Source organism: Pan troglodytes, chromosome Y, assembly GCF_028858775.2.
Source record: "Pan troglodytes isolate AG18354 chromosome Y, NHGRI_mPanTro3-v2.0_pri, whole genome shotgun sequence".
Classification (NCBI taxonomy): Eukaryota; Metazoa; Chordata; class Mammalia; order Primates; family Hominidae; genus Pan; species Pan troglodytes.
Window position 1 is genome coordinate 28,556,525 of NC_072422.2, and position 288,358 is coordinate 28,844,882.

At 39.7% G+C, this 288,358-nt stretch overlaps 1 protein-coding gene, 1 long non-coding RNA gene and 1 pseudogene across 2 annotated transcripts; 2 read left to right on the forward strand and 1 right to left on the reverse strand.

Annotated features, from left to right (window-relative positions):
- Positions 1-10,462: 10,462 nt before the first annotated feature.
- Positions 10,463-195,360, forward strand: LOC112209235 (anosmin-1-like; annotated as a pseudogene).
- LOC112209237 (uncharacterized) lies at positions 54,217-58,056 on the forward strand. Its single transcript, XR_002943951.2, has 3 exons — positions 54,217-54,297; positions 56,709-56,836; positions 56,958-58,056. It is a non-coding gene; the product is annotated as an uncharacterized LOC112209237 (long non-coding RNA).
- An 83,090-nt stretch (positions 195,361-278,450) lies between the features above and the next one.
- Positions 278,451-279,461, reverse strand: LOC742075 (variable charge Y-linked-like). The gene is given in 4 exon segments (XM_024354040.3): positions 278,451-278,802; positions 278,805-279,068; positions 279,260-279,424; positions 279,426-279,461. Coding segments are annotated over 4 exon segments (690 nt in total). The 3' UTR covers positions 278,451-278,577.
- Positions 279,462-288,358: the final 8,897 nt, after the last annotated feature.

The window sequence follows — 288,358 nt, forward strand, 5'->3', positions numbered from 1 at the left end:
GTATATGTGCCACATTTTCTTAATCCAGTCTAACATTGTTGGACATTTGGGTTGGTTCCAAGTCTTTGCTATTGTGAATAATGCCGCAATAAAAGTACGTGTGCATGTGTCTTTATAGCAGCATGATTTATAGTCCTTTGGGTATATACCCAGTAATGGGATGACTGGGTCAAATGTTCTAGCTCCCTGAGGAATCGCCACATTGACTTCCACAATGGTTGAACTAGTTTGCAGTCCCACCAACAGTGTAAAAGTGTTCCTATTTCTCCACATCCTCTCCAGCACCTGTTGTTTCCTGAGTTTTTAATGATTGCCATTCTAACTGGTGTGAGATGATATCTCACTGTGGTTTTGATTTGCATTTCTCTGATGGCCAGTGATGGTGAGCATTTTTTCATGTCTCTTGGCTGCGTAACAGTCTTCTCTTGAGAAGTGTCTGTTAATGTCCTTCACCCACTTTTTGATGGGGTTGCTTTTTTCTTGTAAATTTGTTTGAGTTCATTGTAGATTCTGGATATTAGCCCTTTGTCAGATGAGTAGATTGCGAAAATTTTCTCCCATTTTGTAGGTTGCCTGTTCACTCTGATGGTGGTTTCTTTTGCTGTGCAGAAGCTCTTTAGTTTAATTAGATCCCATTTGTCAATTTTGGCTTTTGTTGCCATTGCTTTTGGTGTTTTAGACATGAAGTCCTTGCCTGTGCCTATGTCCTGAATGGTAATGCCTAGGTTTTCTTCTAGGGTTTTTATGGTTTTAGGTCTAACGTTTAAGTCTTTAATCCATCTTGAATTAATTTTTGTATAAGGTGTAAGGAAGGGATCCAGTTTCAGCTTTCTCCATATGGCTAGCCAGTTTTCCCAGCACCATTTATTAAATAGGGAATCCTTTCCCCATTGCTTGTTTTTCTCAGGTTTGTCAATGATCAGATAGTTGTAGATATGCGGCATTATTTCTGAGGGCTCTGTTCTGTTCCATTGAACTATATCTCTGTTTTGGTACCAGTACTATGGTGTTTTTGTTACTGTAGCCTTGTAGTATAGTTTGAAGTCAGGTGGTGTGATGCCTCCAGCTTTGTTCTTTTTGTTTAGGATTGACTTGGTGATGTGGGCTCCTTTTTGGTTCCATATGAACTTTAAAGTAGTTTTTTCCAATTCTGTGAAGAAAGTCATTGGTAGCTTGATGGGGATGGCATTGAATCTGTAAATTACCTTGGGCAGTATGGCCATTTTCACGATATTGATTCTTCCTGCCCATGAGCAGGGAATGTTCTTCCATTTGTTTGTATCCTCTTTTATTTCATTGAGCAGTGGTTTGTAGTTCTCCTTGAAGAGGTCCTTCACATCCCTTGTAAGTTGGATTCCTAGGTATTTTATTCTCTTTGAAGCAATTGCGAATGGGAGTTCACTCATGATTTGGCTCTCCGTTTGTCTGTTGTTGGTGTATAAGAATGCTTGTGATTTTTGTACATTAATTTTGTATCCTGAGACTTTGCTGAAGTTGCTTATCAGCTTAAGGAGATTTTGGGCTGAGACAGTGGGGTTTTCTAGATACACAATCATGTCGTCTGCAAACAGGGACAATTTGACTTCCTCTTTTCCTAATTGAATACCCTTTATTTCCTTCTCCTGCCTAATTGCCCTGGCCAGAACTTCCAACACTATGTTGAATAGGAGTGGTGAGAGAGTGCATCCCTGTCTTGTGCCAGTTTTCAAAGGGAATGCTTCTAGTTTTTGCCCATTCAATATGATATTGGCTGTGGGTTTGTCACAGATACCTCTTATTATTTTGTAATACATCCCATCAATATCTAATTTATTGAGAGTTTTTAGCATGAATGGTTGTTGAATTTTGTGAAAGGTCTTTTCTTCATCTATTGAGATAATCATGTGTTTTTAGTCTTTGGTTCTGTTTATATGCTGAATTACATTTATTGATTTGCTTATATTGAACCAGCCTTGCATCCCAGGGATGAAGCCCACTTGATCATGGTGGATAAACTTTTTGATGTGCTGCTGGATTCGGTTTGCCAGCATTTTATTGAAGATTTTTGCTTCAATGTTCATCAGGGATATTGGTCTAATATTCTCTTTTTTGGTTGTGTCTCTGCCCAGCTTTGGTATCAGGATGATGCTGGCCTCATAAAATGAGTTAGGGAGGATTCCTTCTTTTCTATTGATTGGAATAGTTTCAGAAGGAATTGTACCAGTTCCTCCTTGTACCTCTGGTACAATTCGGCTGTGAATGCATCTGGTCCTGGACTCTTTTTGGTTGGTAAGCTATTGATTATTGCCACAATTTCAGATCCTGTTATTGGTCTCTTCAGAGATTCAGCTTCTTCCTGCTTTAGTCTTGCGAGAGTGTATGTGTCGAGGAATTTATCCATTTCTTCTAGATTTTCTAGTTTATTTGCGTAGAGGTGTTTGTAGTATTCTCTGATGGTAGTTTGTATTTCTGTGGGATCGGTGGTGATATCCCCTTTATCAGTTTTTATTGCGTCTATTTGATTCATCTCTCTTTTTTTTCTTTATTAGTCTTGCTAGCGTTTTATCAATTTTGTTGATTGTTTCAAAAAACCAGCTCCTGGATTCATTAACTTTTTGAAGGGTTTTTTGTGTCTCTATTTCCTTCAGTTCTGCTCTGATTTTAGTTATTTCTTGACTTCTGCTAGCTTTTGAATGTGTTTGCTCTTGCTTTTCTAGTTCATTTAATTGTGACGTTAGGTTGTCAATTTTGGATGTTTTCTGCTTTCTCTTGTAGGCATTTAGTGCTATAAATTTCCCTCTACACACTGCTTTGAATGCGTCCCAGAGATTCTGGTATGTTGTGTCTTTGTTCTCGTTGGTTTCAAAGAACATCTTTATTTCTGCCTTCATTTCGTTATGTACCCAGTAGTCATTCAGGAGCAGGTTGTTCAGTTTCCATGTAGTTGAGCCGTTTTGAGTGAGATTCTTAATCCTGAGTTCTAGTTTGATTGCACTGTGGTCTGAGAAACAGTTTGTTATAATTTCTTTTCTTTTACATTTGCTGAGGAGAGCTTTACTTCCAGGTATGTGGTCAATTTTGGAATAGGTGTGGTGTAGTGCTGAAAAAAATGTATATTCTGTTGATTTGGGGTGGAGAGTTCTGTAGATGTCTATTAGGCCCGCTTGGTGCAGAGCTGAGTTCAATTCCTGGATATCCTTGTTGACTTTCTGTCTCATTGATCTGTCTAATATTGACAGTGGGGTGTTAAAGTCTCCCATTATTAATGTGTGGGAGTCTAAGTCTCTTTGTAGGTCACTCAGGACTTGCTTTATGAATCTTGGTGCTCCTGTATTGGGTGCATATATATTTAGGATAGTTATCTCTTCTTGCTGAATTGATCCCTTTACCATTATGTAATGGCCTTCTTTGTCTCTTTTGATCTTTGTTGGCTTAAAGTCTGTTTTATCACAGACTATGATTGCAACCCCTGCCTTTTTTCGTTTTCCATTTGCTTGGTAGATCTTCCTCCATCCTTTTATTTTTAGCCTATGTGTGTCTCTGCATGTGAGATGGGTTTCCTGAATACAGCACACTGATGGGTCTTGACTCTTTATCCAATTTGCCAGTGTGTGTCTTTTAATTGGAGCATTTAGTCCATTTACATTTAAAGTTAATATTGTTATGTGTGAATTTGATCCTGTCATTATGATGTTAGCTGGTTATTTTGCTCATTAGTTAATGCAGTTTCTTCCTAGTCTCGATGGTCTTTACATTTTGGCATGATTTTGCTGCGGCTGGTACCAGTTTTTCCTTTCCATGTTTAGTGCTTCCTTAAGGAGCTCTTTTAGGGCAGGCCTGGTGGTGACAAAATCTCCTAGCATTTGCTTGTCTGTAAAGTATTCTGTTTCTCCTTCACTTATGAAGCTTAGTTTGGGTGGATATGAAATTCTGGGTTGACAATTCTTTTCTTTAAGAATGTTGAATATTGGCCCCCACTCTCTTCTGGCTTGTAGAGTTTCTGCCGAGAGATCTGCTGTTAGTCTGATGGGCTTCTCTTTGAGGGTAACCCATCCTTTCTCTGTGGCTGCCCTTAACATTTTTTCCTTCATTTCAACTTTGGTGAATCTGACAATTATGTGTCTTGGAGTTGCTGTTCTCGAGGATTATCTTTGTGGTGTTCTCTGTATTTCCTGAATCTGAATGTTGGCCTGCCTTGCTAGATTGGGGAAGTTCTCCTGGATAATATCCTGCAGAGTGTTTTCCAGCTTGATTCCATTCTCCCCGTCACTTTCAGGTATACCAATCAGACGTAGATTTGGCCTTTTCACATAGTCCCATATTTCTTGGAGGCTTTGCTCATTTCTTTTTATTCTTTTTTCTCTAAACTTCCCTTCTCACTTCATTTCATTCGTTTCATCTTCCATTGCTGATACCCTTTCTTCCAGTTGATCACGTCGGCTCCTGAGACTTCTGCATTCTTCACGTAGTTCTCGAGCCTCGGTTTTCAGCTTCATCAGCTCCTTTAAGCACTTCTCTGTATTGGTTATTCTAGTTATACATTCTTCTAAATTTTTTTCAAAGTTTTCAACTTCTTTGCCTTTGGTTTGAATGTCCTCCCGTAGCTCAGAGTAATTTGATCGTCTGAAGCCTTCTTCTCTCAGCTCGTCAAAGTCATTCTCTGTCCAGCTTTGTTCCATTGCTGGTGAGGAACTGCGTTCCTTTTGAGGAGGAGAGGCGCTCTGCTTTTTAGAGTTTCCAGTTTTTCTGTTCTGTTTTTTCCCCATCTTTGTGGTTTTATCTACTTTTGGTCTTTGCTGATGGTGATGTACAGATGGGTTTTTGGTGTGGATGTCCTTTCTGTTTGTTAGTTTTCCTTCTAACAGACAGGATGCTCAGCTGCAGGTCTGTTGGAGTACCCGGCCTTGTGAGGTGTCAGTGTGCCCCTGCTGGGGGGTGCCTCCCAGTTAGGCTGCTTGGGGGTCAGGGGTCAGTGACCCACTTGAGGAGGCAGTCTGCCCATTCTCAGATCTCTGCTGCGTGTTGGGAGGAACACTACTCTCTGCAAAGCTGTCAGACAGGGACATTTAAGTCTGCAGAGGTTACTGCTGTCTTTTTGTTTGTCCGTGCCCTGCCCCCAGAGGTGGAGCCTACAGAGGCATGCAGGCCTCCTTGAGCTGTGGTGGGCTCCACCCAGTTCGAGATTCCTGGCTGCTTTGTTTACCTAAGCAAGCCTGGGCAATGGCGGGCGCCCCTCCCCCAGCCTCGCTGCTGCTTTGCAGTTTGATCTCAGACTGCTGTGCTAGCAATCAGCGAGACTCCATGGGCATAGGACCCTCTGAGCCAGGTGCGGGATATAATCTCCTGGTGTGCCATTTTTTAAGCCTGTCGGAAAAGCACAGTATTCGGGTGGGAGTGACCTGATTTTCCACGTGCTGTCTGCACCCCTTTCTTTGACTAGGAAAGGGAACTCCCTAACCCCTTGCACTTTCCAAGTGAGGCAATGCCTCGCCCTGCTTCGGCTCACCCACGGTGCATGCACCCACTGACCTGCGCCCGCTATCTGGCACTCCCTAGTGAGATGAACCCGGTACCTCAGATGGAAATGCAGAAATCACCCGTCTTTTGCCCCGCTCACGCTGGTCACTGTAGACTGGAGCTTTTCCTTTTCAGCCATCTTGGCTCCTTCCCATTTGGTTCTTAATTGTACCCTGTGCTGTACATTTCACCATTTATTTTCCTTGTGTGTGTGTGTGTGTGTGTGTCTGTGTATGTGCGTGTGTGTTTTACTCTTGGCATTGGTTAGGTGATGAAATTTAAAGCTGAGCAGAAGAGACCCAAGTCTGGAGGAGAAGGAAAACAGTTAAAGAACAGCGTTAGCAGAGCTGAGCTAGCAAAGCCGGAGAACTGCACCTGAGAGTGTGGAAGTATGGGTAAGTACAAGCGTACTTCCACACTCCTTGATCTTGCCACTTTTACTTTTCCTGAAGTGAACTGCAATCTCTATGAGAAGATGCACACTCTTGCATCATCAAATGGGGGCAATTAGAAAGGAAGCTAGACCTCATCTGTGACTTTCCTCCCTTTACTTCACTTTCCCGTGATAACCAAAACCAGGATGACATTGTTCTGTTCATGACTCTTAAATGCTGTCATATTTAACTATTTGTTCTCCAAGTTTTTCATGAGTTCTCATTTTGCTTTTCCAAGAGAGATATGTCAGATAAAGATTATACTTGCTACCTTCACACTTTATCCTTATCCAACACAGCTGGAAAACCTTTAAAAAGGCAAATTGCTAGCCCAAAAAAACAAGGAGTCTAAGAGAGTCTTGGATAAATGTATTGGAAAAATATGTCCATTTGATTGTTAAGAAATAGATTGGTATGTCCAATCCATATCAACACACATCTAAAAAATATACTTTCAATAAAATTAAATCATAGATTCTATTTAAATTATAATATCTGTACAATTTTTAACAGATATTTTTGTTTTTGTTGTTCTTTTTTTTTTTTTTGAGAAAGGGTCTGGCTCTGTCACTGAGGCTGAACAAAATGTTGTGATCTGGGCTCACTGCAGCGTCAACCTCCTGGGCTTACGCAATCCTCCCACCTCAGTCTCCTGAGTTGCTGGGGACCACAGGTGTTCACCATCATGCCTGGCTAATTTTTGTACTTTTTGTAGAAACGGGGTTTTTCCATGTTGCTGAGGCTGGTCTCAGACCCCTGAGCTCAAGTGATCCTTCTGCCCCAGACTCCAAAGTGCTCCTCAGATGTAGTTCTAAAATCAAATATCTCTCAAAGCATAGTCCCTGGTTGAATTTATATGGAATCGCCTGGGGTATGATTTAAAAACTGACATTTCAACTCCTCACCTTAGATGTACTGACTCAGAATCACTGAATTTAGGGTCCTGGAGTCTATCTTAAGTAAAGATTACAGATGTTTCTCATTTTTTGCAGATAAACAGAAACAAACAAACAAACAAAGAAAAAGAAACCAATAACTGGCCAGGCAGGGTGGCTGCTCACTCCTGTAATCCCAGCACTTCGGGAGGCTGAGGCAGGCAACCCATTTGTGGTCAAGAGTTCGAGACCAGCCTTGCCAACACAGCTAAACCCTGTCTCTACCAAAAATACAAAAATTAGCCGGACATGGTGGTAGGTGCCTGTAATACCAGATACTCAGGAGGCTGAGGCATGAGAACTGCTTGAACCTGGGAGGCAGAGAATGCAATCAGCCAAGATGGTGCTACTGTACTCCAGTATGGGCAACAGAGTAAGACTCAGTCTTAAAAAAAAAAAAAGGAACCAATAACTAAAGAAAATGCAGGGAAGAGAATAACTTTTGCAAACTGTGAAAGAGGGCTTTATTTTGTGTGATTCCTCTAGAACCTGACCAAGACAACCACACATTTTGGTCTATCTTTGTTCATGTAGATATAGATAAGAGACAATTGTTCATGTAGATATAAATAAGAGACAATTAAGATGCTCTTCTACTCTCTTTAAATGTGTGTTTGTCTATTTAAGTAAAACCAATGTCAGCGTAAGGTTCAATTCTTCACTAGACAAATTCCGATCATGGGGGTCAAGGAGACTTGGAGAAAGACATACTAAGCACCTTCTTACTAGCTGCACCTGAGGGTCCTACCCCTTTATCCATCATTTCCTCAGCATACTCTTAGTGTTTTCCTCCCCTGTGGTTGGCTTTCATGAACTTAGGTTGTGGCTTACCTGGTTATGTCAAAAGTCAGAGAACTTCCATGTTTCAATTTGGAAGGTGAGCTGGATAATAAATTAGGTATACATGGGCAGAGTGAAAAAAAAAACTGGAACTTGACTGTTATTCTGACTTTACTAGAATGTTTTCCTTTTAAAAGTTACTTTAAGCTGCAATTAAAATAAATAATATGAGAAAGACCTGCATAATCACAGAGAAAGTATGTGATTATTCTAAAGGAAGAAAGCAATATAACTGCAAGTATTATTTTAACATATGCATAATAAGGTAGCCCTATATGTTTATGCCCAAGTTTCCTTTTAATAACTGACTGTTCTCCTTTATGGTTTAGTATAAAATGCATTTATTCATAGAAATGAATATGCTATGGAACCCATATAAGTAGCACACACATTGCTTTTTTAAAAAAATACAGCGACCCTTGTGAACATCCAAAGGCTGTTTTTAAAAGCTCAGCATGCTTGTCCTTGTGATTTCACTTTCTAGAATATGCATTTCATGATATGACAGGCAAAATTATAAATCAAATTAAGATACCTAAGAAAATGTCAGTGTACATAATATCTTTGCCTTCACCAAGACTGCGTATTTGCTTTACTTTAAAACTCCAAAGAAACACTAGGAAACGATCCCCTACAGCTTTTGGAAATGTTTTTAGTAATTCAGAAATGAAAGTGACAACATTTAGAAGACAATCTGTGTATTCAGACATCATTATGTATTGACACATGCCTACTTGGGGTCACTATAGTTAGCTTCTTTACTCTTCATTAATATTAATTAACATATGTAAAAAAGATTTCCATTTGCAATTCCGAGCAATTTTAAAACAAATAACTGAACTCATGTAAGCTTAGCCCAAAATTACTAGGTTTCCAGCCCATGTAAAGCAGTGGTCCCCAACCTTTTTGGCACCATGGACCAGTTTCATGGAAGACAATTTTTCCATGGACCTGGAGGTAGCAGGTGATGGTATAAGGATAAAATTGTTACACTCAGATCAGCATTTGATTCTTATAAGGAGTATGCTACCTAGATATCTTGCATGCATAGTTCACTATAAGGTTGGAGCTGCTATAGAATTTAATGCCGCCACTGATCTGACCTGAGGAAGAGCAGTAATGTTCCCTGGACTGCCACTTACTTCCTGCTGTGTCTCGGTTCCTAACAGGCCACTGACATGTACTGGTCTGAGGCTTGGGGACTGGGGACCCCTGAAGTAAAGGATTGTCATGGCTAAAACCTACAGATAGGGCTAGCTACATAATTTGTGAGACTTCATGCAAAATGAAAATTCAGGGAAACTTGTTGAAACATTATAAAGAGTTTCAGCCGGTGATGGCAGAACAGCCCTTCTAAGAGTGCGACTGTACCACTGTACAGCTTGCATGCCCCTGAAACTGGCTCTGCCTGTAGAACCTTGTGAACAAGATGACCCTGATTTTCTAATTCGCTGAGAAACACATCAATGCCAGTTGATTCGACTGGCCTTGCTGGTTTAAGCTATGTGAAGAAATACACATGTAAAATGATGTACTTGAAAAACACTTATAATAGGATAGCTGCAGATGGCTGTCATTCCAATTTGTTAACAGGCAGATCTCAAAATTGCAGAGTGGAACCTGTGTATAAGAATAGGGGAAAGGGTGGAAAATTGCAAAACAACTGTACAGCCTTTGAGCAAAGAGGATTCGAGCCTTCTGATGTAGCTTTGAGTAGAGCGAGTGCATCTAGATAGCCTGACTGTGCTTAGCTGGGTGCTTATGGAGATCCTGTTTTCTAAGGTGAAAGTGCAATTGGGTAGGAGACGGTGGAGATGTCAGAGCAAAGGAACAGCAGTCAGTTGTCCTTTCGAATTGCAGTGTGCCTGGGTCTTTTTTCTCTGGGTTTTCCTACCTGCAAGGGGACTGTCACTTCCTGATGGGGCTGAGGGGAGTGTAGAGCTTTGTTACAGGTTGTGTGTTATCAATGCCTCCTGTCTTTCTGTGGCAGGATCCTGGCTGGGGAGGGAGAACTCGTGTGCTAAAAGAGCACTGGAAAAGACAAGAGAGGCCGGAGCAGCCATTCCAAAGCTAAAAAGGCTGAGTCAAGAGGCTTGGGGCAAATCATGGGGAAAGAAAGAGGTTAAGACGCAAGTCTATTTTGAATAAATCACTCACTTTGGGCGTGCAAAGCTTATTAGAAAAACAAACGCCTGGCTGGGCGTGGTGGCTCATGCTTGTAGTCCCAGCACTTTGGGAGGCCCAGGCGGGCAAATCACGAGGTTAGGAGATCGAGACAATCCTGGCCAACATGGTGAAACCCGTCTCTACTAAAAATACAAAAATACAGGAGTGGTGGCGGGCGCCTGTAGTCCCAGCTACTCGGGAGTCTGAGGCAGGAGAATCGCTTGAATCCGGGAGGCGGAGGTTGCAGTGAGCCGAGGTCGCCGCACTAAACTGCAGCCTGGCGATAGAGCGAGACACCGTGTAAAAAAAAAAAAAGAAAAGAAAAGAAAAACAGACGCCTTAGGAAACAAAGCGTGTGGAACTAAAGGAAGGTAGGACGGCCCTGGCGGTCCTGAGGCCTCTTGGGTCCTGCTAAAGAGAGCACCCCTGCTGGCAGGCGTGGGCCTGCTCACACCTGGACGGACAGGGGAGGTAGGAGGGGCAGGAAGCGGTTGGTGCGGACGGGGAGGCGCCTGCGTGGGGTCTTCCGACATCACCCTTCAGCTGAGTGTCCGGGGTCTCATTCCCAGAGACCCGCCCACGGGCCCTGCGCCCGCCCCTCCTGTCACACGCCTTCCAGCCAATGGCGCGGCCGCGTGTCCTTCTCATGCCATCCCTGGAGGGCAAGCAAGGAGGGAGGTTGGCTGGGAAGGCCTGGCTGGATTTGAAGTATCAAACTTTCCGGCGTGGTCGTTGCGGCTGCTGGGTCCCCAGAAGTGCGGCCCCGGCGAGGAGCATGGAGCATCGGCCAGCGCCCGGCGCCCTCGCACCCGATCCGCAGCCATGGTGCCCGAGGTGCCCGGCGCGGTCCTGACCCTCTGCCTCTGGCTGGAGGCCTCGGAGGGCTGCCTGGCGGCCGGCCCCGGCGCAGCTGCTGCTCAGCTGCTGGACGAGTCGCTGTCTGCCGGGAGCGTCCTGCGCGCCCGCTACGCCTCCAGGTGCCTAAGCTTGCCAATCATACGCATCTCTGCCTTCCTCCAGCACTTCCAGGTTAGTGGAGACTCCCGCCCGCCCCGGGTTCTTTCTGGTGCTGCGGCCGCGGCGGGAGTGCCCCCGGGCGCGAGAGTGCCCCCGGGCGCGAGAGTGCCCCCGGGCGCGCGCCGACCAGCCTAGGCGCGAAAAGTTTTCGGCCAGCGCAGCGAGCTGACCTGGCTTCTCCTGGGAGTGGATCTTACAGTCGGGGTGCTTAAATCCTGTTTCCCAGCCTCCTCCCGGCTCCCGATACGAAAAAGAAGCCCGAGGCGTCCTGCCCCAGTCTTGTCCTTCCCAGCAGGAAACCAAAGGCGATTTTCCTGGGGAGGGAGAGTCGTGAATGCCGAGGGTGGGTGTGTGGATGTAGCTGTTTCCTGGGAATTGAGTGCCCGAGATTCCAGGCGGGTGTCGACTCCCGCAAAGTCCCAGGTGCTCAGGAGCACTGGGAGAGAGTCCGGGAGGCGCACCCGGCTGCGCCCAGCTGCGCCCGGGGACCTTGCCACGAGCCCCAGCTCCGCAGGTGCCCGCAGGCCGACACTTTTTCTCTCTTGAACGATGATTTTTCACCATCCGCGGGCCGAGAGCTCGCTACCCACCCGTGGATTCCCCAGCCACGGCACTTGTGCCAAGTCGTGTTCCAGGGTGCATGTATGCGCGTGTTGGAGGGTGCAGGTGGCTCCGCGCGCCTCATTTCGGAGTCCCTAAATATTCAAGGTCTTGTACACTAGCGTAGAGCGTCAGAGAAGTGCCGGGGACAGGGGATTTGGCAGGAAGGTGTTTGGATACGCCAGAGACAGGCTCCAAGTTCACTGTCCCCCAAACCCCATACTTAGGTTCTTTTAGCCGGCGAGTAGAGGAGTGTGTGTGTGCGCGCGGTCGCGTGTGTGGGAGTCTACGGGAATCGCGCGCTTGGTTCCTGAGGGTTGCCCGGACCCTGCCCCGTGGCTTGGACCCCCGCGGGGCCTGCGCGGAGGCTCCGGGTGCGGGTGGGCACACTGCGGCAGGCTTCGGACTCAGGGGGTGCAGAGTGCAGCTGCTGCCTCTCCCAGCCCTGTCGAGCACGCGAGTTCTGAAACCCTGCGTATATTTTTCACCTCTCCTGTCATTCTTACCTCTGTCCGTAGGTGCCCACCTGTTCCAAGTTTCCACCGTCTCGCCTCAGGGAAATTCTGGGGGGACCAAAAGGAGAGGTAGGTGCTTGTTAGGAAGGCTGGCTTCCTGGCTGAGCGGGAACTGGAAAGCAAACCCTTGGCTCTTAATCTCGGGGCCTCTCCTGCCGGGGAGGGGAGGGGGTCAAGTGAGGGCCCTGGAAATTAAGCTGCCAGAGGAGGCGACATTATAAGGGTGGAGTGTGGAAGTGGTTCCCCGTAGCCCTTGGGGACGATCTTAAACCTGCTGGCAAAGCTGGCGCGTGCTCGAGTGTGCCCATTGTGTTTGTTCAAATCATAGAAGGAGCGTCTCCGGGGAGTCAGAGAAATGGGCACACTCTGCACTCCTCCTGAGTCTTCAGGGAATGGAAGACCCAGTGCTCACCTCCTGTGGTGAAATTACCCAGGCATCCTGGATAGAGCCAGGAGAGAGCCCGTCCCCAGTCACCTTGTTTCCAACCCTCTGTGCCCTACCATGAAAGTCGCTCTCCTGAGAAGATGCCACACTATTGCAGAAAACAAAACAGAGCAGCCTATTCCCGGGGAATAGGCTTTTTTTTTTTTTTTTTCAATTAAATTGTCAGTGCTGTTATTTATTTGTTTTACAGTTTCAGTGGCTAAAGCAGCAGCTTAGATGAAACCATTTCCCCGAGAAAGGCATGATTTCTCTTCGGAAGAAAAACTGCTGACAGAATGCACATTGCTGGAGAATCCCGATTGCATTTTAATTAGCTGGGGGTGAAATAAGCTGCAAATTAGTTAGGACTTAATAAGTGCTGTGTTTGTCATCAATTGCAAGGCCATTCCTCAAGCTTTAACCCTAACCTGGTAATGCCTAAATTGATTTATCTAAATGGCAGGGATTAAGCTTTCTTAAGATCTGAAAAGACAGCAACACACTCTCTTTACAAAACCCCAAGCTTCCTTGTTCCCCACCGCTTGGCTTTTTTTTTTTTTTTTTTTTTTGTAATAATTAGAAGGAAGATGGGCCAGGCATGCTGGCTCATGCCTGTAATCCTAGCACTTTGGAAGGCCGAGGTAGGTGGATCACCAGAGGTCAGGAGTTCAAGTCCAGCATGGCCAACATGGTGAAACTTTGTCTCTACTAAAAATACAAAAAAATTTGCTGGGTGTGATGGCAGGCATCTATAATTCTAGCTACTCCAGAAGCTGAGGAAGTGGAGGATGCAGTAAGCTGAGATTGCGCCACTTCTCTACTCCAGCCTGGGCGAAAGAGCGAAACTCTGTCTCAAAAAAAAAAAAAAAAAAAAAAAAAAAAGGAAGATGGGCCGGGTGCAGTGGCTCAAGGACTGTAATCCCTGTACTTGAGGCAGGCGGATCATTTGAGGTCAGGAGTTGGAGACCAGTGTGGCCAACATAGTGGAACCCCGTGTCCACCAACTCATGACACCGCATGTGGTGTTTATTAATCTACTTGTAAAGGCTGGGCTACAAGAAGTCTTAGGAAGACTCCTTTTCTACAGGGTCACCCCACACCTCCAACTCCTGCAAATGAGCCCATCCAGAAAGCTGTCTCTGGAGCACATGCCTGTTTCCATCTTCTCTTGCACAGTTTCAGGCCATGTTTAAGGATGGGAGAAGATTGCCTGGCCTCCAGCCTGGATGCCAGCCAGGTATGTGGACTTTCAAGTATGAAAGCTGTCAGGCTTTGCCTCAGGAGAGCACAACTTATGCACTTGTGGTATAGGCAGTGACTCAGATTCCCTGGGACTGTGACCTGCTGTTGTCGGCCTGCTGTGACTTTCCTCTTCAGCAGAGGAATCTAGACTCTAATAGTCTCTGCCCTAGTTGTCCCCACTTTTCTCCACTGCCCAGCACTTCAGCAACAAGACAGAAAAGCAGTGGGTAGATGTGCACACCTAGTACCTCCAGGTCTGCAGGCTGCTTCTGCCACACCTGCATGCAGTGGCTGTCAACCACTCCTGAAAACACAAGGGACTCAGTACTGAGGCATGAAGGTGGGAATGCAAACCAAGAGTACCTGAGTAATCCAGCACTGCTCTGACCTGGAATTCTTTAGAATGTCATACAGAAAGGAAGATGGGATGGAAACCCAATTATTTCACAACTGAATGCTTCCCTTCATTCATGAAAAGGAACAGTGAATGTTACCACCTCCTGAAATGTCCGTATCTGGCTCCAGGATGCTTTGTCCAGGGCATTCAGCATGGAGCTAATTCAGGCTCAAAAATATAATACATGTAGGAGGTTAGCAGAGTGAAGAGGAGCTATGAGTCTGTGAGCTATGGAACAGGGAAGTGGGCTTTGGGGCTGGGCAGATCTGCTCTGCACCCAGGCTCTGCTGCTTTGTATGTGGGTAGGTAGGGTGGATTACCCCATCTTCCTGAATATCAACCCCTCATGCATCCAGTGGGGGACAGAAGCATCTGCCCTGCAAGATGCAATCAGGACACGAAACGTGTTGGAATAATATACGCAATGGTAATACAGTAGCTCGCTCTGCCTGGAAGATTACTAAGAAGCAGCCACTCTGCTGGGTGTTTTACAAGTTTTACATCACATTTTATGTTCTAACCTGCCTGGTATGTTTCAGTGAATGGTATAAAATGTTAGGACTACGGTAGAGAGACTTATGAAAGTGTTATGGGGCACTGCTTGTATTAAATCTATGGATAAGTTTGTACTGCTTTCCAGAACCCTGACTCTTACACCATTTTGGGGGGAGGGGAGGTTTTGGACAGCAGTTAGTGAAGCATATCCATATTATCCAAAGGCATTTTATCTATGAAATATGACCAGAAAAAACTGAAAGTGCATCATGCAATGCCTTGTGTAAACCATAGAATAATGTAATTTCTGTGCATGGTCTAAGCTTACAGAGCCTTAGGATTCTGGTCAGCTACTTTTCAACATTTCTATTTAACTTACCCTGGGCTCCATATTTTGAAAGCAGGTTGTGTATCAACATATGACATTTGTTAAGTATGACCTAGTTTTTCCTCTTTTCATTAATCAAATATATCCATAACTCTTTCAAGCTTTAGATTATCTTTAGGTCTCCTCCATGACCAGAGGTATTTAATAAAATGAATACTTTGCACCATCATCTTAGGAAAATGGGTTATTTTGGGGAGTTTTCTGAAATATTTTAAAAGAGGTGATAAATGCCAATTCCTTTTCCAGTAGAAGGAAATTGGGTGGGTACGTGTACCACCAGTCAGGATGTTGTTGGTGGAATGATATTTTTTAAGCCGTCTTCCATAACACCAGCAACCTTTTCAGTTGTCCTCACCTGTGCAACTGTGGTGCAAAACTGCCTCCAGAAGCCAATAAGTGAGTGAGAAATGCCATCCTGGTTCCCTGACAACTGAGTGCTTCTGGATCATAACAGAGTGCTGTTTCCACTCTGTCTTCTCTCACTGTTAACATTCTAAGAAGTGCCTCTCATCCCACCATCCTCCAGCTTTTGTATTAGCTGCTAATAGCTTACAGCTGCTTCCTTGTGAGGAAATAAACCTTTGGCTGATGGGTGCCATCGCCCATTGTTATATTTCCAAAGATGAACTAAAACTTAAGGTCTATTAGGGGCTAAGACCTGTTGGAGACAAGTTCAGTCCAACAGATGGAGTTTTTTGTATGAGATCTCAGAGGAGGGGGTTTATCTTTTTAGGGAAAGTCTCATAACTGTTAGCTGAGTTATTCCAGCTTGGAACAGCATGTGTATAAATACAGAGTCTTGCAACAGTGAGGTCTATTGTTGGGGAACATAACCTAAATGGCCATGGTGTAGCATCAGCCTCCCAGCTAGCAGTCAGGCTTTGGGAACTTGTTAGAGAAGGAATAAATAGCCACAAAGCTCAAGTCCTTTGTTCTGCAAGGCAGATTAAGAGTATTCCCATTTTAACCTGATGCCACATTCAAGCCGTCACGCTTAGGGGTGTGCGTACTGTTATTCTTGCTGGTTCTTGCTAATCTGGTTGAATCTCACTCTTACACTTTTCAGTTGATCTCTGTGGAGATCCTCGGCCACACCCCTAAAAAGAGCCCTCAGTAAGGGAAGAAGGGGGAAAAGGAGGCCGTTCGTCTCTTGGCTTAAGGTTGGACACAACTTCTGAATCACTGCGGTCTGACTCAGAAGTTTTCTGGAATTTCTGAGCCACAGGATTGAAGGTGTTTAGCATTGTATTTTGCAGAGTTTTGGGGTTGACAAAGTTGTTTCACATAAACTACCTATTTGACTGTTCCAACTACTCTGTGAGGTCAGGAATGTTATTTTCTTTTACAGATAAGAAAACTGAAGGCCTGAGAGTCAGATTGCAAAGGCTCCATAGCAGAAACTCAAGTCTTTATTGTTGCATTCCTAGATGTTTGCACTCAATGACCCCACTTCTTAGAATGTTAACAGTGAGAGAAGACAGAGTGGAAACAGCACTCTGTTATGATCCAGAAGCAGTCAGTTGTCAGGGAACCAGATGGCATTTCTCACTCACTTATTGGCTTCTGGAGGCAGTTTTGCACCACAGTTGCACAGGTGAGGACAACTGAAAAGGTTGCTAGTGTTATGGAAGAAGGCTTGAAAAATATCAGTCCATCAACAACATCCTGGTGTTATTGATGGACTGGTGCATGTACCCACCCAATTCTTCTTCTAACCCATAAGAATCTGCAAAATACAACCATCTTTCAGGTATCTTAGATTGTGAGACCCCAGCATATGTGAGATGTGCTTCTTGGCTCCAAAACAATTAATTTCTTTAAAAAGTTTTTTATTTTTTTATTTTATTTTTTATTTTTTATTTTTAGACAAGGTCTCCCTTTGTCACTTAGGCTGAAGTGGCATGATTATATCTCACTGTAGCTTTGCACTCATAGGCTCAAGAAATCCTCTCACCTCAGCCTCCTGACTAAATAGGACTATAGGTATATAAAGTCCATACCTGGCTAATAGTTTTTTTAAAGTTTTTTTTTTTTTTTCCTAGAGATGAGATCTTTCTATGTTGATCAGGCTAGTTTCAAACTCCTGGCCTCCAGTGATCCTCTTGCCTCAGCCTCCCAAAGTACTGAGATTACAGGTGTGAGGCACCGTGACTGGTTAAGATAATTATTTTCTACTGGAGAGGCATTTAATAAAATTGCTGCAAGTTGTTGACATGAAGAAAGAAACTATTTTGAACATGAATCAACTTTTAAATCCTTAAATATAGTAATTTAACTTATGATCAAAGGTATTGATATTTTTCAGATGAAGAAAGTCTTTTTTCCTTTTGTCAATTGTTTTTGTTTAGGCCCATCCAATTTTCCATGCCTGTAATGAAATAGCAGAGTTTTATCGAGATTCTTAGGTAAATGTTCCAAGAAACTGGAGTCCTGCATATCACAGGGGATGTTTGCTGTCTGTGAATAATAAAAGTCACAATGTCTGCCTTCTCAGCTGTGTTCCTGTTGTGTATGGTGGTGGGACATGTGTGGTAATTGTAGCTTATATGTATGTGACAGCCATTTCCACAAGCTGAGTGTGCCTGACAGGCTTGCTTCACTGTCTTTTGTTTGGGGTTTGGGTGTGTGTGTGTGCATTTACATTTTATAATTTTTTCTGGCATCTCTGCAAAATATAAAGTTAGGCAATGAGGAAATCTTTCAAAAAAAGAATTTTGAAACTTGTCAAGCCTGCTCATGAGAGCAAGATGGTAAAGATGTGAAGTTTGGGGGTTCTTTAATCCCCAAAGCTGTAAAACCTTTCCACAGGGGAGTCTGAGAAACAATACCCCATCAAAAGGCTTGGAAAGAATCCAGCAACTAATTGAAAGTCTTAATTCACATTCTGTTTACCCTTTTTTTTTAAATTGTAACTTTTTTATTTCATAGGGTTTTATTGCTCTTCAGGAAAATAATATTGCGTTAGTGAGCTCAAAAATATATAATTATGTGTTTCATATTACTTACCCTCCTTCTTGTAAAGATAAGGCAGATATGTTATCACTACTTAAAAGGTCACATAATGGGCCAGGCTTGGTGTCTCACACCTGTGATCCTAGCACCTAGGGAGTCCGAGGTGGGCGGATCATTTGACACCAGGAGTTTGAGACCAGCCTGGCCAACATGGTGAAATCCTGTCTCTATTAAAAATACAAAAATTAGCTGGGCATGGTCATGGGAACCTGACTTGTAATCCCAGCTATTTGGGAGGCTGAGGCAGGAGAATCACTTGAACTCAGGAGGCAGAGGTTGCAGTCAGCCAAGATTGTGCCACTGCACTCCAGCCTGGGCGACACAGCCAGACTCTGTCTCAATTTGAAAAAGTCACAGCCAGGAGCAGTGGCTCACGCCTGTAACCCTAGCACTTTGGGATGCCGAGGCAGGCAGATCATGAGGTCAGGAGATCTAGACCATCCTGGCCAACATGGTGAAACCCTGTCTCTACTAAAATACAAAAAATTAGCTGGGCATCATCATGCAGGCCTGTAGTCCCAGGTACTCTAGAGGCTAAGGCAGGGGAATTGTTTAAACCCAGGCAGGAGGCAGGGGTTGCAGTGAGCCTCTCGTGCCACCGCATTCGAGCCTCTTGAGAGAGCAAGACTGTCTCAAAACAAACAAACAAACAAAAAAAACCTAATGTATGGTGATATTAATTTGTATTTAAGGGGGATGTTTTTTCCTAATTCCAATGAACATGATTTCAATCACCTTAAGGGAACAATATGTCTTTCTCATACTTCTATTTATTAGCCAATGATCATGGATTACATTTTGACTTTCATAGCTAATTTTTGGTTACATCTGGAGATGTGGCAATTTCATAAAGTTCAGAAGAGAAGGCAAAACAGAAAGCCTATTTGATGGAATTAGAAACATTAATTTTGCAAAGTAATCCAAGGGATTCTTTTCCCTTGGATTAGATGGGAATTCATTTCTTATGAAATATATGAATGTTTTCTCCTCATTTTTGTTCTCAGTTCACACCTTTTTTTTTTCTTAATTCACTATAGGATTCTGGTACATTAATAATTCATATGTTTGGTACACACAACATTAATTTTGGTATTCTTTCTTCTCTCCAGTGCAAACAAGGTGTCTATCTAACAATAAACCCCATGAGTTACATTCTTTTTATTTTGGAGACAGAGTCTTGCTCTGTTGTCCAGACTGGAGAGTGCAGTCGCACAACCTTGGCTCGCTGTAACCTCTGCCTCTCACGTTCAAGCAGTTCTCATGCCTCAGCCTTATGAGTGGCTGGGATTACAGGTGCGCGCTACTATGCGCATTTCACCTGCCTCCACCTCCTAAAGGGCTGGGATTATAGGTGTAAGCCACTGTGCCAGGCCCATGAGTTACATTGTTTTTTTCTTTGTTTTTTTGAAGGCAGAGTCTCGCTCTATCACCCAGGCTTGAGTGCAGTGGCACAATCTCAGCTCATTGTAACCTCAGCCTCCCAGGTTCAAGTGATTCTCCTGCCTCAGCCTCCCAAGTAGCTGGGATTACAGGCAATGCCACCATGCCTGGCTAATTTTTTTTGTATTTTTAGTAGGTACTGGGTTTCACCATGTTGCCCAAACTGGTCTTGAACTCCTGAACTCAGGCAATCCACCTGTCTTGGCCTTCCACAGTGCTGGGATTACAGGTGTGAGCCACCAAGTTACATTTTTAATTGACCTTTTCTCTGAAAGAAAGATGGAAACAATTGAGGAAGTCTACGTGTAAAAATAAAAATAAATCTCTCAGGTTAAAAGCAATTTCGCCTATTCACTGTGTACCTGTTGAGTTCTTTGAATAGTTCATTCAAAGAAAGTTTATTTACTCTTGTTTAATTCTGTAATAGGGCATAATTTCAAGAGACAGTCTTATCTAGACTCACACAAATGTCCCAGCCTCTGTCTTTAAATGCCTATGCTATTGGAAGTAACAAGATTCTTCTGAAATGTGGATGCCTTGTTATACCACGTAGACCAGAAAGTAAGTTGACCAAAACCTGTAAACCAAAAATACAGAGAGAGATTTTGAACAGGATACACAGCTTATATTGATACCTGTCACCCCATCAGGTAACTCAGGTCCTCAGTGCTGTTATAACAAGCCCAGTATAACAAAGAGGGTCATTAGCTTGCTTTCCAACTGATAAGACTCATGCAGACTGCAAATTGAAAGATGCTTTACAGTCATAGGAAATAGTGATAATAGAATCATCCCCACAACTGGAAGTGTAGGAATACTTTCTGAAAACTCTGCAGACAACTTCTGATGTGGTGCTTAGATTTCCACCTTTTATTCTTCATGGCTGGATACTTATTTTTGTCTCTGCCTGCTGTGTTTTATTTCTTGCTTGGTGGTCATTTCTCCCCAGTGGACAGAGTTTTGCTCATTGTAGAAGCATAAGTGTACCTAAAACTAGGAGCAGAGAACTATGCAGTTGTAAGGAGATGTGATGGCCACCAGACAACAGAGGTTACCCATTCCTGCCATATGAATGACCACATAAAGGCAGAATTACAAACCACATCACAGCATTGGCTCCTGTCCCCTAGAGTCGAAACCAATCCTGTAGAAACCAATCCTGTTGATGCCAAGAATGACAAGTTCATACAGAAGTTATTGACTCTTTTCAGAGAGAATGAAAAGAAAATGGGAGGCCAGTTGCCAACTGTGGTTCTTTAAATTTCATCTGTGGCAAAAAGGGACAGAGATGTCACCTAGGGTGGTGTCCACCATCAAAAACAGTCATTGAAGGTGGCTACTTTGTTTCCCATTTCCTTTTCCATGTTTTGGGCTATTAAAGCTATCTGGGGCCAGGCGTGGTAGCTCATGCCTGTACTCCCAGTGCTTTGAGAGGCTGAGGTAGGAAGATCGCCTGAGTCCAGGTGTTCGAGGCTGCATTGAGCTCCAGTGGTACCACTGCACTCCAGTTGGTTGACAAGAGTTAGGCCATATTCTCAAAACAGAAAAGTCATTTCGAACTAGAACTTTGCCTTGAAAATCTAAAATTTGTGTCCCACATATCCTTGATGGATAGTGCCATCATATCTTTTGTTTAATCATGTATTTTTTAAATTTTAATTTTTATTTATTTAATTTATTTATTTATTGAGGTTGGGTCTCACTCTGTCACCCAGGCTGGAGTGCAGTGGCGGAATCATGGCTCACAGCAGCCTCAAACTCACTGGCTTAAGTGATCCCTCCACCTCAGCCTTCCAAGTAGCTGGGACTATAGGCATGCACCACCATGCTTGGCTAGTTTTTTAACTTTTTGTAGAGACAGGTTCTTACTATATTGCCTAGGTTTGAGTTTTTCTTTTATTAAAATAGAGACAGGGCTTTGCTATGTTGCCCAGGGTGGTCTTGAACTTCTGGCCTCAAGAGATCTTCCCATCTGGGGCTTCCAAAAGTGCTGGGATTACAGCACTGTGCCCAGTCAGCCCGTCACATCTTTGAGTAGGAATGTATTCTATCTTCTTGCTCTCTTCTGCTCTCTCTTTTTTTTCCCTTTTCCCTCTCCCTCTCTTTCTATTTTGACATTTGGCTGTACCATTTTGAAAGCAGTACAGCCAAACCTAGTAGTGGTCATCGTTCCAGAAATGGCCTGCATCTGGGAAATATTTTTTTTCCCCATTGGGCCAGAATTTAAAAGAAAGTAGAGAACATCTTTTAGTTGTTTTTGTTGTTTCCACATTTTTATGTCCAGAGTAATGAGCTAATGTCCTCACAACTGCAAAGATATTTTCTAAAAAATCTGGGTAGAATATATTCTCTGCTTAAGTATCACAATCAACATTAGAAAAATATTTAGAGGCCGGGTGTGGTGAATTAAGCCTGTAATCCCAGCACTTTGGGAGGCTGAGGCTGGCGGATCACGAGGTCAGGAGATCGAGACCGTCCTGGCCAACTGGCGAAACCCTGCCTAAAAAAATTAGCCGGGTTTGGTGGTGTGCACCTGTAGTCCCAGCTAATTGGGAATGGCTTGCTGAGGCAGGGGAATGGCTTGAACCCGGGAGGCGGAGGTTGCGGTGAGCCGAGATTGTCCCACTGCACTCTAGCTTGGTGACACAGAGAGATCGCGTCTCAAAAAAAAAAAAAAGAAAAAATACTTAGAGGTGAAACCATGTTAGACTAGTTGGCCATCAGTATTTTCATTTTGCTATTATCTAGGACCCATAGATTTTTGTAATATTTTAAACCTATTTTTAATAGGGCAAGATTTGCCTACTCTAGTTCCATTTATTACTCTACAATGTTGAAAAAATGATGGAGGTTCATTTTTTACATAACCACATGAAATTAGAGCTAGACTTCAATTTCCATATATTTTTCTGTGTGTATATTATACATGTGTGTCTAGTTTAGGGGTTTGTTAAACTTGGCACTTTGAACGTTTTGGAGCAGATTCTTCTTTTTTGAGTGGAGGGGCTGTCCTGTGCATTTCAATGGTTCTGCCTGGCCTCTCCCAACTCAATGCTGGTACCATCCTTCCCACCCCTAGTCATGAGATAACTGTTGTCTCCAAACATCACAATGTGTTCTAGGGGCACAGTCACCTTTGTTGAAAACCACTGCTCTAGTCCTGTCTCTTTCTACTGAATATCTCTCTGGATCTATGTAATGTGTGTCTGCTTCAATATCTGTATTGGGATCTCCATATCTATGTCTGTGTCACCTTCCATCTCTGTCTCTGGGTCTGTATTTCTGTGTCTATCTCTATTTATGTATATGTTTTGCTTGCACTCTATGGCAGATATTCTGGCAGGCATGACATGGTTTAGCTTCTGGTTCTCAGGAAACGTTAAGGATCTGTGCTGTGTCAGACTCTGCTAGGTGCTAGAGTTGGCAGATGACCAGGCATGCACCTCCATTCCTGAGGGATTTTAGCTGGTGTTGGGGGTCTGGGGTGCACAGACAAGGGAGGCATCAGGTGGCACTAGCTCAGAGATGGGAAGCCATGAGAGGTGATGGTGGGGTAATCCAGAGCACAGTGTGTATCCAGAGTGCTGGTGCCTTACTCTGATTCTGTCCCTTTCTACACTTAGATCTCTGCCATATGTAACTCTGGAATTAAAACTGATGCTATGAACTCTCTTGCTTATGGGGAGATATGGACATCCTCATTCATACTCAGAGGAGAAGGTTGCCCTGAGATCACCACAAAAGGACAGGGTTAGCCGGACAAGTTTTCATCTTCTGAATAAATGAGACCTTTTAGAGTTCTGTTAAGTTTCTCTCTCTTAAACAGAAACCTCACTTTCCTTGTGTCTTTAGCAACCCTGATTGTGAAGGTGTGTTGTGGCGTGTGAGCATGATTGTATAAGTGGATGGATGGTTTTACCTGTGAGCAGAGTTGTGCAAACTTAGTTATGCTGCATCTTCTTCTTTAAATTCACATTATCATTATTTCTGTTGGTGAGCTGGTCCTAAGGTATCCTGTTTTGGGGACTTCTTTGCAAGTAAACTTCTTTTCCTTTCTGAAGACTGTTTCTCTGCCCTCTCTTTCAGACCTTTGCCTACATTTTGACAGTGGTGCTGCTTCATTGAGTTTTCTGGGATGCCATGCAATTTACTCAGAACAGAGCCTCTTATTTGGCTCTACAGACATGCTGGCTGTCATCAGGTTGAGTTAGGCCCAGAGGGAGTGCCTGGTGGTCACGATCCTGGGATTCAAATATAGTGTGGTGCATGCCTGTAGCCCCAGCTGCTTGAGAGGCTGAGGAGGGATGATCACAGCCCAGGAGTTCTCATCTAGCCTGGGCAACATGGTGAGACCCACATTGCTACAAAAGATAAAATAAAATGAACAGTGTGTAACCCTAGATCCCCAGTGCTCTACAGTCTGGTCTGAGAGACCCCTCCACCTCCAAAAAAAGAGATTTAAAAACTTAAACTTTTAATTTGATAGACTTATTCCAGTTTGTTTTGAAGTATCTAGTTCAGTAGAGCATGACATGTAGATCTCTCATGTGTGCTTTTGTTAGTTACTTACAGATTTCCTATTCTGGGTGGCCGTGGTGGCTCAAGCCTGTCATCCCAGTGCTTTGGGAGACTGAGATGGGAGGATCACTTGAGGTTGAAAGTTTGAGATCAGCCTGGATATCAAAGTGAGAGCCCATATCTACAAAAAAAAAAAAAAAAAAAAAAAAAAAAGGGCATGGTGTTGCATGCCTCCTCTAATCCTTGCTACTTGGGAGGCTGAGGCGGAAGGATTGCTTGAGCCCAGAAGGTTGAGGCTACAGTGAGCTATGATTATGATTCAGCCTCTGAACTCCAGTTGAGGTGACAGAGAGATCTTGTCTCCTTAAAAAAAAAAAAAAAAAAAAAAAAAAAAAAAGATTTCTTATTTCCATATGATGCGTATGATAAGATCAAGTAGAATTTTAAATTGAAATTTGAAATCCTGGATAAATATTGTATAAGGTTAAAAAAAAAGTAATTTAATTTCAGAGAATGTGTTCTATTGGGAAAACATACCTGACTTTTCAGACATGCTTCTAATTCTGCAATGAACCCATTTTTCTTGGGATGAATTTTATTTTTTTGCAAATTAAACTTTTTTTCTTGGGGTTATTGCTCTTTTGACTTGTATTACATTTAATCCTTGTGCTTCCCTACTGAACATTTTTCTCACGTGGTTTTTCTCAAGTGGTCCTTCATTAAAACACGTGGTCTTTTGAAGTTTATATTAAAATAACCCAGAATCATGATGAATGGTTTAGAATGTAAATCAGGGCATAATAGACAAGAGGTGCTCTAGTTTAATGAATTATTCTGCACTCTTTAATGAATAATAAATTAGCATAACAAAAAAGTGTTTATCACAAGAAAACAGTGGGACAAAAATCTGACACTTAGTAAAGTCAATTAGAAGGGGTAAAACACATACTTTTAGTCATGTTTTTGCCCACTTGGACATTCCCTGCTACAAATGAAGCTCAACTAAGTCCTACATCTCCTAGTTTACAAGTGTATAGCAAGGTGGATGTTTTGCTTTACCATGAAAACAACAACTTCTAGGAATTACCAGGGATATTCCAAAATGTGTTGTTAAAATGTTCAGTAGGGAAGCACAGGGAAATGACAGTTTTTATCTCTGGCGCATAGTAAGTTTTTTTTCAATTAGTTTTTTTAAATGGTTACAGTGATAATAACAATAGTTCTCAACTCATGTTATCCAGTACTCTTAATATGTGTAAGTAATTGATAACATTAATCGTTAGCTTTTGCTTGTCAACATGCCAGATACCAGACAGTTATGCACCTTGTGGGAATAACTAAATATACATAACATATTGCAGCTGTCAAGCCTTGCAGCTGTCAGGCCTCTATTTTGAAAAATAATTGGGTGATGGAGAGGGCCTTTAAAGTCTGCTTTGCACTCTTTTGTCTAAAGTCTACTTTTGCCTCACTGTCATCCCCAGCAAGAAATTACATGTTTCTACAGTTGCTCTATATGAAAATGGCCAGACACTGAGATGAGGCCAGGACAGCAGAGGCCAGCAAGGTCTAGACCAGCCAAATGTTGTTACCTTGAGTGTCAGTCTTGCAGAAAAAGAAACCAGCCCATGCAAAGATCAACTTAGTACTTTACAGAGAGGATTGTTCTTTTTTAGTGACTAGAATCCTGTAAGAGACTTGTAAGAGCTGAATGATGGTCTCAGTCATTTACTAGGGATGCTTAGAGGACAGAGAACAAAGGGAGTCATTTGGAGTGTATTTCACGAAGTCACGTGAAGCAAAGGAAGACACATTATCTGAAGGTTAGAGTAAGCATCTCAGGCTTCCGTGGGGATCAGCCATATTTGGACAACTTGTAAAACAGCTCACTGCTCTCCAGCCCAGGAGTTTTGATTCTACGAGTGTAAGGTGTATCACCAGAATTTGCAAAAGCTTCCAGGTGAGGCTGATGTCACTGGTTCCAGTACCACACTTTGAAAGCCACTGTTTCAGTTAGTCATGATGTCAGGCTTCTCTCTGGTGCCTTTCTCTGCTTGATAAGAGGTGCCAAGTTCTAGCTTTGGAATTGTCCATTCTCCATCCCCCAGCTTGGACATTCTTCGAGCAGTCTTTGTGTGTGCGTGCGTGTGTGTGTGCGTGTGTGTGTTAGAGAGAGAGATAGAGTCTCACTCTGTCGCCCAGGCTGGAGTGCAGTGGTGCAATCTCACCTCACTGCAACCTCCGCTGCCTGAGTTCATGCCATTCTCCTGACTCAGCCTCCTGAGTAAATGGGACTACAGGCACCTGCCACTATGCCCGGCCAATTTTTTTTGTAATTTTTTGTATTTTTAGTAGAGACAGAGTTTCACCGTGTTAGCCAGGATGATCTTGATCTCCTGACCTCGTGATCCGCCCTCCTCGGACTCCCAAAGTGCTGGGATTACAGGCGTGAACCACCACTCCCAGCCCAAGCAGCCCTTTTTGATTCAGGTTACATACAGTTGATTAAGTGTGACCTTACTAAGTAGAAGTCAGTGGTGGTGTCATCAGCAGAAACATCATTGTAGGCTTGCTTACAATCAGTAGGCTCATTTGTCGAATGAGAGGGCTAGAGTCACTGTCTGGCTGCCATCTTTTGAAACATGAGTTTTGATTCCAACTTGTTGATGGATGAAAAAGCCTTTATCAATTCTTCTGAACATAAATGTTCAGGGAATATAGGTTTAGGATGAAGAACCCTTCTCCTGGGAGAGAATGGGTCATTAGTAATCAAGGTCTAGGTATGAAGCAAAGGTTAGCAGCATAAAGCTGAGGGTCTCAGCAAAGGGTGCAACATTTTAAAGAGTAGACTGGTTACACCTAGAGAGAATTGTGTGCTTGGCCAAATTACCTCATCATGACTGTGTGGTTTTTCCATGCTTATTCAAACAATTGCTTTTAACCAAAACCAGACTACATGAGTCTAAACAGTTTACATTATGTATAACAAATACCTCCTTAGGATGCACCCACATGCTATAAGATTGAAGTACTTTATGAAAGCAAACATTGTCAGTGTGATGGACATATGGGTTGCTACAGAACACCAAGTTCTCACATTTGGTGGGAGGTGGCAAGGAGGCCAAAGTGAAAAAATAAACAGTTAGTGACTTGAAGCAATCTGGAAAAAAACATACATGAACATATTAAGGCAGAGGTTCTTAATTGGGTTGCAGGTTGAAGCGTGGTTGAAATGACATAGTATTTGTCCTGTGGCTTTAATTTATTTTAGCCACTTTTCTGGATTAATAGTGTACCCCTAAATCCATACATTGATGTCCTTACCCCTAGTACCTCAGAAAGTGGCCTTAATTGGACATACGGTCATTGAAAATGTGATTAGTTAAGATGAGTCATTCTGTAGGAGGGTGGGCCCCTAATCCAATATGACAGGTGTCCTTATAGAAAGAGGAAATTTTAACACAGACATCCAGAGAAGTGAGGACATGGATGTGAAGGTTGGAATGCTGCCACAAGGCAAAGAACTAGCAGAAGCTCGAAGAAAATCATGCAGCAGATCTTCCCCTAGGGCCTTTCAGAGACAGCATCGTCTTGTGATACTTTTGTATCGTAATTCAGAGAAATTTATTGTCTCCAGAACTGAGAAACAATAAGTTTTTGCTGTTTCAGCCCCCTGGATTGTGGTACTTTGTCATGGCAGCCATAGGAAACTGAAACTGAATTTGAAATTATACTAAAAATAGCATTTGACAGTATTGGATTTTCATTTTCTCCAGTGGGGTTTTGATATGTGAATCTAATTTAGTGTAACCCTGTATTAAACAACTGTATGCATTCTATGCTTTACATGGATATTATGCCTTTGCAAATACTTGAAACAACCATATGTTGTAGAAATTAATTAGGCTGCTCTTATTTATAAGAAACTGGAAACCATTTTATTTATCGTTGCATCAAAACTTACTGCAAAATTTTAGAATTCTGACTTCTCCATGGCTAATCCCATGATTAATTGGGATTAATCAACCTCTAGGTGGACTCCAGATCTCTCTGAGACCTTCTTCTACGTTATTGAAAGTTACTCCTTGTGTTCAAAACATTCACATCAATGAACTTGGCATCTTGACAGTTAGACTATAGCCTTGACCTTAGATGGTCTTCTTCATAGACATCTCTGTGATTATCTTGTAAAGACTTTATTCTACTCATTTGAGAAAAGAAGATATTAATTTTTCTGAGAGCTTACCACCATAATGGATGAGTAGGAGCCTGGCATGTGAAATAAAACCTTTGAATTAAGTAAGGTGTACTTACTATTGAAATATTATTTTGTTTGAACCAGTAATATTCGGTACATTTTTAGACTTCCTGAGCCCTAATTGACTCATCTACAAAGGGTGACTGCTGAATTTGAATTGCTATTAACTTGCAATTCTCAGGATATAGAATTTTCCTCTGACTCTTGTCTTGCCACTATTGCAGATGGCTTTCATATGTTTTTCAAATACATGACCACTAAGTTGATGATCCCAGAGAGCTTCAGGTATGGTAATTTTGAGGTTTAGTGCCATTTCTGAACACTTAGATTTCTCCTCCAACCTCATTCTTTACTTTCGTTTCTCCCCATACATTAGTGGGAATTCTAAATTCCCCACTACATGGTCATTTCCATGATGTGGTTTGTGTAATCAACTTTGTCCTGCCCTTGAGTATTATGGAATTTAGCAATGTATGTGTGATCTTCCTTCTTCACACTCAGGCAGGATGGTCCCTGCGTTGTTTTTCTCTTCTGGTTTTGATATTTTCCTTTGGCATGGTAAATGTGTTGGAGAGAGTTGATAGAGGAATTAGTTAATTAGAGAATAATATACCAGCAGGCAGAAAACCTGAAAGTTGATCACATGCACCTCCTTACACCTTTACTCTTGAATGGCTTTGAGAGATTTCACTAGGAATTCAGAATGGAAAAGTCAGCGTGGCCAGGTAGCATGTTACAGGGACACTGCAGCCTCTTTCTCTTGGAAAGTTCTTAGTATTGAGACAATGACATGTCATTAATGAGTTACATTTGTCTGGTTTTCAGCAAGAAGATGGATTGAATGGCCCTCAAAGACCTTCTCTGAGTTGTAATAATATGGTATCATCTGAGTCAGAATGCTACCGTTTACAAACATTTTGAGTGGGTATTTGGAATCATGTGTTGGGTCCCTTTTCTTATCCTGGTTTTGTTTAGAGAGCAGTCTTTGTGAGATTCAAATAGATCTTACACCTTGCCAGAGACTGAAATGCCCATTGATGAAAATACTTTGCACAGAAGGACTGCTGCTGAGGTGGAAGTTCTCAGAGAGCTCTGGAATCCTATTTGGCTCATGTGATTAACTGTAAAGTCAGAATTTCAAAAGCGCGCAAACAGGGACAATTTGACTTCCTCTTTTCCTAATTGAATACCCTTTATTTCCTTCTCCTGCCTGATTGCCCTGGCCAGAACTTCCAACACTATGTTGAATAGGAGCGGTGAGAGAGGGCATACCTGTCTTGTGCCAGTTTTCCAAGGGAATGCTTCCAGTTTTTGCCCATTCAGTATGATTGTTTATCTAGAAAACCCCATCGTCTCAGCCCCAAATCTCCTTAAGCTGATAAGCAACTTCAGCAAAGTCTCAGGATACAAAATCAATATACAAAAATCACAAGCATTCCTATACACCAACAACAGACAAACAGAGAGCCAAATCATGAGTGAACTCCCATTCACAATTGCTTCAAAGAGAATAAAATACCTAGGAATCCAACTTACAAGGGATGTGAAGGACCTCTTCAAGGAGAACTACAAACCACTGCTCAATGAAATAAAAGAGGATACAAACAAATGGAAGAACATTCCATGCTCATGGGTAGGAAGAATCAATATCGTGAAAATGGCCATACTGCCCAAGGTAATTTACAGATTCAATGCCATCCCCATCAAGCTACCAATGACTTTCTTCACAGAATTGGAAAAAACTACTTTAAAGTTCATATGGAACCAAAAAAGAGCCCGCGTCGCCAAGTCAATCTTAAGGCAAAAGAACAAAGCTGGAGGCATCACACTACCTGACTTCAAACTATACTACAAGGCTACAGTAACCAAAACAGCATGGTACTGCTACCAAAACAGAGATATAGACCAATGGAACAGAACAGAGCCCTCAGAAATAATGCCACTTACCTACAACTATCTGATCTTTGACAAACCTGAGAAAAACAAGCAATGGGGAAAGGATTCCCTATTTAATAAATGGTGCTGGGAAAACTGGCTAGCCATATGTAGAAAGCTGAAACTGGATCCCTTCCTTACACCTTATACAAAAATCAATTCAAGATGTATTAAAGATTTAAAGTTAGACCTAAAACCATAAAAACCCTAGAAGAAAACCTAGGCATTACCATTCAGGACATAGGCGTGGGCAAGGACTTCATGTCCAAAACACCAAAAGCAATGGCAACAAAAGCCGAAATTGACAAATGGGATCTAATTAAACTAAAGAGCTTCTGCACAGCAAAAGAAACTACCATCAGAGTGAACAGGCAACCTACAACATGGGAGAAAATTTTCGCAACCTACTCATCTGACAAAGGGCTAATATCCAGAATCTACAATGAACTCCAACAAATTTACAAGAAAAAAACAAACAACCCCATCAAAAAGTGGGGAAAGGACATGAACAGACACTTCTCAAAAGAAGACATTTATGCAGCCAAAAAACACATGAAAAAACGCTCATCATCACTGGCCATCAGAGAAATGCAAATCAAAACCACTATGAGATATCATCTCACACCAGTTAGAATGGCAATCATTAAAAAGTCAGGAAACAACAGGTGCTGGAGAGGATGTGGAGAAATAGGTACACTTTTACACTGTTGGTGGGACTGTAAACTAGTTCAACCATTGTGGAAGTCAGTGTGGCGATTCCTCGGGGATCTAGAACTAGAAATACCATTTGACCCAGGCATCCCATTACTGGGTATATACCCAAATGACTATAAATCATGCTGCTATAAAGACACATGCACACGTATGTTTATTGCGGCATTATTCACAATAGCAAAGACTTGGAACCAACCCAAATGTCCAACAATGTTAGACTGGATTAAGAAAATATGGCACATATACACCATGGAATACTATGCAGCCATAAAAAATGATGAATTCATGTCCTTTGTAGGGACATGGATGAAACTGGAAACCATCATTCTCAGTAAACTATCGCAAGAACAAAAAACCAAACACCGCATATTCTCACTCATAGGTGGGAATTGAACAATGAGATCACATGGACACAGGAAGGGGAATATCACACTCTGGGGACTGTGGTGGGGAGGGGGGAGGGGGAAGGGATAGCATTGGGAGATATACCTAATGCTAGATGACGAGTTAGTGGGTGCAGCGCACCAGCATGGCCCATGTATACATATGTAACTAACCTGCACAATGTGCACATGTACCCTAAAACTTAAAGTATAATTAAAAAAAAAAAAAGAATTTCAAAAGCCCTCAATAAATATTTAACACAAATAATGGCTTTCAATCATTTGTGCATAAGAGCAGCCATTAGGTACTACCTTTCCCAAGGTGAGTAAGGTTAAATCCTGAAGTAGCTAAGAAACGTTTCAAGTCATGGTTTTAACTGTCTGTGCAACTTCAGTTTCTGCTAAGATTTTTCTTGGTGAATTTTCAGTTGTACTTATTTATTAAAAATCCTATATTAAGAATCCAACAGCTTCAACAGTTAAGGAAATAAAAGAACTAAGACTACAAAACTCTTCTAGTCATTACGTATCACCTAAAGTACACTATAGCCAGTTGTAAATTTCCATCATGTCATAGTCTTTGCAGATAACCGTGGTGAAGAATGTCCCTGGAGGTGAAGGTGGCAAGTAAGCTGTAATCTCACCACTGCACTCCATCCTCGGCGACAGAGTGAGACCCTGTCTAAAAATATATTAATAATAATAGTAATGTCATTCAGAGTCATGTAAAATTGTTTTCTTTCTGTGTTGGTCTTGCATTTTTTTCTGCTTTGAAGATGATTTTCTTTGTTTTTTTTCAGACTTTTTGTCTTTATTAGTGGTTGACAGGGGCTGGGGAAGGAGGAATGAAAAATGATTGCTAATAGATATAGGGTTTCTTTTAGGGGTGACAAAATGTTATAAAGTTAGATAGTGGTGATTATTATTTTTTTCTTTTTTTCTTTTTTCTTTTTTATTATACTTTAAGTTTTAGGGTACATGTGCACATTGTGCAGGTTAGTAACATATGTATACATGTGCCATGCTGGTGCGGTGCACCCACTAACTCGTCATCTAGCATTAGGTATATCTCCCAATGCTATCCCTCCCCCATCCCCCCCACCCCACCACAGTCCCCAGAGTGTGATATTCCCCTTCCTGTGTCCATGTGATCTCATTGTTCAATCCCACCTATGAGTGAGAATATGCGGTGTTCGGTTTTATGTTCTTGCGATAGTTTACTGAGAATGATGATTTCCAATTTCATCCATGTCCCTGCAAAGGACATGAACTCATCATATTTTATGGCTGCATAGTATTCCATGGTGTATATGTGCCACATTTTCTTAATCCAGTCAATCATTGTTGCACATTTGGGTTGGTTCCAAGCCTTTGCTATTGTGAATAATGCCGCAATAAACATACGTGTGCATGTGTCTTTATAGCAGCATGATTTATAGTCATTTGGGTATATACCCAGTAATGGGATTGCTGGGTCAAATGGTATTTCTGGCTCTAGATCCATATTTCTGGCTCTAGAACCCTGAGTAATCGCCACACCGACTTCCACAATGGTTGAACTAGTTTACAGTCCCACCAACAGTGTAAAAGTGTTCCTATTTATCCACATCCTCTCCAGCACCTGTTGTTGCTTGACATTTTAATGATCACCATTCTAACTGGTGTGAGATGCTATCTCATTGTGGTTTTGATTTGCATTTCTCTGATGGCCAGTGATGGTGAGCATTTTTTCATGTGTCTTTTGGCTGCATAAATGTCGTCTTTTGAGAAGTGTCTGTTCATATCCTTTCCCCACTTTTTGATGGGGTTGTTTGTTTTTTTCTTGCAAATTCGTTTGAGTTCATTGTAGATTCTGGATATTAGCCCTTTGTCAGATGAGTAGATTGGAGAAATTTTCTCTCATTCTGTAGGTTGCCTGTTCACTCTGATGGTAGTTTCTTTGCTGTGCAGAAGCTCTTTAGTTTAATTAGATCCCATTTGTCAGTTTTGGCTTTTGTTGCCATTGCTTTTGGTGTTTTAGACATGAAGTCATTGCCCGTGCCTGTGTCCTGAATGGTGTTGCCTAGGTTTTCTTCTATGGTTTTTATGTTTTTAGGTCTAACATTTAAGTCTTTAATCCATCTTGAATTAATTTTTGTATAAAATGTAAGGAAGGGATCCAGTTTCAGCTTTCTACATATGGCTAGCTAGTTTTCCCAGCACCATTTATTAAATAGGGAATCCTTTCCCCATTTCTTGTTTTTGTCAGGTTTGTGAAAGATCAGATGGTTGTAGATATGTGGCATTATTTCTGAGGGCTCTGTTCTGTTCCATTGGTCTGTGTGTCTGTTTTGATACCAGTACCATGCTGTTTTGGTCACTGTAGCCTTGTAGTATAGTTTGAAGTCAGGTAGCGTGATGCCTCCATCTTTGTTCTTTTGGCTTAGGATAACTTGGCAATGTGGGCTTTTTTTTGATTGCATATGAACTTTAAAGTAGTTTTTTCAATTCTATGAAGAAAGTCATTGGTAGCTTGATGGGGATGACATTGAATCTATAAATTACCTTGGGCAGTATGGCCATTTTCACAATTTTGATTCTTCCTACCCATGGGCATGGAATGTTCTTCCATTTTTTTGTATCCTCTTTTATTTCATTGAGCAGTGGTTTGTAGTCCTCCTTGAAGAGGTCCTTCATGTCCCTTGTAAGTTGGATTCCTAGGTATTTTATTCTCTTTGAAGCAATTGTGAATGGGAGTTCACTCATGATTTGGCTCTCTGTTTGTCTGTTTTTGGTGTATAAGAATCCTTGTGATTTTTGAACATTGATTTTGTATACTGAGACTTTGCTGAAGTTACCTATCAGCTTAAGGAGATTTTGGGCTGAGACAATGGGGTTTTCTAGATATACAATCATGTCGTCTGCAAACAGGGACAATTTGACTTCCTCTTTTCCTAACTGAATCACCTTTATTTCCTTCTCCTGCCTGATTGCCCTGGCTAGAACTTCCAACACTATGTTGAATAGGACTGGTGAGAGAGTGCATCCCTGTCTTGTGCCAGTTTTCAAAGGCAATGCTTCTAGTTTTTGCGCATTCAGTATAATATTGGCTGTGGATTTGTCATAGATAGTTCTTATTATTTTGATATACGTTCCATCGATACCTAATTTATTGAGAGTTTTTAGCATGAAGGCTGTTGAATTTTGTCAAAGGCCTTTTCTGCATCTATTGAAATAATCATGTGGGTTTTGTTGTTAGTTCTGTTTATATGCTGGATTATATTTATTGATTTGTGTATGTTGAACCAGCCTTGCATCCCAGGGATGAAGCACATTTGGTCATGGTGGATAAGCTTTTTGATGTGCTGCTGGATTCTGTTTGCCAGTATTTTATTGAGGATTTTTCACTGATGTTCATCAGGGATATTGGTGTAAAATTCTCTTTTTTTGTTGTGTCTCTGCCAGGCTTTGGTATCAGGATGATGCTGGCCTCATAAAATGAGTTAGGGAGTATTCCCTCGTTTTCTATTGATTTGAATAGTTTCAGAAGGAATGGTACCAGTTCCTCTTTCTACCTCTGGTAGAATTGAGCTGTGAATGTGTGTGGTCCTGTACTTTTTTTGGTTGATAAGCTATTAATTATTGCCTCAATTTCAGAGCCTGTTATTGGTCTATTCAGAGATTCAGCTTCTTCCTGGTTTAGTCTTGGGAGAGTGTATGTGTCGAGGAATTTATCCATTTCTTCTAGATTTTCTAGTTTATTTGCATAGAGGTGTTTATAGTATTCTCTGATGGTAGTTTGTTTTTCTGTGGGATCGGTGATGATATCCCCTTTATCATTTTTTTATTGTGTCTATTTGATTCTTCTCCATTTTCTTCTTCATTAGTCTTGCTAGCGGTCTATCAATTTTGTTGATCTTTTCACAAAACCAGCTCCTGGATTCATAGATTTTTTGAAGAGTTTTTTGTGTTTCTATTTCCTTCAGTTCTGCTGTGATCTTAGTTATTACTTGCCTTCTGCTAGTTTTTTAATCTGTTTGCTGTTGCATCTCTAGTTATTTGAATTGTTAGCATGTCAATTTTAGTTCTTTCCTGCTTTCTCTTGTGGGCATTTAGTGCTGTAGATTTCCCTCTACACACTGCTTTGAATGTGTCCCAGAGATTCTGGTATGTTGTATCTTTGTTCTCATTGGTTTCAAAGAACATCTTTGTTTCTGCCTTCATTTCGTTATGTACCCAGTAGTTACTCAGGAGCAGGTTGTTCTGTTTCCATGTAGTTGAGTGGTTTTGAGTGAGTTTCTGGATCCTGAGTTCTAGTTTGATTTCACTGTGGTCTGAGAGACAGTTTGTTATAATTTCTGCTCTTTTACATTTGCAGAGGAGTGCTTTACTTCCAACTATGTGGTCAATTTTGGAACCAGTGTGGTGTGTTGCTGAGAAGAATATATATTCTGTTGATTTGGGGTGTCTATTACATCTGCTTGGTGCAGAGCTGAGTTCAATTCGTGGATATCTTTGTTAACTTTCTGTCTCGTTGATCTGTCTAATGTTGACAGTGAGGTATTAGTCTCCCATTATTATTGTGTGGGAGTCCAAGTCTCTTTGTAGATCTCTAAGGACTTGCTTTATGCATCTGGGTGCTCCTGTATTGGGTGCATATATATTTAGGATAGTTAGCTCTTCTTGTTGAATTGATCCCTTTATCATTATGTAATGGCCTTGTTTGTCTCTTTTGATCTTTGTTGGTTTAAAGTCTGTTTTGTCAGAGACCAGGATTGCAACTCCCACCTTTTTTTGTTTTCCATTTGCTTGGTAGATCTTCCTCCATCCTTTTATTTTGAGCCTATGTGTGTCTCTATGTGTGAGATGGGTTTCCTGAATACAGCACACTGATGGGTGTTGACTCTTTATCCAGTTTGCCAGTCTGTGTCTTTTAATTGGAGCATTTGGCCCATTTCCATTTAAGGTTAATATTGTTATGTGTGAATTTAATCCTGTCATTATGATGTTAGCTGGTTATTTTGCTCATTAGTTGATGCAGTTTCTTCCTAGCCTTGATGTTCTTTACAATTTGGCATGTTTTTGCAGTGACTGGTTCCAGTTTTTCCTTTCCGTGTTTAGTGCTTCCTTCAGGAGCTCTTTTTGCGCAGGCCTGGTGGTGACAAAATCTCTTACATTTGCTTGTCTGTAAAGTATTTTATTTCTCTTTCACTTATGAAGCTTAGTTTGGCTGGATATGAAATTCTGGGTTGACAATTCTTTTCTTTAAGAATGTTGAATATTGGCCCCCACTCTCTTCTGGCTTGTAGAGTTTCTGCTGAGAGATCCACTGTTAGTCTGATGGGCTTCCCTTTGTGAGTAACCTGACTTTCTCTCTGGCTGCCATTAACATTTTTTCCTTCATTTCAACTTTGGTGAATCTGACAATTATGTGTCTTGGAGGTGCTCTTCTTGAGGAGTATCTTTGTGGTGTTCCCTGTATTTCCTGAATATGAATATTGGCCCATCTTGCTAGATTGGGGAAGTTCTCCTGGATAATATCCTGCAGAGTGTTTTCCAACTTGGTTCCATTCTCCCCATCACTTTCAGGTACACCAATCAGACGTAGATTTGGTCTTTTCACATAGTCCGATATTTCTTGGAGGCTTTGTTTCTTTTTATTCTTTTTTCTCTAAAATTCTCTTCTCCCTTCATTTCATTCATTTGATCTTCCATCACTGATACCCTTTCTTCCAGTTGATCAAATCAGCTACTGAGGCTTGTGCATTCATCACATAGTTCTCGTTACTTGGTTTTCAGCTCCGTCATGTCCTTTAAGGACTTCTCTGCATTGGTTATTCTAGTTAGCCATTCATCTAATTTTTTTTCAAGGTTTTTAACTTCTTTGCCATGGGTTTGAACTTCCTCCTTTAGCTCAGAGTAGTTTGATCATCTGAAGCCTTCTTCTCTTAACTCGTCAAAGTCATTCTCTGTCCAGCTTTGTTCTGTTGCTGGTGAGGAGCTGCGTTTCTTTGGAGGAGGAGAGGTGCTCTGATTTTTAGAGTTTCCAGTTTTTCTGCTGTGTTTTTTCCCCGTCTTTGTGGTTTTATCTACCTTTGGTCTTTGATGATTGTGATGTACAGATGGGGTTTTAGTTTGGATGTCCTTTCTGTTTGATAGTTTTCCTTCTAACAGTCAGGACCCTCAGCTGCAGGTCTGTTGTAGTTTGCCGGAGGTCCACTCCAGACCCTGTTTGCCTGCATATCAGCAGTGGAGGCTGCAGAAGAGCAGATATTGATGCACGGCAAATGTTGCTTCCTGATCATTCTTCTGGAAGTTTTGTTTCAGAGGAGTACCCGGCTGTGTGAGGTGTCAGTCTGCCTCTACTTGGGCGTATCTTCCCGTTAGGTTACTCGGGGGTCAGGGACCCACTTGAGGAGGCAGTCTGTCCATTCTCAGATCTCCAGCTGCATGCTGGGAGAACCACTACTCTCTTCAAAGCTGTCATACAGGGACATTTAAGTCTGCAGAGTATTCTGCTGCCTTTTGTGTGGCAATGCCCTGCCTCCAGAGGTGCAGTCTACAGAGACAGTCAGGCCTCCTTGAGCTGCAGTGGGCTCCACCCAGTTTGAACTTCCTTGCTGCTTTGTTTACCTACTCAAGCCTGGGCAATGGCAGGCGCCCCTCCCCCAGCCTCGCTGCCACCTTGCAGTTTGATCTCAGACTGCTGTGCTAGCAATGAGTGAGGCTCCATGGGCATAGGACCCTCTCAGCCAGGCGTGGGATATAATCTCCTGGTGTGCTGTTTGCAAAGACTACTGGAAACGTGCAGTATTAGGGTGGGAGTGACCCGATTTTCCAGGTGCCATCTGTCACCCCTTTCTTTGACTAGGAAAGGGAATTCCTTGACCCCTCGCACTTCCTGGGTGAGGCAATGCTTTACCCTGCTTCGGCTCACACTCAGTGCACTGCACCCACTGTCCTGCATGCAGTTTCTGACACTCCCCAGTGAGATGAACCCGGTACCTCAGATGGAAATGCAGAAATCACCCGTCTTCTGCATTGCTCATGCTGGGAGCTGTAGACTGGAGTTGTGCCTATTTGTCCATCTTGGCTCCACCACCTTTGATGATGATTTTCATTCTTCACAAGAACTTTGAAACGGAGTTGACATTTTTTAAAAGACATTTCTGTTGTTTCTTTCAACTCTGGCAGTCAGCTTAGCACTAAAGTTCTTTTTAAAACTACAGGTGAAAAATAACTGCTGGTTACATTGAAACAACAATATATTCTTCTTGGATGAATATCTTTGAAAAATACAATTCTTTTATTTTCAGGAAAAGTACATCAATCTGGACTGAAGTTATAATGCACCTTAAGGGTTCTAGGACCTGCCCTTCCCACCCTGCAGATACCAAAATCTGAAGATTCTCAAGTTGTTGAAATAAAATGGTGTGGCATTTTCATATAACCTGCAAATATCCTCTTATATATTTTAAATTATTTATACATTACTTACATCTAATACAATGCAAATGCTACATAAACAGCTATTACACTATTATTTAGGGAATGATGATAAGAAAAGTCTGGCATTTGCTGTTCTATGAATTTTCTTTTGGTGGCTTTATGCACTGTATAAAAATATAATTAGTATTATTATTTCTTAAATAATGTGTATTTGATCCAAAATACAAGCTTTTTTCAGTTTTTGATGTTATCATGCCAAATCTTTTGGATATTTACTTCATGGGAAACAAAATAAGCTTCCTAAAATCTCCACCCAGAGAACCTGAAACATTTCATCAGCTCAATCTATTTATGTCATTCTTTCCAGCTCTTCAGGACCTAAACACTAACGTGTAAATTCCTTTTATGTCTCTCTATTGCTTTCACTTATGTCTTTGATCAGTGCCATTTGTGAAAACAATTTACTCTGTGACAGGCACACTGCCACTTGCCAGAGAACCAATGGCAAGCGCATGTTAGGGTAGGCACTGCTTCCAAAGCTTTTGCAGGCTGGGCGACAGTTGATCATTACTACTAAAACAACACACACAATTTGCACTTGTCCACTGTGTGACAGAGTGCCTGGGAGATGTGCAAGATGCTATAAGAGCAAGCAACAGAGGTATCTGTGGTAGTCAGGGTGATGGGATCTGGGAAGGCTTCTTGGACAAAGTGGCATTTTCTTTGAAGAAAGGACTCTACAGGGAGGCTGGTTGTCTAGAGACAAGTGTATTTCTATATGGTCAAATTTTTTTTTCCTATGGAATTCCATTAAATGAGAAATATTTATACAACACAGACAGACATTTTTTTTTTTTTTGAGACAAAATTTCACTGTTGTCACCCCAGCCGGAGTGCAGTAGCGTGATGTTGGCTCACTGAAACCTCCACTTCCCAGGTTCAAGTGATTCTCCTGCCTCACCCTTCCAAAGTACTGGGATGACAGCATGAGTCACCATGCCCAGCCAAGACATTTTTCCTCGGTTAATGAAAAGACTTTTTACTGAGGATATTCCATAACATTTGAAAGGAATCTTATGTACAACAGATATATAAAGAAAGCCTTCCCCGTGAACCTTTTAAATAGACTTTTTATTTTTTAGAGCAATTTTAGGTTCACAGCAATTGAGCGGAAAGTACAGACAATATCCACATACTCTGCACCCACCATGCACAGCTTCTCCCATTACCAACATCCCCCACCAGAGTGGGATATTTGTGACAATGGATGAACCTACATTGACACATCATCATCATCAGGGTCTGTAGTTTACATACACTTCACTCTTGGTGTTGTATGGTCTATGGGTTTGGACAAATATATAATGACTTGTATCCATAGTTCCATATATCCCTAGTTCCATGTATTGCTTTAAAAGAACTTAAACCAAGCGTGGACACAAAATTGTCCATTCAGGGTCACAGGCAATTACTTGTAGTGTCAAAGCATTGATTGGTATCTGAAGAAGGACTTCCCCTGGGGCAGAGTGTTGAAATGTATTGGATTCTTACATTTTTTGATTACTTTTCTGCTCAAAGAGCACCACATGTAAGCAATGTAGGTGTATTGTGGTGGAATAATGTCATGCACACCTGGACTAAACAAAGTGGCCAGCATTTATTGGGGGCTTACTGGCATCCCTGATGCTGGTGGGCAGGGTTCTTAGAAGTTCTTAGTGGAGATAAATAGTATAACACCTGATGATTGATACAGGTAAAAGCACAGAATGGCTTCAAAACCTTGGCATGGAGGCAATTATTTTAAGAAAAACAGGAAACTCAAAATCCAAAAAGGAACTAGGGATGCATTTTGAGGGAAAATATATAAGTGCATGCATGGCTATGTGCGTCTGTGTGTGTGTGCATATAAAATCTCCCTGTGGAAAAACATCATGAATAAATGCAAAAGATGAATGAAGTGCTGGAGAATTTTTGCAATAGACAAATGATCATTTAACTTAAGTGGTACTAATACTTGCTAAAGTTGATTTTAACATATGGAACAATCCACAATAGATATGGTAAAAGAGACAGACTATAGATGGTAAAGGAAAACAAATGCCCAGTCAAATAAAATTAAAGCAAAATGCTAATACGATTGCCCACTCATCATGTTGGCAAATGTTGAAACATTGCTATCACCCAAGGAAAATACAGGATGGAAAGGCCTTCCCTTTTTTATTGCAAATTTTAATTGTATTTTAGTATTTGCTCAAATACTGTATGTTAGTATTTTCTTTTCTTTTCTTTTGAGACAGAGTTTCGCTTTTGTTGCCCAGGCTGGAGTACAATGGCCTGATCTTGGCTCACTGCAACCTGCGCCTCCTGGGTTCAAGCAATTCTGCTGCCTCAGCCTCCCTAGTAGCTGGGAATACAGGCATGTACTACCATGCCTGGCTAATTTTGTATTTTTAGTAGAGATGGTGTTTCTCCATGTTGGTCAGGCTGGTCTTAAACTCCCAACCTCAGGTGGTCCGCCCACCTCGGCCTCCGTAAGTGCTGCGATTACAGGCATGAGCCACCACACCCGGCCAGTATTTTCAATACTAAATACTTTCAGTATTTTATTTATTTTAGTATTAGTCTCACTAATAAGACTGAATCAGTTACTCTAGGGTATTATCCATTGTGAGTTGGGAGACATTAAGTCAAGGATTACTCCACAATGGCTAAAGACAATGTTAATGGCAAATGATAACATAATCAGATGGTTTCTGCTAGCTTTGCCCACTATTCCAGCCTAGCATAACCTGACTTAAAAGATATCAGCCAGAGAAAAAACATGACCAAAATCTTAGTTATGTGGAATGCAGAAATTCTAATGTTCAAGATAATGAATCATAGTCCAAAAATTTGTTACGTCACTTCAGTAATAACTAAGGATTTAAAAAATCCTGTGCTAAACATTTTGATAAGTACTTTACATGGATTATCTTTTTAATCATTCCAAGCAGCCTATGACATGCTGTCTTCACTAATTTTAAAAAATCATTGTAATCATAATAATCATTTATGCTTGCTTGACATTGCCCCAAATATTTCTTTGTAATGACGGAGTTTTTCATTTTTTTGATTAGTAGAATATTTTACTTGAATGAAAATATCTTGGTCAAGGCAATGCACTGATATTGATTCCCAATTTAAAATATTGGTTTCCTTCTGATTTTGATGGGTGTGTATAGGTCAATAGTATGTGGAGCACTGAATTCCAGGAAAGAAGAAAAATCCGTGTGGGGCAGGGCAGGGGGTTTTACATTTTGAAGGGGAGGTTGGGCAGCTGAAGACAATCTCTGCTGCATCCTTTGTGCTTTTGTTGTTGAAATTTGGCCATTCAACCTACACAGTAGAAGGGAATGAAAGAAAGCTAATCAAGGTGTGTATTAGTCTGTTCTCACACTACTGATAAAGACATACCCGAAACTGGGTAATTTATAAAGAAAAAGAGGTTTCATGGACTCACAGTTCCACATGGCTAAGGAGGCCTCACAATCATGGTGGAAGGTGAAAGAGGAGCAAAGGCATGTCTTACATGGTGGCAGGCAAGAGAGTGTGTGTGGGGGGAAACTGCCCTTTATAAAACTATCAGATCTCATGAGATTTATTCACTATCACAAGAATAGCATGGGAAATACCCACCCCCAGGATTCAGTTATCTCCCACAGGGTCCTTCCCACATCACATGGCAATTGTGGGAACTACAGTTCAAGATGAGATTTGAGTGGGGACACAGCCAAACCATAACAAGGTGTGTCCTGCACAGGGCTTCTCAGGACTCTAATTATCTAATTTTGTTTTAATTAACTCTGTAATATTTGCGAAATGAAAAAAATTATTTCCAGAGATAACATCTTCTGTAATGAAAATCCTGCAATCTACTTTCTGTCCTTTTACCTGATCTCCCCTCCTATTCATTACTCCACCCCATCCATCTGAACTGCTGCTTCCTCAACATACAGTATTTAGGACTGTTGGACCAATCTTCGTCTCTCCTTTCAAGGTTATAAATCTGGAAATTCCTTCAAAATTGAGTGTGCATCTTGCTCCTTTCTTCACCTGTGGCTTTACCTGTTGGGTTATTTACCACTGAGGTTAATCACTGGCTTTGTCACTCTGCATATTTTACTTGATTTCCCTAACTACAGGTTTCTTAATTGTAAAATGAATAAATGAAACCTATGTCATTTTGTGGGATGATTACATAGGGTGAGTATGTAAAATATCAAGGCACACATCTGCCACATAGATTTGGTCACTATAATAATAATAATAATTATAGTCAAGGTATATTGCTGTGTTAGTGGTATTTTTGTCAACCTATTGACAACGGTTGCCATGCCTACTTTTGGAACCTCAGGCAACAGTTGCCATGTCTACTTTGGGAACTTCAGTCACCCTTCCATGCCCTCAGAAATGTGCCTTCTGTATGAAGACCAAATGCTGCACTCCCTTGCTAATGTGATACAGACAGGTAAAGAGGAAAAAGAGAGTCTTGTCCCCAGGAAACAGTCTAGTTGATCAATGAAGACACAGACAAAAATAAAGTATATCATTCAGCAGGAAAGGGTGTGATAAGACCCCAAAGAGGAAGACAGTAAGTGCAGAAATAGCTGAGGGTCCCCTGATCTCATCCTGAGATAAGATCCTGCTCTTCTGCCTAGGAAGAGAAACATCTGGAAGGGAAGGAGGTCTCATTTGTGCCCATGTCAAGGATTCTAAACCAAGGAGCAGGACCCCGCTGACCTGACTCAAGAAGACTCAAAGCCTTCAAACCAAGATGGTGCTGAAAAAGACCTTCAGGAACTGGCTTTGACCTAGTTCCAAGGTCTGAGGCTGTCCACTTCAGCCCTGAGTCTCTTTAGAAGGTGCCTCATTGCTTCCCATCACTGGGTGGAGGGGAGCTTGGAACCCTCAAGTTGAGTCCAGGATTTGCTCAGACAGGTGTGGTCCTTGGAAGTCCTGGCAGGAGCCAACACTGCACAGGGGAAGCAGGGGAAGTTTTAACTATGAAACCCCTCTAGCATATAGCCCTAATATTTGTTTCTTCTCAGCCTTAACTCCCAATAATTCCTTCACATACCTAGGATTTTAGCCAATCATATGAACCTACACACTGGGCAGCAAGCTGAGAGTGGCCATCATGTAGGAAATTCTGCAGAGCTGCTCTGCCCCAGCCCCCAGCATCCACATGCTGTGCTGCTCAATGCCTAGCCCTTTCTTTTTGCAGTTGTCACCCTGTTTATGACCATGCCCCTCTGTGAACTTTTAGCTTGTTACCAAGCCAATGGCTCCCTTTATAAAACCTCAATTTTATAAAAGGGAATATTATGCCCTATTAAATATGTTCTCTTAACACCTCCTTTTCCAGTGATTAAAACGTGCCTACCATTTGTCCAGCGCTAGCCTCTGCCCAATTGAATTACTTCTCTCATGTAATCCCTGCCAAAAATTGTAGTGAACTCCACCCCAGGCTGTTTGTAATGCGTCTCCAGCTTCAGTCCTTGCTTGTTTTGATGGGGGGCATGGATGTGGGGGAAGAGATGAGGGCCCAGGTGTGGACGTACACAACTCAGTAGGTGGTGTGTAGGTTCTTAGGAGACTGGCTAAAATCCTGAGAATGTGTAGGAATTATTGGGAGTTAAGGCTGAGAAGGAGTAAAAAGTAGGGCTATATGCTCGAGGGGTTTCATACTTAAAGCATTCATATGGGGCTGAGATCTTTTAAGCCAGTAATCTTCACATTGAAGAACAAGATTGCCAATTCTATAGAGTTGAGATTTATTTAGTGGTTTGGGGGATCCTATAATTAAACCATTATTGGGAAGGGACATATTCAGATATATTATTGGCAGTGGATGGGCACAATGTGGTATATTCATATAGCTGAATCTGATGGTCAAAAAAGATGAAGTACTAATATATACTACAATGTACATGAAGCAAGATTGCTGTAGCATTTAGCATCAAAAAGGCAACACATATTGTATAATTTCGTTTATATAAAATGTCCAGAATAGGCAAATAGATAAAGACAGCAAGTAGATTAGTGTTTGCCAGGGTAAGGCAAATAGTGGGAAGACAGAATGGGAGTGACTACAAATAGGTCCAGGTTTCTTTTTGGGCTGATGAAAATGTTCTACAATTAGATAGTGGTGATGGTTGCATAGCTTTCTGAATATACTCAAATTGTACAGTTTAAATGAGTGCATTTTGTGAATTGTATCTCAATAAACTTGTCATTAAAGTATTTTCTAAAAGATTTTTTTGATTCAATTTTCTTTTCTCATAACTGCAAACACATGTCATCTTGCTGTATCGATACTGGTATCCTTCATATTAAAATTTTAGACGTTCAAACATAGGAAATGGGTGATTTTATCTCATTTCCACCTTGAACTTCAGAGAACTAGAGGTCATGACATCTTAGCTGTTGGGTGATGTTTTCTGCTAGCTTTGCCACGTATTCCAGCCTAGCATAACCTGACTTAAAAGATCCCAACCAGAGAAAAATACATGACCAAAATCTCAGTTATGTGGAATGCAGAAATTCTAATGTTCAAGATAATGAATTACAGTCCAAAAATTTGTTACATACTGAGTGTATCTATTGTTTCATTTAGTTATCCCAGTGACCTGATATATGAGATATTGCTGATATGCTTGCTTTATACGTGAATAAACTGAAGCTTGGGGATGTGAAGTCCGTTGTCTGTGATCATATGTTTGGTGAAAGAGTAAGAGAAGGCTTTTCACATGAGATTTGATGTGGTTTGGATTTGTGTCCCTGCCCAAATCTCATGTCAAATTGGAAGGATGGGAGGTAATTGGATCATGGGGGCAGATTTCCTCCTTGCTGTTCTCATGATAGTGAGTGAGTTCTCATGAGATCTGACGGCTTAAAAGTGCATAGTACTTCCCTTTCCACTCTCTCTCTCTTACTCTGCCATAGTAAGATGTGCTTGCATCTCCTTTGCTTTCTGCATGATTGTAAATTTCCTGAGTCTCTCTGGCCACACTTCCTGTTAAGCATACAGAACTGTGAGTTAATGATATCTCTTTTCTTCATAAAATACCCAGTTTTAGGTAGTTCTTTATAGCAGTGTAAGAACAGACTAATACAGAATTTTTCTCCCAATCCCAAACTCTTATTTCTGTAAATTGGTTGACAGCAAAAGCATCCACAGTGCATAAGTTGTAAATTTCCCAAAGTGCTGACTGTTGTCAGACTGTCTAGTGTTCATTTTCCTGCTTCACTGCTCAAAACACCAAAGTTGCCTCAGACCCTTTTTCATTTCAGACAGCTTGGAATCTTTACTATTTTATGTGTCTTTGTTTACAGAATGAAATCAGTGACAAAATGAGACTCACATTACAAACACATTTTCTATCACTGGAAGTGAGGGACATCAGGTTTTGCAAGATTGGGCGTTTGTTAAAATGCAAATATTCAAAAATTATATGCATAAATTATAATTTTAAATTAGAAATCTGTGTATGTGTAGCTTTGTATTAGAAAAGTATATAACGGGTCAACATTTTTTCTTTTTCTTTTTGCAGAACAGTGGTTCCCTGCTTTGGTGCCAGCATCACAAGTGATGTTCTAAGGTAGATTTCCTATACCTGTATGAATGGTGCAAAAACTTCTAATTTGGTAATAATTATCGTTTCACAGAAGTCACAAAGCACAAAGAAATCATGTGTATCCAGTTTCCACCAATGGTTGCACTGTAAGTAGTTGTAATCAATATCAAAAGCACAAAATTGACATGCATGCAATGTATGTATATAATTTTGTGACATTTTATCACATGTAAGATTTGATTTGGGTAGTTACCACTGCCATCAATTTACAGGTGTCAGTGGTTCTATATACTACTTTATTTTATGTTTTGTTTGTAATTTCCTGTTAAAAAGCATTAAGGAGAAAATGTTTTCTGGTTAGGCCAGAGAGGATTTCATGTATTCCGTTTACACTTAGGTAATTTTGCATGCATTTTCATTTCTTTGTAGGAATTGCTGGTTTAATTTGCTGCGTTTTTTGTTTTTTGAGATGGAGTCTCCCTCTGTCACCCAGGCTGGAGTGCAGTGGCGTGATGTCAGCTCAATGAAACCTCCACCTCCAGGGTTCAAACGATTCTCCTGCTTCAGCCTCCCAAGTAGCTGGGACTACAGGCTCTCACCACCACACCTGGCTAATTTTTGTATTTTTAGCAGAGATGGGGTTTCACCATATTGGCCAGGCTGGTCTCGAACTCCTGACCTTGTGATCTGCCCACTGTGACCTCCCAAAGTGCTGAGATTATAGGCATGAGCCACTGCGCCCGGCCAATAATTTGCTTTTTTTTAATGAAATAGCCTCTTTTCCATTTTTGAGTATTCTTTTCTGCACACTAAAGAACATGATAAACTTATCTTACTTATTTATATGTTTGATATAATACATTTCTTACCTCAATCCCAATACACCACAATTTTTCCTTTTTTAATATTTATATGATGATGCTCCAGCTCCAGTCTGAAGTACGTTTTATAATAAGATTGTATTAATGAGTAAAGTTTACAAAGTTTGCTAAAAATTTTGCAGCAACTTTGGGATCATAATAATGTCTGGTAAAATTTATTTCATGGGGCTGGGCATGGTGGCTCATGCCTGTAATCCCAGCACTTTTGGAGGCTGAGGTGGGTGGATCACAAGGTTAGGAGATCGAGAACATCTTGGCTAACACAGAGAAAATTTACCTCTAATAAAAATACAAAAAATTAGCTGGGCATGGTGGTAGGTGCCTGTGTCCCAGCTACTTGGGAGGCTGAGGCAGAAGAATGGCATGAACCTGGGAGGAGGAGGTTGCAGTGAGCCGAGATGGTGCCACTGCACTCCAGTCTGGGTGACAGAGCAGGACTCCATCTCAAAAAAAAAAAAAACACACACACACACACACACAAAAACAAAAATTATTTCATGGGTATTACTTTTAGTCCTAAAATAGAAATACACCTTTATTTTATAAACAAAATATAATCTAAGGAATATATAATATTGAAATAGCATATTTATAAAAAGGATTATTTTGTTAAAGGTCTTTCAAATACATAAATTATTATAGAATCATATTCCTAAACTAAAAAGTTTGTTTCTAATGATGCATTTCTATAATCATGCACATATTTTGTCATTTAATACACATGAATGTTACTTTAAAATAGAACAGAATTCTTATGGGAATGTGAAATAATTTGGTGAGGGTAAGCTTTGCTTATTTCTGACTGTCTAGATCATGGGCAGAAATGAAATGCTTGGTTACAATCCACTTATTCTGTTTATGTAATGTCTTAAGCATTTGCTCTGTACAAACATTTTTGGGTATTAATTATATTAAGTGGTTGTCAGCTGGAACTTTGGATAACTTTTTTATGCCATCATTGCAGATAAAGCACATAATGTCATGAGGCTGATTAAATTTCATAAGTATTCTTATTGTCCAATTTTTAAAAATTGTGTATTATAGGAAAGAGAATTTGTTACGTTGGTATTACTTCTTATTTAAGCACTCATATTTTCCATATCCCATCAAGAAATTATCTTTTACAAACTTAGAAGGAATTTGAATTGAACAGTTTTATTTGAACTACTTTAAAATTACTGCAGTGAAAGAAATTTGTACATTAGGGACTATAGATGGTTAAACCATAGTTTGCAAATGATTAATCAAGGCTGCCATGAGAGACTGAATTTCACAAGAAAAGAAAGCAATCCTTTTTGTCAGAAAGGAAGAATCAATCAATAAGTCACAATTAATCCCAACTGAAAACTCTGGAATATATTACAAAGCTCACAGAAATTTAAGGGTTGTCTTTAACTTGGGATCCCTGGGAATCTTTGGGAATGAATCTTGCTTATTAATCAAAGTTTGTCTCCTTTGGATGTTATCATGACTGGATACCTGTGCAGATAATTATAGTTTGCATTTCTTTTGGGATTCATGAAGTACTAGGTGGGATTTTTCTCTTAATGCGTTATGTTAACAAGGTTACTGGTAATCTGTAGTCACTCCGTTTTACAGACAGGGAAAATCAGGCACATACATGTTTGATGATGATTCTATAATCACTCAGCAAGCCAGTGTAGGCATAACAGATCCCTGTGTCTACACTGTTACATACGGGCCAACAATTCTAGAAACTAGTTTGTATGAATATAGGGAGAGAAAAGTCAGAAAACCCAGAAGCAGTGTTGACGATACAATTTTCTGATTATCTGTTTGGAAGATTAGGTTTGCATATTGTTTTCTAGAAACCACACACTGTTTAATCACTTCTGGTGACCATCTGCAAAGCCTGTCAGCTTCCCCTTCAGACCCCCTGTGGAACAGATGTCATCTAACCACTCTTCCTGTCTCCAGCCTGCCATTCTCTCCGGCTGTGATGAATCCAAGAGCATCCTGTTGGGTCTCTCAGCCTCCACTCTTACCCCAAAAAATCACATTTCCTCATGGCTGCTGGAAAGACCCTTAAAAATACAAGTGGCATCGGCCAGGCGCGGTGGCTCACGCCTGTAATCCCAGCACTTTGGGAGGCCGAGGCGGGCGGATCACGAGGTCAGGAGATGGAGACCACGGTGAAACCCTGTCTCTACTAAAAAATAAATAAAATTAGCTGGGCATGGTGGCCGGCGCCTGTAGTCCCAGCTACTCAGGAGGCTGAGGCAGGAGAATGGCGTGAACCCGGGGGGCGGAGCTTGCAGTGAGCCGAGATCGCGCCACTGCACTCCAGCCTGGCAACAGAGCGAAACTCTGTCTCAAAAAATAAAATAAAATAAATAAATAAATATGTATGTGTGTATATATATGTATATATGTATGTATGTATATAAGTGGCATCACACTGCTGTCTACCTTAAACCTAATGATGTATTTCCTTCTCACTCAGATGAATCCAAAGTTTTATGCTTATACTCACTGGTTCTCTCTTGTGTGCCTGTGCTCTGCCCCCAACTTTGTTGTTGTTTGTTTGTTTTTTGAGATGGAGTCGTGTTCTGTTACCCAGGCTGGAGTGCAGTGACATGATCTCACCTCACTGCAATCTCTGTCTCCTGAGTTCAAGCGATTCTCACACCTCAGCCTCCTGAGTAGCTGGGATTAAAGGCACCTGCCGTAATGCCCAGCCAATTTTTGTATTTTTTAGTAGAAATGGGGTTTCACTGTGTTGGCCACGCTGGTTTTGAATTCCTGACCTCAAATGATCTACCCACCTCAGCCTCCCAAAGTGCTGGGGTTACAGTGTGAGCCACCATGCCTGGCCTCCGTCCCCAACTTAATCACCTTCTACTCTACCGCTTCATGACTGCTTTCCCCTCCACTCAGAATGTTCCTTCCCTTGCCTCACGAACTGTCTTCATTCAGGTCTTGGCAAAAAAGCCAATTTCTTAGCCATGACTTCCCAGGTCACCCTCCAACATACTTAGAAGCTTTATTGTCCATATTGTGCCCATATGTGATGTTATGGAGTTACTGCTTTATCTGCTTAAAATCTTCCTCGTTCACCAGAAAAAAGCTTCATGGGGACATGAGGACATACATGCTGTCCTCATTGTTCAATGTGGTGTCCCCAAAGCATAAACTGGTATTTGGCATATAGTAGCTGCTCAGCAAACATTTTTGATGAATGAGTGAATGAAAAAAACACTTATATTGCATAACCCTACCCAATGTCTTTACCGCATTACCTTCAGGAAAAAAAGCACCATGTCATCCATTCTCAATGTGCATGACTTACTATGTTATTTAGGGAAAGTTTGCTGTTATTTTTCCTGTTGTGAAAGTTGATCATATAAATTGAGTCATTTTTGTCATACTCAACTAAGTCAAGGGGCCAGGGGGAGAAAACACAGGGCATGTAACATTTCAAGAAGATAATTCTCTGCAAGCCTGGCTACTCAAGCTGCCTGCCATAACTTGAAACTGGTTTTATCTATAGCTACTGAAACAAGCTGTTGCAACTTTAAGACTAATTTTTCCTACTGTTGTTACTCATCAATCAGAACTTACCAGCTCCCTAAAATTTTATTCCTGCCGGTGAACTTTCTTTCAAAACAACACATAACATCTCTCCTTTTGGTATAACCTCTTTGTTCTTTGGACATACTGAAGAACACCTGGTCTATCTGTATGCCTCGAATGGAAATTCTTGCTTCCTAAATAAAATATTTTAACTGTAGAGATTTGTATCTGTGCTTCATCAGACTTCAAGAGTGTGCTGGGCTTGACACAATGGAATCAGCACTGTGAGCTCAAGGGTCTTTAGCTCCTGCCCCACTCAACCCTAGAGAATGAGGAAGAGTACCTTATTGCCCAACACTGGTCTAGGCCAGTGGTTCTCAACTGAGGGCGATTTGCTCCCCAGGGAACAATTGGCAATGGGTGGAACTATTTTTGGTTGTCAAAGTTGGGAATGAGGAGTTATTAACATCCAGTGGGTTAAAAGCAGGGATGCTAATATAGAACCTATACTGCATGGAAAGGCCCTCCCACAGCAAAGATTATCTGGCTCCAAATATCGGTAATGCTGAGATTGACAAACCCTGGCCTACACATTTGGGGAGTTATGAAAGAAATTAAGAGCATGGTCCTCAGCAGTTTTAATTTATTATATAAAGAAAATAAGTGTGTAGTTTACTGAGCACAAGGTATGTGCCAAGTACCATTTTAGGGGCTCATTATGTCTAGGAATACCGATTGTCATCTGGTACTCTCTAATACTGGTGAGAGAGGTTGCTGTTTGCCTCCTAATCCAGTTTCTCCTCCTCTCTGCTAATGGAAACCTCATTCCTCACCTGAGCTCATTTTCACCTTGGGTTAAACATCTATATTTCCCCAAGCTCCTTTGCTTCTAAATTTGGCCACTAACTAATTTATTGTCCACATGGAATCATTGTGAAGAACTTTCAAAATGTCTTTTTAAAAATGTAACTGATTTAGCTAGAAAATGTACTGGTTTGTTCTTTCCCCCTTGCTCTTTGCTGCTTGTTGGAGGGCATACCAATGGCAAGGGCCCCAGCAGCTCTCTTGGGCCATGAAGTACTTTTGAGGATGGAGTCCAGGCTGAGAATACTGACAAGAAAGATAGGAGGAACTGGGTCTTTGAAGCTATTGAGTCCCCATAGCATCCTTGCACGTGAAAAGGAAATAACTTTCTATTTTGCTTAAGTTACTGTTATTTTACATTTCATTTTCCCTATGAAGATGGAATTGTGTGTGCGCAAACTTAATCTTAGCTTAATCTTGGAATGGCTATCTTCATGTCACAGATGCTCAGGAAAGGTAGGTGACTTTCTTACAAAGTCACTTATCTAGTAAGTACCAGTAAATCCCCCACACAGGATTTAAACTGTGTTCTGATGGAATTAAAACCAGTGATTTTCTCATTGGGTACCTCACACATATGAAGTCTTATAGAATAACTTTTTAAAACTGATTAAAAATCTCTTGCTCAGTTTGTGGTTGCTTCTCTTGATGTGCTAAGTTTTTTCCTGAGTCACCCGTATAGCTACTGTGAATAGTGTAATGTCCTGGCAAAACAGTGGCCTAATTGTAGTGAATGAGCTGTATTTTCTCTTTCTTGCTTTTATACCCCCGTTGTCCAGTGGGAAGTCTGAAAGATACAGCCTGAAGATGGCTTACTCTTCTAATTCAGCTTCATTTACGACCATAAGGCTGCAGTTTGCCCTTGGCTGTTGCAAAATAAACTGTTTGCAAAATTGACATCTAAACACAGTTTCAGTCTTGCATGGTTAAGGGCAAACCATTCATTCATTCATTCATTCATTCATTCATTCATTCATTTTTTTGAGATGGAGTCTCCTTCTGTTGCCCAGACTGGAGTGCAGTGCACTGAAACTTATATCTCTCGGGTTCAGGCAACTCTTGTGCTTCAGCCTCCCAAGTAGCTGGGACTATAGGCATGCACCACCATGCTCGGCCTCCCAAAGTGCTGGGATTACAGGTGTGAGCCGTCATGCCTGATCAAACCTTTTAAAATATATCAAATATATCCTAAAATGATGTCTTTACAATAACTTATGTTTAGTACTTCAATTTTAGTAGTAAGTAAATAACAGTATAATCTCTCTCTTTATTTTTATTTTTATTTTTTTTCAAGATGGAGTCTCGCTCTGTTGCCCAGTCTGGAGTGCAGTGGTGCACTCTTGGCTCACTGCAACCTCCGCCTCCAGGGTCCAAGTGATTCTCCTGCCTCAGCGTCCCAAGTAGATGGGACTACAGGCACCCACCACCATTCCTGGCTAATTTTTGTATTTTTAGTACAGATGGGGTTTTGTCATGTTTGGCCAGACTGGTCTCAAACTCATGACCTCAGGTGATCCACCCGCCTTTGCCTCCCAAAATGCTGGGATTACGGGCATGAGCCACTGCATCTGGCCAAGGTCATTTGTCTCTAATCAAGAAATAACTATATACCTTTGGCTTAAAAACAACAACAACAACAACAACAACAAATATATATATATATTTAAAATTCTATCTAAATAATCTTTGCAATCAATTTTTAATCTTAGTTTCATTTTTTTAGTCCAAGCCACCCTAAGAACTTTTTGGAATGAAATGTTACTACAATACTGTAAAACATGCTGATAAAATGGGATATATTTCCATTGTAATGATATTTTTAAGTTGGTCCAATCTTAAGAATGTACATTACTTCAAGAACCTGTTTTATTTATTCTTTCTTTTGAATAACAAATAGCTCCATGCCAAATATAATGTGAATCAGAACCTATTTTTTTGTATAGGATATATTATATCCCATATATTATAATGTGGTGGCTGTTCAGCCCTTTCATTTGTGTTTCTAGTTTAACATTTTCCTTAAATACATTTCATTTGCTTATTCCAATACAGTCTGATTAATTCTGTTTCAGTAGATATTCATTGATCATCTACTATGTCCTAGTCCCTAGTGATAAAGTGATACTAAATGTGAACTTGGTCTTTGCATTAATTTTTGCTCACTGAGAAAATTCCAAGCTATTATTACTTCACCCCTTCTTAAAAATTCATGCAATATTCCTCTGAGTCCCCATTACTTGAAGACTTATATAACCACCTTCTACCCCTTACTTTGCCCGTTAGAGCATTCGTGTACCTTTAGAATCCATTTCTGCTTTTCTTTTTGCTAACCTCTCAATTCTAACTCTTTTCCAATGTTCTTAGTTTCCTGTGTATTCACCCATTAATGGTTAATGTGTGAATAACTTAGTTTCTGTCAGGCTCTGTTTATGGTCTCCTGGCTTGATTCTCATGTTCATTACTTATTTGTTACTCTGAGATGGAAATATTTGATAAAGAATGAGAAAACTATTTGAATGGGCCACAGACACATGGATCCTAGGACTGACTATGTTAAGTGTTAGACAGTTTCTCTCAGTAAGGGAACATGGGTGATACAGACCACTGAGATCATTGTTTGCATAAACAATGGAGAGAAGAATTCTAAAGCTAGAGGCAATATTTTGGAATATTCCAGTACAATTCTTTCATTGCGCAGTTCAGGAACCTGAGGCCTAGAGCAATGATATATCCAGCCAAAAACAGCCTCCAGCTCGGAGGAAATGGTTTGTCTTAGATTCTATTTTTCGTTGTACGTAATTTCTCTAAAGGCTCACTTAGGAATGATTTGGAACATTTGACAGGAGATTTGAATTGATGGGCAGAAAGCCCTTGTATTTAGTTATAGTACAGAGTCAAAATATTTAAATGTCAAAATATTTTAATGAGCTGTGTTAACATCTATGTTTCCTAGTAGCTTTTTCTGGTAGAGAGGACAAATATTCTTCTCTCTACCCATCCAATGTTGATGACTTAAATACTTATAACAAAAGATAGATTACAATGAGAAAAACATACAAATTTATTTAGTAAGTTTTACATGATATGGAAGTAAATGATTAATTCCATATATTTTTATGGTAGCTTTGATAAAGAGTGGATGCTGATGGAGAAATATGATAGAACAAAAAGGGTGTGATGTAGTGGAGATAAACTGGGGAATTTAGCAAGGCCTGTTTGTTCAGGTTCCTCTCTGTGACCCTTCATCTTCAGAGATGAGCATGTTCCTTTCTTCCAGGAATCAGGAGGCCCTCACGTGAGTGTCTTCTGACCTGTTTCTTGGTAATGTTGGAAAAGCTTTCCTAAGCTATATGCCCTGCATCAGGGAGAAGCATATATGTGGGTGAGGAGGGGAGGTCAGAGAGACTTTCCTACTTCTGTTTTTTTAATATACCAAGGTGCCATATTTTGAGTAGTGTCTTCTGAATCCCATCATCCTTTTCAATGTAACTTTTCATTAAACTCAGTGTTCTAGGATAGGGGTTAGCAAATGACTTCTACAAAAACACCAGATAGTAACCATCTTTGTCTTGGCAGCCAATATGGTCCCTGTTGCAACCACTCAACTCTGCTGTTGTGGCACAAAAGCAGTAGTACAGAATATATAGACCAAGAAGAATAACTGTGTTTCAATGAAACATTATTTGTAGATACTAAAATTTGAATATCCCATAATTTTCACACATTATAATATTTTACTTATTTTTTTCCAACCATTGAAAATAAAAATAACTTAGCTCACTAGTTCAACAAAAACAGGTGACAACCTGGATTTGGTCTGTTGCTATAGTTTCTAAACCCCTCTTCTATGACATTACAGTCACACAGACAAAATAAAACTGAAACAAAATAATAAAAATGCATTTTTCTGACAATACAAAGACATATCTTTTTTTTTTTTTTGAGACAGTGTTTTGCGCTTGTTGCCCAGGCTGGAGTGCAGTGGCGCAATCTCGGCTCACTGCAACCTCCACCTTCCAATTTCAAGTGATTCTCCTGCCTCAACCTCCTGAGTAGCTGGGACTACCCATGCCCGCCACCACGCCTGGCTAATTTTTGTATTTTTAGTAGAGACAGCGTTTCACCATGTTGGCCAGGTTGCCTCAAACTCCTGACCTTGTGATCTGCCTGCCTCGGCCTTCCAAAGTGCTGGGATTACAGGCATGAGCCACCCCACCCAGCCAGACATATCTTAAAACATTCAAAGTCAAACAAAATGGACAGTTTCTGACATCGCTTATAGAACATTCTTTATCAACCTGCGGGGATTTGAAATAATGAATAGTAAAAAAAAAAAACTTCAAATAAATCACAGTTAACTTTTGAAAATCCAACGTTAAAATGTGATGATCAGAGTCAAGAACAATTGTGAAAGACTTGAAAATTGGCAAAAGTAAAGATTATTTTTCTCTCTATTGCACTTTTCCAAGTTCTGTGCAGTGTTCACTGTCTTTGAACTATTTTCCCTCTCTGCAAATGGTAGAAAATTGATAATATAGATAACTCTTGTCCATGAAAATGCAAATAAATTGTGTCTAGTGGAATACACTTGATACTTCCTCCAGTAATACAGCATTTTGTATATATTTGTAAATCCATTCCAGCACCAGCATTCCTTATTGACGCTATTCACCCATCAATCCATCAATCCATCCATCCAACTTAATCTATCATTTATCTATCTACTGAATTTTTCCTTTGAATCAAATATAACATATGACTATTTCTTGAATTACATAAAATCTGTGGTACATTTTCATTTTATATTTGTGTGAGAGTCATGACCTCACTTTATAAAAGATTTCTCCTTTAACCTTCAGCTCAGAGTTATATTTCAAAACATTGACTCTAACAATGGCATGTCCCTTAGTAACCACCACATATCTGTGGGAAGCCTGCATGCTTATCTTTCTGCCTTTGGGTGCCAGAACTGACTGGCTTGATATGGGTGCTACAACTCCAAACTGTTAGAAATTTTCTAGCTTTATTCAGGACCAATTTGAGAGGTGAGGAAGACTGGTTTTGTTTGTATTAAAATCTGTACGGCTTTATTTGCCATCTGTGAAATTTATCAGGTGAGGACCCAACTTCTGAAATACATCTGAATGTGACTATTGAAATTTTTGTTTTGTATTAGATACTTTCTGTGATTTATGTGAATATGACAGTAAATCCATAGCACCCAAGGAAGACATTTCTCAGGAGCAAAATGAAAACTCAGACATACATGAAAATCCACTGTGCCCAAGTATCTAAGAACCAAAGGTGAATTTTTTTTATCTGATTGCAATTCTAATACGTAGTGGATCAAGATTTTAAATGTTTAGATACTTTAGACTTGTTGCAGTACTTACTGATGCTCATACAGTATTTCCTGACTTTATAGATGTTACATTTCAAGAATAATGTTGCTGTTCACCAAACATCTGTTGTCCAACTTATTGATCTCCTTTGGAGTAAACAATGATTTCACAGCCAGATCACGTTTGACAATGACTTCAGGAGAAGTGCAGGCTTGTGTAATTCAAAGAGAGAGATTTATGCAGAAAACATCTCAAGTTGGGTATAATTAATTCCCCTTCATTTTGGATATTAATGTTATTATTTTGACAAGTACATGTCTTTACTTCCATGAGATCATGTCTTTATTTTTCATGAGAAAATGAATATGATGGGATAATTAACATTAGAAGAGATAAGAGAAATATTCTATTATTTCCTTAAATCAACATTTTGGACTTAACATTTGTGTAGAATGCATGCAAAAATAAATTGTTAGTGTGTGTGAGGTTTCAACTAGTGTTCTTTTGAAAAAGCCATCTGTATGAACAATATTATATTAGCATGATTAATATAAATCACTGGATGTAAATTTCTCCAACTGTCCTATAGCATGATGCCAAACGTTGATTATAAGTAGACTTGGCCTTTTATGCTCAGTAAGACATGATGTCTCTCTTTCTCTCTGTCTCTATCTCTTATTTTTTATTTATTTATGTTTTGAGACAGGGTCTCACTCTGTTGCCCAAGTTGCAGTACAGTGGTACCGTCATGGCTCAGTGCAGACTTCAGTTCCGGGGCTCAAGTAATCCTCCTGCCTTAGCCTCCTGAGTAGATGGGAATACAGGCATGTGCCACCATGGCTGGCTAATTTATTATTATTGTTTTGCAGAGATGAGGTCTCACTGTGTTGCCCAGGCTGGTCTTGAATTCCTGGACTCAAGCCATTTGCCCATGTTAGCCTTCCCAAAGTGCTAGGATTACAGGCGTGAGCCACCATGCCCAGCCTGAAGTTTCTCTTAAGTGAGTTGAAGCAGTTGAAAATGAACTTAGGGCTGCATGTGTGGCATGATTTACAAATTATTTATCCAGTGTTGTGCCATAGGAACATTAAAGTAGGTATAATCTCTGATGCAAAGGCAGAAATGGAAAGAAAAAATAGAAAAAAGTGAGACCATGGGAAACAGATTAAAAAAAAAAGAAAACTCACAAATAGCTACATAAACAACTAATTTCAAAACACCATTTCTTAACTGGCCGGGCTATAGTCCTGAGATTTTTGAGAAACCGCTGAAGGCTTCCAGCGGGGTCCCTTCTAGTGATAATGCAGGTAGATGGATGAGTTAATGATTTAAACAATTAGCGATTTCCTGCAAAATTCCAGCTGTCACCGCCCCCTGGAATGCAGACTCACAGTTCTAATTGGAGCCTCCAGTATTGAAGGCGGCATGAGTTGGTGTCACTGATTTGCTTCCCCTGACCACCGTCATTCTTATGGTAAGCGTTTTCTGCCCTCACGCTGAGAACTTTTATCAAACATATTAGTGTGCATTTGGGTGATCATTAGCCTGCGGTAGCTGAAGCATTCCAGGTTATTTTAGCCTAGAAACTAGCCTGTCTGCTGAAAGAACATGCAAAGCTTCCTGCTAAGCTGGTGCACAATCAAAATATAAGGGAAAGAACAGGTTCCTATTTAGATTTAAATCCAATATGTGACAAGTTAATAGCTCAGTGTGTTTCTGCTTTTCCATGTCAATTTTACGGGTGTTAAAGACTCTTCCACCTGCTATAAACTTCAAAGGAAAGTCATGTGGAAGGGGAAATGCACCTCTGTGTAAGTATTTTCCTAATCTCTTATGATTAATTTCTTCTTCCATCTGATGAAAGAAAATGCAAACGACATCTCTTATTTGGTTCACAGTTGAAGACGAGTTCCAGAAAGCCGCCTTTAGAAAGGGAATCCGTTTTGAACATATGAAAACCATCTGAGTCGAGATGTATTACATGGTGATTACAGTCTGACAGTTGTTTTGAAGTTGTAATGTGTTCATCAGAAAGCACACAGAGCAGGGATGAGTGCTGATTGTTTGAAGATGTTGAGGTTTATTCTGGCAACTGGAAAAACACACCAATGCTGATTGAAGTTTGGGGACCTTATGTTTCAGAAAATAGACAGGATTGGATTTCAATCTCTGGTTAATCAGAATTTCTGGGCATTGAACATGAGATTGTATCATATCATGTTGCTTTATCTCTGCCATGAGAGTCACCGTCAAAATATTCTCCCTGGGGTAGAGCACTCTCACATGAATTTAAAGGGGGTCCACATTTGCTTTTCTATGTTCATAATTTTGACTCCACATTATAGGTAATCTGTGGAATGAGATTCAAGTCTAGTTGTCTCCTGAATCACACACAGGAGTTCCTCTTAGGAAACCTAATTTGTGTTTGTGCATTGTCTACTTTGGAAACTTTTCATTTCTCTGTGTTTCTAAAAGAGCATTGTAGGGAAATAAATGGAGGTTTTAAATTTAGCTCTGTTTTTGCCACCTGGGTGAATATAGACAGCCTTGCTGAGAGACAGGAGTAGCTGGATTTCCTAGGCTGACTAAGAATTCCTAAGCCTGGCTAGGAAGGTGACCACATCCACATTTAAACACGGGGCTTGCAACTTAGCTCACACCTGAACAATCAGGCAGTAAAGAGACCTCACTAAAAGGCTAATTAGGCAAAAACAGGAGGTAAAGAATTAGGCAATCATATGACCTGAGAGCAATCATCTCACCTGAGAGCACAGCGGGAGAGACAATGATCTGATCGGCATATAAATCCAGGCATTAGAGCCAGCAACGGCTACCCTCTTTGGATCCCCTCCCTTCATGTGGGAGCTCTGTTTCCACTTTATTAAATCGTGCAAGTGCACTCTTCTGGACCATGCTTGTTATCGCTTGAGCTGAGCTTTCACTGACCCTCCACCACTGCTGTTTGCTGCTGTCGCAGACCCTCCACTGACTTCCACCCCTCCAGATCCAGCAGGGTGTCCATTGTGTTGCTGATCCAGCCAGGCACCTATTGCTGCTCACTATGTGGCTAAAGGCTTGCCATTGTTCCTGCATGGCTAAGTGCCTGGGTTCATCCTAATCGAGCTGAATACTAGTCGCTGTGTTCCACAGTTCTCTTCCGTGACCCACGGTTTCTAATAGAGCTGTAACACTCGCTGCATGGCCCAAGATTCCGTTCCTTGGAATCCGCGAGGCCAAGAACCCCACATCAGAGAACAAGAGGCTTGCTGCCATCTTGGAAGTGGCCCGCCACCATTTTGGGAACTCTAGGAGCAAGGACCCCTGGTAACATTGCTGTCTAACTTGCCTGAAAAAGAGAAGATAGACTAAATTGTTTCAAACTAAAACAATTTGCCTTTCTCAAGAGTTCTTTTATCTGTTCAATGGGGAAGAACCTGCCTTGCTCCGTAAATAATGACATTCAACCACCTTGGCATATTTATTTTGCAACTTGTTTAGGTCTAGGAATGTCATTGTAAGATTCATTGCTCAAAACATGATGTTCTATGGGTAATCAGTGTGTGTGGGTGTGTGTGTGTGTGTACTGGATTGCACCATCTGTTTTCTTCTGGGTTGGAAAACAAAATCACTTTTTCTGAGGGGGATTTTTGTGAGTTACTCCCTTCTCCCTGTTTGATGCATATCTATGCAGGAAGTGGTTTTTTTTTTTTTTTTTTTTTTTTTTTTTTAAGACAAATGTCTGTCAGGACCTTTAATTTCACAGTGAACGTCAGAGCTAATGAAAGTTCTGCTAGCTATGAAGTGGCAATGTAGTATAAGCAAACTCACTAGGCATCTGGAACTTTCCAAGGAGTAGAATATGAAACTCATTGTATCCTGGTGGTACCAAAAGCCACTGGAGAGAGACAGTATTTATACCTGCCTGATGGATGTATCACTTCCAGGTGCTCTAGAATCTATGCCTTGATTACACGGCTGAACTATGTCTTTGCCATTTCAAATCTTCCTTTAACAAATGGCTTTTGCTGAATGGTATGTTGTTGCAGTGCAATGTGGATGATAACTTCAGAAATTGTCCTACAAACCTAGTCATTAGGGCTGCTCTAAAGAGGTTGTTGAGGACATCAGTCTGTTATGTCATGCCATTTTGGGGAAGAAATTTGGAGAGGCATTAATTTTTTTTTCTTTTTTTCTTTTTTTGAGGTGGAGTCTAGCTCTGTCCCCCAGGCTGGAATGCAGTGGCATGATCTTAGCTCACTGCAACCTACGCTTCCTGGATTCAAGCATTTGTCCTGCCTTAGCTTGTGTGCCACCACATCCGGCTAAGTTTTTCTACTTGTGTGCCACCACACCAGGCTAATTTTTTTGTATTTTTTTAGTAGAAAAGGGGTTTTTCTATGTTGGCCATGCTGGTCTGAAACTCCTGACCTCAGGTGATCCATCCACTTTGGCCTCCCAAAGTGTTGGGATTACAGACCTTAGCTACCTCGTCCAGCCAAGAGACATTCATTCTGATTGCATTATCAGTACTTATTGTGCCTCCTTGAGAAATGGGTAGATAATTTTAGCCTATGGATGCTGTGAATTTTGCAGTCAATAGTGTTTTCCTCTTACAGTTGGTCATTAGAAAGCTAAAGCTTAAATAAAACAGCCTGTCTTTAACAAGTGTGTTGGAATTGATCATATGCATTTAGGAAACTTGCTTTATCCCTGACAGTATTTATTTATTTCTCCTCATTTTAATTTCCTTTTATCTCATTTTTTTCCCCACTCACTTAAGATGTGTTTTCCAGCTGTAATCATAAGGAGCTTTGTAAATTGTCTTGAATTATTTTAAGAGTGAAAAATGGGCCTGGTGCGGTGACTCAAGCCTGTAATCCCAGCACTTTGAGAAGCTGAGGGTGGATCATGAGATCAGGAATTCGAGATCAGCCTGGTCAAGATGGGGAAACCCCGTCTTTACTAAAAATACTAAAAATTAGCTGGGCACCTTCCCTCCCTTCCCTTCCCTTTCCTTTCCCTCCTTCCCTCCCTTTCTTCCATTTTCCCTCCCTTCTCCTTCCCTCCCATCCTTTCTTTTGTCTTTCTTTCTTTCCCTTCCCTCCCTCCCTCTCAGTCTCTTTTTCTCTCTATTCTTCTTTATCTTAAGGATTTTTTTTATTACTATACTTTAAGTTCTGGGGTACATATGCAGAATGTGCAGTTTTATTACATAGGTATACACAGGCCATGGTGGTTTGCTGCACCCATCAACCCATCATCTACATTAGGTATTTCTGCTAAGTATATCCCTCCCCGAGCCCACCAACCCCTTAAAGGCCTCGGTGTGTGATGTTCCCCTCCTTGTGTCCATGTGTACTCATTGTTCAGCTGCCACCTATGAGTGAGAACATGTGGTGTTTGCTTTGCTGTTCTTGTGATAGTTTGCTGAGAATGATGGTTTCCAGCTTCATCCATGTCGCTGCAAAGGACATGAAACTCATCCTTTTTTATGGCTGCATAGTATTCCATGGGGTATATGTGCCACATTTTCTTTATCCAGACTATCATTGATGGACATTTGGGTTGGTTCCAAGTCTTTGCTATTGTGAATAGTGCTGCAGTAAACATACATGTGCATGTGTCTTTATAGTAGGATGATTTATAATCTTTTGGGTATATACCCAGTAATGAGATTGCTGGGTCAAATGGTATTTCTGGTTTTAGATCATTGAGGAATTGCCACACTGTCTTCCAGATTGATTGAACTAATTTACACTCCCACCAACAGTGGAAAGGCATTCCTATTTCTCCACAACTTCTCCAGCATCTGTTATTTCCTGACTTTTTAATGATTTCCATTCTAACTGGTACGAGATGCTATCTCATTGTGGTTTTGATTTGGATTTCTTTAATGACCAGTGATTGTGAGCTTTTTTTCATGTTTGTTGGCTGCCTAAATGTCTCTTTTGAGAAGTGTCTGTTTGTATACTTCACCCACTTTTTGATGGTTTTTTTTTTCTTGTAAATTTGTTTAAGTTCTTTGTAGATTCTGGATGTTAAACCTTTGTCAGATGGATAGCTTGGAAAAATTTTCTTCCATTCTATACATTGTCTGTTCATGCTGATGATAGTTTATTTTGCTGTGCAGAAGCTCTTTAGTTTAATTAGATCCCATTTATCAATTTTGGCTTTTGTTGCCATTGCTTTCGGTATTTTAGACATGAAGTCTTTGCCCATGCCTATATCCTGAATGGTATTGCCTAGGTTTTCTTCAAGGACTTTTATGATTTTAGGACTTACATTTAAGTCTTATATCCATCTTGAGTTAATTTTTGTATAAGGTGTAAGGAAGGGGTCCAGTTTCAGTTTTCTGCATATGGCCAGCCAGTTTTCCCAATACCGTTTATTAAATTAGAAATCTTCACCCTATTGCTTGATTGTGTCAGATTTGTCAAAGATGAGATGGTTGTAGATGTGTGGTATTGTTTCTGAGGCCTCTGATCTGTTCCATTGGTCTATATATCTGTTTTGGTACCAGTACCATGCTGTTTTGGTTACTGTAGCCTTGTAGTATAGTTTGAAGTCAGGTAGCATGATGCCTCCAGCTTTGTTCTTTTTGCTTAGGATTGTCTTGTCTATGCAGACTCTTTTTTTAGTTCCATATGAAGTTTAGTTTTTTCCAATTCTTTGAAGAAAGTCAATGGTAGCTTGATGGGAATAGCATTGATTCTATAAATTACTTTGGGCAGTGTGGCCTTTTTCACAATATTGATTCTTCCTATCCATGAACATGGAATGTTTTTCCATTTGTTTGTGTCCTCCCTATTTCTTTGAGCAGTGATTTCTAGTACTCCTTGAAGAGGTCCTTCAGAGACATTGTAAGTTGTATTCCTAGGTATTTCATTCTCTTTGTAGTAGTTGTGAATGGGAGGTCACTCATTATTTGGCACTTTGTTTGTCTGTTGTTGTGTAGGAAAGCTTGTGATTTTTTGCACATTGATTTTGTATCCTGACACTTTGTTGAAGTTGCTTATCAGCTTAAGGAGAATTTGGGCTGAGACGATGGGGTTTTCTAAATATACAATGATGTCATCTGTAAACAGAGACAATTTGACTTCCTCTTTTCCTAATTGAATACCCTTTATTTCTTTCACTTGCCTGATTGCCCTGGACAGAATTTCCAATACTGCGTTGAATAGGTGTGGTGAGAGAGGGCATCCTTGTGCTGGTTTTCAAAGGGAATGCCTTCAGTTTTTGCCCGTTCAGTATGATATTGGCTTTGGGTTTGTCATAAATGGCTCTGATTATTTTGGGATATGTTCAACTGATACCTAGTTTATTGAGAATTTTTAGCATGAAGGGTTTTGAGTTTTGTCAAAGGCCTTTTCTGCGTCTATTGAGATAATCATGTCTTTTTTTCATTGGTTCTGTTTATGTGATGGATTACATTTATGGATTTGTGTATGTTGAACCACGCAGGCTTGCAACTCAGGTATGATTCCGAGTTGGTCGTGGTGGATAAGCTTTTTAATGTGCTGCTGGATATGGTTTGCCAGTATTTTATTGAGGATTTTGCATTGATGTTCATCAGGGATATTGGGTTGAAATTTCCTTTTTGGTTGTATCTCTGTCAGGTTTTGGTATCAGGATGATGCTGGCCTCATAAAATGAGTTAGGGAGGATTCCTTCTTCTATTGTTTGGAATAGTTTCAGAAGGAATGGTACCAGCTCCTCTTTGTATTTTGGTAGAATTTGTTTGTGAATCCATCTGGTCATGGCCTTTTTTGGTTGGTAGGCTATTAATTACTGCTGCAATTTGAGAACTTGTTATTGGTCTATTCAGGGATTTGACTTCTTCCTGGTTTAGAGTTGGGAGAGCATATGTGTCCAGGAATTTATCCATTTCTTCTAGATTTTCTAGTTTACTTGCATAGAGTTGTTTATAATATTCACTGATGGTAGTTTGCATATCTGTGGGATCGATGGTGATATCCCCTTTATCATTTTTTTATTGTGTCTATTTGATTCTTCTCTCTTTTCTTCTTTATTAGTCTGGCTTAGTAGTCTATCTATTTTGTTGACCTTTTCAAAAAACCGGTACCTGGATTCATTGATTTTCTGAAGAGTTTTTCGTGTCCCTATGTCCTTCAGTTCTGCTCTGATCTTAGTTATTTCTTGTCTTCTGCTAGCTTTTGAATTTGTTTGCTGTTGCTTCTCTAGTTCTTTCAATTTTATGTTAGGGTGTCAATTTTAGATCTTTCCTGCCTTTTCTTGTAGCCATTTAGTGCTATAAATTTCCCACTGCACACCGCTTTAAATGTGTCCCAGAGATTCTGGTATGTTGTGTCTTTATTCTCATTGGTTTCAAAGGACATCTTTATTTCTGCCTTCATTTTGTTATGTACCCAGTAGTTATTCAGGAGCAGGTTCAGTTTCCATGTAGTTGTGCGGTTTTGATTGAGTTTCTTAATCCTGAGTTGTAATTTGATTGCACTGTGGTCTGAGAGATTGAATGTTATGATTTCCATTCTTTTGCATTTGCTGAGGAGTGTTTTACTTCCAGTTATTTGGTCAATTTTAGGCTAAGTGTGATGTGTTGCTGAGAAGAATGTCTATTCTGTTGATTTAGGGTGGAGAGTTCTGTGGATATCTATTAGGTCTGGTTGGTCCAGAGCTGAGTTCAAGCCTTGAAAATCCTTGTTCGTTTTCTGTCTTGTTCATCTATCTAATATTGACAGTTGGGCGTTAAAGTCTCCCACTATAATTGTGCAGGAGTCTAAGTCTCTTTGCAGGTCTCTAAGTACTTGCTTTATGAGTCTGGGTGCTCCTATGCAGGCTAATCACCCAACTGTGTTGGGTGCATATATATTTAGGATTGTTAGCTCTTCTTGTTTCATTGGTCCCTTTTCCATTATGAAATGCCCTTAATTTTCTCTTTAGATCTTTGTTGACTTAGAGTTTGTTTTATCAGAGATTAGGATTGCAACTCCTGCTTTTTTGTTTGTTTGTTTGCTTTCCACTTGCTTGGTAAATATTCATGCATTCCTTTATTTTGAACCTGTATGTGTTTTGCATGTGAGATGGGTCTCCTGAATATACCACACTGATCGGTCTTGACTCTAATTTGTCATCTGTGTCTTTTAATTGGGGCATTTAGCCTGTTGACATTTAAGGTTAATATTGTTATGTGTAAATTTGATTGTGTCATTCTGATGCTTGCTGGTTATTTTGCCCATTAGTTGATGCAGTTTCTTTATAGTGCAGATGGTCTTTACAATTTGGTATGTTTTTGTAGTGGTGGGTACCAGTTGCTCCTTTCCATGTTTAGTGCTTCCTTCAGGAGCTCTTGTAAGGGAGACCTGGTGGTGGCAAAATCTCTAAACATTTGCTTGTTTGTAAAGGATTTTATTTCTCTTTTGTTTATGAAGCTTAGTTTGGCTGGGTATGAAATTCTGAGCTGAAAATTATTTTGTTTAAGAGTGTTGGATATTGGCCCCCACTCTCCTCTGGCTCCTAGGGTTTCTACAGACAAACTGCTGTTAGCCTGATGGGCTTCCCTTTAGGATAACCCGACCTTTCTCTCTGGCTGCCCTTAATATGTTTTCCTTCATTTCAACCTTGGTGAATCTGACGATTATGTGTCTTGGGGTTGCTCTTCTCGAGAAGTATCTTTGTGGTGTTAGCTGTATATCCTGAATTTGAATGTTGGCCTGTCTTGCTACGTTGGGGAAGTTCTCCTGGATAATATACTGAAGAGTGTTTTCCAACTTGATTCCATTCTCCTTGTTACTTTCAGGTACACCAATAAAATGTAGAGTTGGTCTTTACACATGCTCTCATATTTTTGGGAGGCTTTGTTTGTTTCTTTTATTGTTTTTTTCCTAATCTTGTCCTCTCACTATATTTTGTTAAGTTAATCTTACATTTCTGTTATCATTTCTTCTGCTTGATTGACTTGGCTATTGACACTTGTATATGCTTCATGAAGTTTTCGTGCTGTGTTTTTCAGCTCAATCAGGTCATTTATGTTCTTCTCTAAACTGATTATTCTAGTTAGCAATTCATTTACCCTTTTTCAAGGTTCTTAGCTTCCTTGAATTGGGTTAGAAAATGCCCCTTTAGCTCAGAGGAGTTTGTTATTACCCACCTTCTGAAGCCTACTCCTGTCAATTCATCAAACTTATTCTCCATCCAGTTTTGTTCCCTTGCTGGTGAGGATTTTAGATCCTTTTTAAGAGAAGAGGTGTTCTGGTTTTTGGAATTTTCAGCCTTTTAGGGCTAGTTTCTCCTGCTCTTTGTGGATTTATTTACCTTTGGTCTTTGATGTTGGTGACCTTTGGATGGGGTCTTTGAGTGGACATGTTTTTTTTTTTTAGTTTTCCTTCTAACATTCAGGCCCTTCTGCTGCAGGTCTGCTGGAGTTTGCTGGAGGTCTACTCCACACCCTGTTTGCCAGGGAGTCACCCACTGAGGCTGCAGAACAGCAAAGATTGCTGCCTGTTCTTTCCTCTGGAATTTTTGTCCCAGAGGGACACCTGCCAGATGCCAGCCAGGGCTGTCCTGTATGAGGTGTCTGTTGTCACCTGCTGAGAGTTGTCTCCCAGTCAAGATACATGGGGTCAGGGATCTGCTTGAGGAGGCAGTCTGAGCCTTAGCATAGCTTGAATGCTGTGCCAGGTGGTCTGCTGCTCTCTTCAGGGCCATGAACCGGGGACATTTAGGTCTGCTGAAGCTGTGACCACAGCTGCCCCTTTCTCCAGGTACTCTTTCCCAGGGAGATGGGGTTTTTATCTATACATCCCTGACTGGGGCTGCTGCCTTTTTTTCAGAGATGCCCTGCCCAGAAAGGGGAAACCTGGTAGTCTGACAACAGTGGCCTTGCTGAGCTGCAGTGGGATCCGCCCAGTTAGCTCGTGGCTTTCTTTACATTGTGAGAATAAAACTGCCTATTCAAGCCTCAGCAATGGTGGACACCCCTGAATTTCTCCTATTTAAACCCTGCATTTTCTCCAATCTGTTATCACACAGGAATATACACACTGACACCAACTGAGCTATTGCTGTTAATACAATGAACACAGCATTGACAGAGTGGCCTTTCCATTATCATTAAATAGGCCAGAAGCCATTCATTGTACATCTCTGTGCTTAAAATTTTCAGCTGGGGCCCCCATAACTTAAGGCAGAGAGAAAGTCTTTCATGGAAATCAACATAAACATTTACTACACATAAGAATGGAGAGAAATTTGCTGTTTGTTAGAAAATTGGGCTCAAGTCAAACTGTCTAACTAAATGATACTCACTTTAACTCACTGCAAATGACTAATTCTGCATCAAATTCCACATAAGGAGAACTGTTTGCAGGGAGAATTGTGAGAGCCTCAGGGGCCAGGACAAGCCCTGAACTGTGCAAGCAGAGATCATTTAAGAGTTCAGCTGTCCATTCAGAGATTCATCTTCCTGGTTTAGTCTTGGGAGGGTGTATGTGTCAAGGAATTTATCCATTTCTTCTAGATTTTCTAGTTTATTTGCGTAGAGGTGTTTATAGTATTCTCTGATGGTAGTTTGTATTTCTGTGGGATCGGTGGTGATATCCCCTTTATCATTTTTTATTGCTTCTATTTGATTCTTCTCTCTTTTCTTCTTTATTAGTCTTGCTAGCGGTCTATCAATTTTGTTGAACCTTTCAAAAAACCAGCTCCTGGATTCATTGATTTTTTGAAGGGTTTTTTGTGTCTCTATTTCCTTCAGTTCTGCTCTGCTCTTGGTTATTTCTTGCCTTCTGCCAGCTTTTGAATGTGTTTGCTGTTGCTTCTCTAGTTCTTTTAATTGTGATGTTAGGGTGTCAGTTTTAGAACTTTCCTGCTTTCTCTTGTGGGCATTGACTGCTATAAATTTCCTTCTACACACTGCTTTGAATGCGTCCCAGAGATTCTGGTATGTTGTGTCTTTGTTCTCATTGGTTTCAAAGAACATCTTTATTTCTGCCTTCATTTCATCATGTACCCAGTAGTCATTCAGGAGCAGGTTGTTCAGTTTCCATGTAATTGAGCAGTTTTGAGTGAGTTTCTTAATCCTGAGTTCTAGTTTGATTTCACTGTGGTCTGAGAGACAGTTTGTTATAATTTGAGGGGGGAGGGATAGCATTAGGATATATACCTAATGTTAAATGACGAGTTAATGGGTGCAGCACACCAACATGGCATATGTATACATATGTAACAAACCTGCACATTGTGCACATGTACCCTAAAACTTAAAGTATAATTAAAAAAAAAAAGAGTTCAGCTGCCTGCAGATGCACCCAGATTCAGCTTTCTGCAGACTTCTCTCATGGGGCTGGAATGGGTCCTTGTGGAGAGGAGAAGTGAATTCCGAGATCTTCCTGGGGGATGCAGCACCTCTGGCTTCTGCTTGCTGAGGAAGGTTGGTCTTTTGATGGCTGCAATTCTCTGAGTTGTCATAGCTGAATGGTTGAACTTGGTCAGTCGCAGATGAATGAACAGCGTTTCCCAAGAGAAACTTAACAATGGCTTCAGGACTATTAAGCTGTGAAGATTCATGCTTTCGTGTTTGGGAGTGTGTGTTCAGCAACTGTTCCTCGGGGAAGGTTGTGTTGGGGGGCGCAGGCATTCGAGGTTGGCTTTTTACACCCAACTGTGTGCACATTTTCCCTTTTTGTATGAGGAAATAATGCCTGCACTAAGGATAACCCTCCCCTCCTCCTAAATCTTTCCACAAAAAGTTACTTATTAAGGCCAGCATTCTGAAGAACTAAATGCTTCTTTAACTTTACTTCATCTGCTTCATTGAGCACAGTGTACCGACTCTGGGGAATTCACATTACGGCCAGCAAGCGGCCTTCTCTATTCCCTAGGGGCTCTTTGGGCACAGAAATAATCCCTTCCTAGAATCTTTTCAAAAAGCAACTGAACTATGCAGGCTAATCAACTGTAAATCTTAGCCCTCTTGGATGAAGCAGCACCGAAAAGTCCCCTGATGACTGGGAAGCCCTGTTGTGGAGGCCCCTCAAGGACAGCAGTTCCAAGACCCAAGGCAAATTTGCCACAAGTGCAATTGTCTGCTGTGTTTTCACGTTTCTGAATGTTGCCCTATTCCCCACATGTGTCCTGTGCATCCTCTGCCTGTCTCCCTATTTTGTTTTAAGGCAGAAAGACAATAACCTTCCTTAGGACTTTTGTTTTCTGGTTGGTAATGGCCATGTTATAAGCAGACATGAGCTCAGATAGAATAAGTACATGGGGAGGATTTTCTATATTTCTTCTGAGTCATTTTCTGTGCACTCCTAGCATAGTATTTGTCAGGAAAAAGCATAGATCAGAAGGGTGACATCTCCCAGCCTTTACGTGCACTGTGCTGAAACCTCCAGTGTTATAACATTAGCTGTCACTCTGTTGAGAGGTCACCTCCTGATCCGGACAAAGGCAACACTAGTTTGCCTGCATTCTGCTTGGACTTGCAGGATAATGTCAGTCATGCATTTGCAGCAGCAGCATAAATCAAGCCCTAAGATGATTTAAAGAATAGAATTGAAGCCTCTCTTTCACAATCACCATAATCTAAAGGAAATAGGGGCAATGGCATTGCTCTCTGATATTTGGAAGGCAGAGCAATAATTCTATTTTTGGCCAAGGAAATACCTCTTCTTTACTTGCTTTGTTTCTGTAACACATGTAGACTGTTGTAGTATTCCTGTCCTGACTTCTAGATTCAACTTTTTACTGGCTATTTCTGATTTAAGAGCCTATCTAAATCCTTGACATTGATGTGTCTTGATTTAATCAGGCGTCTTCTACCGTTTGAGTGAGGAGCACAATAAAGTTTGGTCTTTGGGCACCAGTGTTGAAAACAAGGGATTCACTAGCTCTGTCGCCTTGGCTGAGTTACTTATTAGTGCTCCCCAAACCTGTATTTCTCTCTGGAATTATTAATATTAATTAAAAGATTAATACATCTCAACACCCAAGCTAAAAAAGTCAAAATCCTCCTTCATTGCTCCTTGTCCTTTATCTATCTAGCTGTCTGCAATGTCCTTCTGATAAATCTCTCAGACAGTTTTGCTATCCCCTCTGATACCACTGAAGCATTTACTGTCCCTAAAATGTGGTAATTGCATAGCCCCAGTTTTTCTCCCCGCTTTTGCTCTTCATAGCTCCCAAGGTCTTAGACGCTCTGCTTCTCAAACTTTAGTATACTCAAGAATCTCCTGGTGGGCTTGCTCACATGCAGATTCCCAGGCCATACCTCCATAGATTCTGATGTGGTGTGTCTGGGATGGGGCCTGAGAGTCTGCATTTCTAAGAGGATACCAGTAGATACTGGTCCATGGTAGCCCTAATTGAGGCATCACATGTACAGGATCACATGTAATTTTTCAGCATGCTTTATATTGAGTATCCATCTAACTTTCCAGATGACTCTGCTCTTTTGTTTGTATTTTTCAAGTGTTCATTTTTTCATTCTCATTAGACAATTTTCCCAGACTCCTCAGCATGCCATATTCTTCCGTACCTCTTTGCGTTTGCTTGTAGTAATTTGGAGAGGCAGATTATAATAGGGGCTACCATGTAGATTCTTGTGATGATTAGACGGCTTAATGCATCCCATGGGTCTTGAATACCCATACAGCATGTGTTAACTCTCTTTGTTTTCTTCTTTACACTTATTACTTTACCTGTTACTCCAGACCCATATATATATATATTTTTTTAATATTTATTTATTTATTTATTTATTTTTTGCTGTGAAATTCTCCTTCTCCGACAAAGGCCAGATTTTTTTTTTTTTCTCTGCTGATGTCTCTAACATTTACCTTTCTTTAGTCCCAGGACCAATTGATGAATCCTTCCTGCCTGTTTGCAAGATGCCATGTTGATGCTTGCATTCATTGTCTTGTAGTTTTTGCCTTACGTATTTTTTGCAGGTAGAGCCTGAAATTCTTGAGTCTTGGAAACTCATTACCCTGATTCCTCCTTCTTGGCTCACTTTTCATTTGTTAGGTTTTAAATAGATGCCATCCACGTGCCTGACCCTGTGCTTGCGAAGAGTTCATTTGGGTGATGGAGTGCTGTGTGGGGAGTAAATTCAGTCATCTAAATCAGAAATCTTAAGTTCTATGCTCTCAGAAGTGTACCTCTTGATCAATGTGATTCTTTCACTTCATTATGTTACATTAGGAGTAATTTGAGATTTTTATTACTTCTGGATTACTTTCCAAGTACACTGATAGTAAATGGCTTGATCTTAGGTCATTATGTTAATATCTTACATTTGGTTAGGATTTATAGTTCGCAAAGTATTATCACATAAATGAATACCTTTTGCTTTTAAAGCATCTTTCTGAGATGGGAATGGAAAGTATTCACTTCCCTTGATTATTATGCAAAATGCTGGATAGAGTGACCCCATCAAAGTCCTGCAGCTAATAAGATGTGGGGACCATAGAATGGGCCTTTATGTCCTTGGAGACTTTAAAAGAGGAGTCTTAGGAAAGCCTGGAAGACGGGGCAGACTGCATGTTACTTGAGGAAAGTGTGTAAAGGGAGAAAGTGTATTCTGGGTATGGTTCTCCTTTCTTTTGGTAGTGTGGCCATGAGGAAGAGAAAAAAGAGGGAAGTCAGGTTTTGAGAGACTGGGCAATCTCTCAAACAATAGATGTAGCCATATTCTCTTGAAAACACATAAATATTCATCTTCACATTTTACTGGTTTGTATTGATACTAATTTTCTTTGTCCTATATAAAATTGCTAGGTAAATACACTAGTATAGCAATGGAAAAACTTTCCCTTTACCCTCATAGGTTTCTGTTATTAGGGCCTATAAATTTAATTCACAAAAGACATATTAACAGGAAAACAAGGCAAACAAAGCTTATCTGATGATAATATTTTCACATTCACAGGGACTTCACAGAAAAGAAATAAAAACTCAAAGAAGTGGTTAGACCTAGAAGTTTATATACCATTTTAATGAAGGGCAATACATTGTGGAGAAGAGAATAGACAAAGAAAAGGAGGTTTTGGGCTCCAGGCAGTAAACTGTGGGAAAGTGACCTAGAAATGTATGGTAGATAAGGCTTATTTACTAAGGCTTGTTATGCAGATAAGAGTTACTTTTCTCTTCCTGGTATGGGAGAAGGGAACCTTTTTGCAAATGGAAAGTTATATTACATTTACAAAGAGAAATTTATGTCTGCTTTTAGGCAGAAATGTGGAAGGCAGAGAGTTCTTCCTGCATCTACTGTTTCTCAGTTGCCCTTAGCTCAAAATAATCCTTATGCCACAGTAGCATATTTTGGGATGGCATATTCTGATACTCTTAACTAGGGAATCTGGACCATACATAATCTGATCACATATTATGAGAGTTGATTAGTGCTCAGTGCTAGAGTGAGAGAATGATGGGAAGGAGATTACTGGACATGAACTGAGGGCAGTGTTCTCAGTGTGGAAGGTTAAATGAGCAGGTGCCTCCATGTCACTTAAGTTGTATAAAATAAGAGAAATAAGCACAGTTGATTAGATTGCCTTATGTCTTCCTGGGATATCATCTAATTGTCAACTCTAAAACTTTTCCTCACCAACAAAAACACCCTGGTTCAAAATTTTTATTATAGTTGTCTATTTGGGAATTTAATTTAAAGAAATATCATTGAACTATGTTGAAGAAAGTTTGTGTTTTATGACTACTACTTTCTAATAAACAGCTTTTCTTTTATTATAAAAGTAACATTTTTATTTTTTATTGCGGTAAAAAAACCCACACAAACACACACAACATAAAGAGCTATGATCGCATCATTGCACACCAGCCTGGGTGAGAGTGAGACCCTGTCTCTGAAAATAATTAAATAAATAAGTTAAAAATTAAAATTTACCATGAGAGCCAGTTTTGAGTGTATAGTTAAGTAGCGTTAAGTATATTACAATTGTTGTGCAACAGATCTCCAGAACTTTTTCATCTTACCAAACTAAAGCACAGTACTCATGAAATAACAACTTCTCATTTCCCTCTCTCAGCAACTGGCAACCACCAGTCAACTTTCTTCTTTTATGAATTTGACTATAGAAATAACCTTTTTGAAGGATAAGTTTTTTTTTGCTTTTTTTTTTTTTTTTTGCAAAAATACCTAAAGGTGGATATTATAAGCATAAATAATTTAAAAGTTTGAGGCCAGCACTTCGGGAGGCCGACGTGGGTGGGTCATCTGAGGTCAGGAGGTCAAGATCAGCCTGACCAACATGGCGAAACCACATCTCTACTAAAAATACAAATATTAGCTGGGTATGGTGGCAGGTACCTGTAATCTGAGCTACTCGAGAGGCTGAGGCAGGAGAATTGCTTGAACCCAGGAGGCGGAAGTTACAGTGAGCCAAGATTGTGCCATTGTACTCCAGCCTGGTGACAGAGCAAGACTCCACCTCAAAAAAAAAAAAAAAAAAAAAAAAGTGTGAAACATTTGACTGTATGTCTCCAGAGGCCTAAGGATTTTAATATGCCTACTTATAGGGACTCTTGTAAAGAAAATCAATACAATTTTTCTTACCTTTACCTTTATAGTATATGGTAATATTATTTTGTTTCTTAAAGTAGCAATTTAGAAACCAAATAAATGTCTGTAACTGTTTACTTTGTTTACTATTATTATGCATTATCAGTAAGCCTTTGCTAAGTAATGCTATGGTAACAAACAGTCCCCAAACTTCACTTTATTTTACTTTTTCTCACGTGCATATCAGGAATAATTTATGCTCATTTTTATGGTGAAGGATGAAAAATGGCAGAACTTTGGGAAACCTCTTAAAAATTCTGCTGAAATGTGGCACTTGCCGCTTCTCACATTCCGTCAGTCAAGCAAGTCACAGAGCCAAGAGTGACATCAATGAGACACAGAAGTATATGTAGTAATGGTCATAGATATAGTATCCTCTTCCAGGTAAGGGAGAAAATATTTGGGATTCACACATGCAATTTACTTTACTAGGCAAATCACTTATAATGGTGAAATATTATTTTTAATCATGAGCATTTTCATAGGTCTGAAAATAATGGCAACAATAGGAAATGCTTCATTTATGTATTGAGAATCTAAAATGAAAATCAACACAGGAAGAATGATTTTTGCATCCTATCTAAGCCATCACTTATTTAAGATGTTGAAAACGATATTCTTTTGCACTAATATGAAAATGGTACTCCCTAATTTAGGACTGGTAAGCGCAACTTAACTGGATAAAATGGTGACCATTCATTGTGTGAAAATTCATATAGTGTTTATTTGCATACATTATGTGCATCACAATCTGCTATAAATTTTTTTCTGCACTTAAACTTTTGAATTACTTTACATATTACTCTGCTTAATGTCTTGGCTTTATTGATTGGTTCAGCCAATCAACTGTCTGACTTTATCTATGTCTCCTCCCTTACTTTCCACTTGTTTTCTCAGTCAGGGAATTTTATAGAGGTTTATATGTGTGAGATTCATGCTTTAGATTAGTAATTTAAAATCTCCCCAAAATATTTGCCATTTTTAACTGTTTTTGCTATTATAGACCACAAATTACTGGTGCCAGGCCACACAACATGATATGATGCACCTATGTGCTCAGACCTGCATTTGAGAGGCCACTGAGCTAGACCAAATTTCTTCAAACCTTAAAGGGCATCACCTGGAGATCTTGTTCAAATGCAGATTCTAATTCAGCTATCTGTGTGAGTCTGAAGGCATTGCATTTCCAACAAGGTCCCAGGTAATCTGAGGCTGCAGGGTCCATGAACCACACTTCGAGCAGCAAGAGTCTAACCAACGAAATTGTGAATACTGAAGCTCATGGGTGTGGCACCTTATCTACATCTACGTTACTAATTAGTGGTGAAGGTCCTCCTAACACATGACTGAATGAAGGTTCTATCCTACTGTGTGTAACCACCATTGTTTATTTAGTTTTGTTCCTAACGGAAATTATTCTGTGCCTCAAGCCAGGATTTTATTTGATTTCACCACAAGCTATAAAGTTCCTTCAGATAAGCTGGGTTCCAGGATCTTAAAATTAAAGGAGAAAATGTGTCCAGCACAGGAAGTTATTTATGTTGTGGAGGATAAGTCTCTGGATTGGTAGCAGTCTGTTCATCTATCAGAAAAGTCCCTTGGACGTGGCCACAAGAGAAATGGAGTGTTTTACCCTATAGCAGGTGGGCACAGGAGCAGAGAGGGAGTGTCTTTAAGCACAATACCTACAGCAATGGAATGCTGACTCTTCTCTGATTTCCTCTCCTTTCTAATTCTATAGTCAAGCAAAAGTAGAGATGCATGCCAACCAAAGAGGGGCATATTTTCAGGGCTGCTTTTCTTTCCTGGCCTCTCCCATCTTGATGAAAAGGACCATGTGAAGTGTGTGTGTGCATGTGCCCAAGCATGTGCCTTGTGGTTGGGAGCTCCATGTAAACCTGCTGTTCTTCTTCTTCTTCTCCTCCTTCTTTTTCTTCTTCCTCTTCTCCTTCCCCTCTCCTCCTTTCTTCTCCTTCTTCTTTCTTCTCCTCCTCCTTCGTCCTCCTCTTCTCCTCTTCCTCCTCTTCCTCCTCCTCTTTCTCCTTCTCCTTCTTCTTCCTCTTCCTTCTTCTCCTTCTCCTCCTCCTCCTTCCTCCTCTTCTTCCTCTCCTCCTCCTCCTTTTTCCTCTTCTTCTTCCTCTCCTTCTCCTTCTTCCTCTTCTTCACAAAACATTAAAAAGTTACCATTCCAATCACTTTTAAGTGTGTGGTTCTGTGGAATGAGACACATTCACATTGTTGTGCAACCATCATCACCATTTCCAGAACTTTTTCATCCTCCCAAACTAAAACTTGCCCCATTGAACATCAATTCCCCCCATTCTCACAACCATCATTCTAATTTCTGTCTCTATGAATTCGACTACTCTGAGACCCTCATACAAATGGAATCATAGAATAATTATCCTTTTATGTCTGCCTTATTTCTCTTAGCTTGCCTTACCTCTTTTAAAGCCAAGTTTTAATTTAATAAGCATTATTATTATTTTCACTCTGCATTGTTGAACTGACAATTCAACAGTGGTGGGATGGTATTGTGTCTGGAATTGGTGGGTTTTTGGTCTCACTGACTTCAAGAATGAAGCTGCGGACCCTTGCGGTGGGTGTTACAGCTCTTAAGGCGGCACGTCTGGAGTTGTTCATTCCTCCCGGTGGGCTTGTGGTCTCACTGGCTTCAGGAGTGAAGCTGCAGACTTTCGCGGTGAGTGTTACAGCTCATAAAAGTGGTGTGGACCCAAAGAGTGAGCGGTAGCAAGATTTATTGCAAAGAGCAAAACAACAAAGCTTCCACAGTGTGGAAGGGGACCTGAGCGGGTTGCCATTGGTGGCTCAGGCAGCCTGCTTTTATTCTGTTCTCTGGCCTCACCCACATCCTGCTGATTGGTAGAGCCAATCAGCTCTGTTTTGACAGGGTGCTGATTGGTGCATTTACAATCCCTGAGCTAGACACAAAGTTTCTCCACTGTACCCACTAGATTGGCTAGATACAGAGTGTCGACACAAAGGTTCTCCAAGTCCCCACCAGAGTAGCTAGATACAGAGTGTTGATTGGTGCATTCACAAACCCTAACCTAGACACAGGGTGCTGATTGGTGTTTACAAACCTTGAACTAGATACAGAGTGCCGATTGGTGTATTTACAATCCCTGAGCTATACATAAAGGTTCTCCAAGGCCCGACCAGAGTAGCTAGATACAGTGTGTTGATTGGTGCATTCACAAACCCTGAGCTAGACACAGGGTGCTGATTGGTGTATTTACAATCCCTGAGCTAGACATAAAGGTTCTCCACTCCCCACCAGGCTCAGGGGCCTAGCTGGCTTCACCCAGTGGATCTCGCACAGGGGCTGCAGGTGGAGCTGCCTGCCAGTCCCGCGCCTTGCGCTCGCATTCCTCAGCCTTTGTGTGGTCGATGGGACTGGGCGCTGTGGAGCAGGGGGTGGCGCTTATTGGGGAGGCTCGGGCAGCACAGGAGCCCATGGAGTGGGTGGAAGGCTCAGGCATGGCAGGCTGCAGGTCCCGAGCCCTGCCCTGTGGAAAGACAGCTAAGGCACTGCCAGAAATCGAGCGCAGCTTGGGTGGGCTGGCACTGCTGGGGGACCCGGTACACCCTCCGCAGCCACTGGCCCAGGTGCTAAGTCCCTCATTGCCTGGGCTGGCAGGGCCAGCTGGCTGCTCCTGGTGTGGGGCCCGCCAAGCCCACACCCACCCGGAACTCCAGCTGGCCCGCAAGCACCTCACGCAGCCCGGTTCCCACTCGCGCCTCTCCCTCCACACCTCCCTGCAAGCTGAGGGAGTGGGCTCCAGCCTTGGCCAGCCCAGAAAGGGGCTCCCACAGTGCAGCAGCGGGCCGAAGGGCTCCTCAAGTGCCGCCAAAGCGGGAGCCCAGGCAGAGGAGGCACCGAGAGCGAGCGAGGGCTGTGAGGACTGCCAGCATGCTGTCACCTCTCAGTATCATCCTCAGTCCCTTGGTCTCTTGGGTTGAATAACTGCATATATTAATCCATTATTTTAAAACTATTTATTCATTGTAAAAGCCCCTTGAACCTAACAAATGCCTGACACATGTGTCTGTCTCCTCAGATTATTTGGTATCTCCTTGGGAAAAGAAGCTGTGGATTACAACTGTTAGGGCTCACTTGAACTCCTTAAAAGGCAGAGCAAGCTTTTATTTTTTTCTATGTCTTTGAGCACCAAGACTGGCCATGCTCACTAAAGGGAATTGAAATTTAGAGAATGTGAAATGGGCGGCATATACAGATTGGTCTAGGGGTCCTTTCTAGTTCTCCCAGTAACCCAAGGAAGCAGCCTTCATTTTCCCCATTGTACAATATAGAAAACTGGGAGTTAGATGGAATAATGGACAAGTTTGCCAAAATTTGTTGGTTGGGGGTTACATTGCAGGACTTTTTGTTTTAAAAGCTCATGTTCTTTCTTCATACTTTAAATTTCTGTTCTTGGCATCAGAAGCTGAGTAGATTCTCCCTCCAAGTATTTGGAAAGGAAATATAAAACTTAATTTTTTCACCATACTGAATATTGTTTCTTTCAGACAATATCCCTACACGGAGAACCAGAAACAAAGACATCATAGTCCTTAGGCACTTGGAGTTCAATCTCCTTTGAAATTCTCAGGAAGATCATTTGTTTTACACAATATTTGCTTTGAACTTGGACTCACTTTGGGACTTTAAGTAACCTACAGGATTCCCTAACTGAACCCAGTTGTCCCATTATGATAGGGAATTGTTTTTACTCCTCAAATCAAAGTGATAGCAAACTTTTCAAAGTGTAGGGTGAACCTTTGCAAACACTTTTTTAAAAAATTCCTTTGCTTTAGCTCAGTGTCTAACCAGGGAAATGAGAAACCATCAGCGCAGGTAGAGAGCTCGCTGGTAAGGTCATCCCTGCTGCTTGCAAAACAATCCAGACCTTGTCTGAGTGGGGTGAACATGGCAGTCCCAGTAGGAACAGCTTGGGTTGGTCATGGCTGTTAATTTTTTTTCTCTATTTCTGAACCCTACAACCCACAGATATCTGTTCGTCGCATTATTTCCTTTCTGGGTGGCAGGAATCAATATAAAGCTGCTGTGGTGATTTTACCATCCTCCCTTTTATTATTACTTTTGTACCTTTATATGCCTTGCTACGTTATCAACCCTCTTACTGCTCTGAGTTAAAGACAGCACATAAATAGTTATGCAAATAAAATGAAAGCGTATATTGTTTAATTTACCTTTAGTTATTTCAGAGAGAAAAAAATACATGTAACCTAAATGTTCCAACGTATTTCTTAACGGTTGTATCTGCTTTGGGAAAATAATCTCAGTAAATTTTCTTTTTAAATTTTTATTTCCTTAACTTTGTGTGGGTACATAGTAGGTGTATATATTTATGGGATACATGAGATGTTCTGATACAGGCATGCAATATGAAATAAACACATCATGAAGAAGGGGTTATCCATCCCTTGAGCATTTATCTTTCAAATCTCAGTAAATTTTAAAGCATTTCTGTTCAGTAGGTAGACATCAGCCACATTTGCTATTTTAAGTTTACATTTACCTAAACTGAATACAATGAAAATTCTTCATCTCTGTAGCCTAGTGGTTTTCGACCAGAGGTGATTTTGTCCCCAAGGGGATATCTGGCAGTGTCTGGAGACATATTTAGTTGTCATTACCAGGGAAGAGGTGCCACTAGTATCTAGTGGGGGGCTCAGGGATGCAGCTCAACATGCTGCATGGTAGTGTTACCATGCACAGAACAGCCACCATCGCAAGGAACCATTGGCCCAGTATGTCAACAGTGACGAGAGTGAGAAACTGCACTAGCCACATTTCACGTGCTAAGTGTCCTATGTAGCTAGAAGCTGTGATATTGAACAGCACCAACTTAGAGCATTCTCCACTGTCAGTGCTGACATTTGGTTCTGTCAGGCAGTGTAGTCTCAGGTGAGAGGGAAAAGATAAGGAAGACTGGAAGCAGGGAAGTGATATTCTCATGAAAATACATTTCTTTGAATGAGACCACAGATTCTAGATTTCTTTGCCATAGACAGGTTCCATCTTAAATTTCTGAGGTTATGATTGTCACTGAAGTCATACTATTAGTAACAGTACTCAGCTGTTTGTGGAGTACTCCCTGATCGACAAATGGTTTGTCATGAATTGTCTCATTTAATTTTTATAAAACTGTAAAACAAAGAAGCTCTCTATATTCCAGGTGAGAAAAGTAGGGTGATTTATTTTTCTGTTATAACAATGTGTAGCATGAACCCTTGCAATAAAAAAAGAATATATTTTAAAAAGAAAACTGGCTAGACCATGACCTGTTACATGGGTGGAGTCCAGGTCTTTATGTGACAATATCTACAAATTCACAGATCATATTTTTATAGGCACATCTCATTAAAGAAAAGCAGAACTCCACTCCCTTCCCGTCACACTTAAAGAGGACTTATTGACAGATGATGCACCTTTTTTTGACATGTATCAAGTCATTTTATTTTTCATGTTTGGGAAGACCATTTTACTCAGATTAGCTTATGCAAATAAAGATAACATAATGCATGTTTCTTAGTTGTCCTTTAACTTCTACTTTAAAAAGAAAATTTGAGGATATCTTTAGTTGCACATTAGTTATGTTATCTTGGCCAAATGAGGTAATTTGGAGAGAAATCAAAGTATGTAATATTAAATGAGACATATAAGAACCCAATACTAAAATTTAGTCATTTGCTGGCTGTACAAAGTAAAGGTAGCTAGTTGGCCATTTGTGTTTCATAAAAGACAGTCAAAACAACATTTTGCTTACAGAAGAGAGAAGTACATGATGGACTGGATAAAAATAATGTGGTACATATACAACATGAAATACTGTGCAGCCATAAAAAGGAATAAGATCATGTCCTTTGCAGGGAGATGAATGGAGCTGGAAGTCATTATCCTCAGCAAACTTATACAGGAACAGAAAACCAAACATCTTATGTTCTCATTCATAATTGGGAACTGAACAGGGAGGGGAATAGCACACACTGGGGACTGTTGCAGGGTATGGCAGGAAGAGGGAGAGCATCGGGATAAATAGCTAATGCATGTGGGGTTTAATACCTAGGTGATGGGTTGATAGGTGCAGCAAACCACCATGGTACACGTTTACCTGTGTATCCAACCAGCATATCTTGCACATGTGCCCTGGAACTTAAAAATTAAAAAAGAAGAATTAGGGCACCCAAAGAGAGACCGCTCTTCACAATTTCTACCCTGGATTGTTGAAATAGAAGCATAATTTTAGAGACCCATGAAATGGGTTTCTTATATTTAAATATCTTAATGATTGCATTGCATAGGTGGTTAAGACCAACCACTATTTTCATCTCCACCTGCAACAGAGTCCGCTGTTTTCATTATTTCCTGAGGGTTTATTATGCACCTGAGTGGACTATCTTTGCACGCTACCATGGAGGAAATGATTTCTGGTGAAATGGTTTCCATGCCTTTCTTAGATAAAGGATTTGAGGAAATCCTTTGAGATGCTGCCTTTCTCTGCTGAGTGATGCAGACAGCATATGATCAGTTTATGTATTACCATATGTTTTGGCCTAAAAATGATGCCTATGGACAGAGTTGCAGTTAACCAAGATTGTGCTACTGCACTGCAGGCTGGGGGACAGAATGAGACTCCATCTCAAAAAAAAAAAAAAATGATGCCTACGGAAATGTGGAATACCTTATGTTAAAAAATACTTAGGAGTCTCTTTCTCTTCTTAACGTTTGAAAGGAAATTTGTGCTAATTGAGAGGTGCCAAATTTACAGCTTTGAGATCTTGCAAAGTTCATTTCTTATATAGGATGTACAGGAGCCCAGACTGTGTGTGGCAAGCCACCTAGGTGCCGAGGCAGGAGACTGAGGGCACGAGCTGTTCCAGTATAATAAAATATATAAAATAAGAATAGTTATACTAGATATAGATCTTAGATATGATTATGAATATCATTAATCATTAGTTTGTAGCAATTATTATTTATTCCAATATTATAATAATCCTCGCTCTATAATCATAACCTAGGAAAAACCAGGACATACAGAGATAGGAGCTGAGGAGACGTAGTGAGAAGTGACCAGAAGACAAGAGTGCAAACCTTCTGTTATGCCCGGACAGGGTCACCAGAGGGCTCCTTGGTCTAGCGGTAATGCCAGCATCTGGGAAGATACCCGTTGCCAAGCAGACCTTGGTCTAGCAGTAGCGTCAGTGTCAAGGAAAAACACCTGCTACTCAGCAGACTGGGAAAGGGAGTCTCCCTTTCCCTGGGGGATTTAGAGAAGACTGTGCTCCTCCACCTCTTGTGGAGGGCCTAACATCAGTCAGGTTCGCCCGCAGTTATCCGGAGGGCTAACCCTCTCCCTGTGATGCTGTGCTTCAGTGGTCATGCTCCTAGTCCGCCTTCATGTTCCATCCTGTACACTTGGCTCTGCCTTTTAGATAGCAGTAGCAAATTAGTGAAAGTACTAAAAGTCTGATATGCAGAAATAATAGCATAAGCTGTTCTCTGTCTCTCTCTCTGCCTCGGCTGCCAAACAGGGAAGGGCCCCCTGTCCAATGGACACATGAGCCACGTGACCTTACCTATCATTGGAGATGACTCACACTCTTTACCCTGACCCTTTTGCTTTGTATCCAATAAATAACGGCACAGCCAGACTTTCAGCGTCACTACCGGTCTCTGCCTCTTGGTGTTAGTGGTCCCACGGGTCCAGCTGTCTTTTCTTTTATCTTTATCTTGTGTCTTTATTTCTATAATCTCTCGTCTCTGCACATGGGGAGAAAAACCCACTGACCTTGTGCGGATGGGCCCTACACCAGACGAACTAGATTCTCTATTTCTGGACTTCCTTCCCTGGCTCACATAATGCATTTTCAATCATATTTGAAAAAAATGACTCTTCCATCAAAAGTGGGCTGTTGAAATGAGGGTTTGTTGTTATAATAGAAGAAATAGATTGTATAGAAAGAAGACATGGCAGGAGGTAGGGCAGACATGACTTGGTTGGGAGGTAAAAAATATATTTATATATTACAGTTTGCTTAAGAAAATCCATTTGGAGCTTCTCTGTGGTTCCTGGGGTCCCCATATTTTAGGGGTGAGTCAGGGAGTGACATATGTGAATTACAAATTTCACATGAATGGGACGTGTGCATTTTATTATGATGTCTTCAGTGCCATGCTTATCATTTTAACCTTCCGGATCCCTGATGCTTTAAAGCAAGCATGTCCAACCCATATTATATATATTTTATATCGTATATGTAATATATATATGTTATATATATAATGCAGCATACTATATAGTATACACAGTATCTATATATGATGCCATATACAAGACCATATATATATATACATACACACACACACATAATAGGCCACATTATCATGTAAGTTATGTGTAAATGTTGATTGATTTGACAAAAGTCTGGGTTTTCTAAGCATGTAGAGATATCAAGATCCTAAAACATGAAAACACAGGTAACTTGTGGTGGATTTGGGTATTAGCCCACGTTTTCTTCCCTGCATAATCAACATTGAGGCATCAGAAAGATGTTCATTTATTTTTCTTTTAAATGAACAGGAAATTATTTTTCAGAAATTTAATTTACCATTGTATTCCTCAGTAATAACCAGAAGGGAAATCTGCACCTTTCTACAAATATTATTGTATCTGATTTTTACATGCTTTGACCTAGTTCTCTTGAAAAATATATTTGAACATGAAATATTTAAATGAAGCAACTTTTATTTATGGAAATACAAACCACTTTCCTTAGGGCATATTATGTAAACTTTAATAAATACATCATAAGAGGAAAAATGGAAGTATTTGTGAGAATCTAGTATTTCAATTTTCTTTCCTCTGGAATCAGTTTCTCTCATATGTAACAGGTATCTTTACATCACCTCACGAATTATAAACACTTAAATATTATGAGAAATACTTTTCCCTTCCTGTGACATACTGGGTTATGGTATAAACATTTAGCGAATGAATAAACTCTGATAGCTAACCCATTTCTCCTGTTTAACATAATTAACTCAGCCATTTATTCATTTTCTTTTTAAAAACATTATTGTGTTTGCTTATTATATGCCAGAGATTTTTATGCAAGGTGCTACTCATATAGGCATAGACTCTGTACTTCGTGGAGCAGAATTAGTATACTAAACATAGAAAGACTTAAAAAAATAACGAAGGCAGCATTTGCTCAATTAGTACACGTTGTATCATGTGATTTCAGGAAAATAGGGTACTAGGCTAAGAAAGATAGAAGATAGGAATTATTGCAAAAGTGCTCTGAGGATATGTAGGGTTTTCTACCTAAAGGGAAGAGCACGTGCAATGGCACTGAGGCAAAAAATTATTTGGCACCTTTAGAAAAGTTTAAGAAACTGCTGTATCATGACAAGACACCTGGCAACAGGACCTTAGAGGATGAAGTCTTTTATATTCTGTATAAAGTGCAGTGATGGAATCCAGAGAGGTTATAAGCAGGGGAGTGATTTGACAAAAGATATTTTGGGGAACGATGAAGAAGGCTGAGAATGGAAAGTGGGAGTCTGGTTCCGAAACAAACACACCAATTTAGGCAGAAGAGGTGGGTAGCTCAGTCAGGTGAGGCTGCAGTGAAGGCAGAGTGAGGCAGTAGGATTTCGGGAGACGGGAGGCAAAATTGGCCAGGGTTGGATACAAGAAGTGAGGGAGATGGAAACATCCGTTCTGATGCCAGTTTCTTAGGAAAATGCAGAGAAAGACCAGTTACTTTGATGAAGCCAATTGGAGGAGAAGTTGGGCTTTTCCTGGAAGGATAAAGGGAAGCCCTGTTAAAATTCATTTGGGGCATGATAAGTTTAAGCCTGTGAGATTATCAAGGGGAGCTACTAAACAGACAGGTGGACATCTGAAGTCTCTAGCTCAGAAACAATGAGATGTAAATTTGAGTTGTCCTGAATTGTATTTATGGCCATCTAGGAAAATTCTTGGGTAAGTTCGACATTTCGGCATGTTGCTGGGATTCTTCCAGGGTTTGACCCTAGGAGTATTTGTAGTTGCTCCTGTCAGTGGTAATTTAGCAAGCATGGTTGGAGAGATGAAGACTGACATCTTCTGGAATGTTGGCCTCAGTGAGAATTCGACATGATGAATATTAGATTGTACAGCAGTTGGAATCAGAGGCTGAAGAATGGGACCAATACTGATTCCAATCCCCATTCTTGGCCTCATCCGTCACCATCATCTCCCTGGCCTTTTCTTCTCCAAAATAACGACTAGCAAAATAAAACTCTGGCTGGGTGTGGTTGCTCACGCCTATAATCCCAGCACTTTGGGAGGCTGAGGCGGGCGGATCATGAGGTCAGGAGATCGAGACCATCCTGGCTAACACGGTGAAACCCCGTCCCTACCAAAAATACAAAAAATTTGCCAGGCATGGTGGCAGGTGCCTGTAGTCCCAGCTACTCGGGAGGCTGAGTCAGGAGAATGGCGTGAACCCCGGAGGCAGAGGTTGCAATGAGCAGAGATCGGGCCACTGCAATCCAGCCTGGGCAGCAGAGCGAGACTCTGTCTCAAAAAAAAAAAAAAAAAGAAAAAGAAAAAGAAAAAGAAAAAGATAACTTTATCTTGTGGGTCCATGAGGCTTCAGAAACATAAGGAAATCATGATTTCTGTAAGTGTTCTAGTATATCTTAGGCGATATGCTGATAGATACTATAAACTCGGGAAGAAGGAAGTGATGATCCCAGATGCTGGTGATGGGGAACCACTCCTGATTTGTTTTTATTTTTATTTTTTTGACTCCACAAGATTTACAAATGGAACAAGGATACTTTGAGTGGAAGTAATCACATAGTTCCAACACTTTTTTGGGGGAGGGGGGAAGGGGTAGAATTTATGAATAAAAAAGTTAGTAAATGTTTTCTCTACTTTTCTTTCCTTGTTTATCTATTGGGCAAGCTACCTTCATGTCAGCTGTACTTGGATGAAAGATACTTATTAGTATATGCAAACTGGTGTGTCTACCCTATGCAAATGATGGTAAGATAATTAAAGCAATTGGTTCTTGTGCATCTGTTTTTCAGAAGACTTCTATATAGAATTCTAAATTGTGCTTTCTTTCTCATCTACCATATCAACTCAACCCATCCACCTTCTTTGAATGACTGTTAATTTCAACAAAGTTTGTACTTGTGATAAATTTTTAGAGGTATCATCCTTAAATATTACACAGGAGATTGCATATATTATAATGTACATACATAATACTACATATATTATTAATCATATTAATCATGTATGTAAGTCTATTAAGCAAGTTGGGATTTAGAAAATAATAGGCTTTTTTTTTCCCAGTAGTTTTGGGTCTGCTATGGCAGTCCATTTCAGACCCCATGAGGTCTATTGGATGCTGAATATCATCAGCCACGTGATGATTTAGAGTGGAAAATAAAGATTTCCCATGCCCTCCCTTCCTCCTCCCTGATACTTCCCCTACTGTTATCTTGCGTTAGTGTGATACATTTGTTACAACTGATGGATTAATATCGATACATTACTATTAACTATAATCCATAGTTTACATTGGGGTTTACTCTTGCTATTGTATATGCTGTGGTGTTTGACAAACACATAAAGTCATGCACCCACCTTTACAGTATCTCATACCATAATTTCCTAGTCCTAGAAATACCCTGCACTGTGCCAGGTCATCCTACTCCCATTCCACACCCCTGGTCTTCTTGTTGTCTTCCTAAGGGATGATTGTTTGCACACCAACATGGCACACGTATATATATGTAACAAACCTGCACCTTGTGCACATGTACCCTAGAACTTAAACAACAACAACAACAAAAAAACCCCAAAAACAAAAAAACGATTTTTTCCCTTTCTCTTTTGGCTATTTCCGCACAGCCGCAATGAAAGGACTTGCTGTGATGCTTTGAGGGAGGAAGGCACCACCAAGTGTCCCTTAACTTCCCGCACACAGAGCCAGACATCTCCAGTTACTGAGAGACGGCTTTGCCTTCTCTGACCTCCTGGGCAAAAGGCTATCAGGTGGCAGAGAGCAGCTGAAGATAAGCAAGAAGGAAGATGAAAAGGAGAGCAACTCAGAACCCCTACTGGGTCTGGAGACTTATCGTTTTGATACCGTGACTCCTCTTTCTCATCTCAAACCTCTCGGCTCAAAGTTGACCAATCAAATGGTTGGTTTGTGGCTAGTAAGATGACAAGTTTTCCAATCAAAGGTTTTTCTTGATCGAAGGGGTCATAGTCTCACGGGTCTCAAGGAATGAAGCCGTGGACTGCAGTGGCATGTGTTACAGCTCGATTAGAGAAACGCGGGGACCCAAAGAGTGTGCCAGGGCAAGATTTATTAAAGCAAAAGCTAAGGTAAAGCGAAAGCAAAAGCTAAGGTAAAGCGAAAGCAAAAGTGAAAGTAAAGCTTCCAAGCGGTGGAAGGGGACCCAAAGGGTTGCTGTCTCTGGCTTGGTTGTCTTATGCTTATGTCCCCTTGTGACCCCTCCTCTTTCCCTTTTTCTGTCCTATATAATTAGCTTCTTTTCTATCTGCTTATGGGTTGGAGGGCCTGATTGGTTAAAAACATCAGGCTGCAGCTACAGCTTAAACTCCCTATGTGATTGGTTGAAGTTTCAATCCCTTAGCTTGCAGCTATGACTCATTTTGGCGTACAGGAAAGTCCCCTTTGATTGGTTGAAGTTTCAATACCTTAGCTTGCAGCTGTGAGTTATTTTGGCTTAGGGGAAAGTCCCCTTAGGGAAGTCCCTATTGACCCAGGAAGTCCAGACAACTTAGCCCCTTAGTCCCTCACTAGGACAGTGGAAGGTTAAGGGCTCGGCTCCCACGGTTGATTTGCCTGTCTTCGGTTGGTGGTATTCTGGGAGCTGACACCCTGAACCTTTGTGGAGGTTTTCATTGTTATTGTTTCAACTTAGTAGGCCTTATGTGTGCCTCAATTTGCAATTGCAAAAATGTGGCATCAACCCAAATGCCCATCATTGATAAAGGGATAAACTGTGGTAGATAGATAGATAGATAGATAGACAGATAGATAGGAATACAACTCAGCCATAAAAAGGATGAATTAATGGCATTTGCTGCAACTTGGTTGAGATTAGAGACAATTATACTAGGTGAAATAACTCAGGAATAGAAAACCAAACATTGTGCACTCACTCAAGTAGGAGCTAAGCTATAGGATGCAAAGGCGTAAGAATGACACAGTGGAGTTTGGGGGTCCAGGGGAAGGGTGGGAAGGGGATGAAGGATAAAAGATTACAAATTGGGTGCAGTGTGTACTGCTTGGGTGATGGTGAGAGGTGACAACGTGCTAGGGCCCTTGCTTGCTCTCGGGTCTTCCTCAGCCTCGGTGTTCACTCTGGCTATGCTTGAGCAGCCCTTCAGCCTGCTGCTGCACTGTGGGAGCCTCTCTCTGGGCTGGCTGAGGCTGGAGCCAGCTCCTTGCTTGTGGGGAGGTGTGGAGGGAGAGGTGTGGGTGGGAACTAGAGCTGTGCACAGCGCTTGGGGGCCAGCGTGAGTTCTGGGTAGGCGTGGGCTCCGCAGGCCCCGAACTCGGAGCAGCCGGCTGCCACCCCCAGCACAGCAGTGAGGGGCTTAGCACCGGCACCAGCAACTGGGGAAGGGGTGCTGGGTCCCGCAGCACTGCCGGCCCACCTGCGCCATGCTCGAATTCTTGCCAGACCTCAGCCACCTCCCCACGGGGCAGGACTCGGGACCTGCAGCCTGCCATGCCCGAGCCCCCCTGTAGTGGGCTCCCACGCAGCCCCAGCCTCCCTGACGGGCACCGCCCCCTGCTCCATGTTGCCCGGTCCCATCGACCACCCAAGGGCTGAGGAGTGCAGGCTGGCCATGTGGGACTGGCTGGTAGCCTATGGCCCTGGTGCCAGATCCACTAGGTGAAGCCAGTTGGGCTCCTGAGTCGGGTGGGGACTTGGAGTTCTTTTATGTGTAGCTGGGTGATTGTATAATGAACCAATCAGCACTCTGTGTCTAGCTGGGAGTTTGTGGATGCAGCAATCAGCATACTGTATCTAGCTAATCTGGTGGGAACTTGGAGGACTTTTATGACTAGTTAGAGGATTGTAAATGCACCAATCAGCACTCTGTGTCTAGCTAAAGGTTTGTAAATGCACCAATCAGTGCTCTGTGTCTAGCTAATCTAGTGGGGACTTGGAGAATTTTTACATCTAGCTAGAGGATTGTAAATACACCAGTCAGCACTCTGTGTCTAGCTCAGGGATTGTAAATGCACCAATCAGCACCCTGTCAAAATGGACCAATTAGCCCTCTGTAAAATGAACCAATCAGCTCTCTGTAAATCGGACCAATCAGCGCTCTGTAAAATGGGCCAATCAGCAGGATGTGGGTGCAGCTGGGTCAGATAAGGGAATAAAAGCAGGCTGCCAAAGCCAGCATTTGCAAGGTGCTTAGGTCCACTTCTGCACTGTGGAGGCTTTGTCCTTTCACTCTTTGCAATAAATCTTGCTGCTGTTCACTGTTTGAGCCCACACTGCTTTTATGAACTGTAACACTCACCGTGAAAGTTTGCAACTTCACTCCTGAAGCCAGTGAGACTACTAACCCACCAGAAGGAAGAAACTCTGAACACATCCGAAGGTGAGAAGGAACAAACTCCGGACCCACCATCTTTAAGAACTGTAACACTCACTGCAAGGGTCTGTGGCTTCATTCTTAAAGTTAGTGAGACCAAGAACCCACTAATTTCAGACACAATGCGTACACCCAAATCTCACAAATCACCAGTAAGGAACTTACTCATGTAACTAAATATCACCTGTTCCCCAATAACCTATGGAAATAAAAATATTTTTTTTTTAAAAAATGAGCTTATGTGTGCCTGACACTTGAAACTCATCAGCATATTGCAGTCACTCAGAACTCACTGCACTTCTACAAAATAGTCTTCTTTCCTCATTAAAATCAAACAGGCAATAACATTCCAAAAAGTCTGCTGTTAATGGGCTATAGTCATTCTTCCCTGCAAATTCAGATGCTGAAGTCTTAACCCCCAGTTGCTCAGAATGTGACTATATTTGGTGTAATGGTCTTTAAAGTCGTAAAGTAAAATGAAGTGAATAAGGTGGGCCCTGATCCAATAGGACTGGTGTCTTTATAAGATGAGGATACAGACATGCACAGATGGACCCAGGGAGAAGACAGAGTGTACAAGTGCAGGATAGGGGCCTCAGGAGAAGCCAGTCCTGCCCACATCTTGATTTTTGACTTTCAGGCTCCAGGATTGTGGGAGATTCAATGTCTGTTGTTTATAAGGCACTGCGTCTATGTATTCTGTGATAGCAGCCCAAAATGGACTAAAACACTACATAAGAAGAGGAAATGAGGACACAGACACACACAGAGGTACTGTCTGGTGAGGACACAGGGAGAAGATGGTGTCTACAGCCCAAGAGAGAAGCGTCAAGAGGAACCACCCTGCCCACACCTGGATCTTGAACTTCCAGCTTCCAGGACTGTGGGAAAATAAATGTCTGTTGTTTAGGCGGCCCAATCTATGGGATTTTGTTGTGGCATTTCTAGAAAACTAACCCATCCATCTATATCCTCATAATTTCTCACCTGGCTGCTCTGTATACTCTTGTAACCTGCAGTGTATTACTTTAAAATGTCTTCTAGTTTGCACTGCTGTGGTTCTCTTGTCCTCCTGTTTGCTGTTCTGCTTCTAGACCTGCCCTGGCCTGTAGCCCTCTCTGGGCCATTAAAATTTTATTTATTGTGATAAATATATATCAAAGACAGGCTACTTACAGGATACTGTATACATTCTTTAGGGCATGTTTGCATATGAAGCATGAAGCAGTCTTTGTGTTCTAAAGATTATAGCATAGTTTTGGGTTAAAGTCTATATACATCTCTCTTAAAAAAATTTTTATTAAATTATAGACTGGGTCTCACTGTGTTGCCCAGGCTGGTCTTGAACCGCTGGCCTCAAGCAATCCTCCCACCTTGGCCTTTTCAAGGACTGGGATGGCACGCATGAGCCACCATCCCTGGCCATATTTCTTGGTCATAAGAACTATCTGTAGGAGAGAAGGAAGTAGAGAATGGAGCCAGGATGAAATGAATGAGGTGGGTTTTAGTCCCAGTCTGGCAAGTTGGATGACCTTGGGCATGTCATTAAAGTTCATGGCGCAAGTAAAGGTTAGTATTAATAACTCATCAAGTAGAAGTATGTGCAATGGCCATTCAGACTTCAGTCTGATGCCTAGTCAGGAGAAGGCAGAGGAATGGGGAATGCACCAACAAACCTAAGCCAGTATCCCAAAGACGATGTCCAGGTGTGTCCACTTGAGACCTTTTTTTGTGTGTGGAACAAGACAATGTTACCCAGAGAGCTACCTCGGAAGTCATTTTCAGGGATGGATTTCATGCTGTGTGCAGGAATGCAGCACCTTCCCCTCCATGCCGGCTCCCCTGTTTTTAGTGGGTATGAAGCTGATGTCTGCTCTTGTTCATATTTTCCGTGACATTCTAGTGCATTTCTGCCTACCTCTGCCACTCTTGAAAGCCTGGCCAAAGTGTGAAAGTGTCCCTCCAGCCTGCCATCCACTTTCTTTTTGCTTTTTGTTTTTGCATTTAGAGACAGAAACGCTGGGTGCACTGGCTCACACCTATAATCTCAGCGCCTTGGGAGGCTGAGGCAAGTGGATTGCTTGAGGACAGGAGTTTGAAACCAGCCTGACCAACATGACGAAACCCTGTCTCTACTGAAAATATAAAAATTGGCCAGTTGTGGTGGCACTCACTTGTAGTCCCAACAATTTGGGGGGCTGACACCATGCCCAGCTAATGTTTTTGTTTTCTAGTAGGGACAAAGTCTTGCTATATTGACAAGGCTGGTCCTGAACTCCTGGCTCAAGTGATTCATTTGCCTCAGCCTCCCAAAGTGGTAGAATTACAGGCGTGAGCCACTGTACCTGGCCAGTAGTGCTTTATTTTACATACTTTCATAGATGTGTTGTGATCAGACTACTTTAGATAAATAGTTCTAAAAGTGGTCCATAATCTGTGAAGGTTCTAGGTTAAGTAAAAACATACTTAGTATCTACCTGCCAAATGATTATATATTATGTGATTAGTTCTCTCAATGTACAAGTTTTTCTTTCAAATTTAAACTGTTTTTTCATTGGAATCAAAGAAGTAGCCTCAGAAGTAATGCTTTTAGTTCGTCATCCTAAAACTTAAAAGCCTAAAACCTTTGCTAAAAATATGAACTTTGGTTACTATTTTGGGTAGTTGTAGGCAGTACATGATAATAGCACCTACATGTGTGATATGTAAAAAATTCTAAAGTAATTGTCGACTGGAAGTATTATTTCTCTAATATTCACTCCTCTTATGGAAGAGAGATGTGGGGTTGTCACAAGGTGAACTCCAAAATTGAAGTTCAACCTGAGAGGCCACATGGGTTCTTGGCTTCATGCAGGAAGGAATTCTAGAGCAAGGCTACAGAGTAAAGTGAAAGCAAGTTTATTAAGAAAGTAAAGGAATAAAAGGGTGGCTGTGCCATAGGCAGAGCAATGGCATGGGCTGCTTGATTGAGTAAACTTATCATTATTTCTAGATCATATGCTAAATAAGAGGTGGATATTTATGAGTTTTCTGGGTAAGGTGTGGGGAGTTCTGGAACTGAGAGTTCCTTCCCATTTTAGACCATATAGGGTAGTTTCTAGACCTTGTCAAAGAATTTGTAAACTGTCATGGTGTTGGTGGGAGTGTCTTTTAGCATGCAAATACATTATAATTAGTGCATAATGAGCATGCAGACAACCAGAGGTTCCTTTCATTGCCATCTTGGTTTTGGTGGGTTTTGACTGGCTTCTTTACTGCATCCTGTTTGATCAGTGGGGTCTTTGTGACCTGTATCTTGTGAAACCAGTCCTGCCAACCTCCTGTCTCATCCTGTGACTAAGAATGCCTAACCTGGTAATGCAGCACAGCAGGTCTTGGCCACATTTTACCCAGCCCCTGTTACAGATAGAGTCCTTTGGGTTCTAACATCTCTGGCAGGGCTTCTGTCTTTTATGTATGTTCTTAATTGTTTGGAGAAATAGGAAGTTTTTTCTTCCATGCAAAGTGTGAGAGAAAGTGTGTCGTTGTTTTCTCCTGCATCACTTTAGATTTTCTTGAAATCTTTTTTTTTTTTTAATGGCCAGAGTATTAGAAAGAAATAGAGTTTTGGCAAACTTAGCCTGCAAACATTTACTCAGATGATTGCATATAGGTTGTGTTGTCAGAGAGATTTCATGGAGGATTATTAAAAGAAAATGTTGGCTTTCATTAATAACATTTTCAGAAATGTCTTTAGATACTGCTGATTACTAGCTATTGGAAGTGAAGCAGGCATGCAATTAAATTAGAGCTTTAAATGAATTACATACACCGATGCTACACTTGGCAGCCAGAGATTCTAGATTAAGAGCAAAACAAGTGTGTTATGCATTGCTTTGATTAGCATTCGAGAAATATACCTATTTTTGTAAGTGATATTTGTTTTGGGTATGGTATTCGACTGTTCCACAAGCTGTCAGGACCTTGGCTATGTGGGATCATGGAGTTTTCAAAGGCTGAGACTTTTTCTGCACTGATGTCTACAGTTGTGAAAATGAACCTGTGTACTCATGTAGCAGCATATTTTTATAATGTATATTTTTAGCAGTGAGAGAAAACAAAAATCACACGCCTATTTTCAGACATTGTTAGCCACACAGCATTTAACGGTTTGTTTATGGAATAAATGTTTGTTCCTTGAGTGAAATGATAGAGACTTACTTTGCCAGTGGCAGGAGTGCCATGTGTTCACTTCAGATGGTCTTGAGGAAGATTTAGGTCTAAGCATACTTATTAAATAACCACTAAATATTTTTGCTTTGAAGGAAAGTCAATATGCCATAAGTAACAAAATTAACTCTTTAAGGAACTCGCAAGTTATGTAAGTTGGATAAGTTTTTAAACAATGTTTCACTGCTACTAGAAAATTGGCTTTCTTTTGGTGTTGCTATACTGGTAAAGAACTTGTTTTTGAACATGCTTTGGAGAGGTAAGCACTGTAAATTGGGACAGGCTCACATATGTCTTGGAAAAAAATTATTAAAGAGCTCAAAATTTTTAAAATTAAAATAATTAAAAATGGATTGTTCATATGCAACATTATTGACTATAGAATCTAAAATATTGTCATAAGAAATATATGTTATTAATGAAACTTATGTAAAACAAGAAGACACATTACTCCAAAGAAAATGGTCTGGGGATTGTTCATGGGCAGAGATTCAGCTACTTGCAAGGTAAGTCTTTGTCATTCCACTCGAGAAACATCCAACAGACATTTATTCCATAAAGAAAATGTTAATTGTGTTTCAAACTTGATGGCAGTTCTTTTTAAATGTTAGTAAGCATCAGAATTTTCAGTAGAACTTGTTAAGAGAGATTTCTGAACTCTGATCCCAGAGACTCTCATTATAGGTTGAGAAGAAGGCCCACGAGTTTTCATTTGAAATAAACTCCAAGAGGTGCCCATAATACCAGTCACTGATCATACTTTGAGCAATATTGTTATACAGAATTGACAGTTGGCACGGGGCAGTTAGTTTCATACATATCTTTGATTTAAAAAATTGGCAATGGATATTGAAAATAAGTTTTTTCATAGAGTCTTCCAGTGTGTATTCTAACTATAACTGTATTTTAAAATAAGGAGGTGCTTACTAAAATATGGTGAAAAAGTAGTATTGGTACACTGTATATCCTGAATTCTACATTATATATGTCTGAAATTTAACTGGGAATTTCTACTGTAATTGGAAAATTTATCAACAATGAATATAAATAATGAAATTCATTATTATAAGAATGAACATATATTATAATGAAAATAATCATGAATGTATGAGAGCTAGGGCCTTGCCTATATTAGATGCTGACATTTGACTATACATGACTATTCATTCATGTTTACAATTACAATTTGCATTAAATATAATTTTGACAATCAAATCTCCATGCAAATGAATGTTACATTTTTTTTTTTCAACCGTGAGGTATAGCTACTATCAATCAGGCACACACAGATATCCCATATGTACGTATGTGCTATATATACTTTATATATTATGTGTGTATATATATTATATATACTATATATAGCTATATATTATTTGTGTATATAGTTCATTTATTCAACAATCTTAGTATTTATTATTACAGTCATTCTTCAACAATGGAGTCTGGCTAGTATCATTGAGTAATTAGAATGTATATAGTATTAAGTTATATACATGTATGTTTAAGTAAACTTCATTTTCTGTTATGAAACTCTCATGTCAGAATCTAACAGATTTTGTCAATGTATTTTAATGGAGTGATTAAACTGGATGTATCCTAGTGCTGTTGGATTCACTGAGTTAAGGAACCAACTTAACAATACAAATGTGTACATACATATAGACATACATTTAATACAATGCATTTTCACTTTATCATTTGTAGAAGAGTGTACAAAAAAATAGCCCAATGCTGCCAATTTAAAAGAAATGTTATATTAAGTATTATGAGAAAAAATTTCCTTTGAAACAACAACCTTTAGAAGGTATTTCTTACTAAATAGAAAATATTTCTTGGCTGGGCGCGGTGGCTCACGCCTGTAATCCCAGCACTTTGGGAGGCCAAGGTGGGCGGATCACGAGGTCAGGAGATCAATGCCATACTGGCTAATGCGGTGAAACCCTGTCTCTACTAAAAATACAAAAATTAGCCGGGCATGGTGGCAGGTTCCTGCAGTCCCAGCTACTCAGAAGGCTGAGGCAGGAGAATGGTGTGAACCTGGCAGGCAGAGCTTGTAGTGAGCCGAGATTGCACCACTGCACTCCAGCTTGGGCGGCCGAGTGAGACACCATCACACACACATAAAAAAAGTAGGAGGAGAGGTTTCCTTCTTGCTCCTATATGGGCTTAAACTTTATTTGTCTACTTATTGAGACTTTTATATGTTATTTCAATTTTTTAGTAGACATAGGGCTATTAACGTTTTCTATTTCTTTTTTAGTAGCATTTATAGCCTGAGGCTTTGTAGAAAGTGAACTGTTTGAAGCAAGTTATGACATTAATAAAAATAAGTTAGTTCATATTGCCTAATTCACCTTTATTATTAGCATTTTGATGTTTATTAGGTCTGTAGTGATGAACCTTTTTGCAATACTGACATCAATAAGTTATGTATTCTCTATTTTGTTCTTGATTCATCTGGATAGAATTTTGTCAATTTTAGTGCTCTTTTAAAAAATAACTTTTTCTTTTATTGCTTTTCTTTATTTTGGTCATTTTCTATGCTGTTGATTTTTGGTCTTTATTTATTTATTTATTTTACTTTTGCTTAATTTTGATGAGTTTGACCTTTATATACTATCTTATTGTAGGAACTTAGATAGTTGAGCTCTTATTTTCATTTCACATATAAGAACTTTATGCTATAAATTTTCCCCCATGCAAACCTACATTTTGTGTTATAGCATGTTTTTGTTTTTACACAGGTAAAATTTCTAATTAGTTTTGTGATTCCATCTTTGAGTTTCACATGAAAGTATGGTTTATTTTGTAAATATTTGAAGAATTTTAGAGATATCTTTCTATTGATTTCTGGTTATCTTTTATTGAGACAATACTTCAGATTTCTATCTTTTTGAATTTTTTCAGAATTGCTTTTTGGGACACAGTATATTTGGTCTTGAATGACTTCATACGTAATATAAACATGTTATAAATGTATACTTCCATTGTTTATTACCTTCATTTGCATTAGTGTCATAAATCATTCTTCTACATTTGTTTCAAGCTCCACATCACATTTTTATCACTTGTGTTTTAAATTTATCTTCTTTCAGAGATATAGAAACAAGAGAAGTCATCTTTTTAATATAATCACGTATTTATTATTTCTCGAACTAACTATTCATTCTTTGTGTAGACCCCAGTGTTCATCTGTTATCATTTTCCTTTAGTTTTTAACATTTCTTGTAATTGGGGTAGCTGTTATGAATTCGCCTTCTGTATATCTGAGGTAGTCGTTAAGGCATCTTCAGTTTTGTGTGTGTGTGTGTGTGTGTGTGTTTGTGACATAGTCTCGTTCTGTCATCCAGGCTGGGGTGCAGTGGTGCAATCTCAGCTCACTGTAAACTCCGCCTCCCGGGTTCACACCATTCTCCTGCTTCAGCTTCCTGAGTAGCTGTGATTACAGGGGCCTACCACTGTGCCTGGCTAATTTTTTTGTATTTTTAGTAGAATGTTAGTGTTAATGAGGATGGTCTTGATCTCCTGACCTCGTGATCCACCCGCCTCAGCATCTTCAGGTTTTAAAGATATTTTGTGAGTATGAAATTTCAGGTTGATTTTTTTTTTAAAAAAATAGTATTTTAAAGATATAGTTTCATTTTCTTCTGTCATGCATATTTTATGAAAAATCTTTGACATTCTTATTCTTGTTTTACTGTTTATGAAGTGTCTTTTACTTTTCTATCTGCTTTGAAGACTTTCTTTCTGTATCTGGCATATGAAGAATATGATTAAATATACTTTGATTGAATTATCTTTGTTTCTTCTGCTTAGGGGTAACTGAGATTTCTCTCACTATAGACATAACATTTTAATCAAATTTTTAATTTATTGTTCAATATTATTTATTTGTCCCATTTTCTCTCTTCTCTCCTTCTGGGACTCTAATGATATATATTAGACCAGCTTGTTTTGTTTCATGGGTCAATGAGTCTATGATCTTTTTGTTTGTTTGTTTCTTTTTGGTCATTTTCCACCCTCTGCTTCATTTTGATGGTTTTTTTTTTTTTTTTTTTTTTTTTTTTTTTGAGATGGAGTTTTGCTCTTGTTGCCCAGGCTGGAGTGCAATGGCATGATCTCTGCTTACCGCAACCTGCGCCTCCCAGGTTCAAGCAATTTTCCTGTCTCAAGTCTCCCAAGTAGCTGGGATTACAGGCATGCACCACCACACCCAGCTAATTTTATGTTTTTAGTAGACAAGGGGTTTCTCCATGTTGGTCAGGCTGGTCTTGAACTCCCAACATCAGGTGATCCTCCCACCTTGGCCTCCCAAAGTGCTACGATTACAGGCATGAATCACTGCACCCAGCCCATTCTGATAGTTTTTTTTTTTTTTTTAATCATTGTGTCTTTGCTTTTCTTTTAAGTCATCTTGTCTTCTATAGTGTCTAATATTTTTAAAATCCCATTTGGCATGTTTTTCATTTCTTCCTTTTTACTTTTGGAAGTTCTACACAGCTCTGTTCTGTATCTTTCATTCCTTTCCTCCCTATGTCCATGTTTACCTCTACATTATTGGGAATATGGAGCATATTTATAATAGCCTTTAAATGTCCTTTGCTGTTAATTTTATCATCTCTAAAATGTCTCGTCCTGCTTCTGTAGATCTTGTTTTTCCCACTTTGTTTGTGTGCCACAATTTCCTTCTTATTTGCACAGTGAATTACTTTTGGTTGGATCTCAAATTTTTGGGTTTTGAATTTTGCTATATCTTTCTAGAAAGCTTTAGACTTTGTTGTAGCATGTAATTAAGTTCCTTTTGAGATAATTTTTTTTTTTTATTTTGAGGTTTCTTTCAAGTTTCTTAGGGTAAGATTAGAGTAACCTTTAGACTACGCCTAATTTATCCCATTACTAAAGTGATATCCTTCTGAGGATTCTAGCCAGCGCTTCATGAGTTGTGCATTCTCTCCACGTTGACTGTTTGAAATGTGGTTAGAATGGTTTCCTTTACTGATGTCTGGTTGTTCTTTCCCTAGACTTATGCAGTTTGAAGCCATGCACATTAAGGTCAGTATTCAGCTAAAAATGAAGAGGTCCCTCTGAACCTCTCCAGGTTTCTCTCTTCATGCAGTATCATCCTGCTTGATAGTCTACCCACAAGAGCTGGCCATCTCAGCCTCAATCTTTAGTCTCTTTCTCCACAACTTGAAAATATGGCAGAACTATCTTGGGATCAGCCTTCCTTGCACTGTAGATTTGAAACTGCATCAAAATCATTCATTTTTTGGCAAAATTGAAATTCATCTCATTTGTGTCTTTTTAGGTTTTCTTGTCTTGTGCCAACTATTGTCCAATGTCTGAAGAAAGTGGCTGCATACAAGAGGCCTTCAGAAAGTTCATGGAAAAATGTAATCAAAAGCTAAAAATAAAACATATGAACTTTGTTTCCCCACATAAGCTCCATCAAGCTTTGATGTTACCAGCCAATTAGTCCATCCCTAAAAAACTGAGTGTTCTGGGAATTTAAACATGTCAATGTAGGTTTTGAAAAATATTATTCACTGAAGAAAAATAGGTGCCCTTTAAAGATTCTTATAAGAACAGGAAACAAAAACAAGTCAGAAGGAGAGAAATCAGGACTGTAAGTTGGATGCCTAATGATTTCTCATTGAAATTCTGGCAAAATTGCTTCTCTTTGATGAGAGGAATGAGCAGGGGCATTATTGTGGTGGAAAAGGGCTCCCTCTTGAAGCTTCCTTCGGCGTTTTTCTTCTAAAGCTTTGGCTAACTCTCTTAAAATACTCTCAAATAACATATATCCAATGTTCACTTTTGTGCAAAGTTTTAGTATTAAAATGAGATGGAATTTGGCTCATTACATTGAAAGGTGAACTATAAGACTATACAAAGTTTGTGCACAGCCTCTGTAAGTTAACTGAAACTGACATATGGTCTGCACTTGCTTATCAGAAAATAATCTTTGTAAGGCCAGTCTTCTGTCCAATTAGAGAGTTGTAGAGGTCTGAGTTGTAAACTAGAGTTACGATAGCTGCGATTGTTGACAAGTTCACCTGTAGGAACTTAGAAATGTAACATGGCAACCAGGCCCTGAACTGTCTACCCATAGGTAACTTGGGTTATTTAACCTTAGCGTACCTCTCAGTTGATAAAGGAACATCTATTTTGGTCTCTCAGGTCATACCCACTAGGTCCCAATAACACCTTCCTTCCAGTTGTGAGGGATAAAAATGTCTCCAGATATTATGTAATGTCCCCTGGGAACCAGTCCCTTAACTTTTGGAATTTGCACTTTCCCTTACTTGTTCATAATGAGGAAATGATGTTCCATTTGCATTAGAGTATTAGTCTGTTTTCATACTGGTATAAAGAACTGCCCAAGACTGGATAATTTATGAAGAAAAGAGGTTTAATTGACTCACAATTCAGCATGGCTGGGGAGGCCTAAGGAAACTTACAATCATGGTGGAAGGCAAAGGGGAAGCCAGGCACCTTCTTCACAAGGCAGCAGGAAGGAGAAGTGCCAAGTGAAGGGGGAAGAGCCCTTATAAAACTATCAGATCTGAGAACTCAATATTATGAGAACGGCATGGGGGAAAGTGCCCCCATGATTCGGTTACCTCCACCTGGTCTCTCCCTTGACACATGGGGACTATGGGAACTACAATTCAAGATGAGACTTGGGTGGGAACTCAAAGCCCAGCCATGTCAATTAGTTTGTATTTCATTTTGTGATGATCCAACCAGTCCAATAGTGATATAATACAGTAGTGTATAAACAAAGAAATAAGAAATTTCAAGGAAGATCTCTAAGAAGGTAAAATAGGAAACACTTTTCTTTTTGTAACTTGGATGGATGTGATGAGTTTGTAGAATTTGACCATGTTTGTGAAATTATTTGAGATGGTAACCTATTTGAAACTGAATAATATGAATCAAAGAGTAAACGAGTATATTTGACAACTTTATAATTTACTCCTCTTTAAAAGAAATTACTTATCTGAGGATTTTAGGCCATCTATAATTAATTTATATGCATTCTCATTATTTCTTGTAAAATTTCTACAACTGTCTTTAAAAATTCTGATGCTAATAAAGGTGGCTAGCACTGATTGCACCTTTATATTGCACCTTTCTTATGTGCTAGTATCTGTGCTATGTGTTTTGGATGATGTATTTAAGGCTTAGGATAATATTTTATCCTCCTTTTATATTTGAAGAAACTTACACTTGCAAAATTAATTTGGCCCCTAAATTATATAGCAGTTATCTTACGAATTTGTCATGCTGTGAAGGGGACATGCTATATTTGTTTCTGTTCCCTCTCATTTGCTGTTTCTGTTCTTTGTTTCTGTTCCATCTTTCTTCAGTTTTCCACATCACTTTTACCTCCTTAAATCATTTTCAGTATTTGTGACTCTTCTTTAAAGCTTTGTGTTTGTCTAATTATTTGTTGACCTCATGCTTATATCTGTAACTTCCCACATGTACCATTATTATAATGCAAACTAAACTGTTATATGATTTTTACCTGTTTGATAGTAAATGTGTAAACTATAAGCATAGTGGGTCATCATTTTCAGAGTTTTATCTGTTCACCACTAGATTCCTAGTACCTAGTACTTAGAATGCCAGTTTGGTCTATAACAATATACAAATGGTTCAGTGGGCTGAACATTGCATTGGCATTTTGATAATTACTACTAACAAATGCAGAAAGTAGGGGAGGGAAAGAAATCATAGTTTAACTAAAGTACCCAAACCATCCCTAATTCTCTGGGATTTGTGAACTTCTTGAACTATTATGTGCCTCATGATATTCTAGAAATCTTTCAGTAAGATTCTGAAGTGTTGCTGACTCATACAAGTTGACACATTTGTTTTCAAAATAAATAGAAAAGCTAGGCCAAGAAGAAGGAAGCCAAGATAAACATAAGTAAAGATTACTATAATTGAAAGAAGAGGATATGTACTTGTAGCAAAGTGACTTCCCTAATATGCATGTTTCTGATTTCCTCCTAATTTTATATTATTCATGGCCAATGTCTATAATTTGCCTGGGAATCCAATTAATTGCAATCACATCTAACAAAATGGTATTTATAATTGGGTTTCCAAGCAAATTATACTAATATTTCTGAGCATAAATTAGTAATATTTGAATGGATTTTTTTTTTTAATTTCATGCCTGCTTAGTGTTTAGATGCCTTCTTTGAAAGAGACACCTGGCCGTTTTGCTTACTTTTTAAAAAGTATATTATCTCTTTTTTTTTTTTTTTGAGGTGGAGTTTCATTCACTCTGTTGTCTGGGCTGGAGAGCAGTGCCACAATTTTGGCTCACTGCAACCTCCATCTTCAGATTGAAGCTATTATACTGCCTCAGCCTCCCCAGTAGCTGGGATTACAGGTGTGTGCCTCCACACATGGCTAATTTTTTGTATTTTTAGTAGAGGCATGGTTTTGCTATGTTAGCCAGTCTGGTCACAAACTCCTGGCCTCAAGTGATCTGGCTGCCTTGACCTACCAAAGTGCTAGGATTACAGGCATGAGCCACCACACCCAGCCAAGTTTACTATTTTGTTTTTAATAGAAACTATACATGCCCATTAAATATTAATAAAACAAACTGCACAGAAAAGTAAAACCAAACCATCACTCCAGATTTACCACATAGAAACAGCCATGGTTTACCAGGCAGGAAAGTGTTAACAGAGCAAGGCCAAGACTGCAATCCTAATGCCTACTTAAATGGCTGGCCACAGGCCAGCTCCTGGAAGCTTTGTGCACACTAGTTTCAAATAAATGCTTAAAGTTTAATATTACTTGAAGGCAGGAGAAGACAAAGAGCCCCCAAAATATTAGAAAAGATTATAAAAGACATTATAAGGTTGGAATTCTTACTCTTTGAATTCCATATTTGTTTTATTATTTACTAATGTTCTAATATTAAGTTCATGATAAGTCACACGCATACGTTTTCTCCACACTCTTTCCACCTATCAGTTTTTCTAACATATTATTGTTTTAAAGTTCTTAATTTTATTATAGCAAATTCTCTCTCCTAGCCATCATTCTTATTTTATTTAATTTCAGTTTCATATTTATGTGTGTAGAAATGTGATTACTAAATTTACTAATTCGTTTCCAATTTGTTTATTCTTTATTTTGTAAATGTTTTTTTTTCATTTATTTCCTTTCTTTTTTTATTATTATTATGCTTTAAGTTTTAGGGTACATGTGCACAATGTGCAGGTTAGTTACATATGTATACATGTGCCATGCTGGTGTGCTGCATCCATTAACTCGTCATTTAGCATTAGGTATATCTCCTAATGCTATCCCTCCCCCATCCCCCCCACCCCACAACAGTCCCCAGAGTGTGATGTTCCCCTTCCTGTGTCCATGTGTTCTCATTGTTCAATTCCCATCTATGAGTGAGAACATGAAGTGTTTGGTTTTTTTGTCCTTGCGATAGTTTGCTGAGAATGATGATTTCCAATTTCATCCATGTCCCTACAAAGGACATGAACTCATCATTTTTTATGGCTACATAATATTCCATGGTGTATATGTGCCACATTTTCTTAATCCAGTCTATCATTGTTGGACATTTGGGTTGGTTCCAAGTCGTTGCTATGTGCCACAATAAATATACATGTAAATATACATGTAAATAGTGCCACAATAAACATACATGTGCATGTGTCTTTACAGCAGCATGATTTATAGTCCTTTGGGTATATACCCAGTAATGGGATGACTGGGTGAAATGGTATTTCTAGTTCTAGATCCCTGAGGAATCGCCATACCGACTTCCACAATGGTTGAACTAGTTTACAGTCCCACCAACAGTGTAAAAGTGTTCCTATTTCTCCACATCCTCTCCAGCACCTGTTGTTTCCTGACTTTTTAATGATTGCCATTCTAACTGGTAAGAGATGGTATCTCATTGTGATTTTGATTTGCATTTCTCTGATGGCCAGTGATGGTGAGCATTTTTCCATGTGTCTTTTGGCTGCATAAATATCTTCTTTTAGAAGTGTCTGTTCATATCCTTTGACCACTTTTTGATGGGGTTGTTTGTTTTTTTCTTGTAAATTTGTTTGAGTTCATTGTAGATTCTGGATATTAGCCCTTTGTCAGATAACTAGGTTGCGAAAATTTTCTCCCATTTTGTAGGTTGCCTGTTCACTCTGATGGTAGTTTATTTTGCTGTGCAGAAGCTCTTTAGTTTAATTAGATCCCATTTGTCAATTTTGGCTTTTGTTGCCATTGCTTTTGCTGTTTTAGATATGAAGTCCTTGCCTATGCTTATGTCCTGAATGGTAATGCCTAGGTTTTCTTCTATGGTTTTTATGGTTTTAGGTCTAACGTTTAAGTCTTTAATCCATCTTGAATTAATTTTTGTACAAGGTGTAAGGAAGGGATCCAGTTTCAGCTTCATACATATGGCTAGCTAGTTTGCCTAGCACCATTTATTGAACAGGGAATCCTTTCCCCATTGCTTGTTTTTCTCAGGTTTGTCAAAGATCAGATGGTTGTAGATATGCGGCATTATTTCTGAGGGCTCTGTTCTGCTCCATTGATCTATATCTCTGTTTTGATACCAGTACCATGCTGTTTTTGTTACTGTAGCCTTGTAGTATAGTTTGAAGTCAGGTAATGTGATGCCTCCAGCTTTGCTCTTTTGGCTTAGGATTGATTTGGTGATGCGGGGTCTTTTTTGTTTCCATATGAACTTTAAAGTAGTTTTTTCCAATTCTGTGAAGATAATCATTGGTAGCTTGATGGGGATGGCATTGAATCTATAAATTACCATGGGCAATATGGCCATTTTCATGATATTGATTCTTCCTACCCGTGAGCATGGAATATTCTTCCATTTGTTTGTATCCTCTTTTATTTCATTGAGCAATGGTTTGTAGTTCTCCTTGAAGAGGTCCTTCACGTCCCTTGTAAGTTGGATTCCTAGATATTTTACTCTCTTTGAAGCAATTGTGAATGGAATTCATTCATGATTTGGCTCTCTGTTTGTCTGTTATTAGTGTATAAGAATGCTTGTGATTTTTATACATTGATTTTGTATCCTGAGACTTTGCTGAAGTTTCTTATAAGCTTAAGGAGATTTTGGGCTGAGACAATGGGGATTTCTAGATATACAATCATGTCGTCTGCAAACAGGGATAATTTGACTTTCTCTTTTCCTAATTGAATACCCTTTATTTCCTTCTCCTGCCTAATTGCCGTGGCCAGAACTTCCAACACTATGTTGAATAGGAGTGGTGAGAGAGTGCATCCCTGTCTTGTGCCAGTTTTCAAAGGGAATGCTTCCAGTTTTTGCCCATTCAGTATGATATTGGCTGTGGGTTTGTCGTAGATAGCTCTTATTATTTTGAGATACGTCCCATCAGTACCTAATTTATTGAGAGTTTTTAGCATGAAGCGTTGTTGAATTTTGTCAAAGGCCTTTTCTGCATCTGTTGAGATAATCATGTGGTTTTTGTCTTTGATTCTGTTTATATGGTGGATTACATTTATTGATTTGCATATATTGAATGAGCCTTGCATCCCAGGGATGAAGCCCACTTGATCATGGTGGATAAGGTTTTTGATGTGCTGCTAAATTCGGTTTGCCAGTATTTTATTGAGGATTTTTGCATCAATGTTCATCAAGGATATTGGTCTAAAATTCTCTTTTTTGGTTGTGTCAGCTTTGGTATCAGGATGATGCTGGCCTCATAAAATGAGTTAGGGAGGATTCCCTGTTTTTCTATTGATTGGAATAGTTTCAGAAGGAATGGTACCAGTTCCTCCTTGTACCTCTGGTAGAATTCGGCTGTGAATCCATCTGGTCCCGGACTCTTTTTGGTTGGTAAGCTATTGATTATTGCCACAATTTCAGAGCCTGTTATTGGTGTATTCAGAGATTCAACTTCTTCCTCATTTAGTCTTGGGAGAGTGTATGTGTCGAGGAATTTATCCATTTCTTCTAGATTTTCAACTTTATTTTCATAGAGGTGTTTGTAGTATTCTCTGATGGTAGTTTGTATTTCTGTGGGATTGGTGGTGATATCCCCTTTATCATTTTTTATTGTGTCTATTTTACTGTTCTCTCTTTTTTTCTTTGTTAGTCTTGCTAGCAGTCTATCAGTTTTGTTGATCCTTTCAAAAAACCAGCTCCTGGATTCATTAATTTTTTGAAGGGTTTTTTGTGTCTCTATTTCCTGCAGTTCTGCTCTGATTTTAGTTATTTCTTGCCTTCTGCTAGCTTTTGAATGTTTGCTCTTGCTTTTCTAGTTCTTTTTATTGTGATGTTAGGGTGTCAATTTTGGATGTTTCCTGCTTTCTCTTGTGGGCATTTAGTGCTATAAATTTCTCTCTACACAATGCTTTGAGTGTGTGCCAGAGATTCTGGTATGTTGTGTCTTTGTTCTCCTTGGTTTCAAAGAACACCTTTATTTCTGCCTTCATTTCGTTATGTACCCAGTAGTCATTCAGGAGCAGGTTGTTCAGTTTCCATGTAGTTGAGCCATTTTGAGTGAGTTTCTTAATCTTGAGTTCTAGTTTGATTTCACTGTGGTCTGAGAGACAGTTTGTTATAATTTCTGGTCTTTTACATTTGCTGAAGAGAGCTTTACTTCCAACTACGTGTGTTCAATTTTGGAATAGGTGTTGTGTGGTGTAGTACTGAAAAAAAATGTATATTCTGTTGATTTGGAGGGGAGAGTTCTGTGGATGTCTATTAGGTCTGCTTGGTGCAGAGCTGAGTTCAATTCCTGGGTATCCTTGTTAACTTTCTTTCTCATTGATCTGTCTAATGTTGACAGTGGGGTGTTAAAGTCTCCCATTATTATTGTGTGGGAGTCTAAGTCTCTTTGTAGGTCACTCAGGACTTGCTTTATAAATCTGGGTGCTCCTGTATTGGGTGCATATATATTTAGGATAGTTAGCTCTTCTTGTTGAATTGATCCCTTTACCATTCTGTAATGGCCTTCTTTGTCTCTTTTGATCTTTGTTGGTTTAAAGTCTGTTTTATCAGAGACTAGGATTGCAACCTCTGCCTTTTTTTGTTTTCCATTTGCTTGGTAGATCTTCCTCCATCCTTTTATTTTGAGCCTATGTGTTTCTCTGCATAGGAGATGGGTTTCCTGAATACAGCACACTGATGGATGTTGACTCTTTAACCAATTTTCCAGTCTGTGTCTTTTAATTGGAGCATTTAGTCCATTTATATTTAAAGTTAATATTGTTATGTATGAATTTGATCCTGCCATTATGATGTTAGCTGGTTATTTTACTCATTAGTTGATGCAGTTTCTTCCTAGTCTCGATGGTCTTTACATTTTGGCATGATTTTGTAGTGGCTGTTACCAGTTCCTTTCCATGTTTAGTGCTTCTTTCAGGAACTCTTTTAGGGCAGGCCTGGTGGTGACAAAATCTCTCAGCATTTGCTTGTCTGTAAAGTATTTTATTTCTCCTTCACTTATGAAGCTTAGTTTGCCTGGATATGAAATTCTGGGATGACAATTCTTTTCTTTAGGAATGTCGAATATTGGCCCCCACTCTCTTCTGGCTTGTAGAGTTTCTGCTGAGAGATCTGCTCTTAGTCTGATGGGCTTCCCTTTGTGGGTAACCCGACCTTTCTCTCTGGCTGCCCTTAACATGTTTTCCTTCATTTCAACTTTGGTGAATCTGACAATTATGTGTCTTGGAGTTGCTCTTCTCGAGGAGTATCTTTGTGGCATTCTCTGTATTTCCTGAATCTGAATGTTGGCCTGCCTTGCTAGATTGGGGAAGTTCTCCTGGATAATATCCTGCAGAGTGTTTTCCAACTCGGTTCCATTCTCCCTGTCACTTTCAGGTACACCTATTAGACATAGATTTGGTCTTTTCACATAGTCCCATATTTCTTGGAGTCTTTGTTCATTTCTTTGTATTCTTTTTTCTCTAAACTTCCCTTCTTGCTTCATTTCATTCATTTCATCTTCCATCACTGATACCCTTTCTTCCAGTTGATCACATCAGCTCCTGAGGCTTCTGCATTCTTCACATAGTTCTCGAGTCGTGGCTTTCAGCTCCATCAGCTCCTTTAAGCACTTCTCTCTATTGATTATTCTAGTTATACATTCATCTAGATTTTTTTCAAAATTTTCAACTTCTTTGCCTTTGGTTTGAATTTCCTCCTGTAGATTGTAGTAGATTGATCGTCTGAAGCCTTCTTCTCTCAACTTACCAAAGTCATTCTCCATCTAGCTTTGTTCCGTTGCTGGTGAGGAACTGTGTTCCTTTGGAGGAGGAGAGGCACTCTGCTTTTTAGAGTTTCCAGTTTTTCTGCTCTGTTTTTTCCCCATCTTTGTGGTTTTATCTACTTTTGGTCTTTGATGCTGGTGATGTGCAGATGGGTTTTTGGTGTGGATGTCCTTTCTGTTTGTTAGTTTTCCTTCTAACAGACAGGACCCTCAGCTGCAGGTCTGTTGGAGTTTGCTAGAGGTCCACTCCAGACCCTGTTTGCCTGGGTATCAGCAGCGGTGTCTGCAGAACAGTGGATTTTCATGAACCATGAATGCTGTTGTCTGATTGTTCCTCCGGAAGTTTTGTCCCAGAGGAGTACCTGGCTGTGTGAGGTGTCAGTCTGTCCCTATTAGGGGGTGCCTTCCAGTTAGGCTGCTCAGGGGTCAGGGGTCAGGGACCCACTTGAGGAGGCAGTCTGCCCATTCTCAGATCTCCAGCTGCGTGCTGGGAGAACCACTGCTTTCTTCAAAGCTGTCAGGCAGGTGCATTTAAGTCTGCAGAGGTTACTGCTGTCTTTTTGTTTGTCTGTGCCCTGCCCCCAGAGGTGGAGCCTACAGAGGCAGGCAGGCCTCCTTGAGCTGTGGTGGGCTCCACCCAGTTCGAGTTTCCCAGCTGCTTTGTTTGCCTAAGCAAGCCTGGGCAATGGCGGGCCCCCCTCTCCCAGCTGCACTGCTGCCTTGCAGTTTGAGCTCAGACTGCTGTGGTAGCATCAGCAAGACTCTGTGGGCGTAGGACCCTCTGAGCCATGTGTGGGATATAATCTCCTTGTGCGCCATTTCCTAAGCCCGTCGGAAAAGCGCAGTATTTGGGTGGGAGTGACCCGATTTTCCAGGTGCCGTCTGTCACCACTTTCCTTGACCAGGAAAGGGAACTCCCTGACCACTTGTGCTTCCCAAGTGAGGCAATGCCTTGCCTTGCTTCAGCTCATGCATGGTGCGCTGCACCCACTGTCCTGCACCCACTGTCTGGCACTCCCTAGTGACATGAACCTGGTACCTCAGATGGAAATGGAGAAATCACCCGTCTTCTGCGTCACTCATGCTGGGAGCTGTAGGCCAGAGCTGTTCCTCTTTGGCTGTCTTGACTCCTCCCCCCACCTTTTTTTTCCTTTTGAGAAGGAGTCTCACTCTGTCACCCAGGCTGGAGTGCAGTTGCTCAATCTCCACTCACTGCAAGCTCTGCCTCCTGGGTTCAGGCCATGCTCCTGCCTCAGCCTCCCGAGTTGCTGGGACTACCTGTAAATTTAATTTGTATCTTTGTTTTCAAAAAGGATCTACAGATGGTGTTTTCTTTCAGTTTGTGCATGAGAAATTTTACCTACAGTTATATCTGAAGTATACTTGGACTGGACAACTTTCTTCCTTGTATAAGTATTACTTTATTTTACTATGGTACTAGCCCATTTGTTCCTGTTTTCTGTTTATGGTAGAATGGCCAGGTTTTGCCATTGCATGGTACATAGTGCCCCCTGCCCTTCCTCCCAAAAAACACACACACTCACACAGAGTTTATTTTCCTCAGAATTATATAGACATTGCTTTGTTAGCTTCATACACTAAGTTTAGTAGGGAGACATTTGGTAGCAATCATATTTTCTTTCCCATAATCAGTTTGCCTTTTTTACCTGGATGCCTGAAAAATGATAGTTTTCCCTTTGGAGTTCAGAAGCACAAGATACATTCCAGTGTTGCTTGTTCTTTTCAGTTATTCCTAGAACATAACCTGCCCTTTGTTTATTTGTTTATAGATTTTTCTGTTTAATTCCTTGATAGTTCTTTTTTTTTTTTTTTTAGACAGAGTCTCATTCTGTCACCCAGCCGGAGTGCAGTGGTGCAATATCAACTCACTGCAACCTCTGCCTCCCAGGTTCAAGTGATTCTCCTCTCTCAGCCTCCCAGGTAGCTGGGATTACAGGCATGCACCACCACGCCCAGCTAAGTTTTGTATATTTAGGAGAGACAGGATTTCTCCATATTGGCCAGTCAGGTCTTGAACTCCTGACCGCAAGTGATCCTTGATATTTCTAGTTTATTTCTTAACTTTATGGGTTTTTTTTCATATTTTACATTTTTGTTTTTAACTCTTTTCTATCCCCTTTCATCTCATTTCATTGTCTTACTATCTTGTCTTCATGCTCTTATATATAATTGTACTATCAGGAAATAGAACATGGACCACGTATATATCTCTTGTCACACATGTCTTTATTTACCATAAAATTGATGGGTATTACATGCATACTGATTTGAATAAGTCCTTTTCCAATATTTTCACATTCCTCTTAAGTCTCTAAACAATTAACTTTTATTATTACATGAAATTTTACATGCTTAATGATCATACTTTTATGACACTTAAATTATCTTTGTTCACAGGATTTCCTACTGGAGACCAATTTATACATTTTCTTTATATTTAGAGTATTAATATTCACACAGCATTTTCTCTGACCTATGCATATTTCTCTCCTTATTCCATTCAGTTAGTAAATTCTCATTAAACTATGATTAATGACCTAGAGAGAGACCTTGTGTACACATATCGTATATTCTCTAATTTATATCCTGACAAATAATATTTTTTAACCTAATCCAAGAGAATTATGGAAGATAATTAATAGACAGCATCAAAATTTGCCTTTGATACAAATAAACAAAGAACAGTTAAATAAAGCTCCTCTGTAAGACTCCTGTAGCAAATCCACACTACTCTAAGATGAACTTCATTTAATTATGTGTTGCAATTTCTTAGATGCAGATTCCAGTGCTTGCTGGAAATAGTAGGTTGGATTCTAGTGGCTGGACACACCGTAGAAAAATGTAGAGAATACCTTCTGTCTTTGGATCTCTTAAAAATTTTGTCAGTATGCCAGAAGAAATTTGAAATGTTCAAGGGTAAACTTGTAACAGTGGAAAAAAGACACAAATTACTTAACTCTTATTGAGTATGTATTGGGGGCCAACTATGCACAATAGTCTCTAGATCTTTGTGTGTGTTACTTCATATAATATTCATAATGTAACCTGTATTATTTCAAGATTATATACCTGTCCATAAACCTTGAGTGCAAAGATGAATATATTTGTTTCTATGATCCCCAAAATAATCATAAAAAACATTTTTGAATTCTTACCAAAAAGGAAAAAAATGAATATCCATACAAAACAACTCTCATATTGACTAGAAGATCTAAATTGTTGGGCTAATTATGATCATTCTCCTTTTCTGGTCATTGGGAACACATGCTTCATAACTGTTCTAGCTCACTGTCTTTGTTTATTATTTGTATTTACGTCTGCCCCAGTAGTTCAGTAAGTAATGAAGATAAGGAAGCATGGCTTCTGTTTTCCTGTCTCTCAAAGTTCAAGGATGTGGCAGTTGGCATATAGATAATTAGAATAACATATGAATAGAGGATCCAAACTTTATCTGACTCTTGACTCATGCTCTATTTTCATAGGTGAAGAATTATGAACTGAGTTGATTTCATTATATATGATGCAAACTAAGTCTTTGTGATTTCCAAGTTACCAAGCAGGAAACAAATATTTCTACTTGGAAATCTCAGCCCTGAGGCAGTGGCCAGTGATTTTGGTAACTAAGTATTTTCTTTCAGTGCGTATAATGTATACATTTTGTTGAAAGAAGAAAGTTGGCAAATACTACACAATTGTCACAAATCTGTTAGCATATTTCTTTGATTACTTAGATTTGAAACTAAATTTAGAACTTCAAAACTCAGTGAAGTAAAACACATCTAACAGCTAACAGAAAAATGAACTGTAAAAGAGAGTATGAGAAAAAACCTTGAGAATTGATGATACTTTAAATGCTTGTAAAGTTTCTTTTTAATTACTTAGCTTCAAATTTGTCATAACTCAATAATGACACCATGACTTTTCTTCTAAGCTTTAAAGTTCTTAAATTGAAAAGTAATTTTAGGACAGCCAATTCATGTCATTTTCACATTTTATAAATGATTAGTAACTAACAAATATCTTTATCTTATACCTACAATTGCAATTCAAAACTTGAAATTATACTTTTTCTAGCTAGTATTTCTACCATTTTCCTTTTGTTAATTAATCTAAGAAAAGAACAGGCATTTAATTGTATTTAACTTGTAATGAAGTACTGTTGCTTTGTCATCCATTAAATTTGCAATATCAGAAAGATTATTGTCACTACCAAACAATAGTATTTGGTGCTGCACACATTCTCATAGTATAAAAACTTTCTGTCCATTTTATTTATTTATTTTAATTCTGGTAAAATGCAAATAATATAACATTTGCTGTCTTAACTCTTACATATATTTTAATTCAACATTGTTTGGGAAAAAGAACCATGTGAGACTGTGGAGAATAATTTACGTTGAAATTGTAGTTACCTGGGATTACTTGGATATTCCCTTGTGAAGTTATGTTTTGAGTCTTCAATGGCATTTCCAGTCATCATCAACATGAGAATCATAGACTAAAATTAGTGAACTAGCTATCTTTTTGGAAAAGAGTTAGAAACATTTGTCCTCCCAATCTCCCACCTCCCATTAGAGACTTTGATGATGGTGAGGTGGTTTTCTTTTCTTTTCTGTTTTCTTTTCTCTGCTGCTCTTTTTTGTTTTCTTTTCTCTTTTTTCCTTTTTTTTTTTTTTTTTTTTTTAAGATGGAGTCTCTGTCATCAGGCTGGAGTGTAATGGTGCAATCTCAATTCACTGCAACCTCCACCTCCCGGGCTCAAGCAATTCTTCTGCCTCAGTATCCTGAGTAGCTGGGATTACAGACATGTGCCACTGCACCCAGCTAATTTTTGTATTTTTAGTAGAGACAGTGTTTCACCATGTTGCCCAAGCTGCTCTTGAACTCCTGACCTCAGGTGATCCACCCACCTCGGCCTCCCAAAGTGCTGCCACCCAGGATTACAGATGTGAGCCACCATGCCTGGCCTTGTTTTGTTGTTTAATTAATATACCTCTACCATTGTGTGAAATACTCTGGTTAATATCGCAAATCTTTCACCATGTCTTTCCTAGATAACCCCCTGTCTCCAGGGTACCTAGGTGCCACCAGACACCTATCTGACTAAAAAGTCATGCTCATTTAGCAGTGAGGAGTAGCTGGCAGCATGCTGGCAGGTTTAGTAAGTGTAACCTGGTGGTAGGGAGTTATATTCAACTACTATTGAGAAGCAACAGCAATACATGGGCAGGACTTACCAGATGTTTTCCAGGTGTTGCCAAGGCATTACCAGGCAATGGTAGGGATGACCCAGTGTTACCCAGGTGTCACGATGGTGCAGAGCCATATTTAGTCATCAGGGAGGAGCAGCAGGCAGCACACAGGCGAGTGTTGCCAGGTATCGTCCAGGTGTAACCCAGGTGTTTCCAGATGTTACCAGTAATGAGCCCTGGTTAGGGATCACTGTGGAGCATCATGCAGAATGCTGGTAGTGAGCTGCATGATGTTCCTATTCTCCCCCTGGACTTCTGTTCACCAAAGCCACCACATTTATTTCTTATATTCCTAACCCTGTTGTGACATCACATAAACAGAAAGTGTCCTCCTTGCTCATCTTCCACTTCCAACGTTGGGGAACCATGGCATTTGCATTGGTTCAGGTAGCCTGAATTGTTGTCACAAATGGAGCTTGACATGTACAATTGTTCAAAACATGCATACTTGCTTCTTTGCCCATGGAGCACTTTAAGGCACAATTCCCGGCAGGGTGCTGTCTTCCTCCATGCGGGCAGACAGTATCCTGGCATCTCTCCTCTTGTGGCCCCACCAGTCTCTACAGCTGTGGCGCCACCCACATCTTGCTAATAAGAACATGGGGGTGCCACCCCCTACCACCTGCAAGCCTTGGTCCACAGTGGCACAGAAGTTTGCTGATTACATTCCATTCATGACAACATGGCCGCCCCTAGGTAGAAGAAAGGCAGTGAAATTTAACCTGGCTGTGCACAGATGTTCCACATGAAAATGCATTTTGATAGGAGAAAATGCCACTTTGATGGGATAAAAGAAAACGAACACATCTATTTTGTCAAACATTCAAGAAGACTTCATGTGTCTTTAATGGAATAGTAGTTATCATGGAAACCATCTCCCATAAGGATAAAAGGAGGCTTGGGGTAAAAGTTAAAGTTATGGTGTTCATCTTTTCTGCTATCTTCTATAAAGCAAAAAGGTAGTTAAGGTTAGGGCTGGGGCTTGTGGAGCTGTCTTGACTGTTGTCTTCCTTAAGGAAAAAAGAGGGCAAGAGCACAGAGAACATCCTTCCTCTTTCTTTCCCTGGGTGGGGCAGCTTTTAGAAGTCTCAGCAACTCCTCCATTCCATGGCAGAAAGAAGCCATTATCTTCTGATTGCAGGGATAACCAAATGCTTTTTCTAACCATTTTTTCCTAATGAAAAAGAGGCATTTGAAAAGTGGCTCTTTGACATTACTCACACTTTTTAAATAATACATTCCTCTAATAAGTCCAGGGTATGCTATTCTCACTAATGGTTGGTAGATTCTGGGCTCAACCAAAATGTCCTCAGCAAGATGCTGTTCAAATCCCAACTATTTTACAGATAACATAGGTGTGGGCTGATTTTTAAACCAGATTCACATTCTTTTACTGCACAACTGATTGACAATTTCATATTCACAATAAAGACTGGAAATTTTTGAAATATGTTCAATTAGGAGGCCTAGACAACTGTACTATATAATACCAACAAATATGTTACCATTGTAGAACTGTAAAGTTTTACAGAACTACTGTTATTTTGATGAATATTAATATATATGAAAAAATAACCAGGTGTGAAGGCTCATGCCTGTTATCCCAATGGCTTTGGGAGGCCTAGGCATGAGGATTGCTTGAGGCCAGGACTTGAGACCACCCTATGCAACATAGCAAGACCTGATCTCTATGAAAAATAAAAATTGGCTTGGGATGGTGGTTTGTGCTTTTAGTTCTATTTTGCTGGGAGGCTGAGGCAGGAGGATTCCCTGAGACTGGGATTTCAAGGCTGCAGTGAGCTATGATTGCACCACTGCACTCCAGCCTGGTGATAAGGCGAGATCTTATCCATAAAAAAAAGAAAGAAAGAAAGAAAGAAAAAATTAGGGAGAGTGGCTTGTTATAAAATGAAAATACATGTAGTCTATAGAATCCAAAAAGGGCCCTCAAGTTGTACTGAACAGGTTATTTATAATCAGTTTTTTTGACAAACATCTTGGAACCAAGGTGGAATATGTGATCTGTGAATGTGAGTGCATATACACAGTGTGTGTGTGTTGCATACAATATAAAATAATCACTCATGGATTATATTCCTTTGAGGAATCAGCATAAATTGTCACTTTGATAGGAGAAAACCAATATATGTATTTTGTCAAACATTCAAGCAAAAGCTTGATGGGAAAAAAATGTAGAACTTCCTTTCAGATGCCTTGGAAATCAGACTTTGTGTCTTTAATGGAATATTTTTTAAAAAATTCTTCTTTGACTTAGCCTCTCTCCCCCAAGGAGAACTATGAATGCTTTACCAGTTGTGAGTTCCTCAAATACACCCTGTTGGTGAAGCAGGGGGACTGTCCAGCTCCTGAGAAAGCCAGTGGATTTGCGGCCTCCTGCGTTGAAAGCTGCGAAGTTGACAATGAGTGCTCTGGGGTCAAGAAATGTTCTTTGAATGGGTGTGGACCCACCTACCAAGTACCCAAGACTCTGTACAAAGATAAGGGGCATTACTGGGGGTGTGAAGAGACATGCAGTGCCACAGAAATCTGTGTGTGCCTAGGGAAGGGTGTCCATTGTAAGTGTGAAAAGTCCACAAAACATAAAATCTTAAGAAAATGTATTTTATATCATATACAGAATCTTAACATATTCATGGACCCATAAATATTAGCCATATTAACTCGACTTGGGGTAGAGCAAGTCATTCATATTAATTCTTTTTAATTTGACATATGCGATGGACAGCAACAATTCAGGAAGGTTTTTGTCTTTATTTGTCTTTTCTCTAGTCAGACTGATTCAAGTAAGCTCTACTGGGTACATTGGAGTAATAAATTGATTGAAATCCCTGGAAAATAGGCTGGGAGATGCACACTTGAAAAATGCACTATAAATATAATGGTGTTGTGCTTTTTCTGCTGATAGAATCCAAGAACACTAGTGTCATTGTACAGATCTTAACTATTTTGATTAGTACCTTGAGATTCTAGACAATGGAGTTCAATTTATCAAACAGCTTAGCAGATGCAATAGTTTATATTCAAAAGCCATTTCTAGAGCACTTAGCTCCTTAATATCAAGTGCTACTTGTCATTTTCTGTAAGTGGGACTAAGCTCTTTTTTTTTTTTTTTTCCCGAGATGGAGTCTCACTCTGTTGCCCAGGCTGGAGTGCAGTGGCACGATCTGGGCTCTCTGCAAGCTGCACCTCCCAGGTTTAAGTGATTCTCCTGCCTCAGCCTCCCGAGTAGCTGGGACTACAGGCACCCACCACCATGCCTGGCTAATTTTATGTATTTTTAGTGGACATGGGGTTTCACTGTGTTAGCCAGGATGGTCTCGATCCCCTGACCTCATGATCCACCCTCCTCGGCCTCCTAAGTGCTGGGATTACAGGCATGAGCCACCGTGCCTGGCCTAACCTCTTTTTTTTTCTAGTTGAGACGGTGTCTTGCTGTGTCTGTCTCTCAGGCTAGAGTGCAGTGTGCAGTGGCACAGCCTCAGCCCACTGCAGCCTCCCCATCCCAGGTTCCAGAGATTCTCCTGCCTCAGCCTGCCAAGTAGCTGGGACTACAGGCATGCCCTACCATACCCAGGTAAGTTTTGTGTGTGTGTGTGTGTGTGTGTGTGTGTGTGTGTTTTGTTTTTGTTTTTGTTTTTTTAGTAGAGATGGATTTCACAATGTTAGCCAGGCTTGTCTTGAACTCCTGACCTCAAGTGATCTGCCCGCCTCAGCCTCCCGAAGTACTGGGATTACAGGTGTGAGCCACCACATCTGGCCAGGACTAAGGTCTTTTAAAAGCCAAGCTGATTCCATTGTATTATGTATAGTTTGACATACAATCAAAATACACTATGACATATAACGTTTTGTTAATTTTTTGGGTCTCATAAAGAGTAATATAGAGCAGCAGTCCCCAGCCTCTTTGGCAACAGGGACTGGTTTCTTGGAAGACAATTTTACCTTGATGGGGGGAGGCGGCAGGGGATGGTTTGGGATGATTGAAACACATTACATTTATTGTCCATTTTATTTCTATTATTATTACCTTGTAATATGTAATAAAATAATTATACAACTCACCGTAATATAGAATCAGTGGGGGCCCTGAGCTTGTTTTCCTGCAACTAGATGGTCCTATCTGGGGGTGATGGGAGACCATGATAAATCATCAGGTATTAGATTCTCATAAAGAGCACACAACCTAGATCTCTCACATGTGCAGTTCACAATAGAGTTTCCGCTTCTGTAAGAATCTAAAGCTACTGATGATCTGACAGGAGGTTCATGTGGTAATATGAGTGATGAGAAGAGGCTGTAAATATGGATGAAGCTTTGTTCACTCACCCACCACTCATCTCCTGCTATGTGGACTGGTTCCTAACAGACCACAGACTGTTAGACCACTACTCAGAGGCCCAGGGGCCGGGGACCCCTAATATAGAGTCAGTCAGCAGGCAGTATTCATTAAAGTACAGAGATTAATAGATGCCTCTCCCTCTTTGTGTCTTTCACACACATATGCCAAATCCATATTGTTTCTAAATACTGGTAGTCTTTTAAAAAATGTGTGTAAAGCAGTATTCATCAATACCAGCTTTGAGTTATGTGCTGGCTGCCTATTTTTGGGAGTCCGTGTTACTCTAACACTCATGCACATCTCTTAGAAGTTAGGTATTTATCCTATCTTCTTTTAGCTCTCACTTGGGAATATTCTTCTCTGAAATCTATGTAATTCATCCAGTGTTTTTTCTTTATTATTGGAAACATGCCATAAGTAGTGTGTCTCACATTCTAAATAATCGCTGCTTTTCTATTCTTACCAAGTAATATTTCTTTAATAGTTTTAAAGTTTTATTGTGTTCATGCCTCTTTCTTTAAACTACAGCAAATCACTTTTGCAAAATTTAAAACCATCTAACTTCTAAAGCATCTGTCATTATGAAATCTTATTTGTCATTACAGATTATGCTATGTATGAGTAGCATTCACCATAAAAATAGGATGCTTTTGGAATGGTCTTTTTAAAACCAGTTGTAAAACCTGTAGTGTTTTAAAGAGATAATATAAATTAAAATATGCATGTTTGTAAAAGGATTGAAGAGTTAGTATGAATTTCAATTCTGCCTGTTTCACTTGAAAATAAAGGGAATACTGTAGAAAGGACCGGAATAAATGATTAAGTATAAAAAGACACTTTCAGTGTAAAACTACATTTAACAAAACTGGATGGACTTTTGTTAAAGTACTGAAGTCATTCTTCTACAACAAATTAGCTCTTAGATTTTTGTGGCGAGAGAGAGATAATCAATGGGAATCAGCTACAAATAGAATAAACAGACTGTTGACCTGACAATGACTTTTGCGTAATGAAGACCATCAAGTCAATAGATTGTTGTTTTGCCAAGAAGATATATATGTGCAGGTAGATATTTTTCTCTTGCTTTCTTCAGCAGCCCCTCAAGGAAGGCTGGTTTCCATGTCCTGGGACCTTTGACACTGGCTCTGAATATGTTAGTTTGTGTAAAACGAGGGCAAATAGAGCCCATAGCAACTCCTTCACCATCTTAGCTAATGAGCCACTTGAAGTCCCTGTTGCCATTCCCAACCTGGAGTCCAGCTGCTTCTTCACTCTCAGAAGAGGAGAGGAGGTCAGATATCCCCAAGCCCCAGGGAATATGTCCATTCCAACCCATTGCTTGGCTTTGCGAGGAGAAAACCTGTGTGCAGTCATCACAGAAACCAATCTTGCAATCTTAGGATACTCGTGATCACTGTCTTTCCTACTTCCAAGATACCTTCTTATTGCTCCAAACAAACTAATGTGAAATAAGATTCCCCCCTTCTCTCTGTCTCCGCTAGATTCTGTGTCATTGCTTTCCTTGATAAGAGTGAGAGTCATGGTGTGTTGAGATTAACTAGTCCTGCTCTCTGTTTACAGCTGCTGAAACTGAGGTTGCAGGCTATGCCTAAGTGATTTTGGTAGTAGGTAGCAGAAATAGATTTAACATCTGTTCTTACTTGGGCTAGCTCTCCTGTCACTTTTATTTTGAATCTATGGAGCCCTAATGAAAACGTTCACTGAGCATAATTGCATTATTATATGATAGGCCAACTAAGGTCTGGTACAGTGGCTCACCCCTTTAATTCCAGCACTTTGTGAGGCTGAGGCAGTAGTTCAGGAGTAGCCTGAGCAAGATGGCAAGACATTGCCATCTCTGCAAACATAATAAAATTAAACAGGCATGGTAGCATGTGCCTGTAGTCATAGCTACTTGGCAGGCTGAGATGGAAGGATCACCTGAGCACAGGAATTCAAGGTTTCACTGAGCCATGATCATGCCACTGCACTCTAGTCTGGGCAACAGAGTAAGACCTTGTCCCAAAATATATCTATATCTATTACATATCTGTTTCTCTAATAGGCCAACTAAAAGATTTGTCAATATAGAATATTTTTAATCTAAAAAATTACTACTTTCTGAATCATTTTAGGCTAGTGAATATGTGGGATTGTTTTACATTGTAGAGATGAAGTGTATAAAACTAGATACAGAGTGTGCTATATGGAGAACCAAATTCTATGGGACAGATTGAAAACCTGAAGTTCCTCCTTAGCTTCTCATTTATTAATTAACATGTATTAAAGTGTTGTTGAATAGTGCTGTTTGGAGATTCAAAATAACATTTTCTTAACATTTTCCATGGTTTACATTTGTTTGTTTTTTTGAGATGGAGTCTTGCTCTGTCACCCAGACTGGAGTGCAATGGCGCAGTCTTGGCTCACTGCAACTTCTGCCTCCTGGGTTCAAGTGATTCTCTTGTCTTAGCCTTCTGAATAGCTGGGATTACAGGCACACACCACCACACGTGGCTAATTTTTTGTATTTTTAGTAGAGATAGGGTTCCACTATGTTGGCCAGGCGGGTCTCAAACTCCTGACCTTTTTATCTGCCCACCTCAGCCTCCCAAATTGCTGGGATTATAGGTGTGAGCCACCATGCCCACCCACTGGTTTACTTTTAAAAGGGGCTGCTGTCACATGCATGGAGAAGTATTGGCGCATTTCAGTTGAATACATGTTCATGGAGTGCCTACAATTTGCTGTCATCTGTAATTGGCATTGGGGTGCAAGTATACATGTGACACCAGCCTCCACATGGTCCAGTAGTTTATTACTGAGATTGTCATTAGCACAATACTCTTTAAGTGGGCAGATTGTTTTCCTAACCTTTAAATATATTGTCATTTACCAACCTCTGTACTGTGTTTACTTTTATTACTTATTGAAGTAATATTTAAAAATATTTTTAAATTATAAAAACCCATACATACTTTCTGTTTAGTCTGCTGTATTTGTCAAAGGGTAAATGGAAAGTACTGATTTTATAGCTTCAAGAGCTTTATATACTGGTCTCTTGAGTTTTTAAAAGCAATGAGTGTCCTGAAATGATCAACAAAATTCCATATTATATATGTGTGTGTGTATGTATGTGTGTGTGTATATAAACATATACATATTTTTTGAGACAGAGTCTCACTCTCGTTGTGCAGGCTGGAGGGCAGTGGCACAATCTCAGCTCACTGCAACTTCAGCCTCCTGGGTTCAAGTGATTCTCCTGCCTCAGGCTCCCAAGTAGCTGGGATTATAGGCATATACCATCACACCTGACTAATTTTTGTATTTTTAGTAGAGATGGGGTTTTGCCATGTTGGCCAGGCTGGTCTTGAACTCCTGATCTCAAGTAGTCCATCTGCCTTGGCTTCCTGGAGTTCTGGGATTACAGGCATGAGCCATCGCACCCAGCCTCCTATTATATTTGAGCACTGAATTTGAGTTACACCATAAGAACCGCGCTTGACCGATGGCTGGAAGTAAGTTAATCTTCATAGACTAGTGTTATAGTTTAAAACAAAGAGCAGAGATCCTTTCTTTTACTTTTTAAATAAAATTATTAGCATCAAAGTGAAGGGTTGGAAATATTAACATGATTGGAGATGCCTGCTGGTACTAGTTCTATGAAATGCAAACCTTCATATAGTTGTAGAAAGTTTAAAAGGCTTATCTTCTACAGGTAGAACACAAATGAGTGCATTTGGGGGCACTTCCTTTTTCCTTTCTATTTCTATTACTTTCTAAGTCTATTTTATGGCTTGGTGAGACAATCTTTCTTCTAGAGGGTGTGTGTTTTACTATTTTGCTGCCAAATCCCATGGCCTCCCTTGGCTTCTAACTGTGGCAAAAATGGTTTGGGCAGGGAGAGAGAAAAGTTAAAAAATTTTACAAATATAAAGATTGAGACTAATTTGTGGCTTGCAGTTATGTATATCTTCCTTTGATGTCAATCTGTTTATTTTCAAACAGACCTGATCATAGAGTTTATTTAATATTTCCACAAATAATCAATATGTAAAATATTTAAACTTCATTTGTATAAATAGATTCAGTTGTATAATGAACCCAATTGTATAAGTGGATTTATACAACTTCTCACAAATAAATTTTCAACAATTTTGAATTAAGTGGCCCAATACCTTAATGTGTTATAAATACAAATTCTAGGTTCTAATTACCTTTATAAGAGATATCAAGTGGTGATTAAATCACTGTAACAATAGATCTTGCTACATTTTAATATCATTTAGACTCATGATAAAAAATTAATATTAATAGTAAAATCTCACAATGAGTATGCAACTGTGGATTGCTTATCCTAATTGATTTTTCTATTCATATATTTTCAGCATTTTAAAAAAGCATTGGCTTTCTGCTCTTGATTTCACAGAATTTTTTTTGCATTTTAAAGAAAAAAAAGTGGATGTTACATATTGCACGTGCCATATAATAATGTCTGTAAATTTTTCAACAGAATAGTTTAGATTTCAGATGACTAATTTGTCCAAAAATAATTTTAAAGAGAAAAATGCTAATCATTTACATAATAGAAAATATATTGAGAAGAGATCCAGTCTACACATCTGGTTATGCAGTTGGGATGCTGGTTCAGCCATTGAGTACTGTGTGTACCGGCAGTGAGGGCTGGAGGTCTTGAGAGGGGCTGAGCCTCATCTGCTCACAATTCTAGCAGAGTGCCAGAACTACTTCCAATCAAAGGAGCCAACTGACCTTATTGCAAAGCAGGTGGACCATTTCTTAACATGTGTATTTCAGGGTCATGCTTCATTATAATTAAAGAGATTTTTAAATGAAGAAATTTGAACAGACATCACCCTTGTGCTCAATACATTTGTTTAAGGCTGTTGGTCCGTAAGTGCCATTCAAGATTAAAACCTTACTGCGAGGGGATTGGGCTGCTTGGGCTGGCTTCTGGTGAGTTAAGGTTTCTTCATAGGCTAGAGTATTTACTGTAGCTGTATTTACTCTAGAGGATTACACACGGGAAAGCCAAAGAGCAAAGTAAATTCTGAAGTCTCAGAGAATGTGCTCTATTAGTCTGAAGAACTGGTCATCTTTTTTTTTTTTACTGTACACCAAAGAATCAAGGAAATAATGAAATGTTATCTGAGGCTACTATCTCTCTTCTTATCCACATACCCCTTCTGTAGAACTATTTGTCTGGCATCTGCTGGCCAACGTTCAATGCAAGAATGATACTAAATGATCACTTTGTTAAGATTTGTTTTTCATCACTCTGAACAAATTTTAATGGCTTTTTTCTTGACACAAAATATAGAGAGCTACTTCTATTAAAACCAATAATCAATTAACTTTAGGATTTCTATCCTATCAGGAATTGATCTTTTATTTATTTTTGTAATGAGTTAGTCTATGGTCAATGCAATAAAAATGTTCTATCTTGTAAACATTTTGGCATTGCTTTATTTTCTGGTATTTATTTTTGTAAAAAGCAGAGCGAATGTACGTGTGAGTAACAGGACCACACTGGAAAAGAGATCTGAGTTGCTTGAAACAATATATGATAAATATGGCAGTACAAAATAACTATGATAAATCTTCACCCTTCCCTTGGTGACTTTCAAGCAGAGTAGGGATTATCATTTTTGCAATGGTTAGCATAAATATTGCACTAGTCTCTTATTTCCACATATTCTTGAAGGAAGAGTAAGAAAATAAGTTTTGCTATTTGTTCAGCAAATATAGGCTGTTCATTGAACATTTGCTATTGCAGAGGTTTCTCTTCTGGGACATTGTGAGGTGTGGGAATGAAGGAGACATGGTTTTTGACCTATGGGGGCTATGGCTTAATGGGAAAACTGGCATCATTAAATGACTTTGCTGCAGCAAGAAGCAGTTAAACGCATGTCTTGACAGTTAGAGGTTCAGCATTGAAGGGGTCAAAAGAATAAAGCCTTTATTTCTGATTGAGAAATTTAGAGGATGTGTCACAGAGTGGTGGCATTTTTTCTGAGCCTGGAAATATTCAAGGTCTTTAGTTAGAAAGCAGAAGGCAAGACATTTCAGAGTGAAAAAAAAATAAACACCACAAACAGCCCATGGTTTTATGAAGTACCTGGCAATGTGTTTCTAGGAAAGCTGGGTTTGTAGATAATATCTGTGACAAAAATTAAACAGATACTGGGAGGTAGACTGACAAATAAAATGGTAGCCAATCATGAAGATGGATGCCTTGAAGGGGATGTCAAGAAGTTTCTCTTCATTCTATAGAGAATAGGATACAATGAAAGAGTTTGGGAAACTGAAGGAGAGAACCTCACTTCTACTTTAGAAAAATAACCACAAAGTACCAATAAGGGGTCATTAGTGAAAGAGATTCAGGTGCAGGGAAATAGGTTGAAAGGCTGTTGTGAAGGTCAGAACAAGGAGGGGAGTAAAGTTGGGTGACCACCATGGCGACACAATGATTTGTGGATTCTTGAAAATGTATTATGCAGTAAAACAACTAAATGTTGTTAGCTTCAAGAACATATCAAAAAGATTCTAAGATCCCTTAGCCATTCTAAAGAATAAAGTTGTCATAAAGATAGATATCCCAGTAGAAGGGACATATCTGGGACAGAAAAATTGAGCAGGCAGGTGGAAAAGATGGTCTGCAGCTTAGCCAGGGATTAGGGATAGATTGGAGAAACATTTGCTTAGTAGCAATATGCTAATTATCCAAGTCAAGGTACCCCCATTGCTATGATTATGCACTGAGAAGAAAAGTTTAGGATACAAGCTTGAAAGAAATGCATGTCATGGCAGAACAGGAGTCAAAGATTGACTTGGTGAAGTCCCAGATCCACCAAGAAAGCTGAGGATCTTAGAAGAAAAATATCCAAAGGATTTGCATATCTATCAAAACCACTTCTTTCTTCTGTCTCTCTGTGTGGCCTTTTCTATTATGAAATGTAGAAAGAAGCAGGTATTTCAGAGAGAAAACTGAGATCAGATCGTAGCCCCAGGCAACTTATTTAATCTTCCTTAGACTCAAATATCTCCCATTCAATAAGTAGATAATTAAGCTTTTACCCACTTCACAAATTCACAGTAAGGATCAGGAGAGACAAATTTATTGTAAATTAAAGGTTGCTACTCGGCCATGACCCATCAGCAATAAAAAAGGAGAATGCAGTAAGTATGGTAAACATTTTCTCTAAAAAATATTTTTTGAAAATCAGCGACTTTGACCATATATAAATATGCTTTTTAAAAATTATTCAACTCCATCCATCTAAATCTTTGATGACTGTAAAATTTTTCTAAACCAGGCTTACCGTGAATTAAGATCAAAATGAAAGAGGAGTTGAAATTCAGCCATGTCACCAGCATGTATCAAACATTATTTGCATTTTGTGTTTGCACATTTTCCAGTTTCTTCTGCTTTTAAACTTAGAAAATAGAAGAAGAAATCAAGCATTGTTAAATAGCCTTTCAAATGAGTTTTCATTGCTTTCAGCAAATGACCATTGTGGACAGAAAATGATATTAATGGTAATTGGTGTTCTTGTTGTTGATGGCATTCACCATCATGGTGACATAGATTCTATCTTATTCATTTAGTTTTGCATATTCCATTAGTATTACCAATTTCTTAACAAATTCCCTTTCAGAAATGTCTGCTATTTTGAACTGTGGTTCTTCAATATATCAGTTGCCAGACAACTTACATGTACAGAAGGTGAGAAAGAAATCAGAATGATTAACTGCTTTAAAATGAGACACCTATGAGAAACTTTTGGAGCAGTGCACTCACTCATGCAAAATCCAAACATTATAAATTCATTATTTTCCATTAAGACTATGGTGGAGTGCTTGAGCAGTCATTGCAGAATCTAAAAGACTTGAGCTTTGAAAATCACTCAGGAGATTTCACATGAAGAGATTTCACTTTGCAGCGTTTTCTTTCCTTAAATGGAAAACTCCCTGAGAAAGAAGGAAGATCAAATCTGGAAACCATGTTATAATGACCTTAGAATGTATCAGTAGACACAGAGCATGTTAAAAAATGGGAAAATGACTTGAAACGCTTTATAGTGATCTCATAGTGTTAATTCCATGTTAACCTCAAGTGAAACAACCTTGTAACATGATTTATTCAGAAGAATGCACATGAAATGACTGCTGTAGAGATTACCAAGGAATAAATCACTTGTTCAGAATCAGGAATCAGTTTATACTCTCTAAAAAAAAAAAAAAAAGAAAAAGAAAACTTAAAACAAAAAGGAGCAAATAGCTGAATGGAGTGTCAGAAGACTTCAGAAGTGAAACCCTGTATGAAGAGGCCACTTTTATGAAAGGAAATCTCAGTTGTCATCAGATCGGATTCATCTCTTCCAGATTTGTTCTTCCTCAGCTTATACTTTGAGTTACATGCAGATTGTTTTAATTGATATTGTCCTGTTTCAGGTGTCCCCCTGAAGCCCAGAGAAGGGTTACGATTTACAGAACTGCCGTCTGGACAGCTGGAGGTAAGTGGTCCTCCAAATTCCATATTCCTATTGAGCCTGTGATGTTTGTGGTACGAAGAAGGTGGAATTATGGAATCCATCCTAGAGAAGACAATGTCACTCATTGGCAGACAGTGGTACAGGTAAAAGCTTCATATAGACTTTGATTTTCATCCTGGAGGTAGTGTCTGCTACATACCTCTGCACATAAAATTAACTTGCTATGCCTCAAAATAGCTTGACTACAGAAATTACTTACTCAGATACGGAATAAACAATATAATGGTCTGCTAAAGAGAGGATGAGTTTCACAGATACAAACGAATATGCTCAGAGGCTCAACCATTGGAATAATTTCTCCGAAATATACATAGAAGGTAGATAATTTTATAATGTGTTCACATGTATTTTCTCCAAGAACCACATTTCCCTCAGCCAAACTCAAAGCCAATTAGAGTAAGGGAAATGAAACTTTATGAGGACTAATTTGATATTTAATCATCTAAATGCCTTCTCTTCTGTTTCTCCTGCCTTTATTCCTTTATCCCACCCAGACTTAAGGAGCATGGGGTAAGATTTGTATTACAAAATTACTTATTGGGACATAGCCAGCAGCCCATAAACCTTCACCAGTGATTTCTTCTTTGTCTTAGTCAGCTTAAAAACTGATACACCATCTGCATGGCAACACTCCCAGAGTTTATCTTAACACTGCGTCTTCGTCTTCTGTCTTGTTGATGAGAAAAGCGAAATGTTCTTTATCTTCTTTCTTTTTACGAGCCGTTAAAAGCACAACCAGCTGCTACTTGCTGCCTCCCACCACATGCACACACACACACACAGACACACACACACACACACACACACAAGAAACCATACATGGATGTAAAAAGTAACAGATTCTGAATATGAAACTGTTCCATACATTTAGACAATGAAAATGCCTTCCCACATTTATGTCTATAGGAAAAAATTGTCACCTTAAGTTAATTAGGTCATTTTTTTACAAGGACTAGATTCCTATATGTTTGTTAGTAAATGAAAAATAAATGTCATTATTTAGGTGTTTGCAAGAAGAATATTTTCTAAATAGCACTATCTCAAAGGGGTTAAGCACTAAAATAAAACAATGTAAAAACCCTAAAATAAGTAAGAAGTTTGATGTAAAACAACAACAACATTAAATTAGAAAAAAAAACCTGGTCAAATCAATTCAGTAATTCTATTCTATACTTATTTTATAAAAAAACTTTGCTTCAATAAAACATAAAGCTACTCAGAATACAGCCTGAAATTCCATTTGATTTACATGCCATACTTTCCTAAATCATGGTACAGATTCATTTGAAATTTTTCCAAATTAGTTGAAGATTTATGAAAATAACTGAAAATAAGATAATCTCTTTTGTCTCCAAAAGATTTTTGGAAAGACAAAAGCTCTTTTATTGTTGTTGTTGTTATTATTTTATCCTGTTAATGCCACATATAATACCTCCTTGTCTGCTAAACACTGTAGATACCATGCTGACGTTAAGCTTTTTAAATTCACAGCTGAAACTAAATGATGAAGTTGAAACTGTTTTCTCAAAGTCTGCCAAAGCAGGTAGAAAGTTACATGTAAGAGTTCATATTCTTCCTTTGTTCTCAGAAATGTTATTTTAGATATTGATGTAAACATGACAGTCGTTTTCATGTTCTTATAAGCTGAGGTTGTTATAACCTCAGTTATTATAAACAGAAGTGTAGGAATGTATAAATCCAATCCTGTTTCCCTAGTTTCATCCAAAGAGCAAGTTGAGTTCAGCACCTGGTGTAGATGAAGGCACAGACTGTAGGTGGTTATTTTTTGGAATTCAAGGCAAAGGTTTTCAAGATCCTACCAATGGAAATTAAACACGGAACATTGTTGAAAGCAGGTATATAGTATGAAGACTATTAAAGTTATTTGATATCTTAAAATTGTAGCACTAGAGACAGCAAAACCTACTGATCTTCCCCACTGTCATTTTTCCCCTTTTGGGCATTTTATTGAACAAATACATGCTAACACATTTCACCCTTTATGATCAAGACTGGTTCTTCACAGACATTACGTGATTTACTCAAAGGTTTTTTTAAACAGTGGCTCAGGTTATAATTTACTTCCAGAAATTGTTAGTGGTCTTTAAGCATGTGGGTTGTTATAGCTATTTTTATAATTATATTTGGCATGTGAGTTAAAATAATATTTTCTTTCTGTAACCTGGAGGTGATTTCATCTTCTTGTCTATAATGTAATAATGGCTACTCATAAATATTCTCTGTTGATTGAATCGCTCAAATGCTGTAATTAATCACCAGATTTACAAATAGCCCAAGCTCTTGTCATGAGATTTTGACTTCAAGAGATGTTTAATTCTTTGGGGTGAAATATAAGTGATTCCTTGATCCCTGACAGCTCTCTTCATAACTGGGCATGATAAGCAGCGCTTATCAGAAGGAAGACAGGCTCAGCTGCACTGGCTGATAGGTTAGTGTATTTTTCTAAACAGATCCAACCAACATGTGAGAATAAAAGGTGACATGTTTTCTGTGCTCTGTGAAATGTCCCCTCAGACCACAGACCAGTGAGTTCAACTGACTGACATAAGACCCAACTGATGGTACCAGTTTCGAGTGGCTGCTGTGAATGTGCATGGAACTCGAGGCTTCACTGCCCCCAGCAAACACTTCTGTTCTTCCAAAGGTCAGTCTTAAATACATACATACATGGAATATAGATTCACTGTCACCATGTTCATATTTATGAACCCTGTCTTAAGACTCAACAGGTGGCTTTGCTGTTTTAAAGAATGGGACCAGATGTGTTTGAAGGTACTGTGCACATTTATGGTTAAGGACAACTTGAAATTTTGCCTGCAGTATGTCACAGAAGATAACATAAGGGAGTTTTTTTTTTAAAAACTTTGAAGTGGCGGGGGGTTTTCATTATCAACATCTGTTGAGTTTTTCGTTAAAGATATTTTGCATTAAGCACTATTCAGTTGATTTTCAAAGAGAAAGACTGAATTTAAGCTACTCTAGACAAAATAGTCTTCCTTGAAATGATTGTTAAATTGAGAGCGAATTTGACTCCTCCCTTTGCTTCATAACATCTAGAATTTAAACCCCTCCCTAGTAATTTAATCATTGCTATAATTTTGTTCAGTTCTGACTGCAATGATATTTTAAAATCTCTGTGGAAACAAATGAACAGTGTGTTACATTTGCAGTTAATCTGTGACAGTTGAAGCAGGTTTATTTTCTAGTTGTGTCCATATGGCTGTGTACCTTCCAAATTTAGATATCTGCTTGACTAATTTCTAAGGATCTGGTTTCACAAATATAGATTAGTTATCTTGTTCTCCCACTAATCACAAGTTATCTTCTTATGCAGAAACTAAATTTGTTTTATTTTACATAAATTTATTGATTGTGACATTAATAAATAATGTAACCGTTTACATTTAAAAGCCTTTTAAAATGTGGGGTGGGGGGGGGACTTCTTTTTCTGTTCTTTTTTTTTTTCCCCTCCTAAGGAGGCAAATTCATGAACTAAGCAAACTTTAAAGTGAAATTGTAAATGAAGACATCAAACCCTGTCTTAAGACTCTGTCTCCAACTGATCTGAAAATTTAATGAGGCATGTGAAATAATTAATTGTGGGTTAGTAGGCAGTGATCAATAAAAAATTTCAGAATGCATCACCTTAAGTTTTATGGTTCAAATGTGATTCAGACATGTTGTGGTCAAAATGTGTTACCATCTGTTCAGTTGCCTGCAGGGTTTGGGCTGGTGCCCTATGAACAAGACTGCAAATTCAGACATCAGATGGAAGCTGTTCCCAGCCTCTAGAGACAGATGCTTAAATAATTTCCTGTAAGAGTTGTGGTGGCACCTCTTGTCTAATGAAGGTGGTTTTGCTCCCATGATTCATTATACAGCCTTGCTATTCCCATGATCTGGGCAGAGATCGGCCAGGATCTGGGGGAGAGTAGGAAGGTCAAGCTGTTCTGACACTTTCTGGTATATCGGAGCAACTTAATAATCTAGAATGGGAACTGTATCTCCCAAATTTAAGTGGACTTTTATTTAAGGAAAATGCAACTATTGCCGTTATCATTAAAATGTTGTTCTGTCACTGTTACAAACACACCTAAAATTCACACTTCCATGTATCTCATTGTGAGGAACATTCCAAGCTTTAGTTCTTCAAATCTTACAAACCAAAAATGTCTGCACAGAATTAATGGAAGATTCCATTATATTTTAAATATAGAAAATCCCAGAATGACAGGTTTAACATATCAGACAAAAGGTGGTAGACATTCCCTGTATGATCTCTAAAGCCAACTTAATCACTAACAAGGTGGGGCCACATCTGTTTCTCATTCTCACCAAATGTCGAAAGATCCTTACTGGGAAAAATGCTTTAAATAACTTTACTGAAATATAATTTTTATGTCATAAAATTCACCTATCTTCTGTTGTGGGAAGTCAGGGACCCCAAACGGAGGGACCGGCTGAAGCCATGACAGAAGAACATGGATTATGAAGATTTTATGGACATTTATTAGTTCCCCAAATTAATACTTTTGTAATTTCTTATGCCTGTCTTTACTGCAATCTCTAAACATAAATTGTAAAGATTTCATGGACACTTATCACTTCCCCGATCAATACCCTTGTGATTTCCTGTGCCTGTCTTTACTTTAATCTGTTAATCCTGTCAGCTGAAGAGGATGTATATTGCCTCAGGACTATGTGATAATTGCATTAACTGCACAAATTGTACAGCATGTGTGTTTGAGCAATATGAAATGTGGGCACCTTGAAAAAAGAACAGGATAACAGCAATTGTTCAGGGAATAAGAGAGATAACCTTAAACTCTGACCGCCGGTGAGCCGGGCAGAACAGAGCCATATTTCTCTTCTTTCAAAAGCAAATGGGAGAAATATCGCTGAATTCTTTTTCTCAGCATGGAACATCCCTGAGAAAGAGAATGTGTACCTGGGGGTGGGTCTCTGAACTGCCCCCCCGGGCGTGGTTGTCTCTTTTGGTCGAGACTGCAGAGGTGAAATAGAGTCCAGTCTCCCATAGTGCTCCCAGGCTTATTAGGAAGAGGAAATTCCCACCTAATAAATTTTGGTCAGACCGGTTGATCTCAAAACCCTGTCTCCTGATAAGATGTTATCAGTGGCAATGGTGCCTGAATCTTCATTAGCAATTTTAATTTTGCCTCAGTTCTGTGGTCCTATCATCTCACCCTGCCTCCACTTGCCTTGTGATATTCTGTTACCTTGTGAAGTACTTGATGTCTGTGACCCACACCTATTTGCACACTCCCTCCCCTTTTGAAACTCTGTAATAAAAACTTGCTGGTTTTTGTGGCTTGTGGGGCATCACGGATCCTACCAACGTGTGATGTCTCCCCCGGATGCCCAGCTTTAAAATTTCTCTCTGTTGTACTCTGTCCCTTGATTTCTCAACCAGCCAACGCTTAGGAAAATAGAAAAGAACCTACATGATTATCGGGGCAGGTCCCCCGATAATCTTCAAGTGTACAGTTCAGTGACTTTTAGTATTTACTGACTTGTGCAACCATCACCATCATCTAATTTCTGTTTTTTCTATTTCTTTTTTTTTTTTTTTTTTGAGACGGAGTCTCGCTCTGTCGTCCAGGCTGGAGTGCAGTGTCACGATCTCAGCTCACTGCAAGCTCCACCTCCTGGGTTCACGCCATTCTCCTACCTCAGCCACCTGAGTAGCTGGGACTACAGGTGCCCACGACCACGGCTGGCTAATTTTTTGTATTTTTAGTGGGGATGGGGTTCTACTGTGTTAGCCAGGGTGGTCTTGATCTCCTGACCTCATTGTCCGCCCGCCTCGGCCACCCTCATCTAGTTTTAGAATGAGTCCATCACCCCAATAATGTCCTTTATACCTTACTGGGAAAATTTAAAGTTAGAAATAAAGTTAATTTTGTGTCTTTAGCTTCCTTTATTACCCATGTATCTGAACTGCAATCCCATGGAACGGGGAGTATCCTGCAGTTTGGTGCTTAATCTATTTCTTACAAAAACCTAATTTTTTTTTTTAAAAGGCCAAAAGCATAGCAGTCACAGTGATCAATAAATGATTACTCCCTTTCGGGAAATAGGAGCATCCCCTTAAGCACTCTTTCTCTCAATAGCCTCCATTTGAGTAATCGGCAATTCTGCTCTTGCAGCAGTTTGTGGCAAAAGAAGCCTGCAGTCATTCTCGACTCTAAACATTTTCTGCAAGCCACTGCAAATCCTCAGATCTGCCTTGATTCACCTGCCATGTTCCCCCTAATCAGCTCACTTCTGTCTTTAACTGGGAATTGTATTAGCTTCCTAATCACATCTCCACTTCTGCCTCCTGACTTCTGCCTTAAGGCTTCTGGATTCCTGTTTCCTGATCGTGGCCCCTCATTCCTTCTTTTGGATCCCCACTTTTGGATCCTGGGTTTCAGACCCAGGCCTCTCATCCCTGCTTCTGAATTTCCACTTCTGGATCCCCTCCTTTTTAGTCCTCTCTCAACACAGCCACCTGAGTGATCCTTCTAAAATCTGAGCCACTTCCCATCAGTTTTTTGCTCAACATGTCCCAGCAGCTTCCCCCATCTGACTCAGAGTAGAAGCCGTGTTCTTTACAATGGATTTTAAGACCCAGTTGACCCCCATTTCTCCTTCCTCTTAGACTTCATCGGTAACCTCCCTGTTTTCCTCCTCATCCTGCTAGGCTCCTCTGTGTTCTCTGAATACCATAATCTTTCCCTTGCTTCAGGATATTGGCATTTGCTTGGTCCTGGACTGGGGATATGCTCTTCCTTCAGATTGTTGAAAGGCTGTCTGGCTCACCTTCTTTATACAAATACCTCTTTTCCAGCAAAAGCATCTTTAGCCATGCTACATATATGTATAAACAAACAAGCAAACAAATCCATTTTCCCGTGTTGTATTTTTGTTCTTATTTTCTGTTATGACTGTCTACCCTGCCTTAGTATTTTGCTTATTAATCTTGTGCACTGTTTCTCCTTGCATCCAATTAGGATGAATGTGTGTGTCTGTTTCTGTGTTTCATAAGACCAGATGTGTTTTCTTTTTTACTTATGATTCCCACTGCCTAGAACAGTACCTGACACATAGTAGCTGCCCAACAAATCCTTGTTCAATATATGAGGAAATGAAACATGAGTAATAAAAAGAGAAGGTAAAGACAGAAAATGTTGCGTTGTTGTTTCTACCTTTAAATTTTCTCAGTAAGGGATGAAGGATCAATCTTTGTGGGTTGATGGACTCATTCTAGAACCCAGTGATGGTGATAGTTACACAACACAGTAAATATAAGAATGTCAGTGAGCACTTAAGATGAGAGGATTTTATGGTATGGAAATTACATATTTCAAAAAAGTTGTTAAAGACATTTTTTTTTCCCAGTGAGACTGTTTTCTACATTTGATGAGCTTGAGGAAGGTAGGAAGAGGTGCCACCATCCTGTTAGTGAAGTGGTTAAGTCTCTTTTAGACATATACTGGAGGGAGTGTCTTCCACCATTTTATTGATTCATTAAATTCCTATCATTCTGTGATGCATCTTTACTGAAAACGGAATCTACTATGAATTCAGTGCTTACATTTTTGATATATAAGAGTACAAGAACTAACACTTGGGATGCACCTCAAATTGAGACACATGGAAATGTAAATTTTGAGTATTTGTCCACCTGAAGAGCTAGAACATTTTAATGATGACTGCAATGACTGCTATGTTTCAAAAAATGGTGCATTTTCATCCAATAAATGCCCATTTATACCTGTTTGCTCCAGACCTAAAACTGTACCAGTCTTCCAGTGGTTTATAATTACTTTAAAAAAACAATGACCACTTCCAATGTAGCCGTCTGTGCAAAGCCTAAGCAATTTTCTGTTCTATTTGATTTAGATAGAGAGCCAGGTTTGACAACTTCAGGCTGTGTCAAGGAAAGGGGGAAGGGTTTTTTTTGTGTGTGTGTTGTTCATTTGTTTGTTTTCATCCGCTATGAATACCTCAGGAAATAAAAGTAAAATTAAACAAACAAACAAAATAGATAAAATGAGTTCCATTTAGTTTAGATTCACTGCTTGGGATTCATGAGCTATAAAGCTGATTTTCAGAGAAAAGCCAGACTTTTTATCCTTATCTTTCTTATAGTTATTTTAAAATACAAAATTAGTCTATGTTTGCCAAAATGGATTGACTATTTAATTTTTTCTTAACCCATTTATTTGCACATAACTTAGACCTAACTCATCTGTTTTTATAGTAAATTCTAAGTTATTCATAGGTTGGTAAATTAGTTTCATGCTTTTCCTCTTCTTGGTGAATAACATTTCTGAATATTTTTATTGCTAACTCTCTACCAAAAGAAATGCATGAATATAGAATGGGCAAAATCATTAACTTTTGTAAGAGTTTCAGATAATTTTTATATTTGCTTATTTAAATTAACTATACTGTATTTCCTCCTGGTACTTGAGAAGGGAAACTGGCTTCAAAATTAAAAATGAATAATAGTTTAATAGATTAATGCCTAGTTCTCATTTTTACTTTTCATCTCTTTATTAAGAATGTGGGACTGCTTCCTTGTACCAAGTAAGTTACCTTCACAGGTCATTCCTGAGCCATCAGTCCTGCCAGATCCTAAGGTCTACCTAAACTTTTCTGTCCCATTCCATTTGGAACAAACACCATAAATCCTCTGAGCACAAGGTGTTAATGTGTCTGCATATTCCTATGTAAGTTGATATTTGCCGCTTTGAAATGCATGTCTGACAAATAAAGATTGCCCACCAAAGTTAAGACACCTTCAAAAGCTGATCCAAGTGAAGGCTTTGAGTGTGAGCAGGTTAGTTAGGAGGTGATCCAGGAATGTGGTAGGTAAGAAGGGAAGCAGAGCAGGGTGTAGAAGTGTTGCTGGAATGAAGGAGGTCCAAAGAGACCATGGGGTGAAACAGGATAATTTAATCAAATGCGTTCAGACCCAGCGGATTAACATCCAAAAACTGGGCCTAGAGCAAAGACAGTGCTTGACTTTTATACACACTTCAAAAAGTGGCTGGGCTAGCTTGAAACAAGCTTACAGTGGCATGAAGTGTAGTGACATGAAAGCAAGGATACAGAGGCAGAACAAAGGCAGTTAATCAAATAGTAACAGGTTCATAACTCAGAATTACATGTGACTCTTGATGTGCAGTCCATATGGCTGTTACCTAGGCTTGCTCTAGTGCCTTGTATGGGTTTGTCTCATAACCTTCAATATGGTGCCTAGATGACTGCAGCCCAGGCCTGCTCAGGCACGTCTTATAACCTTCACCTTGCTGCTTAGATAAAACAGAATACTTGAAGTTACTAGTTACAGAAAACAGGAATGTATAAACTCATATGTTTACTCATATCATAGGGGAAAGGAAAATTTATTTTCTTCTCCCTATATTGAGGGAGTACTGGGAGAGTCTCCACAACACAATCCTTTGAGCCCTGGCTTCTTTGATAATGTTATCAAGACTTTGCCTGGGTCTGGGCTTTGCCTGTTACTGCCTTTGGGATGTGTCAGCCTAATATAGAAAGCTTGTTTGTGAAGCACAAACACCTCAGAGCTCCTCACTGGAGGGGATTAATAGTGTTATGGTGTTCTAGCACCAGTGCAGTCAGTCACTGTCTGCAGCTGTTCCTAGTGTATCCTGTTTGCATGCTGGCAGATCTTGCCCTGAGCCCAGACACAATGTTAGTTAAGGAGGTACAGAGGTAATCAAACAGGCATCCCTTTCTAGTTTCTTTTTTGTGTTTTTCACCTTTCTCATTTCCCCACATTTGACAAGCTTTACATTATTGCCCACTTCTTGGAATGAGAAGACCGCTAATGTCTAACCAATAGAGAGCTCAAACTTTATGAATAACCAGTTTGGAGTCAGGGTTACACATACAAAAATACTGTGCGCTTCATGTTGCAGTTGCTTATCTTTTTTCAGTAAAGTGGTGTTTAACCTTTCCTTGATGTTGTTGATACTTATTAAATGAGTAAAAAAATACATACATTGCATGCTTAGTATTGGAAGTATATATTGTGAAGTAGCTGCTACCTAGTAAAAAATAGTATTTACTTGTTTGCTGAATTTGGGAAATAATGTGTTTGTTTCTGGCTACCATGATCACATTTCTGTGTCAATATGGGTAGTAAAAGAAGGAAGAGTTCCAATTTTGTGGATTGTACAAGGGAAAATCCAAATTCATTTTTTTGGGTATGTTGCCTAAAGCAGGCAAACATGTTTGTTCATTTGAAATTAGTTATCAATTTGACATAACAAAATAACACACTTTTAAGGGATCTTATGAAGAAACATGTAAAAATCTAACTTAAATTTTCTTTAACCTAGCATAATATCTTAGTCATCATATTCATTTCTCTTCAAATCCCAAGTTCTTTATCTATCTTTTTCTCCTTATTTCCCTATGTATGTAGGATACATTACAAAGGAAAAGGAAGCAGACAGCATTGTTTTCACAGCATATAGGTATCACATGGATGTTACTCCACGCATGCGTTACTGTGTCAGCAAAACTAGAGCAGACGTCACTGGTGGTAATAAAGTTCCCTGTTGCCCTGTGGGGGCACATGACTTTTTACTCTGTTCCACAGCGGCTTGGGATGTACTGTTTCCAATGGGCAAAAGGCTTGGCTGTACATATGTCTTGAAACTATTTAATAGTTGGAAATTTGCCTGCAGTGTAGCTTCAGCAGTTTTGCTAAGTTTTTTTTTTTTTTTTTTTTTTTTTTTTAAATGGAGAAGGAATGCTACCCCAACTGCTAAGTCTGGAAAGAAGAAAGAAAAGGTTAAATATTATTAGAACAAAACTTGTATTTAGTTTAAAACTATGTGACACAGTTATATTATTGTTTTTAAAATATAACTACACTTAACAAAAGTTATATACCTTGCAAGGTATTCTTATGATGCATTTCAGTGGGAAGTTTAATCTATAGACATTATTGGTAGAAATGAAATAAGTAAAGTCCACATTCATTTTTTGAAATGGGTATTGTTCTCCGTGTGTGCATGTGCATGTTTCTGTTTGATGATCTGTAATCGTTGCCCTCTTTATAGCCTCGTTTGCATGCTACTTAGTTGTTTTTTTAATATGCAGGCATGGGTTCCTGTATTTAACAAATAGTGTTATCTCAAAAATCCAGAGAAGCCTGCCTCAGAAAAAGTGATGGCATTTCTCCTGGGACAAGCAGAAGTGGTCTTCTCCCATGAGATTCCATGTCAGTGCACTAATACGCCTACATTTCTCCAAGGGTGATAAGTGATTTTATTATCACTTTTATGCAACATAGACTTATAGTCCTTCCATCGTGTCAAACCTTCATGCTCATTACTTTGCCTGTTTGTGTCATGAAACACAAGAGGTTAAGTGATGAAACCTGAAATTTATCTTTCTGAAATCCAATGTTTTATCCTCCGCTGCTGAAAGCACCACAAATGATCGTCAATAAAAGGAACTATTTTTCTTCAAGGCTGAAATTGGGTATACATGCTAAATATGTAGCATATTTTACATTGGTAATCACACAAATTGTATAGCATAGAAGGAGCTAATACAGCCTTTCTATTTCAGTTATCTCTGAAAATATTCTTGCTCTCTGCAGTGTGTTTCTGCAGATAATTGTGAGGTTCATAAGGAGGGAGTTGGCATCAAACAGAAAGAGAAGTGAGATGGGGGAAAATGCCCATATTTGAGACTCAGAGGAAGGGTTAGGAGAGCACTGGCCTTGTGGTGTGACTCCCGTCCTCTCACTTGAAGAGGTAGTAAATCAAACTCTGTTCTTGAAGTAGTGAATCAAACTATGATCCTCAATTTCGCCATCTCTAAAATGAGCACAATAATGTTAACATTTAATAGACAAAATACAACTGTATGTTTGTAAAATTAGGAATAAACAGTGCTCACATCATTTCCTAAACCTAATGGTATCACACTCTGAAATTTTGCTAATCGGGGGAGAGCAGTCAGTGGCCCAGGGTCTAAATTTGGCCTGCAACCTAGTTTTGCAAATCAAGTTTTATGGGAACATAGCCACCCTCATTTGTTTACATGTTGTCTGTGGCTGCTTTTGAGCTGTGAGGGCAGAGTTGAGTGATTGTAACGGAGACCATATGGTCCACAAAGCCTAAACTCTTTACTATCTGGCCCTTTCTGGAAAAAGCCTATATCAATGCCTGCACTAGACTATTGTAACAGACACTTTTCCCATTAAAAGGCTTAGAATTTTTACATTCTATAGGGACATTGTTCCTCATTATGACAGTGGAATATAACATATGTAGAGTGTGGCACCTAGAGTTGTGTATTGTTATACCCTCCACCCCATCTTTCTCTCATTTTTGTTGTCACACTCCTTGTTCTGCCATCAATGATGTGAATGATCTTGGACATATCTGTTTACCTCTCTGACCCCTAAAGCCCTCACCAGTTAAAAACATGTGAAATAAGTTGTAAAATTCCTTAGGGCTTTATAATAATGTATAGAGTTTCCCTCTCTGACTCTCTGGCTCTCATCAGCCACTGTCTATTTATGCATATGTACATCTATATACGTGTATGTGTGTGTGTGTGTGTGTATACATATATATATAAATTTCACATGGAAATCTCCAACTACATTTCAAAATTCTAAAACAATTAAAACATAATGCATAATGAAAGAAAACATTCTGTATAATTCAGTCAAATGAATATACCTTGTTTCATAATGTAGGGAACCAATTCTTAAGGCAGAGAATGGCTTAAATATAGAAACTTGTTAGGATTGAATAAAATGCTTCTGATTAGAGAAACTGGATTGACCCTGTCTCACCTGAACCCCATAGTGAATAAGTGGATAAATGAATGGCTGGTTTACAGAGGAGGATCGCAGCAATAAACAGCTGATCTCTATCATTCTTTTTTGGTTTTGTTTTCTTTTTGTTCTTTTTTTTTTAAGAGTCAGAATCTCATCTGTTATCCAGGATGGTGGGCAGTTGTGCAGTCATAGCTCACTGTAGCCTTGAACTCCCAGACTAAAGCAATTCTCCTGCCTCAGCCTCCTGCATAGCTAGGACCACAGGCACATGACACCAAGCCCAGCTAATTTTATTTTTTCTGTAGAGACAAGGTCTTTTGCTATTGCCTAAGCTGGTCTTGAGCTCCTGCCCTCAAATAGTCCTCCTGCCTCAGCTTCCCAAAGCACTAAGATTACAGGCATAAGTCACCATGCCTGGCCTGATTTTATAATTTTATAGTGATTATTTTGAGGGAGAAAGAGATGGGAGTGCATCATCTTGGTAATGGAAGTGTGCCATTTTGGTATTATCAACTCAAAATGGGCCTTCCTTTTGAGAAAATGACAAGAAAATATTATTAATTCATACCTTTGAAAGCATTGTTTTCTCAAAAGTTGCTTTCATAAATTGCGTTGTTTCGTGTTTTACAATGTTTCATAAACTAGATGACATTATTCTGGGTTATTACAATGAGCAAAATTTTCCAGGGCAGGAAATGATGTAATGAATGAAATAAATTAAAGAAGATGATTAAATTCCTAGTATCAGTGACCCTCTTAAATATTGGAGTTTCTTTAGAAGAGGATATGATTCTGAGGTTTTCCTTATGAACCTAGAATATCTGGAAAAATCATGTGACTACTTATTTTCAGCATGTAGATATTCAGGTACATTGCTGAGAACACAAATGGCTGTTATTATCTTTATACATTTTAATTCTTCTCTTGCCTTGAAGTGATGATTCACTTGTAAGTTCGTTCCCTCCCAGGAAGGTTGGTAGCTCCCTTTGGTAGATTAAAAATTAACTCCTACACCAGTGGAAGGGGCGTTGATTTAATTATTTTATTTCAAACTGGGAAGAACACTCCTTTGATTTTGCAATTCACTTTAGGATCTTGTGATTTAGCAATGCTAATTGACATTGAACCTGAAACTGAAATATCACATTACAAGTCAAAGGTAACATTTAGAAGCTTGTCCTTCGTTTATTCACTCAGCAATTGCTTACTGAGCACATACTGTGTGCTAGGTGCTCTTCTGGACTCTGGAGATACAGATGTGAAAAAACAAGCAAACAATCCTCCTCTCAGGGAGCTTTCATTATCGTGAGTGGAAGCAGACAGCAAACAAGGTACCTAATAAGTCAGTTTGTGTATTAGTCATGGTTCTCTAGAGGGACAGAACTAATAGGATAGATGTATGTATAAAGGGGAGTTTACTAAGGAGTATTGACTCACACAATCATAAGGTGAGGTCCCACAATAGGCCATCTGCAAGCTAAGGAGCAAGGAAGCCAGTCAAAGTCCCCAAACCTCAAAAGTAGGGAAGCCGACAGTGCAGCCTTCAGTCTGCATTCAAAGGTCCGAGTCCCAAAGCTGAAGAACTTGGAGTCTGATGTTCGAGGGCAGGAAGCATCCAGCATGGGAGGAAGATGTAGGCCAGAAGACTAAACCAGTCTAAAGTTTCCACTTCTTCTTCCTGCTTTTATTCTGGCTGCACTGGCAGCTGATTGGAATGGTGCCCACCCAGATTGAGGGAGGGTCTGTCTTTTCCAGTCCAGTGACTCAAATGTTAATCTCCATGGCACCATCCTCACAGACATACCCAGGATCAACACTTTGGATCCTTCAATCCAATCAAGTTGACACTCAATATTTACCGTAACAGTTACTAATAAGGGCTTGGAGAATAATGAAGCAAGGCATCATCATGGTGACTTTTTTTTGGTAAATGGAACAAAGCACATGTAGCTATTTTAAATAGGGTCACATTTAGTAGACCTTCAACAGGAAAAGGAGCCAGCCATGGAGACACCAGGGAAAGCATTTAGGCAAATAGACAGGAAAACTTCAGCAGCATCATGGTTTTCCTTTCCAAGAACCAGTGTGACTGGGCTGAGGGGTGGAGGTGATAAAATGAAAGGTGCTCTGGGAGGTAACTGAGGCACAGGTTGTAGGGCATTCAGGAGACTCCTAGTGGTTTTACTCCAAGTAAGGAACTTCTGTGCACAGGAATGAGATGGTCTCTTGCAGTATAGAATCATCAGGCTGTTGTATTCAGAAAAACCTCTAGGGAGGCAGTGGGGAGCTTTTGGCAGTAATCAGGGAGAGATGATGTTGGCTTGGCCCAGGGCATTGGCAGTGGTGAAAGGCAGTTAAATTCCTGTTACACTTTGAAGGTAGTGCTAACACAATTTGTTCAAGGGATGTGACTGCAAAATAAATGTATGACTTCAAGGGTTGGGGCCAGAGCAACTGGAAAGAGCAATTCCCATGTACCGAGTTGTTGTCAGTAGTGGGCTGTGTGTGGTGGGCTATGTATTAGTGGTGGGCTATGTATAGGGATCATGATTTTGCTTTGGGACACATTAGTTTTGAGATGCCTCTGAGACATCCAAATAGAGCTGCTGGAAGATATTTTTTGAGTATTGATATTTGAATGATTAGATCTGCATTCAGGGGCTTGGTCTATAGTGAAGATATCAGTTTGAAAGTCATCAGCACAAAGATGTTTTTAAAAGTGTGACATCTGATGAGATCCCTAGAGAATGAGTGTAGATGAGAAGAGAGAGACCCCTGAATTCAGATGCAGAACACTCTCCTATCTAGAGAAGATGGGAGCTAAAGATCATGGAGCATGGGGCTGAGAAGTAGCTTCCATTGAAACTGAATGAAAATCTATTAGTGTCCTGAAAACCAAGTGAAGCCTGCATTTTTAAGAGAAGAAAGTGATCAGTGTTGTCAATATTGATGACTGAGGGAGTCCTCAGATGGCACTGCCAAACTTCCAGGTTGGGGTGCTTCCTGTCCTAATAAGAATAGGAACAAATATTTCATCCTTACACATTGTGATGTTCAGACCTCATAGTTTGTAGCCACTTGATGTAGTACTTGTCTACTTTTGACCCTACCAGATGAGTTTTCTTAGGTCATCTACCTCAGTATTACCTGTGTGTTTCATATGAAATATTCCTGGGTCCCACCTGCACTCAGGGAATCAGCATATCTCAGTATAAGTGTTGGACATTCCAGAGATTCCTGTTATTGAATAAGAACAGGTTGATTCAGAAATACCATTTGATCCAGCAATCCCATTAATGGGTGTATACCCAAAGGAATGTAAATCATTCTTCTGTAAAGATGCAAGCACATGTGTGTTCATTGCAGCACTATTCACAATAGCAGAGATATGGAATTTACCCAAATGTCCATCAACAGTAGACTGGATAAAAAAAAAATGTGGTGTATAGACACATGGAATACTATGCAGCCATAAAAAGGAATGAGATCATGTCCTTTGCAGGGACATAGATAGAGCTGGAGGCCATTATTCTCAGCAAACTAATGCAAGAAAAGAAAATGAAACACTGCATGTTCTCCCTCATAAATGGGAACTGAACAGCTAAACGATGATAACACCTGGACACATGGAGGGGAGAAACACACAGTAGGGCCCGCTGGGGATGGGGGTGGGAGAAGAAGAGCATCAGGAAGAGCTAATGAGTGCTGGGATTAACATTTATGTCATAGGTTGATCTGTGCAGCACACCACTGTGGCATATATTTACCTCCATAAAAAACATGCATAGACTGCAAATATACCTTGGAATTTAAAAGTTAATTAAAAGAGAAAGAGAGAGAATGACTTGACTAACAGTATCACATAATATGCTTTCAGTTAACCTCTTACCTAAAAAATACTATGAAGCTTTCTTTTCTAGAAAATAAAAGAAGTAACCTAACTAAATGTCCACACATTATATTTCATAGAGGAAAGCAAGAACTTTCAAAAAATAACTTAAGTTTCCATCATTTCAAAACTACTAACTACTGAAAGTAAAAACATGGGATATTTTTTCTCCAGTCTTCTTCATTTATATCAAGTTAGATATGACTTTTTTGAATCCCCAACACACATGCTGTTATAATGAGAATTATTGACAGCATCTTCCTGTGACAGTGTCTTGAAATGAAACCCTCTGTAAATCACTGGTGGTGAGAAGCATCTCCACTTGCTCAATTTTTAACAGAAAATGAAGTAAAAACCCTCCAGCTTTGCTATATTTAGTCTTATTCAAATACGTATTTTCAATGGAGATTTGTGAGGTGGTAATTCCAGCACCTCACCTTTCTCTTGACATCTGAAAATGTTTTCATTTATGAGACAAACCAGAAATGGGACAATCAGAAAAATGAATGCTACTGGTAAGTCATCCAGTGTGCAGTGTGGATAAAAAATGGTGCAGTTTTTTTTCTGATCTCTATTACTCTTAGCTGATGCAAAAATCACTAGCTACAGGGCCACTAAGGTGAAAACAATTATTTGTGTGAGCTGAATTTCTTTTCCTTTTTAGAGTATTCAAAGGTGATTCTCTGTTGCTTACCTATTTAATGTCAATTCACCCACATTGAATTTTACTGTATTTTACCAAAAGATATCAATTTCAGCATATTAAAAATTTGGCTGGGTTGTCTTGGTATGGAAACGCTTAAAATAATCCTTCTGGATTACAAATTTGGACCAAACCAATTTATCTTACCATTTTTTAGATTTTTTATTTGAGGCTGAACAAGAAGATCTTAATAACCTGTTTTCAGCTTCACTTCTCTTTTACTCTTTTTTGGAGACTGTGTCTCACTCTCTTGCCCAGGCTGGCATGCAGTGGTGCTAATCACAGTTCACTGCGGCCTCAACCTTTTCAGATCAAATGATCCTCCCGCCTCAGCTTCCTGAGTAGCTGGGACCACAGGCATGCACCAACCTGCCCAGCTAATTTTTTATATTTTGTGGAGACAGAGTTTCACTGTGTTGGCCAGGTTGGTCTCAAACTCCTAGACTCAAAAGATTGTGCCCGCCTCTGCCTTGCAAAGTGCTGGGATTATAGACATAAGCCATCCTGCCCCCTGCTGTTTTCAGCTTTTCTACTTATAAAAAGCAATGCTTCACGTGTTGACCATGTAGTCATTACATGTCCAAAGATGTTAGTTTTGTGGAGTCATATGATGTGTCTTTGTTCTGGGATTTCAGATCCATCTGCCCCACCAGTGCCGGCTAACCTCCGGCTGGCCAACTCCACCGTCAACAGTGATGGGAGTGTGACCGTCACTATAGTTTGGGATCTCACCGAGGAGCCGGACATCCTTGTGCATTACTACAATGTCTTTTGGAGCTGGATGGTCAGCAGTAAGTCTCTTGTCCCAACAAAGAAGAAGCGGAGAAAGACTACGGATGGGGTGAGTGGGAACTGGAGGAAGGAATGCTCTTCTCACAGAGGGTATTTCAACTCAAGGCAACTGGCCTGAAAAGAGGCCTCTGCTAAACTGAGAGATGCCATGGATGCAGGAAAGCTTCCCTCCCATTCATTTCTACCGAGGAAGTTCACAGAATGCAGGGGCATGCCGGCTGTTTTGCCTTTTATATTTTAGGTAGAAGCAACTGCATTTAGACTGAGAGGTGACAGCATGCTGGCAGCCCTCACAACCTCGCTTGCTCTGGGCACCTCCTCGGCCTTGGCGCCCACTCTGGCCATGCTTAAGGAGCCCTTCAGCCCCCCACTGCACTGTAGGAGCCCCTTTCTGGGCTGGCCAAGGCCAGAGCCGGCTCCCTCAGCTTGCAGGGAGGTGTGGAGGGAGAGTTGTGGGTGGGAACCAGGGCTGCCCAGGGCGCTTGTGGGCCAGCACAAGTTCAGGGTGGGCGTGGGCTCGGTGGGCCAGGCACTTGGAGTGGCCTGCCCCTGCCTGCAAGCCCCTGGCAGTGAGGGGCTTAGCACCTGGGCCAGCAGCTGCTGTGCCCAATTTCTTGCCAGGCCTTAGCTGCATCCCCACAGGGCAGGTCTTGGGACCTGCAGCCCACCATGTCTGAGTCTCCCCAATCAGCACCGCTCCCTGTTCCATGGTGCACAGTCCCATGACTGCCCAAAGGCTGAGGAGTGTGGGCTCATGCGCAGGACTTGCAGGCAGCTCCACCTGCGGCCAGGTGCAGGATCCACTGGGTGAAGCCAGCTGTGCTCCTGAGTCTGGTGGGAACTTGGAGAACCTTTATGTCTAGCCAAGGGATTGTAAATACACCAGTCAGCACTCTGCATCTAGCTCAAGGTTTGTAAACACACCAATCAGTACCCTGTGTCTAGCTCAGGGTACATGAATGCACCAATTGACGCTCTGTATCTAGCTACTCTGGTGGGGACTTGGAGAAACTTTATGTCTAGCTAAGGGATTGTAAATACAGCAATCAGCACTGTATCTAGCTCAAGGTTTGTAAACATACCAATCAGCACCCTGTGTCTAGCTCAGGGTTTGTGAATGCACCAATCAACACTCTATCTAGCTACTCTGGTGGGGACTTGGAGAAACTTTATGTCTAGCTAAGAGATTGTAAATACACTAATCAGCACTCTGTGTCTAGCTCAAGGTTTGTAAACATACCAATCAGCACCCTGTGTCTAGCTCAGGGTTTGTGAATGCACCAATCAACACTCTGTATCTAGCTACTCTGGTGGGGACATGGAGAACTTTTGTGTTGACACTCTGTATCTAGCTAATCTAGTGGGGACACGGAGAACTTTTGTGTCTAGCTCAGGGATTGTAAACGCACCAATCAGCACCCTGTCAAAACAGACCAATCAGCTCTCTGTAAAATGGACCAATCAGCAGGATGTGGGTGGGGCCAGATAAGCGAATAAAAGCAGGCTGCTTGAACCAGCAGTGGCAACCCGCTTGGGTCCCCTTCCACGCTGTGGAAGCTTTGTTCTTTAGCTCTTTGCAATAAATCTTGCTGCTGCTCACTCTTTGGGTCTGCACTGCCTTTATGAGCTGTAACACTCACTGTGAAGGTCTGCAGCTTCGCTCCTGAAGCCAGTGAGACTGCAAACCCACCAGGAGGAATGAACAACTCCAGGTGTGCCACCTTAAGAGCTGTAACACTCACTGCAAAGGTCTGCAGCTTCACTCCTGAGCCAGCAAGACCATGAACCCACCAGAAGGAAGAAACTCCGAACACATCTGAAAATCAGAAGGAACATATTCCAGACACACTGCCTTTAAGAACGTGACACTCAACATGTGGGTCTGTGGCTTCTTTCCTGGTCAGTGAGACCAAGAACCCACCAATTCTGGACAGATTTTGGTGACCACGAAGGGACCATCACCAATCGCCAAGCGGTGAGACTATCACAGAGCAGTGAGACCATCACCTGTTGCTGAGCGGTGAGACAATCGCCTTTTGCCACACAGTGAGTACTGTAAGACCCCTTTCACTTGCTATTCTGTCCTATTTTTCCTTAGAGTTCAGGGACTAAATACCGGGCACCTGTCGGCCAGTTAAAAGCGACTAGCATGGCCACTGGACTAAAGACACAGGTGTCATGCTTTCTGGGAAAGGGCTCTCTAATGACCCCCGGACTGTTCGGAGTTGGGACCATTGGTTTGCTCAGAACCAGCTTCTGCTCTTCTTGTACTTCTGGGCTGCGCTGAGGGTCGACGGAGAGGAAAGCCATGCAGCTCCAGGGTCCCGACAACAAGTTGGTTGACCCTGCGGCCATGAGCGGAACTCTCAAAGCATGTCGCCCAAGCGAGACTCACCCATCTATCTTATGTATCCTGACCCTTGCGCCCTGGGTCCTAATGCCTGCCAGACAAACTTCCTCTCGCCTCTCTTCTCCGAGGTTAGTCCTGCTTCTAAAAATTGTTACCTGTCTCTGGTGCTTTTCTAGTTTCTCCTATAAGAATGATTTCTAGTATAAACTCCAGGACTCTGTTACCTTCTTTAGGCACCCAGGCTTACCAGTCAGAAGATATAATTTTTGCCCAAAGCCCCATCGTAGTGGGGACTACCTGGAATTTTAGGATCCCTCCTCAGACTAACAGGCCTAATGAAAGCTATTCCTGAAGCTAGGATATGGGGAGCCTCAGAAATTGTATCCTTCCTATTCATACAAGTGAAGACAAAAGGTGTCACTCTTCCAACCCTGGAGATCCCTTCCCTCCCTGAAGGTATGGCCCTCCACTTCATTTTGGGGGCATAACATCTTTATAGGACAGGGGTAAAGTCCCAATACTAACAGGAGAACACTAAGGACTCTAACAGGTTTTTGAGAATATGTCAGTAAGGGCGACTAAATCTGATTTTTCTCGGTTGGTTCTCCTTGTGGTCTAGGAGGACAGGCAAGCGTGCAGGTTTTCGAGAATGTGTCAGTAAGGGCTGCTAAATCCGACCTTCCCTGGTCCTCCATCTGGTCTGGGAGGAAAACTAGTGTTTCTGCTGCTGCGTCGGTGAGTGCAACTATTCCAATCAGCATGGTCAGGGACCGTTGCGGATTCTTGAGCAGGGGTTGTTTCTGCTGCTGCATCGGTGAACACAGCTATTCCAATCAGCAGGGTCCAGGGACCATTGTGGGTTCTTGGGCAGGGGGAGAAACAAAACAAACCAAAACCATGGGCGGTTTTGTCTTTCAGATGGGAAACACTCAGGCAGCAACAGGCTGTCCCTTGAAATGCATCCTAAGCCATTGGACTAATTTGACCCACAAACCCTGAAAAAGAGGTGACTTATGGCCGGGCACGGTGGCTCACGCCTGTAATCCCAGCACTTTGGGAGGCCGAGGCGGGTGGATCACGAGGTCAGGAGATCGAGACCATCCTGGCTAATACAGTGAAACCCCGTCTCTACTAAAAATACAAAAAATTAGCCGGGCGTGGTAGCGGGCGCCTGTAGTCCCAGCTACTCGGGAGGCTGAGGCAGGAGAATGGCGTGAACCCGGGAGGCGGAGCTTGCAGTGAGCCGAGATCGCGCCACTGCACTCCAGCCTGGGCGACAGAGCGAGACTCCGTCTCAAAAAAAAAAAAAAAAAAAAAAAAAAAGAGGTGACTTATTTTTTTCTGCACTACAGCTTGGCCCCAATATTCTCTCTCTGATGGGGAAAAATGGACACCTGAGGGAAGTACAAATTACAATACTATCCTGCATCCTGACCTTTTGTGTAAGAGGGAAGGCAAATGGAGGGAAATACCTTATGTCCGAGCTTTCTTTTCACTGAGGGAGAATACACAACTATGCAGAGCTTACAATTTACATCCCACAGGAGGACCTCTCAGCTTACCTCCATATCCTAGTCTCCCTATAGCTCCCCTTCCTATTAATGATAATCCTCCTCTAATCTCCCCTGCCCAGAAGGAAATAAGCAAAGAAATCCCCAAAGGACCACAAAAACCCCTGGGCTATCAGTTTTGTCCCCTTCAAGCTGTAGGAGGAGGAGAATTTGGCCCAACCCGGATACATATCCCCTTTTCCCTCTCTGATTTAAAGCAGATCAAGGCAGGCCTGGGGAAATTTTCAGATGATCCTGATAGGTACATAGTTGTCCTACAGGGTCTAGGGCAAACCTTCGACCTCGCTTGGAGAGATGTCATGCTATTGTTAGATCAAAACCTGGCCTTTAATGAAAAGTATGTGGCTTTAGCTGCAGCCTGAGAGTTTGGAGATACCTGGTATCTTAGTCAAGTAAATGATAGAATGACAGCTGAAGAAAGGGACAAATTCCCTACTGGTCAGCAAGCCATCCCCAGTATGGATCCCCACTGGGACCTTGACTCAGATCATGGGGACTGGAGTCATAAATATCTGTTGACCTGTGTTCTAGAAGGACTGAGGAGAATTAGAAAAAAGCCCATGAATTATTCATTGATGTCCACCATAACCCAGGGAAAGGAAGAAATTCCTTCTGCCTTCCTTGAGTGGCTATGAGAGGCCTTAAGAAAATATACTCTCCTGTCACCCAAATCATTCGAGGGTCAAATGATTCTAAAAGATAAGTTTATTACCCAATCAGCTGCAGATATCACGAGAAAGCTCCAAAAGCAAGCCCTGGGCCCTGAACAAAATCTAGAGACATTATTAAACCTGGCAACCTTGGTGTTCTATAATAGGGACCAACAGGAACAGGCCCAAAAGGAAAAGTGAGATCAGAGAAAGGCTGCAGCCTTAGTCATGGCCCTCAGACAAACAAACCTTGGTGGTTCAGAGAGGACAGAAAATGGAGCAGGCCAGTCACCTGGTAGGGATTTTTATCACTGTGGTTTGCAAGGACACTTTTAAATAGATTATTCAATGAGAAACAAGCTGCCCCCTCGTCCATGTCCACTATGCTTAGGCAATCACTGGAAGGTGCACTACCCCAGAGGATGAAGGTTCCCTGGGTCAGAAGCCCCCAACCAGATGACCCAACAACAGGACTGAGGGTGCCCAGGGCAAGCGCCAGCTCATATCATCACCCTCACTGAGCCCCAGGTGTGTTTAACTATTGAGGGCCAGGAAATTGACTTCCTCCTGGTCACTGGCGTGGCCTTCTCAGTGTTAATCTCCTGTCCTGGATGACTGTCTTCAAGGTCCATTACCATCTGAGGAATCCTGGGACAGCCTTTAAACAGGTATTTCTCCCACCTCCTCAGTTGTAATTGGGAGACTTTGCTCTTTTCACATGCCTTTCTTGTTATGCCTGAAAGTCCCACACCCTTATTAGGGAGGGATATATTAGCCAAGGTGGGAGCTATTATCTACATGAATATGGGGAACAAGTTACACATTTGTTGTCCCCTACTTGAGGAGGGAATCAACCCTGAAGTCTGGGCATTGGAAGGACAATTTGGAAGGGCAAAAAATGCCCACCCAGTCCAAATCAGGTTAAAAGGCAATATCCCTTTTGGCCTGAAGCTCATAAAGGATTACAGAATATTGTTAAATATTTGAAAGCTCAAGGCTTGGTAAGGAAATGCAGCAGTCTCTGCAACATCCCAATTCTAGTAGTACAAAAACTGAATGGTCAGTGGAGACTAGTGCAAGATCTTAGACTCAATAATGAAGCAGTAATTCCTCTATATCCAGTTGTACCAAACCCCTATATCTTGCTCTCTCAAATACCAGAGGAAGCAGAATGGTTGATGGTTCTGGACCTCAAGGATGCCTTCTTCTGTATTCCCCTGCACTCTTTGCTTTGACTCCCAGTTCCTCTTTGCTTTTAAGGATCCCACAGACCACACACCCCAACTTACATGGATGATCTTACCCCAAGGATTTAAGGATAGCCCTCATCTGTTTGGTCAGGCACTGGCCCAAGATCTAGGCCACCTCTCAAGTCCAGGCACTCTGGTCCTTCAATATGTGGATGATTTGCTTTTGGCTACCATTTTGGAAGCCTCATGCCAGCAGGCTACTCTAGATCTCTTGAACTTTCTAGCTAATCAAGGGTACAATGTGTCTGGGTCGAAGGCCCAGCTTTGCCTACAGCAGGTCAAATATCTAGGCCTAATCTTAGCCAGAGGGACCAGGACCCTCAGCATGGAATGAATACAGCCTATATTGGCTTATCCTCAGCCTAAAACATTAAAACAGTTGTGGGGATTCCTTGGAATTACCGGCTTTTGCTGACTAGGGATCCCTGGATACAGCAAGATAGCCAGGCCCCTCTATACTGTAAGTAAGGAAACCCAGAGGGCATCTTGTAGAATGGTAACCAGAGGCAGAAACAGCCTTCAAAACCTTAAAGTAGGCCTTAGTACAATCTCCAGCTTTAAGCCTTCCCACAGGACAAAACTTCTCTTTATACATCACAGAGAGAGCAGGGATAGCTCTTGCAGACCTTATTCAGACTCGTGGGAAAACCCCACAACCAGTGGCATACCTAAGTAAGGAAATAGATGCAGCAGCAAAAGTCTGGCCTCACTGTTTAAAGTTAGTTGCCGCAGTGGCTGTCTGTGTCAGAGGCTATCAAAATAATACAAGGAAAGGATCTCACTGTCTGGACTACTCATGAGGTAAATGGCATACTAGGTGCCAAAGGAAGTTTATGGCTATAAGACAACTGCCTCCTTAGATAGCAGGTGCTACTCCTTGAGGGACCAGTGCTTCAAATACGCACGTGCATGGCCCTCAACCCTGCCACTTTTCTCCCAGAGGATGGGGAAACGATTACGCATGACTGTGAACAAATTATAGTCCAGACGTATGCTGCCCAAGATGATCTCTTAGAAGTTCCCTTAACTAATCCTGATCTTAACCTATACACTGATGAAAGTTCATTTGTGGAGAATGGGGTATGAAGGGCAAGTTATGCCATAGTTAGCAGTGTAGCCATACTTGAAAGTAAGCCTCTTCCCCTAGGGACCAGTGCCCAGTTAGCAGAACTAGTGGCACTTACCTGAGACTTATAACTGGGAAAGGGAAAAAGAATAAATGTGTATATAGATAGCAAGTATGCTTATCTAATCCTACATGCCCATGATGCAATATGAAAAAGGAGGGAGTTCCCAACCTCTGGGGGAACCCCCATTAAATACCACAAGGAAATTATAGAGTTATTGCACACAGTGCAAAAACCCAAGGAAGTGGCAGTCTTACACTGCCAAAGCCATCAGAAAGGTGAAGGAAAGAAAGCAGAAGGAAACTGTCAGGCAGATGCTGAGGCAAAATTGCTACCAGGTGGAACCCCTTATTAGAAATACCTACAGAAGGACCTTTGGTATGGAACAACCCCTCCAAGAGATTAAGCCCCAGTATTCCCTGACTGAAACAGAATGGGGCCTTTCACAGGGGCATAATTTTCTTCCTTCAGGGTGGTTGGTAACAGAAGAAGGAAAGGTACTTATAACTGAAGCCAGCCAGTGGAAAATACTTAAAACCCTCCACCAAACTTTTCATATAGGTATTGAAAACACTAATCAAATGGCCAAATCCCTATTTACAGGGCCAAATCTCCTCCAGACCATCCAACAGGTAGTCAAAGCCTGTGAGGTGTGCCAAAAGAATAATCCCTTGGTTCATCATAAGGCCCCATTGAGGGAACAAAGAATAGGTCACTATCCTGGAAAGGACTGGCAGTTAGAATTCTCCCATATGCCTAAGTCAAAGGGATTTCAATACTTGTTGGTCTGTGTTGATACCTTTACAAATTGGATAGAAGCTTTCGCCTGCAAGACAGAGAAGGCTCAGGAAGTGATTAAAGTCCTAATTCATGAAATAATTCCTAGATTTGGGCTTCCCCAAAGCTTACAGAGTGACAATGGTCCAGCTTTTAAAGCCACGATAACTCAGGGAATCTCCAGGGCACTAGGGATACAATATCATCTTCACTGCTCCTGGAGGCCACAATCCTCAGGGGAAGTCACGAAGGCAAATGAAACGCTCAAGAGGCACTTAAGGAAACTAACACAAGAAACTCACCTCCCATGGCTTACTCTTTTGCCTATGGCCCTGTTGAGAATCCAAAATTCTCCCCACAAAATAGGGCTTAGTCCATATGAAATGCTGTACAGGTGACCTTTTCTCCCAGATGACCTCCTACTTGATCAGGAAATGGCCAACTTGGTGAAAGATATAACTTCTTTGGCAAAATATCAACAAAACCTTAAAAACCTACCTGAAGGTTGTCACAGAGAAAAGGGAGCAGAGTTGTTTCAACCAGGAGATCTAGTGTTGGTCAAATCTCTTCCCTCTACCTCCCCATCTCTGGACTCTTTGTGGGAAGGACCATACTTGGTAATCCTCTCTACTCCCACTGCAGTTAACGTGGCAGGAGTGGAATCTTTGATTCACCACTCCTGAGTTAAACTTTGGACATCCCCTGAGGAACCTGTGGGATCATCAGCTCAGCAGTCCCAAGATCAGCCAGACCAGCCTCGATATACCTGTGAACTGTTGGAGGACTTGCACCTCCTATTTCGGAAGGAAACATCCCAGACGAAAAAGGCTCTATCTTTTTTGATCCTGTGATCAAAAGAGAAAAGTGGCAGGGTTGAGGGCCATGCACATGCATATTTGATCCTGAGGAAAGACCCCATCCTCCTTAAAAAAGGTAGGGGAAAACAGCACACTAACCATACTCTTTGTGATAGGACTATATACTCTAGCTCCTGACAGAATGAAAATCCTAATCACATCAACCTTCTTTCTATCTTCCTTCCTCTTGACAGTAATTTACTCCTACCTGTAACTCAGACTAGATAAAATGATCTCGTTTTCCCTGCAGCAGTGCCGCCACCACTAGTGAATGCCTTCTCATCCCCTCTTTCAATCACTCTCTCGAATGGATCCTAGTGGATACAAAACTTTTTTTTCTCCAATGGGAAAATAGAACGCAGGGAGCCACTCAGTTTTCTCCCAACACCCCTTTCCAGCTGCTCACTGGAGGTACCTTGGCAAGTACTCTAGGAGTATGGGAAAATGAAAAGAAACTCACACACCTTTTTAACATACATAACAAGTTCTGTCTACCCAGCCAAGGCATATTCTTCTTATGTGGAATGTTGAACTATATCTGCCTCCCCACTAACTGGACAGGCACCTGCACCTTAGTCTTCCTAAGTCCCAACATTAACATTGCCCCAGGAAATCAGAACTTATCAGTACCCCTCAAAGCTCAAGTCTGTCAGCACAGAGCCATACAACCAATACCCCTGCTTATAGGGTTAGGAATGGCTACTGCTACCAGAACTGAAATAGCTGGTTTATCTACTTCATTATTCTACTACCACATACTCTCAAAGGATTTCTCAGAGTTTGCAAGAAATAACAAAATCTATTCTTACTTTACAATCCCAAATAGACTCTTTGGCAGCAGTGACTCTCCAAAACTGCTGAGGCCTATACCTCCTCACTACTGAGAAAGCAGGACTCTGCACCTTCTTAGGGGAAGAGTGTTGTTTTTACACTAGCCAGTCAGGGATAGTACGAGATGCCACCTGGTGTTTACAGGAAATGGTTTCTGAAATCAGACAACATCTTTCAAACTCTTATGCCAACCTCTGGAGTTGGGCATCATGACTTCTCCCCTTTCTAGGTCCCATGGCAGCCATCTTGCTATTACTTGCCTTTGGACCCTTTATTTTTAACCTGCTTGTCAAATTTGTTTCCTCTAGAATTGAGGCCATCAAGCTACAGATGGTCTTACAAATGGAACCCCAAAGGAGTTCAACTAACAACTTCTACCAAGGACCCCTGGACCGACCCCCTGGCACTTTTACTGGCCTGGAGAGCTCCCCTCTGGAGGACACTACAACTGCAGGGCCCCTTCATCACTCCTGTCCAGCAGGAAGTAGCTAGAATGGTCATCAGCCAAATTCCCAACAGCAGTTGGGGTGTCCTGTTTAGAGGGGGGATTGAGAGGTGACAGCGTGCTGGCAGCCCTCACAGCCCTCGCTCACTCTTGGCACCTCCTCGGCCTTGGTGCCCAGTCTGGCTGTGCTTAGGGAGCACTTCAGCCCACCGGTGCACTGTGGGAGCCCCTTTCTGGGCTGATGAAGGCCAGAGCCAGCTCCCTAAGCTTGCAGGGAGGTGTGGAGGGAGAGGCGCGGCTGGGAACCAGGGCTGCATGGGGCACTTGTGGGCCAGCGCAAGTTCCCAGTGGGCGTGCAGTCAGCAGGCCCTGCACTTGGAGTGGCCAGCCCACCCACAAGCCCCAGGCAGTGAGGGGCTTAGCACCTGGGCCAGCAGCTGCTGTGCTCAATTTCTTACCAGGCCTTAGCTTCCTCTCTGTGGGGCAGGGCTTGGGACCTGCAACCCGCCAAGCCTGAGCCTCTTGGATGAGCACTGCTTCCTGCTCCATGGTGCTGAGTCCCATCGATCACCCAAGGGCTGAGGAGTGTGAGTGTGTGGCGCGGGACTGGCAGGCAGCTCCACCTGTGGTCCTGGGGCAGGATCCACTGGGTGAAGCCAGCTGAGCTCCTGAGTCTGGTGGGGACTTGGAGAACCTTTATGTCTAGCTAAGGGATTATAAATACACCTATCAGCACTCTGTATCTAGCTCAAGGTTTGTAAACACACCAATCAGTACCCTGTGTCTAGCTCAGGGTATGTGAATGCACCAATTGACACTCTGTATCTAGCTACTCTGGTGGGCATGTGGAGAACTTTTGTGTCAACACTCTGTATCTAGCTAATCTAGTGGGGACACGGAGAACTTTTGTGTCTAGCTCAGGGATTGTAAATGCACCAATCAGCACCCTGTCAAAACAGACGAATCAGCTCTCTGTAAAATGGACCAATCAGCAGGATTTGGGTGGGGCTAGACAAGGGAATAAAAGCAGGCTGCCTGAGCCAGCAGTGGCAACATGCTTGGGTCCCATTCCTTGCTGTGGAAGCTTTGTTCTTTTGCTCTTTGCAGTAAATCTGGCTGCTGCTCACTCTTTGGTTCTACACTGCCTTTATGAGCTGTAACATTCACTGCGAAGGTCTGCGGCTTCACTCCTGAAGCCAGTGAGACCGTGAACCCACCGGAGAATGAACAACTCCGGATGCGCTGCCTTAAGAGCTGTAACACTCACTGCAAAGGTCTGAAGCTTTACTCCTGAGCCAGCGAGAGCACGCACCCACCAGAAGGAAGAAACTCCAAACACATCAGAACATCAGAAGGAACAAACTCCGGACACGCCACCTGTAAGAACTGTGACACCCACCACGAGCGTCCGTGGCTTCATTCTTGAAGTCAGCGAGACCAAGAGCCCACCAATTCCGGACACAAGACCATTGACTTACTCCTATCTAAATGGCAGACACAACTCTGGAAATCAAAGGAACAGTTTAAATGATCCCCATCTTACCTATCTGTTCATAGAAAATGATATATGCAAAATATGCTTTACTTTTTTACTTTTAGGTTTTATTTCTTTCTTTTTATTTTTGAGAGAGAGATCCTTATAAATGGAAGAGCAAATGTTTAGGATTTTCTGTTGTGAGGTGTTTCCATCTGTAATCTAATCACTGGGCAGTAAACACTGTAGGGAGGGCATGTCTCACAATGTGTTCTTCTCATTGATCAAGGGGTTCTAGAGTGGTTTATTCATCAGATGCCAGGAAATAAAATTTTCATTGAACCTTTTTATTCAATGAGAATCTTATGATAGCAAACATCTTTTATCATTTGGAATGCTTACTGCATAAAAATAGTTATTTGGATTCCTTTTATTATACATTCCTTTATGTTGTTGTTATAAAATTTACAAAAACACCTTTTCCCATCACATGTAAAGTTGAATTCCATAGATAAATAAATGTTTAGAAATGCAAAGATAGCAAGACTATTTCTTGCTGTAAAGATTTAAATATCTATTCCCTTTAGAACTATAAAACATGTCTCAAAAAGGCCATATCATTGATATTTAGCCATTATACTATTTTCACTTTATTTTTACAAAATTTTATGACAGTTCCATCTTTCATATTGAAGGATTTTGCTACAAGTGACAATGGTAATGCACACTTATCTCATGAGCTGAAAGAGCTGAAATTGGGGAAATCACTTAGGAATCTAGAACAAAAAGTGACATGATGAAATGCTGATAGGTCCCACCCTCCAGGCCCCTTCCCAGTACATTATGAAAGAAAGTCTTGAAGGATTTTTTCCGGTTGATTTTTTTTTTTGTTATAGCTTTTGGTGGAAATTTGCTCTTAGTAAATTCAAAACAGATATCAAAGAATTACAATTAATGCCAATTCATAATTTTTCCAGGTATGTGGCAACATAAACCTCTGTTACTTTATTCTAAACAGCTGTCTTTTCTCCGAGAAGTAATGTTTCATAGAGGAGAGGGCTCAAAATGATTCATTTCAATACTATCTCAGAGGATGGAATAGTTGCTTTCAAAATATTATTTTCAAAATACATTTGGCCATTCCATGAAGTTTATTTTTATTTTTTATTTTATTCTATTTTTTGAGAAAGGATCTCACTCTCTTGTCCAGGCTGGAGTACAGTAGTGCAATCACAGCTCACTGCAGCCTCAACCTCCTTGGGTTTAAACAGTCTGCTTGCCTCAACCTCCTAAGTAGCTGAAACTACAGATGCACACCACCATGCCCAGCTAAGTGTGCCCAGCTAATTTTTTTTTTGTAGAAATGGTGTCTTGCTATGTTGCCCAGGCTGGTCTCAAATTCCTGGGCTCAGGTGATCCTCCTGCCACGGCCTTGCAAAATGCTGGGATTGCAGTAGTGAGCCACCACACCTGGCCTGAGGTTATTTTGATCATCAGTAAAATTGGATTTTCACATTCTGAACATAAAGAAAAGTTAGTAAAAGATAAATCAGAAATTGATATGTTTCATAATGACACATGAGATTTTGCAATGAAGATGAGAGATGTGGAAGGTTGTAATACAGTTTGGGTATATTCTCTTAATTTCTAGTTTCAAAATTCTGTGATCCTGGAGAACTTCAGCCAGACTGTGACTACATTGTGGAATTGCAGACCATAACGTACTGGGAACAGACACAGCTGAAGAGTGCAAAGATGTCCCTTCACTTCACATCCTCACATGCAGCCAATGATAGTGAGTGACCGTGTTATGTTGTTCGAGCTGATCATGACCTAACAGGCACAATATTATATCAGGGCACAATGGAGGGAGAGTGAGTTTTTGATTTGGAATAATTACATGGCAAATCTTCTTACCCACATGCATGTGACTATAGTATTTAAACTACGATATACAAAACAGTTTGACTTTTGAGTTATTTCTTATGGTTTTTTTTCTATTGTAGTTTCAGTTTTGCTGTTGTAATGGAAATTTAAGAAAACTTATGATGTCTTATTCTAACAGATTGACTATTTTTATGTTTACATGACTTGTACATATACATACTTGTTTTTAAGGAGAATGTGTACAGTTTAACTGTTATAAGTTGATGTTATTTCTGCTTCTACTGTTTCTGTAGTTATGTATACAATACACATATCTTTGTGCAATTATTTTACATATTTACCTCCCAAATTAAAATTGGGTACTTTACAGCCAGAGACTAAAATACATCATAGTACTGAGAATAGTGTGTGTGTGTATATATAGGTATGGAGAGGGAGCCACAAAACATGTGGCATGGCTGTTTTTCTTAATACTACACTGGTCAAATTTTGCTTAAAATGTTATCTAATATTCCATTGAGTGAAGTTAATAAATCCTTCCCATATTACTTTTGCTTGTTTCTTTTTTTCATACCTAATATGTTAGTATGTTTCCTGGGAACTAAGCAAAACAAAAGAAGAATCTTATATGACACTTATACCTAAGTCAGAGAATAAGTTTCTTGATGTTTTTGGCTTGATGTGGATACTGGTTAGAGCTGCCACGTAGAGGCTCCTGACAAGGTTTTGGGGAACCGGGACAAATTAAATGAGAGTAGGAGGGAGGAAGCATTTGTCTCAGGGGCTTCTTTGATGTTGATTATTTTTAGGCTAGCAGGACCCTCTCATTGCAGCTGCCTTTGATCAGGGTAGTGGGCCTCATTCAAAAGGGGAAGAGAATATGTTAAACATTTGTCTGAATTTAGGAAAGGCAGTGATGGCCCTGCAGCGTGAGGCACAGGGTTTGCTTATAATTACCTTCCACCACTGGGAAAATGTAGTATCCAAATAGGCAGGTTTATTTGAAATAATGCTTCCCAAAATGGTCCAGAACCAAAGATTTCTATCTGTTTGAGAAATGGTCTCTTTGGAGATTAAATGGATTTGAAATGGTTAATTTTTATGTGAGTCTCGGTACAATGTAGCTTTTACCTAAAAGTTCTCTTGGAAATATTTGTATGTTTAGTAACATCATTCATTTTTAATCCAGTCATCCATCTGCTCATCACATTGAAATTGTGGATCTGTGAATTATGACATCAGTGTGTCTAATGCTAGGAATACTATACTATATTACACATATGTACACACTTCATGCTGTAATATACTATATAGACTATATATATAGTATAGCATATATGTTCCATAATTTTCTATATAGAGTGTACATAGGTGTATTATATATGTACACATATGCATACATACACTTGCCTACAAATACACCTGAACACTCAAATGCCTATACAAATGTACACACACACATGTATAGAAACATATACATTATTTCCAGCACTATGATATGTTTTGGCCCTACCTTAAAAGTGCCTGATTTTGAATTTGAGAGATAAATATGTAAAATAATAACAAAGATCTGTGTGCTGCATACAGACAGAACTACAGGAAACGGTGGAAGCAGAAATGACCAACAAGAAGGTGGAGAATGAGTATCACATCACCGTTCATGAAGTCCTGAAGAGTGAGCAACCTGTGGGCCTACAAGGAATAGACAACATTCCCCACAATGCAGCAGCATAGGTGAGTGTAGAGAGTTAGAGAAGCACATTGCATGGGCAGAGAACTCAGCACTAGGAAAGAATGAAGGTGGGTGGGCAGCCAGTCTCTCCTCTTCAGCTGTCATTCATCTCTAAATTGCAGAGGCTTAACCACCATATAATGACTCCCTGCCCTCTCACCCTAACCACTCTTTAAACTCCAGTGACCTACCTTCAGGCATCCACTCAACATCTCCACTTTGATGGTAGATATTTCAAATAACATGTTCATGCATGAGCTCTGGATTTTCACCCATACCCGTTCCTCCCCTGGACTCTCCTGTATCAATAAATGGCACCAAGATTCACCCTTTTTCTCAACCTGGACATTCAGAAGTCATTCTTCATTATTCTCTGAGTTGTTCCTCTCCAGAAACCTAATTCTTCAGGAAGTCCACTTTTCTCTAATTTTAAATTCTATGCAGGAGCTGTCCCATCATTTCCCTTTTTCAATCTATTGTCCTCTCTTTCCTGTAATTTAAAATAGTCTCCTAATTAGTATTTATGTTTCTGTTCTTTCTTAAATATCCATTCTTTAGAGAGCAAAGTAATTTTTAGAAAATATCAATCTGATGATAGACCTCTCTCTTTTTGGAATGCCATTTTCAAGACAGTTACCCAGTTATCTTCACTTCTTACTTTCCCCAAAACTTGATCCTTCACTACATTATTCCATATTCCTTCTCAATCCTCTTCTTAGCCAAAATTCTTTAAATTCCAGCTAAATGCAAGCGCTGTCTTTTTCTACTGGTGGTGGGGATTTCAACTATTGTATGCTTTTTAGCCTCCTGGTTCTTCCAATAAACAACATTCTTTCCCCCTTAGGAACTGGTAGGGGATTGCAAATTCCCATAACCATATTTGCTTATTCCCAGAACCAAGAGCAAGGAGAAAAGAAGACCAACCTCTACTTGTCCTTGTTGAGGTTACATTGTCTAGAGCCCGGTCATGGTCCAGCACACAGACAAAACTTTTGTGGAACTCTGGATCTCTGTATCATATTCATAGTTTTTTCACTCTTCCTGGGGCATCCCCACACAACCCTGTTAACTTGGGGAGATCTTCTTTAATTAGCTCCTTCTTCTACCCTGTCAAGTATGATTATAAAGCTTTTTCTCTCCTTTAAGCCACATTGCTCATAGAGTGCACAGTCCAGTCTAAATCCCTTCCTCTCAGTAAGCCATGCAGTTCCCCATAAATATGAACATATCTATTACATGGAGTGCACAGTCCAGTCTAAATCCCTTCCTCTCAGTAAGCCATGCAGTTCCCCATAAATATAAACATATCTATTCTTATGTCCGTGTTTATCTTCTGTCTTCTGTATTCTAAGGTGGAGGCACCCTTCCTTCTGCATGTGGTGGACTTCACCATGTAGTTTCTAGACCCATTCCTTCCCAACTCAGATACCTGCATCCACTGAAGTCAAATCTCATCTACATCAGAGACCATGGATTATCTATATATGTGGTCATGGCATCCATCATAATCCCTGGCATATAAACACAGCAACAAAAATATTTTTGAAGCCAAGTTAATTAGTTATTTCCTCATTTGCTTACAACCACGACCTATTTCTCTCCACTGGCTTGATCTGCTCAGCTTCCAGTTCTAAAGCAAACCTTTCCTTGATGCTGGCTTCATTCTAGCTACTGTCTTATATTTCTTTTTCCTATATTTTTTTTCTCAAGTTTCTGCAATCTATTTTTCAATGTCACTTTCCACCAAATCTGCCCATACTAATTTCTAAGCCTGGTGGATGTTTTCCATTCTAATTGTATTGACCTTTCCTGTTGAGTTTGTCTTTGTTTAATTATGCTTTCCCCATTGTTACATCCTGACCTTTGTATGTTTGACTCCCAGATGTTTTATTTTTCTTGTACCTCTTCTCAGTTTCCTTGTAGGATCTCCTGCCTCCATCCAGCTCTGGACATTGGAGCTCTCCAGGATTCTACTTTGTCTGCTCTGACAATTTAATTACTACCTACTCATCATCCCTTCCCAATGACTCAGCTCCAGCCTTGACTTCTCCATTAATACCAGATATCTAGAGCTGGTCACTGTATCTGAATGTCACACAGGCATCTCAGACTCAACATACTCCAACTTGAACTCACTCCCTCCACTTACAAAGCCTATTGTTCCCATGCATCTCTTGTCTCCACTGAAGTTGCTACTGACTAGAAACTTGGGAGACTTCCTTTTACCACTTCCTATTCACTTCAGTTTGTTTCTAGGTCCTGCAAATTTTTTCAAGACCCACAGCTTTCTTGAATCTTCCAGGAACATAGTAAGAGCTCAGTAAATTTATTGTAACTCAGCTGAATGCAACTGTCTTTCCATTCCACCAGCTCTATGCCACACTCTAACACTACAGCTTTCTTAAGATTTCATCTGCTGAGGTCATAAATGCTAAAGGAGAAGAGAGAAGGAAATGGATTTTGTTCTTATTTTGCAACAACCAAGATTGGCCGTCGTTTGTAAGCCATTGCATGTGTTAACTGTGTCCTCCCAGAATTTGTGTTTTCACTTGGTTGACTATTCCAGAGGAATTCTTTTTGCCAGTGGGAGTTTTTAGCCAGGTGAGGAGATGCTAGAATTATGGCAGTGAAATGAATGAAATAGGCAGTTAAATGAAAGAAATCTATTTGACCGGCTGATTCTCTGTGCTAAGGTCCTTTGCTAATTATCTTTTAAAACTAGGTAATACCTTACCTGACCAATTAAGAGATATGATAGCTAACCTATCAAAGACCACTTTATTTTAAGGACTAATTCCTTTTACATAGATTCAAAAAAGTAATAAAAGTTTTTTAAAAAAGAAGCCATAGTGCAAAGTACCTACAGTAACACGTACTGTTTGTGTCTCAGGTGATTCCACAGAAGAGACTGACTTTACAACAGATTATGTAGGATACGGTTGAATGTGTGACAGGATTTTGTATACCAATGTTGATATATAATCACGTACTGTTCGTAACACGTACTGTTTGTGTCTCAGGTGATTCCACAGAAGAGACTGACTTTACAACAGATTATGTAGGATACAGTTGAATGTGTGACAGGATTTTGTATCCCAATGTTGATATATAATCATGTACTGTTTGTAACACGTACTGTTTGTGTCTCAGGTGATTCCACAGAGGAGGCTGACTTTACAACAGATTATGTAGGATACAGTTGAATGTGTGACAGGATTTTGTATCCCAATGTTGATATATAATCACGTACTGTTTGTAACACGTACTGTTTGTGTCTCAGGTGATTCCACAGAAGAGACTGACTTTACAACAGATTATGTAGGATACAGTTGAATGTGTGACAGGATTTTGTATCCCAATGTTGATATATAATCTCATAAACCCTAGTCTATTACTTTTATAAGAACATTATATATTTCATCATGAAGCAACTAGAAGTAAAGAATAATTACAACATTGTAGTATAAGCAAGGGAAATTACATTTTATAGGAAGAAGATTAGTAAGTGTCAGTATATAAATTGCTTTCTGACTTATATTTTTCCAGGTCTGCAGGTTACTAGGTGTTTTAATGATAAACATTATTATGCAAGAAAAAGCTGAATGTTAATGCAGTTTTATGAAAGAGTCCCTTGAAGGAAGTATGATATAACACTATCTTTAATGGAAAGGTATCTTGTTTTTCTGGAGGCAGGAGGAATATTTTCAAGTTTGACAGGTTCCAGGTATCTTATAGTTGCCTCATGGTACTGGAATTTTTTTCTGGCTCTCCAAAACAAGAATGGATGGGAGAGAAAATACTCTGAATCTCTTGATGATCTATAAAATTAATCAAAATTTGGATGTTTGAAAAATAGTATACATATTTGATTTTCTTAATTTTTATGACTATCAAAGAGTATAAGTCAGATGTCGTAACTTTTTCAGAATATAGTAGCTATGACGTTATTCCTTTTTTGCCTATTACTGAAAGCAGATGAGACATTCTTATAAAGTCAGGGTCATACTCCTTATGTTGCAGTTTTTCTATTTTTTCCCTTGCATGTGTCAGCAACACTAATTTTTGGTGGATTTCTCCTCTTGAATCATTTTAGTAAAGCAACAATGGTTCAATCTTGAGACATATAGAAATATGTTTTTACGTCTATAATTAAAGATTAAAGTTTGCCTAGGATATAAAGCAAGTAGGAAGACGAGATATAGAGTGAGGTTAAACATAGTATGTAAACTTAGTATCCATCTAAATTTAATATCTATCTTAGTTATCTGCTGGTGAATTCTCAATATCACAGATCATTAGAAACATAACTGCTGATCCTGGCTGGGCACAGTGGCTCATGCCTGTAATCTCAGCAGCTTGCGAGGCAAAGATGGGAGGATTGCTTGAGGCCAGGAGTCGGAGGTCAGCCTGGGCAACATAGTGAGACCCCGTGTCTAGAAAAAAATAATAGCTGGGCTTGGTGGTACATGCCTATAGACCCAGCTACTTGGAAGGCTGAGGCAGAAGAATCACTTGAGCCCAGGAGTTCAATGTTTCAATGAGCCATGATGGTGCCATTGCACCCAGCCTGGGAGACAGAGAGAGACCCTGACCCTTAAAAGAAAAGAAAAAGATAGTTATATCATGAAGACTTTGGGTACAACTAAGAGGATTCCTTAACTCCATGGTGGTGTTGAGAAAGTGATGGACTTTGGCTAGGGTAACTATGAGTTTTCTATGGCTGGTTCTTATCTCTTTTCCTGGGTTCTAAGCTTCCTATGTTATTGGTTACACTGGCTCTCAAAAAGTAGCAACTTAGTAAATGATTCTCAGTTATCCACACATTGATTTGACCTCTTTAAGCTAAAATAGCCTAAATGCAAATCTAACAAATGTGCATTTTTATTTTCCTTTCATCTGGTCCATTGGATAGACAATTCACTAGGCCTGCCAGTGTCAGGAAAAATTGAGTTGATGTAGATTATCTTCTGGGGTCCACAGCTTTCCTTGACTGATCTTTTCTTACCCCAGTTTGGGCGTGTTCTCCCCATCTCATCTTTCTGTCTTCCTCTCACCTGCCCAAAAATGCAAACCTCACTGCTTTTATTAGAAGAGTTTCAATAACACATTGTTTATAGGCATAAAATCAACACAGCTTACCCTTTTATCTCTCAGAGGGCCATTTGGAATTCAGAAACCAGAGAAGTCTTGCATCAAAGGGCAGAATTTCTATGTATGCAACCTCTAAATTCAGGGAGTAACTGCGGGAGAGATTTGGGACTAGGGAATTTTTTCATGTTCTAATTATTAAACCATATAAATGGCTAATCTGTAAGACTCAGTACATGGTGATGGAAACAGAACTTTGGCATCGGATGGCCCTGGGATTAAATCTAACCTTCACTCTTTAAATTATGTGAAACTGGACCAATTCTTAGTATTTTTGAGTGCTGATTTTTTCATCTTTAGTGTATGCTAATTCCTCTTCCTCAGGGGTCTGGAAAGTATGGCCCACAGACAAAATCCAGGCCCTGCCTAGTTTTGAAAATAAGATTTTAATAATCTGTGACATTTTACTGGCACAGGGTCACATTTATTTACATATAATCTCTGGCTGTTTTGGCGGCAGAGCAGTAATGGAGTAGTTGGGAGAGAGATGCGTCTGCAAAACCAAAAACATGTACTGTATGATCCACAGAACCAAAATATTTACTATCTGGCCATTTAGGAAAAGTTTACTGACCACTGCTTAATTTTATAGAATGGCTCTATGAATATAAATTAGTGTTCACTATTCACCACCCCAACCAAGCCTCCAAGGAACACACCTGGAGTCAAAAGTCAGGTATAGTGGCATGTGCCTAGACTCCTAACAACTTAGGGCATTCAGGCAGGAGGATCATGGGAGCCACCAACGTAGTGAGACTCTGTTTAAAACAAACAAACAAAAAAGTGAGGTTTATTGCCCTTCCTGCAACATGCTTGAAGCTCATGTCAAAGGATTACTGTATCGGCATAAATAAAACATCCCAAATAGCCCCAGGTAAATGACCATTTGGTATATTTGGTATAAAGAACCATCAATTCATAGATTTATTCATTTCATTTCATCCAATACACATTAGGCAGCTACCATGTGTGTGTTTTCTGAGCTAGGCAGTGGCCATCCAAGGAAGGTTAGGGTGAGCTTCATTTTGTAGAGGACTTCTGGGTTGAGTTTGAGGAACAAATTAAAGAAAAAAAGAATACTTAAAACTGAAAAATACAGGAGCACAAAATAGTGGTGTGTTTTGATTTACTTTGGAACATGTTCACAAGGAGAGCTTCTGAGAAGTTTACAAGGGCAAAGTAGTTTGAAAGAAACTCAGTGCTGGTGCATTCTGAGCTAAAGCAATCAGAAGTACAAATACAAAGAAAACCAGCAGATTTGGGGAATAAGGAATGGCACTAAGGAGAAAGATACAGCTAAATTAAAACAGAATAATAAAAAGCAAATGAAAACTAGAGTCAGATCATAACCCTACACAACAATACTGTAAGAAATGTCCTATAGTTAGAATGAAAGCATGGACTGAAATGTCTGATTCACAGAAATATTTAATGGTATTTTGATTTGTAGTAGCATGTCTCTTTCTCCCACTGGATATGACATACACAGGGCTTCAAATCCTTCTTCAATTTTATGTTGTCCTAGCATTGCAACAAATGTGTTGAATATATTTTTAAATGGACAATAGAGAAAAACAATTTTATGCTTTTAAAAAGCAAGCAATAATGAACATGTGAACATCCCTCACCTCATCTTTCCTGGTGTCTTCACAAAATACCATGTCATATGACAGCAGTTATACTGCCATGACTTAATTCCTCAGAAAACTTGTGGCCACTTTTTCTAAGAGCAGAAATTGACTGGTCAGACTGATGCTCTTCCACTGGGCAGGTGCCTTTGGTCAAGCTCACTGCCGGTGCACCATCATTAGAGCAGATTTGTCTGGTGGTATTTTGAGAGCCTCTCAGGTACAAAACCTTTATCTCTGCAAATCCTAGCTCAGTGCCTGGCTCTTGGGAAGTGCTCAGAATTGCTGACAGAATGATATAATGAATGAAAGAATGGGTTCTTACACTCCATTGCTCAACTTGATATACTGCTGCGATTGCATTTCATTTCATTTGCTGGATATTTTAAAGTTTCACTTTAATGTCTCAGAATTTGGATGTCTTGTCACTAATCTGAACAGCACACAGACTGGTTGCTGAGTGCTGAAGCTGAAGTGGGCATTGTCAACTGAGTAGATGCAATTTGCTCTTTATTATTTGACAAAATTGAATCATATTTCTGTTTAGAACCCCATACCAAGTGTTGATGTATAATGCTCATACTTCCATATTGCATATAGGTTTTCCATGAAAACCTATCCACTGTTTTCATGACATGGTGTTGTAATATTATTTTATTTTCCTCATAACTATAAAAAAGTCTATAATGAGAAATATTATTTATACTTATGATTTATGTCAGAACATCTTTCAAGCCTGGTGAATGCATATTACTTAGCAATTTAAATTCTGGGGATTACATGTAATATACTTTCAGTATTCCAGTGGATTTCCAAGCGGAGGTTCATTAACTTGAACATGAAAGAATAAGCAGTTACATTATCTTTTACTTTAAAAAAAAAACAGACCCTGAATATGAATAAATAACAGGACAAAATGAAGTACACTGGGACTAATATCAGGTTATATAATTATTTTTAACAGGTAACTTAGAATGTTGTACTTTGTTGTAGAAGAACAGCTTGCAAAAACTAGAAAAGATAAAATTCAAACACAGCCCCCTTTTCAAAGACAATGATCCACTTGCCTTCTGGAAATCAGAGCTCTGTTTTATCAGGATGGCCAAATGCAAGTTAAAGTCTATTAGAAGAAGACAGAAGATACATAAACATCGTTTACATATTTCTTACTTGCTTTAAACAGCACAGTAATGTAGAGACTTTGAAGAAATAATTATCAAGCCACAGTACTGATACTAAGGCAAACAGTCATTGAACAAAACAGTGAAACACTATTTTTTTTTAATGTCATGATCTATTTAAGTCTGAATTTGTTGACAATTCTCATATTTTGAAATCCACAACAGTCAGTTACTTAAATTTTTCATTTCAGGGATATTAGCCTGTCTTCATTTCTTTCCCAGAGGGCTGATTGGCTGATTTTATATCCAAAACACTCAAAGTCTTCATTATTTTAAGTTGCAAAATTATTTTTGCATTATTTTGAGTTGCTTATAAATTATTTCTTATTTTTTATAACAGATCCATAATACAAATAATTTAGAAAATAGGAGAAGCTAAATGTCATTTCCTGAAACAACACTGTAGTAGGTTTCCTTTCAGAAATTTTCTATGCATCTGTCTTTCACTGTGTGTGTGTGTGTAAATCATACACACATATTCCTGTGTAACATTATTTGAATTGCTATATTGTCATGCGTTTTCCATCATATTTTATAAATGCTACTTTGTATGGGTATATCTTAATATCACAACATGTCATTATTCCAGTACAATAAAACATTTTGGTTCCTGTAGAATTTCTATTTTCTAATTAAGGTTTCAATGTATTTATCCTTAGGATAGATTTTGTTTGTTTGAACATTTATGTTTAGCATGAATTCCTTTTGTTTGTTTCTTTTGGTCTTAGAATATTTATTTTTCTATTATTGAGGTAGTACTTTTAGAATTTATTGAACATATTTTTTTTATTTTTCATTCTTATGCCTTTTAAAAAACATAAGCAGAATAGATTGTTTTAAGAGTTAGGTTTTCAAATTCTTCTTGTTCTGAAATTCTCTTTTACTTAAGTTTTTGATGGGCCATGTGCCATAAGCGGTATTAGTGGTGGAGTGGTTCCTATTCCAGAATTCTCTTTTAAGTGACTGAAATCCATTCTGCAACTAAAATAATAATATTATTAATATTAACATATTTTATTCCTACAATGTTAATTAAAATTAGTTTATTCAATATTTATTGCATTGAGATTATGTTAAATTATATGTCCATGTTATAATTAATATTATCAATATTAAATAAGAAAATTATTTGATAAGTTGTATTGATTGATTAAAATTATGTATCAATATATTCATATTAACAAAATATAACATGTTTTATTAATAATATTAAAATTTTAAACATCTAATGTAATGAAAATGTAAAAGTGTACTATTGAAAAAGTAAAAAAGTAAACAGTAACCATTACCATTGTGACTTTTAAAAGTCAAGATTTCTTTTGCCTATATTTAAAATTTATCAGAATGGAATCATAGAATTTATACTTGTATTTGTCTTCTTGCCATGAGAATTTTATGAGAAATTAGTGCATTTTGTTGCTTGAAGCAATAATTCATTATTTTACAGTGCTGCCTGGATATCCCTAATATACCTCGATCTATGTATCTTTACAGCCATGGATTTACTTGTTCCCAAGTGGAGCTATTAAGAATAGTACTGCTGGCTGGGCGCGGTGGCTCATGCCTGTAATCCCAGCACTTCGGGAGGCCAAGACAGGTGGATCACGAGGTCAGGAGATTGAAACCATCCTGGCTAACACGGTGAAACCCCGTCTCTACTAAAAATACAAAAAAACACAACTAGCCAGGCATGGTGGCAGGCACCTGTAGTCCCAGCTACTTGGGAGGCTGAGGCAGGAGAATGGTGTGAACCCAGGAGGCGGATCTTGCAGTGAGCCGAGATCATGCCACTGCACTCCAGCCTTGGTGACAGAGCAAGATTTCATCTGAAAAAACAAACAAACAAACAAACAAAAAAGAATAGTACTGCTGTGAATGCCCTATGACCACATGTTGTTTGATGCATATTCTTCCATAGAGGTGGGATTCTTAGATTGTAGGGTATGACAAGCTTTAGAAAACATTGTTTTCCAAGATGGTTGTACCAGTTTACATGTTTACATTCTCACCAGTAGGGTATGATGGTTCCAGGTGCTCCACAACCTCTCTGCCATGTGGTATTTTCCATCTTTGTAAGTCTACCCATTCCGGTATGTGTGTAGTGATACCACATTGTTATTTGAATCCACATTTTTCTGATCTCCAAGGAGTTGGGCACCTTTTTATAAGTTTCCTGGCAATTGCATTTCTCTTATTTGAAGGACTCTTTAAACTATTTAGCTAACATGTCCTGCAAAAGTGCTTTTTATGTTGTATATATGAATCATTTGTTGGTTTCATAAATATTTTCTTCCATTCTGATCCTCTCTTGAATTTTTAACTTTCTTAGTAGTTCTTAATTTTAGAGATGAGCAATTTGTCATTTTGTTTCCTTTAGGTTTAGTGTTCTTTGTGTCCTCATTAGGAAATCCTTTTTCATACAAAGGTCACAAAGATATTTTCCTTTCTTGTCTTCTTGTCTACTGTTTCACCTTTTGTGTCAGTCCATTTTCATACTGCAATTAAGAAATACCCAAGATTGGGTAATTTATAAAGAAAAAGAAGTTTAATGGACTCACAGTTCCATATGGCTGGGGAGACCTCAAAATCACGGCAGGAAGCAAAGGAGTAGCAAAGGCACACCTTACATGGTGGTAGGCAAAAGAGCATGTGCAGGAGAACTGTGCTTTATAAAACCATCAGATCTCATGAGACTTACTCACTATCGCCAGAACAGCATGGAAAAACTTTGTCCCCATGACTCAATTACCTCCCATCAGGTCTCTCTCATGACACATGGGGATTATAAGAACTACAACTCAAGATGAGACTTGGGTGGGGACACAGTCAAATCATATCACGTTTTATTCTTAGGCTGTTTTATCCAGAGTTGATTTTTGTTGTAGAGGGTCAGTGTTCTTTTTTTTTTCTTTTTGTCTTCTCCAATTATCTCATTGTATATTTTTAAAATGATTATTTTCCCCAAAGCTCTACTATGTGTCATTTGCCCTAATTAATGCATATATGTGCAAGTTAATTTTTGGACTTTCTATAGAGTCATTTGGAATATTTTTACAGTGTTGTGACAATACTTTACTAACATAACTACTGTAGATTTATAAATATTTCTAATGATAGTCCTCCAGTTTTTACTTCTTTTTCAAATTGTCTCAACTATTCTTGCCCCTTTGCATTTTTATATACACGTTTGAATTGATTTTTCAATTTTCACAAAAGCCTCCTGAGATATTTATTGAGATTTCAATTCATCCATGAAGAATTTGGATGTTAAAAATATCTTCCAATCTGCAAACATAGTGTGTTACTTTTAAATTTTTCTCTCAATAATGTTATATAATATATTGGATATAGAGTATGACACTTTATAATATGATTATTCCAAGTTATTTGTGTTTATTTATTTTTATCCTATTGTAGATGACATACTTTTTCTTCACTTTTACTTTCTGATTTTTGTTGTTGGTATATTGTAAATATATTTTATATTCATATATTGACTGTGAATCCAGCAATATTGTTTTAGTATCTTGTTAATTACAACATTTTCTCTGATGATGCATTTGCATTTTTTCTACAAAAACCACCACCTAGTCTGTAAATAATAAGAATTTTATATTTTCATTTCCAGATCTTTGACATCTTAAGTTTTCCCTTGCCTTAACACTGGCAAAGACTTTCAGTACAATGGTGACTAAAAGCAATGATATTAGGCATGATGTTTAAGTGTAAGGTTTTTGAAGACATCCCTGGTCAGATTAATACCATCCCCTACTTTTCTTACTTGCAAAGTTTTTGTTGTTAATGGATACTGGTTTTTATCAAATATTCTTACTTCATCTAGTGAAATGATCTACATTTTTCTTCTTTATTCTATTAACATGATGAACTAGAGGATACATTATAGATCACCTCCTAGGTCTGTTGTGAGGAATAAATGAGATTACACATCCAGATTGGTTGGACCGGTGCCTGACACAAAGGAGACACCTTACATGTTTCAGTGTGAGGATTCTTACGGCACTGCTTGTAGTGCAGAGAGAGGACAGGATGTGAGGACAGACATAAAGAGCCTCTGAGCCCAGACTTTTAAGGCTTGGTGTTGCTTTAGGACTGACTCTTAATGTTTTCTCCTTTGTGAAAAACAAAGAGCAGTGCTTTAAGACATGATTTAATTGTCCAATTTGCAATACAAGTGCTAAAAAATTTAAGCATCTTATTAAATTTGGCAGAAGAAAAGGGATTCACCTTCACTGCACTGTATCAGCAGGCCATAATATGACCAATATTCCCATACAATAATGATTTCAATGCATGACAAATAGGAAACATAGTTGTTGGCATAGATATGTACACATATACACACATATATGCATATATACACACACATTACTTTTAATAACTCAAAGTTGGAAATAAATGTGAATAATATCCATGGTTTTCTCAAATACCGAAATCTTTAAGGAAACCATAAGCAGAGAATTGTGTCAATATTTATTAATCAATATTAGAGTCCATAGTATTATCCAATTTACGATGCGTGAAATTGTGGACTTGATAAAGATACAAGATCCAAAGGCAAGGAGTGACCTTGATTTGGGTTCCAAAAGTGATGCTGACTTGACTGATGTTTAGTGACTTGGACCCTAGGCCACAAAGGAGAAGTTGGGAGTGATGAGCTCCTGTGACAGAGGTAAACTAGCCTCTATTTGTCGGTAATGACTTGTTTCATGAATCAAAATGCCTTGCAGTCAATTAGTGTTCAATCTGTTTTCTTCATACCCATTTCCAGCCTTTGAGCTCCATTAACATCCAGGAATGCTACCTACTGCAGACCAATATTAAGCCATCATCTAATAAGTACATATCCATGTTGGCCAGAGAACATTCTTTGTGGCTGGCCAAAACCTTGATTCCAAAGATATAACTGATTTCAAATATATTTCTAAAAGAGAATGTTCTGTGCAGTGGCCTTCAACAGCTGACAGTGTAGCCTCCAGTCAAAACTATTGTGGCTATAGTGTTACTGCTTACTCAAGAGCTAGAGATTCATTCTACATCTTTAGTGACATGTCAGGATTTGTTCTGTGGATTTTTTTGTAGACCACGCATCTGCTCCCTGCCGTTTCAACTCATGCCCTCTCTACGTATTCATGCTAAAACTTTCTTTGAAGTGATAGGAAGTTCTTGAAAACACTTGGTATGGATTCCCTTCAAAAGGATGGCAAAAATATGGAATTTAGCATTTTGCTTTTACCTTATTTAGGAAGTTTCTCCCAAAGAGTTTGGAATCTAAAATGAACATTGTGTAAAAATATCTAGACAGAATACTTATGACTCTACTGAGTATGCTAAGCCCTTTACCAAAATAATAGGGTGTAAAAACAAATAGAGCTTAATTTTCCCACAAAAATCATGTTTCTGACAGCTGGTGGCAGAATCTTTTCATTTTCAATTAAAGTGACAAAGAAAATATAGAAAAAAAAGAAAGGGAAGAAAGGTCTGGTTGCTCTTTTAAGTTGATCCTTTAGATATATAGTAAACATTGCAAACAGTAAAAAGAGTCTTTAGATGAGTATTTTAATACATCCAAAAATGGTATGTTCAACTTTCATTTGAAAATGTGAAGTTTTAAAACTTTGAATTGGCCAGGCATGGTGGCTTATGCCTGTAATCCCAGCACTTTGGGAGGCCGACACGGGCAGATCACGAGGTTAGGAGTTCGAGACCAGTCTGGCCAATATGGGGAAACCCCGTCTCTACTAAAAATACAAAAATTAGCCGGGCATGGGGTTGTGCACCTGCAGTCCCAGCTACTTGGGAGGCGGAGGCAGGAGAATTGCTTGAACCCGGGAGGCGAAGGGTGCAGTGAGCCAAGATCGCGCCACTGACTCCAGCCTGGGTGACAGAACGAGACTCCGTCAAAAACAAAAAACAACAAACAAACAAACAAACAAAAAACACCTTTGAATTAGCTTAGATATCAATGAGTGCACTTCCATTTACTTTTTGTCTTCTTTTGCAAATGGACACAAATTACCGACTTTATGCCAGGCTGTGTGCCACGTGATGGGAATACAATAATGGATAAGAGAGATTTCCTACCTTTAAGGAACCTGCAGTTCTGAGGCTTAGGCAGATATGCAGTTGCCACATAATAAGACATTGTTCTTCGTAGCAGTCTGGATAAACAGCGGAACTAGTTGAAATCAGAGAGATTTTGATGTATGCAGAGGAATTTTCACAGAGGAGGTAAAGTTTAAGGTACATTTTAAAGGCTGGATTACTTCTTTTGACAAGGGAAGATGAACCCTTCTGGCCCAGGAAATGAAGAGGTGCAGCTGGGAGAAAGATCGGGAATGTCAAGTATTGGTGAGGTTGAGGAAGTGACTGTGTGAAGCTGGAGAGACAGATCAATGTCAAGTGATAGAGAAGCTTATATGTTATTCCAGGAAGCTTGGATTTTGTTCTACATGGAGGAGAGGGATGTGAAGTAGCAGGGAAGGTTCTGAGTAGGACTTGGAGATGTTAGCAAAACAAGTGTGCAAGGAGAATGGATTGGAAAAGTTCAGAGAGGGTATGTCGGTTAATTTCAGTAGCCAAGACAAGAAATAATCAGATCATGAATTAAAGACAGCAGTAGGAGGAGGAAGGTTGGTGAGTTATATAAGAGTATTACACAAGTGACCACATAATTTATTGTCTGAACTGGGATTTATTTGAGAATAAGGAGGCATTTGTAAACATTATTCCCCACCAACAGACATAGACTGTAACTCTCCCAGGAAAGCCAGGATGTATGGCCACCTGGATATTAAGACTTGGCTAAAGAGAAAAAGAGAAATGGATCTAAATGGAGTATGTATCTTCTAGCTTGAATGACTAACAGTACTTTGACTAACAAAGACTGCGAGCAGTAGAATTATGATATGTTTCCTGGGATATGTCTCCATGATATGGAGAATTTGGTTTTGATGTGTCAAATTTGGGATAACTGCATGATTGCCAGAAAATGTCATAGGCAGTAAGAAGTACATACTTGTAGCTCAGGAGGTAGCTGTGTGACAGTATTGTGGATTTGACTGGAGCTATGGTCAATCTACTGTCAGGGGATTTGCAAATGTTAGTTGATTTCCATAGGATCACACACTCACTTACTATTAGGAGCTGAGAACAGCTCATGCTCTAATTAGAGTTTTGTATTTTTCCAAAGAGTCCTTTTTCTTAAATTTTATCCATTCCCACTTCCCTTGTTATTTTAAAACTGAAAGCCAAATGAACATATAAATTGTAGCAGAGCTCATGATGTTGAACACATGATAGAAGGGAGTGGTAGAAAGCTTGGGGAAGTCCAAAGAACAATGAAGAGGAAAGTATGTGTTTCAAACTTATTCCACATTTTTCCTCCTTACAGAAACCTTTTATGTACTCACCACATGATCTACAGAATCCCAAACCATAGTTTCCCCAGACATTCATAAAACATGCTCTTATTCATAATTATCACACATGTAGGAAAGGAGACCTTTGAAATGGACTCAGTGTTACTAGCATAGGAGCCCTGTATGGAATGTGAATGTCAGCACAGTTTCTGTCATGGGAAAGGACACTTTGGCTGGATTTTCTGGATTTTTTTGACTTTGTAAAATGAGAAATTATCTCCTCTGTATGAAACTCAATAGACTCATCTAAAGTGGTTTCAAACTCCTTGAGAAGCAGCTGAATATTTTTGAATGATAATTTATTTCCAATTGTGGACACACAGAGTTGAAAATCTAAAAGGGCTTAATGCTTTTGGCAAATGAAGGAAGAAAAGAATCTTGTTCATTAATCAAAACTTAATTATAAACAGAAATGAGTTTCTACGTCACATTTCCTGAAAGTGTTGGTGGGCAAAATCATGCTTTTGGACTTGGAGTTAGGGACCTAAAAGCCCAAATCTATTCATTTCCCTCAAAATTTTTCAGAGATAGTTTCAGTTATTAGGATGTAGCATGTAGTTTCATAGACAAATGAATTAAAGGTCAAACATTAGCTTTCTTTCTTAATACACATAGTAGTTGGGTTATAATAGTGAATGCTCTGGGAGAAAATAAATATTTTCAACATTGCATTTGTAGAACAAACATTATTTTAAAACAATTTCACTTAGCTAATTTTGTTAATAATTTTACTACTACATTTATATTAGTTCATTTTTACTGTGTAATAATAGAATAAACAAGTGTTTTAAGCTTTCCAGCCGGCCTGCCCACCCATCCGCCTGCCTGCCTGCCTGCCTGCCTTCCTTCCTTCCTTCCTTCCTTCCTTTCCTTCCTCCCTCCCTCCCTTCCTCTCTCTCTCTTTCTTCTTCTCCTTCCCTTCCCTTTCTTTCTTTTTTTTGTCATAGAGACAGGGTCTTGCTCTGTCACCCAGACTGGAGTGCAGTGGCATGACCATGGCTCACTGCATCCTCAAACTCCTGGCCTCAAGCAATCCTCCTGACTCAGCCTCCCAAGAAGCTGGAACTACAGACATGCACAACCATGCCCAGCTAATTTTATTTTTTTTCTTTTTTCTTTTTTTTTTTTTTTTGGAATTTCTGTCTTGTTGCCCAGGCTGGAGTGCAATGTTGCAATCTCAGCTCACTGCAACCTCTGCCTTCCAGGTTCAAGCGATTCTCCTGTCTCAGCCTCCCAGGTAGCTGGGATTACAGGCATGCACCACCACGCTTGGCTAATTTTGTATTTTTAGTAGAGACAGGGTTTCTCCATATTGGTCAGGCTGGTCTCGAACTCCCAACCTCAGGTGATCCACCCACCTCGGCCTCCCAAACTGCTGGGATTACAGGCGTGACCCACAGTGCCTGGCCGCCCAGCTAATTTTTTAAAAAATATATTTTTTGTAGAGGTGCAGTCTTGCTATGTCACCCAGGATGGTCTCAAACTCCTGGCTTCAGGTGATCCTTCAGCCTCAGCCTCCCAAAACGCTGGGGTTGAAGGCATGAGCCACTGCATCTTGATGGTTTTCTGGCTCTAGACTTTGTGTCTCTACAACATAAATGCGAAAAGGTAGCTCAGACATAAAGGAAACATTCATGCTTCTATTTTAAGTAGAAATGCCTATGTGATACTCAAAAATTCTTATTTTAGTTGTACATCAGAAAGTTCTGTTTCACCAGATCATGTTTACAGATAGAGTATGAGGCATTGCTCCATGAGAGGACTTCATTCAACTAACCTTTATTGAGCACCTACTGTATGCAGTGCACCATTTCCGATGCTAAAACACTGCAAAGAGGCAGACAGAAATCCCTACCCTGATGGAATTGGCGTTCTGTGACACCTCTCTAAGTGTGTGCCCCCTTCCCTAGTGCTGTGACTTAACAATTCTTTTTACAGCAATTATTATTCTGGAGAACCCAAGGATTGCCTCTTTCTCAGAGCTCTAATGTCAATAACCCTATCATTCTTGGTCATTAGACTTTTGCAAACTGAGGAATTCACATTTAATGAAAAATATTAGAGCCCTTTATTTATGCCAGACACTGTGAGTTACATCTATTTGAAAAGAAAATTAGACCCATCTAATTTTTGAACCATAGTTGAAGCATATTACAAGAAAATTTTTTATCACCTAAAAATACTTTTCAAGTACTTTCTTTGTAATGTCATTTATTTGTGGAAGGAATTAAGCTAAGGAACCAGATCATTTGGGTATTTAGCACAGAATTTTCATATACAGCCCTGCAGGAAGTGTTTGGCTATTTATTTTATTTAATTATTTTTTTTTAAGACAAAGTTTTACCCTTGTTACCCAGGCTGGAGTGCAATGGCACGATCTCAGCTCACTGCAACATCCACTTCCCTGCTTCAAGCGATCCTCCTGCCTCAGCCTGTCGAGTAGCTGGGACTACAGACACCCGCCACCATGCCCGGCAGAAATCAACATGGTAGCTACAGCAAAGTTGAGTTTGGAAAGCCTCCACATGGGAGAGGAAGGAGGGAGTATCAGCTCTTCCAGGGACTAGCTCAGGTGGAAGTAGATATTTGGGAGCGGTCAGCAGAAAAAATTTTCAAACCATGGGAATCAATGAAGTGATTCATGGAGGTGACACAGAGAGAAGATGAAAGTGCAGTGAACTCAGACATGGCGAGATTTAGGGCTAACAAAAGGGAGGGAACCCAAAAGGAGTGCCCCATGTGTCACTCTTGATGCTGCCTCCTATGAAAATATAATTGCATTGTAAAACATGTAAAGGATTTTTAGGATATGAAGGATCCGCAGGGCAGCCAAGTCTCCTCGTATTGCTGTAATGTAGCCACCCTAAGTCCCCTGACTGCTCTGCACCAAAGACCCTCAGTTATCCGTCATGCTCCGTTCTCATGTCAGCACTTTGTCACGTGCTGTGTATTCCCTGCTGGTAGAGCATTTAAGCTGCCCAATATTGTAACCATGGCCATCTCCAGCTGTTTAAATTTAAATTAATTAAAATGAAACAGAATAAAGAATGTAATTCCTCTGTTAAACAGAGGACATGTGAAATGCTTTATAGGCACAGGTCACTAGTGTTTACCACAGACAGAACATTTCCATCACAACCTCCAGTTCTGTTGGACACGGCTGGCTAAGAACACCCTCCCACAGGTCTCTGCAGTGCCACTACCCACTGCTACACCTTCTTCAAGTCCTGACTCAGAATTGAACACACGCCAGCCGCCTTATATAAAATCAGCACTTTTTGTCAATCCACCCTACTGCCCTTACCTTCTGTTTTGTTTGTTTGTTTGTTTTTGAGGGGGGGTGGTGGGGGACGGAGTTTTGCTCTTGTTGCCCAGGCTGGAGTGCAGTGGCGTGATCTCAGCTCACTGAAACATCCGCCTTCCGGTTTCAAGAGATTCTCTGGCCTCAGCCTCCCGAGTAGCTGGGATTACAGGCGCCTGCCACCACGCCCGGCTAATTTTTGTATTTTTAGTAGAGAGGGGGTTTCACCATGTTGGCCAGGCTGGTCTCAAACTCCTGACCTAGTGATCTGCCTGCCTCGGCCTTCCAAAGTGCTGGGATTACAGGCGTGAGCCACCGTCCCCAGCAACCTTCTGTATTCATATGTAGACTTACTACGTTCTAACATAATATCTATCTTATCTATGTATTGTATTTATTCTCTGTTATTATTGGCCCTATTACTATGTAAAATTCAGGAGGGCAGCAGCCACTCCTGTGTGATTATTTCATTGCTGTTGAATGGAAGAACATGAACACACTCAGTGATTGACTTCAGCGTTGTGCATAGCCTATAATTCTTTTTTTTTAAAATAAACTCTTGATGTCTGCTATGTAAAAATTAAAACCTCTAGTACATGATTTCTCTTTTAGCTAAATGCCCGGAGTGCCCACTTTTCTATCTGTTTGCTTTCTCTGATTTAAAGTGCTTCTTTTCTTTTTCCAAAGTGCTCAAAGCAAAGTTCCCACTAGATCAACCCAATTTCATCAAATAGTTTTCTCCTCTGAAAAACCCCATCAAACACTTGGCATGATGTTGGGGACAAGATGTTAAATCTCCTGCAAAATCGTGCCATTTGGTGCCATTTCACACCCCTCGGACACACTGGGGTGACTAATAAACCCGAGACTGTCAAGGACTGCTTTCCCACACTCATTGAGTTGCTTGCCATTATTTTCTCTTTTTTCCCCTCACTTTATTGTCCAAAGTAAAGAAATGTACAGAAAATATGCCTCTTGCCCTGAGAATAAACGTGTTCAAAAGGTCAGTCTCCTGGCCTGTGTTTGAGAACACCAATTCATATTTGAGTAAGGATCAGCCATACAGAAATGCCACGATGCACTTGGTTAAGGGAGAGTGGGAAGCATACGTCCCTATCCTTTTGACAAAAGAACTTCTTTATGGCAATACATAACAGGAAATAAATGTGGATAGCCAGTTCTGCAAGTGTGAAGGCAATGTTTTTGTTTTTCTGTGGATTCAATAGTATCTCATCTTTATAAAAAAAAAAATGTAGGATTGAGAAACTTCTGATGTTTGTCTTTTACAACAGGAATTACGAGAGCTGTTGCTAGGTGTTGCCTTTCATTGTAGGGCTTTGCTTACTGTAAAAACCATGGCTAGGTTATTCTCAAGACATCTTTGGAATCATTTTGCTATGACTTTACTAATTTTTTTTCTACTTAGTACTTGCACTTCAACACAGATTTTCCCTTGGCAGTATATTACTTTTTTCCCTTACTTTGTTCTTAATGATTAAGTATTTAGAATTATTAATTATTATAATTATTAAGTAATCAGAATCTCACCTCCTTTGGCTCACCTGTGCATTTATTGGTCACCTGTAGAGTTTCATTTCCTCTCCTTTTCTCCTCTCAAGTTCAAGAACCCCAGGCTACCTGGAATGTAACATCCAGCCTATTATTTTTGTTTGTGTGTTTTGGCATTATAGATCCCACTGTCAACTGATATCATGTGCGGTGGTTTCCTGAAGCGTGTGCCCACAACAGAACAACCGGATCAGAGGCATCATCTGGCATGACCCACATAAGGACATGATCTCTAGGCCAACTTGATCTGTGAACATAATTAGACAGGAGGTTGTACAAACTAGACAGGTCAAACAGATAACTCATTCCCACAAATCAGCTATTAAGTAATGACTTGATGGAAGTGGAAAGCAGAATGGTCATTATATTCACTCATTCTTTTATCCATTCACACCATTGCACTGGGAGCTTACTCTGTTATCCACATGGAGCAAAACCTAAAGTGCAGAGACTAAAGACACAGTTCTTAAAGAACTCCCATATTTCAGGGGGAAATATGTCTGAGTATGTGTGTGCTTCATCTGGACAAAACCTTGGAATTATTTTCTGAATTTTGACATGTCACCATGATCTAAAGGTGTAATCATACAAGTGAATTTTTATGTGACTCTATTATTTAGCACCATGTCCCTAACTGCCATCAGCTCAGTTAGTGAAATAATCTCCCTGTCCTGTATAGCATGCACCAATATTTTGACTTTTAACTTTAAGAGAACATTAAACTCTCTGAGCATAGCAACTCTGTCAATATTGTCCAAAATGTTATTCCAAGTATTTTGGGGTGAATACATGAATTATAGATTAGAATCAACAAACCAACACAAAATGTTTAAGAGGTCATTGTATTATACAAAGTGTATAATACACTTTTATGGCAATTTATATGTAATACCTCAGGACAGTTTAAAAAATCCAAAAATATGTCCCCAAACATAGAATGTTTTGGTTTGTGACATATAACTAGAATATTTTTGTTTTGAACATTTTCTAAAGCAAGCACAATATTTTAAGAACAATACCTGCTGGCATAATTTTAAGAGAGTGAGATAAAACAAGTCACTGGATTTTCAGAAATACACAGATTCTTTTTCTTTTTTACTGGACTTAATTTGTCTCATGTTCAGCAATGTTTCTCCTTTTATTTATCCTTAAATTAGCTCCAATGTTTGTGACCTTCAGTAAAATAATTAAACAGACATTCTAAATAAGGAAGTCGATTTGAAAAGCGGAGAAAGCAATAAACAGAAGTGGGAATTATTAATATTTTTGTGGGCAGAGGGGTGAGGTTTTTGTTTTACTTATATGTGTGTGCCTCAGAACCTTACAGAACTGGGCTTATGTCAATGCAATTCCCCAATCCTAGGCTTATCATCTTTAGGAACTCTGAAAGTGGTAACAACTATTTGCTGAGCAGATGTAATGTATCCAGCAGAAATAAAAATCAAACTCCAGAAAAATTATCCTTCTAGGGGTTTAGAACTTATCTGTATTTAGTTTTAAGCCTTTAGATCCAATTATTATAATTTGTTTTTATGCTACAATGGAGCATCCACTAATTCACTTACTGCTGCAGATGTCTGTCTCCTATGCAACATGAAAGCAATCTTGAAATATCTGTGAAACAGGATCCTTAATAGCTAACTTTGGATTCCAATACAGTCCCATGTAAAGAGCAGATTTATTTCCAAAGAAAAGCAATTCAGACTCCCAAAGAGACATGGCGGCCTTGGCTTGGGCTTGGGTTGGGCTTGGGTTGGTCTTGCGTTGTCCAGATTGATTTGTTTCCTATTCACTGTTTGTGCTAACTGGCTGCAGAGTTGGTTGCACCCCATCTCCTGTCACCATCTGGATGAAGGGCCAGCACACCTGGAGATCACTCCTGGTCTCTTTTGAACATTCAGTGCTCTGTCACCTGCAGCCACTTCCACTCCTCACTTAAGTAAATCACTCAAGCCTCAGTTTTGATTTTAATTCTTGTCTCATGTTTTTCCCGTCAACCGTGCTGCTTTCTAGCAAGATCCCCTACCCATCATCCAATGAGTACCAGAGATGTTCCATCTGTACCTTTTTTCTCTCTTAAAATAATTACACACACACACACACACACATAAAAACCATGGAATCTCACTATGTTGCCTAAACTCATCACAAACTCCTGAGTTCAAGCAATCCTCCCACCTCAGCCTCTCGAGTAGCTAGGACTATGACACGCGTCACCATGGCCAGCTATCCATCTGCACTTTTATATATATTCATTAAGAATTGGTAAATACAAAACAGAATGGATAGGTGCCACTTAGCCAGATATAAAAGAAACAGAGATACACACCTGTTATCACAGGAAATGTCATCTTTTGACACTATCATAAAGTTATATTCTTAGCCCCTGACTCGTTACCATTTAGCCTCTTTCTTTTATTTATATTTAATCACAAATTATGGCAGAAAACTGTAACAGCACTCCAAAAAAGGGAAAAATTATATTGCTAAAGAGTATCATCATTTTTTAACAGAAAAACTTACATTAAACTAATTCTATGTCTCAGAGAAGCCTGCATTAGTTTTTTTTAACTGAAAAATGTTAGATTTGTATTTACAGCTTTACACCACTACCTGCACTGCTACCAACTCAAAAATGCTGATTGTGACCTTAGAAGTAGCCTGCTTTGATAAGGAATTATTACAATTCTGTTTAATTCTAGAAGGCATATCCCGCAGCCATGGTAGTGTTTCACAATTGTCATTAATCAAAATGTGGACAGTATGTGCTTTGTACTTTTAATAAAAGCCATATTACACACACTATATAGGCAAACATCCTTATTGGATGGAATATGATTTCAATTCTTGCCAGTGTTTTTTAATCCCTAATGAGATTTATTCCTAGCATAATTCTCTTTCTCTTGCTCTACGAAAGTTATATAATTCTTCAACATCTGTCATTTTCCTGCAAGTATAAGGTGACTGTCCAACCAATATGGCCAAAAGGTCACTCCAAGGCAGAAGCTGTTTTCTTCACTACTCCACCATGCTCTGCTCTTAAGGGGAACGCCACAAGCCTGTTGGCTGCCTGGGCGAAGCAGGTACATTATCACCTGAAGGACTTCTACATCTAGGTCTACGGTGTCAGCAGCGCTTTGCAAACCTTGCCAAACTGTGTTTCACAAGACCGTGAAAACCAAAAGTGCCTCTCTTTCTAAGTTGTGTTATGATGGCCCAATGTGGAGGGAAGAGATGTAGGAATGAATGTGTTACTTTAAAGCCTAACAGCCTTGGGAAGATGTCCTTTGATAGCAATGTTATCCCTTTGGAAATGAAGGCAAACATTTAGATACTGCTTGTGTTTTGGGAAAGTTTGATATAATTATTTCATTTTTCCCCACCCTTTTGCTGTGTGGGTTATACTCACACACCTTCCATGCCAACCTAGCAAACCTCACATCTGTACCTTCCATCCCCTCTCCTAGCCAAAGTCCCTGTCTTGCAGTGGGAGAAACTCTTTTAAATGCACTGGATTTGGCCAGGCATAGTAGCTCATGCCTGAAATCCCAGTACTTTGAGAGGCTGAGATGGGAGAATCACTTGAGCCCTGGAGTTCCAGACCAGCATGGGCAACATAGCAAGATCTCACCTCTAAAAAAAAAAACAAAACAAAACAAAACAAAAAAACCCTTGGATTTAATAACTCTTCTAACAGCTTTAATATTTACCTTCTCACTGCAGTCAATGCTATTCTTTAAGAAATAGTTAAGTCTTGCCAGGGTCTAAACTGCTCTCCTGCTTCCATCTTCAAAAAAGCATTCTAAAAATGATCCCCAAAAGACTGGAAGGAGCATTTAGTACAAAGTTAGAGTGAGGAGATTCCTACTCAACCTATCCCCATATGTCAAAGGGGGTGATTGTCTGAACCCATGTTTAAAGAACAAGATCACATTGCTTCTATTAATATCATCCCATAGACTGGCTGCCAAAAATTCCTACAATGGATCCCATGGGCACACCTTCTTCAGTTGCCTAATCCTGGTTTTCCTTCTTGCATTGCTGCAGGTCATGTTCTTTCTAAGGTGCTAGCTAAGCCTGAGAACCTTTCTGCTTCATTCATCTTCCAGGATGTGAACACCACCAGTCGTTTTCCTTGGAAGATGGCCAAGGCCAATCTCTATGAGCCCATGACTGGGTTTCAAGTGACTTGGGCTGAGGTCACTACAGAAAGCAGACAGAACAGCCTACCCAACAGCATTATTTCACAGTCCCAGATCCTGCCTTCCGTACATCCCACCTCTTGTACTATGTCCGTGTCATTGGTATCTACTGCTCCTTTTCACTGTCCTTCAGAGGTGGCTACCTCTGTCATTCTGTGTGCTGTACTATTGAGTCTTATTTTTGCATTTTCTTCTTCTGCAAGTATTAACACAACACAAATGTGACTGCATAGCTAAGAAGTAGCATAAGCTGCCATCTAGATAAAATTTGATGGCTAGAGCTAACTCATGAAAAGACCTTACCCTATCTTGTATATAAGTGATTAAGCCATTTTCTTATATCTTTGTTAACCTCATGTCTCTCTGGTCCCAGTGGACATGGCCCGTTTGAAGTGTTGAATTGGAGAGGGCGGGAATAGCTAAAAGAAGCTTGTTGTTTGTCTGTCTTCCCCCCAACTTCAAATTTGGCTCGAGGCTGTAATGAGTTGGCCTGTCTCTCAGTCCACTTAATTCCCTGGCTTCAGAAAAAAAAAAAATCATCTGTGGGATTTTACCTTCTCTGAAAATGCCCTTAGAATAGCCAACTACCATTACAAAATCCAAAAACAGGTGGCAGGGAGGGAAAGAAACACAACTTAAATCTCAGAAGGAAAAACTCCATGGAATTAGAGAGTAGTTATCCTATAAATATACTAGGTATTATTGAGTTTTGAAAAGAATGTGTTGGCATAAAAATAAACATTTTCAGTTATGGGCATTGACAGATATTGTGTTTTAAGAAAAACAGTTGGCTCATTCACTGAAATTTGGATTATCAAGAGTTCACATCACAAGATGTACAGCTGAAGACTTTAAACCATGGGAAAGTCTTATGTTAAGGAATTAAAAAAATAAATAAAACCCCAGGAGTGAGCCCTAAGAACTGGCACCTCAGCATATTTTAACTCTGCCAAGTGTCTTAGTCTGCCAAGAATTGAGTGAGGTGCTAAGAAACCATATGGCAGAGAACCCCTACAAATGAGAAATTGTCTATAAATTAAACTATGCCTGTAGAAAGCAACCAAACTTGCCTCTGTATGATATTCTCCAGTGGGGGACAAACTGTTCTAAGCTCTCTGTGCATTGCATGTGGTCTCTGAAAGGTTGTCGGTGAGCATCCTCTTTCATATTGTCCCCTTAGGATCACTATGTCCTAACAGTGCCCAATCGGAGACCATCTACTCTTTATTGACTGGAAGTGCAAGTACTAACCCCAGGAGGGGAGGGGCCTGCCACCCTCAAGATGTTCCAGATGTGGAAGCTCCCACCCTCTTCAGCACACAGTGAGTGGGGTGCCAGGGCATTAAGCCATCCTGTCAGGTCTTGTGGACATAGAGAAAAATCTTGCTGGAAAATGGAAACAAATAAATACACTATTACAGGTTTCTATGAGATAGGGAAATTGTCATCATCTGAAATTCTTTCTCTCTGTTTGTACTGACTAACTAGATTCTATTCCAGGCACCTGTAGCATAAATTGCATAGTTGATGCTTAATTTTTCTTTTTTCTCCCTCCCTTCCTCTTTCCCCATTTTCTCCCTTCTTTATTCCTCCCTTGTTTCCTTTCTCCATCCTCTCTCCCTCCCTTTTTCCTTCCCTCTCCTTTTCTCCTTTCCTCTATCCTTCATTTTTTTTCCTTCCTTGCACTTTTCCCTATATAATGCATGCTTTTTTCCTTGTCTTTTAAACCATAAGCACATATGGGAAAAAAATCTGTAGTCTCATATCAATCTGAAATATTTTTAAATCAAGATTCTCAAATATCACAATATAGGAAATAATATTTTACTAAGGAACTTATGTTCTTGTTACATAGATATTACTGTAATAAATGTCATGAATTTTCTTCATGATGTGACCCAAGTCCACCTTTTTATTGCTAAATCAAGTAAAATTTAAAAAGAAAACTGTCACCTAGATTTTCAAAACAGCCTCTTGCTGATTTTTAAATTATGTACTTCTTTACTTTCTAGCTTAAATTTTTTTAAAAAGTGTCTGATGATTAGTGTGTGGATAAAATATTGAGAATTAGTCATAGTTTTAAATCTGTTTTTTTAAATGATAGATTAGTATGCTTATAATTGATAACTTGTTATGCTTATAATTTGAAGAAAAACAAAAACTATCACAATGGAAGAGCTTGATAGCCTCTAAAATTTTTGTTGGATAAATGCTTTTCTGATATTCCTTCATAGAAATTCCATTTAACAGGGCTTTAAGATTCTTCTCCAGATATAGAAGATGGCCAAATAGGAACAGCTCTGGTCTACAGCTCCCAGCGTGAGAGATGCAGAAGATGGGTGATTTCTGCATTTCCATCTGAGGTACCAGGTTCATTTCACTAGGGAGTGCCAGACAGTGGGTGCAGGACAGTGGGCGCAGCACACGGTGCATGAGCCGAAGCAGGGAGAGGCATTGCCTCACTTGGGAAGTGCAAAGGGTCAGGGAGTTCCCTTTCCTAGTCAAAGAAATGGGTGACAGATGGCACCTGGAAAATTGGGTCACTCCTAGCTGAATACTGCACTTTTCCGAGGGGCTTAGGAAACAGCGCACCAGGAGATTATATCCCGCACATGGCTCGGAGGGTCCTACACCCATGAAGTCTCACTGATTGCTAGCACAGCAGTCTGAGATCAAACTGCAAGGTGGCAGCAAGGCTGGGGAGGGGTGCCTGCCATTGCCCAGGCTTGCTTTGGTAAACAAAGCAGCAGGGAACCTCGAACTGGGTGGAGTCCACCACAGTTCAAGGAGGCCTGCCTGCCTCTGTAGCCTCCACCTCTGGGGGCAGGGCACAGACAAACAAAAAGACAGAAGTAACCTCTGCAGACTTAAATGTCCCTGTCTGAAAGATTTGAAGATAGCAGTGATTCTCCCAGCACGCAGCTGGAGATCTGAGAATGGGAAGACTGCCTCCTCAAGTGGGTCCCTGACCCATGACCCCTGAGCAGCCTAACTGGGAGATATCCCCCAGTAGGGGCAGACTGACACCTCACACAGCTGGGTACTCCCCTGAGACAAAACTTCCAGAGGAACGATCAGACAGCAGCATTCACAGTTCACAAAAATCCACTGTTGTGCAGCCACCGCTGCTGATACCCAGGCAAACAGGGTCTGGAGTGGACCTCCAGCCAACTCCAACAGACCTGCAGCTGAAGATCCTGTCTGTTAGAAGGAAAACTAACAAACAGAAAGGACATCCACACCAAAAACCCATCCGTACATCACCATCATCAAAGACCAAAAGTAGATAAAACCACAAAGATAGGGAAAAAACAGAGCAGAAAAACTGGAAACTCTAGAAACCAGAGCACCTCTCCTCCTCCAAAGGAATGCAGTTCCTCACCAGCAATGGAACAAAGCTGGATGGAGATGACTTTGACCAGTTGAGAGAAGAATGCCTCAGATGATCAAACTACTCCAAGCTACAGGAGGAAATTCAAACCAAAGGCAAAGAAGTTAAAAACTTAGAAAAAAATTTAGACAAATGTATAACTAGAATAACCAATACAGAGAAGTGCTTAAAGGAGCTGATGGAGCTGAAAGCCAAGGCTTGAGAACTACGTGAAGAATGCAGAAGCCTCAGGAGCCAATGTGATCAACTGAAAGAAAGGGTATCAGTGATGGAAGATGAAATGCATGAAATGAAGTGAGAAGGGAAGTTTAGAGAAAAAAGAGGAAAAAGAAACGAACAAAGCCTCCAAGAAATATGGGACTATGTGAAAAGACCAAACCTACGTCTGATTGGTGTACTTGAAAGTGACAGGGAGAATGGAACCAAGTTGGAAAACACCTTGCAGGATATTATCCAGGAGAAGTTCCCCAATCTAGCAAGGCAGGCCAACATTCAGATTCAGGAAATACAGCGAATCCCACAAAGATATTCCTTCACAAGAGCACCTCGAAGACACATAATTGTCAGATTCACCAAAGTTGAAATGAAGGAAAAAATGTTAAAGGCAGCCAGTGAGAAAGGTCAGGTTACCCACAAAGGGAAGCCCATCAGACTAACAGCAGATCTCTCAGCAGAAATTCTACAAGCCAGAAGAGAGTGGGGGCTAATATTCAACATTCTTAAAGAAAAGAATTTTCAACCCAGAATTTCATATCCAGACAAACGAACTTTCAAAAATGAAGGAGAAATAAAATACCTTACAGACAAGCAAATGCTGAGAGATTTTGTCACCACCAGGCCTGCCCTAAAAGAGCTCCTGAAGGAAGCACTAAACATGGAAAGGAACAACCGGTACCAGCCACTGCAAAATCATGCCAAATTGTAAAGACCATCGAGGCTAGGAAGAAACTGCATCAACTAATGAGTAAAATAACCAGCTAACATCATAATGACAGGATCAAATTCATACATAACTATATTAACTTTAAATGTAAATGGACTAAATTCTCCAATTAAAAGACATAGACTGGCAAATTGGATGACGAGTCAGGACCCATCAGTGTGCTGTATTCAGGAAACCCATCTCATGTGCAGAGACACACATAGGCTCAAAATAAAAGGATGGAGGAAGATCTACCAAGCAAATGGAAAAAAAAGGCAAGGATTGCAATCCTAGTGTCTGATAAAAGAGATTTTAAACCAACAAAGACCAAAGGAGACAAAGAAGGCCATTACATAATGGTAAAGGGATCAATTCAACAAGAAGAGCTAACTATCCTAAATATATATGCACCCAATACAGGAGCACCAAGATTCATAAAGGAAGTCCTGCGTGACCTACAAAGAGACTTAGACTCCCACACAATAATAATGGGAGACTTTAACACCCCACTGTCAACATCAGACAGATCAACGAGACAGAAAGTTAACAAGGGTACCCAGGAATTGAACTCAGCTCTGCACCAAGTGGACCTAATAGACATCTACAGAACTCTCCACCCCAAATCAACAGAATATACATTTTTTTCAACACCACATCACACCTATTCCAAAATTGACCACATACTTGGAAGTAAAGCTCTCCTCAGCAAATGTAAAAGAAAAGAAATTATAACAAACTGTCTCTCAGACCACAGTGCAATCAAACTAGAACTCAGGATTAAGAAACTCACTCAAAACGGCTCAACTACATGGAAACTGAACAACCTGCTCCTGAATGACTACTGGGTACATAATGAAAAGAAGGCAGAAAGAAAGATGTTCTTTGAAACCAACCAAAACAAAGACACACATACCAGAATCTCTGCAACACATTCAAAGCAGTGTGTAGAGGAAAATTTATGGCACTAAATGCCTACAAGAGAAAGCAGGAAAGATCCAAAATTGACACCCTAATGTCACAATTAAAAGAACTAGAAAAGCAAGAGCAAACACATTCAAAAGCTAGCAGAAGGCAAGAAATAACAGAAATCAGAGCAGAACGGAAGGAGATAGAGACAAAAAAAAACCCTTCAAAAAATTAATGAATCCAGGAGCTGGTTTTTTGAAAGGATCAACCAAATTGATAGACCGCTAGCAAGACTAATAAAGAGGAAAAGAGAGAAGAATCAAATAGATGCAATAAAAAATGATAAAGGGCATATCACCACTGATCCGACAGAAATACAAACTACCTTCAGAGAATACCACAAACACCTCTATGCAAATAAACTAGAGAATCTAGAAGAAATGGGTAAATTCCTGGACACATACACCCTCACAAGACTAAACCAGGAAGAAGTTGAATCTCTGAATACACCAATAACAGGCTCTGAAATTGGGGCTATAATCAATAGCTTAGCAATCAAAAAGAGTCCAGGACCAGATGGATTCACAGCCCAATTCTACCAGAGGTACAAGGAGGAACTGGTACCATTCCTTCTGAAACTATTTCAATCAATAGAAAAAGAGGGAATCCTCCCTAACTCATTTTATGAGGCCAGCATCATCCTGATGCCAAAGCTGGGCACAGACACAACCAAAAAAGAGAATTTTAGACCAATATCCTTGATGAACATTGATGCAAAAATCCTCAATAAAATACTGGCAAACCGAATCCAGCAGCACATCAGAAAGCTTATCCACCATGATCAAGCGGGCTTCATCCCTGGGATGCAAGGCTCGCTCAATATATGCAAATCAATAAATGTAATCCAGCATATAAACAGAACCAAAGACAAAAACCACAAGATTATCTCAATAGATGCAGAAAAGGCCTGTGACAAAATTCAACAACGCTTCATGCTAAAAACTCTCAATAAATTAGGTATTGATGGGAAGTATCTCAAAATAATAAGAGCTATCTATGACAAATCCACAGCTAATATCATACTGAATGGGCAAAAACTGGAAGGATTCCCTTTGAAAACTGGCACAAGACAGGGATGCCCTCTTTCACCACTCCTATTCAACATAGTGTTGGAAGTTCTGGCCAGGGCAATTAGGCAGGGGAAGGAAATAAAGGGTATTCAATTAGGAAAAGAGGAAGTCAAATTGTCCCTGTGTGCAGATGAAATGATTGTGTATCTAGAAAGCCCCATTGTCTGAGCCCAAAATCTCCTTAAGCTGATAAGCAACTTCAGCCAAGTCTCAGGATACAAAATCGATGTACAAAAATCACAAGCATTCTTATACACCAACAACAGACAAACAGAGAGCCAAATCATGAGTGAACTCCCATTCACAATTGCTTCAAAGAGAATAAAATACCTACGAATCCACCTGACAAGGGACGTGAAGGACCTCTTCAAGGAGAACTACAAACTACTGCTCAATGAAATAAAAGAGGATACAAACAAATGGAAGAACATTCCATGCTCATGCATAGGAAGAATCAATATTGTGAAAATGGCCATACTGCCCAAGGTAATTTACAGATTCAATGCCATCCCCATCAAGCTACCAATGACTTTCTTCACAGAATTGGAAAAAACTACTTTAAAGTTCATATGTAACCAGAAAAGAGCCCACATCACCAAGTCAATCCTAAGTCAAAAGAACAAAGCTGGAAGCATCACGCTACCTGACTTCAACCTATACTACAAGGCTATAGTATCCAAAACAGCATGGTACTGCTACCAAAACAGAGATATAGATCAATGGAACAGAACAGAGCCCTCAGAAATAACACCGCATATCTACAACTATCTGATCTTTGACAAACCTGAGAAAAACAAGCAATGGGGAAAGGATTCCCTATTTAAGAAATGGTGCTGGGAAAACTGGCTAGCCATATGTAGAAAGCTGAAACTGGATCCCTTCCTTACACCTTATACAAAAATCAATTCAAGATGGATTAAAGACTTAAACGTTAGTCCTAAAACCATCAAAACCCTAGAAGAAAACTTAGACATTACCATTCAAGACATAGGCATGGGCAAGGACTTCATGTCTAAAACACCAAAAGCAATGGCAACAAAAGCAAAATTTGGAAATGGGATCTAATTAAACTAAAGAGCTTCTGCACAGCAAAATAAACTACCATCAGAGTGAACAGGTAACCTACAAAATGGGAGAACATTTTCACAACCTACTCATCTGACAAAGGGCTAACATCCAGAATCTACAATGAACTCAAACAAATTTACAAGAAAAAAACAAACAACCCCATCAAAAAGTGGTCAAAGGACATGAACAGACACTTCTCAAAATAAGACATTTATGCAGCCAAAAAACACATAAAAAATGCTCACCATCACTGGCATCAGAGAAATGCAAATCAAAACCACAATGAGATACCATCTCACACCAGTTAGAATGGCAATCATTAAAAAGTCAGGAAACAACAGGTGCTGGAGAGGATGTGGAGAAATAGGAACACTTTTACACTGTTGGTGGGACTGTAAACTAGTTCAACCGTTGTGGAAGTCAGTGTGGCAATTCCTCAGGAATCTAGAACTAGAAATACCATTTGACCCAGCCATCCCATTACTGGGTATATACCCAAAGGACTTTAAATCATGCTGCTATAAAGATACATGCACACATATGTTTATTGTGGCACTATTCACAATAGCAAAGACTTGGAACCAACCCACATGTCCAACCATGATAGACTGGATTAACAAAATGTGGCACACATACACCATGGAATACTATGCCATAAAAATGATGAGTTCATGTCCTTTGTAGGGACATGGATGAAATTGGAAATCATTATTCTCAGTAAACTATCGCAAGAACAAAAAACCAAACACCGCATGTTCTCACTCATAGGTGGGAATTGAACAGTGAGATCAGATGGACACAGGAAGGGGAACATCACACTCTGGGGACTGTGGTGGGGTGGGGGGAGGGGAGAGAGATAGCATTAGGTGATATACCTAATGCTGAATGATGAGTTAATGGGTGCAGCACACCAGCATGGCACATGTATACATATGTAACTAACCTGCACATTGTGCACATGTACCCTAAAACTTAAAGTATAATAATAAGAAAATTTAAAAAAAGAAATTCCATTTAACAGAAGTATTTGATAATTTTTAAAACTTGTTTGAGCAAATAAAAAAGGATTATGGTTTGATTGGATAAGTGTGAGCTTAAGGAAAGGAGCTTTTCTTTTTCTTGTTATTTTATGGTTTGGGAAGGCATCAAAGAAGAAGAGAAAAACAGGAAAAGGAGAGAAGGAGTGTGGTTGTACACTCAGATTGGTAATAGGAAAGACATGGTCATAGGAAGGAACATTTGCCAGGGTCTCGTGCTTTTTCTACAAATAAAAGTAATTCTGTCATTTATTTGATACATATAAATGGATGTGACTGACATATTCTGTCACTTTTTAGGATCTCATCTTAAGCGTCATCATCCACATCATTACAAGCCTTCTCCAGAAAGATACTAAACAGTTCAAAAAGATTTTTAAAAATTGCACAGATGTGTAAGCTTGTTGAACTTCGGCCACAAGACATGCACACTTCCAGAGGCAGTGGTAACTGCTCAGAGGCCCGGACTCTCCTATGTGACTTTAGTGCAGGAAGAACTTCTGTCAATCATGGACGCATCTGGAGACAAGTGAGAAACAGTAGATTGGTGAAGACAGACACCAGTTCCCTACAAACATGGAGAAAATGAAGAATAGGCCTTTTTAATGCTAAATTTTGTTTTCATGTATGGTGTCGCTCATTTCTATTGAATTACAACAGAGCTCAGTTTTCCCTGAATTTGGAGCACCAAATTCTGCCCCAAAAAGTAGAGTAACAAATACACAATTCACACATAACACTAAGCATAAATCTAATCAAAAAAATATATTTTTGACTAAATTATTGATTCGATATGAAAAATCAACTAAGATTACACAGCTTTGTTTATTTGAATCTTTCCTAAGATCATTTTTATCCTGGGTGATTTTTAAATGAAAATGTGTAATCTAAAATATACCAGCGAATTTACATCTAAAAATGCTCCTACTTTAAGTACCTTATGCTGCTCTTTATGCAAAGGTAAATCAAAGTTCCCTCTAAAAATTATGATTTACAAAAGACACCCAAGCCAGAGGAACTCAATGAAATAAGCTGCTAATCAGATTTTACCTTGGAGAAATGAAAATTATTTCTTGGGGATGCCTTTTAATATTTGATTCCATTATGTGAGAGATTTTCCTGATATGTTATCTTATTTATATTTTCCCTTATTTTCCTCAATGCGGCCAATAGCTTTTGCTGCACTTTTGTTTCACCATCTGAAAATTCACAAAACTTCTTGCTTCAAATGAAAAAATCCCAACTATTGAGCATGTTTAAATCTTTGCAGAGATTTGCCTTTTCTTAATCAAAGAAAGGTCTTTGTGTGCTAGAATATTGTTGGTAATGTTTAAAAAAGGCCTTTGATTGATAGAGAAGGACAGTTATTTGCATTTACTTCACCCATATGCTTTCAAATCTATTATATCTTACTTTTTGGAAATTTTTTATGCTACAGATTAGTGCCTTGTAGCACAAACTTAAGTCAAAACATGTTATCAATATAGACTGTTGCAGTGTATATTATAACAAACTAAAACGCAGAGAAGTTTAATTTAATACTGTTTTTTTTTCTTGAAGGAATACTCACATACATGGTTTGAAATGTGCATAGATATGCATGTCTATATAATTATAAATGCATGTGTATATATATGCAAATATATGTACATATACATGTATATACACACAGACACATGCATATAATGAATATACCTTGAGCATGAATCCCTGCAGAAATCGTTTTCATAGCTCACCAATGGTGAGTAAAGATACAGCTCTTTTAAAGGTTATAAGGATAATATATTTTCCCCATCAATGCTGATTCTGAGAAAAGAGCAATTTATCAAAATTGAACACTATAAAAGAAAGATGTCCACATGTCTTTACCTACATAAGTAAAACAGGAAGAAAATCAGTAACATTATCCTTAGATTTTGACAATGGTACTTGCTTCTTGTTGTTTTATTGTTTCCTGAATTCATGCAGATGCCTGGCCATTCCTGGGAAGAGTGGATAACCCAGAAGTCACTGTACTCCACAGAGCCTCACTGCAGTGTCTAAAAGCAGATGCAAATTAAAATGCAGGGAAAATAACTTTTCTGATGTTGATGCATGTCTTTAGGAAACACATTTATAAACATGGATACCTGATAATAGATATTGAAACCCATTTCCTGTGTGTTAAATTATTTAAAAAGTGAATATTCCAGGAATGTTTTGCAGCTTTGTACAAGTAACATAAATTGGACACCTCAGAATGAAAGTTCATGTTGGTTCTGAATGGTTCGCTGCAGCTCCTGTCACAAGCTGGGATGGATTTATCACATTGAGTTATGAAATTACCTGGTTCTAAGAATTTTTGAGTGGCAAAAATAGAAAACAGTCTTCATTTGAAAACATCCCTAAGCTTGAATGAATGGATACCATAGATAGCTTCTCTAAAACTATGTTTTATTCTGGTGTCATTACCAGCACCTGAATTTCAAGTTCTTAAAATTTCAAAAATTAAAATTTTTCATTATTGGCTATCCATTGATCTTTTGCATGAACTTGTCATGAACAAATCCAAATGTTTATGCCAGCAAATTTCTGTACTATTACATAGTTAAAAATGCTGGGAGTCTATACATAGATACAAAATATTATTAAATTATTACATAAGTATAATTTTATAAATTTAATCATGCTTCTTTTGTCTGGGTAATAGACATTGGACAGATATTTTTAGTTCAGATGGTGATTCTGAAGCTTACATCTCCCTTAAAAGAATCTAAAGCATCTCTTATGGGCTTCTAATTTTGATATAAATAAATAATTTAAATTTTATTGGTGTTATTGGAAGAAAAATGCTATTAATAGGCTAGTAAACAATGTGTTTCTCTTATGGATTTTAATAAGCTCCAGTATTGTTCAAATGATCAAAAATATAGTTACAATTTTTTGAATTTTAAAAATGTGATGGCTCTAATAAAGGATAAAATCTATGCTTTTTAACAAACATAGTTTTGGTGCCTAATTCTGTAATATATTTTATTGAAATTAGATTCATTTCTCTAATGTGAGAAAAATATATCCAGTAATAGTATTGACTGTTTAAAAAATTGAGCTCATCAAAAATATTGTCATCAAATACAGGTGGTTAATTTGATATACATTGCAGTTACATGCATTATTTTTATTTACAACATTTGCTCCTTAATGATGAATTTATCTGTGTTACCCTGTTTTTCTACCTGGAACTCCATAGAATGATGTTTGCAAACCAACATGTGCTCTTTTCAGTCATTCACTGTTTTAATATGAAATAGTAGAGAAGATAAGGTTTATGGCAGTAATTTTTTGTAATGTGTATTAAACGAAGTTCAAAGATTAGAAATACTTCTGTGTCCTGAAAATCTTAGATACATAGCTGACTGTATACAGAGGTTCATCTCAACCTCAACACTGTTGAGTTTTGGGGCTGGATAGTTCTCTGTTGTGGGGGTTTGTCTTGTGCACTGTAGGTTTTTAGTAGCATCCACACTTTCTCCTCACCAGATGCCAGTTGCACCCTCCCCCAAGTTGAGACAACCAAAAATGTCTCCAGATATTGCCAGCTACCCCTTGAGGGATGGTACCTCTGGTTGAGAACCATTGCTAGAGAATGATCTTTACTGAATAGATGAGAATTTCCCCTTTATAAGAAACCCAGTAAATTTCTAGAGCAAGTCCCAAAAACTAAGGGACAGCTAAGAAGTTATTATGGTTGACTTCAAAAGCCTCAACTGTGTCTTTTATGTCCACTAAACAACTTAATTAAAAGATGGAATTTTGACTCGTGTCTGTATCATACAAGTACAAATAGTAATTTTGCCCTATGTATGTGTAAATGTTATTTGTGATATTGTCTTATTTATTTAATGCCCTTTCTTATGCCATGGGTTTTCAAGTTTACTCATTTCTATGGTTGCAAATAACTCTAAAACTTATTATATAAACTTTCATATTATAGGCAGAACACAATGGCTAAATATCTGTTTCATGTACTTCAAAGTTTATTATAAGATATAAACAGATATATAAAGATGTTGACTCTTACCTGTGATTTTGCATGGCCAGACTCGGTGTCAGGTACAGAGAGGATCGTCATGACTGTCTTACCTCTACTGAATATTTTAGCAAGTTATATGATTTACGGAGTGATTAACAGAGGTCTATATAAAGTTACTTTTCCCCTTTACTTAATTATATTGTAGTGTGCAGATAACAAAACTGCTACCTTCTCATCCAAGTGGTCTGTAGAATTCATGTTCCTTACAGTGGTCATTTAAAGTCAATATTTATTTATGTATGTAATAAAAAAGTTGGATTTTTGTGTATGTCTGTCATGTTATTTAGAGAGAAGTAATCTTGTAAAAATGTTTTGTGAAAAACAAAAAAATTGTAAATAGTCTTGATATTCTGTGACTCATTATTTTTATGTTAGAGTTTGTACAAACTGGTTCAATAATAAAGTATCCATAAACCAGACCAAGGAGTCGACTCATTTGTTTCTTAAAGAAACATTTTTGCTGGGCAAGTGTCATGTACCTGTAGTCTCAGCTACTCAGGAGACTGAATTTGAAGGATCACTTGAGTCCTGAATGTTTGAGACCAGCCTGGGCAACATAGCAAGGCCCTGTCTCCAAACTTAAAGAAAAGAAAAGAAAAGAAACTTTATTGAATTTAAGAAGAAAAATGGACAGTTCCTGCTGCCAAGGAGATTCAAAAGCTCTCTTTCCATGTCAGTGTTAATGGAATTTGAGGTCTGGTAAATGTTAACAAGACAGCACTTCATCCTAATGAAAGTATATTGGAGTTTGACAACCAACACTTTAGATTTCTATCATCATGTTTACAATTGTAACTCCTGATGGTTTCAGTGGTATATTAAGTCAAGGATATACAATTTTAAGCTGTTTTTCTTTTGCCACCAATATTTACTCCTAAAATTGTAGATATATGCAATGCCAATAAGCATTCACCTGTATTTCAATACTACTCAATTGTTTTTCAATACTACGTACTACACTATAAGCTGGGGCTGCTGACCCAGAGATCGGGCTTGAAGTTTGCAATAAGAATCCAACTTCCTTCACATTCTTTTACTTCTTGAGCTACACCACAGGGTAAGCAGGTTCTTAGGGCCAGTGGAGTGTCTTGGTAAGGACTGAAAACCCAAGAAATATTTTTAGTATTGTTTCCAATGGGGAGGTATTTTTTTACACAAATGAGTCCTGAGAATACAGCTTTGTTGTAAATTGGAGACAACTTTTACATATACCACCCATTGACAGAGCATGGTATCAAAGGAGGAAAAGCTGTAGGGGGATACAAGAAAAATTTAAAAAAGAGTAAGAGGCCAAGCATGATGGCTCACACCTGCAATCCCAGCACTTTGGGAGGCTGAGGTGGGAGGATCACTTGGTGCCTGCCTGGGCAGCATAAAGAGACCCCACCTCTGCAAAAAAAAAAAAAAAAAAAAGGCAAATTAGCTGGACATGGTAGTGCACACCTGTAGTCCCAGCTACTTGGGTGGCTGAGGAAGGAGAATCACTTGAGCTCATGGGTATTGGCTGCAGTGAGCTATGATCACATGATTGAGCTCCAGCCTGGATGACAAAATGAGACCCTGTCTAAAAAAAAATAAAAATAAAAATAGTGCCTTCTCTTGTGCGGAAACACAGAAAGTGCGCCTGCCTATCCTTTCTCTGCCTTGGTATTCCCACCTAATAAGGATTTTGCCACTCACTTCATGGTTACTGTGAAGATGGTCATGTAACAGTGCTTGGAAAAATCCAAGTGTGTGTGTGTGTGTGTGTGTGTCTAAAAATGTCAGATGGAAGACACCAAAAGCAATCACAACAAAAGTAAAAGTTGGCAAATAGGATCTAATTAAACTTAAGAGCTTCTTCATAGCAAAAGAAACTGCCAACATAGTAAATAGACAAACTAGAGAATGGGAGAAAATATTTGCAACTTATGCATCTAACAACGGTCTTATACCCAGCATCCAGCACCGATAAGGAAATTAAACAAACATACAAGAAAAAAATCTCATTAAAGAGTGGGCAAAGGACATGAACAGACACTTTTCAAAAGAAGACATACATGTGGCCAACAAGCATATAAAACAAAGCCCAATATCACTGATCATTAGAGAAATGCAAATCCAAACCTCAATGAAAGATCACCTCACACCAGGCAGAATGGGTGTTTTATTAAAAAGAAAAAAACAACAGGTACTGGCAAGGCTGCAGAGAAAAGGGAATACTTATACACTGTTGGTGGGGGTGTAAATTAGTTCAACCATTGTGAACAGCAGTGTGGCAATTCCTCAAAGAGCTAAAAACAGAAATACCATTTGACCCAGCAATCCCATTACTGGATATATTCCCAAAGAAATATACATCATTCTACCATAAAGACACATGCATGCAAATGTTCATTGCAGCACTATTCACAATCACAAAAACATAGAATCAACCTAAATGCTCATCACTGGTAGACTGTATAAAGAAAATATGGTACATACACACCATGGAATACTATACAGCTACAAAAAAAGGAAAAAGATAGTCTCCTTTGCAGGAACATAGATGGAGCTGGAGGCCATCATCCTTAGGAAACCAACACAGGAACAGAAAAGCCAATACCACATGTTCTCACTTATAAGTGGGAGCTAAATGATGAGAACACATGAACACAAAGAGAGGAACAACAGATACTGGGACCTACTTGAGGGTGGAAGGTGGGAGGAGGGAGAGGATCAGGAAAAAATAACTAATGAGTACTAGGCTTAGTACATAGGTGATGGAATAATCTGTACAACAAACCTCTGTGACAAGAGTTTACCCATATAACATACTTGCATATGTACCCCTGAACCTAAAATAAAACTTAAAAGAAGAAAAAGAAAATGGAATTAATCAGATAAAAAAATTAAAATGCCAAATCACTAAGGTGGGGAGTGGAAGGTTTGTAATCCCTAAAACAATTTAGAGCAACTAATAGAAAATTGAGTTGGTTGTATTTGTACCAACACTTCTTGATATTCAATCCCTGGCAGTGACGGAATGAAATTTAGAATAAGATGAGGAAAGTGAGTAGTTTATGTAAGATCTGTGTAATAGAAGGTTCTAATCTACACAGAACACAGTAAGAAGAATTTGCAAAAGCAAAATCTGAGAATGGAAACAAAATAGAATGAAGAGGACATTTAGAAAGTAAGGCAAAGAAAGAATAAGATAAGGGTGGGGAGAGAAGGAGAGACCGTGAAACCAAAGACATAAGTACTGAAGACTACAATTCTTTTGCATCATAACTAAGGGCCAGAGGTCTGATTTAGATGCCACAGCAAATTTTGAAATGGGAACACTGTAGAGTAAATGTTACTGAGTAAATTTTACATATATTCTATGTATGAAATTGAAGTAGTTGGGAGAACTAGAACTGATAAGGAACAATGTGGAGTCCAGGGCTCCCTGTGTTTTGTGAAATTTAAATTCAAATCCAAGCCCTATGTCATTTGCCAGTCTTCTTTAAAGGAGTCTCTCCCTCTCTCTCTCTCTCTTTTTTTTTTTTCTACTTTGTATTTTGAGAATATTGTAGACTCACATGCAATTGTAAGAAATAATAGAGATTATGAATTATCCTGAACACTTCATTTAGTTTCCCACAATGGTGACATCTTTCAAAACTACAGTATAGTATCACAACCAGGAAATTGACATTGATACAAACCATATCCTTTATTCAGATCTCATAGGTTTGATATACACACAGTATTGTGTGTGTAGGTGTTTGCATGTACCTGGTTCTCTTCAATTTTACACGCAAATTATTTGCAATCTGTTTACACAAATGCGTCATTGTGTTTTAAGTAGATAAACCTCTAAGGGACACAGAATGACTTAAATAAATTAGTTTTCAGGAGGTATGGCATATTTTTGCACATTTCCCCAGGGCTAAGTGCAACTTACTTTGTGCTGATTTTAATTTTAACATTCTAGGAATGATCTACTCAATATGCATGTGATGCCATCTTCAATTTCTGTCAGTGAATTGTTTTCATAAAGTGGCCGAGCACATAACAAGTCTGTTTAGAAAAATCCATCTTGTCCAAGGAAACAAGATGTTTGAATATGTGAAATCTATAGATTTGAAAAATGAGTTCACTGAGAGAAATCCTGGTGCACATTTGTAGTCTAGACATGGATTTGAGAAAAGAAAAAGAACAGTGAAATCCTTTATTGGTTAGAAAACTAAAGATTGCCCAAAGTAGAAAGAATAATCGAGTTTCAGATTAAGGTAATACTTAAAGATTGAGTTTTGCACAATTGACTCTGATTATTAGCATGACTCTGAAAGTCAGAGGCTTTCAAAACTGGCTGCCTAATAGAACTCCCAGGGGAGATTTTAAGAAGTCCAGTGTCCTCTGGCACCTAAAGATCAGGAAAGAAGTACGGACATTGCACACTAGTGCTAGTTTAAAGGGTCCCCAGGTGATTCTAATACGTGCCCAGTGCCGCAAACTACTCTTCCAGACCATGAGAAGCTATTGAATGATAAATGTTAGAAACATTCCTACTGCAGAGCTGAAGAAGCAAAAAGTCATATTGAAGCATCGCATTTTTATCTCAGTGCACAAGAATATACTGAAGTTTTTCTCCTCAAATTCCCTGGATTAAGTTATATATAAAGACGTAGATGCAGACATGAAAATGCATGCAAATACATACACATGTAGATAAATATAGATAAAGCTATCAAAGGCATCTTCCTTTCAATCTTCTTTTGAGTATAATTTGGAATTTATCCTGAGAAATACTGATAAAATATAGGGCTAGGCAAATATAATTTGGGATGCTGTAGAGTGTTATTAGTAGAAACGACTTCTCTTTTCTGAGCCTTGTGAAATAGCTTTCAAGGGGCAGCTGGTAGTGATTTAAGGGCAGTCACAGAGACAGCCAATTAGCATTAATCAGTCATTATACTTACAGCATCAGACTATCATGCAATACAAAACGGATGCCGACTTGACCTTTTCATCCCCTGTATTTCCTTCCCCATCTCAAACAGCAGCCAATCTTATGCAATTGGCTTCATTATGAATAATGGGAAGCATCTTACATTCCTTTGTAGGGTGGTCCACCTCAGTATGGCATAGGATGGTTCACAAGGCCCTGCCTTTAGCTTTTTGTAGTTTACTTGAGAGACCACTAATAGAATTAACCTCTACAGCTAATATTTACTGAGGAACCACTAATTGTAAGGTACCCTAAGTTTATTACTGACATTCTTTCATTCATTTCTACAGCCACCCTATGACTGGCCATATTTTAAAGCTGAGGACAGTGAGGCAAAGATCATTTAAACCAATAGCCCAGGCTGGTTGTGGTGGCTCATGCCTGTAATCCCAGACTTTTGGGAGGCCAAGGCAGGTGGATCACCTGAGGTCGGGGGTTCGAGACCAGCCTGGCCAACATGGCGAAACCCCCTCTCTACTAAAAATACAAAAATTAGCCGGGCATAGTGGCATGGCCTGTAATCCCAGTTACTAGGGAAGCAGAGGCAGGAGAATCCCTTGAACCCAGGAGGCAGAGGTTGCAGTGAGCCAAGATTGCACCACTGCAGACTGGGTGACAGAGCGAGACTCCATCAAAAAAAAACAAAACAAAACAAAACAAAAAACACAGTAGCCCAAAGTCATATAGCTACCTAGTGGCAGAGCCTGAAAATAAGCCCAGGCCATTGAATTCCGGTGTCCTTGTAGTTAACCGTTAATCTTTTCTGCCTGTCAGACTGTCCTCCAATAAGGGCAAGTAGCAAAAGATACTACATAGTTTGTAGCAAGTAAGCACATGGTTTTATATATGTGTATATAAATGTATGGGTAAATATGCATATGTGTATGAAATATTCTGTATACATGCATAGATGATATATGTGTGAAATATGCTGTACTTCTGCATGAAATACTATTTATATGCAGAGTACTATGTATTATATATATGCATGAGATACTATATATATTAGAATATTATATATCATAAAATATGTATGTGTGTATAAATACTGTGTATATATGTATGGAATACTATGCATATAAGTATGAAATTTGATATACATATGAAATGTATATGATAGTAAATGTATAGGATACTAAATATATTATCTATGTAGAGGTGGAGAGTGAGTTAAATGTCAATGTGACTTGATATTTTTGAGGTGTTTTTGGTTCCGTTTTGTTTTTGTTTTTTGAGCTACACTTTACTGATTCCATCAGAATCTGAACAGCGGGATGTTCTGAAAGATTTTGAATTGATTCTAATATGCAGCTGGAGAGACAATCACTACCATGTGTTTTTGTCCAGACTCTCCATGCAGAACTGACGAACTGCAATTTGGCTGCACCTAACTTTCTTGCAAGACTCCTTAGGTTTGACCACTGGCATGTATGTTAAAGAATATAGCTAACCCTGAAGTTCTTTTACAAAAGCTATTCCTTTTTCTCTCTTCTCTTCCTTCTCTAGGTAATGGGATAATTTATAAACATTTTCTTTTTACAAAGAAAGTTAAATGTACTTTTTAATTTCAGAGTACATTTTGAAAACATCAGGAGACACATTTTTCAGGACTTTGTCAAAGGCTTGACAACAATTATTCTATATAGTCATCAGTTTTGTTTGCAGCGATTCACCACCCTGGGGTTTGCAAATATTGGCATTTTTCCCATGTGTGATAACTGCCAGGCAAATAGCCAACTGCATGATGAATTTGTAATGCTAAATGTTTTAAGAAGATAATTAAAAAGAAACCCCTTTTGCAGGTTTGCTATGATGAAATATTCCAGGTTTTGATAAAATAAAAGTGGTGAGGTTAGATTTGGCTCAATCCCATGCTTCTGAGTGCAAAATGTCTGCCAAGTCAAATTAGGCTACAAATTGAAAACGCATGTTGTGGGTATTTTTCATGGGCAAATGTTTCCCAATATTCTTACCATATTTCGTATAGAAATAAGTGATTATCGAATGAACTATCTCAAATGTGAAATATATATATATATATAATTATTCTCAACATAAGAAATGTTTATTGACTGAGTAGTTTGAAGACATGCTATTATTGCTTTTCCACATGAAGATAATTTTCTGTTTCCCCCAATTAATCTCATGCCATGGTTTAAGACGATAATTATTTACTACTAAAGAATTCCCAAAGGTAGTCAGGTTAGAAGTAAGTGTTGATAAAAGGCACCCCAGTATTCCCATAACAGCCATGCAAAGTATTTTCATGCCTTCCTTATTATCAAATCCACTTACCACACCTCCTTCAACCAAAACCTCTGGGTTTGTGACTCTGGTTCCAAGCTTGAGAGAAGATGTCAATGAGTTGTCATGCGCCACCCGACATTATCAAAGAGACTTTCCCCTAGCATTCTAACAGAAGTTTTACCACACCCAAGTCAAAGCCCAATTCTGTGCACATGCCAGGATTTGCAAATCCCAGCCCTACAGCTGTCTCCAAAGTGCAGGTGTGGGTGCTTCACCACTGTGCAGATAGCGACGTCTTTGTACCTTTGTTTCTGTTCCTTTACAGGTCCTGTATTGTCATTTGGACAAATGTCAGCTTTCTCTAGCAAGGCCCAAAGCCAAAACATCAGCTTCATTCGGTTGCTGACAACCCCAGCACCTATGCTAAGTGAAGAAGATGCTGAGGAGTAGCACAGGGAGTGCATTATGAGTCCTGCCAAGGTGCTTGGCATCTCAGAGAGGCCAAAAGCAACCCCACTGTGTAACATGAGAACAGCTTTAATCAACATACATTTTACAGTACCAAAAACACAATGGAGAACTTGAAATGAGTGTTTTAGGGAGATGGATGACATCTCCTGGAAGTCTCTGTTGAGTCTATACAGAGTTTTTCACATTAGTTTTTCACTGGCTTAAGAAATCATTTGCTAGGCTTGCTTTTTGTTGTAGGGTTATTGTCTTTTCTCCCCCCGCAACCCCCCACAGGACATTTAGGACTTGGCTCCAAGGGAGCTCTCTTGATGTGTATCTAGGATCCTTAGGCTGGGAGCCTTTAGTCACAGGAAACAAAGCCTGGGCTTTGGGGCTAGGAGTGGGCCTTCCTCTCACTTCTGCCATATGGGAGGAGACTTATCTGAGTTCATAGCAAAGCTTTGCCAACCTAGAGATGCACTTAGGGCCGACTGCTGTTGAAGAAAAGAGTCCAGCTCTGTAAAATATTTGAAGAAATTTAATCTGAACCAAATATGAGTGACCAAGGTCTATGACACAGCCCTCAGGAGACCCTGAGAACACCTGCCCAAGGTGGTCAGGCCACAACTATACAACTAGGTTTTATGCATTTTAGGGGGACATAAGAGATAAATCAATCCATGTAAGATGTACTTTGTTTCCATTTGGAAAGGTGGGACAAGTGGAAGTGGAGGGTCAGGAGTGTGTCCAAGTTATAGGCAGATGCAAAGATTTTCTGACTGGCAATTGGTTAAAAGAGTTTGTCTAAAGACCTGGAATCAATAGAAAGAAAATGTCAGGGTTAAGACAAGAGGCGGCAGTGAGCTATCATTGCACCACTGCACTCTAGCCTGGGCAACAGAGTGAGAACCTTTGTCAAAAAAAAAAAAAAAAAGAGAGAGAGAAGGGGTTGTGGAGACCAAGGTCCCTATTATGCAGATGAAGCCTCAAGGTAGCAGGCATCAGAGAGAGTAGATTGTAAATGTTAGTAAATGTTTCTTATCAGACTTAGAAAGGTGTCAACTTCTTAGCTGATTCTCTCCTGGATCAGGAAAAAGACCTGGAAAAGGGAAAGGGATTCTCTATAGAATGTAGATCTTCCCCAGGAGACAACTTTGCAGGGCTATTTCAAGATATGGCAAATAAACACATTTGAGGTTAAAATACTTGGATTTCCTTTCTTATCTGTCATGTGATGCTATGCCAGAGTCAGGTTGGAAAGCAGGCCATGTTATACAGGGTTAAACAAAACCCCTCTGATGAGACGTTATGGTTTGTAGGGCAGACACTTTAGGCCCCTTAGATAGGAATTCGGGTAAAAGATGAAAAGAGGTCAAAGTTTAGTCCTCACTACCAAGCTTATTGATGAGTGGTTGACTGGCTGGGGATTGTAGGTGGAATGACTCATGCATATTTATCCTGAAGGCCTAGCTTACTAAAAATTCAGCTGGCACTCAGGGCCATGGGGGTAAATCTGGAAATAGAGCTTGGCATCCAATCCTATAATAATTCCTCAAGTGACACTTTTAGGAAGTCAGAGTCCATGTGTCTCCATTAGTTGTGTCATACATTAGTCTAGTGTATCACTCCATTTATAATTTGTATGGACTCCCTCTTAACTTTCTTAAGAATGAATGTTTTCAACAATTTTGCTACAGATAGTTAGCCAGGCATGAGTGTGGCGGGAGAATGCTTCCCATCAGGAATGTCAGGTGATGTTTGGGCAGTGATCACAATGCCTCTCTTAAAATGATAATTGGCAGCCAGCGCCCGCCCCGCCATGGAGAGACCATTTCCTGATAATTCACAGTTGTCACACTAAAGTGATAATTGATCGCAGGCCCCAGGGATAGGCAATTTGCCAAACAGTTGAGATGATTGGTAATCTGCAGCTTCCAATAAAATCTCAGGAATTGGGAGTGAGTTTGGGCATTCGCCTTAGGAGACAAAATGGCAGAATATGACCTTCTGGGGGCATTCCACTGGAAAAGGGAAGAAAGCCTCAGGTGAGCATGCCCACAACTTCCTAAATACACTGCACATGCTCACCTCCCAAGGCAAGTATGTGTGTGGCTCACCCTTAAGGAAGAATGAGGGAAAAGGGGTGCAAGATGCCAGAAGCAGGCTAGCAAATAAAGTCCTAGAGTCAAGGTTAAATGGGGCACTTGTCCTTCAAGTCACCTGCTTGGATATCTTCTAAGTGTACTTTCTTTCCTGCTCTAAAGCATTTTAATAAACTTCCACTCCTTCTGTGAAACTTGCCTCAGTCTCTTTTTCTGCCTTATGCCCCTCAGTTGAATTTCTTCTTTCTTTTGAGGAGGCAAGAATTGAGGTTGCCACTGTTAAAGCAAACTAAATATGACCTGAGAAGGACTTGGTACTTCTGTATTTCAGTCCTTGTGGATGAACTGCAACCTAACTTAGTAGGTCGACAAGATTAAAAACCTAACTTAGGAGTACCGACCTGTAACAATAGGTGAGTCTTGGCCAATCCCAGTGGCCATACTTGAACCACTTACAGACTGTTAAGTGCTCAAGCTGTGTTCAAATAAGGCAAACACCGAGCTGTAACCAATCCAGTTATTTTTGTATCTCACTTCTGGTTTCTGTACGTGACTTCCCTTTTTTGTCTATAAATTGGTTCTGACGACAAGGAATCCCTGAAGTCTCGTTCATTGCTCAATTTAACTCCTTTAAATTTAATTTGGCTGGAGTTTTTATTTTAACACATTAGACCCATCAGTAGTTTGGATATTTGCCACCTCCTAACATCTTCATGCTCTTCTAGATTTTTCTATACCATGAATGGCATTGTAGAGGATTTTTGCAGTTACTTCTCCCTTTCTCTTTTCATTTCTTTTAACTGCAGCAAAGCATTTGATAGTTGACATGCTATACACTTTATTCAAGGACAACCAATGCCCTTGATTCAATAAGCCCAGAAAGCCTGAGGAATTTGAGGCCAGTGCTGGGGAATCCAGGTCTGTGAGATTTTCTCGGGATTTTACAAGGATCTGAGCAGATTCTCTGAGCCTGTTTGAGCCACATTAATGTTGGTCATTGAAAACTTTCTTTCACTTCATTTTGCTCGCTAATAGTGTTATCCAGAATTGAGTAGTAAGTCAATTCCAGAAAAGGCTGTGGATAGCAGAGAAATATGATTTCGAATAGTAGAATTGCAGGGTCATGGGTAGAATATCAATGCAGGAAGAAAAAGCTAGATCAAAAAAGGAGAGATCACACAAAAGTTTTTAAAAAGGGAGACATAAAATTGTGTTCATATTTGATACTTAAATTATTTTAGTTTTTAAAATTTTTTAATTGTTATGGGTACACCATAGGTGAATATGTTTATAGGGTACATGTGATGTTTTGATATGGGCAGGCAATGTGTAACAATCAAACCAGGGTAATCCGGGTACCCATCGCCTCAAGCATTAATCCTTTTTTTGTGTTAGGAATATTCCAATTCCTCTCTTTTAGTTATTTAAAAATATACAAGGAATTATTGTTGACATAGTCAACCTGTTGTCATATCAAATACTAGATCTTATTCCTTCTATCTTTTGCACCCATTAATCATTCCAAATTATTCCCACCCTCCACACCCACTCCCTTTCCCAGCCTTTGCTAACCATCCTTCTACTCTCTATCTTTAGGAGTTTCATTGTTTTAATTTTTAGCTTCCACGTGTGAGTGAGAACATGCAAAATTTGTGTTTCTGTGCCTGGCTTACTTCACTTAATGTAAATGTCCTCGAGTTCCATCCATGTTGTTGTAAGTGAGAGGATCTCATTCTTTTTTGTTAATTTTTAATTTTTGTGGGTACATCATAGGTGTATAAATTTATGGGGTACATAAGTGGTTTTGATACAGGCATGCAATGTGTAATTATCATATTATGTAAAACGGGGCATTCATCCTCTCAAGCATTTATCATCTGTGTTACAAACAATCCAATTATACTCTTTTAGTTATTTTAAAATGTACAATTAAATTATTATTGACTATAGTCACCCTGTTGTGCTATTAAATACTAGATGTCATTCATTCTTTTAAACTATTTTTTTGTACCTATTGAACATCCTCACTCCTGTCACACCCCTCAACTACCCTTCCCAACTTCTGGTAACGATCCTTCTACTCTCTATCTCCATGAGTTCAATTGTCTTAATTTTGAGCTCCCACAAGTAAGTTAGAACATGAGAAGCTTGTCTTTCTGTGCCTGGCTTATTTCAGTTAATATAGTGACCTTCAGTTTCATCCACATTGTTGCAAATGATAGGATTTCACTCTTTTTTAAGGCTGAATAGTACTCCATTGTGTATAGGTATGTCTTCTTTTTTTTTTTTTTTTTAGACAGAGTCTCCCTCTGCCACCCAGGCTGGATTGCACTGGTGAGATCTCGGCTCACTGCAAGCTCCACCTCCCGAGTTCATGCCATTGTCCTGCCTCAGCCTCCTGAGTAGCTGGGGCTACAGGCGCCTGCCACCATGACCGGTGTTTTTTATGTATTTTTTTTTGTATATTTTTGTATATATATATATATATATTTGTATTCTTAGTAGAGATGGGATTTCACCATTTAGCCAGGATGGTTTCAATCTCCTGACCTCGTGATCCACCTGCCTTGGCCTTCCAAAGTGCTGGGATTACAGGTGTGAGCCACCATGCCTGGCCTATAGGTATCACATTTTCTTTATTCATTCATCTATTGATACACACTTAGGCTGCTTCCTTATCTTGGCTGTCATGAGTAGTGTTGCAATAAACTTCAGAGTGCAAATATCTCCTTAACACACTGATTTCCTTTCTTTTGCTTATATTCACAAGAGTGGGATTGCTGGATCATATGGTAGTTGTATTTTTAGTTTTCTGAGGAACCTCCAAACAGTTCTCCACAGTGGCTGTTCAATACTTTTAACAAATGGTGGGATGAGATACTGTCTGGAAAGATATAGTCCTTGACTTACCAAGACTGGATATGGGGCTCGTAGGTGATACATACAAATAGCTATGACAAAACCCAGGAGTAGTGTGTACTGTCTGATGGGTGAGAACTTAAAAGGAGGGAGCCCAAGGTGATCTACATCATTTGCAGCTTCATTACCACATGCAGCAAAGACAATGATTTTAATTACATCATGAGTGCTAAATCTGTTTCCTAACACTGCAGTAACAAATCACCACTAACAGTGAGTTAACACAACACAATTTTATGATCTTACATTTCTGAACACAGTCTGACAAGCTCACACTGGCAGGGCTGTCCTCCCTTTGGAGGCTTAAGGGGAAATTCCATTTCTTCGATTTTTCCAGCTTGTAGAGGTGACCTGCTCTCCTTGGCTCAAGGAGACTCCTCCATCTTCCAAGCCAACTTGACAGGTTGAGTCCTTCTTATTCTGAATTTCCCTTCTGCTTCCCTCTTGCACTTTTAAGGCTTTTTGTGATTACAATGGGCCCACCCAAATACTCTGGAATAATTTCCCTACTGTAAAGTCAGCTCATTAGCAACTTGAATTCCATCTGCCACCTTAACTCACTATTATCATAAATGTGCACTTGTACGTTGGTTTCATCCTAAATAATGGGTAGTTTTCTTTAACTCATACTGACTCCTGCTGCACAGAACAAAAAAGTATCCAGGTGCCAAAAGACCCATGCTTATGTCTGATTCCCCAGAGTTGCTCTGGGAAATGCCTTCTTTCAAGCAACAAATTCTAATTAATAGTGTCTCTATGTGTATCTGATGTTCTTGTTGATACCTTACAGGATCATAATACTAATGACCGCAATCCTAACACAAACAAGAGCTAATATTCCTTGTGATTTTTAATGTGGCAGACATTGGGCTAAAGTGATTCTTTTAAATGCATCATCATTTAATCCTCCTAACACCGCATGTAGTAAGTCTTAGCATCATTCTTGTTTTACAGACAAGCAAGAGGCATAGAGAGGCTGAGTGCTTCTTTGAGCTCCTCCAGCCGACAAGTGACAAAGCTGCACGGTGACTTCAGAGTGTGGTCTTTAACATAAAGCCACGTTGACTCCAGGTGTTAGTATCAAAGTTGGCAATTGTCAATCTGGAGCACAGGTGTTTCTCCAGAATGAAAAACATTCTTTATTGAAACATGCAACATGTTGTAAACATCATTCTTCATCTACTTTTCTACTTCACTTATGAAAAAATTTACTCTTCTTGTTTTTCACAAAAGATAGACACATCTCTCAGACATACCAAATATGGCTGTGCTGCATTATCACCCCCAGTGGAAAACATTCCAATGTGCAAAAAAAAGAAAAGAGAAAGAAAACAACAACAATTTGACAATGGAAGCAAGAGTAAAGGTTTTGTTTGTTTTTGTTTTAAAATCAAACCTTGAAAACAACTTGCAGAGTTTTATGTCTTTCCTTGTCTTATGCATATTTTTTGTAATGACAAATCATGGTGTTAGATACAGACATTTTGTTCATATGATCTTTTAATTAGATGTTGTTTAGAAAATATTACATGAGTTGTGGGTGGTGAGATCCCCATGTCTGTTAACCAACAAAACATTCTAAGTTTGTTTAATCAACATAATCACCTATTATTAGCCAGTAATGATGATTTTGTTTTGATTTGCAACTGAAAAATAGTGCATTGAAGTATTATGATTGAGCTGTTGAATTACTAATGTAAGTGATTATTGTACGCTTTCAAATGATAGCTCATCAGTGTCTGTCTATAGGTCTGCTGTTTACAATTCTCTGTACTGCATCCTTATAAATAGTGGTTAGCTGGCCCATAAGAGGGGAGCACTGGAGAGCCTGGGAAATGGAATTCCCAGCAGTATAACCCTTGGTATCATCTTTGTTTTGGGCACTTCCATAGTTGTTAGAAAACCTCACAGGTTTTCCATGGGGAGCTTCAGGCCCATCTCTCCTCACTGGTGCAAGACTGAACACAACTGAAGCCTCACAGTTCTTCATTGCTTTCCAATTTCCAACCCCAATGCAATGTCCTCTTGAAGTTTCCCAAAGATTCTTATTTTTAAAAAAGGATAGTGAGACTATGGTGAGAGGCTTTCAGCTTTTATTACTTAGGTCCTGTAGAAAAAACCAAGGTGCATATAAAGAGATGATGGTCATTGGTCTTTTTTTTTTTTTTTTGACAAGAGTCTCACTCTGTCACCCAGGCTGGAGTGCAGTGGTGTGATCTCAGCTCACTGCAACTTTCACCTCCCGGGTTAAAGCGATTCTTCCACCTCAGCCTCCTGAGTAGCTGGGATTACAGGCATGCGCCACCATGCCCGACTACATTTTTTTTTTTTTTTGTATTTTTAGTAGAGATGGGGTTTCACCATGTTGGCCAGGCTGGTCTCAAACTCCTAACCTCGTGATCCGCCCGCCTTGGCCTCCCAAAGTGCTGGGATTATAGGCGTGAGCCACCACACCTGGCTGTTCATTGCTTTTTGCTTCAAGAATGGATGCATTCTAATTCCCAGGCATTGGAATGAGTGTGAAATTTAGGTGGCTCTGTATGGGGCAGATGTGTGTATTATGTAATGGACTTGGGATTGCTGCAGTGGGAACAGAGGGAGAGATCTAAGATTGGACAAAGGGAGCTCCTGTTTCTATTTCTATTTCGGGTTGAATAATTTAATTAAATACCTGAAAAATAGAGATCATCTTTTTAACCATTTTTTCAGCACCTTCCCATTTTCAAAGGAGGCCGGATAGATGTGGGTGAAGGTTCTTAAGGTATCTAAAGCCTAATTTTATTACAAGAGGATGCAAGTTTATGCTCAGATTAGTTTTCCTGTCTAATAGGATGCATTCTTAGCATTGGTAATACTTACGACACCACTACAGGGAATTATTTTGGGGATTTTGGAAAATCTTGGTACAGCATGTTAATAATTATTTTGGTTCATTTGTGGCAATTTATTGGCTTCTACATACCTTTACAAAAAACCCAAAAAGAGCGCTCTTGAAGCAAACAATAGTAGCTTCACAGAGCAGGACTGGTGGAGTGCAACACTAAGGGAGGTGGGCTTCCTATGCCCAGACTCTTTCCCAGCAAGCAGATCCTTGGACTCCAAAGTTTTTGTTCATTTTCTCCCAACAGTAGAAATGTTTAAGGTATTCATTCTCAATTGGTTGGCATTTCTTACTTTACAAAGTATAGGTATGCATTAGTGTATTCACGTATAATTTATACTGTAAAACCAACACAGAAGTAGAAAAAAAGATGAGGTTAAGAGATGAAATTATAATGTGGAAATATTATTTCATATATTTTTATTTACAAATGGTACATATTCCCTTTTGTTTTCATTAAAAATATATATTAGCATTGATATTGTCCAGGAGTGCTGACTTCTAATTGTCTTGCTGATTATGATGGCTTAATAATACAGTTTGAGATGATCTCGAGGTATAAGGTTCATGGCTAACAATCATTGATGCAAATTTCCATTTCAAATAATGCTCTTGATAACTTCAGATTCTGCAGGCAATTGCTCGGCCCATCTTATTACATGGGTGCTTTGTTAACCTCATACTATGGATCGTGAAAATCTGCTATTAGAATTAAATCCAAGAATCAACTGAGCTATTATCTTTCTCTCTTGGACTTGAAATATGGACAAATACTGTGAATCCATAGTTCTTTCCCAGGAAAATTGTAAGCTACATATTCATTTTGTGTGGGCAAGATCAGTTAAACCTAGATGAAATAATGCACAAATCTGCCTAACTATGCATATGTCACAGGACACTGAAAGTTGAGGGCTAAGTAAATTAAAAGCCCAGTCGAGGCTGCTCTGTGGTTCACAGACTACAAGTGTGCCCTTAGGATGCTTCGAATTTCAAGAAAATTATGCATCCTGACTGTCATAGTACCAAATGGGCAGTCAACATCAAGCCAACTGTTACAAATCAGCATGGCATGTCTTAATCACTCCCTTAACTGTTTAGGTAGAAATAAATACGAGTGGAATTTCCAGAACTATCTTCTTACATCTAATCTGTTTTCTTATAAACCTCACTCTACATTGAAGACCATCAAATGAGACAACAATCACTAGAGTACAGCCAGGTTAGGACTGCCTATGGAATTACCTCCAGGGGGTGATAAAAACAACTCTTGAGCATTTTCCAGCTCACTTTGTGGATAAGTGAGGCCTGTGTGAGGAGACACTTCTTTAGAAAGGGAAATATCTCTCAGTAGCATTTCCATTTCCACGGAATATCCAAACTCCAGTATACAGAGCTGAGAATTATCTAGGGCAGTGTATCTGTTTGTTATGCAATTCTCTAGTCTTTTCTCCAAGGAAATAAGCATTTCAGAAATGTCAGATTCATGAACTAACAAATAAATAATGTTGAATGTCTCAATGATTTATAAGGAGATATAATAATTTTGCCTGAAATCTTACATAATCCAGATGGGGTGTTCTGACCTTCAAGACGGCAGGCACCAGACCTGCCCTGAGGAATGGAACCAGGTTTGGTTCCTGCTGAGGTTGGTCCTGCTGTAACATTTAGCTGTCTCCTGGACACTGCATGGCAGCAAAAACTAATGTCCTGTTCAGAAAGCTTTGGATCCTCACTCATCTTTTCCTCCTTTCCTTTTCTTTTCTTTTTTAAACTCTTCTATTCTGCACTATTATGGAGTGCCTGCTAAAGAGATAGATTTCTTAGTGACTGTTGCAGGGGACCTAAAATATAATTCAGAATGGGAGAGACCACCGGCCTTTCCTGCAGTTCTCACTTTGCCTCCTGATGGAATCAGGGCCACATGCATTAATCTATATTGAAGATGCTGATTCTCCCTGTGGCCCAGGAAAGCCAGAGGAGGAGGAAAGACAGAGAGCAAGAATTACGCCAATGTGAAGATGGTCATGCAGGAAGGTTTATGAAACGTGGTGAAAGAACAAGAGACACGCCACTGGAGAATATAATGAGAGCTTATTTTGAATGACAAGTATTTCTCTCTCCCTATTTTTTTTTAACTGTTCATGTAGTAACAGGTATATATGCATAGGCAGTCTCTAAAAACAACCACCACCAACAAAACAACTGTATTTGCTAGTTGACTGTTTTGAACAACATCAGATGGAAATGAAGAGGGCAAGAGGTTGGTCCTGGGAAAAAGTCACCTTTTCTCCATTAATGGCACATTTATTTAAGTGTTATCTGTATATTACAGCAAACTATTTTTTGCATTCATTGTTTAACACAGCCAACAACAATAAACAATCTTAATTACCTGTTTGTTTGTTTTCTTAAATTATAAATGGGATTTATTGGTTCATGTAACTGAAAATTTTAGAGGCAAGGTATGATTTAAACATATATTGATAAAAATTCTGGTCATGTTTTTCTGCAAATTTCTATATCTTTCCTCTCTCCACGGACTTCATTCTTCATGATAGTATGGTGGTTGCAATAAACTGTTTGATTGAAAAAGTCAACATTTTTCATTTATCATTGTAAAATTAAAGACAGATTTATAACTTCTTTAGGCATGGTTGTTACTGGGAACAATTTTTATTCAGTAGAAATAAGTCTGTTTTTCCTTGAAAGTGCCTTATTGTTTAAACATGTTACTTCTTATTTTGGAAATAACCATAGATGTAGACAAGAGATATCCAACAAACACAGAGGTTGGAATTAAATGCAAAGTGAATTTGTAGCATGAAAAAGAAAACAAACAAAAAAAGGACTTTTCACCAGCTTTCATGGAAGAAGGTCGCTGAACATTGGCTCTGTTCTCCTGAAGTTTAGTGGAGTTTCTCACAACAGCATTACTGCCCGGGCCATTATGCAGAACCCACTTTCATCTCATCCCTCAATTCCTGGGAGCCTCTGCATTGGAACAACCCTTTGCAGCTAGCAGTATTAGCTTGCACTGTGACCACAGGGGAAGGGTAAACAATGCTCACCAGGATGGATGCCTGAAGGGTTATCATCTGAGATGGACTGGACATCCTGCCTTGCAAAATGTTATCATCTGAGATGGATTGGATGTCCTGCCTTGGAAGACACTCAGCTTGTTTCAATGGCTCTACATCAAGCAATCTTTCTCAGTCCAGCTGATCTTATTTAAGCTCCACCAAAAGGGCATTTGCAACACCAAGCGATCAAGACAATGTTCAGGGGCTGTGTAGATGGAAGTCCCTTGAAGTTTGATGGCTTGCCTTTTCATGACTTTAACCAATTTTATCTCATCTTGAAATCATTGGCCAACCATAAATCACTGATTAACCAAGTAAATGAATGAAATAGAACTCATAAAATGCAAACTCTGCACATATTAGCAAAGTGAGAAGTCTTTCTTCAGGATCTTTTTAATCCTGATTTTGGCAGGCATAATTTTTAGGACAGATTTTTTTTTTTTTTTTTTTCAGAACATAAAACTTATTAACATATAAACTCGGAGGCAATACACCTTTCTTTTTCTTTTCTTTTCTTTTCTCTCTCTCTCTCTTTCTTTCTTTCTTCTTTCCTTTTCCTTCTTGTTCTTTCTTTTTTTATTTTTTGACACGGTCTCGCTGTGTTGCCCAGATTGGAGTGAAGTGATATAATCATAGATCACTGCAGCCTCAAACTTCTGGGCTCAAGCAATCCTCCCACCTTAGCTTCCCAAGTAGCTAGGGCTACAGGTACATGCCACTGTGCTTGCCTAATTTTCGAATATTTTTGTAGAGACAGGAGTCTCACCATGCTGCCCAGGCTGGTCTTGACCCCTGGCCTCAAGTGATCCTCCTGCCTCAGCATCCCAAAGTGCTGGGATTAAAGGAATGAGCCAGCATACCCAGCTACAATATAGTGTAAACCAAAAATAAAAATTTAAGCCCTCCAACCATCTGAAGGGACCCCAGTTCATGGCCCAGGAAATTCCAAAATTTACCTGGAAAACTAGTTCAGGCAATGATAAGAAGGGGGAGTTGGACATGCTTCATTATTCCCTCTTCCCTTCTACAATTCAGACACAGCTGACCTTAAGACTGATAGAACAGACTCTTTAAGTCTGTTGTGAAACATTTACAATCTATTCTCGCTGAAGCCTGCTACCTGGAGGCTTCAACTGCATGATAAAATATCAGTCTCCGTAGCCCGTTACCTTAACCCGGACATTCCTTTCTATTGATTCCAGGTCTTTAGTTAATAACTCTTTCAACCAATTGCCAATCAGTACATTTTTGAATCTACCTATGGCCTGGAAGCCCCCCACCTTCTAGTTGTCTTGCCTTTCCAGACTGAGCCAAGGTACCAATATACATATAAGATGTATATATCTTATGTTATGTTATGTTATGATTAATGTCTTATGTCTCCCTAAAATGTGCAAGACCAAGTTGTAGTCTTGTTGTACAAAACCAAGTTGACCACCTTGGGCACATGTTCTTAGGACCTCCTGAGGGCTGTGTCATGGGACATTGATCACTCATATTTGGCTCAGAATAAATCTCTTCAAATATTTTACAGGGTTTGACTTTTTTTTCAACAATTGCTTTATGAAGTATCCTGATGTTGTTATAGCAAGTTGACATGAATACTAGAATTGCTAGATGTCAGCTGAAACTGGCTGGTATCAAGGAAGCATTCTTAGACTCTAAGAACATGTCTGTTATACAGATCTTGTGGTTTCCATTCAAACATGAAAAATTATTTAATCAAATGAAGATCTTTCAGTACATTTGCTGTGTGAAAAGTATAGATGCATTTTCTAAGCATGGTTATTTTCCCTTTTTTTAAGGAATCAAAGTATAACTATGATCCTTTGTGCAAATATATAGTTTATTTGAAATCACTGGAATTGTATTAAATTAATAGGTTGCACCACTCTTTTTCATTCCCCCAACAAGGAATATTTTATATTTCTTCATTCATTGAGGATGTGGCTTTGCCCTTCACTATAAGCACAAAGTTCCTGGAAATATATGTTTATACACACACACACACACACACACACACACACATGACTATGAAAAGAAAAAACATATATAGGTGTGTATGAAATCTATGTATATTCAAATCTATTTTATTATTCTGTAGTTTTAGCTGCTATTATGAGTAAAAATATAATCTAATTTTAAAATTTATTCTATTGGAATAAAATGCAAGACAATTTTGACATATACAGCTTATATCATTCATCTTAGTACTCTGCCTGACTGATTCTTAAGTACCTTTAATTTTTTTTTCAATTTTCTAGATATTTAGTGTCAGCATCTGCAAACTAAACATTGTTGTAGCTTTAAAACATATGTTAATAATTTAACAATTGCTTTAACTTTCTGCCTTATCAAGAATCTTCAAAGCCATGTTAAGTAAGAGTGGTACTGGTGTTCATTCTCTATTTTTTCCCTTGATTTTTAAAGAAATATATAATTGCTTTTTTCTTTCCAATGATATTTGCTGTTAAGTAATGGTCATGTTCTTCTAATCCTATCTTACCTAGAGATTTTTTAGGAATAGCCTCACATTTTTAGGCAATTTACCAAATGTCTTTCCACCATCACCTCCCATGAATATAAGCAGATGGTTTTCTCCTTTAATTTAATAAAATAAATGATCTTAAGCCATTCATTCATGCTTTCATCCTATATTAAAATTATTGGTCATTCTCTTGAATATAGTAGATTCTATCGAGTTGTAATTTAGAATGTTTGCATCTAATCATGCACAATAAGCATATAGAATTATCCTACAATTTTTTTCACTATTTTCCACTCACCTTGGCAAGTTATAGCTTAAAAGTTACACTAACATCATGAAATCAGGCAATTTTCCAGCTTTTTCTTTAGCCTAGAAAATTTTATGTTACATAGAAATGATTTGTTCTTTAAAGCTCAAATAGAACACAACTGTGAAACCATCTGGGTCTGATGTATATTATTTTTTACCTGGTATCTCTTTAATTACCTTTCCAACACTTTTCTTTATTTGTAGATTCAGTTTTCTGCCTCTTTGGGAAGCCAGTTTGAATATTTTTGCAAGAAACTAGACATTTACTTCAGAATTCTCATATTTATTGCCATAGAAGTACATAGACTATGCCTTATAATATTTCTTTTAATCTCTTAAATCTGTGATTTTATTGCCTTTTTATTCATAATCTCATTCATTTCTTTGTGCCATCTTATTTTTTCTTAATCTAATATGCTAGTACTTTTTCTGTTTTATAGTTATTTTCAGAGAAATGATGTTTGGATATATTTCTGTTGGCTACTATTTATACTATTTTAGTAATTTCCATTTTTACCTTTATTCTCTTTTATTTTACTATTTTAATTATTTTTTCTAGTTTCTTATATTGAATAATTATTTCACTTATGTTCAGTCTTTTTTCATTTTAATAATGAAAGCTTGTGAGTATAAACAGGTTTATCATAGATTTTGGCATACAGAATCAGCCCTTTCATTACTTCCTAGATAACTGACATACCTGTTATGATGTTCCCTTTAATCTGAATATTGTTTAATACCACGTTTTTATTAAATTTACAAGTAGATCACTCAATTTACAAATGATTGGGGTTTGAGGTCATTTTGTGTTCTTGATACCAAGCTTTTGTTGTTTATGAAAATGTTTTGTAAAGTCTGGACATTTTACTTTATAGGATTTTGTTTTGGTTAAGTCACAGCCAGCATGTGTATAAATATATACATACACACATGTATCCATAAATACAAATGCAGGTCAGGCAGAGTGGCTCATGCCTGCAATCCTGGCACTTTGGGAGGCTGAGGTGGGAGGATCACTTGAGGTCAGGAGTTTGAGACCAGCCTGGCCAACATGGTGAAACCCCCACTCTACTAAAAAGATATATAAATTAGCTGGGAATGGTGGCATGCGCCTGTAGTCCCAGCTACTTGGGAGGTTGAGGCAGGAGAATTGCTTGAACCCGAGAGGTACAAGCAGCAGTCAATTGAGATCATGCCACTGCACTCCAGCCTGGGAAACAGAGCAAGACTCCATCTAAAAAATAAATAAATGCAAAGGCATAGATAGAAATATAACTATAGACATAGATATAGATACAATTATAGTTGTAGAGGTAGATGATATAGATGTATAGATATCCTGCCCATATCTCCTTGATTTGTATAATTTTCATGGACACTGCTCTGGTCTTCCAGTCTTCCACCTTCCAGCACCTGTGTCTTCTTGCCCAAGGGCCTTTTCTGGCCACCAGGTTCAGCTCCGGCAAAACACAAAGCGTACAGGACATGCCGGGAGACACTGCCTCCTACACTGGCCTCCAGCAATGGCTGAAGGGTATTGGTGACCAGCAGCTCCAACTCCCCTCTTGTTTTGGGAATGAGAATGCTGAGGTGTGTGCTCTGCTCTATGTCTCGGAGACACTCCTCAGAATGAAGCTACAACTGCCTGCAGCAGTCACTTGTATTATAGGACAGCACACCCTTTCCAAGCTCCTTCCTTTGTCTTCTCTTCTCCCTCTGATGTTTCCTATGCTCACATCCCCTCCTAAAAGTGATCACATTAAAATCTTGGTCTCAATATCTGCTCCTAAGAAACATAAACTAACTTTCTCTCTCCCTCTCTCATATTGAAAAACAAAACACAGTTTTCTCTCCAGCTATTCTAATGGCTAGAGGCAGGTAATTCTATTATATAATTTGGCCAGAATAGAAAAATCTGTACTGTTCTTGTAACAGTCTTTGGTGAGAATTGTGTACATTACAGAACTTGAAATCTGTATTGTGATTCAGGTTGCAACCCATTGTCTTGAACAAAGTGACACAACATCCAGCTCGGCTTGCTGTGGGCAAAGAGGCTTTGCTGTGCCTGTGAAGTATGCAGCTGCAAATGGCATTACTCACCTCTTGTTTTTGTCCAATAATGTTTCTCAAGGCTATAGCTGACAGGTATTAGGGATCCTCACCTCCAAGTTGAGTCTTATTCAGACCCAGCTAGAGACTGATGTTAACTCAGGTCAGTATCTTCTTCAACAACAATAACAGAAATCCAACTTGGGACAATCTAAATCAGAACGTAAGACATTTCTATTTTGAGAGAGAAAAACTAAGCTGAGAAGTTTGACCCACCTCATGATAGGTGGTATGACTTAGTCTGAATCTACACGTATTTTTGGATTTGAAAAAAATCCAACCAAAACAAAGCAAAGAAAGATACTATGTACTGCTGAATTAGTCTGTAGTAGTTTTAGACTGGATGCAGCTGAGGTTGGAAAGCCTAAGTGGTTCCTATCTCTGTAGCATTCAAGCCGATGGAAATTGGGGCATACTTGGAATGTAATCCTTTTTAAAGTTCATAAATAAGGGTTTAGGGCCCCTGCTGTAATATGCCAAGGCAGTTTAATGAAAGATGGGTAAATTATCCCTCTGCCTCCTCCACATGATCTACTTAACAGATACTAAGTCCTGTAATGCATGAATTGCCATCAGAGATTAAATGCTTAGAAAGGAAATAGATATGAATTTAGATGAAATCCACATTATACTATCTGCTTTTTTCTCAAATGGTATTTAGAAGAATAACGAGAGCATTTCTATTTAAATTCATCAAAGCCTCTTTCCGGCTTATCTAGTCATCTAGTAGAGATGAGTTTTTTTCAGGAGTTCGTAATCAAGAATGATTTCAGAGGTTGAGTTCACTTGAGTTTCAAAGTGTGTACCAAGACAAATTAATTCAGTTAATTCTTTTGATTTAATAAAAAACTACTCAAAATAATTAATGTCACATTTTGGGATCATGTGGATATAATATTTAAATATTTAAAGTATTTTCCATTTTCAACTGAACACCTCTGTATTCAGTTGGTGGTGTAGATAATCTGAAAGACAACCAATTATTTTGGTTTTAAATGCGGGGTAGTCATGATAATGCTACCTTTTTTGTTACCAAAATGTTGGTGAAGAAACACACTGGGTACACGTATATGTAAGCAATTATAATTACTTATCTCTATAAAGTGGGATAACAATGTTTTGATTTTTGCCCAATGAAATTTACTTTAACTCAAGACTTTCTCTTTCTTTCTTTCTCTTTTTCTTTCTTTCTTCCTTCTCTTTTTCTTTTTCTTTCTTTTTCTTTCTTTCTCTTTCTTTCTGTCCATCTTTCTCTTTCTTTTCTCTTTCTCTTTTTCTTTTCTCTCTTTCTGCATTTTCCCTATCCTTCCCTCTCCCCCTCGCCCATCTTTCTTTCTTCCTTCCTTCTCTTTTTTCTTTCTTCCCTTCTTTCTTTCTTTCTTTCTCTCCTTCTTTCTTTCCTTCCTTCTTCTTTTTTTCTTCATTTCTTCCTCTCCTCTCTTTCCTCTTTTCTCTGTCTTTCTTTCCTTTCTTTTTTCTTCCTTTCTTTCCTGCCCCCCTTTCTTCCTTTGTCCCTCCCCTCCCCAAATTTCCCCTCCCCACTCTCCCCTCCACTTCTTTCCTTTCCTTTTCTTTTTTTGTTATGCTCTTCATATACCTGGGGAGAATAAAACAATGAATAAACATATCCCAGAAGTTCTAGAGCAGGGGTGTCCAATCTTTTGGCTTCCCTGGGCCACATTAGAAGAAAAATAATTGTTTTGGGCCACACATAAAATATACAAATGCTAGCAATAGCATATGAGCTAAAAAAATAAAAATAAAAAGCAAAAAAAATCTGGGGATGATTTAAGAAAGTTTACAAATTCATGTTGGGCAGCATGGAAGGCTGTCCTGAGCTGCATGTGGGCAGTAGGTTGGACAAGCTTGCTCCAGAGGCTTATGGAGAACAGAGCTCAGTCATCATTATGGGAAGATTGAATCACTGTTCTCAATTCTTCCAGCCTTCCTGCTCCAAGAATGATGCACCCATGCAGGATAGTGGCTCTGCAATGCTGTCCCCTGCAGCAGGGAGCTGCCTTTGCTTCCTGCCATGGTGGTACTGGGCTTGGTGAGAGGATTTGGATTGGCCAGTGGGAATTGAATGATGGCATAAGGATCTGGCCTGGGGCCAAAGTCTCAGGAAGCCTCATGTTTCCCCTCCCACTCCGGTATTCCTGTGATCTGCTGTCAGGAGAGCATGTCCACAGAGCCATCAATTAAAAAAAAAAGAATGGAATGGCATGTGAACCTTAGGTGAATACCAACTGCTGCTTGAAGGAGAGTGACCCCAGCTCCCCTGCAGAGCCATGAATATTCAAGTGTTTTCTGTTATGAATAGCTGGGTTTTGGGATGATCCCTTTTGCTCAGCATTATTGCAGCAATTGCGGCACAGTAGATGACCTAACTGTGGTCTGTCCATATAATGAAAACTGGCCTGAAGGTCATTTGACTAAAAGCAAAACAGTTCAAACAAAATAAGGATTTTGCAAAATTCCAGGAGTCTGCACACCACCACATCTCATTTTGGGGAAAGCTCCATCACCCACAGTTCCCCACTGACAGAAAAGATATACGTGGCTTCTTACACACAAATTTCTTACTAATATTTGGAAAAACTTCAACAAAAGGAGAGACACAGCTGGGCGAGGTGGCTCACGCCTGTAATCTCAGCACTTTGGGAGGCCGAGGTAGGCAGATCACCTGAGGTTGGGAGTTCGAGACCAGCCTGACCAACATGGAGAAACCCTGTCTCCACTAAAAACACAAAATTAGCCGGGCATGGTGGTGCATACCTGTAATCCCAGCTACTCATAAGGCTGAGGCAGAATTTCTTGAACCTGGGAGGCAGAGGTTGTGGTGAGCTGAGATTGTACCATTGCACTCCAGCCTGGGCAACAAGAGCAAAACTCCTTCAAAAATAAATAAATAGATAGATAGATAAATAAATAAATAAATAAATTTAAAAAAGAGAAAGACACTTCCCTGGTGGTAGAAACAGAAGAGAAAATGTAACAGAGAGGAGGAAGTAGTAGTGAAAAATACTAAAGTTCTGAGAATAGGAGAGCAACAAAGTGATGATAGGTGATCAAAGTTGTCATTCAAGCTTTCTTCTCTCCATTATTCTGCCTATACTTGGGTTTGTGTTCTTGCAGGGAGGGCGTCTTAGTGATTCCAGCTGCCTATCTCTTCCGCAAGGTGGCATCTTGATGGTAATTCCCCCAGTTTCTTATTTTCACATGTATCTTCATTGTTTGAGGTAAATGGAATGATTTTCTGGCTTTGAAACTGGGAAAATCCAATACACATGTTTGTCAAGAGGAGGCTGAATTATTTCCTTTGGTAAGGTGCTGCTGGTTTCCCCTGTATTAATGCTTATATTAGAAAATATCTACACTGCAAGTCCAAAACACCACTCCAGATGCTTTAGAGATCTGGGCGTCGTGTGTGCTCTTATTTTTATGGTTGGTGATGGTTTTATGGTGTTTGAACAGCTGGTTGATGCCACTTATTATATTATGTACTAGGGAAGAAAAATGCTGAATCTCTTCCCCTAGGAATCCAGCTGGGCATGTAGATATGTACAAAGATAGTTTCAATGCAATCTATTAGGTGTTTATAGTGGGTGCTATGGAACCACAGAGGATAGGCACAGAAACTGATTCCTGAAATTCACATAAGCTTTAAATAACCGGCTTGAAATGCCCGTTTATGAACAAAAGGAAAAAAGAAGAGTGCCCAGGTTTCCTCATTTACTCACTTGTTTACTCTAGTGCATTTATGTGTGCATTCTTAGAGTGAATGTCCACAAGTTCAAAATCCCTAAAAGGAGCTCAAAGCAACTCTTCCTATGAAACACCCTTCTGTCCATTTCAGAGATGAGGATATCTTGATAAGAAAGAAACAAATAGGAAGAGCATTGCAGAAAGGGATAGACCAGTAGGATGGAAAATGTCTGCTTGTCTTGAGTCCAGTCTTTACAGCTCCATTTCAGAACTGTTTCAATTGTTGTGAAGTTCTCCCATGTTAGGGATGCATACTCAAATCTCCAAACACATTCGGGTTAGATATAAATTCGTTTTCATTATCTTGCTTTCAGGATAATCCATGCCACTAGAGTATGCTTTCCGAACAGTGAAAAAATAAAAGTTAAGAGGATTCAAATTGAAGTTGGAAAGTTTTCCCTCTAGAAATTAGAAAGACAACATTAGTATTAATAGTGTTTAAACTATTGAGTTAAATATTAACATTTTCCATTTAAAATGAAATTTAATAATGTATAGAAGAGCAATGCATACATTAGTATTTCAGAAGTACAAATGATGAAAGATAATGAGACTCTTGTCTTCGTAATGCGACTAAAAATCAGAATATTCTAAAGTTTTATAAGCCTTGATCCTGTCATCATTAGTGTATAGTGTCTAGGCTGATCTTACAGAAAACCTCAAGGGAATGTATTTTAAAACTTTCCAGTCTAACAGTGTCATTCAAAAAAAAGGATGTCTTCATGTGGTTGAAAACAAGGTTTAAATTGCATAATCCTGTTAAGAAAGAAAACTAGGTTCTTTTTCATTTTCTATTCTGTGTAAACACATGCACACTTTTCCCCCTTACTTAACGTTTAGAGCTTTCAGAGCTGAAGGCCAAGATTTAGTGCCAGCTCTTTCACACTTTTGATATCTCAAGAGTGCCAGCCAAGAAAACATACACAACGCTCACTTAATTTGCATAATATCCAGGGCTCTAAAGAGGTTATAATAAATGCTACAAAAAAAATCTTGTAAGGAATATGCTTGCCTGATATTTAAAGCATTGATATGATTCTGCTCAGAAAGTGACTTTTGATGTTCCCAATTTGGCTGTCAGCTGGAGTTACTATGCCTGAAAAAAATTCACTTAACTCTTTCATATATGGTGAACTGCGATTGTCCTGTTGCAGATAAACACTTCCAAGGCCTCGCTTCTGTTATTTGTTGCTGTCAGCAGCCTTCTGAGACTGGTACACCATGATACCTGCTCCCTCATCTTCATGCCTTGCTTAATCGCATCCTGTTGAGAGTGGGCTGGAAAGAGCAAGTGGCTTCTGAGGAATGGAGCACTGCCAAGTGTTGGGATGATGTTACTGAGACTAAGCCACAAAGACTCTAACTTTGTGGTCTTCTTTCACTTTCTGGGCCTCCTCACCTGTTTTCATGAAGGAAGTTGGGAGCTGCCCCATGGAGAGGCCTATATGACAGGGAACTGGTCAACAGCCAACAAAGAATGGAGGGCCTCCGTGCAGCAGCCCATGAGGATCTGAATCCCACCAATCACCTTGCAAGGGAGCTTGGAAAGGGATCCATCTAGGCTTGACACGACTGATGTCCCGGCTGACTTCAGGCTCATAAGAGGGCTCAGCTAAGCAATGCCAAAATTCCTCACCCACAGAAACTGTGAGGTAATACACATAATGTTTCTCACCATTATATTTTGAGATGTTTTGTTACGTGGCAACAGGCACCTACAGTAGTCCCCCTCTTTTCCATGAGAGAGATGTTCCGAGATCCAGAGTGGATGCCTGAAACCGAGTGTAGTACTGAACCCTATATACGCTGCTTTTTCTTATACCTACATACATTACATACATATGATAAAGTTTAATTTATAAATAAGGCACAGTAAAAGATGAACAACAATAACTGATAATAAAATTAAACAAGTATAATAGTATCTTGTGAAGTTAAGTGATATCTCCTTCTTTCTATTAAAATATCTTATTGTACTGTACTCACCTGACATGGTTAGGCTTTGTGTCCCCACCCAAATCTCATCTTGAATTGTAATTCCCATAATCCCCATGTGTCAAGGGAGAGACGAGGTGGAGGTAATTGAATCATGGGGGTGGTTTCCCTCATGCTGTTCTCCTGATAGTGAGTTCCCACGATATCAGATGGTTTTATAAGGGACTATTCCCACTTCACTCAGCACTTCTCCTTCCTGCAGCCTTGTGAAGAAGGTGCCTTGCTTCCCTTTCACCTTCCACCATGATTGTAAGTTTCCCGAGGCCTCCCCAGCCATGTGAAACTGTGAGTCAATTAAACCTCTTTCCTTTATAAATTACCCAGTCTTGGCAGTTCTTTATAGCAGTATGAAAATGGACTAATACAACACCCTTCTTCTTGTGATGGTGTGAGATGATAATATGCCTGCCTCATGAGATGAAACCAGGTGAATGACATAGGCACTGTGGCACAGGCATTGTGATGTAGTAGTGTTAGTCTACTATTGACCTTCTGACAAAGCATCAGAAGGAAGGTCATCTGCTTTGGGTGATCCCAGATCTTTGAGCTATGATGATGTCTTTGGGTGAATGTCAGGAGCAGATGATGCCTGTGAATCTTGGGTGGGTAGCAAGTTATGTGCCCAGCTTTGGTGGGTAGCAAGTTATGTGTCCAGTGTGGAGACGCTGGACAAAGGGATAATTTACATCCCAGGCAGGATGGAGCAGGACAGTGTGAGATTTCATCATGTTATGAAGAATGCAACACAATTGAAAACTTACGAATTGTTTATTTTTGGAAGTTTCCATGCAATATTTTCCAGCTGCAGTTGTCTGCAGGTAACTGAAACTGCAGACAGAGAAACTGTGGATAAGGGGACTGCTGTAATGCATTCACTATACTTCATCTCTAAATGTGAGCAACTCCAGAAAACTACTTGGCCAGGTAATGTCTCAGTAAATAGAAAGCACTGTGTTCTACCTTTTTGGTACCTGGAAATAGCTAACTAGGTATTTACTAAATATTGGCTGAAATTACCTTAATTATAGATTAAGCACAATCAGTTCCTGAGAATACTAAGATTAATACACATGATCTATGGTGATGGTTGAAATGTCTCCAACAGTAATTTTTGGCAGAGTTGGTTTAAAGCCCAAAATTGACCACTTGATCAATTTGACCAACAAATTGATTTGTTATGTGATCTTGAGGGGTTTAATTGGCCTCTTTGAGGCTGTTGTCTGATTAACTAAATCGGGAAATAATAAGACCTATCTTGGCCGGGCGCGGTGGCTCACGCCTGTAATCCCAGCACTTTGGGAGGCCAAGGCAGGTGGATCACGAGGTCAGGAGATCGAGACCATCCTGGCTAACACGGTGAAACCCCGTCTCTACTAAAAATACGAAAAAATTAGCCGGTCTTGGTGGTGGGCGCCTGCAGTCCCAGCTACTCGGGAGGCTGAGGCAGGAGAATGGCGTGAACCCGGGAGGCGGAGCTTGCAGTGAGCCGAGATCGCTCCACTGCACTTCAGCCTGGGCGACAGAGCAAGAGTCCGTCTCAAAAACAAACAAACAAACAAACACCTATCTTGCAGCACTTTTGTGAGAATAAAATAATGTCTGTGGAAGAGCTGACATTTAGAGGGATCTTAATCCACCACAAATATTATTTTTGTGTCACCAGTCACCAAGGAGCTCTTAATTTAAGAAGGAAGACAGAAATGATTGTGGCAAATATGGCAGATGTGGAAACAGAGGTGAATTCAATGTGCAGCAGGGAGACACTCTAAAGAGCATCACTTATTTCTCTAAATGTTAACATTTTCAGTTAGTTGCCTCTTAATAGAGGAAAATAAAAATGAACAGGACGACAGTGATTTTTCCCCCTAGCAAGTCTTCACTAGCTAGTTTTGAAAGCATGGCCAGCCTTATCAACTACTTAGGGGTCTTCTTAAGTCATGTTGGAAGGAAGAGAACATGCAGACTTGATCTGTAATTCAACTACATGCAAAGCAAAGAGTTTATTTAAAAAAAATATGTGTATATACATACACCTTACCTAATGAATGGCTGGCTCTACTTCATTGTACAGTGCACAGTCCCTGATAATAAATGCCAGGCCTGCATAATACAGAAAGGCTCATTAAACATTTCTTTGGTCTTACTTTCAAGAAATGAGAATTTATGTAAGGCATAAATAGCTCATGAAAATGTCTTATTGCAAACAGCTTTGCTTTAATGTTCAATTACCTTTTTTTTTTTTTTTTTGAGCTGCATTTCTACAACCACACTAAGCAGTTTGTTTCTCATCTTTCGGTGTTTTCTCTTTCTCTTTCTCTCTCTCTGTCTCCACACACACACACATATTTGCACATGTATATTCCAGCAAAATCCCTTGCATATATACAGTGGAAACATTTACCTTTGTGTTTTTTGTTTTCTTGTCTACTGCTGTACCGCAATCTTAAATAAATGCTAAGCTACTTCAGTGCATGGAGTAGAATCAAATGTAGCTTTTAAACCACTCCTTTACAGCCAGTAGCTTTTTGCAAGACAATAACTGGGCCTCACACTCTGAGTTTTCCAAAAGAAGAGCTGTAGCAACCACCTCCTTGGTATAAAGCAGCATTATAAGGCCTTCTGGATACTTAGTAAGGCACGTTTTGTCATGCCTTTGATCTGATGTGTTGAAAAAAAGTGTTTTGATATGTGGAAACCGAAGCAATTTTTTTTCCCTTTGGCAATGTCTGCTGCTATTTTACAGTTTGCCAAAACTTTTCTCTTTTCAAAAGTTATCATTTTAGACTGCAGAACTGCTATGGATATCACTTATTGTACTATCTGAATAATTTTAAAAGACTTCATAACATCTGTCACACCTGTCTTTAATCAAAATAAACCCCTGAAAGATCTTTTCCATTAGGTTTTACATAGCCTTACGGTTTACTATTTCCTCCCTAAAAATAACTTTTATTCACACAATAGGATGGACAAGCATATAGTAAATGAAAAGTAAATATAAATATAGTTTAGGATAGCAAAACATTGTGAAAAACTGTTAGTGCAGTATAACTGCTTCATGTTTTTAGTTAGGTGAACACAGGTGAAGAATAAATATGGATATACAACTTTTCCTTTGAAAACTTTGATGTAACTCTTTCATGTTTTGAAACATTAAAAATAATTTTTATATGACAAAAGTGAAGTAAGTTCTCACACATTCTGCAGTTCTGTATGAAAATTTTGCTAAAGGTAAATGGCAAGATGGCATTTATTTATTTAGTGTCATCTCATTATATATTTTTTTCTTACTTTGTCCAACCAAGAGACTTTCCAAGCCTTCTAGCAATAATAAGATTATACAATAAACCATGATCCCAAAAGCATGTTACAGGAAAAACAAAAATCTTGACATTTTAGTTGACTACAAATTTGTTCTGAGCTAATAATATGATAAATTCTAACTGATTTTAGAAATCAGCATATTAGAATAATTTCTTACAAAATGTCACATATGTGCTACCCAGGCTAGACCACATCTAACTACTATATCCAAGCCATTGTCTTAATTTACAATATAGGATATCAAATAAACACCACTGTCTACTACAATATCTTTTTTTTTTTTTTTTTGAGATAGGGTCTTGCTCTGTCATCTAGGCTGTAATGCAGGGACATAATCATTTCTCACTTCAGCCTCCACTTCATGGATGCAAGAGATCCTCCTGCCTTAGCCTCCTGAGTACCTGGGACTCCAGGCATGCATCACCATCTCTGGATAATTTTTGTAATTTTTTTTGGTAGAAATGGGGTTCCACTATGTTGCCCAGGCTTTGAACTCCTGGACTGAAGAGATCCTCCTACCTTCACCTCCCAAAATGCTGGGATTAAGGGCACAAGCCACTGTGCCCCACTTCCTACAATATTTTGACAGACATCAAATAGCTGCACTCTTTCTGAACAAGGCTGAATGTAACCTCTTATTTTCTTCTCAATATGGTAGTTCAAGTCACTATACTAATTAATCAGCATTGTTACCATTTGTGACAGACTCAACAGTATCCAGAGTAGAGCAAATCATCATTGAAAGCACTTTTGAAAAATGGAATTGGGAACTGGTAACATTTAGCAAAGAATGACAGTATCCAACAGAACATGGGAGCTCTCTTCAAATATTTAAAGGAGTGGTGTATGGAAAAGGAAGTAGATTCACTATTTGTTACAGCTCTTGAAGTCAAAACAAAGAACAAGGCAGAGAATTGCAGGATCTCTGCTTATAATAGAAAATGTCAATTAGTGAAATAAGTGCTTTTTAAATGCTATAGTTACTCTCAACCCCTAGAACTATTCAGAAGTGGCTGAGGAATTAATCATTAAGAAGACTTTGGTAACAGTGAAATAGGTGACCAATAAATTAGTACCCAGAGGCTAAATTATGACATTAAAACACCCTCAAATTTTCATAAAAATAATTATTTCACCACTATTGATACCATGTCTGATTATATTCAAATATTTCAGCACAGCATAATTACTGAGTTTGATTTGCAGACATGATTTATATATTCAAAGAAGACTGTGGACATCTCTCTTGCTGAAAGCTCTTTGGGCAAAAACTAAAGTGGCCTTAGACTCAACATGCTCTGCAATATTATCTGCATTAATTTTGAATGTCACAAACAATTAGAAGCATTATTAGTGATAAAAGTATTTATCATCATATGTCAATATATTCTCTTAATAAGTTAATATATGGAGATCATCATTCTAGATTTACTTTTGTCTTCATTTTGACATCTAAGGAATTATGGTAATGTTATGTCAGAAAGTGCTGAAGAAATGCTTCAAAAGTGTCAAAATTACACAGGTGCCATCTTGAAAGTGGTAACTTCAGAAAAGTGCCCTTGTAATATCCAGGAATTCATAGTGAATAGAATGATAGAAGACAATGCAAAGCACTTCCTCACAGAGAGCCAAGTGAGAAACACAGAAAAAATGATGGAGTTGGGAAATCTCTGTATTGTAACCACCATATTGGCATCAATGCCAACTAGATGACAAAACTAGTTTGATGAACAAGAAATGATATATACATAGTCTGAAATAGCCCATTGATTTCTTACCAATACCACGTCTTATGAATTGCAGAGGTAAAATTAATGACTCTGTATGGGGATATCCAAGAGACACCATTTTAACCAAGTGATGAAGTTTATCATCACCAACAATGAGACAGAGGCATTATATGCATCTAGACATAAGGTACTAGAGAAAACACACCTTGTGTTGATGGTATTCCTGCCAAAAATAAATAAATTGAATCCAGTTATCAGGAATCGTTAAACAAGCTCATATCAAAGGATGTTCAACAAAATAACTGGCCTGTGTCCAGATATATCAGCTTCATGAACAAACAAGAAACTGACAGAATGTTCCAGACTGAAGGAAAATAAAGGTACGAGACAATGTGATGTCATTCATGATTGTGAATTTGATACTGGACCAGAAAGAATATAGCTAAAAAAGACGGTATAGCAATAATGAAGAAATTTTCAGTATCACTGTGAATCAGATAGTACTGTGCCAATGTTATCAATGATACCAATACTATCAATGAATTAGATAGTATTGTACCAATGTTAAATTTCTTGATTTTGTTAATTGTATCAGGTTCATGCAGTTTTTATCCTTGGGAAATTCATATCAAAATATTTGGTGTTAGGTGAATATGATATCTACAACTTAATTTCAAGTAGTTCAGAAAAGCATATGCATATATAGATATACATGTATAGATATATAGAAGTGTGTGTGTTATGTGTGTATTTGTGTGCATGAAAACACTTAGAGGAGAGAAGACAGATAGATGATAGGTAGATAGGTAGCTAGAGAAAGAGAGAGAGACAGACAGATAGACAGAAAGACAGACAGGTCCCTTAGACAGATAGAGGGACGGACAGACAGATAGAAAGATAGATGGACAGAAAGAAAGAAAGATAGATAGATGGACGGATGGACAAAAAGACATACAGACAGACAGATGGATAGACAGACAGAAAAACAGAAAGACAGACTGAAAGGTAGACAGACAGGTAGACAAACAGAAAGACAGGCAGATAGGTAGATAGGTAGGTAGGTAGGTAGATAGATAGATAGCCAGACAGACAGACAGACAGTCAGAAAAACAGACAGACAGATAGACAGGCAGACAGATAGACAGATAAATAGACAGACAGAAAGATAGTTAGACAGACAGACAGACAGATCCACAGATAGACAGACAAACAATAGCCAGCCAGCAAGCCAGCCAGCCAAATAGACAAAGAGACAGACACATAGGTAGACAGACAGACAGAGAGACAGACAGACAGATAGATATAGATAGATAGATACAAATAGATGGATAGATAGTCAGATGGAGCAAAGCAGTCGGGTGCGATGGATCAGGCCTATAATCCCAGCACTTTGGGAGGCTGAGACGGGTGGACCTGAGGTCAGGAGTTCAAGAGCAGTCTGGCCAACACGGCAAAATCCCGTCTCTAGTAGAAATATAAAAATTAGCCAGGTGTGGTGGCGGGTGCCTGTAATCCCAGCTACTTGGGAGGCTGAGGCAGGGAGAACTGCTTGACCCTGGGAGGCAGAGGTTGCAGTGAGCCAAGATTGTGCCACTGCACTCCAGCCTGAGTGAGACTCTGTCAAAAAGCAAAATATAACAAAACAAAACAAAAAACCACAGTAACATAGATAGAGCAAAGCCACTGTGGCAAATTTTTAACATATCCTAAATCTGGTTGAATGTTTACAGCAAATTTTATACAGTACTTTGATATTTTCTGTGTGCTTGAAAACATATAAAATAAAAATTTATGAAAATAAAAAGAGAACCAGAGATGAAAGTTGGAATAATCAAAAATAATCTAAACAATGATGCATCTCTGGGTAATCAGTTGTTTTTTTAGCTCATTCTGATGAAATTTTTGGCTGAATTGACTTCAGCAGTGGATCTCACTTTCTGAAAGATTTGTGCTGTCCTGTTAGGCTATCTGATACACAGGACTCAGGTTGTGGGAAAGAGAAATGAAATGCTGTAACTTATGGTAAATATTTAACAAGAATACAGCCCAGTACACTGCAGCATGAACTGCAGGGAAACTTACCTTAAGTAGAACCATACGTAACAATATTTAGGTTTCTTAAGCTGTTTGCGCTTACACCACTTGTGCCTGCATAATATCTAGGATGCCTTCTTAACAGCAATTGCAAATTTTTTTGCAAAGCCCAATACCAAAATGTAAAAGCTGGAAACTATTATGCTTTTCTCAATTCAAACTTTAATAATATACATTTGACAATGAGCTTATTTATATATGGTGAACTGTAATATAATGTGATGCAAATGTCATTCTGTGGTTATTCCCAATTTTCCATAAAATGTTCACAGAAGTAGCATTATCAAATAAATGAAATATGATAAAAATAATACATTCAGTCTTGGCTTTCAGTGGCAGAATTAAAGTTTAATTGCATGGACATGAGTTGCTCATGTTATTCATCAAGTTCAATGTCATTATTGATTTTTCAGGAATAGTATTGGCATGGCTTACATTCTGAGGAATTTAGGTCAGAAATCCTAGATGCCAATAATCTTTCTCTATATGGGAAAAATGCATCCTTTAGTCCCCCTGTCTGAGGGGAAACCACAGAGGCAGTGGAACTGTTAGAAGCAGGAAATAGGTTTGAATAATATAAATGGCCAATGAGTGAGTTTTTCTTTTTTTTCTTTCTTTCTTTCTTTCTTTCTTTCTTTCTTTCTTTCTTTCTTTCTTTCTTTCTCTTTCTTTCTTTTCTCTCTCTCTTTCTTTGTTTCTTTGTCTGTTTGTTTCTTTCTTCTTTTTTCTTTCTTCCTTTTTATTTATTTTATTTTTTTGAGATGGAGTCTTTCTTTGTCGCCCAGGCTGGAGTGCAATGGTGTGATTTTGGCTCACTGTAACCTCCATCTCCCCAGTTTAAGCCATTCTCCTGCCTCAGCCTCCCGAGTAGCTGGGACTACAGGAACCCGCCACCATGCCCGGCTAATTTTTTTTTGTATTTTTAGTAGAGATGGGGTTTCACCATCTTAGCCAGGCTGGTCTTGAACTCCTGACCTTGTGATATGCCTACCTTGGCCTCCCAAAGTGTTGTGACTACAGGCGTGAGCCATGGCACCCAGCCAATTTTCTTATTTGTATTTTCAGATGAGGTTTGAGAACATTATATCCAGTTTCATCTACTCAACAAAAAGATGTCGGTCACGCCAAGATGGCTGAACAGGAACAGATCTGTTCTACAGCTCCCAGTGTCAGTGATGCAGAATATGGGTGATTTCTGCATTTCCATCTGAGGTACCAGGATCATCTCACTACGGAGTGCCAGACAGTGGGCGCAGGAGAGTGGGTGCAGCGCACCGTGTGTGAGCCAAAGCATGGCAAGGCATTACCTCACTTGGGAAGCACAAGGGGTGAGGGAGTTCCCTTTCCTAGTCAAAGAAAGGGGTGACCGATGGCATCTGGAAAATCAGGTCACTCCCACCTGAATACTGCACTTTTCCGACAGGCTTAAAAAAACGGCACACCAGGAGATTATATCCCGCACGTGGCTCAGAGGGTCCTATGCCCATGGAGTCTCGCTGATAGCTAGCACAGCACTCTGATATCAAACTGCAAGGCGGCAGCGAGGCTGGGGGAGGAGCGCCCACCATTGCCAGGGCTTGCTTAGGTGAGCAAAGTAGCCAGGAAACTCAAACTGGGTGGAGCCCACCACAGCTCAAGGAGGCCTGCCTGCCTCTATAGGCTCCACCTCTGGGGGCAGGGCACAGACAAACAAAAAGACAGCAGTAACTTCTGCAGACTTAAATGTCCCTGTCTGACAGCATTGAAGAGAGCAGTGGTTCTCCCAGCACGCAGCTGGAGATCTGAGAATGGGCAGAGTGCCTCCTCATGTGGGTCCCTGACCCCTGACCCCTGAGCAGCCTAACTGGGAGGCACCCCCCAGTAGGGGAGACTGACACCTCACATGGCCGGGTACTCCTCAGAGACAAAACTTCCAGAGGAACAATCAGACAGCAGCATCTGCGGTTCACGAAAATCCACTGATCTGCAGGCACCGCTGCTGTTACCCAGGCAAACAGGGTCTGAAGAGGATCTCTAGTAAACTCCAACAGACCTGCAGCTGAGGGTCCTGTCTGTTAGAAGGAAAACTAGCAAACAGAAAGGACATCCACACCAAAAACCCATCTGTACATCGCCATCATCAAAGAACAAAAGTAGGTAAACCACAAAGATAGGGAAAAAACAGAGCAGAAAAACTGGAAACTCTAGAAAGCAGAGCACATCGCCTCCTCCAAAGGAACACAGTTCCTCACCAGCAACGGAACAAAGCTGGATGGAGAATGACATTGACAAGTTGAGAGAAGAAGACTTCAGATGATCAAACTACTCTGAGCTACTGGAGGAAATTCAAACCAAAGGCAAAGAAGTTAAAAACCTTGAAAAAAATTTAGACGAATGTATAACTGGAATAACCAATACACAGAAGTGCTTAAAGGAGCTGATGGACCTGAAAGCCAAGGTTCGAGAACTACGTGAAGAATGCAGAAGCCTCAGGAGCCAATTTGATCAACTAGAAGAAAGGGTATCAGTGATGGAAGATGAAATGAATGAAATGAATTGAGAAGGGAAGTTTGGAGAAAAAAGAGTAAAAAGAAATGAACAAAACCTAAAAGAAATATGGGACTATGTGAAAAGACCAAATCTATGTCTGATTGATGTACCTGAAAGTGACGGGGAGAATGAAACCAAGTTGGAAAACACTCTGCAGGACATTATCCAGGAGAACTGCCCCAACGTAGCAATGCAGGCCAACATTCTAAATCAGGAAATACAGAGAATGCCACAAAGATATACCTCGAGAAGAGCAACTCTAAGACACATAATTGTCAGGTTTAGCAAAATTGAAATGAAGAAAAAAATGTTAAGGGCAGCCAGAGAGAAAGGTCGGGTTTCCCTCAAAGGGAAGCCCATCAGATTAACAGTGGATCTCTCAGCAGAAACTCTACAAGCCAGAAGAGAGTGGGGGCCAATAGTCAACATTCTTAAAGAGAAGAATTTTCAACCCAGAATTTCATATCCAGCCAAACCAAGCTTCATAAGTGAAGGAGAAATAAAATACTTCACAGACAAGCAAATGCTGAGAGATTTTGTCACCACCAGGCCTGCCCTAAAAGAGCTCCTGAAAGAAGCACTAAACGTGGAAATGAACAACCAGTACCAGCCACTGCAAAATCATGCCAAATTGTAAAGACCGTCAGGCTAGGAAGAAACTACATCAACTAATGAGTAAAATAACCAGCTAACATCATAATGACAGGATCAAATTCACACATAACAATATTAACTTTAAATGTAAATGGACGAAATGCTCCAATTAAAAGACACAGACTGGCAAATTGGATAAAGAGTCAACACCCATCAGTGTGCTGTATTCAGGAAACTCATCTCACATGCAGAGACACACATAGGCTCAAAATAAAAGGATGGAGGAAGATCTACCAAGCAAATGGAAAACAAAAAAAGGCAGGGGTTGCAATCCTTGTCTCTGATAAAACAGACTTTAAACCAACAAAGAACAAAAGAGACAAAGAAGGCCATTACATAATGGTAAAGGGATCAATTCAACAAGAAGAGCTAACTATCCTAAATGTATATGCACCCAATACAGGAGCACCCAGATACATAAAGCAAGTCCTGAGTGACCTACAAAGAGACTTAGACTCCCACACAATAATAATGGGAGACTTTAACACTCCACTGTCAACATTAGACAGAACAACGAGACAGAAAGTCAACAAGGACACCCAGGAATTGAACTCAGCTCTGCACCAAGCGGACCTAATAGACATCTACAGAACTCTCCACCCCAAATCAACAGAATATATATTTTTTTCAGCACCACACCACACCTATTCCAAAATTGACCACATAGTTGGAAATAAAGCTCTCCTCAGCAAATGTAAAAGAAAAGAAATTATAACAAACTGTCTCTCAGACCACAGTGCAATCAAACTAGAGCTCAGGATTAAGAAACTCACTCAAAATGGCTCAACTACATGGAAACTGAACAACCTGCTCCTGAATGACTACTGAGTACATAACGAAATGAAGGCAGAAATAAAGATGTTCTTTGAAACAAATGACAACAAAGACAAAACATACCAGAATCTCTGGGACACATTCACAGCAGTGTGCAGAGAGAAATTTATAGCACTAAATGCCCACAAGAGAAAGCAGGAAAGATCCAAAATTGACACCCTAGCATCACAATTAAAAGAATTAGAAAAGCAAGAGCAAACACATTCAAAAGCTAGCAGAAGACAAGAAATAACTAAAATCAGAGCAGAACTGAAGGAAATAGAGACACAAAGAACCCTTCAAAAAATTAACGAATCCAGGAGCTGGTTTTTTTGAAAGGAGCAAGAAAATTGAAAGATCGCTAGCAAGACTAATAAAGAAAAAAAGAGAAGAATCAAATAGATGCAATAAAAAATGATAAAGGGGATCTCACCATTGATCCCACAGAAATACAAACCATCATCAGAGATTACTATAAATACCTCTATGCAAATACACTAGAAAATCTAGAAGAAATGGATAAATTCCTTGACACATACACCCACCCAAGACTAAACCAGGAAGAAGTTGAATCTCTGAATAGACCAATAACAGGCTCTGAAATTGTGACAATAATGAATAACTTACCAATCAAAAAGAGTCCAGGACCAGATGGATTCACAGCCGAAGTCTACCAGAGGTAGAAGGAAGAACGGGTAACATTCCTTCTGAATTCCAATCAATAGAAAAAGAGGGAATCCTCCCTAACTCATTTTATGAGGCCAGCATCATCCTGATACCAAAGCCAGGCAGAGACACAACAAAAAGAGAATTTTAGACCAATATCCTTGATGAACATTGATGCAAAAATCCTCAATAAAATACTGGCAAACTGAATCCAGCAGCACATCAGAAAGCTTATCCACCATGATCAAGTGGGCTTCATCCCTGGGATGCAAGGCTCATTCAGTACATGCAAATCAATAAATGTAATCCAGCATATAAACAGAACTAAAGACAAAAATCACATGATTATCTCAATAGATGCAGAAAAGGCCTTTGACAAAATTCAACAAAGCTTCATGCTAAAAACTCTCAATAAATTAGATATTGATGGGACATATCTCAAAATAATAAGAGCTATCTATGACAAAGCCACAGCCAATATCATACTGAATGGGCAAAATCTAGAAGCATTCCCTTTGAAAACTGGCACAAGATGGGGATCCCCTATCTCACTACTCCTATTCAACATAGTGTTGGAAGTTCTGTCCAGGGCAATCAGGCAGGAGAAGGAAATAAAGGGTATTCAATTAGGAAAAGAGGAAGTCAAATTGTCCCTGTTTGCAGATGACATGATTGTGTATCTAGAAAACCCCATTGTCTCAGCCCAAAATCTCCTTAAGCTGATAAGCAACTTCAGCAAAGTCTCAGGATACAAAATCAATGTACAAAAATCACAAGCATTCTTATACACCAATAACAGACAAACAGAGAGCCAAATCATGAGTGAACTCCCATTCACAATTGCTTCAAAGAGAATAAAATACCTAGGAATCCAACTTACAAGGGATGTGAAGGACCTCTTCAAGGAGAACTACAAACCACTGCTCAATGAAATAAAAGAGGATACAAATAAATGGAAGAACATTCCATGCTCATGGGTAGGAAGAATCAATATCGTGAAAATGGCCATAATGCCCAAGGTAATTTACAGATTCAATGCCATCCCCATCAAGCTACCAATGACTTTCTTCACAGAATTGGAAAAAACTACTTTAAAGTTCATATGGAACCAAAAAAGAGCCCGCATCGCCAAGTCAATTGTAAGTCAAAAGAACAAAGCTGAAGGCATCACGCTACCTGACTTCAAACTATACTACAAGTCTACAGTAACCAGAACAGCATGGTACTGGTACCAAAACAGAGATATAGATCAATGGAACAGAACAGAGCCCTCAGAAATAATGTCGCTTATCTACAACTATCTGATCTTTGACAAACCTGAGAAAAACAAGCAATGGGGAAATGATTCCCTATTTAATAAATGGTGTTGGGATAACTGGCTAGCCATATGTAGAAAGCTGAAACTGGATCCCTTCCTTACACCTTATACACAAATCAATTCAAGATGGATTAAAGACTTAAACGTTAGACCTAAAACCATAAAAACCCTAGAAGAAAACCTAGACATTACCATTCAGGACATAGGCAGGGGCAAGGACTTCATGTCTAAAACAGCAACAGCAATGGCAACAAAAGCAAAAATTGACAAATGGGATCTAATTAAACTAAAGAGCTTCTGCACAGCAAAATAAACTACCGTCAGAGTGAACAGACAACCTACAAAATGGGAGAAAATTTTCGCAACCTACTCATCTGACAAAGGGTTAATATCCAGAATCTACAACGAACTCAAACAAATTTACAAGAAAAAAGTAAACAACCCCATCAAAAAGTGGTCAAGGGACATGAACAGACACGTCTCAAAATAAGACATTCATGCAGCCAAAAAGCACATGAAAAATGCTCACCATCACTGGCCATCAGAGAAATGCAAATCAAAACCACAATGACATACCATCTCACTCCAGTTAGAATGGGAATCATTAAAAATTCGGGAAGCAACAAGTGCTGGAGAGGATGTGGAGAAACAAGAATACTTTTACACTGCTGGTGGGACTGTAAACTAGTTCAACCATTGTGGAAGTCAGTGTGGCGATTCCTCAGGGATCTAGAACTAGAAACACCATTTGACCCAGCCATCCCATTACTGGGTATATACCCAAAGGACTACAAATCATGCTGCTATAAAGACACATGCACACGTATGTTTATTGCAGCACTATTCACAATAGCAAAGACTTATAACCAACCCAAATGTCCAACAATGGTAGACTGGATTAAGAAAATGTGGCACATGTACACCATGGAATACTATGCAGCCATAAAAAATGATGAGTTCATGTCCTTTGTAGGGACATAGATGAAATTGGAAATCATCATTCTCAGTAAACTATCGCAACAACAAAAACCAAACACCGCATATTCTCACTCATAGGTGGGAATCGAACAATGAGAACACATGGACACAGGAAGGAGAACATCACACTCTGGGGACTGCTGTGCGGTAGGGGGAGGGGGAAGGAGGGGAGGGATAGCATTAGGACATATACCCAATGCTAAATGACGAGTTAATGGGTACAGCACACCAGCATGGCACATGTATACATAAGTAACTAACCTGCACATTGTGGACATGTACCCTAAAACTTTAAGTATAATAATAATAAAATTAAAAAAAAGAAAAAAGAAAAGATGTCAAAATATTTAGCAGTCAATGAATATAATACCTGTAATGTAGTATCAGATGATTTCTTCTCTTGCCATTCTAAAAGAAGTGTAGGGTCTTGTCTACATTAACCCCTGAATCATACACTCAGGGACTTAGAAAATGGGCAGGAAGTGGTTAGCCAAAATAATTAAAACTGAAGCACTACATTAGTGCTTTACTCTTCTTAGAGTTTTGAAATCTCACTATGGTAGAGCCTCTTCAAGGCTGAAAAGAACATCATGAAAAACCTTTGCTGGTAGCAGCTCTTACATGAATCACCACCTCCAGGAATGGCTAGGCAGGTAACTTTTGCATATGTTTCAACATTTTACTTTCGGTAGCTAAAGCAGAGGAGATGCTTCTTCTTTCAACTAGCAAGCTTCTGATGCCTCTCGAACCCACATGCATCATGTTAGAATGAAAACCTTGTTCTTAGAAAATGAACTCAGTACAGTGTGTGGCCCTCACAGAGATGACACAAATGGCTTCTTCAATGGGAAGCTCATCGCCATCATCCCCTGCTCCATCCATTATTTGTTACTGACAGCTGCCCATGTGTCAATCTTATGTCAAGTACAGTGTAAGCCAGCTTCAACACAAATCTGCTTTTCATGTGACACCTGATACCAGGTCACTGCCCCACACTCCTGCTCCGTTCGGTGAATGAGGGCCAAATTTTAAAAGTAATACATCATGGAACAGTTTTTCTTAAGTTATGAACCTGAATTGCCTATGAAGGCCTTACCTCATGTATGCTGTCCACTCTCCAACTAAATTCATTATACCCTCAAATCGAAGCCATTTAAAATGAACATGAGAAGTATCTTGAACACAGATGATACATCCCCACTTGATCTTGATTCTATACTACTTACGTTTCCCATGAGATCAATTAGTGTCACAGATATCTTACTTAGTATGATATTCACTGGAAACCTCATATACTATCCATGACGTTATTTACATCTTGCCTGTTTCTAAATTACTATGAATTTTTTTCACCTAAAAGAAGAAAAATGCTAAGATGGAGAAATGGAGTTGTGCATATTTAAGTCATCATGTAACTGTATATGTTTTGGTAAAATAGAAGAGCTGAGAATGTTTTATTCTTCAGAAAAAAATCCCCAAGGAGATGAGGAGACATACATCATTGAATAACACCACAATATGGCTCCATTAGAAAAGCAGTATACATTTCCTGATGCAGAAATGACCAAATGAAAACATTCCAAGTGGAATTATTATTTTCCTAAGCCTGCAAGTTTATTTGTTGTCCCTGTTTCCTTGCGTGCGTTAGTTAGAAGCATCCCTAGGAGACAGTGGAGAATGGAGATTGCTAAGTGATTTTCCATACTTCCTCAAATGCAAGGGTGAGCACTTTAAAATTCAAGACCCAGCACCCTTCAATGCCTGTATACACTGCACAGGTGGATTACTTGGTATTGTCTTACATAAGTAACTAGAGTCATCAGATTTGTATTTCTGTCTCTGGATTCATGAGCCATAAATCTTTTGTTATTATTATTATTATTATACTTTAAGTTTTAGGGTACATGTGTACAATGTGCAGGTTAGTTACATATGTATAGATGTGCCATGCTGGTGCGCTGCACCCACTAACTCGTGATCTAGCATTAGGTATATCTCCCAATGCTATCTCTCTCCCCTCCCCCCAACCCACAACAGTCCCCAGAGTGTGATGTTCTCCTTCCTGTGTCCATGTGTTCTCATTGTTCGATTCCCACCTATGAGTGAGAATATGCGGTGTTTGGTTTTTGTTGTTGCAATAGTTTACTGAGAATGATGATTTCCAATTTCATCCATGTCCCTACAAAGGACATGAACTCATAATTTTTTATGGCTGCATAGTATTCCATGGTGTATGTGTGCCACATTTTCTTAATCCAGTCTATCATGGTTGGACATGTGGGTTGGTTCCAAGTCTTCGCTTTTGTGAATAATGCCACAATAAACATAAGTGTGCATGTGTCTTTATAGCAGCATGATTTAAAGTCCTTTGGGTATATACCCAGTAATGGGATGGCTGGGTCAAATGGTATTTCCAGTTCTAGATCCCTGAGGAATCGCCACACTAACTTCCACAATGGTTGAACCAGTTTATAGTCCCACCAACAGTGTAAAAGTGTTCCTATTTCTCCACATCCTCTCCAGCACCTGTTGTTTCCTGACTTTTTAATGATTGCCATTCTAACCGGTGTGAAATGGTATCTCATTGTGGTTTTGATTTGCATTTCTCTGATGGCCAGTGATGGTGAGCATTTTTTCATGTGTTTTTTGGCTGCATAAATGTCTTATTTTGAGAAGTGTCTGTTCATGTCCTTTGACCACTTTTTGATGGGGTTGTTTGTTTTTTTCTTGTAAATTTATTTGAGTTCATTATAGATTATGGATATTAGCCCTTTGTCAGATGACTAGGTTGTGAAAATTTTCTCCCATTTTGTAGGTTGCCACTCCTATTCAACATAGTGTTGGAAGTTCTGGCCAGGGCAATTAGGCAGGAGAAGGAAATAAAGGGTATTCAATTAGGAAAAGAGGAAGTCAAATTGTCCCTGTTTGCAGATGACATGATTGTATATCTAGAAAACCCCATTGTCTCAGCCCAAAATCTCCTTAAGCTGATAAGCAACTTCAGCAAAGTCTCAGGATACAAAATCAATGTACAAAAATCACAAGCATTCTTATACACCAATAACAGACAAACAGAGAGCCAAATCATGAGTGAACTCCCATTCACAATTGCTTCAAAGAGAATAAAATACCTAGGAATCCAACTTACAAGGGATGTGAAGGACCTCTTCAAGGAGAACTATAAACCACTGCTCAATGAAATAAAAGAGGATACAAACAAATGGAAGAACATTCCATGCTCATGGGTAGGAAGAATCAATATCGTGAAAATGGCCATAATGCCCAAGGTAATTTACAGATTCAATGCCATCCGCATCAAGCTACCAATGACTTTCTTCACAGAATTGGAAAAAACTACTTTAAAGTTCATATGGAACCAAAAAAGAGCCTGCATCGCCAAGTCAATCCTAAGCCAAAAGAACAAAGCTGGAGACATCACACTACCTGACTTCAAACTATGCTACAAGGCTACAGTAACCAAAACAGCATGGTACTGGTACCAAAACGGAGATATAGACCAATGGAGCAGAATAGAGCCCTCAGAATAATGCCGCATATCTGCAACTATCTAATCTTTGACAAACCTGAGAAAAACAAGCAATGGAGAAAGGATTCCCTATTTAATAAATGGTACTGGGAAAACTGGCTAGCCATATGTCGAAAGCTGAAACTGGATCCCTTCCTTACACCTTATACAAAAATCAATTCAAGATGGATTAAAGACTTAAACATTAGACCTAAAACCATAAAAACCCTAGAAGAAAACCTAGTTCAGGACATAGGCATGGGCAAGGACTTAATGTCTAAAACACCAAAAGCAATGGCAACAAAAGCCAAAATTGACAAATGGGATCTAATTAAACTAAAGAACTTCTTCGCAGCAAAACAAACTACCAACAGAGTGAATGAGCCATAAATCTTGAGCATGTTAAAAATGCTAGTGCAGGGATTCATGAGAAGCCAGTGTCCTGGTCAGCTTTCTCCATCAGGCGTGCATATCCAGTAGCTCACAGAGGTATTCTAGGAGTGCCGCAAGTCACACGATACCACTTTCCTACCATGATAACTCAGTGCGACACCAGCAGCCTCCTGTCCCCAGCTTCATGTTAAACACTGCAAACACTTCAGTGTGAATCCAAGCATGTGTATGATTTACCTATCCATTTTGGCAAAATATCTGTTTTCAATCACTCATAACTTTGGTGAAAAACAAAACCAAAGCATATGCTCTTGGGGAAAAAATACATTATGGTTGTCAATGTTTATGCTATTAATATAAATTATATGATTTTGCCTGGCTTGGAATTATAAGAATATCTTGAAAATGCTTTAGGTTTTTTAAAATGGAAATTTTCCTTCAGCAGCAATTCAAAATGACAAGAAAAAAAAAAGATTCATTCTAGACTTGGGAGGCAATATCTAGATAATAAATGCTTCTTCATAAAAGAGAATAGGAAATAAAAACAAAACAAACAGGAAACAAATTTTTATTTATTATATCAACACTTCCAAATTGTTTCAAGAGTCTCATTAATGACTTCTATAAAACCTTGGTGATATTTTACCTCAAATAAATCATTTCTGTTTTGGACTTCAAATAAAGTTATAGAAGCATATATATATATATCCATATATATCCTCATATGTATATATACACATATGTGTGTATATATATGTTTATAGATACATGTATATATATATATCTCCTACAAATTTGGATTCTGGCCAGGCACAGTGACTCATGCCTGTAATTCCAGCACTTTGGGAGCCAGAGGAGGGTAGGTCACTTGAGTTCAGGAGTTTGTGACCAGCCTGGGCAATATGGTGAAACCCCATGTCTACTAAAAATAGAAAGATTAGCCAGTGTGATGGTGCGCACCTGTAGTCTGTAGTTCCAGCTACTCAGGAGGCTGAGGTGAGAGGATGGCTTGAGCCCTGGAGGTCGAGGTTGCAGTGAGCCGTGACTGTGCCACTGCACTCCAGTCTGGGTGACAGAGTAAGACCCTGTCAAAAAATAAATTAATTAAATAAACAAATCAGATTGTTGATTCAACCTCTAAAGCTGCAACTGTACATGTAAAGAAAAAACCAAAACCTGTCAGTTGCTAAATTATTTTTGGAATGACCACTGTCCAAAATCATCTTGTTCAGATTTGCACTCTTATTTCTAATCCCATGAATGTGCCCTATCATACAATTTTTTTTGAAATAATATCTGATGCATTTTTTTCTTCTTTATTTTCTGCAAATCCTCACCATTAAAATCAGCATTTGGGTGGAAGAGTATTGACCTAGAAATGGACAGGCTCAATAGAACCTAGCAAGATCAGAGTCAAATCTGTGGCTTTGAGTAGCAAAGTAGGACTTCTCTTTCAGCTCATAGCAGAAATATTGATCTTGCAAGCAAGGCTTTTTTAAAATAAGAAATTAGTGCTTGAGAAAGTGTTCTTTTTATTCCAAATTTTTCATTTAAATATCAAGAGGCAAAGCCCGGAGAACTCAAAACATTAAGGTTATGTCTTTAACTCTCAAGTGAGAGAAATGCACAATGAAATGAACACCTCCCAAGCAAAGGAGATGGGAGTTGCAACAGAAAGGAGCAGTGGGGAAGGGATGTCACTGCACTGTCTGTGTTGGTGGGGTAGGAAAATGCGTTCTTTCCCAGGAGACAGATGGAGCAATAAAATACCATTTAGGCTTTTTTCTTTTCTTTTCTTTTCTCTCATCTGAAACTCTTAGAATAGGCAGTCTAGTCCTTCAGAAGGAAACATAGATATGTATGAAATGGCTATGGGAAAGTAAAAAACGGCAATCAGTGAAAGGGATTGGAGTTGGGCAGAGTGGCTCATGCCTATAATCCCAACACTTTGGGAGGCTGAGGTAGGAGGATTACTTGGGGCCAGGAGTTGGACACCTGCCTAGGCAATATAGCCAGATATCATGTCTAAAAACATAAAAAAAAACAATTAACTGGATATGGTGTCATGCTCCTGTAGTCCCAGATACTCCAGAGGCTGAGACAGGAGGATCACTTGAGCCCAGGAGGTCCAGCCTGCAGTGACCTATGATTGCACCACTGCACTCCAGCCTGGGCTACAAAGCAAGACTCCAACTCCAAAAAAATACTATTAAAAAAAGGAAAAGAAAAAGGGATGCTGACAGTGTCCTGATTCCCCTGGGACTCCAGAAAAGTATTGGGGAGCTTTAGGAGGGTGTCAACCCTGGGCTTCTATGCCCAAGACGCCCCTGGCAACTCAGCTGCAATGAACAACAGATGACCTCATGAAAAATTGGACTTCCCCTAGGAAAAGGAAAGGAGAAGGCAAAAATGTGTAGACATATCTGCCTCCAAGATGCGATAGCAATAGCTTTCCTTCTACTGGTAAAATAAAGGGTACAGTCAAATGAGAGCTTGAGAGCTAAGCTATAGTCAGAGACAGATTTCATTTTTAACTTGCTGTAAGTGGTAGAAAAAATAAATGCATTAACCTCTCAAAAGTGGGTTTCCATGCAGCAAAATAGTAGTGAAATAATGCCTAAATTTTATACAGAAAATAGCACATAGCAAGCCTTCAATAAGTTTTAGATAATCTTATTATTGCTGAAATTATAATTGTTAGGAAAAATCTATGATGCAGCTTATTCAGTTTAATGCTTAAGTGTTACAATTTAATCAGATGAGATGAGAATCACATGTGTCCAGCATCTTTCCTGATTAGCCTACAACCATTATTACACTAAAACAAAACAAACCAAACAGGAAATGGTTCTAATTTATCCTCAGGAGTAGTGTTAATTTTAGACTCATCATTTTGTAATGGCAGTCATAGAGTCCACAACAGTGCATGGTAAACCACTCCAATTTGCCCAAGATTTCTCAAATTGGGAAATCTCTTTAAAGAAATTTGTGCAAGGGAATAAGCGAAAGCCAGTTTGATTTTGTGGATCTCTTGACAGGCATGTCAACTAATTGCCTTGTAAATTGAAAGGGTATAGGGAAGTCCCCAGGACTGAATTTTATAGTTAAGTGATCAGGACCACTTTCAGTGATGATTTAAACAAAAAGGGTCAGACATAGTGGACTGATTTATCTGCTCCAGGTGTGGTTGATGGACCAGCATCACCTTGGATCTTGGGAGAAACACAGCATCTCAGGCCGACCCCATCACTGCTGAAGCAGCATCTGCATTTTAGCAGGATTCTCAGGTGTTTATGGGCACTGGAGAGTTTCAGAAGTGCTGGCCTAGGCTGATTTCCATGCTAAAATTCTAGCATTTGCATAACACAAAGAAGGAGACAAGGTTACTTTTATGTAACAGATAATGAATAGATAATTTTGAATGGTTAATTAAGCTTATTTTTATGTAGTTTATCATGAAGAGATAATTTTCATAACATACAGTTGCATAGAGGAAAAATTTTTTAATAGAGAAATCAGCCAATAAAATCTTGTGAAGAATCATGTGACTGTAACGTCAAAGTGAAATTTCTATGCCATAAATATTTGGATTTGTTTGAAATTATGACATTGCTTTCAGAATTGGTAAAATTAAGGCCACTGCTCTTAGAATATCAATGCTTTTTTCTGATGCATTGTCTTTTTGCCTATTTATATATTCGCCACATCCCTTTTTCACTAAGCCTAGACACTTTTGAGTTATGACCTTTTTTGGAAGACCACAGGTACAACTTTCAGTTTAAGATATTGAAGATGGTTTGCAAATAAATGATTCCAGCATGCAAGATAGAAATTATTTTTAACTTATCTATTGATAACTACTTATTCTGTTGTAATCAAGATTATCTATAGGTAATGATTATTCTAATACATCATCTGCTAAGATGTTTAGAAAATGATTCTCAGAGAACATATCAGTGATTGTACTGAACTAGAATTATTGTATGTTTCCATCTCCCTTCGCCAGAAAGGGAACTTGTCTTCCTTATCTTTATTTGTTTATAGCATTACTCATTGCCTGGCTTATAGTGGAAGTTCAATTAGTGTTATTAAATCAATAATGAATGATTGCGGTAAATTGTATATACTTTTGTTTCTTTGTGACATTTTTGGTAATAGCCTGTAATAGTTAGTAGGTCACTTCATATCAGGTGTTTAAAAAGATGAAGTTGCCCAAGTAATTCACTTGTGATGCTATGCTTTCATTTTTATTATTTTTGTGCGTGGTTTGATGAATTTAGTTAAATAAGATAATGGGCATTGAAAGAATTAGAATTTCAGGAATTCTAATATCTAAGATACCTACTGTCAAAAAGGCTTGTGATAGCTATAAGCTGAAACCAGGCCATTTACAACTAATTATAAACCAGTAGTGGTATCCTTCTGACTTACTCTTCAACTTCATTGCACTCAATTTGGAAGAAACCATATTCTATTCTGTATTCACGGTAACATGTTGTTGGGCAATTAGACATTGTAAGTAGTATTTCGGGTAGTAATAGGTATTTTTCAAGCTCTCTTTTGTTTTCTGAAAGGAATACACAATTTCTGTATATCTAAGAACCTTGTCATTGCTTCATAATCAACCAGACTTTACTTTTTAATAGTTTTTGGTTTATTTTTCCATCCCATATTTTTTGTTTTAGTTTTTTATATTTTTATCTTTCACTTTCGATCATTTGGGAGCTCTTGACAATGACAAAAGAAGAAAAACCAAAGCAAGTAATTTCAGTTTAATCTATAATTCATTTGTGAGCATTTCAAAACATTTCACATATTACCTGAAATATCAGTGTTCTCTTTAAAAGAAAAGCTAAGAGACAGAACCATTTTACTTAAAAAAAAAAAAAAAAAAAAAAAAAAGATCCAAGCTGGTAGAATAAATGCACATTTTCCACTCTAGGCACAACTCAAAGTCAACACTCCCCAACTCTTTCTTGTCCAATGGGGACAGAAGGAAGAGTTAGAGGTGTGTCTCTATTGTCCCTACTGAACAATGTTCCCAGATGTTAAAATTGTCATGAAAATGTGAAACTCTTTGCTACAAATTTTGACAAACACACAACAACAACAATAAAGTATCTATTCAATGTAACACAATTTTTAGAGTGTGTATACAGAATGCTAAAAAATAAATTGGCTGATTGTAGTCAAATTAATTGTTTACCCAGTTAAATAAAGAAAAAAAAATAATAAAATCAATCACTCCTGATAGGTATTAAAAAAAAATAAAGAAAACAGTTTCCAATTTAGAGTTCTTAGTAATGTTGCATTGGTACCTCTTCCCTATAGAAAAAGGCGTAGTGTTTTTATTCTTCTTTCATTCCTGGGCACTGTCAAGTCCCTGCCCAACTTTTGGCCTCAGACGAAAAGCATTCTTTGGTCTGGTCTTTCCTAGCCATGGGCATGGACTGAACAGCATCTCTCCGGAAGCACAATTGATCTTCAGATGACAATAGTAAAAGAAAGAGGAGGTATTGTGAAGAAAACCGGTTTGGTGTTATCTGTTAACATTTCTTTTAGTTCCTACTGTATACTCGTGTACAGAGGTGCATAAGAAAGGGATTCGTGGCCCGGCACGGTGGCTCACGCCTGTAATCCCAGCACTTTGGGAGGCCAAGGCAGGCGGATCACGAGGTCAGGATATCCAGACCATCCTGGCTAACACGGTGAAACCATGTCTCTACTAAAAATACAAAAAATTAGCCCGGCGTGGTGGTGCGTACCTGTAGTCCCAGCTACTAGGGAGGCTGAGGCAGGAGAATGGCGTGAACCCCGGAGGCGGAGCTTGCAGTGAGCCGAGATCGCGCCACTGCACTCCAGCCTGGGCGACAGAGGGAGACTCCATCTCAAAAAAAAGGGGGGGACTCGCTGCCCGAAATTATTTAGGCTATGATTACTTGCTTATAGTCAAGGGTCAGGAAACTTGTTAGTTCCATACGTCCATACATTTAACTATCAAGTAAATAAATTAAGAAGTTAAAATTTTGACTAGAAGAAACACCCTCCATTCACTCCTTCCATAGTTGTGATTTCCAGGAGCATTCATACAATGGCATATTAATGACAATAAGTGTAGCATAATCTTAAAGAAGCAGTGGGGACACCTATATTTTGGAAACCCTTTGGTTGCTGTGAGGAATTACTGAATTAAACGTTTAAACATTTTCTTTCTTCAAAATTGGATGAGTTTACTCTAGGTACTTTGTTATCTATCACCCCAATAAATATACCCAGGTGAAAAATGGAGATATATCTTGGTGAGGCAAACTTGTGTAGGAATTAGCAGACCTAGATTCCACTTGAGCAGAGTAGATAAATCAATTTTAGTCAATCTGTTAACTGCTATGTAGCCTTCTTCTCTTTCTGTGAATTAAGACACACATGCTCTTGCATCCACAGGAACTGTGCTAGCCAGAAGGTAATGGAATGGCCCCCACAAAGTGTGAAAAACGGGGAAAAACAACTGTTAGTTTACAGTTCTATATACACTGAAGATATCATTTTTAAATGAGGGGGAAATGAAGGCTTTTTAAGATGCACAAAAGCTGAGGGCATTTTTCTCCATCAGACCTGCACTTCAAGAAATGCTAAAGAAAGCTCTTCAGGTAGGATGGGACTGGTACCAGATGGAACACTGAATCCATACAAACCGTGACAGACATAGTGTGAAATATGTGAGAGGGTGTAAAAGACTTATTTGCTCACTTTAAAGTTTCTTTAAAACATAATTAACAATTTAAAGCAAAATTTAATAATTACGAGTTTACCACACACATCAAAGTGAAATGTGTTTTAAAAATAGCACAATGATCATGGAGGGTAGGGATATGGCTGTGTCTTACATCACACATGAAGTGTTATATTACTATTTGAAGATGTTAAAGATTTATTATAAACACTGTAATTTTTTTTTTGAGATGGAGTTTCGCTTCTGTTGCCCAGGCTGGAGTGCAGTGGTGCAATCTCAGCTCACCACAACCTCTGCCTCCCAGGTTCAAGCAATTCTCCTGCCTCAGCCTCCTGAGTAGCTGGGATTACAGGCATGTGCCACCACGCCTGGCTAATTTTGTATTTTTGGTAGAGATGGGGTTTCTCCATGTTGGTCAGGCTGGTCTCGAACTCCTGATCTCAGGTGATCCACCTGCCTCGGCCTCCCAAAGTGCTGGGATTACAGACGTGAGCACTGCACCTGGCCATAAACACTATACTTTTTTTAATTAAAAGAAGGTATATCAAATAATTCTATGGTGGAGATAAACGGGATTCTACAAAATTAATTTTTATTTTGTATATATACACACAAACTTTTACCTTTATTTCTCTGAAATTACTATTTTAGTCCTAATATTAGGTTGGTGCAAAAGTCATTGCGGTTTTGGCCATCATTTTCAATGGCAAAGACCGCAATTACTTTTGCTCCACTCTAATACAAATTGTGATGATGAATTTAATAAGTGACCTTGACCGGGCTAAGGGATGCCCAGATGGTTGGAAAAACATTTATTTCTGGCTGTCTCTGTAATGGTATTTCCAGAGGGATTAGCATTTGGATCAGAGGGGTTTTTTTGGGAGTGGGGGTGAGGGGTCCTGATTAGCATAAGTCCACAGCAACCACCAAAAATGTGAATGCTGCTTGCTTTCCATAGTGACTGCTTGAGTTACCTCTCACATAGAAAACCAAGGGTGTCTTGCTTCCAGGCGGTGGGATGGATTCAGAGATAATACCATTAACACCAATGCCTCTACACAATGCCTGAACATTCCTAGACAGAGATTTAAGTGGTGTGGTAGACAAGGGATCAAGAAGGATGCCAGAATGAAGGGAAGAAATCTGGAAAAACCAAGAGAATTGCAGAAAACCAGATCCAGGGCTCTAATAATCTACGAGAACCTATGTAGACTTCTGTCTAGGATGAGTCAATGACTTACCATTTAAGAGCACAGAGTTGGTGGAGCGCAGTGGCTCATGCCTGTAATTCCAGCACTTTGCAAAGCCGAGGCAGGCAGATCATGAGGTCAGGAGTTTGATACCAGCCTTACCAACATGGTGAAACTTTTAGCTGGGCGTAGTGGTGCACGCCTGTAATCCCAGCTACTAAGGAGGCTGAGGCAGGAGAATTGCTTGAACCTAGGAGGCGGAGGTTGCAGTGAGCTGAGATTGTGCCACAGCACTCCAGCCTGGGCAACAGAGCAAGATTCTGTCTCAAAAAAGAAAAGAAAAGAAAAAAAAAAAAAAGGACAGAGAGTGGACCCTCTACTACTTTTGATGTCCAGCCTGCAATATTAATGCTCCAGAATAATACAAGTTTTGAAAGGGATATCCTGATAAAAACCAGGAACCAAGTTATTTCAAAAGTAAATTAATGAATTAAAAATCAACAATGAAATATTGATCCTGAAAATGTGACCAAATTTTGGTGCCTGGTGAAATGGAAATTCCAAGCGAAGAAAAAAGTGTAGTCCTTGCTCTTAACTTACTTAAAAAACAAACTAGTAGAAGATATACAAACTATTATTATACATGAGGAGCACAGTAACTAGTGACATATATAAGCTTCATTTGTTATTGTCCATTCCAATTTTTTTTTTTTTTTGAGACTGAGTCTCACTCTGTTGCCCAGGCTTCAGTGAAGTGGTGCAATCTCAGCTCATGGCAAGCTCCACCTCCCAGGTTCAAGCGATTCTCCTGCTACAGGCACAAGCCACTATACCCAGCTAATTTTTGTATTTCTAGTGGAGACAGGGTTTCACCATGTTGGCCAGGCTGGTCTTGAACTCCTGACCTCAAGTGATTCACCTGTCTCGGCCTCCCAAAGTGCTGGGATTACAGGCATGAGCCACCATGCCTGGCCTGTCCATTCCAATTTAAATGATAAAAAATGAGATCTCTATTGTACAGAGTGTGAGTCCAGAAATTTTCTTGGAGAAAGTGGGTCTTCAGTTGGGCTTAACATGATGGAGTTTAGCAGAAAATGAGGAGAGGGAAGAACATCATGCTGGCAATTATGTGGGAAGGATATAGAGCTAGGTATGCACAGGACATATTTCTAAGAGAGGGAGAGAGAAGGCTGGCATTTTGGGGTAGAGAAACCTATTTGGATCATTTTAATACTTTAACCACATATTTTGAAAAATGGATCTCTCCCCCTCATGCCTTCATTTGTTTTTACGTTTGCATTGAAATATCATCCACCTCAACTCATTTTCACCTTGTATTTCAAATAAATAAAGTCATAAATGAAATATTTTAGTAAGTGAGGAAATCTTCACACACAAAAACCCAATATACTGGTAATTGTAAATTTCAGCAATAAAAATTAGTTTATACACACCTACGCTAAATAAGCCATAGATACTGAGACATAAGGTAAGGTCCTCACCCTGGAATAGGCTATTATCCCTCTAAGAAGTGTAAAAATCCACATGTATGTGCGATTATATCAGGGGCTACTGTCTGGTGATAGTGGTAAGGTAGTTCAAAGAAGGAGAGACCACTTCATGCTGTGGGGATTATCACAGGTAGCAATGGGATGGATGAATTTTGAAAGCTGGATAGAGTTGCTGCAGATGGCCGTGGTGGGGTGGGGGATATCAGTGAAAAGAGTCAGAAAGAAATAAAGATGAGAAGGTGAGAACAGACACTTGTCTTTCTTTTCATAATCTGTTTGCTATTAAGCCTTTTTCAGAGTGTTGGTAAGGCCAATAGTTACAAAGATCATGGCACAAACTAGTGAAGGGGACTCAAGGTGAAAGGCTTTACTTTCCTGTTATGTATTAGGGAGCACCTGAAGATAGGGCAGGCTCTAAATCAAAGCAAGACTGGAGTTAAATGGGGCCAGGAGAAGAGAAAACTCCATGATCCTGCAGCCTAGCCCAGGTAGCAGTGTGGTAAAACTTGCCATTGGAATGATTGGTGATTGTTACCGTTTTTCATGCCCTTTAATTGGAATTGCTGACAGGATCTTGTTCTGAAAACTGTCGGAAGCATTCTTCTGAGAATAGTTTTTGTGAACCTTGCAAATTCAGAAGAGGGCAAGATAGTAGAAACAAAGAAAAAGGGAAAAAGAGAACGGAAAAAAAGGGAAAATATTCAAGGGTTAAAACAAAACGAACTGGATTCACTTTTAATCCATTTACATGATCTTGTGATGTCTCCACGGACTTGCTTCATGCTTTTAGCTATTTTCTACCAATTACATTGGGAGACATGACTGTGTGCAAGTACAGGGAAGACTATTTTCTGATCATTTCTCATTAAAGTAGAAAAGTGCTTTTATTTTGCAAAGAAACTTAAGGATTGTCAAGTTTTTCTGAGTGATTGAAGCTGACCCTTCTTTTTTAAAAACGTCTTTTGGTCTCATCTGCAATTACTCTAAAGGTCTTTAGAGACACATAGAAGTGCAGGTTACAGATTTTATTCCCACATCTTTGCTCTTTGATGTGGCTCTAAATGGATAATTGGAATGAGAGAGAACTCCTCTAGGAAGAAAAAGAAAGTAGAGGTCTTGGTAGACACAGAGATTCTTTTTGTTCCATTTACCAAATTGGAAGCGGGGGGGTTGCTGCTAGAGGTCTTGCTCTGGCTCAGATGCAAAAATTCTTCTCCTACTAATAAGCACTGCTTGATATCAACTTCACTGCATCCTAGTACTCACTGTAGCCATGTAGCATGATAATTACGCCCGACACCCCTCTCTCTGCTTCTGGCCCCAAACGTCATGACTTACATGGGATACAAGACATAAGTTAATCCTTATTCTTAATGCAGTCTCCTGCACTTCATTCACATAGCCAGAGTATTGTCTCAATCCTGCCCCGTGTCATACTATAGGACTTGATGTAAATCATAGCATTAGATTTGGAAAGAAAACATTTCCCCTGAAGCGTTTAAGGTCTTAAGCTGAGCCCTTGAGTCAGCAAATAAGTAGTGCTACAAAAATGCCTACAAACAGAGGGGAAAAAACACCACAAATAGAGCTGTGTCAAGGACAATGCTAGTTTAGGTAAAGCAGGTGATGACAAAAAACCCAGGAAAGTTTGATTGGCATCTCAATGGGTGGATATCACCTCCATGCTGCAGATAAACTAATACTTTTGAGTATGTGCTTTGAGCTAGGGCCTTTTCAAGCCTCGTTTACCTTTCTGAGTTAACTAGTAAGGCAGAAACAATTACTCCCGTGTGATGTACTTGAGGCAGCATAGCATAATGTCATGAGTTGGCATTTTGTTAAGTCTCAGGAATAGCTGTCATCTATGTGTGATGTTGGGCATTTAGTAAAAGAGAATTAGCAACTACACCTGCCCTCTCAGGAGCCTATGAAGATCAAATGTAACCCCACATGTAAAGCATTGAACCTCTAGCTCCTTTCAAATGCACAAAATATGCTAATTGTTATTTACAAAAATCAGTCATGAGGCTTAAAGAAGTATATTTGGTCCAATTTCGCATAACTAACAAGTTCCATGACTACTCTTGACTATAAGTAACTAATCATAGACTAAATAACTCTAAGCAAAAAATCCCTTTCTTATGCACCTCTGCACACCGGTACAGAGGAACTAAAAGAATTGTTGACAGATTACACCAAACCAGTTTTCTCCACAACGCCACCTCTTTTTTTTTTTTTTTTTTTTTTTTTTTACGATTTTCATCTGAAGATTAGTTGTGCTTCCTGACAGATGCTGTTCAGTCCATGCCCATGGCTAGGAAAGACCAGACCAAAGAATGCTTTTCATCTGAGGCCAAAAGTTGCGCAGGCAACTAGAATCTGCTCTTGCTAAAGACCCAAATAAGCACCCCTGTGATCTTAGGTCCAGCAACCACAGAGAAAAGATAGTTCATCAACCGCATCATAGATCTTTACAGCTGGTTCATCCATGCCTTTTACTGTAAATGTAGCAGGATTATAAAATTCAATTTGTAATTCCTGCTGCTCTAGAGGAAGCCTTTGTGTCCATCCTCAAGGCATGGTGACTTGACAGTACCCAGGAATGGAAAAAGAATAAAAACGCTACACCTTTTTCTATCGAGAAGAGACACCAACCCGAGATGTTACTAAGAGTCCTAAATAGGAAACAGTTTATTTTTTTACATTTCTATTTTATTTTAGATTCAGGGAGCACATGTACAGATTTGTTATAAGGATATTTTGCCTGATGCTGATGTTTGGGCTTCTACCGATCCCATCACCCAGATAGTCAACACAGTACTCAAAAGGAAGGTTTTTCAGCCCGTAGCCCACTCCTTCTCTCCCCTGTTTTGAAGTCCTCAGGGTCCACTGTTCCCATTTTTATGTCCATGTGGATCCAGGGGTTAGCTCTCACTTATAAGTGAGAAAATGTGATGTTTGATTTTCTGTTCTGTGCTAATTTCTTTAGGACAATGGTCAGCTGCACCCATGTTGCTGCAAAGGACAGGATTTCATTTTTTTTTTTATGGCGGTACAGTATTCCATGGCATATATGGATTTGTTTCTTTTTCTATTGCTGCACAGTACCTCAGGGTGTATATGCACCACATTTACAAAAATCCATTCCACCACTGTTGGGCACCTGGGTTGATTCTGAGTCATAATGTTTGGGACCAGAAGTAGGAAGAGGGGTAGTGGGTAATTGTCATGCTACATGCCTACAATGAGTAATAGGATGCAGTGACGTTGACATCAAGCAGTGCTTATTAGTAGGAGAAGAATTTATGCATCTGGGCAGAGCGAGACCTCTAGCAGCACTGCCCCCAGCCGCCCACCAATTTTGTAAATGGAACGAAAAGAACCTCTGTGTCTACCAAGACCTCTATTTTCTTTTCCTTCCTAGAGGAGTTCTCTCTCATTCCAATTATCCAATTAGAGCCACATCAAAGAGCAAAACTAGAACTAAAACTAGAACTAAGAACGAAAACTAGAACTCCCATTTGACCCAGAAATCCCATTAATGGGTAGACACCCAAAGGAAACAATTTCTAAGGGCAAGAGTTTCTATGTGACCATTCCTTTATGATGAGCCTTTTTATTGGAGTAAAAAAAAAAAAATTACTCCTTGCCCTTCCCCACCACTGCCACAAAAAAAAATAGTGATTTCCAATCAAGATAGTTCAGCATGTCAAACCCCTTCCACTTTAAACAGGCAGCAATGCAGGTAAATGCTATGGAGAAAATTTAGATACAGATAGGACAAAGCCAGGGGTCTGATAACAGGTCTCAACATTCACCAAGGGTTTTCTTCTGCTGAGATAACCAAGACTTCATCTCCCTTACCTAGGCGGGAGAATTGGAATAGATTTACCCAAATAAATCCAGAGGAAAGCAAGCTGAGAGAGGCAGGTTTCTTACACTGCTTGGAGTTTAGCTTATCTTAAGCATGTAGGCTTAGGGTTGAGACACATAACCAGGAACTAAAATATCTACCTCCCTGGCTTAGTGAGAAGAGGATCAGCCATCTTCCTACTCTCATCATGGGCAGGGAATACTGAGCCTTGATACCTGATGTTCCTTTGGACTGAGGACTCTGGAACGTGGCAAAGGGAGTTAAGGAACCTAAAGACTGGAAGATTTAATGCGTGAAAGTATATTTCCTTCTTTAAGTGAAGCTGAAAATACAAATTCACAAGCATGTAGAGAAATATAAGAATATGAAGGACAACCAATAAAACCAGTGATTGCAGGATAAATATAGTCCACAGGAAACTAAAAAAAATTAGAAATGCATCTAAGATTTTAAAATAACTATTGTTGGCTGGGTGCGGTGGCTCACACCTGTAATTCCAGCGCTTTGGGAGGCTGAGGCAGATGTATCACTTGATCTCCTGAGTTGGAGACCAGCCTGGGCAAGATGGCGAAACCCCATCTCTACAAAAAATACAAAAAATAGCCAGGCATGGTGGTATGTGCCTGTAGTTTGAGCTTCTCAGGAGTCTGAGGTGGGAGGATGGCTTGAGCCTGGAAGGTGGAAGTTTTAGTGGGCCGAGATCATGCCACTGCACTTAAGCCTGAATGGCAGAGCCAGAACCTGTCTCAAATAAATAACCATTGTTTATGTCCAAATGTATATATGAAAGTAGTACACTATTAAGACAAAAAGACGAGAGGCCTGGCACAGTGGCTCATGCTTGTAATCCCACACTTTGAGAAGCTGAGGCATGAGGATTGCTTGAGGCCAGGAGTTTCAGACCAGCCTAGATAACATAGGAGACCCTGCCCCTAAATAAAGAAAAGTAAATCAGCCAGATACAGTGGTGCGTGCCTATAGTCCCAGCTACTTGGGAGGTTGAGGTGGGAGGATCACTTGAGCTCAGCAGCTCAAGGCTGCAGTGAGACATGAGACCTGATCATGTCACTGCACTCTAGCCTGGGTGACACGAGAGTGAGACCCTGTGTCTAAAAAGCAAAAAAAAAAAAAAAAAAAGTAATTGGGGGGCCAGACGTGGAATAAAGATGGATTTTAAGAAGACACCACTGGAAATATTGAATATAAACAATATATTCTTTATACCAATAATAATTTTTTTTAAAAAACTATACAAGTACTAAACTGGGCAAATCCAAATACAGAATTTGTGACCAGGATAGAAGTGTGCAAAAATTACTCAGAGCCTAGCACTGTGGTAGAATAAAATAAAAAATATGAAAGAGGAGTTAAGCAATCTGGAGAATACACAGAAAAACTACCACATACATTTAGTTAAAGTTCCAGAAGAAAATAAACATTTTAGGAAATGATAACTGGTTACTATATCGAAATTAAGAAAAGCAAAATCAGTTCAGTCAAAACTGCAATCAACTATCAAGCAGGATAAGTAAAAAACAACTAAATCCTAGATAATCATGGTGAAACTGCACAATATCAAGGATAAAGATCAAATGACTCAATGTACCAGGTAAAAAGCAGTTTACCTGAAATGAATTGCAATTACAGTGCAGCAGATTTCTAATTTGCAAAAATAATGCCAGAAGGTAATGGAAATGGAAAATATACAACTGTCTCCTCTCAGAAATTGTTAGAACAAAAATGTGTTTTAAAAAATTACTAAGGGCATACAATATTTGAAAAACATGCTCAAACAACTTAATTGATGACTTAATTGAATACTCTAGCCCAGGGGTCCTCAAACCCCAGGCTGTGGACTGGTCCTGGTCTGTGGCCTGTTACACTGGGCACAGCAGGAGGTGAGCAGCCTGCAAGCAAGACTTACTACCTGAGTTCTGTCTCCTGTCAGATCAGTGGTGGCATTAGGTTCCCACAGGAGCACAAACCCTATTGAGAACTATGCACACCAGAGATCTAGGTTGCACACTCTTTATGATAATTTAAGTAATGCCTGATGATCTGAGGTGGAACAGGTTCATCCTGAAACAATTTCCCACCCCACCCAACCTCATCCCTGTCTGTGAAAAAATTGTCTTCCATGAAACTGGTTCCTAGTGCCAAAAAGTTTGAGGACCACTGCTCTACACAATAGTAGAATAGATATTTTTTTCCAAAAAACAAATAAAACATTTATCAAGAGATGCTATGCTCTCAGTAAAAAAGTGTCAATTATTTTAAAATGATTGAAAATATACACAATGTATTCACTGATTTTAAAAAATTAGAAATAAATAACAAAAAGTATCTGGGAAATCCCAATATAAGCAACATGCTGCTAAAAACTTACAGACAAAATAGGAATGACAAGGGAAATTAGAAAATATTTAAAACTGATGATAAAAGACTCAATCCATCAAAATGTGTGAGGTGCAGCTAAAGCATGCTTAGAGGAAAACTTACAGCATTAATGGCTCAGACTAGAAAATAAGAAAGGTCCAAAATCAACAACTGGTGATTTCACTCAAGTAGAAAATAATGACAAATTAAACCCAAATAAAGTGAAAGACAGTAAATAATAAAGATAATATTAAAAATCATAGAAACAGAAAAAGAACAAATAATGGCAAAATCAACCAAACCAAATGTGGTACATTGAAAAAGATTATTAAAATTTATAAACCCTTTAGTTAGACTGATCCAATATGGGGCAAGGGAGGAAGGAAGAGGAAGAGAAGGAGGGAGAGAGAGAAATTGAGTGATTTATGGTATTTTTTATTATTATTATACTTTAAGTTTTAGGGTACATGTGCAGGTTAGTTACATATGTATACATGTGACATGCTGGTGTGCTGCACCCACTAAATCGTCATCTAGCATTAGGTATATCTCCCAATGCTATCCCTCCCCCCTCCCCCACCCCACAACAGTCCCCAGAGTGTGATATTCCCCTTCCTGTGTCCATGTGATCTCATTGTTCAATTCCCACCTATGAGTGAGAATATGCGGTGTTTGGTTTTTTGTTCTTGTGATAGTTTACTGAGAATGATGATTTCCAATTTCATCCATGTTCCTACAAAGGACATGAATTCATCGTTTTTTATGGCTGCATAGTATTCCATGGTGTATATGTGCCACATTTTCTTAATCCAGTCTATCATTGATGGGCATTTGGGTTGGTTCCAAGTCTTTGCTATTGTGAATAGTGCCACAATGAACATACGTCTGCCTATGTCTTTATGACAGCATGATTTATAGTCCTTTGGGTATATACCCAGTAATGGGATGGCTGGGTCAAATGGTATTTCTAGTTCTAGATCCCTGAGGAATCGCCACACTGACTTCCACAATGGTTGAACTAGTTTACAGTCCCACCAACAGTGTAAAAGTGTTCCTATTTCTCCACATCGTCACCAGCACTTGTTGTTTCCTGACTTTTTAATGATTGCCATTCTAACTGGTGTGAGATGATATCTCATTGTGGTTTTGATTTGCATTTCTCTGATGGCCAGTGATGGTGAGCATTTTTTCATGTGTTTTTTGGCTGCAGAAATGTCTTCTTTTGAGAAGAGGCTGTTCATGTCCTTTGCCCACTTTTTGATGGGGTTGTTTGTTTTTTCCTTTTAAATTTATTTGAGTTCATTGTAGATTCTGGATATTAGCCCTTTGTCAGATGAGTAGTTAGCGAAAATTTTCTCCCATTTTGTGGGTTGCCTGTTCACTCTGATGGTAGTTTCTTTTGTTGTGCAGAAGCTCTTTAGTTTAATTAGATCCCGTTTGTCAATTTTTGCTTTTGTTGCCATTGCTTTTGGTGTTTTGGACATGAAGTCCTTGCCCGTGCCTATGTCCTGAATGGTAATGCCTAGGTTTTCTTCTAGAGTTTTTATGGTTTTAGGTCTAACGTTTGAGTCTTTAATCCATCTTGAATTGATTTTTGTATAAGGTGTAAGGAAGGGATCCAGTTTCAGCTTTCTACATATGGCTAGCCAGTTTTCCCAGCACCATTTATTAAATAGGGAATCCTTTCCCCATTGCTTGTTTTTCTCAGGTTTGTCAAAGATCAAATAGCTGTAGATATGCAGTGTTATTTCTGAGGGCTCTGTTGTGTTCCATTGATCTATATCTCTGTTTTGGTAGCAGTACCATGCTCTTCTGGTTAGTGTAGGCTTATAGTATAGTTTGAAGTCAGGTAGCATGATGCCTCCAGCTTTGTTCTTTTGGCTTAGGATTGACTTGGTGATGCGGGCTCTTCTTTGGTTCCATATGAACTTTAAAGTAGTTTTTTCCAATTCTGTGAAGAAAGTCATTGGTAGCTTGATGGGGATGGCATTGAATCTATAAATTACCCTGGGCAGTATGGCCATTTTCATGATATTGATTCTTCCTACCTATGAGCATGGAATGTTCTTCCATTTGTTTGTATCCTCTTTTATTTCCTTGAGCAGTGGTTTGTAGTTCTCCTTGAAGAGGTCCTTCACGTCCCTTGTCAGGTGGAGTCCTAGGTATTTTATTCTCTTTAAAGCAATTTGTGAATGGGAGTTCACTCATGATTTGGCTCTCTGTTTGTCTGTTATTGGTGTATAAGAATGCTTGTGATTTTTGTACATTGATTTTGTATCCTGAGACTTTGCTGAAGTTGCTTATCAGCTTAAGGAGATTTTGGGCTGAGACAATGGGGTTTTCTAGATACACAATCATGTCATCTGCAAACAGGGACAATTTGACTTCCTCTTTTCCTAATTGAATCCTCTTTATTTCCTTCTCCTGCCTAATTGCCCTGACCAGAACTTCCAACACAATGTGGAATAGGAGTGGTCAGAGAGAGCATCCCTCTCTTGTGCCAGTTTTTAAAGGGAATGCTTCCAGTTTTTGCCCATTCAGTATGATATTGGCTGTGGGTTTGTCATAGATAGCTCTTATTATTTTGAGATATGTCCCATCAATACCTAATTTATTGAGAGTTTTTAGCATGAAAGTTGCTGAATTTTATCAAAGGCCTTTTCTGCATCTATTGAGATAATCATGTGGTTTTTGTCTTTGGTTCTGTTTATATGCTGGATTACATTTATTGATTTGCGTATATTGAACCAGCCTTGCATCCCAGGGATGAAGCCCACTTGATCATGGTGGATAAGCTTTTTGATGTGCTGCTGGATTCGGTTTGCCAGTATTTTATTGAGGATTTTTGCATCAATGTTCATCAAGGATATTGGTCTAAAATTCTCTTTTTTGGTTGTGTCTCTGCCAGGCTTTGGTATCAGGATGATGCTGGCCTCATAAAATGAATTAGGTAGGATTCCCTCTTTTTCTATTGATTGGAATGGTTTCAGAAGGAATGGTACCAGTCCCTCCTTGTACCTCTGGTAGAATTCGGCTGTGAATCCATCTGGTCCTGGACTCTTTTTGGTTGGTAAGCTATTGAGTATTGCCACAATTTCAGCTTCTGTTATTGGTCTATTCAGAGATTCAACTTCTTCCTGGTTTAGTCTTGGGAGGGTGTATGTGTCAAGGAATTTATCCATTTCTTCTAGATTTTCTAGTTTATTTGCATAGAGAGGTGTTCGTAATATTCTCTGATGGTAGTTTGTATTTCTGTCGCATCGGTGGTGATACCCCCTTTATCATTTTTATTGTGTCTATTTGATTCTTCTCTCTTTTTTTCTTTATTAGTGTTGCTAATGGTCTATCTATTTTGTTGATCCTTTCAAAAAACCAGCTCCTGGATTCATTAATTTTTTGAAGGGTTTTTTGTGTCTCTGTTTCCTTCAGTTCTGCTCTGATTTCAGTTATTTCTTGCCTTCTGCTAGCTTTTGAATGTGTTTGCTCTTGCTTTTCTAGTTCTTTTAATTGTGATGTTAGGTTGTCAATTTTGGATCTTTCCTGCTTTCTCTTGTGGGCATTGACTGCTACAAATTTCCATCTACACACTGCTTTGAATGTGTCCCAGAGATTCTGGTATGTGTGTCTTTGTTCTGGTTGGTTTCAAAGAACACCTTTATTTCTGCCTTCATTTCGTTATGTACCCAGTAGTCAATCAGGAGCAGGTTGTTCTGTTTCCATGTAGTTGAGCCGTTTTGAGTGAGTTTCTTAATCCTGAGTTCTAGTTTGATTGCACTGTGGTCTGAGAGACAGTTTGTTATAATTTCTGTTCTTTTACATTTACTGAGGAGAGCTTTACTTCCAAGTATGTGGTCAATTTTGGAATAGGTGTGCTGTGGTGTGGTGCTGAAGAAAATGTATATTCTGTTGATTTGGGGTGGAGAGTTCTGTAGATGTTTATTAGGTCTGCTTGGTGCAGAGCTGAGTTCAATTCCTGGGTGTCCTTGTTGACTTTCTGTCTCGTTGATCTGTCTAATGTTGACAGTGGAGTGTTAAAGTCTCCCATTATTATTGTGTGCGAGTCTAAATCTCTTTGTAGGTCACTCAGGACTTGCTTTATGAACCTGGGTGCTCCTGTATTGAGTGCATATATATTTAGGATAGTTAGCTCTTCTTGTTGAATTGATCCCTTTACCATTATGTAATGACCTTCTTTGTCTCTTTTGATCTTTGTTGGTTTAAAGTCTGTTTTATCAGAGACTAGGATTGCAACCCCTGCTCTTTTTTGTTTTCCATTGGCTTGATAGATCTTCCTCCATCCTTTTATTTTGAGCCTATGTGTGTCTCTGCACATGAGATGGGTTTTCTGAATGCAACACACCGATGGGTCTTGACTCTTTATCCAATTTGCCAGTCTGTGTCTTTTAATTGGAGCATTTCGTCCATTTACATTTAAAGTTAATATTGTTATATGTGAATTTGAACCTGTCATTATGATGTTAGCTGGTTATTTTGCTCGTTAGTTGATGCAGTTTCTTCCTAGCCTCAATGGTCTTTATATTTTGGCATGATTTTGCAGTGGCTTGTACCGGTTGTTCCTTTCCATGTTTAGTGCTTCATTCAGGAGCTCTTTTACGGCAGGCCTGGTGGTGACAAAATCTCTCAGCATTTGCTTGTCTGTAAAGGATTTTATTTCTCCTTCTCTTATGAAGCTTAGTTTGGCTGGATATGAAATTCTGGGTTGAAAACTCTTTTCTTTAAGATTGTTGAATTTTGGCCCCCACTCTCTTCTGGCTTGTAGAGTTTCTGCTGAGAGATCTGCTGTTAGTCTGATGGGCTTCCCTTTGAGGGTAACCCAACCTTTCTCTCTGGCTGCCCTTAACATTTTTCCTTCATTTCTACTTTGGTGAATCTGACAATTATGTGTCTTGGAGTTTCTCTTCTCCAGGAGTATCTTTGTGGCGTTCTCTGTATTTTCTGAATCTAAATGTTGGCCTGCCTTGCTAGATTGGGAAGTTCTCCTGGATAATATCCTGCAGAGTGTTTTCCAACTTGGTTCCAACTTGGTTTCCAACTTGGAGGAGGCAGTGTGCCTGTTCTCAGATCTCCGGCTGTGTGCTGGGAGAACCACTGCTCTCTTCAAAGCTGTCAGACTGGGACATTTAAGTCTGCGGAGGTTATTTCTGTCTTTTTGTTTGTCTGTGCCCTGCCCCCAGAGGTGGAGCCTACAGAGGCAGGCAGGCCTCCTTGAGCTGTGGTGGGCTCCACCCAGTTTGAGCTTCCCAGCTGCTTTGTTTACCTAATCAAGCCTGGCCAATGGCGGGCGCCCCTCCCCCAGCCTCACTGCCACCTTGCAGTTTGATCTCAGACTGCTGTGCTCGCAATCAGCGAGACTCCGTGGGCGTAGGACCCTCCAAGCCATGTGAGGGATATAATCTTCTGGTGTGCCGTTTTCTAAGCCAGTTGGAAAAGCGCAGTATTCAGCTGGGAGTGACCTGATTTTCCAGGTGCTGTCTGTCACCCCTTTCTTTGACTCGGAAAGGGAACTCCCTGACCCCTTGCACTTCCCGAGTGAGGCAATGCCTCACCCTGCTTCGGCTCGCAGACGGTGTGCTGCACCCACTGATCCGCGCCCACTGTCTGGCACTCCCTAGTGAGATGAACCCGGTGCCTCAGATGGAAATGCAGAAATCATAAGTCTTCTGTGTCACTCACCCTGGGAGCTGTAGACCGGAGCTGTTCCTATTTGGCCATCTTGGCTCCTCCCCGATTTATGGTATTAAGAAAAGAATGGAAGACATATCTAAAGTTATTACATGATATTAAGGGCATAATATAAGAAATCCATGCCAACAAAGTTAAACACTTAGATACAATGGACATTAGCAAATTACCAAAACAGATGTTACCAAACCAGAAAAACCCTGAAATTGAATTTGTAATTAGAACCTTCTTCCAAAGAAAATTTAAGACCAAATAACCTCATTGATGCATTCTAAGAAAAATCAAGAGAAGAAATAACATGAAACTTTACAAACTCTTTCAGAAAATAATAGAGAAAACACTATATCATATATTTTAATAAAAGTGGCATGACTCTAATACCTGAAAAAGACAAGAATTGTTTATGAAATGAAACAAACACTAAAATCCTTAACAAAATTATATTCAGTATTAATTAAGAATAGAAGTAATATATTTGGCGAAGTGAGATTTATTCTTTATTCCACAAATGCAAGGTTAGTTCAATACTAACAAGATCAATCTGTTTAATTTGTTGTATTATTAATATAAAAGAGAAAAACATAGTAATTTCAGTAGAGGTAGAAAGGGCTTTTGATAAAATTCAAGACCCAGTTATGATTTTGGAATTTTTATTGTGAAAGACCAAATAGTTTCCACGAAAACAAGGGATAAAAAGACTATTCACTCTCATTTTTATCCAATGTTGTATTGGAGGTCACAGTGCAGTAATGCAAAAAATTCTATTATGTAAGGTAAGGTGAGAATATTAAATCTATAGAGGTTAAGATTCCATACTTGCAAATCATGTAGAAAATGCTTAGGTATATAAACAGCTATTAGTCTTTGTATTAGTCTGTTCTTGCATTGCTATAAAGAAACACCTGAGACTGGGTAATTTATAAAGAAAAGAGTTTTAATTGGCTCATGGTTTGGCAGGTTGTACAGGAAGCATGATGCTGACATCTGCTTGGCTTCTGGGGAGGCCTCAGGAAACTTACAATCAGAGCATAAGGTGAAGGGTAAGCAGGCTCATCTGACATGGCCAGAGCAGGAGGAAAAGAGAGAGGGAGGGGAGATGCTATATTCTTCTAAATAACCAGATCTCACAAGAACTCACTATCATGAGAACAGCACCCAGGGGAATGGTGTTAAACCATTAATGAGAACTCTACTCCTATGATTTAATCACCATCCACCAGGCTCCACCTCCAACACTGGGGATTACAGTTTGACATGAGATTTAATGTTTCATGGGAACATAGATCCAAACCATATCAGTCTTTTTTTCTATTTTTACATTTAAAATTTTTATTTTTCCATCAGTTTTTGGGGTACAGGTGGTATTTGGTTAAATAAGTAAGCTTTTTAGTGGTTATTTCTGAGCTTAATTAGTGAACTCAGCTTAGATACAGAATACAAGATCAATTACCAGTGTTAGTGCTATCTCAATATACTAGTTATAAACAAACAGAATTCTAAAGACCAACATACTATCTACTGGTTACTACAGTCAATAATAATTTAACTGTACATTTTAAAATAACTTATAGAGTATAATTGGATTGTTTGCAACTCAAAGGATAAATGCTTGAGGGGTAGATATCCCATTCTTCATGATGTGCTTATTTCACATTGCATGCCTATATCAAAACATCTCATATACCCCATGAATATATACACCTACTGTGTACCCACAAAAATAAAAAAAAACCATCTACCATATCTACCATAATATCATAACACATAAAATATTCAGGATAAATTTAATAAAAGTTGAGCAAAACCTCTACTCTGAAACTTTAAAATATTTCTAAAGGAAAATAAAGTATACTTAGGTAAATAAAATGATCTATCATGCTCATGGATTAGAAGACTATTATTAAATCTCATCTTCAACGATTATGCAGAGAGAGACCGCAATTCTAATCGTATTTCCAGGAAACGTTGACAAAGAATTCCTGAAATTTACATGGAATTGCAAAGGACGTAGGACAGCCAAAACAACCCTTGAAAAACAAGAACAAAGAGAAGTCACATTAGCTGTTTTCAGGAGTTGTTATAAAGCTACAGCCATCAAGACTGAACCAGGACCGTGTGGAGTCAGCGGCAGGACCTGATAATAGACTCCGGGAACAAAACTGAGTGTTCGGAAACAGACTTACACCCACATATGTACATGTGGGGAAACGGAACAGTACTAAAGTAATTTTATGGGGAGAAGGAAAGACCTTCCAAAAAAAAAAATAATAATAATGGGGCCGAGATGGAGTAAGCCATCTGCAACTGCCGTCTGTCAATTACAGTAAAATTTCTGGACAAAATACAAAAACCAAAACGCGAGCCCTTTAAGGAGCACACAATAGCAAGCACACTGGGAACTAAAATCAAAACGTCATTAAGGCCCCATAAGAGGACTGAGTTTCCCATTTTTCCATGCTTGGTCTCCCAGCATTGAGCAGAAGGCAGACCCCGGCTTGGAACTGAGCAGTGAGTGCTGACAACATCACCTTAGGAGAAACCCCCTGCTTACAGCCAAAGGAAGGGCCTCCCATGCGCCAGAATGTGGAGGGAATCCATGTTTCTTCCCCCTTTGCTTCTTCTTGCTCTCCTCTCTCTTGGCTAGTCCAAGTTCAGCAGCTGCACAGCGATGGAGGCGGTGGGGCAACTATAGGACCATCAGCTCAACTCCAAGGCACGATCTCTCCAGCCCTCACTCAGAGGAATGAGGAAAAGGGCCTCATTTCCTATAGAGTCTGAGGGAATACCTGTTGTCATTTTCTCTTTTTTTTTCATTTTCTTTATTTTTAAAATCAAGTTACATTTTTTAAGTTGACAAATAATTGCACAGGCATATGGGGTAGGTAGCAGTGTTGACACATACACAACGTGTAGTGATCAGATCAGGGTAATTAGCACATCCATCATCTCAAACACGTATCATTTCTGTGTATTGGGAACATTCAATATCCTTTCTTCTAACCATTTGAAACTATATAATTTATTATTGTTAACTATAGTCATCCTACAGTGGTACAGAACAGGAGAATGTATTCCTCCTATCTAGCCATAATTTTGTATTCTTTAACAAATCTCTCCCTATCCCTCTCCCTCCCCTACCCTTCCCAGCCCCCTCTCTTTTATCTCTTGCTGCTTTACCCCAAGGGTAGCCCTGGTCACACAGAACAACATGTACTAATGGCAAGTGAACCTTTAGGAGAAACCTGTCTTTCTGACCAGAAGGGTCAGGTAAAAGGGAGCCAGATTGTAGGGTAGGCTTGGCAGATTTTGGAAACAAAAATATAAGATTCTAAGTAAAATCAGAATTTCAGATAAACCTTGTTATATTTTTAAACTTGTTAATGTATTTTCCATGCAATATTTGGGAAAAAATATATATATAAAACTAAAAATTCATTCATTATTTATCTGAACTGGTCATCTTGTATGTTATCTGGTGTTTCCACATGGGGTTAATTCCAGAGAGGAAAGTGCTAGAGAAGGGTGTCCCCCATTTCTGTGGACAAACTCACTAGAGCCTGGTCTCACTCCAGAGCTGTGCATGCCTGGAAAGTCCCAAGGAAGCAGAGTAAAGACTTTGAGAACTTCACTGCCATTCAAGCCATCTCCCAACTTCCAGCCTAACCTCCAAAGAATACGTGTGCCAGGCCATCTCAAACAGCCCAGCAGAGGCTTTAGAAACTGATTTGTCATTGGAGCTGCCACACACAGAATGCAGAAACAAATGTAAGTCTGAACCTAACTGATTGTATGGCAATTCAAACACGGATTTAAAATAATTGGTGATGGAATAACAATTGGATATCTACATGGAAAAATAGTACACCTGAAAGCATCAGATATGAAAACAGAATATCTGAAGTCATAAAACTTCTAGAGCAAAACAAAAGAATATGATATGATGCTGAGGTTGTCGAAGATTTCTCAGATTGGGTACAAAATGCATTAATTACAAAGGAATAGTTAACAAATTCTGTTTTAAAAAATAAAAAACTAAATTTTACTCATTAAAATGTCTCTAAAAATAAAAAATAACACATGAATAGCAGGAAATAACTACACTACATACAACTGACCCACGTCTTGCCTTATAATTATGTATAAACAATTTCTATAACTTAAGAAAAAAAATGAGATAAGGGCTTACTCAGATACCGCACAGGGAAAGATATCACAATGGTCAAGAGAAAGTACTTACCATTGTTATTAATTAAAGAAGTGCAAATTTAAATACCAGAGAGATGCCACTACAATGACAAAAATTAAAGAGACCGAGATGATCAAATTTTGGCAAAGCTGTGGAACGTCCACAACTCTCCCATGTTGTTGGTGGGGTTCATACATGGGGTTCATGCTTTCCAAAACATTTTGACAGTTTCCTATAAAGTTAAACATACACACACTATGATCCAGCAATTCCATTCATAAGTAATGATGTAAGAGAAAGAAAAATCTATGTCTACACAAAGACTTGTTCTTGCAAGTCTTTTTCATAACAGCCACACACTGTATAAAATGTAACATCCATCCACAGGACGATGGATGAGCAAAGGGAGGTACATCTGTGCACTAACTGCTTCTCAGGAGTAGGAAACAATGAACCACGCATGGATACACACCATGGCATGGGTGAGTCTCAAGATCACTGTGCTTGAGGGAAATAAGGAAAACACAAAAGAGAACCTGCTGTGAGAGTATATTTCCTGGGTATTCAACAACAAGCAAAATTAACCTATGGTGAAAGAATCAATCAGTTGTTGACTCTGGGGCAAAGGGTAAGGAGAAATTAATTAGGCAAGTTCACAAGGGAACCTTCCGGGTGATGGAGTGTTCTGTGTTTTGACATGGGTATATATGACAGGTATATGAATTTGATGGAATTTCCCAAATGATAGCACTATGTCAATTAAAAAAATAGAAACGTTGAAAATGGGACTGATATGGTTTGGCTGCATCACCACCCAAATCTCAACTTGAATTGTATCTCCCAGAAGTCCCACGTGTTGTGGGAGGAGCTCAGGGGGGTAGTTGAATCATGGTGGCCAGTCTTTCCTGTGCTTTTCTTGTGATAGTGAATAAGTCTCACAGGACCTGATGGTTTTATCAGGGGTTTCTGCTTTTTCTTCTTCCTCATTTTCTCTTGCTGCTACCATGTAAGAAGTGCCTTTTGCCTCTCACCGTGACTCTGAGGCATCCCTAGCCATGTGGAAATGTAAGTCTAAGTAAACTTTTTCTCCCCAGTCTCAAGTATGTCTTTATCAGCAGCATGAAAATGGACTAATAAGGTAAATTGGTACCAACAGAGTGAGGAGTTGCTGAATAGTTACCTGAAAAATGTGGAAGCGACATTGGAACTGGGTAACAGGCAGAGGTTGGAACAGCATTTTCAGCTTCAGTTCCATGATGAAATCATTGTCTGGCTATACTGTTAAGTGAAGAGCATTAGAGAGCAATAGAAGCTCACATCATTGTGAGGTCAACATTAGCGCATGGACAGGGTGGGACAGAGCTTTTCAGTGGCATATATCACACTGCTAATATAGATCCTCACTGAGGTTACCAAAAATGTTACTCTCTGTGTGCTTCTGTAAGGCTTGAATAATTGTTACTCAATCTTGGATTACTGTTGTCACCAGGAAAAAATTGAAGAATCAAAACCATCTGTCTTGAGGCAAATTGTTAAATATACCCAAGTCAGTTTACTTACAAAGTAATCTAGGACTTGTTTTAAAATAACTGAGTGGGGCAGGGGACGGGTCAGGTTTGGAGAGGGTAACAGATGAAATGGAATTAGCTGACTTTTGTAGTGGTTGGAGCTGCACGATGAAAACATGGTGATCACTATAGTAGTCCCTCCACCTTTGTGCATGTCTCACAAGTTTCAAAACCCTCTCACTTTGTAGGATGTCAGAAACCACTCCTACAGGATAGATGGACCTGAGTACATCATGCTTAAGTGAAACAAGCCAGTCACAGAAGGACAAATGCTGCCAAATTCTACTTTTATGAAATATCTAAAATAGTTAAACTCACAGAAAGTAGAAAGGTCATTGCTAGGGGCTGGGGGAGGGGAAAATGGGGAATTGAGGTGCAATGGGCGTGGAGTTTCAGTCATACAAGATGAGAAAGTGAATTAGTGTTCTCTAGAGGGACAGAACTAATAGGATAGATGTATACATGAAGGGAGTTTACTAAGGAGTATTGACTCACATGATCACAAGGTGAAGTCCCATGGTAGCCCATCTACAAGCTGAGGAGCCAGGAAGCCAGTCCAAGTCCTAAAACCTCAAAAGTAGGGAAGCCCACAGTGCAGCCTTCAGTCTGTTTGTGGCCAAAGGCCAGAGAGCCCCTGGTGAAACACTGGTGTAAGTCCAAGAGTCCAAAAGCTGAAGAACTTGGAGTCTGATGTTTGAGGAAGCTTCCAGCACAGGAGAAACATGGAGGCCAGAAGACTCAGCAAGTCAGCTTCTCCCACCTCCTTCTGCCTGCTTTGTTCTAGCCATGCTGGTAGCCGACTGGATGGTGCCCACCCAGACTGAGGGTTGGTCTGCCTCTCCCAGTGCACTGACTCAAATGTTAATCTCCTTTGTCAACACCCTCACAGACACACCTGGGAACAATACTTTACATCCTTCAATCCAATCAAGTTGACAATCTTAACCATCCCAGAAAGTTGTAAGGATCCACTATAGCACAAGGGGCATGTAGTTAACAATACCGTACCATGCACCTCAACATTTGTTAAGAGTGTATATGTTGTGTCATGTGGGTTTTACCACAAGTTTAAAAATACTCCTGAGTATCTTATTCCATATAATCAACACCTTAGCAAACCTTAGTACTTCACTGCCCTTTCCTAGCTGCATGGTGTATCAGAGAATGTGTGGGCTTTGGAGTCAGACAAGCTTCGATTCAAGTACTAGGTGATCTGGAACAGGTTACTTACCCTGGCTGGTCCTCAGGGTCATCTTTTGTAAACTCAGGATGGAATAAGACAGCCCCATCTATCTTCCAGCACCATTCTAAGGATGACTTATAGGCATTGCTCAGTCATGGCAGCGATTATTATTTTTTGATTAGCATGTAGCCCACTGCCTGGACCATAGTAGATGCTCAATAAATGTTTGTTGAATGAATAATTTAATTCATTGTTAATGAATTTTTATTTTATTTTACCCTGCTCCTCGCCAATTTTTTAGTGCAATTACTCTTATCTAGTTTTGAGTTGTATCCAAATTCTCAGTGTAGTTAAGATTCAAAATTACATATCAGCTTGCTGGGCTAGCACTTTTCCTTACATCTCTCCCTGAAGGGTCCTCAATTCTATTTCTTTTCTATGTGTCTTTTTTCTCACTTCCATGGACCTGTGTCCAGGGCCCCTTGCCCCCAAAGCCCTTCGACTAGTTATTCTCCAGCAGAACATTTTTCTGCCAGTAAAAATATTTTCTTTCAGGAATTGGCTAAAAGCTGTTTTCATAAAACCTTCCCTATATGAATTGAGCTTATAATTATCTGGCTCTTTCTTAGGATTTCTGCAGAGCTTATGCACACCTAAAGCGTACCAATTCACACTTGGTTCCGGGGTCTATAGTAGTCACAGAAACATGACTCCTGTCATGAATGCAAGCTAGGATGTGGTCCCTAAAGTGGGAGATGGGTCTCGAATGCCCCTTCAATCCTCGTACAGTGTCTACTATGGTGCTTCCACAGCACTGAGCAGCAGCCCTTAGGAGAGTGGAGTTTAGAATTTGATCTTTGCAGACCTGAGTTTTAATCCTGGCTCTATAACCTATAAGCAGTATAAGAAAGGTACCCAAACTGTCTGTTTCATTTGTCCAGCGGGGACACTACGCATTTTACAGGGTGTGATGGTTAATTTCAGGTGTCCATATCACTGCCTTAAAGAATATGTCAGGAATTGGTAAAGCATTGTTTCTGGGTGAGCCTGCACACATATTCCTGGGAAGCTGGTGGACAGAGTGGGGAAGATGGCTTCAATAGACACAGGCCCCATCCAATTCTCTGAGGGCCCAGTTAGAAGAAACAGGGCAGAGGAAAGGCAGTTTCCTCCCTTTCCCTCCGGGAGCTGAGACTCTTCTTTTCCTGCTCTTGGACATCAGAACTTCAGGCTCTTTTTTTTTTTTTTTTTTTTGAGACAGAGTCTCGCTCTGTCACCCAGGCTGGAGGTGCAGTGGCACGATCTCAGCTCACTGCAAGCTCCGCCTCCTGGGTTCCCGCCATTCTCCTGCCTCAGCCTCCCAAGTAGCTGGGACTACAGGTGCCCGCCAACACGCCCAGCTAATATTTTTGTATTTTTAGTAGAGATGGGGTTTCACCGTGTTAGCCTGACCTCGTGATCCACCCACCTCGGCCTCCCAAAGTGCCGGGATTACAGGCGTGAGCCACTGTGCCCAGCCCAGGCTCTTTTTATACTGAGAGTTACACTATCCACTTCCCTGGTTCTGAAGTTTTTGGGTGTGGACTGAATCACACTCCTGGCATCCCAGGGGCTCCAGCTTGCAGACGGCTTGTCCTGAGACTTTTCACCCTCTAATTCCCCTAATAAATCCCCTCTCATCTGTCTTTGCTGATAACCTGTTGGTAGCATCTCTCTAGAGCCCCGATTAATCCACAGGGGTAATGTGAGGGAGAAATGAGGTCGTGCATGGAGAGCATTTCACACCCTGCCTGACACATGCCCAGGTCCAACAGGCTGCAGCTGCAGTTATTCTAGAGCTTAGCATCAGTGTTCAAAACAGAGGAAGGCCTTCCCTCTGGTACCCAGCCATCGCGTTGAGCTTCTCCTGTCATTTTTCAATTCCGGAGTGTTTTTCGAGAGCAATTTTGTGTCCTGTGTATCACTGACGTGGGGCCAAAAACAATCTGTATGTGTGGGGATCTGAAGCTGGGAATGACCAATAGGTCAGAAAGTTCTTAGGAGTCAGGAGCAGAGGAAGCTGCATGGTCAAGGGGAATCAACATGAGCCTTCCTGCCATGTGTCCTATTTCCTGCGGTCTAATGAGACAGAGACATATGTATGTATGCATCATCTCATGCTTAGCTCTTTAATATGTACAAGGTGTTTTCAAATTCTCCCACCAACTGTTTCGACAGTTGAGAATCTCAAGAACACCTGCTGTTCATGACTGTTGTCAAGGGGATCGTCCCTTTAGGGACACAGGAAGATTTGCCTATAATGCCAGGAAGCTTTGATATCTATTATTTTATTACAAAAATCAACTACAGCTTTGCTGCTATATTACTTCGGGTCTTTACTCTTTCCACTATTTATTTTAAGCCTCAGCTTGTGGATAGTTGGAGAAGGAGGGAAAATATATAACACTCTTATTAACTAATTTAACTATGTATATAACATGTAGAATGAAGAAAGACTTGAAGAGGTAGTATTTGTGAATGCTCCAACAAATTAAAAGATTATTTAAATTATTGATTTCTGATTAAACCATTTATTATCTATAATGAATTAAAAGAGTTTGTGAAAATAAATTCAGTGACATTTTTGCATCTCTAACTTCAAAATCATAGTCACTTTTCAAAGCCAAAAATTCCTGAAGCAGAAGTCTGCCAATCATCACAATAAAACATGAAGCCCTAGTCAGGATGTGTTCCCAACAAATAGCAGTTGAAGCTCCAACTGCCATGAAATGATGAAAGAAACACTATGTAAGAGCCATGGATAATTATTTCAATGCCAAAAGAATCATCACAGACTGTTTTGGGTTGCAGAGTTTGAATGGAAACACAGCATTAAAATAAGGTGCACAAAATTAATTCTTGAATGTAATTTTAAAATAAAATGGAATGTTGCTCCATAATATTCATCAAATCCAAAAGTGGCCACTGACAAGATTCAGTTTATTTCAGTTTTTATGCTGTCATTATGTAAAAAAACTATAGCAGGAAGTTCACAAATTTCCCTTTGGAAAGAGATACACAACTACAGACAATACGCTTTCCTAAAAGGCAGCAGGAGCTTTTCATGCAGACTTGTTTCCCATCCGTAACATACAAATATTTATTGTCCAGGGTCAATACAGCCTTGCAGATAAACAGGCTTTGAGTTATACCAAGCATGCTCATCCTTATATGGTATTTTCATATAAGAAATACAAAAGAAACATACCACAAAATGATGGTGTTCAGGACATGGGGCAACGCCCTGTTTCTGTGGTATAGCGTCCTAGGTTTTGTAGGATTCCATAGGAGGCAGCTACAAGTTCAACATGAAAAGCTCTGAAATCCCTTCCTAAGCTAATGAAGTGAAGCCCTGACCACACCAAGGAAAGGATGAAACAGAACTCATTTATTGTTTCTCAAATGATGCTAACATCTCTTCAAAGCCACCATTAATTTAACATCTTTAAAGCTATAAGAGTAATCTATGTAATAAGTGAAAAATGCCTATAAAATTAGTGCTTTACATCTCAAACCGTTATTATACAGAAATTCATATTTTCATAATCACATAAAAGTTTAACGTACTATTCATTATAAGATTAAAGAGCATGAGTTATTCAGCCTGTGTAATTATTAACAAGTGGAAATTAAATCGTGATAATTTTGTACTCTTTTCTTCTTAAAATGATAATTTCCTTTCTCCTTTTGCCTGAGACACATGCTTGAACAATATTAACATCTTACCCTCTAAAATAAATGATTATATATCATATATGAATAATTGTTTATATATGTATTTATACATAAAATATATATATTTCTATATATAATCGACAAATCAAAAGAAAACACATATATTAATATATACATTTATATAGTAGGTTCTAGTATTTATAGAAAAGACCTGCATATTTCTAACAGATATATATAATATATATCAATATATATTTATATTTCTATTACATATAAATATATAATCCATATTCCTATATTTGTACTTATATATTTATATGTAAATATACATATTATATATAGGTTTGTATACAGTAAATATAGTTGTATATTACATTTTATTTACATATGTTTCTATATATTTGCATACAGTGAATTCTACTATATACAGAAAGGACCTGTGTCTTTCTAATATATGGAAATATGAAATGTACTTTTTGTCTCCTCGGTTGCAAAAAGGCTTTTTTCAAGTAGATAGATATTGCTCTACTTTGAATTTTTCTTCTTTATTATATTAGATTGTAGGGAGGGGACCCTGAAAGGAAAGAGATGGAAACCATTGTACCATCAGTTTATATTGAGGAAAAGGTATTTTAAAAATGAAACCTAAGTAGGTAGAATCCAGATCTTGGTACTTGGTGTATGTGCTGGCAGGATTGCATGAAAAAATAAACCCTAAATGATGCAGAGTCATCCTGTGAGGGGGAAATTTGTCTGCAGTGCTCAGCCATGACGCAATCCTTATGCTCCTGTCTGGCAAACTGTGACGTCTCCCGCTGCCGCTGCCGTCAAGCCCGCAAGACCCCACTTCCCTCCCTCCCCGCACAACACCTCTTCCTTCCTCCTTTCCTTTCTCGCTCCCCACACACCACCTCTTCCCCTCTTCCTCCCTCCCCACAGGCCACCTCTTCCTCCCTCCGTCCCAACACACCACCTCTTCCTCCCTCCCTCCCTGCATACCACCTTTTTCTCCCTCTCTCTTCACACACCTCCTCTTCGTCCTTCCCTCCCCACACGCCTCTTCCTCCTCGCTCCCCACACACCACCTGTTCCTTCCTACCTCCCCAAACACCTCCACTTCCTCCCTCCACATATCACCTCTTCCTCCCTCCCTCCCCACACACCTCCTCTTCCTCCCTCCTTCCTCACACACCTTTTCTTCCTCCCTCCCTCCCCGCACAACACCTCTTCCTTCCTCCTTGCCTTTCTCGCTCCCCACACACCTCCTCTTCCTCCCTCCCAGCACACCCCTTCTTCCTCCCTCCCTCTCTTTACACCACCTCTTCCTCCCTCCCTACCTACCCACACAGCTCCCCTTCCTTCCTCCATCCCAACACACCACCTCTTCCTGCCTCCTTTCCTACACACCACCTCTTCCTCCCTTCCTCCATCCCTCACCACACAGCTCCTCTTCCTCCCTCCCTCCCAACACACCACCTCTTCCTCCGTCCCTCCCTACACAGCACATCTTCATCCCTCCTTCCCTCCCTCCCTCCCCACACACCTCCTCTTCCTCCCTCCCTCCCCACACACAACCACTTTCTCCCTCCATCCCTCCCCACACACCTTCTCTTCGTCTCTCCCTCCCCACCACCTCTTCTTCCTCCCTCGCTCCCCAAACACCACCTCTTACTCCCTGCATACCACCTCTACCTCCCTCCCTCCCCACACACCTCATCTTCTTCCTTCGCTCCCCACACACCAATTCTTCCCCCCTCCCTCCCTCCACACACACCACCTCTTCCTCCCTCCCAACACACCACATTTTACTCCCTCCCTCCCCACACACGACCACTTCCTCCCTCCCTCCTTCCCCAGACATCTCCTCTTCCTCCCGCCCTCCCTCCCTACATAACACCTCTTCATCCCTCCCTCCCCAAACACCTCCTCTTCCTCCCTCCACACATCCCCTCTTCCTCCCTCCCTCCCTACACCCCACCTCTTCCTGTCTCCCTCCCTACACACCACCTCTTCCTCCCTCCCTCCCCACACAGCACCTCTTCCCCCCTCCCTCCCTCCCTCTTCACCATCAGAGAACACGGAGTCACTCAGATCAATTTGCAACACATTCATTTTATTATCATCAGAATGGCAAGCACCCCGCTGGTGAGATCTCTGAGGTCTGGCGGCTGGGCCTGAACTTACTCGCTGCTCTCGGAGATAGGGGAGTAGCTGGCCGTCTACACACTCGGTAGTTCTTCCACCTCGCTCTCCTGACTCAGTGGTTCCTCCAGCTCGGTCTCCTGACTCAGTGGTTCCTCCACCTCGGTCTCCTGACTCAGTGGTTCTTCCACCTCGCTCTCCTGACTCAGTGGTTCTTCCATCTTGCTCTCCTGACTCAGTGGTTCTTCCACCTCGGTCTCCTGACTCAGTGGTTCTTCCACCTCGCTCTCCTGACTCAGTGGGGTTCCCCCACCTCGCTCTCCTGACTCAGTGGTTCCCCCACCTCGCTCTCCTGACTCAGGGGGTCATGCTGGGACCCCTCGCTCACTGGCTCCTCCGGCGGCAGCTCGTGCTGAGGGAGCTCCCGGCTGGGCTGGTCGCTGGGGCCGGGTGCCGCTGGCCCGCTCTCCGCCTCAGGTGCCGTCACGGCCGCCATCTTTGTCGCAGCCCCTTTCTTCCCGCGTCTCCCTCTACGAACTGCTTTTCCCTTCTTGGCCACCTTGGCAGTCTGGAAGGACAACAGGGACGATCACAGAAGGGCTCTGGTTTAGGGACGAGGATGGAGGAGGCTGGGAACGGACGTGTCCTCAGAAGCGGTGGGGACCGGGTTGGGGGGTTGTGCCAAGTGAGGACAGGAGAGGCTTCTTGTGAGGAAGGAGGCGAGGGGAAGACGAGGAGGAGCTTGGGAGGGTCGCTCACCTTCTTCTTCGGGCCACTGGGGCTCAGCTGAGAGGAGGCCTTCCTCTTTCCTGCCTCTTCGGCCTTGGCCGGAGGTCCCGAGGCTCTCGGCTTTGGACTCATCTTCTGCAGCTCAACGTCTGGCAACGGTCGACTAACTCCAGGCTGCCTGGCCTCCCTGTATATATATACCCCTCTGGCGATCCCAGGACGAGACAATCATGCCCCTGAGCTGTGATTGGTCAACACTCCACTACCCAGCCAATGGTAGCCCTGGGTGGGAAGGAAGGCCTTATACGTCACAAAGCACCTTCAGGACACTGCGGAGGAAGTCAGGGGTGGTGACATCTGATGAGGAAGGCAGGGTGCTCTGGTTGGAGAAAGGGAGATTTGGGTTAGCACCCCTAAAGATAGTTCCCAACCTGACATGTCACCCTTCCTAAACTCCCCATGTTCAATTTTGGCAGATCATGTGGCAAGGGAGGATATTTCCCCCACATGTTTCCCCCGGAACCCCCATTCAGTGGTACATTCTGCTCCTCCACAACTACCATCATTACCCAGTTTCTGTATGACCTACCTAAAATCCCTCCATGCTAACTGGGATGGATGGAGGGCTGTACGAAGACATCAGTCATCCCTCTCTCCTACAAATTCCTCTGCTGCACCTTGAGGATCATTCACTTCTTGGCTGCCATGGAACAACTTTTCCATCTCACATGCTTCTCCCAGCATCCACATAGTGCCTCGCAATTTTTCATTCTCATGGTTTAAAGCACTGGCTTCCAGAGGTCAAGATTAGCAAACACACTAGCTCAGCTGGGTATCTGTATCGGGCTGGGTTCCTCAGAGAAGGAGAAACTAAACCAAATAGGATACTCTCTCTCTCTCTGTGTGTGTGTGTGTGTGTGTGTGTGTGTAATATTATATATCATAAATATGTATTTACTACCATGTAGTATTTATTTATGAATAATATTATATATGAGATACAGTTTATTCTAAACAATTGGCTCACAGATTCACACAATGTGGGGGTCTAGGCAGCTGAAATGTATAGGGCAAGTGAGCATCCTGGAAACTAAAAGTTTCTGCACAGCCAACAATCAACACAATGAAAAGGCACGCTATGGTTTGGGAGAAGCTATTTGCGAACCATATATCTAATAATGAGTTAATATCCAAAATATATAAAGAACTCACATAGCTCAATAGCAAATAAATAAATAGTCTGGTTAACAAATAGGCAAAGGACTTGAATAGGCATTTCTAGAAAGAAAACACACAACTGGCCAACAGGTATATGAAAATGTGCTCAACATCGTTAATAATCAGAGAATGCAAATGATAACCACAATGAACTATCACCTCACTGTTACATGCTGTTGACAGACGTGTAATTGGCACAGCCGTTATAAAAAATAGTGTAATTGTTCCTTGGAAAATCAAAATAGATCTACCACACGACCCAGCAGTTCATCTGTTGAGTATGTACCCCACCCCTGAAATGAAGTCCACATCTCATACAGATATCTCCAATACTAACTAATTGTAACTCACTAATTACACAGGAAATTAGAGTTTCTATTTGAAAAGAATGGTTTTTTTTTCACCATTCTGGTATCAAATATTTATTCTAGTCATCTCTTCTTATTTCTTACTTTGTAATAACCTAGGTACTGCTGCCCATTGACAGAACCACCTTATTATTCCAGCAAGAAATGAGAAATATTGAGGAGAATGCAATGTTATACTTCTGTCTTCAACCAGTTTTTCCCATTTTAGGGAGGATTCTGTATTTAACTCTTACTCAGGTAACTCTAGTTACCATATCCATAGTACCTAGTCAACAATCCAAAAAAAGTAAGAACACAGAATTGACTAGGGTGGTTACTAAACTTTCTATGTTCAACCAGTTTCCTAGTAATTGCTAGTTGTTTATTCAACTAGTACTGAGAAGAATTTGTTTATTCCAGGTACTGGCTTCATGTAGTTATCTCTAGTTAATTACTTACTTGGATAAAGTTGAAAGCTACTGTATTAGGTAATATTTCTAACATGAGGTTGGAATTTTGCATTGAGGAAAATGGTTATTGAACTCCCTGGCATAGGCCAGTTATCTTCAGCTTCCTGGGATCAATTACCTGGTCCGGCTAATTCTAGCTATCTTTAGGTTGCTAATTACATGTTTACCACCAGATGTCTGTGGTAATTCATTATTCCAACAAAACGTAGTGGAATGATTAGGAAGGATTTTGCTTTTTCCAGACATCACATAGATATTCAAATTATCTCCTGTTATCCTTTGTACCTTTTTTTCCTGGGTAACACTCAGCACCTATCCTTCTAAGTTCTTATCCCAACTAAAATCAATAATTGAGACTTGCAAAGGATATGATTTTCAGGATCAGGTTCCCTTGGTATTGCAATGATTGTTAGCTGTTTCTATGAAATGTGTTTCATGGGAAAGCCCAGTTAAGTAGAACTTACATATTAACTCAACAGCAGCAAAATTTTATCAGACCTGACCAGATTCCCTATGTTCTACATTCCACTGAACTATTCTTGTTGTCTCTATTTTACTACTTCCTTAGGTACCTGACTTATCCGTAGTAGTAATTCATTATTCCAACAATAACTCAGCAGTAAGTGGTGAGAAGAATGTGATTTTATTTTTAAAATATATTTTTATTGACGTAAAATATACACATGTAATGTATCTGCTTTACACCTGTAACTGTGCAGTTCAGTGGTAATAAATACATTTATATTCTTTTATTTCCCCTTCATCCCCTGCTTCCCCTTCTGGCCTCTGGTAACCATCACTATAGTCGCCATCTTCATGAGAACCACTTTTTTAGCTCCCATATATGAGTGAAAACATGCAATGTTTGTTTTTCTGTGCCTGGCTTATTTCATTTAACATAATATCCAGTCATTCTTTTCATGCCTGGATAATATTCCATTGTGTACATATGCCACATTTGCCTAATCCATTCATCCATCAATGGGCACTTAGGCTAAATCCATATTTTGGCTATTGTGACTTGTGCTGCAATACACATGAGTATGCAGATATATCTCTTTGATCTTCAGATAAATTTATTTCTCTCTCTCTCTCTCTCTCTCCCCCCCGCCCCCCGCCCCTCTCTTTCCCCAGCAGTGGAATACTTGGATCATATACTAGTTCTATTTTTAGGATTTTGAGGAACCCCATACTGTTCTCCATAGGGGCTGTAGTAAATTACATTCCCACCAACAGTGTACACAGGTTCCCCTTTCTCCACCTCCCTGCTCGCATCTGTTCATGCCTGTATTTTCATAAAATCCATTTAACTGGAGTGAGATGATATTGCATTGTGGTTTTGATTTGTATTTCTCTGATGATTCATAATAAGCATGTTTTCATATGCCTGCTGGCCATTTTTGTGTCTTCTTTTGAGAAATGTCTATTCAGATTATTTGTCCATTTTTAAGTCAGATTGTTTGTTATTAACTTTTTTGAGCTCCTTCTGTATTCTGGTTATGAATCCCGTATCAGATGGGTAGTTTGCAAATATTTTCTGCCATTCTGTGGGTTGTCTCTTCACTTGGTTGATAATTTCCTTTGCTATGCAGAAGCTTTTTAACTTGATGTAATCCCAATAGTTTATTTTTGCTTTGATTCTTGTGCTTTTGAGGTCTTACTCAAGAAGTCTTTGCCCAGACCAATGTCCTGGAGCATTTCCCCAATGTTTTTTGGTGGTTTCAGTTACAGGTCATGAATTCAAGTCTTTTTTTTTTTTTTTTTTTTTTGGTTTGTTTGTTTGTTTGTTTGTTTGTTTGTTTTTGACAGAGTCTCATCTCACTCTGTTGTTCAGGCCCAGGCTGGAGTGCAGTGTCACCATCTCCGCTCACCATAACATCCACCTCCACGGTTCAAGTGATTCTCATGCCCCAGCCTCCCGAGTAGCTGGGATTACAAGTGTGCACCACCACAGCTGGCTAAGTTTTGTAGTTGTCATAGAGACGGGTTTCACCATACTGGCCAGGCTGGTCTCGAACCCCTGACCTCAAGTGACCCACTCACCTTGGCCTCCCAAAGTGCTAGGATTACAGGCGTGAGCCACCACTCCCAGCCAGATTCAAGTCTTTAATCCATTTTTGATTTGCTTTTTGTGTGTGGTGAAAGAAAGGAATCTAGTTTCATTCTTCTGCATATACTCACCCAGCTTTCCTAGCGCTATTTATTGAAATGTCGGTCTTTTCAGCATCATATGTTCTTTTTGTCTTTGTTGAAGTTGAGTTGGTTGTAAGCATGTGGCTTTATATCTGGTTCTCTATTCTGCTCCATTTGTCTCTGTGTCTGTTTTTAAGCCGGTACCATGCTGCTTGGTTCACCATAGCTTTGTCGTAAAATTTTGAAGTCAGGTAGTGCGCTGCTTCCAGCTTTTCACTTTTTGCTCAGGATTGCTTTGGCTATTTGAGGTATTTTATGGTTTCCTATGAATATTATAAGTTTTTTCCTGTTTCTGTGAAGAATGTCTTTAGTAGTTTGGTAGGGCTTGCATTTAATCTGTTAATCGCTTTGGTGAGTATTGTGAATTATACAATATTAATCCTGTCAGTCTATGAGCCTGGACTATCTTTCCATGTTTTTGTGTCCTGAGAAGACAGTTTTTTTTTTTTTTTTAATTTCTGTATTTAACTAGTTTTTCTAGCTATTATTACTTATTCCTAGTAAACTAATTACCTGGGTACTGGCAGGTACAGGTCGACCTCATTTTATTGTGATGCACATTTTTGTGTTTATAGATATTGTGTGTTTTTTATAAATTAAAGTTTTCTGGCAACCGTCAAGCATGTCAGTGTCATTTTTCCAACAGCATGTGCCCACTTCATGTCCCTGTGTCACATTTTGGTAATTCTCACAATATTTCCAACTTTTCCATCATGATTATATCTGTTATGATGATTTCTGATCAGTGATCTTTGATGTTATTATTGTAATTGCTTTAGGACTCCAGAAACTGGGCCCATAGAAGAACACACAAGGAGGCATCGCACTACCTGACTTCAAAATATACTACAAAGGTATATTTCAAAATATACTACAGATCTACAGGAGGAGAAAGACGACGGAACAGAATGCGTCACTGATTGTCCCCCTGACCCCCCACCAAGGACACCAGTTTAACAACTATCTACACAGAAAAAAACATCTTCATGAGAACCAAAAATCAAGTGAACACCCATAGTACCTGGTTTTAACTTCACGTAGCTTGATATGGTTTGGCTGTGTCCCCACCAAAATCTCAACTTGACTTGTATCTCCCAGAATTCCGACGTGTTATGGGAGGGACCTAGGGGGAGGTAATTGAATCATGGGGGCCGGTCTTTCCTGTGCTAATCTCATGATAGTGAATAAGTCTCATGGGATCTGATGGATTTACCAGGGGTTTCTGCTTTTGCTTCTTCTAAGTATTAAGGCAGATATTGCCTGAGTTTGCGTCCCTCCTGAACAATAGACAAACGTCTCCAACTGGTTCACAGGTGTAGGTGGTGCGTTCTTTGTGGGGTGCTGGTGCCACCTTGACCCTGGAGCAGTAAATCCACTTGATTTTTGAGTTGAACAGCTGTCGGGGTCATAAGGAGAACTTGGTATGGTCCAGTCCACGCTGGCTCCAGTGGCTTTTTGTCCTGTGGGAGAGTTGTAAGATATACCTAGTCTTCAGGCATAAGGTTAGGGTGAGTGTTTCCTGAAAAAGAGGGGCCAGGTGTTGGGCTATGAAGACTTTGATAATGATTGATGGCCTTGATGGTTTGTCCCAGGGACATAACATATTGTATGAGATAATGTCTCTTTGGGTCTAACAAAAGGTCAGTTTGGAAGAAAGATCTTCCCCAGAGAATCTCGAAAGGGCTAGATGGGCTTCACATTTTGGGGTGATACAGGCTCTTAAGAGTACAATGGGGAGCAAAGTTGACCATAACTGTTGGGTTTCATGTGTTAACTTTGTGAGGTGCTTTTTCTGGTTTGATTGGCTGTCTCCACCTTTCCAGAAGATTGTGGACGTCAAGACGCATGCAGATAATATTTGATCTGGAGAGCTTCACTGATTCTCTGAAAAAAACAAAAAAAATATTTTTTTCTTTTTTCTTTCTTTTTTTTTTTTTTTTTTTTTTTTGACAGATTCTCATCTCACACTGTTGTTCAGGCCCAGGCTGGAGTGCAGTGTCACCATCTCGGTTCACTATAACATCCACCTCCTCAGTTCAAGTGCTTCTCTTGCCCCAGCCTCCCGAGTAGCTGGGATTACAAGTGTGCACCACCACAGCTGGCCAAGTTTTGTAGTGTTCGTAGAGAAAAAATGAAATGAAATTTCATGAGAACCAAAAATCAAGTGAACACCCATCGTACCTGGTTTTACCTTCACGTAGCTTGATATGGTTTGGCTGTGTCTCCACCGAAATGTCAACTTGACTTGTATCTCTCAGAATTCTGACGCGTTATGGGAGGGACCTAGGGTCCCTCATTTTAAGAAATGAAAGTGGGGCCATTGTCTGACTGTAGGGCATGAGGGAGCCTAAAACAAGGAAGAATGTGGTCTAAAAGGGCTGAGGTGACTTCTGAGGCCCATGCAGTTTTGGTGGGAAGGGCCTTTATCCATCCAGTGAAGGTGTCTACAAAGACTAACAGATACCTGACTAACAAATACACACATTGCATGATGCATGTGAGTAAAATATATTTGCCAGTCTTCTCGGGGTAGGGTTCCTCTCTTAGAACGGGTTGAAGGATTTGGGGAGGTTTGTGTGCTCCCTCTGGGTTTATTTGGCCTCAGGTGGGACATGCCTGTGAGATGGCTCATAGAGCTTGGGCTATCCCCGTGCTGGTGAACAGTGACTTTATTAGATCTTGGAGGGCCTTAGCCCCTAAATGAGTTGATTGGTGTACGCTATTTAGAAACTTCAATTGTGAGGCTCCTGGGAGCAAGAGTTTGCCATTAGGACTTTTTAGCCAACCCTCTGAGGTATGGGAGAAACCTCTTTCTAGAGCTTTTTGGGCTTCCCCCTCTTTATAGTGTGGAGACAGGGAAGTTAGGCTAGGAATGAAGACAGCCTGAAAGGGTGACCTGGCAGCCACTTTTACTTATTTGTCGGCCCAGGTGTTTCTGATAGAGATTTCATCATTTCTTCTCTGATGCGCTTTGCAGTGAATGATAGTTACCTGTGGGGGAAGCATAACTGCCTCCAACGGGGCCATGATTTCAGGAACACGTTTAATTGAAGTATTTCAGGCCATTAAAAGTCCTCTTTCCTGCCAAATGGCTCCATGGGCATGCACTGCATGAAAGACATAGGCTGAGTCTGTGTAAATATTAAGCCTCAGGCCTGCCCCTAATTGTAAGGCACAGGTAAGAGCAATGAGCTCAGCCTTTTGGGCTGAGGTGCTACTTCCTGGCAGAGGTCCAGATTCTGTGATTTCAGTTAGGTTAATAGTAGCATACCCTGACAGTTGGGTTCCACCTATCATAAAGCTACTGCCATCTGTGTACCGTGTGGCCTCTGAATCTATAAGGGGAGTATCCTGGAGGTCTGGTCTAACATTACAGGTTAGATCTATGGCTTCCAAGCAAGAATGTTAAAGTGGCCTCTCCACATTTCGGTTTGGTAACAGCATGCCAGGATTAAGGGTTGGCAGAGCCTAATACTCAATTCTGGTACCTGTAGAAGGAGTGTTGGAAATTTGCTTATATGGCTCTGTGAGATCCAGTGAAAGGCCTTTGAGTTTAGGACATTCATTACTTGATGTGGGGTGTAGACAGTTATTGCTTGGCCCAGAATTAGCTCGGAGGCCTCCACAACCAGGAGAGCCACACACAGTAGCACTCAGAGGCATGGCAGCCATCCCCATGCCTTTTTTTGGACAAGTAACTAGCTGGCCACTGGGAGCGTCCCAGTGGCTGAGTGAGGACTCCAAGGGCTGTATCCCTTCTCTCAACTATGAACAAGTAAAGATGCTTTGTAAGATCTGGCAAGGCCAGGGCGTGGGCTCGTTTGAGGGTTTTTAGAATACTGTCCATTTCAAGGCTCCAATTTAAGAGCTCCCCCTCCGATCCTTGCAGTGCCCCATAAAGAGGTTTTGCAATAAGTCCTAACCGGGTTATCCAAATGTGACAGAAACCTACCATTCGAAGAAAGGACTACAACTGATGTTTAGTGGATGGAATGTCCACGTTTAGCATAAGATTTTTGCGGTGGTCTGAGAGATCCTTGGGCCCTGGGATGAATGTTAGTCTCAAGAATCAAACCTCCTGAGAGAAGATTTGAGCTTTGGAAGGAGAGACTTTATAACCACAAGGAGCCAATGTCCAAAGAATTGTAATAGTATTTAGGTCTGAGGCATTTTTGGTTGGATTGCAAATAAGCAGGTTGTCAACATATTGAAGGACTGCTTGAAGCTAGGAGTTTGAGACCAGCCTGGACAACCTAGTGAGACCCCTTCACTACAAAAAAAGTATTATAAGCTGCGGGTGGATGCACACACCTTTGGTCCCAGCTTCTTGGCAGGCTAAGGTGGGAATGTCGCTTGGGCCCAGAAAGTAGAAGCTGCAGTGGGCTATGACCATGCCACTGCTCTCCAGCCTGGATGGCAGAGTGAGACCTTGTGTCAAAACAAACAAAGAAACTAACAAAAACCTGCAAGCCCTGTGCTAGCCACTTTATGGATATATAAATGTATATGCATATGCAGAGGGTAGAGAATCTTCACAACGATGGGAGTAGGTAGGAATTTTTTTTATATTTCAAATAAAGAATAATCTCATTTCACATAAAGACACTTGAATTTCAGGAGCTTAAAGAACTTGCTGAAAGTTACAAATTAATTATGTGACAAGGTTGGAATCTGAACTTCTCTTTCACCACTACTACTGTATAGCTTCCCGGGTTGATAGTAGTAATTAAATCACGGAGGGAAATAAGTAAAATTGGCCAATGAAAGGGAAGCAGCACAGGTATAAATAAAGTTACCTGTCATAAAGTCCTCCTTCTTATCATGCAATGTCCTGCCTAACATGTTGACGTAAATAAGGTCCATGTCCGTTATTAGCTCAACAAGTTAAATGATTCATTTTA